Raw genomic sequence first — 288,358 nt, forward strand, 5'->3', positions numbered from 1 at the left:
CCCGGGTACAATTGGATGGTTAGCTGTTGGGGAGACTTGGGGTATCTCCCATCCATGACGTGCATACCATACGCACCATCTGGATCCCCAAGTACATTGTATTGTGCTGAACAAATTGCTTGATTGAAAATCATATATTTCCACATCAAGGACATTTGTGAGAGGAAAGAGCCAACCCAGCTTGCCACCTCATGAACTGCCCAAGTTGGTTGAGTTTGATTTGGTTCAGGGACCTAACCAGTCCATTTCGAAATTCAAAATTTTAACAATTGATCAACGGCTTACCTTAAACTGACTCATTATCACCATCCTCAAAGTGGGTCTCCATCTTCAGGCTCTGTTTGTTATTTACAAGCTGGAGCTGGGCCTCCATCTTCGGGCTTTCTCTGTTATTTACAAACTCGAGCTGAGTCTTCATCCTTGGGCTGTCACTGTTATTTACAAAGCCTTGAATCGATTCAGTCGACACTCGGAGACAGCCCCAACCATTTTCTTCAATGCCATTGTGAGGCTCCGCAACCACTGCAGCACCTTCAGGCATGCCATCAAATGAGCTACAGCTGCTTCGCTGCGAAAGCCTCCCATCTTCTGACAGACCAGGCTTCTGATGCAGCAGTGATGGGCCATTCCGATGGCTATCTAAAGAGCACACCCTGAGTTTAAATAAATTAATTAGAAAATTACACAGAAGCTCTCACTCTCGTAGTTAAAGCAATAGATGAGGAAAACAAATGCAAGGAGAAGCAGAAGTAGAGCTTAAAAACAAGACAGTGGATATCCAACCCTGGCTATCTGTAACAAGAGAGTAATTGATATTTATAAATTGCTGGCCAAGGAGAAAGCTGTACACTATCATTAACAGATATTCATACCCAGATATTGGAAAGTCAGTAAAGCGTTAAATGTTGCTGTAACTAGCAACTTTGTGCCAATAGGTTAGAGCAGAAGTCATGTAAGTTTGAGACCCAGGTTTCCATCCCAGCCTAATTGACAATGATAGAATGGCATGCTAGCTCCATGTGCACCTCCAAACTCGCACTCTTGCTCCAGCTTCCTAGCTACGCATATTTGCTAAAATGCACTTTCCACTTACCTAGGCTTATGACATGCATACAAGCCTCTTAGCCAATAGAATTGATTCTTAAATCTCAAAAAGAAATAATATTCAATCTTACATTCCTACTCTTTAAGTTGAAATCCAGTCATAACCATGCACATCATTAGAAAATCAGTCATAATTTAAATGGGAATGGAATTACATCATCCTGAGTTCATTGGAAAGCAAACTCAATAGGCTTTCAAATGGTACCAATTTCACATTATTCCATATCGTTTGATACCCCAAACATGGGCTGCAAGATAAGTGACACAAATAGTTAAGATTTAATTCTATCTAGATAACTAAGATCTAGGAGAAAGTCTCTCCAAGGGAAATATGTTGAGTTGGGAGTCACTCAGTTGGACTCTTCAAGTGGGCCCACTAATCACAATCACCGTTTACAAGGTCAAAGAAGCGTATCCAATGCAACAAAAATCTAAGCCTCAGGATAGTTCAATCAGGTGCTGTACAAAAATCAACAGTGGAAATTGGTTTGGCCTAGATGCAACCCATATCAAGTTTCCCCACTCCCACACTGAAGCTACTGCCACTCCCTTCATGCTTCGAGCAACTATAGATGTGACCTGAGGTCAATATTGAGAATCCTGCCATCAAAGACCTCATGAAAACACCATAAAACTTTGCGTATTTGGATGGCTATGGTTGCATGCAAATTTGTGGCCAGCTTAGGCACCAGACGCATGGTCAATATGGTGATGATCCACCTAATCATGACAAGCAGAAAATGGGCCCGCTCCATTAGATTGAGCACACCCTCTGGATACCAGAGATATTAGAAACATGGATCAACGCCAAACACCATTGAGCATGAACTAGATCTCACAAGCGGGTTGCTGGGGCCTACTCCAGGTTGCTATGAACAATCAACAACCCCAATCCATTCTAGCATCAAGATCAAATGGACACACACGTAAATGATGCAAACATTCTAATTCCACATGAGGACGCCAAGCTTGGAGTGGTCTTTGTCCAGGTACCTGTTGCATGGTATGACTCTCATCTTAGTTGATATTCTGATCTTAGTTATTATCTGCTTTTGTGAGGGTGTAGAGACAGTAGTTGGATTGAACAAGACATGCATTGCAGTCTATAAGGCTATGCCACACATACAATGGAATCAGCTATAGTTGTTTTGATTTTCTTCAAAAAAGCTTGAGATACCTCAGCCATTTTCTCAGCATGTAGCTGAAGGTGAATGACCTATTCTCATTGACCATCTTGCAGAATCCATTATGCATGGAGCTGACAAATAGCCCCTGCTAACTACTCGGATGTCTTCTTGTTGGAGTTTTCCTGATAGTTGTTTTGATTTTCTTCAAAAAAAGCTTGAGATACCTCAGCCATTTTCTCAGCATGTAGCTGAAGGTGAATGACCTATTCTCATTGACCATCTTGCAGAATCCATTCTGCATGGAGCTGACAAATAGCCCCTGCTAACTACTCGGATCTCTTCTTGTTGAAGGAGTTTTCCCGCTGGCGTGATCTCAACCTGTGAAGCTCAGATATTCAGTGTTGACTTTTAGTTGTACTCATTGATAAAATCTTTTGGTTGCAACCCAAAGTGCCGTTCCCGTGATGGAAAACAGGCTGCATCAGTTGGTAGCATAAAAGTGCAACCAAGGGAAGCCCGAGCAATGAATCAATCAAACAACCATGATCTCAAGATTTGTAAAGCAATCAATAGCTGTTCTTGATTATCACCAAGCAACAAACAATGACTTTTGTCAAAGCTCCATAGAAATCCATCCATAGTTGGCTCTGATACAACATGTAATCAACTTTACCCAATTTCGCAGGATCACTATGCATCTGATTCATGTAGTTTAAGAGGCAAGCACACATACCCAGATCGTTTGGTTGTTGCACAACTGTTGCATGCTCCAAGATCTCTTGATGTGCATGATGGCTCATGCTTGATCTTCTGCACCTTCACACCCGGATTGCAGAAAAAGGATTCCAGTGTTGCGCATGGTTTGGGGACCGAGACACTTGTATATGATAAAAGAAGGGAGAAGTTGAACCCATTGCAGACTCCCTCTTCAAAACGATATCCACACTGATGACAATTCCACTCTTAACTGGGCACCGCCATGCGATAGATAAGGAAGCATTCTCCCATTGCAAACTCCCTCTTTACATCTTGTTGCATGTGATTACGTTATGGTGGGGCCTGCCGGCATGGCCATAATCCCAAGTCTAATGCCCAATATGATCTAATCCAATCCATACCATCAATCTATGGAAGCCAACGCATCGGGAAAACTCTAATATTCTCCCAATTGGGTCAAACAAGTCAAGATTACATTTCGAAAATGATTTAAACTAGGTCATCAAATAATATGAGCAACACATGAGCTTAGGTCTCGTCCATTGAAACCACCAATACAGGTTCATGGCAGTCATCACAACATTTAATCTTGGCAAAGTGGCACCAATCACTATCACAAGAACTAACAATCCCAAGGACAAAGAACTTAAGTACAAAAGTGCAATATGGAAATTGCACGTCAAACGTGATCTATATGTGACAATTCTAAGTGGTCCTACCATCTCTACAAAGACACTTTTTGTCTCAATGAGACCAAAAACTCTGCTCACTCATAAGCCATGTCTTTTAATAGTGCATAGTTTTAACATTTCAAAAAACTATGCATGCAATATTTTGCCCCCAGCTACTCTCATCACTTATGGTAGAGATAAATGAAACTATAGTTAGCAAATTAATGAGCCTCACAAAAACTATGCTGACAACTACTTTGATTCTTATAATAATCTGCATTGATTACTGGTGACTCACATTGTACATACCACAATCAAGTACTACACACATGGTGTGCCGTAAAGGCCGTTACGAGGCTGTAAAGGCCGTTACGTAAAGGTAACGGTGGCAACCGTTACACGTTACAGGGTCGTAACGGTTGTAACAACCGTTATAGTAAAAAATGACCCGTAATTGCCGTTAATGGCACGTTACGTCCCCTATAAAGGCCATAACAACCCCATAATTGTCTGTTATGGGGAATATACAGGTTTTGCATACTTTTTAATCAACATTACGGGGCAAATACTGGTTTTTCAGGATTTTTTTTCCAATAAAAAAAGAGACCGTAACGGCCTTTACGGGGGCCGTAGCAGCCATTACGACCCGTATCGTAAAGGTAACGGTGGTGGTTGTTACGACCACCATTACCGTTACAGAACACCTTGACTACACATGACTGGAATCATCAATGAGAATCAAGCTAAAAACAATTTTAACTGTTAAATAGCAGCCTGTTCCTGGAAATTTATACAAAAAAGAGATCATCTGGAGGAATGAAATACCTAAACCATAACCAACAAGTAAAACTGACACATGTCACCCACAAGTTACCAAACAAATATACCACAAAAAGTAGAGAAAATGAAAATAGAATCCACATACAGGACCGGAGTGCACCTTGATTGTTGGCATTTGGGTGTCTGGAGATAATCAAAGACTGGTACCAAATCTTTTGATCGAGCTTCAATCATGCGAGTTGGAACCCTTTCAATCTCAACCTCCCCACCCAAAACCTCATCACTGTCCATTTTGATGCCATCCATCATCATCACGTGAAAGTATATCTGGCAAGAAAAATACACTATCAAAAAAAAGAGAAAGTCCACCACTGGAAAGCGACTGCAAGCAAATAAAAAATAAAAAAATTCACTTATCGAAACACATCATTTCTGCATTTCATAAGAGTACCTGTGATTTTGCCCACAATGGGACACGAGCTGGATGCATCTGCAATTCAGCCTCGGAGATATACAAGTGATGTTTGTCCTCGGCAATTTGCTTCACATTTCTAACCAAACCATTATCACTAGGATAGACACTAGCCCCCTTTCTTGGCCCTTTTGGAAAAAGTTTACTGTTGTCACCATTCGCATGTTCACCATAAATGTCAACATTGTCTTCTCGTTCTCTTCGATTCTGTCTTTGACAAACATCCCATTTCTGAAGTGCCTCAACAACTAACCTCACATCAGCATCTGGTGCTGATTCGTAATGTGCAACGGTTAGTCCTGAAACATCAGCAATGGAATCCACTCCAGTAGATAGACGCAACACATACTGTATTATACAACCTGAAGGTGAGAACACTAGCAGGTGGTGCTTTGTCCTTGATGAGCTAGTATCTGGATACACACCCTTGCCTTTGCAATTGTGGAAGGCAGAAGCAATAGCCCCAGAAAGGGAACTTACCCTTCCAGTTGCGGCTGCTGCAGCACCGGTTACGGTGCCTCTCCAACCATTATTTCCATTCTTTATTCTGCTTACAACAGATAATGTGACTGGGGGGCCAGATGCACACAGACTCTGTGGATTGGGTTTTGATGAGACCGTGCTAGGTGGCCAACGAACTGCATGCTTAATCGACAAACCCGATTCATTGCTGCCATTTGTCAAACTAAAATCATCTGTCTGAAGATTTATGGCCCCTCCTGATGGTGATATTGCAAACAAATGGCTTGTTCCCCTCGAGGAACTGATCATAATCCATTGGCTGTCATCACTGAAACTGATGTCTTGAATAACCTGATAAATATTATGATAAAATGAAGTGCTTTCTAAGCGCAGCCCAGTTATAGATTAAAGAGAGAGAGAGAGAGAGAGAGAGAGAGAGAGAGAGAGGAAACAAATCAAAAGTATATCTACCGCATTTGTGAAGCCACGTTGCAGCCTGTAAAGATGCACATGAGATCTGGTCGCATCGAATCCTGATGAACTTCCAAGGGGAGAGGGCATAATTCTGAAAACATTAATATTATGACCTTGAACTGAGGCTGTCACCAGTAAGGTCCCACTAGGATTGAAACATAATGCTGAAATAGGGCTTCTGTGAGCCCTAAACTGAGCAACAACTAATTTGCTAACAATATCCCTGATGATGACCTGCAAAAATTAAGAGAATCTTTCAATTGTAACACTTGTAACCAACATACTCTGAAACAACACAATGCAACCAGTTTCTAGCAGGGTAAAAGATAGCAAGCAATGAATAGTAGAAAGCAGGTACTGGATTAGTTTTTTTTTTTCAAAAACAATATCATAATCTTATGTTGAGGGGACTCAAACCCTAATGCTACCTCGAGACCAACAAAAGAGATGTACTTTAAAGGTGGTGAAACCAGTGTATTAAATAGAGCCCGTAGCGTAGCGTTACATAGCATACCCAAATAGCGCAAATCCCATGTAGCGTACGCTACAGGGGTGGTAGCGTGTAGTGTAGGTAGCGTATGCTACATTGCACAGTTTGTTTGTTTGTTTTTTTCTCTTTAGTTTTATGTATGTCAAAAAATGTAAAATTCATATTATAAGAAAATCTTATAATGTAAAATTGAAACCAAATTAGCTTTATTGTTTTTAACTTAAAACAATGGTGATTTCTTTATTAAAACATGTGTCGAACTCGCAACATAAAGATGACTTAAAAACTTAAACTGAAAAGAAAAGAGTTCGAAAGAGGGTTTTCGAAAACCCCTTTCAAACCCTAGCCTCTGACACAACTACTCATTCACTTCTTCAAATCTATCAATCCAAAAGGCCATTGAAGGGAATTTTTTGGCCAATCATTAAAGCCTACAAGATAGTCTATTTGCTGTATTTTGAAGAACATTGGAGCTTAAACAAAGGAGACATCAGATTTCCCACTTTCTGCATCCATATGGCTACGAAGTAGCAAATTTCAGATTTTTGATTGATTAAATCTCTTCTTCAACCTGCAAGAGAAATGTTCTTGCCCCTTGACGAGTTCATTTTCATTTAGAATGAATGTTTATTAGTTATTTTGGGTTTTTTTTTTTTTTTTTTTTCATTTTTTTCTTTTCAAAATGCTGCTTATCATGCAATATTTGTAGGATAATGTTGGTATGCAATTTTTTCATTTTCTTTTCTTTTTTGAGATGGTGGTGGGCATTGTTTTCTATGGTGTCACACACTTGAGGCCCACTGAGGTGTACATATGGGTGGATGTGCATTGTTTTCAATGGTGTGGCCCAAGTGGTTTGCTTAGAAAATTGTTGATGTGATAATTATTTGATTTCATTTATAAATGTGGATTAGCTTTTAATAATTAATAATTAATAACTTGTTTGGACATGCTTATACTTGAAAATTTTTTAGGTCTTTTTATATTTTTTCCTTACTATTTATCATATTTTTTCTATTTAAAGAAAGAAAAAAAAAAAGTATCATATGGCTTATGCTACACACTATAGAGGGCTGAATGCTACGCCACATGCTACCGCTATTTAAAACACTGGGTGAAACCTTACCAACACTCAACAGGTCAGAATAAAGGTGAATTAATTTATGAGCACTGGTAAGGGTATTAATGAGAGCAGTCATGTCTGTGAGATCATGGCTGTTTATCTGGTGGATCTCACCGTGTATATACGGGATCCCAAAATCAGGCTGCTTCAGTCATCAGGTGGACTGCACATATATAGTGGATGTGGACAGTTGCTTGATTCTTCTTAACATTCCATTTCACCCACACTACATGTGGTCCACCATATTACCAGACCGGCTTGCTTCACATATATGGTGGAGCCCACCTGAAATACAGTCCAGATCTCGTACTCACGTGCCATTTGGGCATGTGTGTGGAGAGAAGGATCGATGAGCAACCCTTTGACATGCAGCGAAAGTGACTGATAAGTGCTAGCAGAAAGAAATAAGCATTAAATAAAATAAAATAAAATAAGGGCAAGTAGGATGCATCAGAATATGAATATAGAGTCAGCCTGTTCCACGCACCCACGCATAACAATCAAGACATGATGCTTACCGTTCCAACATTTTCAGCATCAGGCAAGTGTCCATTGCTGGTGCCATTCGTTTTCCCATTAAGATTCCCTGCTCTTACGGAATTATTGCAATCAGGTAGGAGCTCTGAGCAATACCTAGACAACTTCTTATATCCCACATCTCCAAGGGTCACTATACCAGCAGCAATCTGCTTAGTTGATTCTTTTGCATATTGAGCAACCAAGCTCCCATTTGAAGGAGAGGTTGACAAACTTGCATTAGAAGTCAAATGTTGTGGGCTGACACGAGCAGTATTTGAAATCGAAATGGGACTTCCAGTATAAGCCAGCCACCTGGGTCCCACTGCAAGTGGTCCATAGCATACACCTCCAGAACCAGTGCATCCCGAAACTATAGGGTAAGTAAGAATAGTATATTCTCTTTCCAGTGTTGTAGCATTGAAACAATGGATCTGCAATGGTAATCGCTTTAGTCAAGCTGTTACTGCAAGGAATGTCTATAGAAAAATTATTAGACCACTGCGCGTTTCACGGCATTTCCTAAAAAGTGGTGACATCTGGCGTACACATGACATACATGTAAATAAATACAATCATAATTGCAGTCCCTGTCATAGGAGCCTATCCCAAAAATCGCACTTATCAAAATGGAGGGGAATATCAATATGGACCATTTGTGGGCCCTGTTGTGGTTTGAATGCAATGGCCAATATTGGATAGCCAAGGTTGTACAATAAGAGTGACTTTTGGGATATGCACCATTCACAATGCTCTGGATTGCCTTGCATGTATGTCCATGTGTATGCTAGATGAGTCACCACCAGATAAGAAATGTGGACAAAGCACCAAGGTCTAGAGCAAAAACTAAAATTAAACAAAACACAGTACACAGGTATACATACCTGAGCTGCTTGAGAAATAGCCACAACTCGAGGACTGCACCTTACTGAGTAAATGGCTGTTCTGAACTTCAGGACATGCACATACGAATGTGATCTTAAGGAATAAAACCGAACAACAGTGGGCAGGAAATTTCGATTTCCCATCTCATGGACACTGTTAACACTCCCATTACAGGGAGACCCAGGTGCATCTTGAATATCTCCACCACCAGGAGCTCCATCACCAGCCACAACTAGCAGTGGGCGTACATTTGCAAACTCGTCTGCTGATATCTTTGATGTTAATGGATTTGGTTGCACTTGCATAAAAGAAACAGGGCCATCATGTCTGGATACCAGCTCACGCACATCATCAGCCTCCTCGACATCCCAAACTTGGAAGCCAGACCTATAGCCCAGCAAAAGAACTCGCCGAACAATGTCCGCCTCAGTTTCTAACTTGTCAAACCCAGCCCATTGCACCTTTTGCATGCAAATGGAAGGTATTATCAGTAGAAGCACATGTTGGAATTGACAAAATAGTTTGAAGGTACTATCTTAAACAAGGAAGAGTTCTAGATGCAATATGATGGCATCATGGAGAAACATAATACTAAAAGAAGAAGCTAGCAATGTATTAGCTAAATCTATATTAGTAGTTGTCATCGTCATCATTATAGCCTCATCCCAACTTTATAAGATTAACTTTAAAATATCTTGTTTCACCAATCATTCCTATCCACTGTCATCAAAATCCTACAATTTACAATTTGAGTTGAATCTTGAGCAAAACGATTTGAATCCCACCTTGAATCCCTTTTCATATGAATCCTATGATTCTATGATTTACAATTCAAATCCCGATTTATGATTCACATTATACTTGTTCTCTTCTAATTTGAGCTTAGCTTGGCTTTCATTATGTTTTTAAGTTGGTAGGGCTTTAAGAATTGTTTATAAAAGATAAATTATTTTAATTGTTCTTTATAAGAAATTAAATGATATATATTCTCTTTAATGTTAAATCATGGAGCTTTTTTTATGATTTCTTACTTCTTAACTGGTTGAAGCACCAAATTAATGTATGACTTATCTGGAATGTTTTTATGGATGGTAACGATCATATGTTGACTTATATGTATTGTGGAATGATGTTTAGAAATCAAAATATCCTTTTTCGTCGGTCTACAGTATCAATTGCCTCTTTGTCCAACATAATTCTACATTCAATAATGGTAACAAGAACATAAATTATTAAAAGGATCCTTGTATCTTTTTTAAAGGAAATTTCTTTAAAGATAAAAAACTAAAGGAAAGATAAGAATACTTCAACACTATTATGACATGGTATTGCTTGGTGCATATTGATGGCAAACAGATAATTGATGAGTTTTATTTTTTATTTATTTATGTTTTTCATATTTTTTAAAAAATTTTAAAGAAAATTACAAAACATCTTATGATTTACGATACGATTTGCGATTCAATACAATTCAACCCCTATTACGGTTTGAGCAGTGTTTTAAATAGCGGTAGCGTGATGTGTAGCGCTTAACCCTCTATAGCGTGTAGCATAAGCTACACAATACTTCTATTTTTTAATTTAAAAATAAGACAAATATAATAAATAGTGGAAAAAAGGGAATATATATATATATATATATACATATATGCCTAAAAGATGATTCATTGTTATCAATTATAAGCATGTTCAAACAATTTATTAGTTATCATTTATCAAAAGCCAATCCACATATATAAGCCAAATCAAATAATTATCACATCGACAACTTTATAAGAAAACCACTTTTAATTAATAATGCCTAATTGGACCCACAAGTCACAATTATGAAAAGAAATAAAAATTCTATAGGTTAAAAGTATTAAGTGCAATACAAGTGTCACATTCCTCAACATTAGATACAAAGAAAACATGAAAAAAGTAATCAAAAAATAAAATAGTAAAAAAAAAATACATTGTAGCTTACGCTACACGCTACATAGCTGTAGCGTATACTACAGGGGATTTGCGCTATTTAGGACGCTACGTAGCACTACAGCCACGCTACTCTATGTAGCGTACGCTACGAGCGCTATTTGAAACACTGGGTTTGAGACATGATAACGATTTTGACAACATTATTCCTATGGCCCTATACGTAAGCGAACAATGTCCATTCTCACCACCTTGATCCAAGTCTTGTTGGTCATTCTCTCATCCTCTTTCTAGACCCTCCAACTCTAATCAAACTTCCCCTCCTTACAAGGGCTATATCTAGTTCTCATAGCACAAGGCCAAAAAAGTTCAACCGGCTCTAATGGCCTCATTCTTGATTCTATCATTCCTAATCTCTGAATCCATCACAACATGTTCATCTTTGCAATGCTGATCCTTTGCTCATGTTCCCTCCTAATTGTCCAACAGTTTACCCATATAGTATAGCCACTCTAGAAGTTCCATTGGCATTGCAGTCATCACATAGCACTCCAAATGCACACCTCCACGTCGGAAACACCCCTATCTATCCTTTTGCCCAGATAACAAATCGCTTTAAGGAATCACTAGCTATCGATTCTAAAGCTTCGCATTTATAACCATTTCAAGTTGCATTCAAAACAGTCTTGGTTCTACAGATTCTTTTTAACCTCTAGACTCTAGAACCTTCCTTAGAACTTCCATTCTAGCATTTGCCCCCTCCCTAGCATTTAATCTCTGTTCATTAGACCATTACCACTGTGTTTAAACATGCTTTCATGATCATGATCACCATCATTATAGCCTTATCCCAACAATTAGGGGTCCACTTTACAAATCCTATCTCACCGAAAATTCGTATCTAAGGCCCTATCAAGGATAAGTGAAAAAAGCCTGCACATCCCTTTTTTTTAATGGATAACGTCAAAGTTTATCAGAAAAGGAAAAGAGTGTGAAAGAAAGGGGAATAAATCCCGAATATATAGACTACTTCACCGATCCTTTAGCCAAGGTGTCGACAATATCGTTGGCCCCCTACCTAGACTAGTAAATGAAATGTTTCACCTAGCAGATATTTGCTAATATGCAAATACCATCAAGCATTAGTTGCCCAAGTTAGCCACCATCCACAATCAGATATTCCTGGAGAAAGACGACAAAAATATGCATACACCTTATCTCAGGGCAAAGATTCTGCTTCTTCTAATTCATCCACTTGGCCAGGCGGATAACATATCTTTTTTAAATCAGCAATAGAAAATTATTAACAGATAGAAACAACGACACTAAGTATGGAGGCAATGGATAAGTGTCACCAACATGTAAGGACTCATGTGCCACTCCTTTAGCCAAACAATCAACCAATGAGTTGGCTTGGGGTGGAGAAAATCCCCAAGCATCACCAATATCATCAGTAATCAACAACTCCCACTCCAAATAGAAGCATGTTACAAAACTAAGAACCATCAAGATTTAACTTCCAGAGTTTCATAGGTGGGCAATATGACTTCATCTTCACCCTCAGTTTTTCCACTCAAAATTGATAGGCTGCTTCACAGTTTCTCTGAAGTGAATGCTTGAAGAATAAACTCTGGATGAATGTCTCTTGCAATGAGAGCAAATACTCTTCTGACTTTGTTCCTAACCATACAGACACCATCCAAAGTCACCATTAAGGCTGTGCTTAGATGTAGTTGTGGGAAGTGAATTGCAATGCAACAAGCAAATCAATTTAGTGGAAAAAACCAAATTATAAGTCCCTTTATTAGTGTTCAAATGAGAAAGCAGCACTCAAAGGCTCAAACTGCAGTAGCATACCTTCCAAGTCCATCTCATTGGAGCCTAGTCTCTCCACACCGCTCTACTATGCTAATCACTTGGATTCAATTCAACTATGCATCCGCAAACACAGCTTAGATTTTTAAAAGATTCTGATTCTTCATCCCTCAAATTATGTCTAGAGAAACTACACCATACCAACTCATTAAGAACCCCGAATTAGACACTCCTCAAATTACCTGACGAGACACTAGTCCACACCAACTCATTAAGAATCCCAAATTAGACACTCACTCAAATTACATGTAGAGACATTACTCTTCTTCTTTTTTCTTTTCTTTTGTAAAACTACCAGGGATTGAACCCTGGATCACTCACATACACTACACTGTCTCTAGCAGCTCATCTCACAAGCTGGAGACATTACTCAATTGTCACACGAGGAATTCAAAAGCAAGAGTGCCTTTGGATGTGCCAACCAGTTCATTTTTATTACTAAATTCTCTACATCATTTCAAATCATGCGCCGTGAATCAAATTTCTAAACGTTCATTTCAATTGAAAATCAATTGGTTTCTCTCAATTCCAACTTGAAGGCAAAGAAATTGCAATTTGGAGCTCAGACCCTCAATTTGAATGCTAAGGAAATCACAATTTCCTTTTTTCCACTTTATTAGACTCATAAACACAACTCAATTAGAAAGTTCATCCAAAAGCAACCTAAAATTCAAATATTTTCTCTCTAATAACTCTCATCCGCACAGAGAACTAAATTATAAAAAATGATAACAAAATCTGATGTCTAAATCAATTGAAACAAAAACCATAACAAGAAAACCAAGCAATTACCTGATCACGGCTGCCATCTTCCACCCGCTCAGCAATCGAAGAAGCAACCGACACCCCAGCAGACCGCACCGTCGAAGCAACACTCGAGGCCCCGGACGACATGATCCTCAAGTAGCTCGAGAACGCACGCAACGAGCTTGGAAAAAACCCATTACTTCGCCCAGACGACGATGACCTCGGAACACCGCCCTGTGGTTTCTGCCCATCGTTCCTCATCCCCCACCCCAAAAAACCAAGAAAAAAAATATACAGAAAAACCCTCAGAAAATTCACCCAATTCGACTCTAATCATAAGCACAGGCTGTTTCTTTCAAAATCCTTTCTTTAAAGAAACAGCCTCAATCCTTCTTAAACGAAAATCTCCATCTATTTACAAAAAGATAACCCTAGAAATTCAAAAGTAAAACAGAAATCGAGTTTCTGATTTTCTGGAAGAAGTAAGAAATGATATTTTTGCTTCTCAGGGGTAGAATCGGAAGAGTAGGATGTTGAGGGAACTGGAAAACCGGTGACAGAAGAGTCCGAAGGCGGTTTTGGATCGCCGGAAAACCGCTAGATCTGGAAAGCGGCTTTGAGAGAGAAAGAGAGGTAGGAAGATTATTGCTTTGGGTCTGGGATGGGATAATGAAATGATGAGTCTTTGTTTTACGTCTCTCTCTCTCTTTTGTTTTCTTTCTTTTCTCTCTCTTCTTTGAATTTCGTTGTTTTGATTTCTTGGTTTTTTTTTTTGTTTTTTTTTTAAAAAAAAAAAAAATTTAATTTTGATTTTCTTCTTTGAATGAAAGAGCAAACACCTTTTCTTTTTTCTTCCTTTTATTTTCCACACGTCTTCGCTGTTGTCTAGTTGTGATGGACTGGGTCGACTTTTCTTAGTTTACTACCATTTTAAAAAGTTTGTGACTTGGTAATTGTAGTTGGAGGTAGTTTTATGGAAATCTAAACCGTTCATATTTCTTAATTTACAATCGATTGAGACCAAAAATTTTACTCATTTACTTTTGAATTTAGGATCTCATTTTTAGGTTAGATTGTGTTTGAAAGCCTTATATTGGACGGTTACGATTGACTAATTAGCAGAATTTTCTATTATGATTTGGACATATGGGTCCTACAATTTGGATGGTCTGGATTTTCGTACGTATGTGCCACTTGCAAAAAGGATGAGTCACCACCATTTTGAAAGTGTCGGCGAATTAACAACAGAGTCACGTCATGCAGAGATATCGTCAAGCGAATTTCACCGCCGGTAAAAATGGGGAGTTTTGGTTTGGTTGGAGTTACAGAGAGGAAGTTGTTAATACTCTGATCGTAAATGATGTTTGATACACAGGCGCTTGGAAATAATGTACTTTGCGTATACTAACTCAAATAAAACCGACTAAATTGCAGAAAACAATCTTATAATTTATAGAACGCCGAATATATTGTTGAGCAAATCTGACTTCTGATGCGTTGAAATTTGTTTGTTGAAATAAGGGCATTGAACAGCTTTTCATTTTCAACCGTTGAATACATGCCTACCAATCTGATGGTTAGATTATCAAATAATCATAATTATTGTTTTTTGATGCATCTAATGTAGCAACCATAATTCTAAACGGTTTAATTTCAATTATTAGTATTACATGTATGAAATTTCTAAGTAATTTCCAGGTGACGGCTTATCATTCATTACCCTCCGCCAGAGTATCGAATAGTTTCTCTCTGGAATTTGCGCGTGGAAACATTCAGTCAGATATTTGCGAGAATATGCTGATATCACATACTTTTGATTGATCCGTTCCATTCATCAAATGAATCATGTGTTTTCCACGCTTTTGAAATACCCATCATCGTATTTCGTTCAATATTTCAGATGTACTGACATAAATAAGAAATCAATATAAAAAAAATACTAACAGCGAATTTTCAACATAATCCTTTAAGATGAATGAACATTTTTTTTTCAACATAATAGAATGAATAAACTATGTTGAATGGTCCAGATTCATCGTACATGTATATCTTGGGCACATATCCTTGGAATTAATCATTTTAATATTTCCTCGCGCGAATCCAACAGTATTTTATAACCCGGGAGACGAAGCCTTTCTAGGCTGGGAAAGGAATCCGAGGAGGAGACAGATGGTTTAGGTCGAGGAATTACAAATTACAGCGCACTCGGAACGGAAATTGGAAACGGGGACCCGCGCGAGTGTTCATGTGAAGGGCCTTAGCGAACATGTGACATCATCACACGTGTATGAGATATGCTGTCCATTCATTAAGTGAGAAGTAGAGTACATATGACCTAACCCTAGAATCAACCCCGTCTACTTATCCAGTGGGACACAGCTGTACTCTTAATTCAGACCGTTAGTTATTTTCCCAGACAAGTGCAGGTCAACTTATGGGAAGCGGATTGCCTCTTACCTAATCCGTCCGGGCAGAGATATGCGGGGGCTACAGTGATGCAAACGTCTTATCGATGCTGTTTATCCTTAATTACATATCATTATACAATATTAACCCAACAATTAAGGAAAATCAAAGCTTAAGTGAGCCACAAAATGGAGATTGAAGCCCCGCCATTAAAAGTTTCTTGGGAGCTCACAAGTTTCGGATCAAGCTGATATTTATGTTTTCACTTCATCCATGTCTGTACGACTTTGTTAATAGGTTGGATGGTAAACAAACATCATAGTGGCCCTTAGAGAGGTTTCAATGGTGGGTGTTATTATTACCTCTGCTTCCTTTGGTGTGGCCCACTAGAGATCTGAACCTGCTTCATTTTACGGATCATGCACTGAAATGATCTGTTAATAGGTATGGACAGCATGGATAAGACGTTTACGTCAGGGTGGCCCCCACAGAGCTTTACCCAAACGGATTACCGTCCGGGAGAGGTAGGACGCAATCCGCTTCCTATCTTATGAGTCCTTCGTACTCTATTTTTTACACTTTTCAAAGATAACTAATTTGGAAGATACATATGTTATATGAGTAAACTATGTTTAAGATTTTTTAAAATATTTCAAGCACTACCATTGTGAAATTACAATTAACATAAAGTACTACATGTTCTTAAGAGACGAAGCGTGACTGAAAAGGTAACACGGGACGTGGAAGAAAGCATTTAGATAACCAATGCAAGGAATTTTATAAATAGTAAAGGATTTCAATGAAGCCAATCCAATCAAACAAACAAATCAAATATAAATTTCAACTATCTTTTGTGTTCTTTAGTATAATCAATTTTTTATATTCCTTAGTGTAACCAGTCCTTTATAATCCTAAGCATAACTAGTATTTTAATCTTACATTTGAAGTAACGGTAACCTAAGTCTACACTCATATATTGGACGATTCTCTTAGCAATAAAAGCATTTCTTCTTTCGAAAAGTTGCTTTTGCAATTACTCTCTACAATTGATTGTAAGTATTTCATTTTTGTTTGCTTTTGTATTTAAAAGTTCTTTCACATAAAACATAAGGTGTAACCCATTCTCGGAGGACGAATCCTACCCTCCAATTAGGGTTGTACATGAACAGAGCTAGCTCGCTTGACTTGACTCGAAAAAGCTCGATTCGACTCGGTTTGAAGCTGAGTTTGAGTTGAGTCGAGCAATTTTTTGAGCTCAAAAATGAGTTCGAGATAGCCCCAGCTTGACTCGACTCAGATCGACCTTAGCTCGAATCGAACCAATTCAATGACTCGGTTACTTTGATATTGATGTTGCTCACGAAGTGTTTGATGAAATGACTCGACAAAGTGTGGCTAGTGGCAAGAAAGGCATGTATATGAAACAAATATCCTTTTTTTTCTTGATTTTTATATTGCTTAGAAGGTGTTTGATAAAAATTATTGCAACTATTTTACATACAATGAGATTTTGAAGGTGCAGTCCAGGTGTTTGTGAAAATGCTGCACATGCAAACTCAGCTCGATCTTGACTCGAACTGGCCCGCGCTGCTAATTGAACCGAACTGAGCTGGCCAATCAAGCTTGAGGACTGAGCTGAGCCGAGTTCGAGTTGAGGTCAGCTAGTGGCCGGCCGAGTTGAGCTGAGGCCAGCTTAACTCAATTCGACTCGATGTACACCCTTACCTCTAATAATCACCTCATTATTTAAAATATATCTTGCGAGTACTTGAACGAGTGATTGATTTTCTCAAATCTTAGTCATATAGGTTCAATTCCCACGAATCTACCCAGCTTAACATGCGGTGGCAAAGTTATTCGGCTGGAATCGAGCTGCATAGCAGATTCTAACACACAGTAACAAATACCACGTGTGATTGAATTCTACAACCGGGGGACAACAAGGTCAGTTGTCGGGAATTTGGGCCAGAGATTTCATACATTGTTATCCAGCCGATGAATGAACCGAATCTTTCACACGTGTTGCAGATTGATGTGCGTGAGGCGAAGTCACTTCACCATCTCACTCGCAAGAATGCGAATAGGGACGGCTTCGGCTGAACTCTCACATAGGCACACGTGTGGACGGGGGCCGTTTTCAGGATGGCAACAACATCAATATACGCTGAATGTGGACAACTGATCAAATTTCATGTGATTTATTTATTATCATTATTTTGCTGCATGCAAGTGGAGCCCACCAATGAACGGCCCGGATCTAGGCCAAAAAGACCATTTCACGAGTCCGCTTTCAGGATGGCTATGGGCGACCATAGCATTCTCTTGTTTCGCAAGTGTGTGAACTATGGAACATTCATCAGGTGGGTCCCATGAACATCCATGGCTCAAAAAATTTATTGGTATGATCAATTGGGCCACATTTGTTTGAGAAAATGAACGGTTACTAAAAATGTACAATCAAAATCCACCGTGCATTTATATATCTGTGTGTGGGCGTTTGTCTCATCCATGCCATCCATCTAGTTTAAAAGATCATTTTAGGCGATGAGCCCTAAAAAAGGTAGATTGAAGGCTCAATTGGACCACACCACAGAAGTAGTGGGGATTGAAAGGTGGCCGTTGAAAACTTTCTAAGAAAATAGGAATTTTGAATCAAGCTGATATTTATGTTTTCCATAGTGCATGTGACCTTATGAACAGGTTAGATGGCAAATAAACATCACGAAATTTTCAACTGTAGGAATTCAATCCCCATTTTTTCCTGTGGTGCAGTCCACTTGAAATTTCAGTCGACCTGCTTTATGGGCTCATCGCCTAAAATGATCTAATAAAATGGTTGGACGGTGTGGATAAAACATGTACATCAAGGTGATCCCCTAACAAGACCCATGTATACAGCTCAATCAAAACCGTTGAAATTATAAGTGCACTTCTACAGGTGTCATAAACCAAAATCATAATGATAATACAATCCTGACCACATCCAATCACTGGGACCTGACTAGTTGAATTTCAGCTATTTGACCTTTCTTCCTTGTAAACATTTATCTGACAGACCCACCTGGATGACCATGCCCCAAAACTCTCCCAAACTGGAAGATCCTGACCACCAATTTTGATACTTTATCTCGTTGACCGTCTATTTAAATTTGAAAATTTGCAAGGTTAGGATGGTTTTATTCAACAAATTCGGGGTTGGCAATAGACAAACGGTCTAGATCACTGAATTAGGGGCCCCACTAGTTCAAATCTGAATATAAGAATCAAACTCCGCATATTCCTTTTGGAGGATGATATATACCATCTCCTACAGGAGTAAATGCTTCTCACCATTGGTAGTTTTTCAACTGAGCACAGGTGATACCTGACCATTGAATGGTCGAGATTTCACAGGCGGTATGTAGCAGCGTGTGGAACGAGGTTAAAGGAATGGAATATGGACCAATTATCAAGAACATCCAATTTTATTGATGAAACTTTCATATGAAGAATACCATTTTTCTCAACATTAGAAACCGGTAAAATGTTTGATTTTTCTCGAGTCAAGAAAGTATTTCAAATCATAGAAAGACGAAACGCAGGGTGACGTAGAGTAGGTCGTGGACACTTTTTTGGTAAAGATGGACGGGAGAAAGCCCGATTGGAGACAAGTGATCACGACGGTCAGAACCCTATCTCTCTCGCAAACGAATGAGTTATGGTATAATATATGATTTTGAAGTAGGAGAAACTATTTTAGCCAACCAACTAGGTATGCCTGGTTGCCCACACCAGATTTGTGAGATTCCATTAGATTTACAGTCGAAATTTCATTTTATTTTCATTTTTACTATATATATATATAATAAGTTTTAGTTTGATCATAACTTTTGATCCATTGAGTTTTAGGAGTCGTGTCCATCGTGAAAATGGCTAAGAAATATTAGGAGAATATAATGGTTAAGCTAAATTAGACACTATTTTTGGCTGAAAATCAAAAAGTCTAGTAGAAATCATGATGTATATAAGTAGTAAGTTTACCATTTGTTATGGGTAAAAATAGGCTGGTCATAAGTATGAAATTGGTTTACACATCTGTACACGTCATATGGTTGGCTAGTGTCGGTCATGACCAAAGAGCTCCTCAATGATTAGAAAGCGATATTGTTGTATTTTATCGTACGATGCCAAGCTCTGTCATGGCCTCATTTATGCCCAAGCTACTAGTTAGATCCTTTGGAGAAGCCTTCGAAGCACGACCCCATACAGGACTGAGCACGCCCTGCTCAGATACTTGTGAGAGAGCTCCTGTACTGTACGATAAGATGAAGAGGATGGTAATCCCCGATTTCGTTTATGTTCTACTAAGGAATGAAGCTTGGCTTGGTCCTAGTGCTCGGATACAACCTTTATGGGCAAGTCGGTAACCTACTCGAATGTTAAAGGGAGCTCGACCACGGCCCATCAGAGAGTCCAGGTCAGGAAACTCCTCCTCAGGACGGTTGTATAGGTCAGCTAGGATGCTCAAGCTCGGTATCCTACTACGTATTTCTTCTAATTCCGACCAGACTTTATCATCATTGGAGATCTCGCGAAATGGTCAAGAAACATACGCTGAACGCACGCCCATGATTAAGGGGCGTTCCTATCTACATAATCAACTCCGCGAGGCTATAAATAAAACTCATCCAATGGCGAAAGGTACACACAACTCTACGCACTAAAACCCTAATACTCATAAACCTAAATTCTCTGTTTGACTTAGGCATCGGAGGGTCCCATGTCTTAGCCAGGGTATCCATTGTTGTTCTCCTTGTATAGGATCTCCAAGGCGCAGTTAGGATGATCAGATTTTTGCATCAACGGTTTGACGCCGTTTGTGGAAACAACATCAAAACTGCTCTCACCTTACTAGGGTTCTACAATGGTGAAAAGAAGGAAGAAGGCTCTGGCCACCATTGCTGTTACGAATGCCCCAGCTCTACTAGAATCGTCTGTAGAGAAAGGTGGACAATCCTATCAGCCATGAGTTGATTCCGCTCCAGCGGCACCAGCACACAGATCTCAAAACCGGAGAGGTCGGCTCCTCTCTCTGGAAAATTGGGTCGAGACTCTTAACAACAACATGAACCAGCTAATGTGGATCTTAGAGGGATAAAACCCCTGTGAGGCCCGTATCCTAGCCCGTATCGTTCCGTAGGCTTCCGCGGTCCTCCTAGTCGAATTCCGGCTACTTGCGATGAGTAAATAGCAGTTGTGCGCGATCCTGAGCTATATCCTGTATTCTAGAGTCGGCTCGACTCGAAACTTGTACCCTAGCAACCGCGCCGTCTCAGCGGTTCCGATGCCGCGTATTACGCGCCAAGGCGATACCCAAACCAGGAGATGTGGACCCGGGTTTAGTTCGAGGAAAACGCCGCGCATTGTGAATACCGAGGGAATCTCTACAATACATCACATCAATCCATCAATCAATGTCAAGTACTACATCCCATCCTCAAGTACAAGCAACCATTACCCCTCTCTTACACAAGTACCCTAAAGTCAACTCTCCCCATCACCCATCACTTACTCACCCATCCTTCTCTCTCTTTACATCACATCTCTTTCTCATCTCTCTCTCATTCTCCCAAGCAACCATGGGAGGTGGATGTTGAAGTTCTCCATGAGAAAGAGTTAGGTGTGACCCACCTTCGTACCACCCAATCCAACCCTTCAAAATTGATCTCGACCGTTGAATCGCATCCCTTGGAGCTCAGGAGATTAAGGAGGCTAGAAGATTTGCAAACGGCGGGTAATTTTTGTTTGGATTTGATGAATTGAGGGCCATATATGTAGGACCCATCTTGATGTATGCATTGTATAGGGAGGGCCCATAGTGGCGAGGTCCCTCCCCTTCTCACGTCTCTCTCTCTCTCTCTCTTTATTTCCTTTCTTTTATGATATGATGATATGAGTATATGGCCCACCTGATCGACAATCTGGACTGTCCAGATTTTCTAGACGTCTGGTGAATGGGGCCTGCCTTGCTACCCAATTTGGGCCAGCTAGGATGGAGGGAAACAACAAATATCAGCATTTTCGATGGGCCTAATCATGGGGTATATGTTAATCTGGACCATCCAGATCATGTGGACCCACCTTGATCTCCACCGTCAAGTGGAAGGATGGTGGGACCCCCCAAATGTATTGTTTCCTCCAGCCGTCCATCTGTTGGAGCGTGTGAACCCACCTGGGGCCCATAGTGGCTGGAGCACAACACGTAGCAATGTAATTGCTGTAGTTGGTGTCAACAAGTTTGGTGGGACCCACGCCATGATGTATTTGTTCCATCCACACCATCCAGATGATCTCGACGGTGCTGGAGTGTTTGGACGGTGCAGTGGTGCTGCCCTCCGTGATGCATGTGTTTCTTCAACATAGTCCAGCGGCTGTGGGGCCCTGTATTGATGTATGTGCTGATCTACACTGTCCATCCAAAGGGGTCCCACGTGATGTATATGTTTTATATCCAGGCCGCCCATCTAGGGCTGGATGCTAGATCAGATATAATGATAATGTTATATAATACATACACACACACACACATATATATATGTTGTGGGCCCCACGTGGGACCCACCTGCTATGAGCACATTGGCTGGTGTATCTCATCAGCTGGGTCTATGGGCCTCCATCATGAGGTATTGTTATATCCAGACCGTCCATCTATGTGGACCCCATCGATTATGTGTTATATCGGGACTCCACCTTGGTGTGTGCACTGTCCACACGTGGACACATGGGATTCCACCATGATGTATGCGTTTCTCCTAGCCATCCGTCCGTTGTTTTGGATGGTGGGGCCCACCTTATAATATGTTGTACATCTAAGCCATCAGCAACTCGTGCTGCTGTTGACATTAGCAGTTGTGGGCTAACTATGAGGCATGTGTTTCTCCCATTGTTGTGGGACGCACTATGATATATGTGTTTCAACCATGCTGTCCATGGGTCCCACGTGGGGACCACAGTGATGTATTTATTTCATCCACACCGTCCAGACCATCTGGACGGTGCTAGACAATATTTGGACGGTGTTGATGAGCTGGACAGTTTCCAGATGGTGCTAATTTACTCGGACAATGTTTAGGCAGTGCTGATTTACATAGACGATGTTTGGACGGTGTTGATCATCATTAGTGTGTTGTGTGGGACTCACCATTGATGTATTTATTCTATATCCATGCTGTCTATCAGGTGGACCACTGCAGAAGACAGTGGAGATTGAACTCCTACCATTGACACCCTTTTTGGGTTACAGAAGTTTTGGATCTATATGAAATTTGTCTTCCCTCTTAATCCAAGTCTTTGTAACCTTATGACTAGATTGTATGGAGAATATGGTGGGCCCTACCTTGATGTATTTGTGGCCCATCCATGGGGCCCACTCGGATGTATTTGTGGCCCATCGATGCGGCCCACTTGTAGATGGTGCCGTCATTGGTGCGGTCCGTAAATGCGGCCCACGTTGATGTATCTATGACCCATCCATGAGGCCCACCTTGATGTATTTGTGGCCATCCATGAGGCCCACCTTGATGTATTCATGGCCCATCCATGGGGCCCACCCGGATGTATTTGTGGCTTATTGATGTGGCCAACTTGATGTATATGAGGCCCATTGGTGCGGCTCATTGATGTGGCCGACTTGATATATTCGAGGCCCATGAGATGCGGCCCATCGTGATGCGTATTAGGCCCATTAATGCGGCCCACTTGTTGTATTTGAGGTCATGGGTTGAGGCCCAATGTAATGTATATAAGGACCATGAGTGAGGCCCAATGAGACGTATGTAAGGCCTTTGTGTAGGTTGAATGTGATGTATATGAGGCCCATTATGATGTGAGATTCCACCATTATGTATGTAATGATATTTTTGGCGGCCATGTCTTGGAAGCAATGTTGGTTAAATGTCCACATTGATGGGCAATGATGTTTAAATGTTCACATCGTGACCTTCCCTTAGGCCCTTTGTTGGAATAATTCCGATTGTTGAGGTCGATTTCGATTTTCGAGGCCGATTTCGATTGTCGAGGCCGATTTTGATTATCGAGGTTGATTCTGATTATCGAGGCTGATTGTCAAGGTCGATTCCCATTGTCAAAGCCGATTCCAATTGTCGAGGTCAATTTCGATTGTCGAGGCCGATTCCAATTGTCAAGGCTGATTCTGATTGTCGAGGCCAATTCCGATTGTCGAAGCAGATTCCAATTATCAAGGCTGATTTCGATTATCGAGCCCGATTCCGATTATCGAGCCCGATTTCGATTGTCGAGGCTGATTTCGAGGCCGATTCCGATTGTCGAGGCCGATTATCGATGCCGATTATCAATGCCGGTTGTCGATACTGATTATGAGTATAGCATCATGATACATGCCCATACGCATCATCTGCATGTTTGTTATGAGATGTGGTTGACCATTGCATATGTCATTGAGCAGGTTGTTATGTAACTCCCTGATAGGCGGAGATTGTCTCACATGAGCGCATGGTATGCGCAAGATTGATGCATGACTGGATTGTATGACTCATGTATCTTGCATTGTGTGTTGTGATTACTGTACGCCCTAGCGACATCAGGGTTGTAGCCTCCACAGACATATCGTCGATAGCCAGATGGACACTGAAAATATGTTATTAGCATCGGGCTGCCATAAATAGTCCTGGGTGAAAATCTCTTAACCTCCGAGGCCAGGAGATGCCTCAACGTCGAGACCGAGTGGATATATGAGTACCCGAGTGTCGAATACCATTGGGCCACATCTCTCACTGTGTCGTGGTCGGTTGGGAAGGGGTGTGGCCTTACCCGCCCGAGGGTAGGGGCATAACTAGGCTGAGTTTGATCAACTCGTGATTCGGTCCGCTATCGACGTGCCGAGAAGATATTGGTTGACTACTGGCCAAGCTGATAGTGATGTCTCTTCCATTTGCATGGTTGCGCGTCCAGTGGACGGCGATTGCATATAAGTGTACTAGACCCCAGTGATGATTTCAGAGATGTACAGTACTAATTTGTGGAGCAAGAGTTGCATACTCACTCATTCATTCATTCACTATCCACTCGGGCTAGTGGTATGCAACTATTTGTTACGTGTACCTTTGAAATGGTCAGAATTTTGGTTGAGGCACGCAACTAACTTAAGATCAGGAGTTTACCACATTGAGTCTGACTATCCAAATTAGGTATGAGACTGGTTTGGATAGAAGTCCCTTGTGATGGGCCTCATAGCCTGCGATACTGCGTACTATCATCCCGACTTTACACCCCAGCATGGTTATTCCATTCGCATCGCATATTACATTGCATCTACGGTATATGACATTTTGGGTTACTGTGTTTCTGCATTTATATGGTCTATATACGGCTGACGGTATTCGTGAACTCATCAGAATTTTATATTGCATTGCATCCTCGGCATATGATATTTGGCTTTTTATGACTCATCATTTGTATAGCTGATCTGTATTGCGTACTCTAATATTATTTGACTCATGGATTTGTCAGTATTTCCGCTTACTTTGATATCGTATGATTCATGATCTTACCAGTATTTTCGATATTGTATGATTATGACATTGTATTGAATACTTGACACTTACCTTGTGCACACACTTACACCACCCTCTAAGCTTTCTATAAGCTTATGCATGATAGATGCGTGCAGGTGATATTAGGTTGCAGCAGTGTGGAGCTTGGAGCATGTAGTTGACTTCTGGAGCTTTGATTTTAACATATGTATTTCCCTTTCAGCATTGTATTCAAATATTTATATTAGTGGATATGTGATGATGATGTTGCCTTTGTAATTTGGGTAAACTTGTGGTTATGATTATTACGAGTAAATGTGCATTAGAAAATCCTTTTTATAGGATCACAGGATTAGAATCTGGCATATAGACGTTGGGAGCCGAGAATGGGGGTACTACGGAGGCTGTCGACACCGGATTCGGCGATTGAGAATTTTGTGAGTCCAGTTTCCGAGTTTGGGGCATGATAACCCCCCTCCGGGCACAATGCAAAAGTTGGTGCTGCCACCGAGCAATCCTGACCTCCATGCAATCCCCCAATTCAACAAGTGGTTAGACCACACTTAGGACAGCCCAGTCAGATGCCTGCCCGAATCGCAAGGACAATTACTCTCCTCGCTTTCGACTTGCGTCATGCACTAGAGAATCGAAGGCGTGGAAAAACGCCTGAAGCGGTAGGAGAAATGGAGTTCCTTGGGAAGCGAAACTTAACAAGCTACGAGGTCAGATTGGCGATATATGTGAAGTCTATCGCTCACATGTTCTAACCTCTATAGAAGCGATGCTAGAGGAAACCAAACCACCGTTCACCGATGACATCATGCAAATTCAGCTCCCACTCAGGTTCAGGATGCCGCAAATGACTCTCTGCCTCGGGTCTGCTGATCTGGCAGAGCATCTAGAATCCTCCAAAGCGTAGATGGAACTTTATGGTGCCTCAACCTCAGTGATATACAGAGCGTTCTCCTTAACTCTGTCAAGAGCAGCCCGAAAATAGTTTCAGCAATTGAAACCGAAGTCCATCAACTCATTCACATATATCAGCAAAGCCTTCGTTACCAACTTCATCAAGGAAAAAGAAAGGTGAAAACAAGCAACTCACCTCTTTAATATCACTCAAAAGGAGGACGGGTTGTTAAAGGAATACATCAAACGCTTCAACTTAAGAGCGATGCAAGTGGATGGATATTCAGATCAGATCACCCTAGCCGCCATGATGGCCAGCCTAAAGGAAGGGAGATTCAACTTCTCACTCGGTGAGAACCCCCCGATGACAAAGTCAAATGAATCAAACCATTGGAGACCCTACCATGCGGGCCCATTTGCGTCTCTCTCTCTCATGAATTATGAACTGGCGGGTTGGCTAGTTTCTTTTTTTTTTTTTTTTTCAAAATTTTAAATTAAGCATAATAAGACACCTGTTATTGCTAATAATGGAATTTTTAGAAATGTTAAAAGGTAGAAATTTCGAAAAACATGTTGGGCCCACATGTCTTTACACAATCCACACCGTTGATCAAGGTAATTATGATTGTTTGTTGCCAAATCAAGTTTTCCATGTGTAGATAGGTATATCGTATATGTGACCATTGTGGGGTGTGGGCACGTCGTCATCTTTACGAGGACCGAGAGTCCTGCCTACTGGATCACTGGATCAATGTGTGGGGCCCATGGCACGCTGTTGTATGGCTCACAAATGGGCATGATGAAGTTCGATCGTAACTTGTTGTATGGCCCACACATGGGCATGATGACGTTCGTAACTTGTGGCCTAATTAATTTTGGGCCAGTTGAACCATTCCGTTCAGAAATCTGATCTACTGATTTCACTGTGCTCATCTAGGCCTTCAAAGCAAGTGATTGTTCGTGCTGATTGTAGTATGAATCGTGAAGTTATTGGATAAACAAGGTTGATTATTTGGGCAGGCTGTATTTTATGATGCAACGGTCTGATTGGGATCATCTTTGGTCTGTAGGACATGCTTGAAATACTCTTTCAGAGGGTCCGGTTGAATTGGATAGATTCAATCTAAATCTGGCTGGATTGATCATGACTGTCCATGTATCCCCTTTGGACAAATCCAATGTCCCTTATATCAGATGGGGCTGAAAATTGCACCTCGACCAATTGGCATGTTAAGAGATCATCCGTCCGCTTGGATTGACCAAAGGAAGGTTCTTTCATGTGGATTTGATCAAAACCTAGGTGCAACAGGTATCCCAGGGCTGAAATCACAATTCAAAATCTAGGTGCACCTGTCAGAAATGCAACCTCTCCATCAGCTACACCGAATCTCAGATCTGAAATGTTATATATATATATATATATATATATATATATCCAAGTTGGATTTTAGGTTGAGTCGAGTCAAGTTACTGGGTGACTCAAACTCGACTCGGTTTGCGTTCGAATTGGATCAAGTTTACTCGGTTAGGATCGACTCACCCACTCAGTTCGGATCAAATTTGGTCTAAATGAGTTGGATGAGTTGAGTTATCCCATGCCTAGCTCTATATATAGGTGTGACATTTTACATTATCATTGGAGTAAGCCCATTAAAATATTTACTTAAGCAAAAAGTGAGGTAATTTTGAACCTTAATTAGGAGGGCCAAAAATGGAGAAATGCTTTCAATTTTAGCCCATAAAGAGCAAAGCCCACTTTAACCCAAAAATTAGGCTCACAAACCAAGCCCATTACCCCTTTCTCCGTCAGCCCATTTTCTTTGGGGTTTCAAGAAACCATCATGTATCCTTCGTAATCAACAACCATGGAGCACATCAAAGAGGGGCTTCCCCTAGCATGAATGCTGGTTGCAGCTAGGAGCTGTCACTCTTCGACTGCAGCTACGCCCGGAGGCATGGCTGTGTGGGCTTTTGAGAGAGAAGGGAGAGAAAGGGAGACGAGGTAGGAAAAAGGGTAGTAAAGGAGAGAGAAGAAAAAGAAATTTGAGGTGGGCTCAGCTATTATTGTCAAAGGTGCCCATGGATGTTGCTGCTGGCGGGTGGCGAGCATTGCTATCACTGGCGCTGCTGTGGTTGTGGCAGATTGTGTGTGTGTGTGTGTGAGAGAGAGAGAGAGAGAGAGGTGCATGTCAAGAGGGGCTTGCAATGGTCACCTTTATTACTTTTGATAAGGAATTCATGAAGTGTCTTTTTGAAGGGTTCGGATTACGATGGAATTCAAACCTTTAACTGCATGCTGCAAATTATCCTCACATCTCTCATTAAAAAATAAAAAATAAATAAATTTAATTCACACTAAATACACATCGTTAAATACACCCTTAATTAAGATAAGTGTAATAACAACTCACAGAGGGATAAAGCACCAGCGATGACATGACAAGGCATTGACATTGTTAATTTTTTTTTTTTAAAAAAAAATAAAAAATAAAAAATCTTTATCGTTTAACTAGAAATATGGTTCATCTCATAAAATAAAATGTCAAAATATTTTAGCATAGACGAATTCCAACTGGCTGAAATGAAGCTTATGATTATTTAGATATACTAATTATATGGTCGCAGTTTTAAAGATTTAAAAAAACAAATTACCAATCCAAGTTACCCAAGGATAAAAACTAAGAATGAGTAAGGGAGGGGTAGAACCGATGAAGCAGACGAAAATAGCGAGCCATGGGTTCACAGGACCAACCACGGTGTAAACGGCTGTCATCATTGAGACCATCATTGAAAAGAGTCCTGCAGTCATTAAGATGTGAGCCAACATTATGGATTTAACTTTAACGTGGGATCGCGATATCATTCCGAGCAAATAGGAATGAAGGGCACATAAGGAGAAGGCAATTGCAAGGGTATTGAAGATCAAGAAAGCTTTGAAAGCAGGCCGGTTCGCGAGTAGTGCAGTTCCAAGAGCTCTATTGTCATTGCTGTTGCTATTGTTTCCAAGACTTCCATTGTCATTGCTGCCGCTATTGTACCCTCCAGGCATTGTGAAAGTTGCAGCAAAGGTGACCGTTGTGATCAATGTCACCACTAGTATGCATGTATTTAATTGATTTCTGAATTCTTCAACATTAGAGGATGCAATCGTTGTTGGCTTTTGTTTTAAAATGGACAGCAGATGCCACTGTCATCGACAGACGGGGAAATATTAGCAGCGGATCTCCCTGCAACAATGATAACAATATAGCAAGAAGCATGCATGCATACATATGTTATGAGGAATGATCACCTACAACTGATTGCATTTGAGCTAAGGTCACCCCCCAATGTGCTATGGGTCTAGGGCATTCAAGTTGTGCATGAGATTGGTCTAATTAACAGATCTAGGGCATGAATCAAGTTGGTCCAATCATCAAGCTGTTCATACACCTAACTAATTAATTCAAACTGTTTGTAGATTAGATTTAGAGCGTCCATTGTTTGCCGAAGCTCATCTACAATTGGCCAAGGCGGAACTTGCAGAAGAAATTTTTTGGAAGCAAAAATCCAGGAATTCCTGGTTGGAGGAGGGAGATAAAAACACGAAGTTCTTCCATCTTTAGGCTACTGAACGGGTCAGAAGGCTGAGGATTCAGGAGATCCAGACTGGGGATGGTGGGCTCCTGATGGATCAACCAGCTATTCAAAGAGCTGCTGTGATATTTATACAGTCCCTGCTATCCTCTGAGGCTGCGGCTCCTTCCTCAGCTGATTTTCAAGATCTTCTGGATTGTATCCCCCACATTATCACTGAAGCAAACAACATCGGCCTCATGCAGAAGCCATCTCTTGAGGAAGTTATATTGGCTGTCAACAAGCTCCCTAAAGACAGCGCGCCTGGGCCTGACAGCCTATCTGGAGTTTTCTTCTCGGGATGCTGGAACACTATAGGGAAAGATATCCTCGCCACTGTGGAAGCCTTCTTTCAAGGATCCGAGCTTCGTAGGGCCTTTTCTGTCACGCTGATCTGCCTTGTGCCAAAAAAATTGGGAGTCAAATCCTTCTCAGACTACAGGCCGATCAGCCCGTGCAACGTAGTGTACAAGATTTTTGCCACTATTATCTTGGATCGGCTTAGTACTATCCTCCCAAAGGTGATTTCCCTAGAGCAAGGGGCCTTTGTGCGGGGTCGTTCTATTGATGAAAACGTTGCGCTTGCACAAGAGCTTTTCAGAGACGTGGACCGAAAAGTGAGGGGTGGGAACATTGTCCTGAAACTCGATATGGAGAAAGCGTATGACAGGGTGGAATGGAATTTTCTGCGTCAGGTCTTGCTGAAGTTCGGATTTTCTGCTTCTTGGGTCAATTTAGTTCAATCTTGTTGGGAAAACAACTAGTTCTCGGTTCTTGTTAATGGAGTCAGTTACGGTTTCTTCCAATCTTCACGCAGTCTGAGACAAAGAGATCCTCTCTCGCTGAGTCTTTTCATCCTTGCTTCTAAAGTATTAAGTAGAGGACTGTCCAAGCTTAACTTGAGCGGTTTATGCTCCCCTTACAGGGTGAAACAGGGCTGCTTCCCTATTTCCCATTTACTGTATGCGGATGATACAGTTTTATTTTTAAACGGCTCAAAGCGTTCTCTTCTAGCTATTAAGAAATTCCTCTCTGATTACCAATCCTTGTCTGGGCAAAGGATCAACCTTCACAAGAGTTCTTTTTTCTGCTCCTCCAAATTATCTAATGCGAGAATTAGAGGCATTCATCAATCCATTGGCGTCAACAAATCTGCTGGTAATCTAGTCTATCTGGGGGTCCCTATTTTCAAAGGCCGAGCTAAGCGATCGTTCTTCGCCCCTCTCTTGGATAAGATGGCAGCAAATATTCAAGGCTGGTAAGCCGAAATTCTCTCCCAAGCAGGCAAACTCGTGCTGATCTTGTCTGTTCTGAGCAGCATCCTTATTCACTCCTTAGCGATAGTGATTATGCCAAAGAGTATTCTGAAGGATGTGGAGCAGATGTTTGCCAATTTCCTCTGGGGCTAGTGGGATGGCAGGCCGAACCTCCATTGGCGAAAGTGGTCATCCATTGCTAAACCTAAAGCTGAGGGTGGCCTTGGAACCAGACAGCTGAAAGATGTGATGACGGGTCTTCATTTAAAGATGGCTTGGACGATCAAGCAGAAGGATAACGGCAGTTTATGGGGGCAGTTCATTCGATCCAAGTACACGATCTCCTCTCATCCCAGGTCGGGCAGTCAACGAGCGTTGTTGTCTCCAATTTGGAATAGGATGATGGACCTATTCCCAGTCGTTGATAAATTCGCTTTATGGATCCTGGGGCGGGGGTACTGCAACATGTGGAGTGCCAATTGGATTGGGCTGGGCCCGCTTGATTCTCTCCCTTCTCTACACGTCTCTAATTATTTGAGACATATGAAGGTGTCCGACTTCTTAGACGGTGAACGCCGTGACTTGCGCACCGAACCGATACCCAGGTAAGAAGATGCCGATCAGCGTTTATTCCGAAGGAACACCGCGCGTTGCGGATTTCGAGGGAATCTCTACACAATTAGTTCCACTAATTAACCATAAATGCAACCATACCTCAAAGTACCTCACCCATTCCCTCTTTTTCCAAAAGTCCACCATCTTTCCACCTCACCATTCCTCTTTTCTCATTTTCAACCTCAACCATCCCTCTTCTCCACCAATTTCAAACTAAACCATACCTCTCATCTCTCCTTTCTTACAACCACCACTCCACCCATCCCTCCATCCATTATTTCTATCTCTCCCTCTCATTCTCTAGCAAATTTTCCAAATCCCATGAGAAATTTCACTCATCCAACACTCCTCTCTCAACTTCAAGTGTGGCCCACCCTCTCATCTCCAATCTCAACCATTTATCCTTCATCAATCTCCATTAAAAGTGAAGGTAAGGAGCTAAGGAGTCCAAGGGAGCAAGGAGAAGAAAGATAAGGTGGGTGTTTTTCCATTAATTTAAATTTTAAGGCCCACTTGTTGGTGGGACCCATTTGGATGTATGTGATTTAATCAAGAGGGCCCATAGTGGCGGGGTTCCTCTATCTCACCGTGTATCTCTCTCTTTATCTCTCTCATTCTTTCTTTGTAATGGTGTGGATCCCACCGATAGGTTACATCTCCTCCGTCCATCCACATCAGACGGTGTGGCCCACTCTATTATAGGTGATGATCCGCACCCTCTACTGTTGGGATGGGCCCAATGCATCTTTTATATGTGTATATATATATATGTATGATATATTTTATATAATATATGTATATATATGTATATAATATATAATATAATATGTACTTATATATATATACAATATAAGATAAATATTAAATGTATTTGTATATATATATATATATATATATATATATATATATATATATATATATATATATATATATATATATATATATATTGGTGGGCAACATTCACGTGGGACCCACCACATTTTTGTGAAAATATACGGACCGTCCAGCGTCCCTGGACGCAGACGTTGCAACAATGGACTTTATAAAAAAAAAAAAAAGAAAGGGAGTGGTGGGCCACTCATGCAGGCCCCACCTTGATGTATATGTAAGATCCGAGCCGTCCATGTTGTTCCTCGACTCATTTTAGGCGTTGAGCCGAAAAATGAAGTTGATCCCATTTTCTGGCGGGCCGTACCATAGGAAACAGTGTCCCTACCTTTGATTTGCTCCCTGATGCTCCTGTACATCTGAAAAAGGTCAATATTAGACTCTATGGGTTGGTATCAAGCCATAGAGACCAATGGATGGAGTGGATCTTACTAAAGCGGGCCCCACCTAGGAAAAACCGCAACAAAACCCTTTTTTTTCAAAAAAAATAAAGAAGCAGCAGTGCTGCTGCTACTGCTGCCAGCGCTGGCCACCGACGGGCGGACGGGCTGGGGGCTCACGGCCCAGCTGTGGGCCCCATCTTGGTGTGTTTCGACGATCAACACCGTGCGTTTGATGAGTACCCTCAGTCCACGCGTCCACCCGCCACCCCCATGTAAAACGCAGTGGGCCACACCATCCGAAATCATATGAAGACATTCCTAAGCATATAAAAACACTTGGTGGGACCCTCCAAATTTGGATGAATTCAAACTTGGTCTCAACGGCCGATAGGTGGGACTCACGATTGGATGGGCCGGATTGTGAATCACATCTCGGTGGGCCCCAAAACAAAAAAAAAAAAAAATAAAAATAAAAATTTAAAAGCAAAGTATGAAAGCGAACGGGCGGCCACGAGGCCGGGACCCACGGCTCCATCCGTGGGCCCCACCATGATGTATATTTTGTATCCACACCGCCCATTTGGTGGGCCACTATTTGACATGGACCCCCCTCAAAAATCAGGTCAATCCAGCGCTCGGGCGGCCCACATCACAAGAAACAGTGTGAATTGAACTCTACCATTGAAACCCTTTCTGGGTCCACAAAAGTTCAAGCTGAAAATTGTTGTTTCCCCTCCTCCTGGCCCGTGTGACCTTATGAATAAGTTGGATTTCAAATGAACATTTCGTGGGCCTTACCCAAGGTCCAAGTGACCTTATGAATAGGTTGGATTTCAAAAAATATTATGGTGGGCCCTGGCCCATGTGGTGGAGCCATATTGATATATTTCTCTGGCCGTTGGGGAGGCCCACCTTGATATATATATAAGGCCCATGAGGTTAGGCCCATTCGACGTATTGGTGGCCCGATGTCGAGGCCCACTCGATATATATAAGGGCCATGTTACGAAACCCATTGTGACGTATTCAAAGGCTCATGGGTTATGGCCCATTGCAATGTACATAAGGCCCACTAATGCGGCCCACTTGATTTATATAAGGCCCATATGAGATGGCCCATTTGATGTATCTGGAGCACTATGGGTCGAGGCCCAATGAGATGTATATTAGTCCATTGCAATGTGTGATTTCCTATGGTTTGTGTAATGGTGCTTTATGGCGGGCTAAGCCTTGGGAACAATGTTGGTTTGACGTCCACATTGTAAGGACAATGTTGGTTAAATGTCCGCATTGTCATACTCCTTAAGGCCACTGATAGGTTCATATTTATACTGCAGGCCGCCTAGGCCCATTTCTGTGATACGCAGAGCCCATCCCTATATGCATGTTTAGTATAGATCCATGGTTCATGATCATTCGCATCATATGTATGCCTGACATGAGGAGTGACCGATCATAGCATATGCCTTTGGGCAGCTGTTTATGGGCTCCCTGATAGGCGGAGTTGCCCCATATAAGTGCATGGTACATACAGATTGTTGCATGACTGATAATGTGACTCATGCACTTGCATTTGTGTGATTATAGTTACTATATGCCCTAGCGACATCAGGGCCATAGCCTCCACAGACACATCGTGGATGGCGGGATTGAGACCGGAAATATTTGATTCTAGCATACGGGCACCATAGATGTCCCCGGGTGAAAATCCCTAAACCCGATGGTACCAGAGGATGACTCCAATGTCGAGACCGAGTGGATATGTGAGCGCACGAGGGCCGAATACCAGAGGCCGCGTCTCCCACCGTGTCGTGGTCGGTTGGAAAGGAGTGTGGCCTTACTCGCCCGAGGGTAGGGGGCAATACTAGGCCGAGTTTGACCACTCGTGAATGGGTCCGCTATCGACGTCGGATAGGTATTGGCGACTATTGGTCGCGGATAGTGAGGTTTCTTACGCTCATTTGGGATGCGGCTAGGAGAGCGACAGTGCCATTTGGAGTGTATTGAACCCTGATGATTATCCAAAGAACTGTACCGATACATGTTGAGGATTGGCATGCTTGAGTTGCATCTTGCATCGCATGGCCGTGTTATGGCCGATAGCATTCATATCTTGCATCGCATGGCCGTGTTATGGCCGATAGCATTCATATCTTGCACCGCATAGCCTAGGTACGGCTGATTGCATTCATGTGCTCATCATCATGCGCATCACTCTGACCTTACATTTTGAGCACGTTTATATTACGCACACACTTACACCACCCTCTAAGCTTTCCATAAGCTTATGCACGATTGATGCGTGCAGGGAGATCACAGGATGCAGCCATAGTCTCGTTGTAGTTGGAGCGTGCATCTCTTCGAGTTGTTTCTTTTGTTACATTGTATTTTCCTTTTCTTTCGCATTGTTCTTAAAAGTTTTTGATCTTTGTGGTTTTTGTTTTTGTGTTCTTGTGGTTTTTAGTTGTGGATTATGCTTGTGTTATGCTCATTATGAATCAGACTGATGATTTGAAATCCTCCTTGTAGTATCCCAGGATCGGGCAGTTCATTCGATCCAAGTACACGATCTCCTCTCATCCCAGGTCGGGCAGTCAACGAGCGTTGTTGTCTCCAATTTGGAATAGGATGATGGACCTATTCCCAGTCGTTGATAAATTCGCTTTATGGATCCTGGGGCGGGGGTACTGCAACATGTGGAGTGCCAATTGGATTGGGCTGGGCCCGCTTGATTCTCTCCCTTCTCTACACGTCTCTAATTATTTGAGACATATGAAGGTGTCCGACTTCTTAGACGGTGAGGGAATTAGACTAGATGCAGCCGTCTTGCTCCCTATTTGGCTTAAGTCTCACATCATCAGTGGAGGTTTCTGCACCTCGGACGCCGATGATTCTCTCATTTGGCCTCTGGAGCCCTCGGGGCTTTTCTTGGTTAAATCGGCTTGGAATATCTCTCAGTTTCGTGGTCAGGTCCTTCCATGGTCCAACAAGATTTGGAATCCTAAAATCCCCCTCAAAATCTCTGTTTTCCTCTGGCGATTGCTTCACGATGCCCTTCCTGTTGATGTCTTGGTGTAGCAAAAGGGAATCCAACTTGCGTCTGCATGCAGCTGTTGCACCGTTGAATCCACTTTAGGTCCCCAGACTGAATCGCCATCGCATCTTTTCCTCGGAGCTCCCTCGCAGACTCAGTGTGGCAATGGACCGCTGCTTTCCTTGGGATACAACTCTTCAATCATCTCTCCATCACGAATAGGCTTCATTGGTGGTGGTAGAGACCCCTTCCCCCCAGGAGCAGGAATCCGATCATTCGTATGGCCCCGGGTTTCATTTTGTGGGAGATTTGGAAGGCTAGGAATGCTGCCAAATTTGACAATCATTTGTGCTCTACTTTTGCTATTTTCCTGAAGGTTCGGTGGTGGTTGCATACCATTTTCCCCCATCTGGACAATATTTTCCTCCTCCAGCATCTGTCTTCTCCTGCTTCTGCTTCCCATGCTGGCCCCTCCTCCCATCTCCCTGTCTGCCCCCCTCCATTATCAAATGGATCAAGCCTCGAGTTGGTTTCCTCAAGCTGAACGTTGATGGTTCAGCTCCGGCTAATCCTGGCCCTGCGGGTGGTGGTGGGATTGCCAGGATCACCATGGTGACCCTATTTTTGCCTTCACATGCGGATACGGTTCCGCCTCCAACAATACTGCTGAAATGCATGCTGTGCATAATGGCATTAAATTCTGTTTGGCTCTCGGGATCTATAACTTCATCATTGAATCAAATTCTTGTTGGGCAGTGTCCAGCCTAACCAAAGTTTCCTCGCCTTCCTGGAAATGGTCTTATTGGCTGACAAAAATAAGACGTCTCTCCTCTCAGGGGAACTTTTGGATTCTCCACGTTTTTAGGGAAGCTAACAACCTGGCTGATAGTTTGGCTAAGATTGGTAGCTCGGAACAGATTAACTCTTTCTTCCATGGTCTCGCTTGCCTCCCTCGCTTGATCAAGGGTCAGGTTTTATTGGATAAAATAGGTCTTGGTAACATTAGAAAGGGTTCTCACACTTTACATGTATAGCACATGATAGGCAGTTCATCTGCCCAAAATAGGCTTGTATTTTTCCCTCAGTAACGAAATTTTTTATTAAAAAAAAGCTAAAAAATAATAATAAAATAAAATAAAATCGTTGAGTAGGTGTAACAACGACGGTCTCACAGAACATACATATCCAGCTTGCCTGATGAGTGGGTTTGATTATTCATGGTTATGGCACCTTCATTTTGATCATTTGAGAGTTTTGATGGTTTGAAAAGGTTGGCAAGTAGAAAAACAGTGTCAAGGCTAACTCACTTTTGGAAAGCAATACAAAGATAAATTTCTAGTTGGAAAGCTACAAAGATTGTCATCACTTAATCTTGTCTATTTAGATGTGTATGAGATGGGTTACCATTTACATGATAGTAATAAATATTTTGCTGCTTTAATTAATGACTTTAGTAGGAATCAGTCCATTTATTTTCTTAAAGAGAAATCTGAGCTTTAGAGGTTTGATATTTTTAAAGAACTAAATTATTTGTAAAAAAACTAAGTACCTATATATATATTTCAAAGATTATTAGAATTGTTAGAGAATGTGAATACACCTCAAATGCTATGAAATTTTTTCTAAAGAGAATCGAACATCAAACCACCACAAGCTAGACACTTTAATAGAATATGGTCACAAGAAGAAGAAATTGAAGGACTATGGAGATAACAAGAAGCTATTAAAAATAAATGTGTTCCTCATTTACTAGGTAGCATTATATTTACTAATTGCCTAACATCATTCTTTTTTGACAAAAGTTGTAATGAATGTCACTCATACATTTAATATATTACCTACGAAAAATCCTTGATTCTGAGAACCTAAAGAAGCATGAAATTAGATAAAACCAAATATTTCTCATCTCCATGTTTTTAATTCTATTGCTTATGCCTATGTCTTACAAAAATAAGGAAAAGCTAGATGATAAAGAAACTAGATATCTCCACTACGTACTGTAAAATGGCATACTAACTTTATAATCTGATAACAAAAAGGTAATAATCCTTAATAGAAATGTGCTTGGAATGTATATTGATTTTAAAGATGATGTGGTTGGTCAGGGGGAACAACTAGTTCATCCTCTATTTCCATCTGCACGAAATACAACTCCAATGTTGGCATCTTCACCTAGACCACCTCCATCTCTATATTATTTGTCCCATCGATCTTCTACCATTAATTGTAAAAATTCTTGTACTTCTAAATTGCCTAAAAATATGAGTTTTTTTTAGATAGGTCGTGATGATATTTATGATGATGGTGACTTGATTAAAAAAGAATTGCACATTTGTCATAAGACTTGGCCCTCTCAAGTTTGAAGAACTCTATCCTCCAAACCTCCATAGAAATTACAACTTGCATACTTCGATGGATTTCTCTGACATGAAAAGTGTTGTTAAAACAGATATCTTAAATCTGGTCCGAGGTGCTCGACCAGTCGAGGGACTGCCTCGACTAGTCGAAGGTCCCTTCAACTGGTTGAAGCCCTCCTTCGACTAGTGGTGCATGGTTTGTGTACGAACTTCGTAAATTTGAGGTGGTTTCTAGGGAGGTGCGTAAGTGGAGTTTTGCCGTCTATAAATAGGAGTCCCTAGGGATATTCTCAGGTATGCTAAGGCTTTCTAAAGAGATTCCAAGGGTTTCTAAAAGGGTTATAAGGTTTTCAAAGGGTGAGATTCAAGGTTGTTCAAATCGGGTAAGTTCTTTCTCTTTGTAATTTCTATTTTCATAGTGAAGATCTGTCGCTTTGTGCCGTGGTTTTTTCTCGAAGGGGTTTTTCGCGTTAAATCTTTGTGTTCCCTTATATTTGCTTGGCGCCATTGGATTGCTATCCTAGATTCAAATCTGTGTGATTTTGCAGCACAAAGCCCAACAAGTGGTATCAGAGCAATCGTTGGGGTACAGATTTGAATATGAGGGATTAACATCAATGAGAAGCACTAGGTATGATATTGACAAGTACCCATGGAAAAATAACTTTGAGTCATGGAAGATCAAGATGATCAGTTCCTTAATCAAGCAAGGTAAAGATGGTGCTCTTGAGGAGCGAAAATTTACTATGATTGATGATAATTGAAATACTTTTGATAAGAAGTCCTTATCATCGATCCCTTTATATCTCATAGATGAGGTTCTCTAAAATGTCACGAGGGAGAAAACTGCGGCTAAGTTATGGGCAAAGTTAGATGATGTCTATGCGAAAAAATTCTTTGAAAATTGCCTACACTTGAAGCGACAATGGTATAACTTAAAGATGACAGAGGGTGGAGATCTAGATGCTCACATCACCAACTTTAATAAATTGGTTTGCAAATTGCTGGATATGGAGAAAGTGATGAAAGATGAGGAACAAACATGTATGATACTGAATTTTCTTCCGGCATTGTATGAGTTATTCAAGGACACAATGTGTACCACGAATAAAACCCTGAGTATCGACATAGTTATCTCAGCCCTTCAAGGGAAGACCATGAGAAAGCTTAACAGCGACATGGGAACATCTTCTGATGCACTGTTTATGAGGGGCAAAAATTTTGAACAAGGTACAGGATCTTCAAATTCTAGATCCAAATCCAAGGACAAGGGTATAAGATAAGTTAAAGTGCTAGAATCGTGAGATGGAAGGACACATGAAGAAGGATAATACAAATCCTAAATCTAAGAAAGAAGAATCTGAGGCTTCATATAGGGAGGCTAATGCTGCCACGTCAGATGGATCGAGTGGATGTGATGGTGATGTTTTGTCTGTGTCTATGATTAGATAGTCATACGATGATCGTAGAGGCGAGTGGATTCTAGACAGAGGGGCATCCTTTCACATGACTCCTCATCGGAGTTGGTTCGCTAGCTACAAGGAGTGTAATGGTGGATAAGTATTTATGGGCAATGATAATGCCTATAATGTTGTGGCTGTTGGTACGGTGCACATCAAGGTTTTGATGGGGTGGAGCATATCTTGACCGATGTCAGGCACGTTCTTAATTTGAAGAAGAATCTGATTTCTCTTGGTGTACTTGAGGTAATTGACTGCAAGTACACAGGTATTAATGATGATCTTAAGTATCTAAGGGGGCACGGGTAGTCATGAAAGTGCAACGACTCGGTAATCTTTACAGGTTGATTGGGAGCACTTCAACAGGTGGAGCTATGGTGACTATAGCGGATTTCACCTCTGCACGTATATGGCATGCTGGGCATGGCCACATGAGTGGGCATGGCATGAAGGTTGAGACATAAGGATACAGCATGAGGAGCAGCCACCTGTGAGAAGAATCACATAGCATAATTGCAAGATATCGGCGAGGTACACGGACGACTTCAATATCGCATATGCCCTCGCTATAGGTGAGGGGGATCCGTCTACTATTCAGATGGCTCTAAGTGAGCCTAGTGCTGAGAAGTGGAAGGTGATTATGGACAATGTGATGGACTCGTTGTACCAGATCGTCTCATGGGAACTGGTGGAGCTTCCAGTGGGTCGGAAAGCGGTTGGATGCAGGTGGATTTTCAAAAAGATAAAACATGAATACAAAGCGAAGTTGGTAGCGGATGGTTATGTTCAGAGAGAAGGGATCGACTTCTCAGAGATATTCGCGCCAATGGTATAACAGGTGTCTATTAGATCCGTATTGGCACTGGTTGCCTAATGCGATCTTTAGCTGAAAGGATGGATGAGGAGACTGCGCTTCTACATGGGAAATTGGAAGAGAGGTTCTTCATGAACTGGTCAGGGCTAGGATGTTTGGAATCGTTCCCTTCCATCCACATTCCTCAGGTCCATAGATCATTAAAAGTATCGGATTTTATTGGTATAAGTGGTCTGCTGCCGGTCACTCCTATGGCCCTGCCTAACGGTGTCTTGGATCATATTCATCATGGGGGCTTCTGCACCTCCGATTCGGATGATGTCCCGTTTTGGCCGCATGACGCAACAGGGATGTTCATAGTCAAGTCTGCATAGGAAGTTGTCAGGCACCATGGATTGAAGAAAGAATGGGCGAAGAGGGTCTGACACCCTAAAATTCCTCCGAGGGTCTCTATTTTTGTTTGGAAGCTACTTCAGGGGGCTCTTCCTATGGAGGAAAGTATCCAGAAGAAGGGAATTCCTCTTGCTTCGAAGTGTGTCTGCTATGTGGGCGATCTAATTTCTTCCCCCCCTCGGAATCTTTGGCCCACCTTTTTCTTGTAGGTAGATTGGCGTCATCTATCTGGTCGTGGCTAGCGAGATCTTTTGGGATCTCCATTCCCCACCACCTCACCATCTCAGCTCGGCTCCACTAGTGGTGGTTTAGGGCCCTCCTATTCCGGAAAATCCTGATCCATCTTCGCTTAATCCCAGCCATGGCCCTGTGGGAAATTTGAAAAGTAAGGAACAAAGTTCGGTTCGACGACCTTCCCATTTCAGCAGCTCGTGTAAAGGAGAAGATATCTTGGCGGTTGGAATCTCTATTCCCTCAAGCTTCCAATCCCCCCCCCCCCCCCCCAATCCCAGCCGGCACAGGCCTCCTCAGATCCTCTCATTCCTCTTCCCCTCCTTTGGCCGCAGTCGTGGTCAGGTGGCTTCGCCCTCTTGGGGGCTGGTCCAAGCTCAATGTTGACGACTTTGCCTTATCCAATCTAGGGTTAGCGGGCAGTGGGGGCATATGCAGAGACTCCCAAGATAATTTGCATTTTGCCTTTTACCGGGGCTATGGGAATGTAACCAATAACATGGCCGAGATTCTTGCTGTGTATGACGGGCTGAAGCTGTGTATTTCGTTCGGAATTGATAAGGTTATTATCGAGTCTGATTCCAAGTGGGTCATGGAGTGTTTATCTGGCATTTCCAGCATCTCTTGGAAGTGGAATTATTGAGTGGCTAGAATCAGAAGGCTTTGCGGGAGGGGAACTTTCTGCATCTCCCTAATCTAAAGGGAAGCTAATGGGCAAGCAGACAGTCTAACTAAAGAAGGCAGCTTGTCCCAATCTTTTAAGTGTTTTCGAAATGTCTCCCTCCTCCCTTGGCTGATCAAGGGCCATTATCTTTTCTTAACAAAGCAGGCCTTGGCTCCATTAGAAAGGAAAAAAATCCACTTTTATATAGGACACGATAGGTGGGTAGCTGAAGAATGGCTGCTTGCCTGAAATACCTTAGGCTGTAATCTTTTTCCTTATATGGATTGGTAGGCCCCTTGACCCATCTATTAAAAAAAAGGTTCTTCATAAAGCAACCAGAGCGGTTTAAAGTTAAAGGGGCTGAGAAAAAAGTTTGCAGGAGGTCGTTGCACGACCTGTCGCTTAGGCAGTGGTATAAATTTTGATTTCTTCATGGTGAGTCAGGTATTTTATTTTGATGACATGTAGATTACTAATCATGACTTGTTTGAAATCAATGTACTAAAGATTCGGTTAAATGGGACATTCAGGATGAATGATCAGGGAGCTGTAAAAAAGGTTCCCGACATTGATATCCATAGAGACTATAAGAGGAGCTGGCTTTGGTAATCACAGGTAAAATACCTTGAGTAGGTATGTGATGGACCAGGCAAAGTCGGTGAGCATTCCCTACACGGTTCACTTTAAGTTTTCATCAGGACATGTCCCAAAACAGATGAGAAAAAGTAGGATATGTCTCATGGGCCTTATTTGAATGTAGTTAGCAGCGCATGCCATGGTCTATACTAGACTGGTTATTTCACAAGCTATCACTGTTGTGAGCAAATACCCTAGCAAGTAATATTGGATGGCAGTGAGATGGTACAGAGGAATATCTTAACTTTTGAGAAGACAAGCAAATTTGGAAGGGTATGTGGATTCAGATTACGTAGGCAGTGTGGATTCCAAGAAGTCTACTTCAAGATACTTATTTGTACTAGCGGGTAGAGCAATTAGTTGGACGTCGAAGTTTTAGTTCGTGGTGGCTCTTTCCACGACTGAAATAGAATATATGGTAATGATGAAAGCGTTTAAGGAAGGTGTTTGGTTAAGAGACATGATAAATCAGTTGGGACTTCAGCAGGAAGCGGTGCGAGTTAACTGTGATAGCGAGAGCGCTATCAATTTTGCTAAAAATTCTATTTATAACTCACGTACTAAGCACATTGATGTTCGCACCATTTTATCCGATAGGTGCTTGAGGAAGAAGGCGTAACACTGGAGAAGATTCACACCAGCGTGAATCTAGCAAACATGCTTACCAAGGTTGTTCCTACGGAGAAGTTCAAGTTCTGTGCAACTTCTTTGGGCTTGGCGATGACATAAAAGAAGGACGGAGTATGCACGAGAAGCATTGATTGAAGTTATGATATAATGCAGAGATAAGAGAAGAGGTTAAGAAGGTATATGGTTAAAGATTGAAGACATGGTGGAGATTATTATTAAAACAAATATTTTAAATCTGGTCTAAGGTGCTCGACCAATCGAGGAACTACCTCGACTAATTGAAGATTCCTTCGACTGGTTGAAGCTCTCCTTCGACTAGTCGAGGGTTATGCAGACGATGTGCAGTTTGTGCGCAAACTACGTAAATTTGAGGTAATTTTTAGGGAGGTGCGTAAGTGGGGTTTCCCCATCTATAAATAGGAGTCCATAGGGCCATACTTAGGTATGTTAAGGCTTTCTAAAGGGATTCCAAGGATTTCTAAAAGGGTTCTAGGGTTTTTAAAGGGTGTAGCAAGGGTGAGATTCGAGGTTGTTCGAATCGGGTAAGTCTTTTCTTTGTAATTTCTATTTTCATGGTGAAGATATGTCGCTTTGTGCTGTGATTTTTTCCTGAAAGGGCTTTCTACGTTAAATCTTTGTATTCTCTTATGTTTGCTTGGCACCATTGGATTGCTATCCTAGATCCAAATCTGTGTGATTCCGCAGCACAAATCCCAACAAAAAGATGATGACGCACCCACCATAAACATGTTTAATAATCATATGTCTAATTGCCCCAAGATCCAACAACTTATATTCTAGTTGGTTTGGGAAATGGAGTGATATATTCAAGGCCCACTTCTATATAATTGTTACATGGAGAGATCTACAATGGTGATATTGAAATCTTGGTAAGACGAGAGTCAGACCATGCAAAAATTCAAGAAATATTTTTGAGAATCTAATTGATGAGATTACTTTCCCTCTTGATAAAGAAGCCAATAATTCTAGAATAAGCTTTGGCTATAATGATTAGTGCTGAAAAGGCAGTAAAAGAAAAGGAAAGAAGTTAAGTTTAGGACAATTCTCGAGACTTTGATGGGATTATCTAGTATTCCTTATTAGTTAAGTCTATTTCCGTGGGCAATCCATACTAGTGAGATGGAATGCTTTCAAATACTTGTGATAGGTTGGGATAAATGATCTTTAATTTTATGAGACCCACATAAATTGTTAATGTAGCCTATTTGTTGTACACCCCTATAGCGCTGACGGTCTTTCAGTTGATAGGCCCCTCCCCTACATCTTCTTATAATCAATGATTTATAAGTGGTGTGCTCACATCTTTTGGAGAAAAAAAGAATGTAGCCTATTTGTTGTACACCCCTATAGCGCTAACCCACCGCCCCCCCTCTTGATTTACATCTTCTTATAATCAATGATTTATAAGTGGTGTGCTCACATCTTTTGGAGAAAAAAGAATGCTAATGTGATTGTCATTCCCAGTCATAGTGGTGATTAACTTTCTTAATTATGCTGTGGTATACTAAAAACCCTAGCTTTCAAGGGAGGGAGAATAACTTTCCCAGTCTCTGCATGCACACCTCCTGCAAAAGCTAGGGTCTTCAGTTCTCCCTCCCTCGAACTCCGGCCTTCTCCTCCCCGAAGTCAAAATGTTTACATCTAGGCAGAAAATCCAGAAAGAGAAGGATGTTGAACCTACGGAGTTCGAGGAGTCGGTTGCACAGTCATTTTTCGACTTGGAGAACACCAACCAGAAGCTTAAAAGTGACTTGAAGGACCTTTATATAGACTCAGCAGTGCACATGGATGTTTCTGGAAATCAAAGGGCTGTTGTTATCCATATGTTCCTCATAGATTGAGGAAAGCTTATCGAAAAATTCATGTTAGGCTTGTGAGAGAGCTAGAGAAGAAGTTCAGTGGGAAGGATGTGATCCTGATTGCATCCCGAAGCATTATGAGGCCACCAAAGAAAGGTTCTACTGCTGTGCGTCCTCGCAGCCGCACACTCACTGCTGTGCATGAAGCCATGCTAGAGGATGTTGTATATTGGGCTGAAATTGTTGGGAAACGCATTAGATGGATCGAAGATCATCAAGATTTATCTAGAACCGAAGGAGTGGAGCAACACTGAATACAAGCTGGGGACTTTTGCAGGTGTTTACAGGAAGCTTTCGGGGAAGGATGTGGCGTTCGAGTATCCAATCACAGAAGGCAAAAATTGCATTACTATGGACGAATTTGATTCATTCCTCTTCTTTTTCTTCTTCTTCTTTTTAATTATTTTTTCCTTCATTCTCAATTGCCATTTTTGAGTTCTTTGAATTTTGACTCATGGGCCACTATACATGGTCTAAGTCTGGGAAGTTTCGAGGGGTTAGAGATTTAAGCTTTGCAAGTTTTGAGGGCTTTTATTAGGAAGCAAGATATGCGGAGCTTTGGACTTCCCCCTCCTAAAATGATCTAGTGTTGAATTTAATCAGATGTTTTGATAATAATAATAAAAAAAACACTCTGCATGCACATATGTAAGTATGAGAGTGACCAAATACCTGAATTTCATCCTCTTGTCTTAACTCAACAAGGTCTAAAGCAGTGTAACCATCCTTATTTTCCATTTCCAAATCCACCATTTCATGCCTCACTAGGAGTGCAGCCAATTTAATATTGTGGTGTATCACTGCAAGATGGAGAAGTGAATTTCCATATTTTTTATCGGCTTCCTTAATTGCACTATGAAGCTGTGGGGAAGACCTCCATGTCCAAGCAATCGGATCACACCAGCCACTCATGGCAGATATTTGAAAGGCGTTCCTTCCACTCTGATCAAGCTGCTCGATGGCATCCGGAGATTTTTTTACTAGCAATTCAAATGTGTCTGCAGAGCCAAAAGTGGCGGCGATATGAAGAGGCGAGTCTCCGTCATTGTTTAAAACATAGGCTAGTAAAGGTTCGATGTCGAGTAGCTGCCTAGCAATGGACTCATTGTCGTTTTGGCGAGCTGCATGGTGAAGTGCATTTTGACTGTCGTTGTCTGTCATCCTTATCAACACCTTCATTTCTTCCAACTCTGTAGGCATTGCATAAAAAATAATAATAATAATAATAATTAAAAAAAAAATCACTCTGTAGGCATTGCATTTCTTTCAGTTATTTGGTTGATAAAACTGTCTAAGGAAAACACCAAAGCTCACAATTATAGTTGTTATGCAAATGATGCAACTTTCCTATAATTGCTTCCCAATAGGGAACCCTTGTAGTCATAGTTTAGAAACTCAAAAACTCGCCTAGCATCGAAATCCAACCGGGTCGAGTCGATGGGAAGATTGGAGTGGACTCAACTCAATATCTAATAATTAAAATTATAAATAAGATTTTAGTAATAAGTAGTTTGAATAGTATGAGTATAACAATAGGAAAATCTAATCATCAAAGCAGTGTTGACCTATTGGTAGACATATTGTTGGCCTTTTGCTAGCCGTTGTGAGTTAAATCCAACAACAGTGGGTCACACCATAACAAGAAGGAGGTTTGAGAACACCCGCCTTTGAAAATGCATGGAAATCACATATATCAACCTATTCCAAGCCTAGTGGATGTCACAGATACATTATGGTGGACTCCACCGAGCTTCTGCCCATAGAGACTCCTTTTAGGACGCGGATTAGGCCAGTCAGGAGTAAATGATTAGTGAATGAGCGCTGGCAGTGGGGCCCACCACGATGTATGTGTTGCTTATCCAGGCTGTCCATCCATTTTGCCAGCACATTTTAGGGATGGTCTCAAAAATGGGCGGATTCTGGCCATGAACGGGTAGTTCTATGGTGGGCCCACCATGATGTATCTGGTTATCTATGCTGTTTATTCCTTCTCTTGGATCCGTTAAAGGTATGTGCACAAAAATGAGGTAGATCTAACGCTCAAGTGGACCACGCCAAAGATGATTGTTGCATTTAATGCAACCAAGTTTATTATTTGGTGTGGTTCACTTGAGCATTGGATCTCCTCATTGTCTTGCACATGCCTCAAAATGATCTAAGAGAAGAGATGAACAGTGTGGATAAACGGCCTGCCTACAGAACTGCCCGTTCGCGGCTAGAGACCAATGCGCATCTCCAAAAATGAGGCAGATCTAAATCTCAGGTGGACCATAAAGCTGGGATTGAATGTACACCTTTAAAAGCTTCTTATGTTCCACAAAAGTTTTGAATCAAGCTTCTATTTGTATTTTCCCTTTATACAGGTATACATGACATTATCAACAAATTGGATGAATGGCAAATAAATATTAGGGTAGGCCTTAGAAAGTTTTTAATGGTGGGCATTCAATTACCACTGTTTTCCAGTGGTATGGTCCACCTGAGATTTCGATCTGCTTCATTTTTGGAACCATGCTCCACAAGTAGCTGGCAAAATGGATGGAAAATGTCGATATACATCTCATACATTGAGGTGGGCCCGGCAGTTGGAACCTCACCCACCAAACTGTTACCCTCCTTGTAGGCAGAGTTACATGAAATTCAGGGGTAGATGTGGCTTAGGCTCTGAGCATGGCCAGCGACACGGGCCCATTACTTTGCTGTTCCCCGTTGCGGGCACAAGCCCGTATATAGCGGCATTCAGAGGCCCGAGTTGTAGCCGCGAAACTATACAAAGGGCATCTTGGGGCCGATCAGGAAAATCAGCCCAACCCACATATTTACTGGATTCATGGATCTTAACCCGAGCTTGATTCGGCTCTTTATTCGGATACCAAGTGGATTTAACCCATGACCATAGTGTTGAAACTCATAGAGCCTACCACTCAGCCATAAGTAGGGACCTAGTGTGTGGGCCACCTGATTTTTTTGGTTAATCTTAGAGGTGGGCAGGATCCGACTCGAATCGACCAAACTGGTCGGATCGGATCCAACCTGAACTAAAAGCTAGGGTCGGGTCCGATCAAGTAGACCCACTTAGATCCAATGTCAAACTGAGTCAAGTTCGGGTCATGTAGCAACTCGATCCTATTTGATCTAGTCAGATCCGGTCTGATTCGTATGAGAATCAGGTAGTATAAAGTCAGAATTTAGTTAAATTTTTTTTTTTACCTTTACCCTTCTTCTACCCGAACCTTAACTCTACCCGAGCCGGTATCGCCAAATGAACCTTTGTGGCGTGTAACAGCTGCAACCATGCTAGCTTTTTGTTCTGCTGATTGAAGCACGACCAGCAAACGGGGAGCCTGGTTTTGAAGTCCTACCCGGTGTGAGAGGAGAGTTTGGGTTGCTGACTCAGGTTCGGCGGACGACCTGATGTGGTGCGGCACCGCAGCCCGAGCCGACTTCCTCTCCTTCCTTCATTCTCTCTCCTCCTTTCCCTCCATCTTTCTCTCCCGATTTCCCTCTTGTTTCCTTACTAACACCAGAGTCTCCGGCTCGGCTTGATTCAGACCAATCTGAATTGACTGGACAGACTCAACTCGATTTGACTCGGTTTCCCTGACCAAGTCGGACTCAGTTCGGGTCAGGCCAATAAGGAATCTGTTCGGATCGAGTCAGCCCTACTAGACTTGATCCCGAATCGGATCGAGTTCAGGTCTGGTACTTGCAAAAACCGAATCGAGTCAAGTTGGACCTAATCCGGTCCGACTCAACTCGATGCCCGCCTCTAGTTGATCTCTTGATGCAAAATTATAAATGGTCATATATGATACGTCTGAATACCTATTTATAGACGATCATAATTCCTACTAGACTTCATGGTTTTTGGCCAAAAATAATAAGTGTCCAATTTGGTCTAAGGCCACGTTGTTCTCCTAATTTTTTTAAGTCCTTTTCATGATGGGCATGACTCCTAAAACTAAAATAATCAAAAGTTATGATCAAATTAAAACTTATCAAAAATGGACTTTTGACTATTGATTTGATGTAATCTCGCAAATCTGTCGTGGGCAACCTGACATAGTAGGTTGGTTGGCTAAAGTAGCTTCTCCTACCCTAAAATTATATATGATATGTTAAAAAACTTATTCTGATTTGCGAGATACGACTGTTTTAAAGTTCTAACGGTCCTTATCACTTCCATGTTCGATCAGGCCTTCTTTAGTATATCTTGGACAAGAAAGTGTCTGCGACCTGCTGTTCAGGGTCAAATATTGCATATCAGACCCAGTCATTGCCTGGATTTATGAACTTGGTACTGTTTAAATAGCTCATTTTAATCATGTTTGTGTTGCAAGGTGGAATTGCGAGCTGGGACTGGATCGGGATACTAAAAGTATGGATTTAATGCTCTGAAGTCACCAAGGCAAGCGACGGACCCCAGGAGACCAAGATCGACGGAATCACAAGCCAGGGATCCGCGAAAATCGAGAAACTGAAGCTCAAGCGGCTTGAAAGTCAGCCAGAATGCAAGATCACTGGGCTTCCATCATCTGTTTGGCTCAAAACTTTATACATAACTCGAGGACCAAAAACTAACCGTACACGTCAAATTTCAGCCATTGGATCCCTCTGGAAGTGGCCCAACGGACAGATCAGCCCATAAATCAGTGATTTGGGACCCGCCTGGTATCTGGAAATGCTTTAATTTTATTCTCAACGCGTTAAATAAGATGAGGAAGGGAATGGACGGAACGGATTCCACATGTACATCACACTGGACCCTGCATGTACAGCGCGTGTACATAGGGTACACGCACGTGTGCTGCACCAGACGACCGTTGCGGTCAACAGACGGTTGACCCATCTTCTTTCCCCACCAGCGTCCAGCGGACGGACGGAGGTTGGCCATTTTTGTCTAGTGGGCCCCACCCATCATCCCTTTGGAAAATCTAAACCATCCATTGCATTCGGAATAGGAGTTTAACCCACGCCTAGATTTCCTTTTGTCATCATGCAAGTTTCTTCATTTTCCTAGTCGTTAAACACAGGATGGACGGCGGAGCAAAAAGATCGGTGGACCACACCTAATCCAAGCCAAACAAGCCGTTTCCAAACGGTTTTTCGAGGATATTTCAACGGACGGTGTGGATTTTCTTCCTGATATCAATCAGTGCGACACCAGCCATCACAGCGTGACGCGCGTCGGCTCTGTTCCGCAACATAGGTAGCGGTTGATCTCTGTGGGCCACCATCAGGGCCCATCGGGCTAATCAGGACCATCCATCAGAAGCCTACGCTCCATATCATCCTAGCCTAGATGACGAAACTTCAAGAAACAATGAAGATCAGTTTTCGATCGTTCAAATGGAAGACAGACGGTGGAATAAAATAATTCGTGGGCCACCACGAAGTTGATCCAAAATTGATCAGTTCCGACTGATTTTTCGAGGGGAGACCAATGGACGGCATGGATTTCGTTGATAAAACAGATCATGGGCCCATCAGCAGCTCAACGCAAGTTTTGCGCAGACAGCTTCCAAGCAGAACCCGGACGCTGCCGACTCCCGTGGCCCACTGTATGATCTCGATCGTGGCCGAAATAATGATCAGTACCGTCCAAAATGTCCACAGGGAGGCCATAACCCTGTCTAAGGAGTCTGTTTTGAGAGATCTTGACGGCTAGTCGCTCACACTCGGCTCAAACGTAAGTTCTCTTGCGTTATTGCGCGTTCCGGCTACGAAACATGTTGCTGCTTAATGATTTTCGCACATGCACTGTCTCCCAGCCAACCTTCTCATCTATAAAACGGAGAAAGAGTGAGAGAGGAAAGGTATCAAAGTTTGGGACCAGAGGAGATTGAGGGCTTGGACGATTGCAAGGGAAAGAGAGAGAGAGAGAAGATACAGAGTTTGGTTTGTTCTTGAAGGTTTTAATTCTTTTATTTATTTTTGAGAGATCAAGCCCAATCATGTTGGGCTAAACCTCTTAGCTAAACCTCTTAGCTAAGGCTAAGAGGTGAAGCTTGTAACGTGATGGGAGAACTTGTTGCTTGTGCCTTTTGTTTAGACTGAAGGGGTTTTTGATGTAGTTTTATGGGAATATTTTTAGTTTTTAATGGCCTGTTGTGACTGAAATTACAATGGGTTTGCAATGGCTTTGAGTATTTCTTTTTCCTTATTTTGATTATGACGTCAGGAAGCCCTGTTGTTCGCCATTGTCTCCTAGGCATGGTTGGATGTCAGTACCCTTCCTAACCTTCATAGCATGTTGATTGGTTGGTAATTATTTAATTCTGTTGTTTGCTTTGTCTCCTAGGCATGGTATGATGATGGAATCCATTCTAATTCATACACCTTTCATCTCTTGAAAACCAAATCAAGTAAGTTCAGTTAAATGTTCATGATTCTTGATGCAGGCATAAGATCTCCCTGATCTCTACAAGTGGATCCTCTGAATCCCTAGTTTCCTTCCTCTGAATTCCTTAAAGTTTTAGATTAATCTCTCACCATTATTCATCACTTTATTTCGGATTTAGATTTCATCTCATTCTAGTTCTAGTTCTAGTTAGCTTTAGATTACGTACAGGATTCAGTCCCTTGGGATTCGACCTCGGTCTCACCGAGTTTATTACTACATCACAACCCTATACTTGGGGAGTGAACAAGTTTTTGGCGCCATTGCCGGAGACTGACGGTTGCGATTCTCTGAAATTAATTAGGTTTAGAATTAGTTTAACATTAGAATTTGACTAACTTTAGGTTAAAGGTTTTTATTTTATTTTATTTTTAGGAACTAACCAGTTTTCCTGATTTTATAGGATCCTGACATAAGTTTCTAAATTGGTAATTCCTTCCTAATTTCTCTACTTTTTCCACTTTTAAAATTAGGGTTTAAATTTTAGAAATTTTCTAATTCTAGTATTTTCCTATTTGTAGGAAATAGTTTATTTTTAGAAATTTTTCTCTTTTGTTTTTAGAAACTAGGTTAGTTATTTCCCTTTTTAGAAATTAACTTTCTATTTTTATTTTTAGTAACTTTCTAATTTTAACTCTTTTAGAATTTAACTTTGTTTCCTAATTTATTTTTAGAAATTTTCTACTTGTAGAATTTTTGTTTAGAAACTAACTTTCCTATTTTGTAGGCCTTTAAGATAGAAATTTCTAATTCGGTAAGCTCCTTTTCTACTTTCTATTTTTCAGTTCTCTTTTAGTAATTTACTTTCTAGTTTAGGATTTTCCTAATTTATTTTAAAAATTTCCACTTTCTTTTAGGAATTTCTTCTTTTAGAAATGAGTTTACTGCTATCTTTCTTTTAAAGGATTGTTCTTCTCTTTTTAAAATCTAACTTATTTTGTTTTATTTTGCTGGTTTTTAACTTAGGGACTCCAATTTGGTAACTTCTTTCCAAACCTCTCTTTCTTTTTAGATTTTCTTTTCCTTTCTTAGGATTCTGTTTCGAATTTGATTGAGGGCTGCGAGTGTTTCATGCCCAAGTGGGCCCGTGACAACACTCGACATCTCTTGACTGAAGGAGGATTGGTTAAAGGGTTAACTATCCATCGCAGGACTAGACAACACTCGAAATCCCCTGAGTTAATTGAAGTGATGGCTGAAAACCAACCTCTTCTACCCCAACCTAGGGTGGAGGACATTCAGGATGAGAATGAGGTGTATCAAGCACCCCCGCCACGTACTTTACGAGATTATTTACAACCAGCGGGGCTGGGTACGCCCTCATGCATGATTTTTCCTGAAAATACAGGACATATGGACATCAAGCCAGGGGTTATCCAACTCCTTCCTAAGTTCCATGGGCTTGAATCCGAAGAACCATATCTACATTTGAAAGAGTTTGATGAGATCAGAGCCACTTTATATTTTCAAATTTCAAAATGTGTCTGAGGATACAGTCAAGCTGAGACTCTTTCCTTTTTCCTTAAAAGAGAAGGCTAAGACGTGGTTACATTCACTGCGTCCTAGATCCATTGGCACATGGAATGACATGCAGAGGGAATTCATAAAGAAAATTTTCCCACATCATAAAACGATTACCCTCAGAAAAGCAATCATGAACTTCACCCAAAAGGAGGATGAAACATTTTACCAATGTTGGAAAAGGTTCAAGGATTTGGTCAGTTCATGCCCATAACACGGCTTTGAAACGTGGCGCATTACAAATTTTTTCTACGATGGACTGACATCTTCCATGCGCCAAATGGTCGAGACAATGTGTAATGGAGAATTCATTAATAAAAATGTTAACGAGGTATGGGATTATCTCGATAGTCTTGCTGAAAAAACACAATCATGGGACTATTACCCAAAGTCGAACACCACGTCTAGGCCGACTCAATTAAAGGAGAAAGATGGATTGTATCTCTTGAAAGAAGAGGATGATCTCAAGTGTAAAGTGACTACGCTCATAAGAAAAGTTGAGGCCATGGAAAGAAAGAAGGATAAAGTTAATGAAAGTATTTATGGCATTGGATTGTTCATTCAACACTTCTCGAAAGGCGGGTATTGTAGGACAATTTTCACCTGCTCTACATTATTAAGCTGGATATGGAAACTTACGGTGTGGAGACCATAGAGAGGAGAAGTGTGACGTGTAAGCTTGTTTGGCTCTCTTTCTTCTATATACATGTCTTGGTCCCCTCATCCACAAATAAGAGAAAACTCTAATCCATTAAAGGTTATTCTAAAAGTATAAGGTGTGGAATACCAAGATCCATTCTCAACAAAATTGTGACAACGAGAATGTTTTTCCAATCAGGTATGCCTTTAAGATTACAGCATTAAATATTCATTATTGATGCATAAACGATCCATTATTGATGCATAGACCATCCATTAATTCCACAGTATCCAGATTACAACATTGCCATGTGTATATGTGTGCAATTTGGGTGGGCCCGTAGACTGGACTTTCATATTATTTTAAAAAAATCTGAGGATTAGAGAACTAATATTATGGATGATTTGTATTTAAAATAATAATAATAATAACCATTTTTGCACTATATTGATCAAAATTTTAAGATCACCTCATTGATATGTTCATTTCAAGGTGGCCTAGGAAGAGTGAGATGGTTGAAGGGATGGTCTATAATCCACATCATATAAGTGTCCATCATGCTAAAACAAGTAGCCCTTGCGGGCATTTTTCATTAATTCTAATTCTAGTGTGGGGCCTACAATATCAACTTAGAATTGTTCACAAGTTAAATAGAAGTGCCTTTAAAGAAGAATGGGAGAACTTACGAGCAGAGTCATTGATGGAATGGTCTATTTCCAGTAACTTCTTCACAACCTCTTTACGACGGTTCGTTATGGCCTCAATCAGGACAGTGTTTCCCATGTTATTTATTCTCCTTAGGCTGGTACAGTCTACCTGAGCCTCAATCAGAACAGTATTTCCCATGTTATTTATTCTTCTTAGGCTGGTACGGTCCACCTGACCCATCAGAAGGTTGAATATGCCGACCTTACCGGTCCTTGCAGCGCAATGTAGAGGAGTGTCGCCATGGTCATTTGCTTGATCAATGAGGGACGGGCACCGGCACATGGTCTCCCTCACAAAATCAATGTATTTGTCTTCTTCTATCGCAGCACTGGCTGTAATGTGAAGGATATTGTTGCCTTGTGGAGCCATAGACCGAAGAATGTCCAGGTTCCCATTAGCAAGATCAATAAGAGTTCCTGAATCTCCATCCCTTGCTGCGAGGTACAATGTCGCATCCATACTCTCAAAGTACAATCTGGGATGAACGTAATAAGGTTATCGATGTGGTTTTGGGCTTTGGCTAGTTCTGGAAGGAAAGAAGACATGTATAAGGCTGCAGTTAAAATATATATACAGCTGAATGAGCTTTGTTAAGTCCACAAGCGTATACAAAGCATATAATATACAGGTCTCTCGTTTAGGTGAGCTTGTAGAGATTATCCCCGTGTGGGAATTATCACTTGTTCCATATTTCCATATCATTTTAGATTACTGGACAAAAAATAAGGCAGATCAAGGACTCAGACAGACCACACCACAGGAAGCAACGTTGCTTAGTATACCCATTGTAACACCCCGGGTTTTCAGGGGCTGTGCAGGAACTTGGCTCCCAAATTTCTAGGTGCCACGGGTGCCCTAATGGGCTTCAGATTTTAATTACAGTTGGATGATGTCATAAATAATGGAGAGTTTAACAAGGCATGAAGCATAAGTAAGTCATAAAGCAGTATCCAGTGTCACTAAATATAAAAATATACAAACCACAAATCCATAATCATCTAAATAGGGAACCAGTCCCACCTATACATGACCTAAAGTGACTAGAGCACTAGCCCATACCCCGCGGTAGCCCGAACTCAGACTAGAAGGATTCGCCGAAAGTCTGGAAGCAGGAAAGCTCCTCTACCTCATCCATGCTCACCCCGCTCAGCTCGTTGAGCTCCGCCTCACCTACATCTAATGACGTGTCTGGTTGGTGTTTTAAAACACCGTCTTAGACTGTGAGTAAGTAACTAACTCAGTGGGTGCCATTAGCCATAAGTTATATCAAATAACAATTTCATGATGAATTTAATGAAAAATATAAATTTACATATCTCTAACTAATCTTGTTAAATGCGTATGCTTGAATTATGGTATAATGCATGACCTCGCCTACAATACTCTCTCGAGCGACTTCGTCTCACGGTCATGTATGACCAACACTCCCTTATTGTGACTTCAACTGCCGAGTCGCCGAATCCTAGTTAATGCGATGCATGGATAATGTTAGCTTAGTATTTAGTTAATTCTGTTCATCCAACAAGTTGGAAAAACTGGTACACCCCAACGATATCAATGCCCTCATCCATTTGCGAGGCCCGGACTCCTTAACGCGCGAGGCCAGGACCCGCAATCCTTGATCCTAGCGAGGTCCCCACCCCCAATTGCAAGCACGTGGGGAGTGCTGGGAAGCGAGATCGCTCGCGGTCACTACGGGGGGGCTCGTCAGCCTAACGTAGGTCGACAACTCGGACACAGTGTCCCATTCCACCATGCCTAGCTCACGAGACTGTAGATCAGTTTCCAGCTGTTGTCAGTGGGCGTCAGTAAGTGAATGGTGTTGTAGGTTCCAAACAGACGTAAGCAAACATGGTTAACAAGTATAGTTGGTCAGTCAGTGGACTAGACTACCCAAGTTCAGGTGAGCACATAACGCACGAATCGGGTGCAAGGAACCTATGTAGTCCTACTACTGTCGCCCATTCGTGTCCGCCCAAATCAGTCATTCTAGTCACAGGGTGGTCCAACTAACAGAACCACCTTCACAAATCTCAGTTCCCTGACCAACCTAGGAAGTGGGTTGTAGTCAATAACAAGTCTCGCAATTAAGAGATTGTCTTCTAGTACAGGTGGAATAATGCGTACAATACATCGATCATAAAATTTTAAGATATTAAATAAATGAAACTACTCTTAATAGCATAAGTCAAACGTGTGTACGTATGGTGCCGAATTTCCTAAGAGGCAAAGGATAACACATCACTCATAGTACAAAAATCCAACAAGAAATAAGGCAATCATACATGCTACAGAGAAAATCAAGCAGAAATCGGATGTGAAGTGAACATGCAACACTAATTTCATACCCAAACAAATTAAAGACCAATCAAATATCAATTTATCATCACATATGTGTTGGGTAGACCTAGCATGTACGTTCCTAACTAGATTTTCTCTAAATTACTCATGTACATCAATCTAACATCCACAATCATTAAATTTATCGTAAAACTGGTACTTGGCCATCTAGGGATAATGGTCCGCACCTTTAGATCGCCGAGAGCTTGCGGAATCGTCCTACGGATGTTGGACTCGTGGGAGGGTTTGCCGAGGTCCTGAGTCAAATGCACCCGTATGTTAGGATACATGTAAGGGCCTAGCTTACAAAACGTTGTAACGTCTCAGAAAAAATTCGTACAAGGACTCGAGTACCACCTTAGGCAGAACCACCTAAGAATCGCATCCTGGCGGATAATTTAGGTGAAAATTAGCTAAGTACTAAACTAAATAATCAGTAGATTAAGCTCAGGCCGCCATTTTCACAAATGAAAAGGCCTAAAACCATTAATACCACTGACTCAACGTAACTTAAGGACCTAGGAGAAATTCCAAGAGCCTATCGTTCTCAGGAGTACATTGAAACCCCGTATCGGACCTATACTGCATGTCGAGGGTCAGATGACCGCGAAACTATAGGACTATATCCGTCCTACTGGGCTTGACAACCATCATGGGAATCAAGCCCAGATAATGTCCACAAACGTACAACTTGAGCCCTGAGTGAAGTTCGTGAGAAACACAAATACCTTTAGAAAATGAAATGAAATTAAAGTGAATTGGGCCATTTACTCTCACGCGAGATTGATGATTTCGAACAGTCAGTTTTTTACCAAACTTCACCCATGGGAAAAAGAAATTTTCCTGCACATAACCGTATAACAATGGCTCCGATCAAGCAATTACGACCATTGATCTGACGCAGGTCCTCCACGGTCGATCAGCCCATCCGATCACACCGAAATCACGTCCTGGCATAGATCCATTGTCAGGGAACATACCTTATGATGTAGGTGAGTAGTGGGCCTCCTTGTGAGCCTGGTTTATCAAAAACAGCTGCACAAAGGATATAACCTATGTATATAGTGGCCCTGGGGCCATTTGCATCACTTCTGGGCTTATAAATAGCCCTTATTTCACCCCACCTCTCTCATATACGAATTGCTTCAAAACCCTAAGGGAGAGAGAGAGAGAGAGAGAGAGAGAAAAGAAGAGAAAAGAGAAAAGAGAGAAGAGAGATCTTGGGATATCGTTGCAGGAATCCTCTCCCACGACTCCATGCACCGAATCTCCGTCCCCTTACGCTACACAACCAGTTTCAGCTATGATTTTGGGTAAGAAAACCTAACCCTAATGTCGTTGTAGAGATCCAAGTTGATTGTTCGTCAAACTAGCTAACTTATTACGTCATTTAGGTGCCCGACGTTCTATTTTCGGGAACATAGAGTTTGGACCGAGTCCGAATCAAGCATCCCGATGAAAGGTGTGAACTATAAACGCTTAGGTTATAGTTATCAATGCTTTCATTGTCAGCTAATAATTTATGTCTAACTTGATTGTTGCCGTATTGTCGTAGATATGCCGATTTCTGTATGAAATGTACACATGAACTGTGATTAGTAAAAGATGCATTCCATGAGTTTGTTGAAATGTTTGAATGAGCATTTGAATATGATTTGTGCTTGCCATGATTACTGATCTAGGGTTAATCATTGTCATATGCACGTCGATCTCTCCGTATAAGGAATTGCTAAATTATATGTTGTAACTAACCTAGTCTATATATTTGGTGAAGTGTAGTCTAAGTGTTTGTTGAATTGTCTAAATGAGAAATTATTGATGATTTGTACTTATTACGAGTATTAAGATAAGATTCTTTATTGCCTTACACATATGTATTGTAAAACCCGTATCTTAGCCCGTACCGTTCCGTAAGCTTCCACAGTCCTTCCGTTCGAATTTTAGCAACCCGCGACCTGTAACCGGTGATTGCGCGCAATCCTAAGCTGAGTCCTACATATCAGAGTCGACTCGACTCGAAACTTATACCCCTACGACCGCACCGTCGCCGCAGTTCCAACGCCGTGACTCGCGCATCGATCCGATACCTAGGCCAGGAGTTGTGGGCCAGCGTATTTTTCGAAGAAACGCAACGCGTTGCGAATTTTGAGAGAATTTCTACAACCCATCATATCAATCAATCGAGGTACAAGTCAAGTACCTATCCTATCAACACCCATCCCTCTCTTACACAAGCCTTACCTTAAGTCAACTCTCTCTCTCTCTCTCTCTCTCTCTCTCTCTCTCTCTCCACCCATCCCTCTTTCATCCAAAATTTAATCAAGCCCATACCATTCATATCCTTTTCTTACAACACCTATTCCACCCACCCATTTTCATCCCATCTCTCTCTCTCTCTCTCTCTCTCTCTCTCTCTCTCTCTCTCTCTCCATCTCATTCCATCCCAAGCTTCCATGAAAGGAAATCTCTAAGGAGAGAAGAATGCAAGAAAGAGCCCATTTTCCTAACCCCTTATCTCACCATCCAACCCTTCAAAATTCATCTCACTCCCTTAAAGAATGAGCTTAGGAGCCAAGGAGTCCAAGGAGCTAAATAAGGAGGCCAAAGGTGAATGATCCACTGTTGATTTTCTATTAGAAGACCCACTTGGGATGGGACCCATTTTCATGTATATATTGTGATCATGGAGGGCCCATAGTGGCGGGGTCCCTCCATCACCATCCGATCTCTCCTTTTTTTTTTCTATCTTTCTCTCTTTTTTCTTTTTTTGTTGTATGGCAATGATGATGATGAGGTGTGTGGCCCCACCCTGATGTTTACATCCATGCCATCTACCGGTGGACCCCATCCATGTGGGACACACCATGATGTTTATATGTCATCCCAACCGTCCATTTAGGACATGGCCCACCCCACACGTGTGGGTGTGTATTTATCCTAATCCACTCCGTTCATCCATCCAAAACGGTATGGCCCACCATGATTTATGTATTTTATTGACGCCGTTCATCTGTTTTATCCAGGCCATCTAGCGGGCCTGGATGATGAGAGAACACAAATATCAGACTGATCCAAAACAGGTGGGCCACATCCAGGTGGGACCCACCTTGATGAGGGATATATCTACACCGTCCGTTAACAGTGGAGTGGGAACTGACAGTGGGGTGCAGCTGACGGTGAAGTGTGAGCAGACGGTGGGGTGTGGTTAGCTGTGTAGTGTGAACTGACGGTGGAGGGTACATCCACATACCTTTTTGTTTTTTTTTATATAATATAATATAATAAATATATATTATATAATATATTGTATGTATACATCTGAGTGGCCCACGTGTGGATGCATGCAACTATCCAGGCCGTCCAGGGCCTGGACGTTGATACATTATTTTATATTATTTTATACTATATATATGATATATTATATTATAAATATATTCATGATGGTGGGCCCTACGTGGGACCCACCTTTTCCTTTTCAGCAGCAGCTGCAACGTGCAGCAGCCATATGGCTGCTCTATTTATGTCAGCCAGCCAGGGTCTGTGGGACCCATCCTCACCGTCCATCCATTTGGGATGGCCACGCCACGATGCATGTGATTGTATCCACCGTCCTTGGACGGTGGGACCCACCCCTCAGTGTGGGGTTACACCTCAATGTCTGTGTATGTCCAGGCCGTCCAGGGCCTGGACGTTATTTCATATATTAATATAATATTTATATATATAAATATGGTGGTGGGCCTTACGAGGGACCCACCTGTGGCACATGAAGCAGCAGCAGCTGCATCATACGCAGTTGCCTAGATGCTGATCTTACGGCAGCAATTTCTGTGGGTCCCACTTGTTTCATCCGCACCGTCTATCTATGGGACCCATCATGATGCACGTGTTGTATCCATACCGTCCAACCTTTTGTGAGATCATTTCATGGCATGGGAAATGAATGAGTCAGATCTAAAAGTTCTTAAGTGGCCCTTACCATTGAAATAGTGGACAGTGAAATTCACCATTCAAACTTCTAAGGGCTATAGTAGTTTCCAATTAAGCTAATATTTGGTTTTACTTCATTTATCTCTATGTTAACTCATGAATAGGTTGGATCTCAAAAATATATAAGGGTGGGCCCGATTTAATATACATGAGGCTCATCAAGTGTGGCCTAATTGATATACATGAGGCCCATTGGTGCGACTGATATAATGCGGCCCATGCAATGTGGTCCACTTGACATATGAGACCCAGTGATGAGGCCCATTGCGATGTATTTAAGGCCCATGGGTGAGGCCCATTATGTTGTATTCAAGGCCCATGGGCTAGGCCCATTATGATGTATTCGAGGCCCATGGGTGTGGCCCAATGTGATGCATATGTGGCCCATGAGTGAGGCCCATGTGCCAACTATACGTATGGCTCTATATGGACCGCTCCTTAGGAGCGATGTCGGTTAAATGTCCACATTGATGGGCAATGATGGTTGAATGTTCTCATTGTGACCTTTATTTAGGCCTTGTTAGGCCCATTCTCATCATTCTCTTAGACAGATGGCTCCATGCTATCGGATTTGATATAACCACGGACGAGAGCTGATCTTTATATTATGATTGATTGACTGTCTATCTATGGACCCCGCCTTGTTTATATATACTGGTTGTCGGTGCCGATTATCAGTGCTGATCGTCAGTGCCGATTATCGATGTTAATTATCGGTGTTGATTATCGATGCTGAGCATTGGTGCCGATTGTCGAGGCCGAGTTCATTTGTCGAGGCCGATTTCGATTGTCGAGGCCAAGTCAATTGACGAGGCCGATTCCGATTGCCGATTCTAATTATCGATCGATTCTGATTATTATGACCGATTACTGATTCTGATTGTCATGGCCCATTGCCGATTCTGATTATCTATCGATTCCGATTGTCCTGGCTGATTACCGATTAGCAATTGAGGCTGATTATCGTGACCGATTGTCAATTTCGATTGTCATGGCCAATTGCCGATTCCGATTATCGAGGCCGATTATTGATCGATTCCAATTGTTGTGGCCGATTGCCGATTCGGATCATCGAGGTCGATTATTGATCGATTCTGATTGTTGTGACCGATTGTCGATTACAATTATCGAGGCTGATTGTCGCGGCCCAATGTGATGTATATGCGGCCCATATTTGAGGCCCATTGTGATGTGTATTCAATCCGTGTTTGAGGCCCAATGTGATGTATATTAGGCTTATGTGATGAGGCCCATTGTGGTGCATTTGAGGGCCAGGCGATGGAGCCCATTGTGATGTATCTTAGATCCATGTGAGAGGCCCATCGTGATGTGTATTGAGCTCTTGAGTAAGGCCCATGGTGTTGTATATTAGGCCCTTGTGCAAAGCCATAGGTCCACTATATGTTAGGCTCTATGTGGGTCATTCCTTGGGGCAATGTTGGTTAAATGTCCACATTGTCGAGGCCGATTGTTGATGTCGATTATTGATACCGATTATAAGTATGTGACAGCATAGCATCATGATACATGCCCATACGCATCATCTACATGTTTATTATAAGATGTGGTTGACCATTGCATATGTCATTGGGTATGTTGTTATGAGACTCCCTGATAGGCAGAGGTTATCTCACATGAGCGCACGGTATGCGCAGGATTGATGCATGACTAGATTGTATGACATGCATCTTGCATTGTGTTTTGTGATTACTGTACGCCCTAACGACAACAGGGTCGTAATCTCCATAGGCATATCGTGGATGGCCAGATGGGACACTGAAAATTTTTGGTTCGAGCATCGGGCTGCCATAGATGGCCTTGGGTAAAATTTTTTAAACCCTCCTAGTACCAGAAGACGCCCCAACGTGTAGACCGAGTGGATATATATGAGCGCATGAGGGCCATATACCAATAAGCTGTGTTTCTCACTGTGTCGTGGTCGGTTAGGAGGGGGTGTGGCCTTACCCGCCTGAGAAAGTAAGCATTACTAGGCTGAGTTTAACCAGCTCATGAATGGGTTCGCTATCAACGAGCCGGGTTAATATTGGCAAGCAGGTAATGAGGTCTTTTTCACTCGCTAGGCTGCGCTATCGGCAGGGGCGACAAGCTGGTGTAGAGTGTACTAGACCCCAGTGATAATCCTAGAGAGGAACCGTACTGATATGTGGACTTATTGAGCAGGAATTGCATACTTATTCATTTATTCATTCACTATCCACTCAGGCTAGTGGTGCGCAACTATTTGTTACATGTACCTTCGCATGGCCAGGATTTCAATTAGGCGCGCGACTAACCTAAGATCAGGAGTTTACCACATTGAGTCTGACTATCCAAATTTAGGTATGAGACTGGTTTGGATAGAAGTCATTTGTAGTAGACCCCATAGCCTACGATACCACGTATTATCATCCCGACTTCACTCCAGCATGGTCATTTCATTCGCACCTCATATTGCATTACATAATCAGCATTTGATATTTGGCTTACTGTCCCCACATTGCATAACTGATCTACATTGCTTCATCAGTATATGATATTATTTTTTATTATTATATTTTTACATCACATAACTTGGATAAGGCTAATGGTATTTATGGGCCTATCAGCATATTTTGACATTACTTTAATATCGTATGATTTATGATCTTGTCAATATTTCTGATATTGTATGATTTATGGGTTTATTAGTATTTTCACTTACTCTGATTACTCTGATATTGCTTACTTGGCACTTACCTTGTGTACACACTTTCACTACCTACTAAGCTTTCTATAAGCTTATGCATGATAGATGTGTGTAGGTGACGTTAGGTTGTAACAGCGTTGGGCTTGGAGCATGCAGCGGACCTCTGGAACTTTGATTTTTGTCATATGTATGTCTCTTTCAGTATTGTATTCAAAGTTTATATTAGTGGATATGTGATGATGATGTTGCCTTTGTGATTTTGGTAAACTTGTGGTTATACTACTTACGAGATAAATGTACATTGGAAAATCTTCCTTCTAGGATCCCAGGATCGGAATCTGGCATATGGGCGCTGGGAGTTAAGAATGGGGTACTACGGAGGCTGTCGGCATCGGATTCAACGATCGGGATTCCTGTGAGTCCGATCTCCGGGTTTGGGGCGTGACATGTATAGTTTCTTTTTTGTTATCATATTTACCTCTATGCAAATTTATTGATAAAATGCAAGTGTTAGGCAAAATGATCAAAGTGTTTGATAAAATGCTTGAATGAGAAATTTACTTGGATTATTTGATCAAATGCTGAAATGATTATCCTATGTGTTTATTTGCTGCATCTGAATAAGATTGGGGCTACAACGTAGCCCGGGCAATCGGTAACAGTCCCTGTTCGGGTGGCTGAATTAGTCATGCCACATTGGGAAAATTCGACGAATTTGGGTCGCAAGATGATTGTTGATAGTGGTTAGGCCACGAGGTGTGTTTATGCGCTCTATGTCAATTAAGTTAGCGTGTGCCCGTACCAATCGAACTTGCCTAACAAACCGATTAGTTTATTGTGTGTTTACCATGTATGGGCACTACTGCTTGAATATAAAGTACCATTCACCAATGTAAAGGCCCTTTTTAATGATGATACCATGATCCGCTAAGACTCATAAGCCGGGCATGGTGGTATGGGACACCATGTTTGAGCTGTCAGCCTACGCTGTGGTGACGAGCCTCCCCGTAATGACCAGTGAGCAATTAAGACTTGTGAGCCGAGCATAGTGGTATGGGACACCGTGTTCGTGTTGTCGGCCTATCTGAGGTGATGAGCCTCCCGCAGTGACCGCGAGTATAAACTCTTGAATTTGCCTATCGACTGCTTTTCATCAGGAGTGATGCCCTACAACTTGCGTATCGTATGTGCTCAAGTAGGATTGATGACCCTAGATGGGTCATTCGGTTCGGGTCAATGATATAAAGGAAGGTACCCTAGCTTCCCAAACCTACTGTATGAATAAGCTTAACTAAGTACTTGATTAACACGACAATGCATCGCATTGCATTAGTTAGGATGTGCTTTGGCGATGAAGTTGCACTATTTTGAGGGAGTAGTGTCATATGCGAAATAGGTTGTCGGAGTCGCTTGTGAGGGAGCTTTGATGTGAGGGCATATATCATTATTTGCACTCCATTCCTGTATTAACAAGAGTAATTAGGAAGTGATTGTTATGTTGCTTTATCATTACTGCTTGTTTGACTTGATAACATGTTAACTTTTGCCTTATAGTACACTAAGTTGGCCACTTATTCCTACTCTAGGACGATGTTTTAAAACACCAACCAGACTCTAGTTTAGATGTAGGTGCTGATGAAGTCTATGTGACGGAGCAGGACTTTATGGATGAGGAGGAAGAGTTCTCCAACTTACAGCTCTCGGGCGGGTCTATGTAGTCCTCGTACTAATGCGCAGGGACTGCAAGGATATTTGGCTTAGTTGCACACATTTATTTTTCCGCATTTTGATTATTTTAAAATAATACTTGTATATATTCAGCCCGGTTATATACTCATACTCTAGAGATTGTGAAACACTTACATGGTTAAATATATATATGTTTCAGACTTCCGCTTGCTTAGTTTAATTATGTTTGGAGTATGATATGCTATTTTAGCATAATCCCACTCATGTTTAACTCATTAATATAGGCGAAATCTGAACATCATTATCCATATTGCATAAGTGATGTGCTGGATCTCAGGAGTAGAGCCTTGCTCAACCTTCAAAATTCAGGGCGTTACAAACACATATATGGAGAAGAAAGGTGATTACCTAAGAATCTTGCTCTTGTGGTGGTGGATATAAGGTTCCTATGGTTAGGGATTTGGGGAAAATCATAAATTCTCATATAAACACCAAGAACTATATGAGATTCATGTAATCTATTTTAGAAAGAACCTAGGTCAGGTAGTAGGTTAGTTTCTTACCTCCAAATTGCAAATGGGGTGGATTCGGCGGAGAAAAGTGATCGATGCTAGGGCTTTGATTGGAGGAAACCGATGAAGGGAAGCACTAAAGCTTCCCCACCCTACTTTCTCTTCTTCTCTTCTTCTTTCTCTTCCTCTTTCTCTCTTTCTCTCCTTTGAAAATGCAAATTCATATGGGAAGAGGGGGTGCCCAAATGAAGCCCTTATATAGTGCCAGATTTAGTGTAAATGGGCACAATGGTTGGGTTTTTACTATACTACCCCTATGAGAGGGTTTTTCTAACCTTTAGGGCCCATTATGGGGTGTACAAGTCGATATACACCGTACGATAGTTAGCCCTAATGATGATCTGCATATGGATATGATCGGCCTGCTATTTGGATGAGCCAATCAACGGATATGATAAAAAGTCTGTTTAACAGTCACCGATGGTCGATCAGGGCCGCGGCTATAGGGATATGAGAAGGGAAATATCATTAATCAGTACTCCAATTTTGATTGTGGATTGACGATCCGAAAGCCACAACTTCACGAATGAACGGAATGTCTATTTAATTTAAGTTTCAGATTTCAGCGCAGGGGATTCGCACGTTGCAAGCACTTAGCTTTCAGCCCAAGTTGAGCCGTTCTAGACACTACCCAGATCCGACTCCCGCGATGGACGTCGAGCCCAGTAAGACGAGAATTATTTTATAGTTTTGGAACTAGTGACCCACTAACAAGCGGTCTAGAGCTTGTTTGGAAAATCGGGGCATTTCTATAATGAATTAGGTATTGAAATTTCTCGTGGGCAATGATTAGAGTTTGAATTAACGATATTCATAGTATGACCTATTTATAACTAGTGAAAGTGGAGATTTGGTCATGGTTACTCTAAACTGTTGGTTTTAGACTAAAAGAGTAACGGGGTTGATTTGGTCTATTAGTCAAGATCCGGGCTTTATCTGACTCGATTTCGACTAGATCTTTAATTTAGTTATGATTGTCTTAATTAGTTAGCGACAGGTCGGTTAGATTTGAGCCTTATATGAGTAAATCATGAGGCTAAACTTGATGTTCAAGTGATCGGGTGGATTCGTTGGCTTCTTATGGTTGATTAATCGGACTTGTGCGATTCTTTACTGGTACCACCCGTGTATAAACTAATATTGAGTGCTAATAGTCAGTAAGTGATAATATAAGTTAATTACATTAAAAAAATTAAAGGTTTTTTTTTTTTTGGAAATCCAAAACAGTGAAAATCCAGGCCGTTACACCCATAATTTAAAACTTCTTAGGGTCCACCTCGTTTATTTTTCATCCAACCTATTGATATAGTCATATACACTTAGGATATTTGTTATTTTTGGGATCATAATCTAAAATGATATGAAAAAGATGGATGGACGGTGTGGATAAAATTCATAAATCACGGTGGCCCCTTAGTAGTCGTTGTAAGCTCCACGTGTCCAAAGCTCCGAACAGGCGGAGGTAGTACTTAATCCCCAGCCGTTGACAACCTGCTTATTGTAATATAATTGGGACATATCATCACACATCGTATTTAATGCAGCAATGCTAACAACATCATCGATGATGTGGACCAATCACTATGCACAAAGGTAGGATTTCTCTACTTGTGACAAGCATAGTGATGTAGAGTGGGTCGCGGACACTTTCATGTCCAAGATGGATCAGAGAAGGCCCGATCAGAGACATAAGTCATCAAGACCGTCAGAACCTTAAAACAGGCATATTTTGCAAACTGAGATGAGTTACTCGACGTACCATATATGATTTTGGGGTAGGAAGAGCTACTTTAGCCAACCAACCTGGCTATGCAGGGTTACCCATGCCGAATTTGCAAGATTCCATAAGATCGATGGTCAAATTCCATGTTATTTTTGTTTTTATTATAAATAGTAAGTTTTAGTTTGATTATAACTCTTTATCCATTGGGCTGTAGGAGTTGTGTCCAAAATGAAAAGTGCTTAGAATAATTTGGAGAATAACATGATTAAGCCACATAGGAAACTTACTATAAAAAGTAAATTTAAATTTATAGTAAGTTACGAATTTCTAGGAGTTTTAGTAATAGTTTGCTTCTGATTTCTCTCCCATTGCTTAGTATCCCTATTTAAAGGATTGTGAACTCGTTTATTTCAACAATTAATCAATTTCGAATTTTATAGAATTTATTTTCTATTTTACTTGCTTTCTTTCTCGTGAATTCGAGAAGCCTCTGTAAGGAGTCCAGAGAAGTTCCGTGGATTCGGAACAGTTATCCTCTTAAGGGAGACGGTGCTCGACCTCATCACGTTCATCCCTGCGTTGATTGGTATCAAAGCAAGGATACCCCTCGGGCTGGTGGTAAACAACGAATGTATGATCTAAAATCCTGTGGACGGTGATCCATGAATTCGTTATCTTTCAGAAAGAATGAAAGCTTTCCACTGGGAGAGTCAGTTGATCATGCAAGGGCTGCAGGCAACCCTTAACTGTATTGCGGATGCGCTAATTCCACCTTGAGCCCAATGCTATGCTTAATCGCCTGTGGTCATTGTATGAAACAACCCCGATTTTCATAGAGCACCCACCGATAATGGTGAATTGCAGGCCACCATCGTGAACATGAGGAAGTTATTGTACATGCTAAAAGTAGAGATAAATTTACAACAACACAACATCTTTTGAACAAGGTGCACTGCATACCAAAAAGTCTACAATGTGATCATCAATGTCAGGAGAGATGAGAATTTCATGTTGAAAATAATGGTGAAAAAGTTACAACTAAAAACAGAAAGGCACCCATCTCCATATATGATTGGATGGATCAAGGAGGTCAACAAAACAGAGGTAACCGAACGATGTCGTATATCCTTTTCCATTGGTAAATATTATAAGGATGAAGTAATGTGTGACGTGGTCGACATGGAAGCTTGTCACATATTTCTTGGTCGACCCTGACAAAATAATATTGATACTACACATAGGGATCGGGATAACGTATTTGTATTTATTAAAGATGACAAAAAGATTATCTTCGCCCTATGGGAAGGGAGAACTAACCCAAGATTTCTAAAGTGGAGGGACAATTTCTCACAACTGAACAGACTTTTGTTAAACAATATGAGAAAATAGGAGATATATATGCATTAGTTGAAAAGAAAGAATAAACGAAATCTATGAACATCCAAGGGGATTTAAAGTTAGTGTTGAATTCCCTAATAAATTGCCTCCCATACAGGATATATAAAATCATATTGATCCCGTCTCAAGGGCAAGTCTGCCTAATTGCCCACATTATCAAAAAGAATATGAGATCTTGAAGGTAGAAGTGAAGGAACTGATTGATAATAGTCAAGTCAAGGAAAGCATGAGTATATGTATTGTATCAGCTCAAGAGCCTAATGCCAAGAACAAGAAAAAGGCTAATAAACATCGGCGTCAGAAGTTATCTTAGAATCATGAGCCAAGTTCCTTGAGTTACTCGATAATAAGTTTTTTTCAAGTTAAGGGGTTTGATGTAGGATGTGTCACAGATACATTCCTAGCATGGTTGGACCAGAAGAAGGTGAACCGTAAATTGATCATAACTTTTGATCCTGGTATCATTACGGTGCACCAGACCGAGTATTATGAACCGAAGCAGCATGAGAACTTAAGGACGAGTTTTTTTGAAGTGGAGGGGACTGATGTAGAGTGGGTTGTGGACACTTTCATGTCCAAGATGGATCAAAGAAGGCCCGATTAAAGACAGAAGTCATCAAGACCGTCAAAACCTTAAAACAGGCATATCTCATAAACCGAAATGAGTTACTCGATGTACCATATATGATTTTGGGGTATGACGAGCTAATTTAGCCAACCAACCCAATTATGCTAGGTTACCCACATCAAATTTGCGAGATTCCATCAGATCAATGGTCAAATTCTATGTTTATTTCCGTTTTTACTGTAAATAGTAAGTTCTAGTTTGATTGTAACTCTTCATCTGTTGGGCTTTAGGAGTTGTGTCCAACATGAAAAGTGCTTAGAATAATTAGGAGAATAAGGTGGTTAAGCCACATAGAAAACTTAGTATAAAAAGTAAATTTTCTATTTATAGTACTTATTTAAAGGGTTGTGAACTCGTTTATTTCAGCAATTAATCAATTTTGAATTTTATAGATTTATTTTTTATTTTTCTTACTTTCTTTCTTGTGGATTCGAGAAGCCTCTGTGAGGAGTCAAGAGAAGTTTCGTGGATTCTGAACAGTTATCCTCTTGAGGGAGACGGTGCTAGATCTCATCGTGTTCATCCTTGCGTCACATAGGGTCTAGATTCATTAAAAATGGGCCAATTGGTCTAGGCCGTGTTAAATTAGTTCGGGTGAAAATATTCTTTAAATAAATATTGATTAGATTACCAAAGGAACAAGTGTCACGGTTCAAACTCGAAAACCGGACTCACAAAATTTCAGATCGCCGAATCCAGTATCGACAGTCTCCGTAGTACCCCATTCTCAGCTCCTGACACCCATTTACCAGATTCCGATCCTGGGATCATACATGAAGGATTTTCAACATCGGTTTGATTCATAATAAGCATAACCCACATACAACAACCAAAAACTCCATTACATTTTCACTATGATAAAAAACTTATAAGTACAATGCGCATAAAGAGAAATACAATGTTGATGACGAAAGCTCCAAGATGATCTGTTATGCGCTCTTGCCTCAGCGCTGTTACGATCCAATGTCACCTGTGCGTAACGGTCGTGCATAAGCTTACAGAAAGCTTAGAGGGTGGTGAAAGTGCGTGCGCAATGTACTAATATGATTATACAATATCAGAGTAATGTGGAATATGCTAATGAATACATGAATACTATTGGCTGTACCAGGCTATGCGATGCAAGGCATGAATGATGTTAGCTATACCAAGGCCATGCAATGCGAGATGCAACTCAATCATACCAATCCTCATCTGAGTTCACATATCAATACAACTCAACTCTGGAATATTATCCGGGTCTAGTACACTCCAAACCAGATTGCTCCCCATCGCGCACAACAAGGTGATTGGAAGAGACCTCAATATTCGTCTGCCAATATCGAGCTCAGCTCGTCGATAGCGGACCCATTCCTCGAGCTGGTCAAACTCAGCCTAGCTTTGCCCCCTTCTGGTAATCGGCACTCGTCACTCATGCATCCACTCGGTCTAGATGTTGGAGCAACCTCTTGGTACCATAAGGGTTTAGAAAATTTCACCCAAGGACATCTATAACATCCCATGTAGAATAAGATTTCTGGTATCCAATCCTGCCAGCCACAATATGCCTGTAGAGGCTACGACCCTGATGTTGTTAGGGCGTATAGTAGTCATGTCACACAATGCGAGATGTATGAATCATACTATCTAGTCATATAACAATCATGCGCATACCGCGCACTCATGTGGGCGACTCCTCTTATCAGGGAGTCCCATAACAATTTGCCTAATGGTATGTGCTATGATCAATCATTCCTCATATCAAGCATACATATGATGCGTATGGGCATCAATCATGGGGCTATACTCAGCATGTTATGTGATGACGATGTGCCCCCCTCTTATATCAAGGTTGGGCTTAGGTGTCCTACCCAAAGCCTAAGGATCTGGAAAGGGTTCCTTCACCATACTATTGCATGGCCAGCTAGATGCCCTATGGGGCCCAAATGAGTCCTAAATGGACTCCAAAATAAAAGAAGTAATCCTCCTAACAACCAATGGGGGCCCAACATCTTAGGATAGCCCAATGAGAATAGATGGATCATATAAATGGGGCCCAATGACTAAGGTCAACCCACTTAGAGAATGATGAGAATGGGCCTAATAAGGCCTAAGGGAAGGTCATAATGAGGACTTTCAACCTTCATTGTCCATCAATGTAGACCTTTAACCAACATTGCTCCCAAGGAGTGGCTCACACAAGGGATTCATACACAACGTAACGGGCCTCGAATACATCATAATGGGCCTTGAATACATCACAACGGGCCTCGAATACATCACAATGGGCCTTGAATACAGTCCAATGGGCCTCTAATACATTACAATAGGCCTTGCCCATGGGCCTCGAATACATCACAATGGGCCTCGAATACATCACAACGGGCCTCGCCCATGGGCCTTGAATACATTACAATAGGCCTCGAATACATTATAATGGGCTTTACCCATGGGCCTCGAATACATCACAATGAGCCTCGAATACATCACAATGGGCCTCGCTTATGGGCCTCGAATACAGCACAGCGGGCCTCGCCCATGGGCCTGGAATACATTACAATGGGCCAAAAGTACATCATGATGGGCCTCATGGATGGGCTGCACCAATGGGCCTCAAATGGGCTTGGACCACACAAAAAATCATTTCAATAGTTGTAGGTGTAACATGTGTATCACTGTATACTATCATTTCATGGGGCACATGGCCCACTAATGATGATCAACACTGTCCAAATATTGTTTATATAAATCAGCACCATCCAAACATTCCCCATGTAAATTAGCACCATTCAAACATTGTCCAGCATCGTCCAGCACTGTCTGGACAGTGTGGAGGACACAAATACCTCACGTGGATCCTATGGTGGATGGACAGTTTGGACCTAACACATATCACACGTGGGACCTACAGAACTTGCTGACGTCAGTCCAGCAGTGGGTCCCACCATCTGGACGGCTTAGATGTACATATACATCACGTGAGACCCACAGACTTGCTGACGTCCCATATCAGGTGGGTCCCACATGAGGCCCATCAATATAATATAATATATTATATATATTTAAATATACATACACTATTATATATATATATATATATATATATATATATATATATATATATATATATTTCAAAACCAACATCTAATGTCCAGACCTGGACGAACGCTGGATGTACACACTCATCATGGTGGGGTCCACCGTTCTCAAAGGGTTGGATGGTTAGGATATAAGGTGGGCCCCACGCGTATGGAATACATACATCTAAGGTGGGTCCACTCGTGTGGACCCACAAGCTTTGGAGGAAGCTGATGTTTGTGTTTTACCCATCCATGCATCAGGTGGGTCTTATCTAAATGGACGGATGGTGATGGATCCCATCCACACATCATGTGGGTCCTATCCAAATGGATGGACGATGATGGATGATACACCTGTCGAGGTGGGCCATCATTCATAGGGAGAGAGAGAGAGAGAGAGAGAGAGAGAGAGAGAGAGAGAGAGAGAGAGAGAGACCGGCGGTGATGAAGGGGCCCTGCCACTATGGACCCCTCATTGATACAAAGTATACATTAAGGTGGGTCCCACCATATGTGGGCCCTTAAATCACAAAAATAAAAATGAAAATTTAGAGTTAAGATCACCTACCGTCGATCTTCTCTTCCTTCTTCTGCTAACACGATCTAGATTTTCAAGGGGTGGATTTTAACAGTTGATATGAACTTTGGATGGTGGGATTGGGTGGTAGGAAGGTAGGCCACACCAAGCTCTTATGGAGGTTTGAAGAGCTTGGCCGTTGAAATTTTTTTGGGTTACTTAGAAGATGGGTTTGAGAAATGAGAGAGAGTGGGTTGTAAGGAGAGAGAGGGATAGGTGATGGAGTGATGGGTGAAGTGAGTGAAGTGTGTACTTGATAAGGGATGGGTTGTGTAAGGGATTGTTGACTTTTGGGGTTACTTGGGGATGGGGTGTGAGGTGATGTGTACTTGACCATTGATGGGATTAATGGGATGTTCTCTTCGGTTACAAATGTGCAGCGTTTTTCCTCGAACTAAATGCGGGCCCACATCTTCTGACCTGGGTATCAGACCGGCATGCGAGTCATGGCATTAGAACCGTGGCGATGGCGCGGTCGCTAGGGTATAAGTCTTGGGTTGAGTCGACTCAGGTTAACAGGGTACGACTCAAGGTCGCACACAAACGCCGATTACAGATCGCGGGTCCCCTAAATTTGATAGGGAGGATCCCGGGAATCTACGGAATGGTACGAACTATGATACGAGTCTTATAACAAGGCTTCTTAAGTCACATGCATACAATTACGGGTGCCCATTTGCACACCACACATGAGTGGGGGTGTATATGAACCGAGCTAGCTCGGTTAGCTCGCTCGACTCAACTCGAAAAAGCTCGATTCAACTTAGTTCAAAGCTGAGTTCGAGCCGAGTAGAGCTGATTGTTTGAGCTCAAAAATGAGTTCGAGCTGGCCCCAGCTTGACTCGACTCGATCGGATCGAATCCAGCTCGGATCGAACTTGGATCGAACCAGTTCGGTGACTCAGTTACTTTGCCATTGATGTTGCTCACCAACTGTTTGATAAAATGACTTAACGAAATGTGGCTGGTGGCAAGGCAGGTTTGGCCAGTGGCAAGGAAGGTTTAGCAGGTGGCAAGCAAGGTTTGTACATGAAACAAATACCTTGTTTCTCTTTCTTTTTTTCTTTTTCTTTTTTAGATTTTTATGTTACTTAGAAGTGATTGATAAAATACCTGTAAAACCATTGCCTCTATTTGTAAAACAGTGAGATTTTGAAGTTGCAATTCAGGTGTTTGTGGAGATGCCTCAATGGCGAACTCGGCCCGAGCTGGCCCGAGCTGCTAATCGAATCGAGCTGAGCTAGCCAGTCAGGCTCGAGGACTAAGCCGAGCCGAGTTCGAGCTGAGGTCAGCCAGTGTTCGAGCCAAGTTGAGCTGAGGCCAGCTCGACTCGGTTTGACTCAATGTACACCCCTACACATGAGTCAAAGCGCAAAATGTGTGTACATTCTAATCCATTTATTGGGTGGGCTGACCATGTAAATGATCTTATTCGATTGAAAACCTAGATCCAAAGATCCAATGAATACTAGAGGGTACCAAATACGATCGAGTTCAGGTTTCTCAAGAACGAGATATAGGCGTATGGCAAGACCCAAACAAGGCTTGCCTAACACAGATACTATGAGACCCATGACAGCCCTAGGCATGAGGAGGAGAACTTCAGGGCTGAGTTTCTCTTAGATATGCATATATTCCCTATAGTGTGGCCCACCTCTCTGCTTGACCGACTTGACTTTTGGACATCCACATAGTGGTTTCTGACGGAGGGACCGAATCTCTTTTCCATTTGCCGGGCTCCCATGTGTACATAGAGCTGGGCACGAGACAACTCAACTCGGCAAACTTGACTTATCCACCTGACTCGATCTGAACCGAGTGGGTGAGTCGATCCGAACCGAGTTGATTTCATCCAATCCGAACTCAAACCGAGTCAATTTCTAGTCACCTGGTAACTTGACTCGACTAGACCCAAAAATCCAACTCGATACTGACTGGGCTCGATCCGAAACTCGACTCATACATATATATTTTTTAAAAAGAAAACCCTTAGATATGACGTTTCATATATGAGATGCCATGTAGCTGATGTGGAGAGGCTGCAATTCTGCAAGTGCACCTAGGTTTTGAGTTGCAATTTCAGCTTATGGATACCGGCTGCATCCGACCTGACTCAGTGCCGACTTAACCTGATTCGGTACTTGTGACCGGATCAGACTCGGTTCGGATTAGTCCAGGTCAGACCTGGACTTGAATTGGGTTAGGCATGTTAGGAAAACTACTTTTGGATACACCAAAAATAAATAATAAAATAAAATTATCACTAGGCTGAATCATGTATAAAATACGCTGTCCTTAAAGCGCGATTCGCCCCCTTATCAACTGCTGATGGGTTATAGGCGAATTACTTCCAGGATAAGACAAGCTTTATCTGGATCCAGCGTGCAGCAATCACGATAGGTCCACTATGGAACAATTCTAACGCAGTCGATTTATTCTGGCAGACTTAGACTATGGAGATGACAAAGTATTCTAATATGAAGCTATGGACCGTATCTGATTTGATGGGGAGATGGTGTGTTGAGATGATGAAATCGGACTGGAATGGTCCAGTTTATATAGGCCTCAGGTTTAGACCCGTTGCTGTGTGGTATTCAATGGTCCAGAACGTTTGAAAAATATTTCTGGCTGTTGTCCATTAATCTCAGACGTTTCTGGTCATTAGATCTGTAGATCTGACCGTTGGATCATCCTGGCCTGTCTGTTTTCGGACCGTTGTGGCTTTTAAGGTAGCTATCCGTTTAAGAAACGGCTGGACGTTTCGGATTTAAGATCCGACCGTTCTCAGTCACCTATAAAACCCAGGCTCATTTCCAACATTTCAGATCCACACCGCCCTAAGGCTCTGATCAGACCCATCGCACCGAGGTCGCACCGGTTCGCGTAAGGTCACGAGGGAGCGACCACTCTGCGACACGATGCGCACGTGCGAAGTGCGCCATCTAGCGCCACTATAGCCACAGTGCCTCACTGCCCACGCCCTCGCCCTCGCCCGATCCCGATCCCGAGCGCGCGCACGCGTGCGTGCGTGTGTTCCAGTGCGCACGCAACCAGGTTTCATCTCTTCCAAAAAGGCTCCAAGTAAGAATACCCTTCTCAACATCTCATATAAACTATAAAAGTTTTCTCTGTATTTCCGATGTGGGACAAAGCACACACAGCGCACTTTTTGATTTAAAAAATTCAAAAAGGTATTTTGGCGGGAAAATCCTGGAATTTTGAAAATTTGAAATTTCAATTTTTTAATTATTTTTTAAACCACAAAAAAGCAATAAGGCATGCTGGACTCAGTACCGAGTCGGGTTGAGTTCGGGTTAGGCCTATTTCAAAATCAGATCAAGACTGGTCAGCCCTAACTCTATCCGGCTCAACTCGATGCCCAGCTTTATGTGTACATCATCCACATATGCTGCCTTATACACGCCTTTGCAGAGTTCGTGAGTGAATGAAAAAAAAGAACAAAAGAAAAAGAAAAAAAAAAGAAACCTTTAAGGGATCCAGAACTCACTACATCTCCATCATCATGGTGTTGTACTCACTTGGGGGGATCCAGACGGCTTATTTACCAGATCCCATCATGAATGGGCCCTTATCCCTTAAGCCACACTAGCCTGATGTCCTTAACCACAGTTGGAAGAATTTATTTTATGACTAGATAGGGACCATCAGTGATTTAAAAAAAAAAAAAAAAAGGTTATTGCTAGCTAGAACGGTTCAAAAATAGTAAATTTTGGCACAATTTCTCACCATATTGATAGGACCCATAAATATAGAGCCAGACCTGTTACTTGTGGAACATGAATTTCCTACAACACCTTTATGGAGCCGTGTAACAAAATAAAATAAAATAAATAAAAAATAAATAAATAATCCCTGGCCGACTATGTGTGTGTAATATCCACTCTCCATTTGTTCTGTCAGCTGTTATTACGCAGCAAGCCTACAAATCAGGCAGATTCAAAACTCAAGTGGGCCACACTGAAGAAAACAGTGTATTAGGATGCCCACCGTAGAAACTTCTCAAGGCCCACCAAAATTTTAGATCATGATGATATTTGTGTTTTCCCTTTGATCCTGGTTTATGAATAGAAGAAATGGCATATAAACATCATGAAAAGCCTCAGGGATCTGCGGTAGTGCGGCCCAGATGAGTATTGAAACTATATGTCGCATGGATTTGATGATGGACGACTAGCGTTGTGTTCGTGTCCTACTTGAGTGTATAATAATGGCAAAAGGAGGATGAAGATCTTAGATGGGAAGTGAAGCGTACCTGATCTATCAAAAGATCCAACCAATAGCGAAAGATCCAATAGCCATCCATGCATGAGCACCTCCGTTTCCACCACACATTACACACATATATATACGCGTTTGGTGAATAGGAGAAGGCATTATCCATCATTCACCATAAAGAGAAAGGCGTCGGATCGCTTAAGCATAGGGCCCCTTTGAGTGTTATATACATTATTCTTTGCTTGGTCGCTCACTCAACTTCGATAGCTTTTTGCCATTTCAGGAAAGAATGGTGCTGTGTTATCCCACGAGAAAATTCCTACTGTACCACCCATATATGGCCCATGAACCTTTTTTAGCAACTTGCTTTTACCTTCCAAGAATAAGCCCCAGCTGTACGGACAACTTTTCTCAGGTCAATTCCATGCATTTCACGGTTAATTCTCTTTACTGCACGGTCAATTCCGGTGATTCCATTTCACTTCACGGTCAATTCCATGCATTTCACGGTCAATTCCGTTCGCTTCACCGTCAATTCCATGTATTTCACGGTCAATTCCCTTCACTTCACGATCATTTCCATTAATTCCATGGTCAATTCCATGCATTTCATGGTCAATTCCCTTCACTTCACGGTCAATTCCATGCATTTCACGATCAATTGCCTTCACTTCACGGTCAATTCCATTCATTTCACGGTCAATTTGCTTCACTTCATGGTCAATTCCATGCATTTCACACTCAATTCCCTTTACTTCACAGTCATTTTCATTCATTTCATGATTAATTCCCCTTCACTTCACGGTCAATTTCATGCATTTTATGAATACTTGGATTTAACATTTTAAAACAAGATAGTCAAATCTTTCAAGACCTAAATGTCTAGACCCCATATCATAGTTTCTTTAAGTTTTTCAATCTACTGGTGACTGTTGCATTTTCTGTCTTTGTGCATTTAATGCGTCAACCTATGTATCATTGACAAATTTTGCTCTAATGGAATGCTTGAAGTAACCTAAATTTGAATAATGTTTGAAATGTTAATAGTTGTCGTTAGCACTTACATGATATCGCTATCGGAATGCACTGGTGTTTAATGTCATATCCATGGATTTAATGATTCTGAACCTTATAAGAATGCTTTAAGGAAATTAGGCCTCAGGGGAACGGGGTATCTAGAAAACTCTATTCATTGATTTCATCCATCAAATTTAGACCTTGACCAATCAGATTTGACAATCACCTTTCAACTTCTTCTTTTTTTAACTCATGAAAAATATATTCATATGGAAAAGCATACAATGTTCGGGTGGGCATCACAAAAAAGGACAATGACCTCACCTATCATATAGTTTTCTATACTAGACCTATCTATTCGCCCCCAATTTGGATATTTAAAAGCTTGGAGAACTTGATTTGGATATTTGAAAGCTTGGGCAAGCAGCCAAACGACAAAGCAGGAACCTCAATTGCAGAAGCGTTCTCCAGACTGCCCGGTTACCTGAAGCATATATAAGTTCTTGAGTTGGGAGGAGGCCCATTCAAATTTTAGCCGAAGAAATGGACTGTGACGAAATTGCCACAAGACTACAGGGAAACATCCAACTATAGAGCAGCCGACAACCAGACCTCCATCCTCCATGACTACAATGGATTTAGACATCGTATTAAACAGGCAGTGGAAGCCATGATTTGTAAGGAAAGCCTGAGGCTCGCCTCAGGTGACACCGATGCAACCTTAGCAAAGGAGTGAGCCTTGCTTCTTTGACAGAAACAACAGTCGCCACAAGGATCCTTTTAGTAGAACCTCCTGAAGAAGGGGAGCTGAAACTCAGACACCCCAACCTAGTTCCATGGGATGGGCAAAGGGAAACCGAGAACCATAAGCGACCTGATCATTATCCAACCTCACCACGTGCAGGAACCTAATCCTTGCCACTCAAACGCTAACACCCTGGTCTCGACGCCAACAACAACTACCCGATCATCGTCCAAACTCACCTTAGGAAGCAACCATCCACATTCCACCTCCTGAAATGGAGACTCTAATAGTTAGGCCGCACCGACAGTGAGGGGGACGGGTCTAGGGAAGGTCAGCCCACTCCCTTCTTTGTTTTGCTACACCTAATCTGACCTACACCCACTTTGTCCAAAACAATAATGCCTCTAATATAACTGGGGAGATTAACAGTAGTTAGATAGCGCTTGTCAGGGGACCCACTGCTAGCAATTTTGGCCAGGCCGTCTGCCATCGAGTTGCCCTCCTGGAAGGTGTGAGAGAAGCAGAGGTTGAGTGGTTGAATGAGTTGTTGAATGGTTCCTAACTGATACCAGAGATTACAATAGCAGGATTGACTGGAATTGGAGACAACTTCGTAGATAACGTGAGAGTCTATTTCTACAATAATGTTAGATAGCCCCATGTTACTGCAGAGTTTCAGGCCATCCACCATTGTCTGAGCTTCTACGGCTGTATTTGTGACTAGACTGTAGCTATTGTGGAACGCAAAGATCAAGCTGCCCTGGTGGTCTCTGCACCTTTCAACTGTCATGATCATCAAACACTGATTTGCAGACAATGCGTCCACACTGGGGACTACATGCAATTTGGATGGTGGGGATTGGCTTTCACATGTACTTTGGATGAGCTACAACAGTACCCTGGTAGAGGCCCAAATTCGGTCATGCTCGGCTTGAAATCAACTAGCCTAACCCGACATTTTGGTCGTATTGCACTTAGGCTAGAAATTCTTAACCAAAACCACGACCTTGAGTTGGTTTGGGCATGGGTCGAGTCTTTGGGATTTTGGGACAAAGATATGATAGAATATCTCTTAGGGCCTGTTTGGATTGATGTATAATAGTGTATTGTATTGTATCTAAGTACTGTTCATGTATATGTTCGAGAGAAATCATTATACATCCACATCAACAGATGATAAATCAATGTTTGGATCAGAGTGCTTGTTTGGGGTCATATATAAATGTGTCTAGTGATCAATGTTTGGATATGACATATTAGGGTTGTTGGGTGTATATACATATAATATCGATCTCGACTAGAACTGGCTATACCCATCAGGACACGATTTGGCTAATGATGCTGACACCAGCTAGGTGGCTAGTGGTCGGTGCTATGTGGACCCCACCATGATGTATGTGTTTTATCCACGCAGTCCATCCATTTATTAAGATAATTTTAGGGCTTGATCCCAAAAATGAAGTATATCTAAATATCAGGTGGACCACACCAAGGGAAAACAATTGTGACTGAATGTCCACCACTAAAAACATCTTAGGGCCCACTATAATGGTTATTTGACATCTAACCTGTTGATTAGGTCATATAGACTTGGATGAAGGGAAAAAATATATATCAGTTGATCCAAAACTTTATGGCCTAAAAAATTTATTAATTGGGCGTTCAATCAATACTACATGGTCCACTTGAAATATGGATCAACCTCATTTTTTTTTGCTTATACCATATAATGATATATAAGAATGTGTGGAAGGAATGGATGAAACAAACACATCATGGGGCCCACAGAGCATAGACCACTAGCAATTGGCTAGTGGCAGGGGGTTGGTCGATCTGTTTCCTACCCATCATGCTTCTCATGGTTGAATGTCAGTTCTATGTGGGCCCCTCAATGATGTCCCATCCGTGTCGTCCATCTATTTGATTTGTCAGATTGTGTTTGAATTAGGGCCATGTAGCCAATCGATGCCGTTCGAGCAGAGTATTGGGACACATAGGATCCAACATTAGAAACGTTTTCAATTTTAGGAGGTGATCCGATTCCAACCGTGCATCTACTGCTTGTGGGACAAAACAGGATTTGGCCCACCGTTTTGATCCGTACAATCTGTACAAAAACAACATGTAAAATATAGGTTGATAAATCATGAAAAACTAGGGAAAAAAAGATATGTCAAAAATTAAAAGTTGTTAAAACCCTGAACATGTGATCGGATTGTTGATCCAATCTGATACCCACTCGAACGAGTTCAAATGTAAGTTTCAAAAATGCCACTATTCACCACTTAACATTTCTATGCTCAAACAGACCCACACGTCTTCAAAAGAAGATGATTCAATCAAGAATCATAATCTCCCCTTCCTCACATAAATAAGGATAAAATAAACTCTCTAACAACTACATATAAAGTGAATAGACCAAGCAGCAAACCAACAAGGGGACGTTTATAAGTTGTTGGCCTCTTTCACCAGCATCTGCCACTCTTTCCGCTCCGCCATCTTCCGTGCCCATATCACCGAAATTCTGAGAGACGATTCCCTCTGCCGGAGCACTTACACTCCAACCAGTCTCCATCGTCGCCGCACAAGGTGACTCACGAACATTGTCAAGATGAGGTGTCCTCTCCACTGCTCCATTGAAGACCGTAGCCTAAATGATAGAGTAATAAATCATATATTAGATCAAGTTCCAGATGTAGGATGAAATGAAATTATGTAAGTTAATAGTTACAATACCTTATGTTGATTCCACGCATTGATGGCATCTTCGTACGTCCTGAATGACTGGTGTTTGCAGCTACTGAATCGATGAACCTATGCATTGCAATCCTCCCACCTGTCATATATTCCATGAACTCTTCTAACAAACACCACGTAATACTTTCTATTCATTTTCCTGCAATTGTAAACCACTATTTCATACATCCCTGTGATTCAGAGTCACCAGCTGTTAAGGCGTAACGATATCATTGCAAATTATCCAGGACAGAAGTGTATCAGTATAACTGAAATGAAATTTTACACATAAATTGTATCTAAAATTAAGGAAATCGGACTTTAGTAAATATTTATGCTTCGGGGGGTCTGCTTTATAAAACTCCCTGCTGCGATTATAGCAACTATATCCTATCAAGTAAAGATATTTGAAATGCATAATAATTTAAATTGAAATTTTTTTTTTCAAAAAAAGGGGGCTATTCATGTCACTATATCATCAAAATATACATTTGGGTAGCCCCATGACAGAAAAAAACTTAGTTTATGTATTTGGATAACCTGTAAATTAGTTACAGGTAAGATGTTTTATATTCACACCAATCTGAGTTTAGAGTATAGAATTGTTTAAAAATTAAATTGTCATATAGAAAAGTTTGGATAAAAGTATGTAATTTTATTGAGCCCATTTAGATGACTAGTTGGATTGATTCTTAAGCTAAACTAATTATTAGGTGAAAAACATTATTTTTATTATAGAACATAAGTCTGAATAAAAGCTTTCATACACCATACCAATCGAAAAATTGTAAAATTTATTTCAAAAATTGTATGTTCACATGGTATGGCCTACTCGAGCTTTTTATGAGGCTTTATTTTTTATGTATTCTCTTCATCCTAAAGATTTGCACTTGATTAATATGTTTAATGAAAGATGCATACCATGGTGGCCCAAACACACGCCTATGGGTAGTTTCAGTGTTTGGGATCGAGTTCTCGTGGGAGGAAGGCTCGTGTGATGCCATGATAGAGTTTGAAAATATTGACCCACATTTTTCTTATTGCTATCTAGAAGAATATATACAAGTATATAGAATAATTACACGCAGTTGTTCACCCTGAAAATCAGCTTAATCAGATAGCTGTTACACGCAGTTGTTTAGCATAAAAATCAACTTAATCAGGTAGCTGTTACACGCAGCTGTTCAGCCTAAAAATCAGCTAAGAGTGATCTTGTGCTTGATTTGAGGAGACTTCCGTTATAAGGATCACATCCCTACTATTGAATGTAGTTCGGTCCATCTAGATCATAAATTTAATTGATTTTTAGCATTATGACTAATATTAATACACATGATAGAACCAAATAGATAGAGTTAATTTTACATATATAATATGTTGTGTCTTATATACATAGGTATTTTATGTTGTACTTGGAGGATGTGAGTTTCCTCGCATGTGAATGGAGTGCATATTTGAAGCTTAAGTGGACCATACCACAGGAAACAGTGAGAATATTGATTTCCACCATTGAAACATTCCTAGAGCCCACAGTTTTATTTATCACTTAACTTATTAATAAGATCAGGTAGACATGGATGAAGGGAAAACGCAAATATCAGCTTGATCTAAAACTTCTGTTGCTCTTAAGAAATTTTCAATGGTAGGTCAATTCATATTGTCCACTTGAGCTTTGGATGCATTTCATTTTTGTGCTAGATCCCCAAAATTATCTGGTAAAATGAATGGACATAGTGGATAAAATACATAAATCATGGTGGGCTACATAGAGTTTAAAGCATACAGTGCAGATTTCCTAGCTTCCTAGTGGCCCCCACCTAGCTTCCTAATGCAGTAACTTCGAGCGAAAGGCTTTAGATTTATTTGGAGGAAGATCAGATCTATGTCATTTCGACTCCTTCCGGTGAGAAAGATCAGATTCGAAGGAAGTTGGGGAAATGAGTCAGAAATCCCAACTTCTTCTTGCAAGAAACTCTTCTCCTTTTCTTGAAATCGTCAAATTCTCATTTTCCAAATTAACCCATGTACGCCTCTCTCTACAATGTTCATCTGGTGGGACATACCCTCGATCGGTCACAGTTTAAGAGAGCACAAATGTGTGTCTCCCCTCTTCCCTTCTTTTTGGAAAATTAGAATGTTAGCCTATAAGTCACTTAAGTTGCGTTTGGATGCCTGTAAGTTTTTTAAGTTATAAGTAAGTTATAAGTAACCTACTTACAGGTGAAAGAAAGTTACAAATCATTCTATTTGGGTGTAAGCTATAATTTACTTACAGGTAACTTTTTGTATTTGGATAACCTGTAAGTTAGTTACAGTTATGATGTTGTCTATTCATACTAACCTGAGTCTGGAGTATGAAATTGTTTAAAAATCAAATTGACACATAAAAAAGCTTGGATAAAAGTATATAATTTTATTGAACCCATTTAGATGAATAGTTGAACCAATTCCTAAGCTAAACTAATCATTAAGCGGGTCTTAAAAGTAGGTCTGCATATTAAAAAATATGTATAAGTGACTCACTTATATGTAACTTAAAAACTTCTTGAGGGCCACAAGTTTAAAATCAAATTAATATTTATTTTTCCCTTCTTCCAAATCTTTATGAGCTAATCATGAGGTAGGACATCAAATAAACATTATAGTGAGTAGTAGGAGGATTTTAATCATGAACACCTAAGGTTGAGATTTGCCTTTGTTTCCTCATTTTGGGATCAAGCTCTAAAATGATATGGAAAAATTGATGAATAACATGGATAAAACACATGCAACATGGCAGGGCCTATAATGCACCAACTAGTAATGATCTAGCTATTAGCTAACATTGCTAGTCAAAATGGAGTGGATCCATTGAGGCACGTGGGATCCCAAATTTTGAAGCCCATTGTGATGTATTTTTCTCACATTCACATTGTTCATCCACGTTGAAAGCTCGTTTTATGACATCATCCAAAAAGTAAGAAGATCTGAATCTCAAGTAGACCGTAGTATAAGAAATAGTAGTAATTGAACAACGAAAGCTTCTCCCAGCACAAAATTTTTTGGATCAAGGTGATATTTGTTCAGTATTTTTGCCCAAGGCTTTGTTACCTTATCAACGTAACTCTTTAAGACTCACTATGATTTATGTATTGTATTCACTCTGCCCATCCATTTTACCATATAATTTTAAGTCTTGATCCAAAAAATGAAGAATATCAAAAGATCAAATGGACCACACCATAAGCAACAATGTGAATCAAACTTCTACTGTTGAAAAATTCTTGGGGCCACATAGGTTTTGGATCAAGCTTATATATTGATTTTTCCCTTCATCCATGTTTGTATGATCTCATGAACCGGTTGGATGACAAATAAACATCACCGTGGGGCCTAGCAAGGTTTCAACCGTGGAAATCCACCGTTTCCAGTGGTATGACCCACTTGAGCCTTGGATTTGCTTCAATTTTGGTCTCAATAATCCCTTAGATGAGCTGGAAAAACGGATGGATGGCGTGGATAAACCATATACATTCAGGGTGGGCCCAACTGAGTTTACTCAGTACGATATATGAGCGTACGCAATCCGATTTCATTATCAGCAGGTTGGATGGCAAATAAATATTTCAGTGGACCTGTGTTGTTTTTAATGGTAGGAATTTAGTTAAGATTGTTTCCTGTGGTGTGGCTTGCTTGAGATTTTTTATCAGCTTCATTTTTTGGGTTATAACCTAAAATGAGCTTTCAATACGGATGGACGGTGTGGATGTAAGGAAAGTACATCACTGTGGGCCCCGCAGTTAGGGATCCGAAACCGCCACTGGCCAAATAGCGCCCGTTCGCACTAACGCAAAAGGAAAAACAATGAAGGGGAGGCCAAAAAACAAAAAGAAAAAGAAAAAAGAAAAAAGAGAAACAAATAAGGGTCGGGGCTTACCTTGCTACAGCAGAGAGAGGGAAGGAGACGCTGAGAGAGAGAGAGAGAGAGAGAGAGAGAGGGAAGGAGACGCTGAGAGAGGGAGAAGGAGACGCTGAGAGAGAGAGAGGTAAGGAGACGCTGAGAGAGGGAGAAGGAGACGCTGAAAGAGAGAGAGGTAAGGAGACGCTGAGAGAGGGAGAAGGAGACGTTGGGTCAGAGCAGGTAGGTGCACTTTCAATGCAGCTGCGTTTCCACCTCCATCTCCAAAATTCGAAATTTCCTGTAACAAAGTAACCTATGACTTGAAAAACTCTTAATTCCTCTGTTACATTTATTGCAATCTTACCTGATAGAAAGTTACAGGCGGCCGAGACTTTGTTTCCTGTAACATTTCTCCCCCAAACACAAACGGTAAGAAAGTCACCTCTAACTTTCTTACATTTTACAGAAGTTACAGGCATCCAAACGGCCCCTAATATAATTGTGATTCTGAGGAGGTACTGATTATTTCGGTATTTCCATTTTATTGAAATAATATTACAATGCTCTTTAGGTGTTTGTTCCATGCACTAAGAGGAATATGTTCAGTGGGGGGCCGTGGTTCAGTGCTTTGGATGGACCATGGCCCAAAAGTCTTCAATATTCCATATTGGAAGATTGTAGCCACCAGTTTCAGATGGACCTTTTTCAGTTGAATGTGGACCTTTGCAGCATTTTATCTTCTTAATTGACTATTTATTGAAAGTATGGGGTTGTCCTGTCTAGGAGATTTTTTAGGGCTTTGTCCATTAACAATGGTTTCCATAGCTGAACAGACCAATGGTCTGGATCAAGTGTAACATGGGCCCTGCTTGTACAGACTGAAAAACAATTATGATATGCTTATCCACGGTCGAGGATCATATAATTCTGCATGCACTTGTATATGCTGATTTATAGCGTATAGTTTTGCTCCGTAGATGGCGGTGGTTCAATAGATGGTTGTGGATTATCTGTTGCTGATCCTTTTGTTTGTAAAGCTTCGGTGACATTAAGTAACTCCGTATCTATTCAGGTAGTATTTTTTTAGCACATATTGACAGTTCGGATGGGGATGAATTGGGTTCAGATCGTGTTTGGGTCATCCCAAGCATGACCTGTTTACTAAATGGGCCAAGAATTCTGGTCTGAATCCAACCCACAACCCATTACCCTGGGGCCCAAACCTGACCCAAACCATTTAATTGTAATCAGGTCGGGCTCGACTGACCCAGCACGAGAACAGTCAGGTTTAAGGATGGAATATGGGGCTAAAGGTATGCCTAACCCTGCACAAGTAATGGTACATACAAACATGCATTCATAATTTGCTTCAATGTACGTATCTATACTCATCGTCTGTCAATTTGTTTCGGGTTTTGGGCCAGATCCCCCTTTAAGAGGATATATGGGCAGGATGGGTTGGGAAGGGTTCAACTTGGGCCAGACCCATTTACTTAAATGGCCCTGTTTTCTAACCATTGCCTGACCCACTACCCATTAACTCGGCACAAACCCACCTCAAAACTAGGCCGGACAAGTTGACCTGCAGGCTGATGTGACCCATTGCCACCCCTCTCAACAGTACACTGCATAGTGCATCAAGCCAGATCATGAAACCAGGGTCCTAATGGGGAAGGGGATGGGGATGGCCCAAAAATACATTGATCAGATGATCATAACCATTCAAATTTGCCCGTTGGAGACCTTGGATGCTTTCCTCTTTTCAGCTACCATTCCTTGGCCAATGGTCAGATGGTTAAGGTCTATGATACTTGAATACTTCAAAAAACTGGAGTGCCTATATCAGATGTGCACCAATAAGGTCAAGGATAAGGGATCTCCCTCCCTTATGACTTTTAACTCTGGCTCTATTATTGTTTAACTCTAGATGTACTAATTATTTAGAATTCTCCTGAATACCACCGATCGGGACATACCTAAATTACAACATTATTAGGCGAATTTTTTAGGGGCATTATTAGGGAAACTTTTTAACATGATTGTACTTGTGACTTGTAACGAGTACTTCAGCACATGTATCTAAGAATTTTGATTTAGAGGACCCTCTTTACCTGATCCTTACTTGGTACGTGTACCCATAACGGGATTACACAGTATGATCATGGTGTACTTTTTTCTCCTTAATTCATAGTGAGGTCTGATTTGGCTTGACAACTTGACATACTTCTATGCTGAGAGGCCTGTGGATATCTTCGTGAACATATGATCTACCTTACATTGCCAGACTATGGTAGAACTCCTCCTGGTGAAATGTGTTTGTGTTCTCTATTTAAATGATGGTTACCTAGATCGCAGGTCGCCTTGGCACATGGTATGGGAACAGGTATGCAGTGCGCTACCTCCAATACATGGTAAACTAGGGGTAGGATTATGTGCTTCATTTGAATGTGTATGCAGTATAGTTTTATATATGAACTCATATTGCAGTTTATATATGAAATGGTGAATGTTACTATTATAGACCTCACACACTTAGTGTTATATTATAACTAAATAAATAAACGTATATGTCTCTACATTGTAATAGAGATTTGCATTAACTTAATAAATAGTAGGAGTAAAGATCCATAATTTTGGAATTTGCATTAACTTAATAAATAGGAGTAAAGATCCATAATTTTGGATCGCCAGAAATAGCAACCTGGATCGCGAATGGCCCACAATCTGGAATTTTCTATCCGGAAAGGAAAAAGTCGGCGGTTTCATTTTTTAGGTAACATTGATTTAGAGCTCTTCAGCTTACACGCAAACTGAAATACCTTTGGGGTTTTGGTGATGAGCAAATTATATCTAGCTTTTAGGAAGTTCACTTACAATATTTGTATGTTTTCATGCACAAGTCGCATGGTACATATACCTTTGAGTCATGTTGTGTACTTGTACACAAATGCGTGGCTTTGCACATGCTAGTAAAATTTTCACAAAAGAAGCCACTATTTATGCCTACCCCAACTAGTTAAGGCACCCAACTCCACCCTACATAGTACGATTGTCCAAGCTTGTGTTATTGTCCTGCCATGAGCAGAAAAGAAAGGGTGTTTTTACCAATCAGGATGGATACCTTGATATCACGTGCTGTCAAATAAGGTGTTGCTAGTGGTAAGTGTTGGCAAATTTATTGAAACTAAGGATATAATTGCACTAGTAGTTGTCTTCCAGTCATGTGCATTTGGTTTGTTTCTTTATCCAGAGTAGTAGTTTTTTTTTTTTTTTTTGAAAGATAACTTGAATTAAAAGAAAGAGAGAACAGAAAGGAAGGGAGCTGCTGAGGAGGCAGACCCTTAAGACAACAAGAAAGAAAGATCTACATTGGTCCCTTCCCTCAGGGACGCCCATTCGGCAATAAAGCATTTAGCATAGGAAGAAACTAAGTGGGAGGGCTTTGCTTCGTTCTGAAAACATCGTTTCTTTCTTTCAGTCCAAAGAGCCCACCAAACTGCTAAGATTCCAGTCCGCCAGATCCTCGATTTGTGTTTGCCTAATCTAACCCCGTGCCAAGCTTTGAGAGGAGTATCCACATCTTTAGGGAAACACCAACTAATTTTGAAACAAGAGAGAATGGCACACTAGACCGAGTAAGCGAAAGGATAGTGGATCAGCAGATGGCTAACTGATTCTTCAGAGGATAAACAGCATAAACAGATGTTGGGAAGAATCATTCCTTTCTTCTTGAGATTGTCCAGGGTCAGAATTCGGTTGTTCCCAGCCAACCAGCCGAACACCTGAAGCTTTGGAGGAACAACATATTTCCAAATGAAGTGGGGGTGTTGAAAGGGGGCAGATTCATTGCTGGCCGATATAATTTTGAAAAAAGACTGACCGTGAAAACGGACGACTTTTCATGCTTCCAAATGATAGTGTCGTTGCAGTTAATATTCAGGGGCACTTCTTGAATATATTGTAACAGAGCAACAAAATGGTCAACTTCCCAGTCCTCCAGATTCCTCCTACAGGAGATATTCCAAACCACTTTGTCCGCAACAAGGGAGTAGTTATCTGCTATGAAGTTGTTTCTCTTACTCGCCACCTTGAAGATGGAGGGGAATTTGTCCTTCAGAGGGATATCACCTATCCATGTATCTTGCCAAAACTGAATGCAATCTCCCTTGCCCACCTCAAAACTAATCCACCGGGTGACCTCTTCTTTCATCCGACTGATTCATCTCCATATAGCAAAAGTCCTATAAAGGGAGGAATCAATCGTCCACCGGCCTCCAGGCGAACTCCCATATTTTCCTTTGATAATAACATTCCACAAATTGTCCTTTTCATTACCAAGTCTCCAAATCCATTTACCTAACAGGGCCCTGTTCATTAATCTGAGGTCTTTGATACCAGCTAAAGGATTTACATACTTTGTTCCATTTCAACAGGCTGAATTTCTTCCTATCTTCATTGCCGCTCCAGAGAAAATTGCGTTTGAGCCTGTCGATGGAATTAAGAACCGCAATTGGACAACGGAAAAGAGACATAAAGTAGGTGGGAAGGTTAGATAAAGTAGCTTTAATAAGCGTAAGTCTTCCGCCAATTGATAAAAAACGACGTTTCCATCCAGCTAAGTGGTTGTGGAATCTTTGTAAGACTTTGTCCCGCTGCTGCTTTTTGGGTTGCCCGATAGATAAGGGAAGACCCACAAAAGCAGTTGGAAGGGATCCTAAACCGCACCCCATAAGATCAGCTAAAGCCTCACTTTCCTGATCCTCCAGATTAACCCCAAATAATTTGGACTTACATAGATTCACCTTCAGCCCCACAACTGCTTCGAAACATCTGATCACTGTTCGCAAATTGGCAACGGAATCGGAAGTTGCTTCAGAGAAGATTAGAATATCATCCGCGAATTGCACGTGGGAAAGCGGGGCTAGCATACCATTCATTTGAACTCCCCTGAAAATGTTTTCCGATTGAGCTTTCAAGATCATGGTCGAGAAGGCTTCGCCGATGATAAGAAAGAGGAAGGGAGAAAGGGGATCACCTTGTTTGAGACCGCGGGAGCTTTTAAAAAAACCTTTCGGGGAGCCGTTAACAATGACAGAAAAATAGGCTGAACTTAGGCATTCTTTTATCCATTGTCTCTAGCGGTTGCCGAAACTCATCCGTTTCATCAGATAAAGAAGGACTTCCCAATCCACGTGGTCGTACGCCTTCTCCATGTCCAATTTACAGAGAATGAACTTCCCCTTTGATTGATGACTGGAATGAAGGCATTCGTTAGCGATAAGAGCTGTGTCGATGATTTGTCTTCCTGGAATGAACGCACATTGATTTGGGCTTATGATCGAATCCATAACTTTCTTCAATTTGTTAGCAAGCACTTTCGCCATAATTTTATACAAGCTACCAATAAGACTAATCGGTCTATAGTGTTGGAATTCGGAAGCTCCCGGACGTTTTGGAATCAGAGCGATGAACGTGACACCAATGTTTTTTGACAATCTACCTCATTCGAAAAATTCATTGAAAAAGGACAACATATCCTCTTGAAGGAGATCCCAGAAAGTCTGATAAAAGAGAATGGGGAAACCGTTTGGGCCGGGAGACTTGTCGCCACCCAGATCCATAACGGCTTTAAGGACTTCTTCCTTCGAAAAACGAGACTCCAGGTATGCATCATCTTGTACACTAATACGTTTGAACTAAAGATTATCCAAACGAGGTCTGGACCAATTCTCTTTTTGGAGGAGGCATTGAAAGAAAGAAACAGCAGATGTGCTGATCGTATCGCTATCGTCTGTCCAAACACCATCTGAAGAAATGCAGGTGATGCGGTTGACCTGATCTTGGACTGAGGCAATGTTGTGGAAATAGCTCGTGTTCCTATCACCTTCCTTGGTCCATTTCATACGAGCTTTCTGTTTCCAAGAGATTTCCTCCTGATAGATTTTGTCAGAGAGGGCTTGAACTAATTGAATTCTGTTCGCTAGAGTGTGAGAAGACATAGGACTGCTTTCGGCTTGAGTGTCGATCTTCTGAATATCCCTAAGGATCGAATCTAGCTCCTGGATCGAATGGATCTTTTCCTCTTTAGACCACTGCTTGAGTTTGTCTTTTAAAAACTTTAATTTACAACAAAGTCGATGACCCGCATAGCCCTGGAACTGAGCTTCATGCCACCAATCAGCGATCATCGATTTAAAACCTGTCATATGGAGCCAAGCAATATTAAAACGAAACGGCTTCGGACCCCAGTCTACCTCCTCTGTCGATAAGATCAGAGGCCAGTGATCAGAAGTAGTCTTGGGAAGAATTGACTGAGAGGAGGTAGGTACGAGATTCAGCCATTCAGCAGATATAATAAAGCGATCCAATCTACATAAGATAGGGTCTAGTCTCCCGTTAGTCCAGGTGAAACGGGAGCCTAGGAGGGGAAGATCGAACAGGCTGTTACTGTCGATCCAATCTAAGAAAGCGGCCATCTGGGATTTAGAAGAATTCCCCGAAGATTTTTCTGTCAAAAACCTGATAGAGTTGAAATCTCCGGCGAAGCAGATAGGACCATTGAAGCTCTGACAGATAGAGGATAGTTCTTTCCAGAACGCGCTCCTCAGAGAGAAATTGGTGGGCCCATATACCGAACAAATGAGATAATCCTTACTCGAGACGCTATTCCTGAGAGTAGCAGAAATAGAGAAAGATCCCACAGAGCTGTTAAGGAGGGGCCAATGAGAAACTCTCCAGGCTATAAGAATACCACCTAAGCTGCCCGAAGCTTCTTTAATCACCCAACTAGCATCAGAGGCTTTCCATATAGAACTCATGAGCTGAGAATCCATCCCTTTCATCTTGGTTTCCTGGAGGCAAATAATGTGGGGGTTGTTTCTACTGCAGGAAGACTTAATAAGTCTCCTTTTTTGTTTGGACCCCAACCCCGAACGTTCCATGAGATTATCTTCATGGGACAACTTCACTTCCTCGCTTTCTCTTGAGCTCTGAATCATCTGAGATAGCTGGAATGATTTCTGAGCTGATAGAATTGGGCTTCTAAGCTTTTCTTCTTCTACCCCTTGGGGTTCTTTTCTGAGAGGATCGGTTAGGGTCCAACAGACGACCCCTATTCTCCACACACTAAAAAAGAGCAAGGTAATCCTTAAGACAGTTGCCGAAGGAGAGGCCCAGAAATCTGCCGATGTGACCCATAGCATCCCGAATCCACTTCTTAGTGTGAATCTTCTTGCTTAGCTTAGCCCGTTGTTGTTCCTCTAACAAACCGACGTCTGAAAGGGTTGATCTCGTCTGCAGAGGTTTCGTTATAATGATGTCTGCTTGGGAAGGATCCAGAAAGAGAGAAGGAAGGTTGAGGTCGGAGCTGGCGAGAGAGAAACATTCGGATTTAGAGGTGTCGAAGGATGCAGGAGATAATGAGCAAAGGGACGAATCGTCTGCAAGAGACAGATGGTCAGTAGGAGCATCGAACGATATAAGTTGCAAGAGGGTGTTTCTATCTTCCTGTCTGCTGGACCCTGAATCGCTGAGACTATCATCCTCCTCCACCGATGGGGAAGCCGACCCTGAGGGGATGAAGGAAAGGGATGATCGAGGGGTGATAAGCAGGTTCTCCCTAACAGGTGTATGGTTGAGATCAAAGGGAGAAGATCTCTTGACTCCAACTGAAGCTGGGCAGATGGGATCAGAGTGATGGAGGGATGAAGGGTCGGGATGAAAGGTAAAGTTGAGGGATGGGGTCGACATGTGGCGAACGAGAACCGCCTTTTCGGATATGGGATCTCTACGAGCTGGCGAAATTAGACTAGTAGCGTCCGTACGGAGAGAGACACCTCTCTTCGCGCCACGTAGGGACGATGCAGAAAGGCAGGCAGAGGGTGCGGCTCGAGGTGGGGACTCAGAGGAGAATACGCCAGCGAGTCGCAGTCGCCACGTGGAGAAGGATTAGGAAGAGACGCAGGAGAAGAATAAATTGCCTCACCTACCCCTGTGGAAATGTCCGGTACTCCGCGGGTGCACCGAAAACGAAGATCTTCTCCACTTTCTCTGACGAGGGAGGTCTCCGGTGGATGGGAAAGGACCCTGCACCGCTGTAGGTCCCCCCAATGCGGGAGGGGGAGGTGGGTCCTCCTCTATGAACAGGGAGTTCGATGGATCTGTCGTCAGCCAAAATCACGATCGAAGAAGGGACGATCGAAGAGTAGTAGTTTTGTATTGCCCTGGTTAAAGATTGCAGGCAAATGAGTATTCTTTTGTTGTTTCTCAGTTTAAAAGCATCCTTTTTCTTGTTGCAGGGGCTTACATTTTTTCTATTGGTTTTAAGAGATAATAGTGATGGATGCACCAGCTTTAGATATGGATGCTCAGGTGCAGGGGAATGTACTGGAAACCGGAAATGCAGGATCTGGGCGGGCAGAAGACGGGGGTGTGGAAGTGGAAATGATTAGGCACCAGGTTGATGAAGTGACCACTAAGGTTGATGAGGTTAGATTAGAAAGCTCTTATTTCCTGTGACTCCATTGTTGAATTCTCTGTCCTTTTCATATATTGAGTTAGCGAAGTCCTTTGCATTGTAATTTCTCAATCACACAATTTGCTTTTTATGAGGTATTCAATGTTTTTCATTGCATAAATTTGTTTGAGAAACGATTTAGAAAAGAAATTGGTTGCAATAGACTTCCAACGCAATAGAATCTCAGTAAAGGTTCATGGAAATGCTACATCTATGAATATGAGACAACTCAAGGGATATCCATGAATGCTTTAAGCATGACACTTTTATGGCATATATCATAATGGACTTATCTTGGATATTTATCCGCATCACTTTGCTGTTCTCCTCAAAATCTTGGATAGAAAGCATTCTAAAAGGTCCCACAAGTTGCTCTCTTTTCTTACTGATATAGGTATCTGATCAGCTACTTCAATAGTATGAGATAACTGCTGGGACCCCATAAATATAATGAACTTAATAATGGATGAAATGAAACAATAAATCAACATCTTATATATTCATGCATGCTATCCAACTGCTCTCTGATTCCGCTAGCTTGCCTACCACCTTCCAAATTTTGAGTTGATAAACAATGTTGGGCCATGTAGTATCTGTATCAACCCCATTTGTTACTGGTAATTAAGCTTATGCAGATATGCTTAGTCTATGCACATTCGTAAACCTTTTTGTAGGATTTGTCGATTTTCTTATACCTGTAACATTTTTACAGTATTTAGTAACCAAATTAAAATGAAATTCTTATCCACTTGATACAACTAATCAAAGAGAAATTTTCATAAAAGCAATCAAGGAACAGATTCGGATTGTGCGGTCTCTCTCTCTCTATACATAAAATTATATTCAGTAGGTCTCAGAGGCCAATTGTTAGTATTCATCATTGTCGTTGTCGTCTAACCCTTATGCCAATCAATTGGGGCCGGCTACATGAATCTTGTTCAGCCATTCCACTCTATCAAGGGCCAGACCTTCAGTTAGACCATAGGTCATCAAGACTTTTCTTACTACTTCCAACCATGTCCTTTCATGCCTTCCCCTTGCCCTTTTAAAGCTCACTCACTCCTAAATGCCACAATTCTTGATCTCAGTTGCACATGACCAAACCTTCTAAGTCTACTTACCCTACTGGTGCTACTTCTAGGTTCCCCAAATGAATTCATATCTAATTCAATCCTTCCTTGTCTTGCCACTCGTCCATCTCAATATCCTCATTTCAGCTATACTCATCCTGTGAACATGTTGTTTCGTAACTGCCTAACATTCTGTCCCATAAAGCATGGCCGGTCTTATACCTATCCTATAAAATCTCCTTTCAGTTTGTGTGGCACATGATGATCTCATAAAACTCTAAAGGCACATCTAAATTTCTTCCAGCCAGTTTGAATTCTATGGGAAACAACCTTCTCAATCTTTCCACTCCAAGAATTATTGACCCGAGGTAACAAAAATGGTCATTTTGGGAAACTTCTTGGTCAGCAATCTTAAATGTTCATCGTTTTCACTCCTATTGTTTGTAAAGTTGCACTCCATATACTCTGTTGCAGTCTGGCTAATTCTAAATCCTTTAGATTCTAAAGCACCCCTCCATAAATCTAGCTTTGTGTTTACGTACTCCCTCGTCTTGTCAAATAGCCAATTGCTCGAATTATAGTTTTAAATTTATAAGTAGTTCTGTTTTCTTTTTTAGTTTGTCAGTCTCTAATGACTATTCTGCATGTATATACTATTCATAGATGTATGCATTTTACTGCTCTCTGGTAAATGTCTCCATGGATGCCATTTCAGGATCATCTGTGACCATAGTGTGACATTTATAAAAAAATTCTGGTGTCCTTTTAACTTTATCAGGATTTGTGGACAATCAACTTCAACGATGTCTGCCTGGAGAGGATTGAGAATTCTCTTTGCAGCACAAGCATGGAAGATTTCGGACTTTCATCAGGTGGCCCTGCCATGAATATATCTGCCCCGAAATAGACAGGCCTTCTCATTAGATGTGCCACATTTGTTTGCTGACTGTGGACCACTGATCAAGTTATCCCAACTGTTGATTTTTATGTACATAAGTGATTCTCTTAACGAGACTGACTGATCTTTGGCACAGGGCATGGATGCCTAGGACCTACCTAACCTCCTGGATCACAGACTCGTGTGTCCTTCTCGCACATAGAATGCAAAGAGGATTATGAATCCTCTTCATATAACATTCTTAGTAGTTCTCTTTTGGAATATCCAATGAATCGACTATCTCTATTAAATTGTTTAATTACATTTGCAGCTCGAGCAAAGAGTGACTGAGGTTGCTTAGTTTTACTCATCCTCAAGTAAAAAGCAGCTCGGTAGTTTTAAAGGTAGCTCGATTGTGAAAGATCGGGAAAAAGGAGAAGCAGATCACAAGCAGTAAGAAGCATCTTGATCCAACTCGTAGAGATGCTGCCAGTACAAAGAGAATAGAAGAACTCATGCATCAATTTTCCACAATATTGGGCCAGGTAACTTGGAACCTTTTTCCCTGCAAACAATCTTTGTCTAGTTTGACTTCAATATTATAAAGCTTAAAATATATGTCTTTCGTTCTTGCTTGCTTCCTTCTGGGACATTTTTCCTGAGCTAATTTAAATGAAAGAGGAGCTTATCGTGTTGCATATGTGTTGGGGAGTCCCATGATACATGCTGAGACATCTCTAGTAGCACATGGCACTAGTGTTCAGTGATCAGGCCCATTGATTTTGTGGTACACCTTGTGAATGGGTCATATGCTGAAAATCAAGGGGATTGACCATGGTTTCCATCCTGCCTATGCCCAGAACAACGGACAGTTGGCTCAAAAAATCAAAACAGAGCAAGGGTCCACATTTAACAGGCAGAATTTGCAACAAATGTAGAACTCACAACTAATGGTTGATCTGAGTTGTCCAGACATTGCGACTTTTGGCCTATAGCCCATCTACATGCTTCCTGAACTGCATAGAACTTATAGGATGCATGCATCTCAAAAGCATACCTTGTTAGTGAAAACATTGATTAGTTTTTTAACTTCTCCATTTTCGTTTCAGGTTGTGTTCCTATTAAAGATAAATTTGTATTTTAGTGAGGTGTATTGATACAAATCACTAATGCCTAGCAGCACCCCACAGCTAACATTTCCATGTTTCCTTGATAATGCGATACAAGTCAACAAGTTCTTTTGTATTCGTGGATTTTAAGGAATTATTTGTTCACATGTATGAGTCATTTGTCTCTTGTAGGGTCCTACTAGTGGTAGACTGGTGGTTAATTGACACTTCCAAGGTCGTTGTCCAATCTTCCCATTTGTTTCTATTGCAAGATTCAGATTTTGCTGTCTTTTTTTTTTTTTTCCCTCTTCCAGATTGTTGAAGCCTAATTGGTACCTACATAAATCCTTTGGCCTTTTTCTTTCTACTAATGAAACTCAAAGTGGCTTCATAAGATTTTCTACTAAATGAGTATGGAAGGGGGTTTTCATTATAGACTCTTAGGCAGCAGGGTTGACAATGATGCAAATGTGGTAGGAATGCACACATGTGTGTGTCAATCTCCCCCTGGGACTCATTAATGCCATTTTCAATAGAAGTTACTATTTCATGAGATGATTGCTTTCTTTTCATGCCGATTATATAACAACTGTTATCCTCGTGTTGGTTCTTTAATCCCATCTTGTGATAAAGGAGTCTCATTAGATGTCTGCTTTCCCATTTCAAATCTCATTTATCAATAACTAAATCCCTATTGGTAATGGTCAATCTTTGAATACATATGAATATTTGACAAATAGTCTGTCTTTTGAATGCACATGTATATTTTACATGGATGTATATTAAGAATGAAGTACCAAGAAAAGTCAGGTTTTACTTAAGACCTTTTTCTTTTTACTGGGAATTTTCATTACTCAAAAGGTCATGCCATTTCTTGTTGTATGTGCTACACTTTGTTTTTTGCTATGTCAAACTAGAGTCCATTTAAACTGTAACTATTTCCCATGCAACCCTGTCATTTCAATGTATGAAGATCAGGGATTACTTTGATGCTCTCAACTTAAGAGGCTGATTTGTTAATTAACAAAAAGTATTAGAGGTTGATTTCCCTTATGAAGCATGCCCTTTATTTTCCAGATCACACAACACAAGTGGGCTTGGCCCTTCATGCAGCCTGAGATGTTGAGGGCCTTGGTTTACATGACTACTATGAGGTAATGCTTCTTGTTACTTACAGCCTTCTATGCATGCTTCATTTTCTAAGAAATGTTCCTTTACATTCCTAATTGTAACATCCAGGCATGTCGTATGTCACTTTGAACATATGTAACTTGAACATCTACATGAGCGTTAGTTTCAGTCATGGACCTGATGTGTTGGACATGAGAACCCTGGAAAACCCAACATGTGCTGACAAATAGATAATGAGAAATAAAAATGTATGATGATAGAAGTTTTCTTCATACATACTTAACATGTAGAAAACTGTAGCTATATAACTAGAGATACGCTAGGAATTTTGTAGGAGTATACAAGTACTCCTGAAAAATACAAAATGAAAATGTAAATTAGGTTGTTTCCTAATAGAATTGTTTATTTGCGTCAGACAGACACACGTGCGCGTGTGCATGCTTGAGACAGGTATTGAACATGACAACTTTTAAGGAAATTTTATACATTCAAAAACAAAAAAAAAAAAAAAAAAAAAGAAGGAAAAAGAGAAAAAAGAAAAAAGAAAAGAAAGAAATGGGGTGCCTTTATTACATAGTATGATGGTTGATATTAGCCTTGTCACTTAGCCTCTTCCCAAGTTCTTCAACATGTCATTCTGTTTTTCCTTTATTTATTTATTTTTAGAATTTATGCCACATCTGAATTCAGCGGGAAAGTTCACTTTATATTAGCTGGCCTCCGAGCCATTCAAAATTTGAATGTACCCTTATTAGTGTGAGTTTCAACATAAATTCAAAAGCTGTTAAAGCACTCTTTTGACTTTGATAAGGAAGGTCATTTTGTGAAAGTCGAGATTCTACAAAATAAAAGAAAGGATCTATCAAGAATGAGGCTGGTTTTCCTTGGTGTACAATTGATATTTTTGATTTCCCTTCTTGTTAGGGATTTTGTATTCATAAGCAATCCAAAAGCAGAATATGCATGCTGATCATAGACTTTCAGTTCCTGATTAAATTATTTGAGACTCATTACAGCTTTAACATGGCCATGTTTCTAAACAATGTTGTTAGTTTAGTTACCACTAATTATCTTATTAAAATTTCTAGTCTTATGTATTTTGGAATTCACCTACAGCTCAATTATGAAGCAACTTCAATTCAGACATTTTGAAAACACTGTCACTTTGGCTTTTAATGGGAGGAATTTTAGGGTTCTTATTCCTTGGAAATATGAATAATGCTCCAATGCACCAGTTTGTACCCTGTACATGCAGGGCCCATGGTTTGGTGATCCCAACTGTTTATGTCAAGGATCTGGCAGTGGATGGCTTACCTAAAACTCTCCCAGATTCAAGGTATTCAAAATCGGTTACGTAACAGCCGTAACAGCCGTTACGTAACACTAACGGTCATAACCGTTACGCATTATGGAGTCGAAACGGATGTTATAGAAAAACAGGCCGTAATGGATCCGTAACGGCCATGTAACAGTTTTTTCAAAAAATAAAAAACGGCCATAACGGCCATTACGGCCCATATCATAACGGTAACGGTTACCATTTTTGAACACCTTGCCAGATTAGACAATTCCAATCCTTGGATCAGTGGCCCAGAAATAAACAGTCAAGGCAAGACACAGTAAAGAATCCAAAATAACAATCACAGAGCAGATGGATAGAATCATTTAATCTGGAAATGTCATATGTCATTCTCCATCTATGTGGGGGCACATCAAATCAACAGTCTGGATCAAATGGACACATCAGGGCACTTAATTTGCTCTTATGCATAATTATTCAGGGTCTTTTCTTTTCTTCTTCGTCTTCTTCTTGGTTTTTTTTTTTTTTGGAAGGATGACAACTTTATTAAAGTGCCAAAAAATACAGAGAAAAAAGTAACAACTAAAAACAAGCAGACCCAATACAGATATTACAAAGACATCACCCCATCCCACTCAACAACATTAGCAAGCGCTTTGAGGAAAACACCCCTTGCAATGCCACTCAAATTTCAGAAATGCATATTGTTTCTTTCAGCCCACGGAGCCCATAGACCAGCCAAGAGAAATAGTCTCCACCTCCTCCTAGTACCTGCTACCAACCCACCATCATGCCATTGGACAAAAAAGTTGGCAATCGATTCTGCCATCACCCAACTGACTCCAAAGTGACCTAGCACACTGACCCACAACTCCCTTGAAAATTGGCAGTGTATAAATAAGTGATCCACTGATTCTTCATCTCTCCAACATGAGTATTACGCATTCACAATAGTAAAACCCCCTTTCCGCAAATTATTGACAATAGGAATTAGAAGAGCCATCTGCCGCCTGGATTTTCCTCTCCTCCAGGCCATCATCATGCCAGGCCAAGAAGAGCCCTTCAATGGAGCCCAGAATTTTATTTTTCTTTTCATGGATCACATGTGACAATTTTATTATTCTTCACCATTTTCTCTTCATGAATTTTTCTTCAACGTTTTTTCTTCATGAATTTTATTTTTCTTTCCGTGAATTTTTTCTTTTCATGGATGATATGTGACAATTTTATTTTTATTCACCATTTTCTCTTCTTGTAATGTCGCTTCAGTGTGGTCCATTGATTTGTTTGCAGTGGGTATTACCCCAAAGCTGCATTTTCATTGTATGTTCTAAACCGTGATGTGCTTTAGGTTATTCAAAAGCCCATGGATTTTAGTACAATTCGGAACCAGATGGATGCTAAGGATGGGACTGGATATAAGAACGTGCGGGAAATATGTGCTGATGTGAGACTGGTTTTCAAGAATGCGATGACATACAATGACGATAGAAGTGATGTTCATGTAATGGCCAAAACATTGTTGGATAAATTTGAAGAGAAGTGGCTGCAACTGTTGCCTAAAGTTATTGAAGAGGTAAAACTCGTAATCTCATTATCAGTGGTGGGTTCGCTTAAGCTTTATTAGGAATGCTGCTTGCAAGCACCATCAGCCTATGTGGAGGACTAGCAACCTACATATCCCAACATGGATGCACACATGTGCCTGATTCGGGCCTTTCATCGGGAAGTACCCACCGTGAATTTGACATAGCCCAAAAAAGGCCTCCACTCATCGGTTTGAATGTGGATCATGGGTTATCCTCTTTCAGCATGCACTTTTTTGGACAATTGTGGCCCTGCAGAAGAGTGGACTGGCCTGATTTTGGGGTATTAGGACACATTGCCAGTGGGGTCTGCCTAGTGAACAACCTGGATCTTGCACACATGCAATGTTTGTGTGAGTCACTCTTGGCTTCTGCATAGGGCCGACAAAAAATAGTTTCCTCTATTAGGAGATACCTACAGCCAAACGCTTGGAATTAGGTGCAGTACGCGTGCCTAATACTTCAATTTTAATTGTAAATATCTTGCTCGCATGTATACCCATGCCGTTTGTACCTGGGCAAATGTAGGGAGATGAAAATTTTATTTTCCACATGCAAGAAGTTTACTGCACGGTGTTCGTTTCCGTTCTTGCAGGAAACAAGACGAAAAGAAGAGGAAGCCCATGGGAGCATTTTTCATTAATTCTAATTCTAGTGTGGGGCCTACAGTATCAAACTAGTCTTGTTCACAAGTTAAATATATGTACCATTAAAGAAGAATGGGAGAACTTACGAGCAGAGTCATTGATGGAATGGTCCGTTTCCAGCAACTTCATCACAACCTCATTATGACAGTTTGTTATGGCCTCAATCAGAACAGTGTTTCCCATGTTATTTATTCTCCTTAGGCTGGTACGGTCCACCTGACCCATCAGCAGCTTGACTAAGATGACCTGACTGGTCCTTGCAGCGCAATGTAGGGGAGTGTCACCATGGTCATTTGCCTGATCGATGAGGGTCGGGCACCAGCGCATGGTCTCCCTCACAAAATCAATGTGTTTGTGTTCTTCTCTTGCAGCACTGGCAGTAATGTGAAGGATATTGTGCCTTGTGGAACCATAGACCGGAGAATGTCTGGGTTCCCATTAGCAAGATGGATGAGAGTTCCTAAATCTCCATCCCTTGCTGCGAGGTACAATCTCGCATCCATACTCTCGAAGTACAATCTGTGATGGCTAGTTCTGGAAGGAAAGAAGACAGGTATAAGGCTGCAGTTAAAATATACAACTGAATGAGCTTTGTGAAGTCCACAAGCGTATACAAAGCGTACAATCTACAGGTCTCTTGTTTAGGTGAGATTGTAGAGACTAACCCCGTGTGGGAATTATCAGATTTTGGAGACCTACTTTCCTAAAGGTTTATGCTTGCAAGGCTACCAGAGAAGTATACCATCTACATGCATTATGTATGCCAGCATGGTAGATAGGAGCAATATCCAACCCATCCATCAGTGGGTCCACTCGACTGGATGTTCTTGCCCAAAAATTATGAGTTTCTGGATGGGATGAACTGTCGGTGGGTGCTCTAGGTACTCAGGTGGACCTGACCTAATTTTAATGGGATTGGCTCTCTCTCTAGATCTCTTTTGTTGAGAAATCTGGTTGATTTCGGGTTTCACTTTTTTGATTGGACTGAAACTTAGGTATTAATGGGTTCAGCTTTCGGCCCATCCACTCAGACCAATTAAAAATGAATTGGGATTCTTTGCTTGCCACAAGTAGAAAAATTCTACTTGATGCAAGCTAATTGGGCTACGTCATTATACTTTGCATTTAATGCAGCAATGCTGACAGCCTGCTTGTTGCAATTTAATTAGGCTACAGTATCACCCATTGCATTTAATGTAGCAGTTCTGACAACAACTTTGGCAATGATGTGGACCAATCACTATGCAAGAAAATAAGATTTTCTACTTGTGGCAAGCGCAGTGTTGGATTCATTAAAAATGGGCCTAATTGGTCTAAGCCGTGTTTAATTAGTTCTTGTGGAAATATTCTTTAAATAGATATTGATTAGATTACCAAAGAAACAACGCTTATTAAGTTACATGCTTATAACGGCACACCATGCATGTGTCAAAGTGAAACATGTGTGTACAATCTAATTCATCTATTGGGTGGGCTGATCATGTAAATGATCTTATTTGATTGAAAACCTAGATCCAAAGGTTCAATGGATACTAGATATCGGGTACCGAATAAGAGTTCAGGTTTTCAAGAACGAGATCTAGGCGTAGCAAGACCCAAGTTAACCTGGCTTGCCCGACACAGATACTATGGGACCCATGACAGCCCTAGGCATGAGGAGGAAAACTTCAGGGCCGAGTCCCTCAGATATGCATATATTCCGTATACTGTGACCCACCTACCTACTCGACCGACTTGACTTTTGGACCAGGACATCCACATAGTGGTTCTTGATGGATGGACCGAATCTCTTTTCCATTTGCCAGGCTCCCATGTGTACATAGAGCTGGGCATTGGACGATTTGACTCGGCAAACTTGACTTGTCCGCCTAACTCGATTGGAGCTGAGTGGGTGAGTTGATCCAAACCGAGTTGACTTCGTCCAATCCGAACTCAAACTAAGTCGAGTTCTAGTCACCCAGTAACTCGACTTGACTAGACCCAAAATCCAACTCAGTACTGACTCGGCTCGATCTGAAACTTGACTCGTACATATATATTAAAAAAAAAACTTAGATATAATTTCAGATCTGAGATGCAGTGTAGCTGATGGAAAGGCTACAATTCTAGCAAGTGCACATAGGTGTTGAGTTGTGATTTCAGCTCGTGGATACCCACTACACTCGACTTGACTTGGTGCCTACTCAACCCAACTCGGTCCAGATTAGTCCAGGTCAGACCCATACTTGGATCAGGTCAGGAGTGCTGGACTCAGTATTGAGTCGGGTCAAGTTCGGGTCAGGCCTATTTCAAAATCGGATCGAGTGGGTTCAGCCCTAAATCTGTTTGACTAGACTTGATGCCCAGTTCTATGTGTTCATCATCCACAAATGCTGCCTTATACACGCCTTCGTAGAGTTCGTGAGTGAATGAATAACTTGGGAGTTGGAAAAAGTAAAAAAGAATAAAGAAACCTTCAAGGGATCCAGAGGGCTCATTTGTGCTCACTACATCTCCATCATCACGGTGTTGTACTCACTTGGGGGATCCAGACGGCTTATTTGCCGCGTCCCAACATGGATGGGCCCTTATCCCTTATGCCACACTAGCCTGATGTCCTTGACACAGTTGGAAGAATTTATTTTCTGATAATTAGATAGTGGTAGTACTCCATCAGTGATTAACGTTATTGCTAGCTAGAACGGTTCAAAAATAGTAAATTTTGGCACGATTTCTCATCCATGGTAGGACCCATGAATGAGCAGCCCTGATCCCATACATGTGCACAATGTTGTAGTCCATTTCTAAAGTATGATCAAGTAATAAGAAACCTTCAAACACTGAGAAGTAGAAAACACTTTCTTTCGGCAACATATAAAGCATCTAACCCTTAAATAAGGTGGGGTGACCACTCTTACCTAACAAAGATGAATAGACTCAGTAGGTGTGTCAGGCCCATTAAACAATTCAGTATTCCAAAATGAATAATTCCATAAATGGTTAAATCATCATAATCATCTAAGCCTTATTCTAATTAATTGAGGTCCACTACATGAATCTTTTTTCAGGCCATAACTTATGAAAATGATGAAATATCATGAATGAATGTTGTCAGGAATTATTAGTCAGCATATGCAACATGTGAGAGGACATGTTTCCATAATCAAACTGTTTTATGGAAGGAATTCAGAACACCCAAAGACTCTCAGCATTCCAACCAAGTTTTTTTATTTGTGGGCCATCAAATAATCAAAAATATAGAGCCAGATCTGTTACTTGTGGAACATGAATTTCCTACAACACCTTTATAGAGCCATGTAACAGAAGAAATAAGTAAATCCCTAGCCGACTATAATGTCTGTGTAATATCCACTCTATCCATTTGTTCTGTCAGCTGTTATCACGCAGCAAGCCTACAAATCAAGCAGATTCAAAACTCAAGCGGGCCACACTAGAGAAAACAGTGTATTAAGATGCCCACCATAGAAACTTCTCGAGGCCCACCAAAATTTTAGATCATGATGATATTTGTGTTTTCCCTTTGATCCTGGTTTATGAATAGAAGAAATGGCATATATATAAACATCATGAAAAGCCTCAGGGATCTGCTGGCCCAGATGAGTATTGAAACTATATGTCGAATGGATTTGATGATGGGCGACAGCGTGCATGTAAAGGGCGTTGTGTTCGTGTCCTGCTTGAGTGTATAATAATGGCAAAAGGAGGATGAAGATCTTAGATGGGAAGTGAAACGTACTGATCTATCAAAAGATCCAACCAATAGCGAAAGATCCAATAGCCATCCATGCATGCACACCTCCGTTTCCACCACACACACACACACACACACACACACACACATATATATACACGCGTTTGGTGAATAGGAGAAGGCATTATCCATCATTCATCATAAAGAGAAAGGCATCGCAGCGCTTTGTCTTAGGGCCCCTTTGAGTGTTATTTGTATTGTTCTTTGCTGGATAGCTTACTCGACTTCGATAGCTTTTTGCCATTTCAGGAAAGAAATGTGCTGTGTTATCCCACTTTTCCCAAAAAAAAAAAAAAAAAACTCTCATATGTCCCTCTCTAGCACTGCATGGCCTCTCTTACTGTTAGACTCCTTGCGGTTCAGCACTCAACTGTTGTGGCCCACCTGAGTCTTGGAATTGGGTATTTTTGAGCGACGTGGATTGGGTACTACCCCGCCAGGACCTAATGACTGACGGTAGTGTCAGGAGATCTGTGGGGCCCATTGTGATATATTTGTTTTATCCAAGCCGTCCATCTTATATGAAAGATTGAAGGCTTGAGTGGACCACATCACAGGAAGTAGACAATGACCCTTACTGTTAAAATCTTTATAGGGCTCACCGTGATGTTTATTCGACATCCAACCTTTCATCAGGTCACATAGACCAGGATGAAAGGAAACCTTAAATATCATCTTGATCCAAAACTCATGTAGCCATCAAGAGGTTTTTACCAGTAGCTAGCCATTCAATTCTCAGTGTTTACTAGGATGTGGTCCACTCGATCCTTCAACTTGCCTACTTTTCAGGATCATACCTTAATAAAATCTCTAAAAATAGATGCATATATCACTGTGGCCCCATACATTCTCTCACGGGAGCACCAGTCTCTAGCTGGTCCTGGCACCAAGACCTTGCTTGAGATGGACAGTCCTGTCAAGGGCTCTATGGGGCCACCATAATGTATAAGTTTTATCCACGCCATCCTTACATTAATTTTGACATATCATTTAGCACAAGATTTCAAGAAAGAGATAGGAATCAATGGGGATTGAAAGCCCCCATTGAAAATTTCTCCGGGCTACAAAAGTTTTAGATGAAGCTGATTTTTATGTTTTCCCTTCATCTATGTCCATATATCCTTAAAAGTAAGTTGGATAGCAAAAAAATGTCAGAGTGGACCCTACGAAGTTTTCAACCCTAAAAGTTCAATCTCCACTGCTACCATGTGTAGTCCACTTGAGCATTTGACATGTCTATTTTGAGGCTCGTGCCTTAAAATGATTTGTCAAAATAGATGGAAGGTATAAATAAAATAAGTACATCAATGTGGGGCCCACAAAGCCGCTGACAGGACTGTCAGTCGTCTCTCACTATGTAGTGGTGGTTAGAGGGTGGGGTAGTACCCAATCTGCGGACATTCTCTGAGGAATGATTGGACCTCGTTGATACAAGTTAGATGAATGGATTGGGTGAAACATAGGATCCCAGACAAAACTCATCCCCTTCCATCCTAACCGTTTCTTATGGCATCGCCAACTAGAGTTTTACATCGTCAATATTTCCGGGCTCCAAAAGGTTAGAGGACCGGAATCAGAGTACTTGATGAATGGGTTGGATCTCATCAAAGATCCATGTGGCAGTAGTTAGGATCTGGTTTTTGTTCCTAAAACCTTGTAAGAAGGAATCCACAGGTATCCCTGCCTTCTGAGAGAGGACCTGAACCCGTGGTGACAGATTCTTGTCCGTCATTTCTTGACAGGAAATTTCTTGGAGGATTTTTTAATTTTGAAGTTTTTCTCAGGATATTGATGGAAAATCCAGCTAAAAATAGAAGTATTTTAAAATATTCATTTTAACTATATTAATAATCTTAAATTTTAAATATTTTCTTATGTAAAAAATTATTTAAGCTGGTTTCTATTATTTTTCCCTTTGTATCACAATTAATAAAATCACAACATTTAAATGACCATTAATCATTACTGATTATGGATCACCAAGTAATCAATCAGGACATCATAAACTGTGATGTTCAATATTGATAATTAGATCTATAATCAAAATGATTCGATAAGTTGAATAAATGTGTATGTTGACCGAATACTTTGAAGTAGAAAGCAACTCCATCTGGTTTGTAAAGCTTAAGTTATTGATTGATAGTTAAGTAGTCACTTAGTACTCAAATACATGTGAAAATACAATGGTATTTTAGTTGGTTTCATGCCTTTGATTCTTATGATCGCAAATTTTACATTTGTCTCTTTGACCAATTTTTCAAATTCCCTTTGAAATTTTATTTTATTTTTAAAAAAAATTTACACATATATGCACCTGACACACCCCACGCACACCATAGTGGGATTTCACCACCTATGGTCTCAAACCCAAGACCTTGTGTTGAAACTCCTTAAGAGTCACTGATGTAACGACTCAAACCCAATTCCCTTTGAGAATTTGAAGTTGAGTTTTAAATTCAAAGTTAACATTGAAATTCAAATATAATTGGGAAGAGGGAGAGATCATATGAGATGGAATAATCCCAACCTCATCAAAACTCTCCCAATACTTCTTTTAAAAAGGGAAGAAAGCATCCATTTTAAAACAAATTCTATAACTAGAGAATTCAAAAGAGAAAATAGGAAGAGAAATTATAGAATCAAAGAGGTGATAAGATTCTCTTTGTTCTTGTAATGTTTCGGTAGACCTATGGACATTTATCGTCCATCTTCGACTTTGGGGGAAGGTCTCAGATCAAAGCGGTAAAGATTTTAGGCCCCAATGCAATGAGCATCAATCTACACCATTGAGACTCGCCTTCTCATTATTCACGCAAAGCCCAGTGTTCCTGGAAAAGCATGGGAATGCTAGGCACATGCTCCTTCCCTTTCTTATCTTTCTCTTTATCCTTTTCCCTTTAAACTAATTAAAATTCTTTCCACTCTCCTTTACTTTTACGTACAGCACGCAAAATGCAAATGCAATCCCTTGTCTAAGAGGTTTTTGTTCATGTGTTACCATGGCCTACAGGTGTAAGATCAAATCAGTCCATCCAATGGGTCACACCATGTAGCTATGCCTTCCCAAGGAATGTGACCATTCCAATGACTACGTCTGCCATTGTTCGTGAATCAAACTGTCCTAATATATATGGAAAGAAACGTGTATGAATGTATTTTGAAATATATGCATAAACGGTACATCATATGTAGCCAGATGAAGATAAAATCTTTGATTCTGACAATCATTAACTATGCAATTAACCAGCCGAAGTGAATTTGTGATCTATAATTGATTCCATTGGTCTAATCGGATGATTTGGGTGTTATTAATCTCTCTCAATTTTTTCCGATGGGGTTTTAATTTTCATCTTTGGACTTTTTTTAAAAAAATTTTATAACACACGCACACACCACCACACACTCAGGCCCTAGTGGGATTTCACCACCTAGGGGTACTCAAACCCTTGACCTGATGTTGAAACTCCTAATAGTCTACCACTGGAGCAAGAGCAAGGACCCGCTTTTGATTATACTTTAATTTTAATATCATGCTCTAAAATGAGCTTTTAAAAATGGACAGTAACATACATAACGGTGGGCCCCATAGAATCTTTGGACCTTGGTAAAGGCCGGTGAGCGCCTCACTACACAATCCGCATCCGTCTCGGTGTGAACGGAAGAGGATTGCGTGGTGACCAGCACCACCGATGGACCTAAATGTATCCTGACGATTGGATGCTTTATTCCATTCAGTTTTGCAGCTTTACTTTTTGGTTTTTGTTAGCTTCACTTGTTTAAATAAAAAATGGATGTGAAAGGAAAAAGATGACAGTGCATTTTCAACATGATCCGGCAATTGGTTTTCTTCTATGGCGTGTATGCGATGAATACAACATGATGAGGGGTCCGGATTAATCCGACATGAACGTGCTCTTTGAATTAGTCACTTGAATATCTCTTCCCGGGCAAATCCATCTACGAAACAGACATCAAGGTGTGCCCACGGTCATGGCAACACCCACTAACGCGTATCCCGGATAACACCTAATCCACTCAAAGGAATCCGGGGAGAGTCGTGCCAACGGCTCAACTTCGATTACATTTTTTTTTTTTATAAATAAAAGGATGAGCTGGTCAAGCCCGTGAAAGTTCCCATCAAAGTCCGTTCACAGGAAAACTAAAGTAAAATAACCTACATCACATGCAATAATCATTAATCTTATTACATGTACGAAATGCATGTATGCATCATACGCAGGGGATGCATCTACTTGCATGAGTTAAAAATTCCTCGCCAATAGATAAGGCATCTACCATACGCATAGTCATGAGTAAAACCTGCATCCGGAAGCGAAGCTATTAGACTAAACAATTCATCCCAGTGGTCCCCCAAGAACAACTATATATATGTGGCACGCATGATATTTAGGTTCCATTAGTAGATTTCCATCTACAACGGATTTATTAGCATATACATGTATGGCAATCATTTAATAATACCACATGCATTTGTACATGTGACCATTGTTAACCGTAAATAAGTAACTCCAATTTAACATATTTGAAGCAATAATCAAATAGAAAGATTAAACCAAAATAATCATCTAACAAATAAATATAGTCTTGATTCAAATGGGAAAGAAACAAGTTGAGATCCCTCACTTGAGGATTTGGTGAGGTTAATTTTCAGAATAATCAAATTAAAAAGGTTTAGTAATTCCTAAAATACAATATAAAATTATTTATCTTATCAATTTATATTAATACGTATGGTGGTGGCCACCGAGTCCACAATATTAATAAATTAGATACCTTCGGATCCAACCCGTACACAAGTTTGCAATCCTCACAATCTCGTGTAGGACTCACTTGATCAATCAAAGTGATCCCTACTTTACCAATAATATTTAACTAACCCATCAATTAAAATAAACTAGAAATCAACAATTAAATAATCTAATAAGTCAGATTCCAAAAATCATAGTATAAGAAGTTTGTCTTACCTTTTGTTGATCGAACCTACAATCCATTGGTCAGATTGATAGTCTCTTGGGCGAAAAAATTTGCCCTTTTTTCCTTTGTCGATTGGACCGGCGATCCTATGGGTCAAATCAACAGGCTCCATAACTCACTTTGATTTTAAGACCCAAATCAAGCTATATATATATATATATATATATATATATATATATATATATATATATATATATATATATATATATATATATATATATATATATAATTTCAATCTTCCTTGATCTAGATCTAGATCCACTTGAGTTACACATATCAGATCCTAATCCATAAATGGCTCCCGAAGGACAGTTAAAAAAGGGGCCCAAATATAAGTTGGATCTGAACTTTCATGGCCCAAACATCTTATAAATACATGATTTGTTAACAATCACAATCTGATCACTTCAGTCCATCTCATGGTCGAATCAGCCTGATCTTTGAGGTTTTTAGGATATTTCGACCACACTTGATCCATACCTTAAGTGGTAGATTGAGTGAAAGATGCCTTGTTGCAATGCTGAGGTCTTGGTATCGATCCCTAGTGGTGGGGGTGGCTAACAGTGAAGTGTAAACTAAGTGGGGGTGTGCTCCGAGTTGTACGAATGGTTCTCATCTATTTTTAGAGATCATTTTGAAGCATTATCCAAAAAATAAAATAAAAAATTCGTAGGGCCCACCATAACAATTCATAAGGTCACATAGACCTGAATAAAGAGGAAAAACAAATTTCATATTGATCCAAAACTTCCGTGACCCCGAAAAAGGGTTTCAATGGTAGATGGTAGACGTTCAATCCCCCACTGCTTTTTGTAGTGTGGTTCACTTGATAGTCAAATGGTCCCGAGCCTTAACACTATCTTGCAAATGGATGGGTACACCAGCCAATCCGCTTCCACATTTCCCGTACCAAAAGCCAAATTAAAGAGCATTACTTAAATGATTGGGGTTTCATATGTATGGTGCTCCATTGTACACCAAACATATGCACCCTCAATGATACGTACATGCAAGAAATGGATCTATGGCTAATCCAAACCATTCATCATGTGGATCATAATTATAAAAATAGATAACAAAAAAAAAAAAATTTAAGAAAAATAAAGCACCAACTCAGAGAAGGGAAAGTACTTTATCAAGTGAAGGATATCAATTCTTCAACATGCTCTACTACCCCGAGAGTTTTTACCAATTGGTTAGCTTATTGGTTGTCATGTTTTAAAGAAAAAAAAAATTTATATTTTATAAACCAGTTTATTCTTTATGTGTGAAGGGAATATCTGCGCCCTGACATACACATCAGGAAAGTAAAAGATCACCTCTTCTTTCATTCAAGATGAGCAATGAAAGCCATCCAATTCCCGCTGTATTTATATAGAGAATAACTCTTTTGTTTCTGGGTATGATTACATGATACCCAACCTGAGATCTTATACATTGCCCTGGTGGGACGGGGATTGCATACTAATGCTGATGCTACCATAATACATTTTTTTAATTATTATTTCAAGGCATGAGTCTAAAAATAAGATAGATCCAAACCCCACCAAAAAATAGTGGTGATTGAATGCCGAGGATTAAAAACTTCCATCCGACCTGGACCTGGGTAAAGGGAAAACACACATATCAGCATGATCCAGAACTTTTGTTGCCCTAGAGAAGTTTTTAACGGTGATTGTTCAATCACCAGTGTTTTCTGTGGCGTGGTCCACCTGAGATTTGGATCTATCTCACTTTTTGGGCTCATGCCCTAAAATGAGCTAGAAAAATGGATGGATGGTATGGATAAAAACACATGCATACATCATGATGGACCCTACAGAGCACTGTCCAGCAGTGGCGCAACCATCAGTGTCAGTATGCAATCCGCATCCACCCAAAGTTGGCGGACATGATTCAGTTTGGTTTGAATAGAAACTTCTATTCGAATCAATCTAAGACGATCTTTTTCAAACTAATCCGAGCCAAGCTTTCGTGCTGACGTAGTTTGTGTCCAGCACTACTAGCTATGGATGGTCAACGCATAGATTCTGTCATCTCAAAATTTATTCACCAATTAAGAAAAATAAAGAGTACAGCAATGGAGTACATTCAACCACATAAAAGCAGAAAGATCGAAGGATGAGATTTTTGGAACAAAATCGTCCATAGGGCCCATCATATCAGTGGCTTAGATCAATGCACCATGAGTACCACCTGCACAAGCTAAAAAGTAGCACACTCAATGGGGTCTGGGGTGGAGGATCTAGTACATCTTATACAATGTCTTCCTGTTTCTACTTGAAATTTCAATGGCCACATGGAACTGGGGAGATGAATAGAAGACGTTCTAGATCAACTTTTGTCTGATTTTTCTTTGGAAGTTGACATAGACGTGGACGGTCCAATCTGAAAGGAAGAAGGAAGTGCGAAAACTGGCAGTAAAGAGAAAGCGAAGAAAGAAAGAGGAATGTAAAGAAAATGAGAACAATGGTGACCCCGAGCCATGTCCACACCACTGACAATATGGCTGCCAAGAACGCCAAGGTTAATGATCCAAGTGCTATGGCCATTAGTCTTGTAGCCAGTGATACAGTACCAACCAAAAGATCCTGATCGCCAATTCCCGAGAAGATGAGGATGAGTGCAGCAGCGATGGAACTAAGCATCGCAATGGCGTCGGTGACAAGGAAAGCTTCGAAAGCTAATTTTCTTGTTAGTGTTGCCATTCCTTGTCTCGGACCGTCGTTTTCATATCCTCCAGGCATAGTGAAAGCTGCATCAAAGGAGACGGTGGCTATGAGCACTGCCACCACTAAAATGACTATTGCCATAGGCTTGTAAGACTCAATTCTGGGTGTTGCTCCCTGTGCAGAACGTCCCGTATTTTCTTGAATATCCTGTTGATTCCGACCCCACGGTGCGCCTACTTTTCTCAAGGCTGTGCATATTAGGATCTGCATTGTTGTACAAATTAGATGTAACCCTGTCTAATGAAAGACTGTTGGTGATTAATACTCGTAAACATATGTTGAGAGAGAGAGAGAGAGAGAGAGAGAGCCATGTTACCTATTCATCTTTCTTTATTAGGGGTTGTTTGGGAGTGTGAATAAGTAGTAATTAGTGTGTTTGAGAGGAGTGTATTTGGTGTGAAATGGATGTCATGACAAGAAGTCCAAAAGGTGAGCCCCACCTTAATGTTGGAAAATTCCAAAATTCAACTGAATACAATAATCAAGTCACCATTTGAATTTGGAGTTCTTTTTCATTTTTTAATTGCTTTCCATAGCGTGGCCCACTTGATGGTGGTTGGACCGGCATCTGGCCAACATGGTAGGGTGCATCTTTTGGATGGATGTCATACATACACCGTGTGGCTTCCACAACAGTCAGCAACTCAGACAGACTCGTTCTCCTGAGTTGTGACTCAGCTGGTGGAGATGACTCAAATGATTTATCAGTCCATTGCATAATCAGTATATTTTTAAGCTTTAAAAATAAAAAAAAGAGAGTATATTTTAAGCTTAATATTTTTTCTTTTTTAAGATACTGAGTATTATTTAGGCAATACGGGAAAGAGAAACAAAACAAAAGAGAAAACAATTTCAGCGGGAAGCAGTACCTTTCGAAGCTTTGTGCTTAACTCAGTATCTGACTCAGCGACATCAAGAGCTGTTAGACAGTCATTGTTCATGGCCCTAATATCTACTCTTTCATCATTCAAAAGAAGACACATAATCGAAAGATTGCGCTTGATGATGGCCAAATGCAATGGCGTGTTGCCATTGTTTTCTGGCTCGTTTATAAGCTCCTGAAGCTCGAGCGATTTCAGAATATACCTAACAATGTTTGGTTTTTCCCTTTCGATAGCCAGGTGAAGTACATTCCGACCTTTAGCATCAAGAAGCTCGCTAGAATACAGGTGATGAAAAACAAGTTCTTGGATTACACTGGGATGTCCATTACTAGCTGCCATGTGGATCGGCAATCGGCCGTCTTTGTCTACTTTGTAAGCGACGGATGCATCTGATTGCAGCAACTCTCGAACCATCTTCAAATTACCCTGGGACGCCGCATAGTGAAGAGGAGTTGCCTCATATATGTCTGCTTGTTTGATGAGTTGTGGATTCACTTCTATTAACTTCTTCATGATATCTAACATGTTAGTGAAAAAGGAAAAAGAATTAAAACTATAACTAGATTGAAAGAGGCTTTTCCTTTGTATTTGCCACGGTTTGGATTAAAAAATTGTCATTTCAACATCTGCTGCTTTCTAAACATGTGTAAATATCTTGTCAATACAAACTTTTAGCATTCCATGGTTTGCATTTTATGGAAACAGGCTTTAAAGGAATTAAGGCAATTTCAATTTCAAGATTACCAGTTAAGGATTTACTTACAGAAATGCTCCCAAATAACGGATGTGTGCAAAGGTGTTCGATGGATGGGGCCTCCATATAAGCAGTGAAACCTCCATAAACAGATGATCTAGAGGTATGTAGAATTTGATTGACAATATCCTGTGATCCTATTTCAGCAGCTAAATACAGTGGAGAAACGCCTGCTGAGTTTACCTGATGTAGAATCTGTCACAGACACGTTCCTAGCATGGTTGAGCCAAAAGAAGATGAACCGTAAATTGACTATAACTTTTGATCCGGGTATCGTTACGGGGCGCACAACCTATCAATCTTTACTGAAATGGGCCATCCGAGGTGAACCGACCTACAAAGTGGGTCGCATCTGTCTGTTTCGTCAGAAAAGGCGCGCTTTCAGCTCAAAAACGATTTTTTAGGAAAATTTTACTATTTTTAGTCATTCCGATTTTTTAAATATTTTTAGAGTTTTAGATTTCCTTTCCTTTTAGAAATAACTTTTAGTTATACTAGGACTCTTCTAGAGAAAGTTTATTTGCAATTTTTATTTTTAGAAATTAGGCCTTACAAGAGTTTTATTAGAATTAGGATTTTTATTAGAGTTAAAATTTTGCTATTTTTGGTAATTACGAATTTTAGTTTATTTTTTTCTTATATTAATGGTGTAAGGAGACACATTAGGGAATCATCAATTATTCATCAATCAATTTCGAATTTATTAGAATTTATTTCTATTTTCTGCTTTATTTCCTCGTAGATTCGAGAAGTCTCTGTGAGGAGTCCAGAGAAGTTCCGTGGATTCGGAATAGTTATCCTCTTGAGGAAGACGGTGCTCGACCTCACGTCCTCACCTGCGTCAGTTTGGTATCAAAGCGAGGTTTCTCCTCGGATTGATGACTTCTAACGACGGGTCGGGTAACAATCCCATGGGCGGTGTTCCAGGGAATTTACCTTTAACGGCGGTAGCTTTCGAAGCAGCACGGCATGAGAATCGGCAAGCCATGCAAGGGCTGCAGGCTTCCATCGATCGCATGGCGGATCGTTTGGCTGAGGCCCTAGGGCAGCTCCGTGTTCATGGTGGTGATCTACCATCAACAATTGCTAGAATTAGTAATCATATTGATCGTAGGGCGACGCTATCAATGAACCACAAGATCCCTCCTAATAAAGTGGGATCTAGCGACATGATTTTACAGCATCCTAGACGAGCCATTGATCAGATGGATTGGATGGATCAAGAATTCAAGATGAAAGTCGATCTTTCTAGTTTTAATGGTCAACTCTACTTCAAGGACTTCCTTGATTGGTTGCTTAAAGTCGAACGTTTCTTCGACGACATGAACATAATGGAAGAAAAGAAAGTTAAACTCGTGGCCTACAAGTTGACGGGCAGAGCTTCAGATTGGTGGGAACAACTTCAACTCGAGCGAACGAGACGGATGAAGGCGCCAATCCGCATGTGGTCGCGGATGAAGAAGTTATTGTGCATGCGATTCTTCCCTACCAATTACGATCAGGTATTATTCCAACAAAATTAAAATTATTGGCAAGATAACCAATCATTAAAGGGTTATGCAGAGAAATCCTATTATTTGTCGGCAAGAGGTGACCGGGTCAAAACGGAGTTGCAACAAACCACAGGATTCATCAGTGGCAAATATGTGACCCCTATGGAAACAGTGAGCCAACTTAAGACTTCTAAAGTGGAGGGACAATCTCTCATGACTGAACAGACCTTTGTTAAACAATCTGAGGAAACGGGAGACATATGCAGTAGTTGAAGAGAAAAAATATGTGGAGCCTGTGAATATCCTAGAGGATTTGGAACCAGTATCGCAGGAGTTCAAGGGGGTTGTGCTCGATGAACTCCCTAATAAATTACCTCCCATACGAGATATGCAAAATCACGTTGATCTCGTCGCAGGAGCAAGTCCGCCTAATTGCCCACATTATCAGAAAAAATATGAAATGTTGAAGACATATGTGAAGGAATTAATCGATATTAGTCAAGTCAAGGAAAGCATGAGTATATGTATCGTGTCAGCTCAAAAGCTTAATGCCAAGTACAAAAAAAAGTCTAATGAACATCGGCGTCAGAAGTTATCTCAGACTCATGTGCCAAGTCTCTTGCGTAACTCGAGGACGAGTTTTTTTCAAGTGGAGGGGTCTGATGTAGAATCTGTCACAGACACGTTCCTAGCATGGTTGAGCCAAAAGAAGATGAATCGTGAATTGACTATAACTTTTGATCCGGGTATCGTTACGGGGCGCACAACCTATCAATCTTTACTGAAATGGGCCATCCGAGGTGAACCGACCCACAAAGTGGGTCGCATCTGTTCGTTTCGTCAGAAAAGGCGCGCTTTCAGCTCAAAAACGATTTTTTAGGAAAATTTTACTATTTTTAATCATTCCGATTTTTTAAATATTTTTAGAGTTTTAAATTTCCTTTCCTTTTAGAAATAACTTTTAGTTATACTAGGACTCTTCTAGAGAAAGTTTATTTGCAATTTTTATTTTTAGAAATTAGGCCTTAGAAGAGTTTTATTAGAATTAGGATTTTTATTAGAGTTAGAATTTTGCTATTTTAGGTAATTACGAATTTTAGTTTATTTTTTTCTTATATTAATGGGGTAAGGAGACACATTAGGGAATCATCAATTATTCATCAATCAATTTCGAATTTATTAGAATTTATTTCTATTTTCTGCTTTCTTTCCTCGTAGATTCGAGAAGTCTCTGTGAGGAGTCGAGAGAAGTTCCGTGGATTCGGAATAGTTATCCTCTTGTGGAAGACGGTGCTCGACCTCACGTCCTCCCCTGCGTCATTACCAAGCATGCTGATTCCGGGTCGGCTTCCGTCAACAGCTCAACCACCCTAAGGTGACCATGGCGCACTGCCTCGTGCACGGCGGTGTTCTTTTCCTCACCAATTCAATCACTGCTGTCCCTCCATTCCCAATACTTCCAGAAGGTAATGAATTGGTGTTTCTGGCACACCCAATGAGGCAAGTGACTGAAATGATGTGCCCTGCCCTTGCAGCGATATGGAGTGCAGTGTCCCCTCTCGAGTTTTCGGCGGTGAGAAGAGATGGGAATTTCTTGCAAGCTTCTATGATAAAGCAGTAGTGTCCGTGCCTGGCTCCAATATGAACGGCTGTGTTCTTCTGGGGAGTGAGTTGGAGGTGGAGGTTGGGATTTTGGTTTGCAAGTTGGTTGAAGAGAGTAGTGTTGCCTGATCTTGCAGCTCTCATCAGCTGGATAGGGTCCATGGATTGATACTGCATGATGTTGCTTGATCTCAGCCCCCATTTTCTCAAGTCATTATATATTAGGGAGGATACCGGATCCTCTACGATGTTTGTTGAGTAAGCATTACACATCTCTTGAGCCACAATCATGTGAGAAACTACATGGATAGGAAGTTTTGTATTTTATTTATTTATTTATTTATTTCCTGTATGATGTGGTCCGCGGTGCTGTTTTTTATGTGATCCAACCTTCTCCTCCAGTAAACAACAATGATGCGATTTCCAAAAACCAGGCCTATACAATCATCAAGTGGACCATCACAAAAAAGAAGAAGTGGGCCATCCCATAGAAAACAATGGACTACCACCCAAAAACGTCTGAATTCACAATGTGGCCCACATAAAGATTGAATTAGTCTAATTTTTTGGCGTCTTACTGATGTAGAGAGGGTAGTGGACAATTTCATGGCTAAGATGGACTAGAGAAGGCCTGACTGGAGGCGGAAGTGATCCGGATCATCATAACCTTAAAATAGACGTATCTTGTAAACCGGAATGAGTTATTCGATGTACCATATATGATTTTGGGTAGGAGAAGATAGTTTAGCCAACCAACCTACTACACCGGGTTACCCACGCTGAATTTGTGAGATTTCACTAGATCCACAGTCAAAAATCCATTTTACTATTTTAGTAAGTTTTAATTTGATCATAGCTTTTGATCTATTGAGTTTTAGAAGTCCTATCTGACATGAAAAGGGCTTAGAAAAATAAAATTAGGGAACAAGGTGGTTAGGACAAATTGGAAACTTACTAATTTTGGCCTAAAAGCATGAAGTGTAGTAGAAATAATGACCAATAAGTCACAATTTTAGAGAGTTTTGAGTTTGATTATGAAACTTCTTCCTGGGGATTGATATCTTGTTTTTTTTAAGAAAAAAATTCTTTTTCTTTTTCTTTTTATCTTTTTTAGTTTATGCTCACTTATTCTGGGATTGAAATCCTATTTTTATCATCAATTAAGTTATTTTTGATTTTATTAAAATTTATTTCTTCTCTCTCATGTATTCTTGGTGTCTTTGTGAGAAGTCTAGAGAAATTTTGTGAATTAATTCTGAGTACTTATACTTGAGGAAGAGGTTGCTCGACCTCATCAGGTCTAACCCTGCATCACTTACTATCATGGTTGGGCAAGACGTACGGTTGGATGCCATAGACACATTACAAGCCCCCCAACACCTATGACAGCGTTTGAAAAATAAGCATATTTTTTTTATGTTTTTTTTTTAAAAAAAAAAATTTTTTACACGCACACACAGTCCTACACACTCACGCGGTAGTCAGATTTCACCACCTATGGATACTCAAACCATTGACCGGGTGTTTGAAAAACAAGCTCGTTCTAGAGAAATGTACGTGGATATAAACTCTTGTTATCAGCCTCAAACGCGTGCACGAAAGTACGAAGAAGGTATCTATATTAACAAAGACGCGTAGAAGAAAGTACGAGGAAATGAGGAACCTTATAAAATTCTTCGACGCGCAGGAGAAAGTACGTGGAAGAAGATGAGAAGTTAGCCTTCTAACTTCCAAGCCGCGTAGAAGATAGGACTTTTTATAGGATGCGGACACCGTACCATGCACGACTTGGTTCCCATTCTTGGATGGTATGCATGCGTGTTAGAGATCCAGGCCATTCGTAAGGTATTGTACTCGTGATAATGCTGTGGACTCAAAAACTTAATATTGGTCCACTGATTTGGAGGATCAAACTTGTACCTGAAAAACGAACGGTTAGGAAATAAGTTGGACGGTCCAGATTCTACTTACGCGCAAGGTTCACATTTTTTTAAAATAATATTTTTGGGTCAAGTAAGGCTCACTTGATTAGTGTTACTGTTTTAAATATTTTGTACGTGGCATGGCATGTTTGTAGTGCTGTTCTAACTGGCCCAAATCAATATCACATGTGTGCTATCTGACAGTGGGAACCAGATCAATGGTAGTTGTGATGCGGGGCCAGCGCGTTCTATCAAAACCCATAGTTTATGTAAACGGAGAAACCCCTGGTTAAAAATAAAATAAACAATATATAATAATAAAACAAAATAAAAAGAAAGAAATAAAGAAAGATGGAGTGAAAAAGAAGAAGCACAAGGATACACCATAAATATTATTATAGCTTGATCCCTTGACCTCTCTTGTGAGCTAATGGGTACTTACACTTTAATAGAAAAATGGATGACAGTAGGGGCGCCGGTTTTGGCCAGTGATGTAGAGTGGGTCGCGGATAGTTTCATGGACAAGATGGATCAGAAAAGGCCCGATCAATATCAGAAGCGATCTGAACCGTCAAACCTTAAATCAGGCGTATCTCACAATCTGGAATAAGTTATCGGACGCAACCTATATGATTTTGGGGTAGAGCGAGCTACTTTAGCCACCCAACCCTGCTATATCGGATTACGCAAGCCGGATTTGCAAAATATCACCAGATCGACGGTCGTTTACCTATTTTAATTCCATTTTTACTATAAACAGTAAGTTTTAGTTTGATTATAACTCTTCATCCGTTCGGCATTAGGAATTGTGCCCAATGCGAGAAGTGCTTAGAATATTTAGGAGAACAACTTGGTGAAGCCAAATAGGACACTTATTATTTTTGGTCGAAAACCTTGCGCACTAGTAGACATCACGACCGTCTATAAATAGTAAGTTGCAAATTCTAGGAGTTTTAGTTATAGTTTGATTATGATTTCTCTCACATTGCTTAGTATCCATATTTAAAGGGTCGTGAACTCGTTTAATTCATTCATCAATCAATTTTGAATTTTATAGAATTTATTTTCTATTTTCCTTGCTCTTTTTCTCATGGATTCAAGGAGTCTCAGTGAGGAGTGTAAAGAGGTTCCGTGGATTCGGAACAATTATCCCCTTGACGAAAACGGTGCTCAACCTCACGTTCTCCACTACGTCAGCTGGGGACCCTCCGATACTTAAGTCAAGTAGATGAAATCAAAGTAGGTATGGCTAGAGTCAGGATCTTTGTATGTACCTTTCCCCTTAGGCATGGTGATATATTTATAGGTTTCCTAGGCAGCAAGCATATCTGAGTAGATCCACGAGATATGCTGAAGGGGCCTGTATTAGAGTTAGAATCTACTCTTGAGTATGTCTCCGATGATACTTCGATTGACGTGATATTCAACTAGGATCTTGCTGGGCAGTCCTGCTTGTATTCGACACGAGATTCTCTTCGGATATTTCAATCTCGATCTCGAGGTTAGTGTCCGTGGTTAATGTGATCGAGGTCGGCATTCGTGCTCGAGGTCTGTCGATGGACCTTATCTCAAAGCCAGGTTGATTGATTCGGCTCAATCATTGAGTTTCCTTGCTCAGCTCATCTTCCTTGTTAGTAAGTACTTCAGTAGTTCAAGGAGTTTCCTCTGATGATTCTCTGCCACATGTCACATATATCAGGTTAACTCGATTTCCCCCCTAATATGTATAATTCATAAGAGAGGCTATCCTTCGACTGCTGAGCACTCTGCACTCTGCATTCTTCAATTCATCCACTACACATGCATGTATATATATAGAACATGCACATTGATATGGACAAATCAAATGATGGGCCTTATGGTAGATGGAGGATAATCCAGAAGTCAGAGAATATCTAGAAAACTGTATTCAATGATTTCATCCATCGAATTCAGGCCTTGACCAATCAGATTTGACAATCACCTTTCAACTTCTTCTTTTTTTTAACTCTTGAAAAATATATTCATATGGAAAAGCATACAATGTTCGGGTGGGCATCACAAAAAAGGACGATGACCTCACCTATCATATAGTTTTCTATATCAGACCTATCTATTCACCCCCAATTTGGATATTTGAAAGCTTGGGCAAGCACCCAAACGACAAAGCAGGAACCTCAATTGTAGAAGCGTTCTCCAGAATGCCTGGCTACCTGAAGCATATATAAGTTCCTAAGTTGGGAGGAGGCCCGCTCAAATTTCAGCTGAAGAAATGGACTATCACAGAATTGCCACAAGACTGCAGGGAAACATCCAACTACAGAGCAGCCAACATCCAGACCTCCATCCTCTATGACTACAATGGATTCAGACATCATATTAAACAGGCAGTGGAAGCCATGATTTGTAAGGCAAGCCTGCGGCTCGCCTCAGGTGACACTGATGCAACCTTAGCAAAGGAGCAAGCCTTGCTTCTTTGACAAAAACAACAGTTGCCACAAGGATCCTTTCAGCAGAATCTCCTGAAGAAGGAGAGTTGAAACTCAAACACCCCAACCCAGTTCCATCAGATGGGCAAAGGGAAAGCGAGAACCATCAGCGACTCGATCATTATCCAACCTCACCACATGCAGGAACCTAATCCTTGCCACTCAAACGCTAACACCCTAGTCTCGATGCCAACAACAACTACCCGATCATCGTCCAGACTCACCTTAGGAAGCAACCATCCACATGCCATCTCCTGAAATGGAGACTCTGACAGTTAGGCCGCACTGACAGTGAGGGTGACGAGTCTAGGGAAGGTCAACCCACTCCCTTCTTTGTTTTGCTGCACCTAATCTGACCTACGCCCGCTTTGTCTAAGACAATAAAGCCTATGATATAACTGGGGAGATCAACAATAGTTAGATAGCGCTTGTCAGGGGACCCACTGCTAACAATTTTGGCCCGGCTGTCTACCACCGATTTGCCCTCCCGGAAGGTGTGAGAGAAGCGGAAGTTGAGTGGCTAAATTAGTTGTTGAATGGTTCCCAACCGATACCAAAGATTCCAATAGCAGGATTGGCTGGAATTAGAGACAGCTTCATAGATAACGCGAGAGTCTATTTCTACCATAACGTTAGATAGCCCCATGTCACTGCAGAGTTTTAGGCCATTCACTATTGTCTGAGCTTCTAAGGCTGTATTTGTGACTGGACTGTAGCTATTGTGGAACGTAAAGATCAAGTTGCCCTGGTGGTCTCTGCACCTTTCAACTGTCATGATCATCAAACATTGATTTTCAAACAATGCATCCACACTAGAGACTACATGCAATTTGGATGGTGGGGATTGACTTTCACATGCAATTTGGATGAGCTACAACAATACCTTGGTAGAGGCCCAAATTCGGTCATGCTCGGCTTGAAGTCAACTAGCCTAACTCAACATTTTGGTCATATTGCACTTAGGCTAGAAATTCTTAACCAAAACCACGACCCTGAGTTGGTTTGGGCATGGCTCAAGTCTTTGGGATTTTGGGACAAAGATATGATAGAATATCTCTTAGGGCCTGTTTGGATTGATGTATAACAGTGTATTGTATTGTATCCAAGTATTGTTCATGTATATGTTCGAGAGAAATCATTATACATCCACATCAATAGATGATAAATCAATGTTTGGATGAGAGTGCTATCTTAGCCACCATCTGCCGCATATCTTGGTGGCTTTCAGTGTCCTCTCTTGCTCGGGAGCTTCGTTCAAACCCCGACGTTCAGTTTTCGGTAGTGCGGTGGATCCCCCCTCCGACGGGTTGGTACAAGCTGATCACCGATGGGTCAGCGCTGGGTAATCCTGGCCCTTTCGGCGCTGGGGGGATTTGTAGAAATGAAAGCGGGGAGCTGATCTTTGCGTTCTCCAGGGGCTATGGGGTTGGCCCAAACAATGCAGCGGAGTTTAGGGCCGTTTTTGATGGCCTCTCCCTTTGCGCCTCCTCTGGGCTGAAAGCTGTGGAGGTGGAAATGGATTCAAGATTAGTAGTGGATATGATTAATGGGGTTTCCCTCTCATCTTGGAAGTGGAAGCCGTGGTTGAACCGGATTGCTAATTCGAGTCGCTCTTCCTCCCGTGTCTTTAGAGCCATTTTCAGAGAAGGAAATGCATCAGCGGATAGCCTAGCTCGTCTAGGCAGCTCTAGCCAGGTCAACGTTGACTACTCAGCCACCAAAGACCTCCCTCGGGTTACCCGAGGCCTGACCTTCTTGGATAAAGCGGGGCTGGGGTCCCTGAGAGAGTGCAGATAGTTTCTTTTTATGCAGCTTTTTGGTTTTTTGTCCCTGGGCCCCTGCTGGGATTTTTTTTCAGCAGGCTGCCTTGGTGTTGTCCCTTGTTCTTGTTTTTCTATATGAAATGAAAATTCTTTTTTGAAAAAAAAAATGTTTGGATCAGAGTGCTTGTTTGGGGTCGCATACAAATGCATCTAGTGATCAATGGTCGGATACGACGTATTAGGGTTGTTGGGTGTATATACGTATAATATCGATCTCAATTAGAGCTGGCTATACCCATCAGGACACGGTTTGGCTAGTGACACTGACACCAGCCAGGTGGCTAGTGGTCGGTGCTATGTGGACCCCACCATGATGTATGTGTTTTATTCACGCCGTCCATCCATTTATTAAGATAATTTTAGTGCTTGATCCCAAAAATGAAGTATATCTAAATATCAGGTTGACCACACCAAGGGAAAACAGTTGTGATTGAATGTCCACCACTGAAAACATCCTAGGGCCCACTATAATGGTTATTTGACATCTAACATGTTGATTAGGTCATATAGACTTGGATGAAGGGAAATATATATATATCAGTTGATCAAAAACTTTGTGGCCTAAAAAATTTATTAATGGTGGGTGTTCAATCAATACTGCGTGGTCCACTTGAAATATGGATCAACCTCATTTTTTGGCTCATACCATATAATGATCTATAAGAATGTGTGGAAGGAATGGATGAAACAAACACATCATGGTGGGGCCCATAGAGCATAGACCATTAGCAATTGGCTAGTGGCAAGGGGAGTTGCCGATTTGTTTACTACCCATCATGCTTCTCATGGTTGAATGTCAGTGCTATGTGGCCCCTCAATAATGTCTGTGACCCATCCACGTCGTCCATCTATTTGGTTTGTCACAATGTGTTTGAATTAGAGCCATGCAGTCAATCGATGCCGTCTGAGTAGAGTATTGAGACGCATAGGATCCAACATCAGAAACGTTTTCAGTTTTGGGAGGTGATCCGATTCCAACCGTGCATCTACTGCTTGGGGGACAAAACATGATTTGGCCCACTATTTTGATCCGTACAATCTGTACAAAAACAACACGTAGAATATAGGTTGATAAATCATGAAAAAATAGAAAAAAAAGATATGTCAAAAATTAAATGTTGTTAAAACCCTAAACATGTGATCGGATTGTCGATCCAATCTGATAACCACTTGAACGTGTTCAAATGTAAGTTCCAAAAAATGCCACTATTCACCACTCAACATTTCTATGTTCAAACAGACCTACACATCTTCAAAAGAAGATGATTCAATCAAGAATCATAATCTCCCCTTCCTCACATGAACAAGGAAAAGATAAACTCTCTAACATCTGCATATAAAATGAATAGACCAAGCAGTAAACCAACAAGGGGATGATTGATAAGTTGTTGGCCTCTTTCACCAGCATCTACCACTCTTTTAGCTCCGCCATCTTTCATGCCCATATCATAGAAATTCTGAGAGACAGTTCCCTCTGCTTGAGCACTTACACCCCAGGCAGTCTCCATCGTCGCCGCACGAGGTGACTCACGAACACTATCACGATGAGGTGTCCTCTCCACCGCTCCATTGAAGACCGTAGCCTAAATGATAGAGTAATAAATCATGTATTAGATCAAGTTCTAGATGTAGGATGAAATGTAATTATGTAAGTTAATACTTACAATACCTTATGTTGATTCCACGCATTGATGGCATCTTCGTACGTCCTGAAGGATTGGTGTTTACAGCCACTGAATCGATGAACCTGTGCATTGCAATCCTCCCACCTGTCATATATTCCATGGACTCTTCCGATAAACACCACATAATACTTTCTGTTCATTTTCCTGCAATTGGTAAACGACTATTTCATACATCCCTGTGATTCAGAGTCACCAGCTGTTAAGGTGTAACAATATCAGTGCAAATTATCCAGGACAGAAGTGTATTAGTATAACTGAAATGAAAATTTACCCATAAATTATATCTAAAATTAAGGAAATCAGACTTCAGTAAATATTTCTACTTTGGGGGGTCTGCTTTTATAAAACTCCTTACCGCGATTATAGCAACTATATCTTGTCAAGTAAAGATATTTGATATGCATAATAATCCAAATTAAAATTGTTTTTTTTTTCAAAAAAAGGGGGCTATTCATATCACTATATCATCAAAATATACATTCGGGCAGCCCCATGATAGAAAAAAACTGGGGGAGCCCATCATGGCAAAAGACCAAAACTCTGCACAAAAATATAGAACCAAAAAGGGCATGAGATACCATAACCGTGCCCAGCCCACCCTTATTGAGGAAGAAAAGCCCTCTAACCTATTGTGGAAGGTTAGAAAGGCAGTCAAACTAGGAGAAAGATTGAGATGCGCTGCCTAAACGGGCCATAGAATCAGCAGGGAAATTGCCTTCCCTGAAGACATGCACAAAGCTAATCTGTCCTCTGAGCTTCAACCGGTTAATCCTGTTCAACCAGGAGCCTGGCTGAGAGACCCCATTAAGAACATCGACAACCAACCATGAATCAGATTCTACAATGACTTTGAAGAATCCCCATTGTAGATAGTGGGATAGGCCGTCGTGTGTGGCTCGTAACTTGGCGAAGGTGTACGAGCCGACTCCATAAGCTGCAGAAAAAGCAAAAAGAAATTTGTCCTTGTCTCCCCTGCATACACCACTGCCACTAGATCTACTAGGATTCCCTCTGGCAGAACCATCCACATTAATTTTAACCCATGCAGATGAGGACCTCTCCCACTTAACCAGCGAGGCCCAACCATTGAGGCTCCCATTCAAAGACATAGCACTAGTCCCTTAATGAACAGGGCAGCCGGAAGCAGGGGTAAGAGGAATCTAGACAGGAGAATCTAAGTGCAAAATCCACCACCTGACTCTTGAAAAGATAGTCGAGAAGGACACAGGTGTACTCTAAAAAACTACTGCGTTTTGGGGTTTCTAGATTTCCCAAATAATTAGGCATGGAGACAGCATCTGAACTGCGTTTTGGGATTTCCCAAATTGAAATTGTTCAATGGATAGACATCACTGCCACAAATCTATGAGTCGTGAACCAAGCACAAACTCCACAATCAATTTCCTATATGCCCGTTCAACATGTGGGACACTATCCATCAGTTCAAATAACTTGAACCATCGACACTTGCTATAAACCTGCAACATTCTCATAAAAAGCATAATCAATAAAAATAAGTCAAATGCATGAGCCATGAACTAAGCACAAACTCCACAATCAATTTTTTGTATGCCTGTTCAGCCTGTGGGACACTGTCCATCAGTTCAAGTAACTTGAACCACCGACACCTGATATAAACCTACAACATTCTCAAAAATAGCTTAATCAAGATAAACATGTCAAGATTATAAGCTACAATTGCTAATCCAACAACAATTATAGCACCCAGACTATTCAGTTTTAAATCCCCAAACCGAGCCAAAACAGGCTCCCATAAAATAGTATCCACACAAATCCTAGCAAAAAAAAAAAGTTTGTCCAAAAAACTATTGTCAGCATCTATCATAGCTGGCCCACTTTCATTCTGGGCCAGTGCGATCGAGGATAAGTTTCTGTATCCACTCCTTTCTCCCTTCATGTCCCATCTTCATGAAAATCCTGCACTGTAAGCCCCGTATTCTAGCCCGTACCATCCCGTAGGCTTCCGTGGTCCTCCCGGTGGAATTTCGACGACCCGCGATCTTTTATTGGCAGTTGCGCGCGACCCGAGTGGTATCCCGTATTCCAGTGTTAGCTCGACCCGAGACCTATACCCTTGCGACCGCGCAGTCGCTGCGATTCCCACGCCGCGTCTCGCTCGCCGAGGCGATACTCAGGCCAGGAAATGTGGGCCCGCGTTCGGTTCGAGAAAACACTGCGTGTCGTAATTTCCAAGAGAATCTCTACTCTAAATGTCACATCAATCCATTAATCAAGTTTAAGTACACAACCTTACTTAGCCATCCCCTTTTCACCAACAAGGCATGGCACCCATTCTTTTTTTTCACCCAAAAGTCAACATGCACCATCCCTCTCTCCCATCACCCATCTCTTTCTCACTCCTCTCTCTCTCTCATCTCTCTCTCATTCTCCAAACAACCCCAAGAGCTCCAACGTCCATGGCTTCCATGGAGGAGCTTGGTGTGGCCCACTCTCTACCACCCAATCCCACTCTCCAAAATCAATCTCCACCGTTCAAATGCACCATTTGGAGCTCTAGGATGCATTGATGGAAGAAGAGGTCCAAGCAGATCAAATGTGGGTGCCCTTTCTTCCTCCTCCTTTTTTTTTCGTGTGATGTGTGGCCCACTTGGATGGACCCCACCTTGAGGTATGTTTCACCCAAACCGTCCAAATCATGTGGACCCTACCTTATGGTGGTGGAAACACACAAACATCAATTGATTTAAGAACGGTGGGCCACGCTCATGTGGGACCCACCCTGATGACACGTGGGCCACCTATACGTGGGACCCACCATGATGATTGTGTTATATCCATGCTGTCCAGCGTCCAGGGACGCTGGACAGGGAGCGGCCATGGAGTGCGTGTACTGTTACGGTGGTGTAAAAAAAAAAGAAAAAGAAAAAGAAAAAGGAAGAGTGCTTTGGGGTGGGCTGCTCATGCAGACCCCACCTTGATGTATGTATAAAATCCACGCCGTCCATTTGACTTCTCAGCTCATTTTAGGCGTTGAACCCAAAAGATGAGGCTGATCTGACAATCAAGCGGGCCATACCATAGGAAATAATAATGTTTACCGTTAAAATCCGCCTAAATGTTTTTATTCGCCAAAAATATGCTACATATCGGGCTTGTTTGGATGGTCTTGCGGTATGGAAGCCAATGAATGGAGCGGATTTTTCTGATGAGGGCCCCACCTGTGAAAATCCGTAAGAAAACGACATTCAAAAAAAAAAGACAGCGCTGCCACTGTCGGTACGTGCAGGCGCTGCCTGCGGCTGGCGGCGGGCGGTCTGGCAGGGCCGCACGGCCCTAGTTGTGGGCCCCACCGTGATGTGTTTCGACCATTAATACCATGAATTTGATGGGTCCCCACAATCCAGATGTCAATCCCAAAAATCAGCCTTATACGGGACTCAGGCGGGCCACACCATCTAAAATCATGTGAAAACATGCCTAAACATATAAAATCATTTGGTGGGGCCTACCTGAGTTTTGGATGTGATTAAAACTTGGTTTGGACCTCTAATTTTATGGGACACATATAATGGACGGAGTAGATCTGGTTAATGTGGGTCCCACCTAGGATAAAAGAAAATAATAATAATAAATGTACATTGACGTCCAGACTCTCTGGACGTCCAACGTTAAGTAGGGAGGGTCCCATTGGCCCCAATGGTGGACCCTACCATGATGTATGTTCTACATCCATGCCATTCATTTAATAGGTCCCCTTTTTTGATACGTTGGTTCTAAAAATCAGTCATAAAAAGTTCTCGTATGGCCCACACCATCACCTTTCATGCGGTGGTATGTCAAGCCACATGGAATCAACTGCTGGGGTCCACATGCAGCTTGGATCCACCTGAAACTCGGTTTGGACCCTTAAATTGGTGGGACACACACAATGAATGGGTTAGATTTGTGAACTACATCATGGTGGACCCCAGGATCACATAACCGTACCAAAAGTTTGGTGGACAAATAAATATTACAGTGGCTCAGTCCACGTGACCTTATAAAGAGGTTGTATGGCAGGTAAACATTGCAGTGGGCCCCTGGCCCATGTGACTTTATCAACAGATTGGGTGCAAGTAAATGTTGTAGTGGGTCCCATTGTTGTGTGACCGTATCAACAGGTTAAAATAATAATAATAATAATAATAATAATAAATAAATATTGTAATGGGCCCCAGGTCTATATGACCTTATTAACAGGTTGGATGCAAATAAATATTACAGTGGCCCAGGTTGGATGCAAATAAATATTATAGTGGCCCTGGTTGGATGCAAATAAATATTATAGCGGGCCCTAGGCCCATGTGACCCTATCACCAGACTAGTTTGGATGGAAAAATAAACATCATGTTGGCCCCAGTTTGGATGGACAGTATGTTGGGTCCTAGGTTGGGTGGAAAGTAAACATTTTGGTGGGTCTTACTTAAGACCCATTTATGTATGTGTTGTGTCCACAATTGTGGGCCTCCATCACGGAATATGTGACTTATCTATACCTTCCATCCCTATGGGACATGTGTTTCATCCAACCGTCCAACCATTTGTTTGGAAAATGATTTTTAGGTTTGGGATGAAAATAAGACAGATTTATTTATCAAGTAGACCATAGTGCACGGTGAGGATTGAACGGCTATCTTTGAAATCCTTGAGATCTTATGATTAGATTGGATGAGAAATAAATGTTATGGCGGGCCTTGGAAATTTTAGTAGCGGAAATCATTATCACCACTTATATTTGAGTGTGGCTCATTTGATATACACGTGGCCATGTGGTGTGGCCCACTTACCATTGTTAAGGCCCACCTTGTTATATATGAGGTCCCTGTGTTACGGCCCATTAGATGTATTTGGGGCTCATGGGTCGAGACCCAATATGATGTATATAAGGCCCTTTTCAATGTGTGATTCCGCCATGATAAATGTATTGTATATCCGCACCATCTACCCGTCTTGATGGCGCAGGGCCCGCTTGCTGCATGTGCTGGGCCCGCCTACACTGTACAGGCCCACCATGCTTTGTGTACTTCACCCACACCGTCCACTTGTGCGGCCCGCCTAGATGTTCGTATTTTGTATCCACCCCATCCATAATGTTGGGATAGTGCTCGACAATGTTTGGTTGGCGCCGATTTACATGAATTTGTTTGTACCAGTGCTGATCATCATACATGGGCCATGGGTGTAGTAATACACATGTTATACCTACAACTATTGAAATGATTTTTGGTGTGGCCCATATAAAGAGGCCCACATTGATGTATTAGTGCGGCCCATTGCGATGTATTTCTGGCCCGTATGTCGTGGCCTATTGTGATATGTTTCCTACCCATTTATTAAGGCCCGACTTGAATTGCATGAGGCCCATTGGTGCGGCCCAATGATGCGACTCACCGTGATGTGTATATTAGGCCCAATGGTAAGGCCCAATGTATCGACCCACCGTAATGTGTAGGCCCATGTGCTGTATGTGTAAGGCCCACCTGTGATGACTGTTTGAGGCCCACTTGTTGGATATTTGGGCCCACCTTATGTTTGACTCTATGCGGACCACTCGTTGGAACCACATTACTGGGCAGTGATGGTTAGATGTCCACATTGTGACCCTTCCTTAGGCCTTATCAGGCCCATTCTCATCATTCTCTTCGTGGGTTAACCTAAATAAGTGGGTCCCATTTACCATGGACGGATGGCTCCATGTTACCAGATTTGATATAACCACGGCCGAGGGCTGATCTTTATATTATGGTTGATCAGATGTTCATCTATGGACCTAGTTTTGTCTATGTGACCGGTCGTCGGTGTTGATTATCGATGCTGATTGTCGGTGCCAATTATTGATGTAGATTATCGGTGTCAATTTGTCAAGGTCGATTGTATTGGCCGATTCTGAGTATCGAATTCGACTGCCAAGGCCGATTGTCGAGACCTATATAATGTATATGTGACCCGTAGTTGAGGGCCATTGTGATATGTATTAAGCCTATGATGCATGGTCCATTTGATGTATTCAAGACCCATGTGGAGGGCCCACATGTCCTGTATTTGGGGCCCATGGGCAAGGCCCATTGTGATATGTATTAGACCCATGAGCAAGGTCCACCTGTTGTGTATATGTGGCCCTTGAGTAAGACCCATTGTGTTGTATATTAGGCCCTTGTGTGAGGCCGTGGGCCCATTATATGTTTGACTCTATGTAGGCCATTCCTTGGGGGCAATGTTGGTTAAATGTCCACACGGTCGAGGTCGATTATCGATGCTGGTTGTGGATATTGGTTATGAGTATGTGACAGCATAGCATCATGATACATGCCCATACGCATCATCTGCATGTTTGCTATGAGAGGTGGTTGATCATTGCATATGTCATTGAGCATGTTGTTATGAAACTCCCTGATAGGTGGAGGTTATCTCACATGAGCACGCGGTATGTGCAGGACCGATGCATGACTGGATTGTATGACTCATGCATCTCGCATTATGATTACTGTATGCCCTAGCGACATCAGGGCCATAGCCTCCACAGGCATATCGTGGATGGCTAAATAGGACACTGAAAATGTTTGGTTCTAACATACGGGCGCCATAGATGTCCCTGGGTGAAAATCCCTAAACCTCCGTGGCCAGGAGATGCCCCAATGTCGAGACCGAGTGGATACATGAGCGCCCGAGTGTCGAATACCAGGAGGCCGTGTCTCCCACTGTGTCGTGGTCGGTTGGGAGGGGGTGTGGCCTTACTCGCTCGAGGGTAGGGGGCAATATTAGGCTGAGTTTGACTAGCTCGTGAATAGGTCCGCTATCGACGTGCCGGATAGGTATTGGCAAGGCGGATAGTGAGGTTTCTTATGCTCACTTGGACTGTGCGGCTGGGAGAGCGGCAATGCCATTTGGAGTGTACTAAACCCCGGTGATGATCCTAGAGATGAACTGTACTGATATGTGGATTTAGTGAGTAGGAGTTGCATACTCATTCATGCATTCATTCATTCACTATCCACTCGGGTTGGTGGTGCGCAACTATTTGTTACGAGTGCTTTCGCAATGGCCAGGATTTCGGTTGGGGCGCGCGACTAACCTGAGATCAGGAGTTTACCACATTGAGTCTAACTATCCAAATTTAGGTATGGGACTGGTTTGGATAGAAGTCCCTTGTGATGGACCCCATAGCCTGCGATACTACGTACCATCATCCCGACTTCACACTCCAGTATGGTCATTCCATTCGCACCGCATATTGTAAAACATTCATGGCATATGGCATTTTGGGCTATTGAGTCTCTGCATTTATATGGTTTAGGTACGGCTGACGCTATTCATGTTACTTATCAGGAATGTATATTGTATTGTATCCTCTGCATCTGATATTTAGCTATCTATGATTCCTCATTTGCATAGTGGTTCTATATTGCATATTCTGACATTGATTGACTCATGGACTTGTCCGTATTTTCGCTTACTCTGTTATCGTATGATCTTCTCAATATTCCTGCTTACTCTGATAATTCATGATCTTATCAATATATTTCTGCTTATTCCGATATTGTATGATTTATGGATTACCGGTATTTCTGGTCTTATATAATGATGTTATTATATTGAATGCTTGGCACTTACCTTGTACACACTTACACCACCCTCTAAGCTTTCTATAAGCTTATGCACGATAGATGCGTGCAGGTGATGTTAGGTTGTAGCAGTGTTGAGCTTGGAGCGTGCAGGGGTCTTCTGGAGCTTGGTTTATAATTATGTATTTCCTTTTAGCATTGTACCCAAATGATTATATTACTGGATATGTGATGATGATGTTGCCTTTGTGAATTGGGTAATCTTGTGGTTATGCTTATTACGAGTTAAATGTATATACAAAAAAAAACCTCTCCTTGTAGGACCCCAGGATTGGAATCTGGCGTATGGACGCTAGGAGCCGAGAATGGGGTACTACGGAGGCTGTCAGCACCGGATTCGGCAAATCGGGATTCCTGTGAATCCGATTGCTGGATTTGGGGCGTGACATGCACTGACTAAGTCGGTCTGCAAAACTCTTGCAGCCCAGATCTAGTTCTTGTGGCTAAGACCTTTAACCTCCTCGAGAATCCAAAGCAACTGCTGCACACATGTCATAGTCTTGCCCTGCATCATAGTGATTATCAGGGACTTCACATGTTCTGCCATTTCCCTCATCTTGTCACCTATCTGATCGCTCAGCTTACCCTTCCTTTGACGGCTCATCTCACTTGCAGATGAGCGATTGTGTCGGGATCCTGATGTCATATCCATCGGGCTTTTGTTACAACACTTAGCTCAATCTGTAGATCCCTTCCCACAGCGAATGGGAGGAGCAGGCCCATGATCATCCTCATCATCGAATAAGAGACGTACAGTCTCAGAACCGTCATCAGAATTAAGTTCACTATGTCTGTGGCACTTCCCAGAAATGGGGGATGAATAAGCCGTACTTGCAAAGGAACCATGAGCACACTTGTTGTCGAAGATAAATACCAAATCGTCATATATTTTAATATGTTTTCCACGCACTCTTTTAACATAAGGGTGTGACTGTAGACAGGTAGACGATATATTTACCAGAAAATCTTATGAACAAGAAAATAGATACACAAAACTAAGTAACAAATCTTACAAAAACTTACCGCGATATAGCCTTCCCAGACATCGTCAGTAGCTATAACCATCTTCTCGTTTGCATCCCAACCAAAACCAGAGACATTAAGCATGTCCTTGATTGCCCAGTAGAGTGTCTTTAATGTTCGTAAATGATTTGATATATGATGATTTTCCAGCAATATTTCACATTTGTCATGGATTTCCTTGATTGTTGCTTTGTATGCTTTGGGTTTAAATCCGATATCACTATTAAGACCAAGATTTACTTACTCAACTAATTAAGGCATCAACCAAGGAATTATCCATTGTATCAGACCACTGCATCTTAGTATTTTTGTTACTGCCGACTAACCTTCTTTTAGGGTTAGATAGAGTCTTCGGTGGAGGTCCTTTGCACGAGGGCGTTGCATTTTTTTTAGGTGTTGTAAGCAGTTCTGTGGGTGAACTTGGACTCTGGTATGATGAACCACCCCTCTTTGTAGGAGACGATTCCTCATTTTTTTTCTTGAATCCTTCAATGTGCTCCTCAAGAAATTCATATCACCTATGCCACATTAACTGTTAATAGAAATATGACAGTAATTTTTAAATGATGCACCGATTTAATCATTCATAACAACAGTCTACATATATACAATATTAATAATAATAGTCTCCTCAACATAGTTAAAATTTGCTAAAATATTCCTCCTTTAAACTAAGCAGATCAGTACAAAAACCACCAAAACTAAACACGTTGTCTTATGTGTGGAAGACTGTTATTCCACATTCTCTCAGCAATCTCGTTTCTCTTCATTGCCAACTCATCCCTTGCGCAATCCGTCACCCAAGATTATGCATGACCTTCTTCCGCAGTAATGACCTTTATAGGGGATGGTGCAACATCTTTTGTACTGTCTTTACTGTCTTCTACTGCCTCAGTCAGTCCATCTTCACCTTAACATGGATGAAATTATGAATGACATAGAAAGATATAATAATTTTTACTTGAGTTTTAACCTTGAATTGAGGAGGAGTACATAGAATAGGAAAGTAGCCTTTCAAAAGACCAAAAGAACGCTTTATGACATTTCACAATTAGGCGTGGCGATAATTGAAAAGTTATTTTTTATTGGCAGGCTTCCTTCTAGTACGAAACTCATTCAAGTGACATCGTACACCTCGATAGGGTGCCATAAACTCAGGTAAATGTGCATATCTAGCATCAACAACATAATATTTTTCTACACATTGCAAGATATGTTTCAGACATAAATTCCTATAATGTAAATAACCACCCCCTATATATGATTACTATGAGGAAAAAGAAAACAGTCAGGACGACAGGTTAGTGCATTTTGTAAGACACGAGCATCGGATGCGAAGCCATTCCAACCATTAAGCACATATACAAATTTCATATCAAAAGTACATGTAGCAAAAACATTCTGTGATAGAAATCTTTTCCTATTTACAAAAGTTGAGCTTGATTCTTTTGGCAAATAAGCCAGGATATGGGTACCATCTAGGGTCCCAATGCAGTCCTACAAGCAAAAGTGTGACACATGATCAGTTCATTCCTTAACTGTGTAAAATTTTACCAATGACATCCAATATTTCTACAATATTACCTGAAAGTATGGACTCCATAAAAGGTTGTCAGATATTTCTTTTGGTGTGTGTAATCCAAGAAACTTCACATATTCTGATATAGGCCGATTATAACATCGAACACTCTACTGAAGTGTCTGCTTACAGTATCAGCAGGTCGTGTATAAAAATGATCAATCACATGATTACGTACATTGTGTCCGATAGTATGTAGAAACATTACAACCTGCTCTTCCATAATGCACCTCCTAGTGTCGGATAGGAGTTTTTGATCTCTCAATAACGAACATAATTCAAAGAAGTCTCTACCCATTCTCAGCTGCGTAAGATAATCAACATTGACCTTTCTTATTATTCCATTGATAAATCTATCCCTCTGAATGTGACCATCCTTGGGCTTTGCCTTAATATAGTAGCGACGATAATATTCAGCGGCTCCCATTACACATGCAGAAGCTGCAATGGCTGTTAATGCAGCAGCTATTTCATTCTCATTCCATTCACTAGCAGAGGACCTTTTATCGGTATGTTCCTCACTATCGGAAGCCATGAGAATATTGAAGCAGAAAATTATCTGAATGGGAATTACAATTTTAGATAAATTTTATATCTACACAAATAGGAAATGTTACCATAACATTCATTCCAAAAATTGAGTTAATATCAATCATGCCTCTTATAAAGAAGAACACACATCCATCATCATCGAGATATTAAAAGCATGAAACTCTGTTAACAGGTATTTTTTAAACTTGCTAATATACATATGCAGAGAATTTTTTGGTAAATCCTACAAGGGACATCATACACTGCATAATCATGGGAATATCACAATGAAAAGTTTACGCACCTGCTGTCCGAAATGAAGAATGTAGAGAGGTGACTATTTTCCACAGAGTCCACAAAAGGGTCTACTGTCTACATCGGTGCATGAGGAGTGTTGTGGTTAGGAAATGATTCAGTGAATAGAACAGAAGATAAGAGAAGTCGTAATTAAAAATCTGAGCTCTGGTAGTATGTCATCAGTTAAAAATCTACACACAGATGAAAGGTAGAAAACTTATTTTGAAGGGAGGTTCCGCTTAAGAAAGGCTCCACCATTTTGATTTGGACAAAAAGATAGTGTGCCAAATTAAGAAGAACTAAAGAGATGAGTAATACCTCCACCAATGATCAACCCGGATGTAGCACAGCCTTGCGAAAACAGAAAACTTCCCAAAAACAGATGGTTTAGAAGAAGAAATACGAGTGATGGTTTTTTACAAATAGAAGCCTTCTACAAATCAATGTCTATGACCCACACCCTTCACCTACCTTTAAATGGTTGCATGCACCCGTCATATCCAATCTTCCACGCTGACAGAGCGAAGATTGTAAAACCCCATGATACGACGTCCTGAGATTTACCTGAAAATCTCCTCAGACAGTGGTATAACCAGACCTGGAAAGTGAATAGGGATTTCACAAATAGGGGTGTATAGACAAACCATATACACCCCACCAACAAGGGGCTACTTGCACTCAAAGAGTCAGGTGCAACTTCTAACCTGAATCGGCTCATGGGATCAAGGGAGATATGTATCCCAATATAATTGAAAAGGTGGATATCAGTACTTGAATGATCTGCTATTAGGCGTCCGATCTGGTAAATAAAATCTCAATCGCCCCGATCCAACTCTCTGAGAAGAGTATCAACTGTATTATGAAACTCAAACCTTCGGAAGAGAACCGAAGCATCTGAATGGCCACATGCAATAGAAGGGAGATGATCGGGAGCGATGCTGGAGTAGAAATTTTTCGTCGTCCATAGATACAAAAACCTGCAAAAGGAAGAAGCTTTCGCATGCGAATACTAACTCATGAATAGACTACACTGCACGATGTACTGTCGTCTGACATTACATTACTGCCTTTTGAAATTTTTGATTCCGAACGGTATTCGTGTGCATCATACTCCACAGACTTCAACTCCAATTCAAAAATTAAATATTGTATATTTCCACACTTAATACAATACAATTCAATCTGGATCGTCAATCCAAACAGGCCTTAGGATATTAAGAGTGATTTCTCTTTGGGGTTGTTTGGATGCCTGTAATTTTTTTAGTTGTAAACACGGTACACCTGAAAAGAGTTTTAGGCGTAATCAGTTTACATGTTATTCCGTTCGACTTTTAAGTGAAAATTTGTTTATAGGTATACAAATTGTGTGCTTGGCTAGCCTGTAAAGTGTTTATAATGAATAACATAGGTATTTATTTGAGAGAGCTTGGGTAGTGAACCTTCCAAAATCTGCAAATCACATAAGAAAGACTAGATTTTTTCCTTAGGGCCCTAAGAGAGCATTAAAACATGCACACACTAAACGGATTGGGTGTCTTCCACCCATCACAGTGGGCCTCAAATGCAATCTAGAAGTCTAGGGGTGTCCCCATCCTTCCCTCGTGTGGTCCATTTGATAATGGATGAGCTGTTTTTTTGGGGCCATAGGAGAGCATCAATGGAAGTACATGATTGATAGATTAGATGTACCATATACATTATGGTGGGCCCCACATATTATGAGTGTATATTAACCATTGTATTCTAACATATATAATGCATTTTTAGCTATAAAGACTTGTAATATACATGAAACATGATTGTTTACGAAGTTTCAAATTACAACTAAAACTTGTATATATATATGTTTTTTTTTTAATAACCAGAACTATCATATATGAGAAGAAAACTATACAACTAGGTTGCACACATTCGGGAGCCCTTGAAATACAGGGGGACCTATCATCAGCAGGGGCCCAACAAGGCCACCTCTATACAAAAAAGAAAGAAAAACCAACCCAACTTAGGTACCCTTGGGGGCGATCCTAATAGAACCGAGCCCCACTCTATCTAAGAAACATCTACCCCGCACAAGATCAAGGAGGTCCTACACACAGAGGAAGAGGATAGACTCCTGACTCACACTCGCCACACGGGGTAGGCCATCAGCTGGGCCGTTGCCCTCTCTTTTGATGAGCTGAATATCTACCCTCCCTCTACGCATGAGGATGAAAATTCTGAAAAACCAGTAACGCCATTTCCAAGGAAGCGGCGGCTTGGCCAAGATACTATCAACCATATGCTTCACAGGCAAGATGCATCCAAACAGGTCGTGTAATCAGATTACTTGTAATCCTTTTACAACTTAAGGGATTTACAGACATCCAAACGACCCCTTTGATTTCATGCATATCCATATATGTTGGTTTACATTTTCCTGTGTTGAGATAGAATCATAACTGCTAGTTGTAGGAGGCCTAGCTATTCAGGTGGAGATGGTGCTAATATTTCTCTTGAATGATCTCCTCTGTTATTGTCTAGTGATGCTGTATCCGGTAAGTGGTTCTTTTTCTGTGGAAACTTCTGCAGGGGAAGGTGTTGGGGAGTGGTACAATTGTTGGGGCCTCTGTTCCTGTTTCTGTTTCTTTTGTCCTTCTATCTAGATGAAGCACTGGGGTGAATTCAGGGGACTGGTGATTTAGGTTAGATGCTTGTTGGCTGCTTGGCGACAGCTACAGTGGAGGATGCTAATGCTAATCGTCAAGTAGTCAGAAGGTTTTCATGGTGCAAAGTGGGTGGTTTCCTGTCTATGCTCTGTATATTTTTAGGAGCCATGTGCTCATCGCCTGGAGATCCTGGGGGATGATCTCCGCGTTCTCTTTTTTTTTTTCTCTAGGGAGTGGTGATGTGGAGATTTGTATATGCTGTTGGGGTGTATATGGTTGGATACGCATTACAAGAAATATGATAATTGTTAGCGTATCTTTTACCGGTGGCCAACAAAAACTGCCGGTGTAAATTAGAATCACTAACGCTACCTTATGGTAGGAAATGACTGCCGGTAAAAAGTTTTTTTTTTTAAAAAAAAGATTTCATTTCCTTCCTTTCTGAAAAACTAGCCCTAAAAACCCTCCCTTTTATGATTTTCCACTACAAAAATGAGGGTTTCAAATCCCTTTTATTTTCTTTTCCAAACCCTATATAGGGCTTTTGACAATACCTATTTGTAATTGAGAGCCATTGCCTCGAGCATGAACTCCTCACTATCATGAAAGGTGATATTTCTCTCTAGCAAGTGGTTCAGGCTCTCATTGCAATCCACTTTTCACCGATTGGAACTGCAGATTAGCGACATCATTTGGCGAAAGGGGTTTTTTAAAACCCTACATTGGTAGGAAGTGTGGAAGCAGTGTGCACTTGATGGAGCGGCCATAGAAGATGATGGTCGAAGGTTTAGATTGAGGATTTGAGCAAGCCACATCAAAGGATGACGGATTTAATGGCAACTTGAGGCGCAGGGGTCATCAATTTCCGAGGGTTGACATATTTAATGGAGGATCGGAGATGGAAGCCAGCGAAGAAGGACCTGTGATTTCATGATCTACAATGGTGGTGGACTAACGATTAGAGCAAAGGTCTGCTCTTTTTTGTTTTCAAGGCCTAAGAAAGCTTGCCCAGGAACGAGGAAACGACCAAACAGTGGATGGAGTGATCCTTCCACTACCCTGCCTCCCCAGGTGCACATGAGGCTACCTCCCCTACCCGTCCCCAACCCATTCCTCCCTCTCAATCTATCAATCCTCTCCCCCCATCGCCCCATAATCCTTCTACTTAACCCCCTCCCAGTAACCCTACCCCTGGCCCTTTCCCACCCCCTGTCCTCCCACACCTTAACCCCCTACCAAACATGCACTTCTAGGGGGCACAGCGGCAGAGCCCCCCTCCAATCAGTTCCAATTGTGGATCCCAACCCCACCCTTCAGCTCCCTACCATGTCCTCCTCCCAGCTCCACATGGCCTTCCTTTCCCATGCCATCTCATCCCCTCGTCATGCTCTGTCTGAAGGGAACAGCCCCTTGAGGATTGGTGAGAACTTTAAAGAAATTCTAGATGATCCAGAAATTGTAGCTTGGAACGCGGCTCGAGATAGGCACCCACTGTCCCCTGGAGGTTAGTTAGCTATCGACCTCTTACCCTACTTCAACCCAACGCACTCTCCCCATAGCTTATCCCAACCCCCTCCCCCCAGCTCATCGATCACTCGCCCCCGGGACCCTCTAACAAGGATATAAACTCCCACCAAGGATAGTAATTGAGCTGCTCCCAGTCGTGCCACACCCTGTCTCCCAACCTCGCCCGTAGGTTTGAACCTTTCCCCTGAGACAACTAAAGCTCCCATTAGGGGCCTGTGGAGAGGTATTTCCTTATCCCATTCCATTCCCCCACCACCTCCCCCCAAGTCCCCCGACTAAGGTATGGCCAGCCCTGTCACAATGGCTCTTGAGTTGGCTCGATCTAGGATCAGCTGCAGGCCCATGGGGCCAATAAGAAGAGTGCAGAAACAGAAATCTATCAGCAGAAAACTATTTATCGAGATCAACTGGTATGGATGGTTGAGAAAACTGAAGCGATGGATGGGCTACCGATTGGTTTGATCCATGGATATAATCCTCATTTAGAATGCGCGTGGAGTGGGGAACCTACCCACTATCAGGTCCATCAATAGACTCATTTGAGAGTTAAGCCCAGCCATCCTGGTCATCCTGGAGCCGATGCTAAGGGTGGAGAAGCGCATCAAAATTGGCCTGAAATTGGGTTTCCATTCTTCCCTCTCCAACGCTAGCTAGGGAGGGAAGATATGGGTGTTTGCAGATCCCTCCATTGCTCCTCAGCTCATCTCCTCCTTCGACCAAATGATTTCAGTTTCAATTAACCTCAGTAATGATCTGGACAAACTCCTTCTTTCCTTTGTCTACGCCAAATGTTCTAGAATCTTGTGCAGAGCCTTGTGGGACGACCTGAGTGCGCTAAGCACGAATTGTACTTCCCTCTGGGTGGTTGGTGGAGATTTCAATGCAGTGATCTCCCGAGATGATCGTTGAGGGTCTACTTCATTTGACGCTAGAAGCGCAGATGAGATTGTTGCGGCTCTCAACAATGCCGGGCTGGGTGAATGCCCTCTTCTCGGGCAACCGCTTCACTTAGTGAAACAGCCAGGCCCGTCAGTCCCGGAGGTAGGCCCGTTTGGATCGTGTTTGCTGTAATGATCGCTGGTTTCATGCCTTCCCCTCCTTCCAAGTTAAGCATCTTCTAAGGCTCCATTCACACCACGCCCCCCTCCTATTATCTTCCCCCCCTCCCCATTCCCACCAGCCCTAGACTCTTCAAGTTTCAGCGAATGTGGTACAAACACGAGGGGTTCCTTAACCTCATTCGAAAAGTGTGAGAGCTGTTCACCTCTCGGGAAATCACTTGGAGATTTTTATTGCGAAGCTGAAAGCAATCAAAAGCTCCCTAATTAGCTAAAATAAATCAGTGTTCAAGAACATCTTCCATCATATTCAAGTAGCCTCTGAGGACCTCAGGCAGGCAGAAATGGCTACCCAATCCACTTCCAATCCCCTGGCCCACCAAGCCGTCCAAGATGCAAAATCCAAGCTCTATCTTGAGCTATGTGAAGAAATCTTCTAGAAATAGAAGTCAAGATTGCACTAGTTGCAAGAAGAGGATTGGAACACCAAATTCTTCCACAACTCGGTGACAGGTAAAGCTAGAAGAGCCAAGATTCTCCAAATTACTCAGCCAGATGGGACGGTGCTCTACAATCCATCCCAAATCAAACAGGCCACGATGGTTTTCTTTCAGGATTTATCGCATGATGAAGGGACTCCCCAGCCCAACGAATTCTTGAACTATATCCCAAACTTGGTCACGGAAGCAGACAACCTGCTGCTCCAAATGGAGCCGTCTTTGGAGGAACTCCATGCAGCTGTTATGGCCATTCCTCCTGATTGCACGGCAGGCCCAGTGTTTTCAGGGGTGTTTTTCCAAGTGAGCTGGGACATCATCTGCCATGACCTGATGAAAGCGGCCCGTGTCTTCTTCAGCACAGCCAACATCCCTAGGGCCCTGTCTGCTACTCTCATTTACTTAATTTCTAAGATAAGTGCCCCTTTTAAATTCTCAAATTTTAGACCTATTAGCTTATGTAATTGTTTATATAAAATTTTCTCTAAGATCATTGCAGCGAGATTGGGTAAGATCCTTCCCAAGTTTATCTCTAAAAAAAAAGGTCCACTCTGTTGAAAACGCCAAATCCAAATAGTCGTTTGGACTACCCTATCATCTAGACCCTTGAAAGATAATCCCTGAAATCTGGACCGTTTATATGTTTCTAGAAGAATCTTCTAGCCTCCACCGTTTCAAGCTATTGGTATTCCCAAGTTCTGTTACATGCACCTAATCAATGTTAGATGCATCTAGATTGGACATTTTTATAATTTTATAATGACTCCAAATGCTTATAAATTGGCTTCCCTGTATCTGTTTTAAGCAAATGGAAATGAAAAAGCAATTCTAACAACTTCTTTTGAAAAAGAAAAAGAAAACATCCTCTCTCTCTGTGACTAGCTGAAGCCCACAACAAAATAGATCGTCTCCTTCTTGTTGTGCATGGTACAACAGCAGCAATTGAGAAATCCTATTTTCCTGTCTAAGCAAAGCCAATTACAGTGCCAACAAATTGGTATCAAAGCTTTTTTCTTGTGCAAGGAAGAGTGTGGTTCTTTTCTTTTTATGATTTGATGCTTTGGCATAATTAGATCATTCATCTTGATCCATTGGCTTGCTCCAACAATCTGATGCATTTGTTACAATTTCGGTAGTAAATATTTTTTATATTTCCACTTCCTCGTATGGATCGGCCTCTACCATTTCCTCTACCACGGAAATTGGTAAATTTTTATTAATTTTGTGGATTGCTTGGATTATATCTACACCCTCTTCCTCTTGTAGGATTGTTAGTAACACGTCCCCCACGATGTGTATGGCTACCTCTTTGTTCATTTAGAGTTAGCTTAGACTCTAAGGCATATTCAAGCATTGTTTTTACATTCTTTTGCATTCGTTGCTTATGCACTTGCAACGATCACATCTTCTAAACTTCTTCCTTGCGGAACACCACATCTCTACTTACCACCACCTTATTAGTTAATGGGTTGTAGAGCTTGTATACCTTTAACTCTTCGTTGTAGTTAATGAAGATACACTTCTTGCTAAGATCATCAAGTTTTTTTCTTCTTGCTTCTGGAACTTGAGCATAGAAAATACACCCAAAGATTTTAAGGTGCTCCACGCTTGGCTAGTACATGCAACTGCCTCTCCCTAGAAGCTTTTCGGTAGGCCTTTCTCCTTCAACATAGTCATTGTCATGTCGAGGATGGTGCGGTTCTTTCATTTCGTAATTCCATTATGTTGTGGCATGTAAGCTGTTATGATATCTTGGCCATTCGTCTTCCGATCGGCAAGAGAGGGCCCATTTGAAGATGCTTGGAGTAGGCCTCTGCTCTGATTTCTGGTGCTTTGCCGATGGCTGGAGATGGGGTACAAGAGGTTGTGGGTCGCTGATGTGAGTGGAGCAGTGGGTTTGGGGCGGAGGACTGGTGGTGCTCCACCCAATCGGAGGGCCAATTTTAATGGAGGGAGGCTGGATGGGTGGTGGAAATCGACTGCTAGAAAAGAGGATGAGCTCAGAGGATTGGCAATTGAGGCAAAGATGGGTTTCACAAGTTGGTGTCGTCAGGGCTGGTGATTGTGGATATGGCGGTAGCTTCTTGTGGTGGGTTTTTTTTTTTTTTTTGTAGCAACCTGCAATTGCCATTGCTCTCGGTGGATTTGGTGCGAAAATTTCCACCCAATCATTATTACTGTTATTCATTCAATAGATTCCACAATAGATATTGGGTCTACTATCCATACATGGGATGGTTAGAAACAACCGTCAAAACTTCCACACTTTTGTATTGGCAGTGATCTCTAGCTAGTGGCCAAGATCTTTCTTCATGTAGCCCATCCAGGTTGGGGTCTTCGCAATGAACTTGGGGGTGGATCTTTATATGGTGACTGGTGAGGCTTAATGGCAAACAATCTTAGTGAAGTTCATCTCTATATTTGGTAATCATATTTCTTTACTGATTATAATTTTTTGCATTTTTAAGGCACTATTAACATCCTCTATGCAATTCTGACTAATCTAACCCCTGCACCTGTTGCGGAGGCAAATATGCTCTTATGTGTTGTAGTTACTGAGGTGGATACCATTTTTCTGTATCTTTTTTTTTTTTTTTTTTTGGATTTTATTTTTCTGTATCTTATTTAGCCTAAAATCACCTCAATGGACTTCATCTCTGGCTTCCATCTAGAAATTCTGACATAATTGGCACACCTTGATGTAACGAATCCAATCAGTTTTGGTCTGTTTTCATTTGTGACATTCCGAAGGAATTCTATTTTCAAAGTCACAGATTACTATGGACGGTTTTGATTAGGTTAATTAAGGCCCTATATTAGTCTTCTCCCTCTGGTTTGTTTGAAGAATTTATGTTCTACACTGTTTTTGTAATGTCATACTCATAAGAGATCCTTATTATTATACACATCTTGTTAGACCGATTAGCTGAGTATGATTGATTTGTGAAAGATGAATTTAAGTACACATTTCACTGGACTAGTTAAGTGAGATCATTGATTTATGAAAGGTTTCTGATATCTAGAGCCGTGCAAGATCATGGAAAGGTGAATATAAATACTTGCCTTACTAGATTAGTTTGGTGAGAACAATTGGTTTGTGAAAAGTTTCAAATGTCTAGAGCCATGCAAGTTTGAGGAGAACTAATATAGAGCAGGCTGTAGACCTATTCTTAGCACAGATAGACCGAGAAACTCGAATAAAAGTGCACCTTGTTCGTCGGATCCGGGCCTAGTCCTACATAGGGCATGACGTAACTGGGCCTAGGCACATTCGGATTAAAGAAATTCATTTCAAATAGGTGGAAATTGCAATTTGAAGTGTGAATCGCAAACCACGTATAACTTTTTTATCCGGTTGTCATTACGGGACACACGACATAAATAGCATTCAACCGTGCCACCCTCACACTTCAGAAGACCAAGAAAAAACTAGCATGATTATTTTTTACCCTCGGTGAGCATCGATCCTTACCATCTTCATGGCCTTATCCCTGTCATGTGGATTGGATTAATGCTCTTGGTAGCCTCGTAAGCGTGCAACGGACTGGCTATCTCATAATAAAGTTTAGACCATATGCCACTGAAATTTTCTTATTCAAATGGCAAGTGTTAGAGATACCTTGTCAATGTGGGTACAGTTGGAGTGTTGCTTAGATGTGGGTACAATTATATCCCAAACCCTTAGATCCCAACATCAACCAAAGTAAGCAACACCCAATACAATTATATCCCAAACCCTTAGATCCCAACATCAACCAAGTCGGCCTCGCCAAATGCTTGAACCTAGGCTTGTTTCAGGTGGCGGTTGAATCAGACTCAAAGCTGGTGGTGGACTCATTAAACTACTTATCCCAATCGGCTTGGAAGTGGAGGTATTGGTCAGCCTGAATAGAAAGACAGAAGAAAAGGGGTCTGATTCGTTTCTCCACGTCATGAGAGAAGGAAATGCCGAGGTTCAAGGTGACGTCCTCTTCAGACAGGTGTCAGATCTCCCTCTCCACATTAGAGGGCTTTTTTTGTTAGATAGATTGGGGCTGGGATACATTAGAGAATCTCCCAAGGGGGGGTGTGGTTTCTTTTTCCTGTTGGCTTGGCTCTCGTTACCGCGTATAGAGTTCTTAAAAGACAGGCTGCCCCGGGAGTATTTTTCAGTCCAGGGGCAGCCCGAATGTCAATTCTCTTGTATAGTTTCTGCATGAAATGAATTTCTGTGGGCTCTACAGAGTTTTTTCACAAAAATAAAATAAAATAAAAATGTGCGTTATATAGTTGTTCGAGTTACATGTTATATTACTTACTCAAAATTTACCTACTATAAATATCTATTAACATTCCTCATATTTTTAAGGGAATTGGACATGTTTGGATTGGTGGAATCATGTTTTCAACTGTGGCCAAGATCCTCATCGGTGCAGCTATAGGTGATCTATAGGGTTTCTTGGGTGGCACTGTAGTATCGTATTACTTTCCCAAAAAATAATAAGAAGAATAATAATCCTCATTTTCATATTTTTTTGAGAGACAAATCTTGCTTTTTAATCATTGACCTCTTCACATTTTAATGAAAATCATGTGCTAAAATAAACAAGCTTGGTTGGATTCTTTTCCATAGGTTGTTATTTTCACAAATTTCCTTAATGTGAAGTAGTTTTTGTTTCTAAATTTACTTTTCGAATTCTACCCATACAATTAAAAACAACTCTCTACAAGCATCGGTGGTGGGAATGAGGCGAGGAAGGTTTTGGACTGCTATGGAAGGATCTTCTCTATTAACGGGCCTTCCCAATCATCGGTGGTGGGAATGGCCTCCCTATGGTGGCATGATGCCTCCTCCCCCATCCATAGATTTCCCCTCAAGGGTTGATAGTATCATCTTCAACATCAACTATTGAATCGCCCAGATTGCCCCCTCCAAAAGCCTCCGTCCGATCCATCTCTACGTCCTCATCCTGGGTGGACTATGCTCAACATGGATGGCTCGGCCCTACACAACCCAGGCCCATCGGGTGGGGGGGACTAGCCAGGGACAACGCAAGGAAGGTCCTCTTTGCCTTGTCTCACACTTAGGGCCTCGGATCTAACACGCGGTTTGAATTGCGAGCCATTCTCGACGGCCTCATTTTGTGTTCAAGGTTGGGGCTCAACAAAGTGGTGGTTGTCAACGACTCTAAGTGTGTTATTGCTGCCCTGTCAAAAGACACCTCCCTCCCCTAGACAATGTGGTACTGGATAGCGAGGATCAGGGCCATCACTCGACCACTGGATATTCGTTTTCTCCATTGCCTTAGAGAGGCTAATTATCCTGTGGATGAGTTGGCTCGCACGGGTTGTGGGGGCCAATGTTGAAGGTTAAATATTGTATATTAGACCCTAATTATTACTTGATTTTACATACATGATAATGTTTAACGCCCTGCTTTAATCTTATTTTTGGTGCAAGGTATATTTACGAGCCTGGACCGAAAAGGATGTTGAAAGCATGGATTTAACGCTCAGGAATTACCAAGGCAATGGACGAGACTACAGGGGACTGAGATCGACAGATTTACACGCCAGAAATCCGAGAAAATCAGGAAATGAAGCTCAAGTAGCCCAAAATTGGTCCAGAATGCAAGATCATGGGGTTCCCACCATCCGTTCGGCTCAAAACTTCATACATGGCTAAGGGACCACAAATTAACCGTACACGTCAAAATTCAGCCCTTGGATCAGTGTATAAGTGACCCGATGGATAAGATTAGACAATAACCATTAAGAAAGCATCTTGGACATCCTTGGGAGATCAGGACCCAAACTGAACCAATGGAAAGAGCATGAAAAACGGTGGATACCCGTCGAATTTCACTTCTTTTAGATGGTACAGTAAGGAAAAACGAACGATAGACGTTTCTAAAAGGGAGAGTGGCAAATTTGTAAATAACCAAAACTCTATATGCATACAGGTAAGCTACGAGAGGTTTGCTTCAACGTTCAGTATTGACTTATCATAGGTTGATGGTGTGGCCCACCTAAAGTTTGGATCTACTTCATACTTTGACCTATAGGCTTATACTTTATTAAGAAAATGATGAGCAGAGTAGATCTTCGAAAATGCCATCAGAAGTGGGCTGCACCTATTTTTTGCAAATCATCCAAATAGAGTCATGCAAAACGTCCAGTGACGGACGTGCTATCCACTGAGTTTTTACAGTGGGCCCCACCCATCAGTCTGATCACTGATACAGACTGTCCATGTGACTCACGTGGTTCATCTTTCCCAAGCCTAGGTGACGAAATAAGATGCGACAGCGAGGATAAGTTCCTATCTGTCCAAACATAGGACGGATGGCAGAGCAGAAAATGATGTGAGCCACATCGAATCTAATTAAAAACATAGCCATTTCCAATTAGTTTTTCAAGTATAATCCAGTGAACGGAGTGGATTTTTATTCTAGAGCATTGATTATGGGCTTGCCAATCATCACACAAGAAGAGAGTGCGTAAGAAAATTCCTGCGTAAACAGAGTTGCTTATTATGCACTCCACCGACCCAGCCACCGTCCGTGCTGCTATAAAGAGGGAGAGAGAGAGGCACAGTGGAGGATCATCCTGGACGGGGACGGGGACGAGCAGCCCTGGAGGCATCATCAGCACCAAGTAGTGTCTTTTCTTTTTCTGTTTTATTTTTTCTTTCTTTTAAGGGTAGCCTAATTAGGGCTAAAAGGTGAAGCTTGTAGCGTGATGGGAGAACTAGTTGTTTGTGCCTTTTATTTGGATTGAACTGATGTTGATTTTAGCTGAGTATGGGAATGTTTTTAGTTTTTAATGGTCTATTGTGACTAAAATTACAATGGGTCTGCGATAGCTTTGAGCATATTCCTTTCCTTCTATGTTTATGACGTCAGGAAGCTCTATTGTTCACCATCGTCTCCTGGGCATGGTTGGATGACGGTACCCTTTTGATTGGTTGGTAATTAGTTTAATTCTGTTGTTTGCTTTGTCTCCTGAGCATGGTTTGGTGATGGAATCCATTCTATTTCATACGTCTCTCATCTCTTTAAAACTATATCAAAGGAAGTTCAGTTAATTATCAAGGTTACACCCTTCAATTGGATGAAGATGGGACTCTAAGTCCAGTTGAGTTTTTGATGCAGGCATAAGATCTCCCTGATCTCTACAAGTGAATCCTCTGAATCCCTAGTTTCCTACCTCTAAATTCTTTAGATTTTAGATAATTATTTCATCATTATTCCTCAATTTACAGTTAATTTAAACTTCATCTTAATCTAGTTCTACTTCTACTTAGTTTCAGATAACGTACAACCATCAGTCCCTTGGGATTCGACCTCGGTCTTACCGAGTTTATTACTACATCACAACCCTGCACTTGGGGAGTGAACAGCTAATCCGACCGTCTCTTGCAAACGGTAGAATGCTTACCAACCAAGATTAGGGGCCTTCTATTCCTTGATAAAACTAGTTTAGGCAACATTCGAATTGGGTAGCGGACGGCCCAATCCATCCTTTTCTGCTTCATGTATAGCTTATGATAGGCGATCCCTGATTGTGGGCTCGCCCGGATCCCTCGTGTAAATTTTGGAACATGAATATAGCAGATGGACTTAAAAAAAAATTAAAAAAATAAAAATAAATAAATAAAAACCTCTCTACAAGCAAACTTTAGCTAGACTCTTTTCTCATGTAAGACTATTTTACCAAGTCATTGAATTATAGAAGTGCGACCAAACATAATTTAGGAATTTCTTATAAAAGAAACGAAATTCTTTGTGACGTACACATCGAGAAACTGAAAATATCACATTTTCTTTCTTTCAAGATGAACAATGAGGCCTATCCAAATCCAACTATATTTATATTTATACAGAATAATTCTTCGTATTCTAGGCATTATTATATGATACCCAACCTGAGATTTTTTACAGTTTGGTTCGGCTTTTAGTTTTCCTGAGTGAGGGACATGATCTAATTGCTCAAAACCTGGTTTTGATATGGTTCCACATTTGCACTAGCTTTGGATGGTCAACACATCAAAAAACTTCCATATTGTAGATTCTATCATATTCTCAAAATTTATTCACCAAATATAAGTTAAGAAAAATAAAAACTACAGCAATGGCGTACAATATTTAACCACATAAAGATCCAATGGCTTGGATTTTTTGAACAAATTGTCCACAGAGGGGGGGTTTCATATCAGTGGCTTGGATCAATCAACTATGGGCACCACCTGTACAAACTAAAAAATAGCACACTGAACAAGGTTTCAAGTGGAGTATCTAGTACATCTTATACAACGTCAAAGGCCATTTGGAATGGGGGTGATGACTAAAAGACGTTCTAGATCAACACTGGTCTGAATTTTCTTCGGAAATTGGCGTGCTGGACGTCGGTCCAATCTGAAAGGGAGAAGGAAGTGCGAAAATTGATAGTAAAGGGCAAGCAAGGCAAGAAAGAGGAATGCAAAGAAAATGAGAATAATGGTGACGCCGAGCCATTTGCACACCACTGACCATATGCCTGCCAAGAACGCTAGGGTTAAGGATCCAAGTGCTATCGCCATTAGTCTCGTGGCCAATGATACGGAGCCGACCAAGAGATCCTGATCGCCTATACCCGCACAGATGAGGATCAGTGCAGCAGCGATGGAACTAAACATCGCAACAGCGTCGGTGACAAGGAAAGCTGCAAAAGATAATTTTTTCCTTAGTGTTGCCATTCCTGTGCTGGGACCATCATTTTCATATCCCCCAGGCATGGTGAAAGTTGCCCCAAAGGAGACTGTGGCTATGAGCACTGCCAGTACTAAGATGATTTTCGCCATGGCCTTGTAAGACTCGATTCTTGGTGTTGCTCCCTGTACAGCACATCCCGTATTTTCTTGAATTTCCTGTCGATTCCGACCCCGCAGTGCACCCACTTTTCTCAAGGCTGTGCATATTAGGATCTGCATGGTTTTACATATTAGATCTAACCACGTCTAATGAAAGATTGTCACTTATTAGTACTCAAAAACACATGTATAGAGAGAGTAATTAAGAGCCATTTTACCCATTCTTCTTACCTTATTTAGGTCAAAATTCCTCAACATGAGTTGCAAATGACCACCCTAAAATATCAAACTAGATGATTGCATCATAATGTGACTTTAATCATCCAATCATTGTAATTTAGAGACACATACAATCCACTGGTCCTACCCAATGGTAGTTGCTGATCATAGCCAGGTCCACTCAATTTGAATAAGTTGAGAAGAATTCTTCATTTAATGTGGAAATAGTGTTTCAAATATGCTGTTTCTGTGGAGTCGTTGGTAGGATGAGCAGGTGACTTTTGCAATTATTGATGCTTCTGAGGAAGCTAATGGCAGCTGAGTGCATGGTTATTGTTTCTGAAAAAAGAAAAAATTGTGAACCACCTTCCTTCATTCATAATACCAAGTCAGTGGTCTTGGTTTAGCTGTCCAGCTGCATCTTGTGGTCTCGCTGAAATTATTTTAAAGTATGGGGAGTTGAAGGGCTCTATGCAAGCAGTGAGCTGGGCTCATTTGTCGCAGACTGCATGTGGCCATGCTTGATGGAGGATGATTTCCATCTTGTGGATGTCTCAAGTTGTATAGTCTATGGTAGTGGTGGTGCTTCTGTGTTGAGTGCCTTGGGCTGATCAAGTCTTGCATGTTTTGTAGTGAATACCTAGGGCAAGGCAGACATCAAATTGATGGTTTTGAAGGAAGATATGCGAGGCGGGTTGGAAAGGCTCTTCAAAACAAAAGGCAGAAGTAACAAAATCTGTGAAAGCAGGCCTTCAGTTTCCTGTTGGAAGGATTGCAAGGTTCTTGAAGCAAGCGGGTTGGAACTGGCGCTCCTGTCTATTTGGCTGTTCTTCTTGAGTACTTGGCAGCTGAGGTTTTGGAGCTGGCTGGGAATGCTGCTAGAGACAACAAGAAGTCCCGCATCATTCCAAGGCATGTTCTTTTGGCTGTGAGAAATGACGAGGAGCTTGGGAAATTGCTAGCAGGTGTGACAATTTCTAAGTGGTGGTGTTTTGCCAAACATAAACTCTGTTCTCTTGCCTAAGAAGTCTAAGAAAGGGAAGTCTGAGGAAGCTTCGAAATCTCCAAAAAAGGATTGATTGGGTTGGGATGAATGCTTTTTGATGTGTTTTGCTGATGCTGGATACTGTTTTTTGGCTTTGGTGTTGGGATGGTCTTTGCTGCTTTCTTTTCTTTTTAGGTATTTTGTAAATAGAGTAATCTCACTGTTGAGGTTTAGATGTACGTGCTTCAGCAAAAGGATGCAATAGATGTTATCATCATGTCTCCATCAATGCAGTTTCTTTAGGCTTAAAAAAAAAAAAAGAAGAAGATAGTTTTGATGTATGGCATAGGGTTTTGGTGCATGACCTTAGTCTTAGGCAATGTAGGTTGTATGGGAAGCTGGAAGAGTCTTATCTCCACCTCTAGCCATGGCTAGTCAGAACTTGGTTCAGAAGGCTTTAGCTCTTTTTCGTAGTTGAATGGCCATGAAGTTCTCTGGGTGGTCGGCAAGCCCTTTCTTTGTATAGGTGGTGGATTGTGGAGTGATGCCTGCATTGACCTTGTTAGATAGTATGGCTCGATCGTAGAAGCGATGTGTGGCCAAACAATGGTTGGTGTGTTTTCTCAGCTAGTTGGGGGATCAGCACAGGTTGGTTGCGTCATGCGGCTATCATTATTGGGTTGGGTTGTTTGGCTTAGTTTTCTCTTTGTTTGGGTTCATTTGTTTGTTTTCGTGGCTGTCTATGGTTGATTTTGTTGTGGTGTGGTGGACCTTTTTGGTTTCTCCCCCAGGTTTGTATATGGTTTTTCCTACATTAATAACATCACTGACTGCATTTAATGTAGCAATGCTGACAAGGTTAGAAATGGCGTGGGCGAATCACATTGCAACAAGTAGAAAATCCATATGGTAAGCAGAGGATTCGAATTCTTTCTGTTTATATGTATAATTGGGTGTGCTCCATTAGTAGTGGTACCACTATAAGTAGCAGTGATACTGGATTGTAGTGAGATCCAAATGTTTTGCATGACATCTAACCCATCCAAAAGGTGCATCTCACTGTGATATCCACCTATTTTAATAATCAGGCCAATCTAATTGTCAGGTTGACTATAACAATTTCCTATGTATTTTTAAGCAGGAAGAAGCAGTACCTTTCGAAGCTTCGTGCATAACTCGGTATCTGACTCAGCAACATCAAGGGCCGTTAGACTGTCATTGTTCATTGCCCTAACATCTACTCTTTCATCATTCAAGAGAAGATACACAATGGAAAGATTGCGCTTGATGATGGCCAAATGCAATGGTGTGTTGCCGTTGTTATCCGGCTCGTTTATAAGTTCTTCAAGCTCGTCCGATTTCAGAATATGCCTGACAACATTCGGTTTTTCCCTTTCGATGGCAAGATGAAGTGCATTCCTACCGTTAGCATCAAGAAGCTCAGTAGAATCCGGGTGATGAAAGACAAGTTCTTGGATTACACTGTCATGTCCATTACTAGCTGCCATGTGGATTGGCGATCTGCCGTCTTTGTCTACTATGTAAGCAACGGATGCATCTGCTTGTAGAAACTCTCGAACCATATTTAGATTACCTTGGGATGCGGCATAGTGAAGAGGAGTTGCCCCGTATGTGTCTTCTTGTTTGATGAGTTCTGGCTTCACTTCTATTAACTTCTTCACGATATCTAATATGTTAGAGGTAGAAGAAAAAGAATTAAAACTATAATAATTTGATTGTGTTGTTGATGTCTTAAATCGGTAAGCAATAGGGTCTGTCGTGCCATTGATAGACCACTCGAAGCCATTGTGCAGTGTTCAATGCCATCAAAAAATTCTAAAAAATTCATGTTTTAAATCTAGAACATTTTGGTGTTTTACTCGATCCCATTGAATTTATTCGATGTCATTGAAAGATCGTCAACGCCATCGAAAGTGTCATTGAGCGCACACAAAATTACGTAAGTGCAGGATTTGTTTCTTATTCTAATTGTGATACTATGTGATGTTATATATATAGAATGTAATTGATGATTTTAAAAAAATAAATAAATTGTAATTGAGACTTGATAACAAGAGAGGTGTTTTAAGCTTTCTAATTTATTCCCAAGGGTTTTAAAGACATGGCTTGGGCTTGTGGAGTAGATTCGAAGCTTTGTTTTTTTTTAAGTTGATTCGAGGCTTGTTCAAATTGATAATATTTATCTATTATAATTTCTACTTTGATAGTGTATTACTCATCACTTTGTGCTTCTTTTTTCTTTTTTTTCCGAAAGAATTTTTCACATAAAATTCGGATTATTTATATTTGGACTTGGGTGTGTTATTGGTAATGATTTGCTTGATTCATCTTTGTGTGCTTCCATGTTTCCCCGACGGATTGAAAGGAATGCATGGGAAGCAAAAAATCATAACAAAAGTAAAATGTAAACTGACACTAATGCTTGGAAGCATACCCTTTGCATTGTTTATCCTGTCAAGGAAAAGTATAGAAAACGCAATTGCTACTGTTTAGCTTGCAATCGGAAGTAAAAAAAATTTCCCTCCAAAACTAGGGCACGGTTGGTTGGACCCTGACTATGGGCCCACTGTTGAACGTGAATATATCCACGCCAACCATCCATATTGAAAGCTCATTTTTAGGGCATGATTCAAAAAATGAGCAGATCATAGTATATGAAACAGTTGTAATTGCCCATTAAAACCTTTTTATGGGCCAGAAAAGCTATGGATCAAGATGATATTTGTGTAGTCTATTCATCTAGGTCTTTTTGACCTTATCAACAAATTGGATAGCAAATAAACATTCCTGTGGAATCCATAAGGTTTTCAATGGTGGGGATTCAACCACGACTGTTACATATGGTGTGGTCCACCTAAAATTTGGGACAGCTGTATTTTTAGGATCATACTCTAAAATGAGCTGTCAAAATGGTTGGACGGTGTGGATTTAAAGCATATACATCACTGTGAGCACCACAATCAGGGTCCCATCATGAAACACAAATGCTTGTTAATGTGCTCTAAAAGGAAAATAAGGAAGTGATTTCAATTTCATGATTACTGGTTAAGGATTTATTTACCGAAATGCCCCCAGATAACGGATGCATGCAAAGGCGTACGATGTATGGGGCCTCCATAAGCAGTCAAACCTCCATGAACAGATGATTTAGATGTCTGTAAGATTTGCCTGACGATATCTCCTGATCCTGCTTCAGCAGCTAAATAGAGTGGAGAAACTCCCACCGAATTTACCAAACATGCCGATTCTGGGTCGGCTTCCGTCAACAACTCCACCACCTTAAGATGACCATGCCGCACTGCTTCATGCAAGGCAGTATTGCCCCTTCCATTTTGTTTCCTCACCAATTCAATCACTGTTATACCTCTACTTCCGTTGTTTCCAGTCTCCAATGAATCGTAGTTTCTAGCACACCCAATCAGGCAAATGACTGAATCGATGTATCCAGCTCTCGCAGCGATGTGGAGTGCAGTGTCTCCTTTCGAGTTCTCAGCAGTGATGAGAGATGGGCATTTCTGGCAAGCCTCTACGATGAAGCAGTAATGTCCGTGCCTTGCACTGATATGAAGGGCTGTGTTCTTTTGGGGAGTTACTTGGAGGTGAAGGTTGGGATTTTGGGATGCAAGTTGGTTGAAGAGAGTAGTGTTGCCTGATCTTGCAGCTTTCATCAGTACAGGGTCCATGGACGGACACTGAATGGTTTTGCTTGGTCTCAAAGTCCCCATCTCTCTCTAGTTTTTATATATTACCAATCTAAATGTGAGACCAGATCCTCTACAATGCTTGTAGAATAAGCATTCTACAGCAATTGGCTGTGGTCCCCAGGATGAAAATTGTACGCTTCAAAAACATCAGGCTGGAGTTTTTGGGTTTTTTTTATTTTTTTTTTCTCTGTATGATGTGGCCCACCTTATTTTTTTGCAGGTGATCCAACCTTCTCATGATGATGGGATTTTCAAGAAGTTAGGCCTATATAATCATCAAGTGGGCCAAAAACAGCAATGGATTACAACCCAAAAACAGCGAAATTCAAGGGGTGGCCCACATAATGGTTGGATTGATCTGATTTTTGGGACGTCTTACATTCATAGTTGGCGAAAACGTTCGATGTCATACGTGCATTTCGGTGGTCGCGCGAGAAAGTACGAAGAAGGTAAGGTGATTAATATATGATTATTGAGAAAAGACAGAGTAATTTATAGATTTCTAAGCCGGTGGAAGAAGGGACATTTTACGGGATGCGGATCTTTATATGATGAGAAGACCCAGCCCGCGTCACTACTAGGTAAACGGATCGCGTCGTGCCCCGGCCGGCACAGCTTTGGTGGATCCCTTGCCAGCCGGGACCACCATGATGCGTTTTTTTAAAATCGACAACGTCCATCATTTTTGAAAGATAATTTTAGAGGATGATCCAAAAAATAAAGCAGATAAAAATCTCAGGTGGACCACTCCACAGGAGACGGTGGTGGCTGACATTTAAAAGCTTCTTGTGGACCACAAAATTTTTGGATCAAGATGAAATTTGTGTGGTCCCTTCATCCATGTCTTTGTGACCTTATCAACAGTTTGGATGGAAAATAAATATTCAGTGACCCCTGATAAGTTTTTAATAGTGAATATTCAATCACCACAGTTTTCTGTAGTGTGGCCCGCCTGATATTTATATCTGCTTAATTTTTGGGGTCATGCGCCAAAATAATCTTTTAAAACGGATGGACGTCAACGATCTAAATTTCATCCGTCAAGGTGAGCCCCACGGTCAGGAATCCATCCACCTCGATGGACGGGGGATGGACGGACGCCGCGCCGGCCGGTCCATCTGGTGTTCTCTGGGGGCTGATCCAAGGCTCAAGAAAACCACACTGCAGGAAGCAGCGGTCACGATGACGCCCACCGTGAAAACCTTCATAGGCTCTGATGTTTATTTTCGATCATAAGGTTATCATAGATATCAGCTTGATAAAACTTTCTATGGCTCTCAAGAATTTTTTTAAGGGCTTTGATTAAAACTTCTGTGGTGAAGTTTTTAATGGTGCGGATTCAATCTCCACTGCGTGATCCATTTTCGAATCTGCCTCATTTTTAGGCTCATGCCTTCAAATGATCTGGAAAATGGATGGAGAACGCGTATAAAATAAATTACGGGCGGGCAATCGGCTTCCCCTGGGAAGTGACGCAGCTTGGTTATTACCCACACGGCAGTTCAGTTGCTTGAGGGCCACGTACGGTGATGTATGGGTTTTAATTTTTCCACACTGTTCATCTATTTTATAATATATTTCATTTTAGGGTATAACATAAAAAAGCCCATCTATTTTATAATATATATCATTTTAGGGTATAACATAAAAATAGACAGATATAACGCTCAAGTAGACCACACAGTAGGGTTTAAACCTCATTGTTTAAAAATTCTTAGTAGCCATAAAAGTTTTAGATCAACCAAATGCTTTTCCCTTCGTTTATGAACAGGTTGAATGGCCAACCTAATACATGTTCATAACAAGAAAATTATAGTCATGATTGAACACCCACTACATGTTCTTTTAGGTGGACCGGACCATGCAAGAAGAAAATAGTGATGTTTGAACACCGACAGTTAAAAACTTACTAGGGCCCACTGTAATTTTTATTTACCATTCAATTTGTTGATTAGGTCACAGGTCTAGATGATGAAAAAGCACAAATATCATATAAAACTTTTGTTTCAAAACCTTCATGGACATAAAAAGTTGTCAATGGTGGCCACTCAATCACCACGTTTTCTTGTAAGGAGGCCCACATGAGATTTTGACCTACCTCATTTTTTTTGTCTCATGCCTTGAAATAACTTGGAAAAGCATATGGATGGAGTAAGTAAAATTCATACATCATGGTCGGTTAGCACCGCCCAATAGCACTACTGGCTACTGACAACGTTAGTAGGCAATCCGTGTCCATTGGACACGTACCGAAGTGGACCTAACAAAGTTGGGATGTTGCATGCTCTTACCACAACTAGTGCGGAGAATTGGGCTTTGTTCGAATCCAAAACCCCATGCTATATTTGCAGGCAGAAGCCTCGGCGTGTGGCTCGAAGGCGGTTCTCCTTTTGGACCGAAAAACTTGTCAAACTTGGGTGGGTTGATTTCTCGCCCGAGTTCAGGTGAACTGGCCGATTTTGGTCACCAGTCCCGTCCAGGTTTTAAAACATTAGGCAAAATCCTCTCTCTCTCTTTCTCTCTCTGTCTCTCTCTCTCTCTCTCTCAAATCTCTCTCTTTGATTTTTTATTTTTTTTATTTGAGCAGAAATTCTGATTCAAGTTCTCTTGATTTTCTTCTCTTACCCATTTGACCTAATTTAGAATATCTTGGGTTTTAGGGCCTGTTTGGATGCCTGTAACTTTTTTAAGTGGTAAGAAAGTTTGTATGAGCTATTGGTAATCTATTTGGATGTAAGCTATCACTTACTTACATGTAACTTTGTTTTTATATTTGGAAAACCTTTAACCTTGTTACAAGTAATAAGTTGTATATTCGCCATAACTAGATATTGAAATATGAAATCGTTGGAAAATTAGATTAACATATAAAAGAATTTGGTTAAAATTATTACATTTTATTAAGCTCATGTAAATGAATAGTTTGATCGATTTTTAGGCCAAATTAATCAACAGGTGAGCCATAAAAGTGGCCCGTGTTTTCAAAATGATTGTAATGTGGGGAAAAAAACTTCAAGGCAACACATAAATCATGGTATGGCCGACATAGCACCATCATTAATAACCAATTTTAGCTAACTACTATAGTTTGGCTGCTGACATGTTATGTGGGCCCCACTATAATGTATTTGTTTCATCCACACCATCTATTCGTTATTTCAAATCATTTTAAGTCATAAGCCCAAAAATGAGGTACATCCAAATCTCAAGTGGAACACATCACTAAAAACATTGTTGATTGAACGCCCACCATTAAAAACTTCTAGTGGGCCACCAATGTTTTGGATCAAACTAAATTTTGTTCTTTTCTCTTCATCCAAGTCTTTATGACCTAATCAACAGGTTGAATGTCAAATAAACATTACAGTGGGCTATTACCGTTTTCTGTGGTGTGGTACACTGGAGATTTAGATATGCCTCAATTTTGGAATCAAGACCTAAAACAATCCAAAGGAATGGATGAACGACATGGATAAAACAAATACAAGATGGTGGGCCCCATGGACCACTAACCATTACCCACACATCCTAGCCAAATCGCTTATGTATAACCTGATGCAAAAGGAAAGGGGGAAAAGAAGAAGAAGGAAAAGGTTTTCTAACCTTGCTGGAGCTCAACGGGAGAGGGAGAATGAGACTGGGAGAGGGAAAAAGAGACTGAGAGAGGGAAACAAAAACTGATAAAGAGGGAGAAGGAGACTGAGAGAGGGAAACGGAGACTGAGAGAGAGGGAGATGGAGACATTGGAGGGGGATAAAGTGTTTATATATTAAAAAAAAAAGGGCGACCAACCGGCTTCAATACACAGATGCAAATTACAAGCTGCGATTCTTCCCATAAATTTTGTAAGTAGGCCTCTTCAATGTAAGTTGCAATTCTTCACATAATTTTGATTTCAAAAATTTCAACCATTAGGTAACGTATCAAAGATACAGGTAACTTGAAAAATGACTCAAGTACATGTATCATTTTTACCTCTTTCTCCTGTAAGACAGTCACAAGTTGAGAGAAAGTTACCTGTGACTTTCTTCCCCCAAACACCAACTGTAACAATCTCATTCGATTGCAAATCCTTTTTGGCTTCTCATGGCAATGAATCTGGTGTCGTAATTGCAAGGTATTTATTCAATTTCTGTATATTTCTGAAGATAAATGGGTTATTCTGCTTATGTATAGAGTGATTCATAACTTTGGTTGCATTTGGATGCAAGAATTGTATTATACTTGTTAGTTTAATTAGAAGTAGCCCTCAGAATGCAGTTACGTTCATTTCCACTCCCAACTCAAAACTAGGCTGTGTTTGGATGCCTGTAAGTTTTTTAAGTTGTAAGTAAATTATAGGTAACCTACTTACAGGTGAAAGAAAGTTACGGGTAATCCTGTCTGGGTGTAAGCTATAACTTACTTACAGATAACTTAGTTTCTGTGTTTGGATAACCTGTAAGTTAGTTACAGGTAAGATGTTTTATATTCACACCAACCTGAGTTTGGAGATCTAATTGTTCAAAATTCAAATTGTCGCATAGAAAAGTTTGAATAAAAGTGTATAATTTTATCGAGCTCATTTAAATGACTACTTGGATTGGTTCTTAAGTTAAACTAATTATTAGGTGAAAAACATTATTTTTATTATAGAACATAAGTCCGAATAAAAGCTTTTATAAATCATACCAATCAAAAAATTGTAAAATTTATTCCAAAAGTTGTATGTTCATATGGTATGGCCTACTCGAGCTTTTTATGAGGCTTTATTTTTTATGTATTCTCTTCATCCTAAAGATTTGCACTTGATTAATGTGTTTAATGAAAGATGCATACCATGGTGGCCCAAACACACACTTATGGTTAGGATCACATCCTTACTATTGAATGTGGTGTTGTCCATCTAGGTCATAAATTTAATTGATTTTTAGTATTATGACCAATATTAACACGCATGATAGAACCAAATAGATGGAGTTAATTTTTCATATATAACATATTGGGTCTTATATACATAGGTGTTTTGTACTATACCTGGAGGAATATTTGAGTTTCTCCACAAGTAAATGGAGTGCATATTCGAAGCTCAAGTGGACCATACCACAGGAAACAGTGAGAATATTGATTTCCGCCATTGAAACATTCCGAGGCCCCATAGTTTTATTTGTTGCTTAACCTCTTAATAAGATCAGGTAGACATGGATGAAGGTAAAACACAAATATCAGCTTGATCTAAAACTTCTGTTGCTCTTAAGAAACTTTATACGGTAGGTTAATTCATATTTTCCACTTGAGCTTTGAATGCATTTCATTTTTGTGCTAGAGCCCCAAAATTATTTGGTAAAATGAATAGACATGGTGGATAAAATACATAAATCATGGTGGGCTACATAGAGTTTAAAGCATACAGTACAGATTTTCTAGCTTCCTAGTGGCCTCCGCCTAGCTTCCTAATGCAATAACTTCAAGGGAAAGGCTTTAGATTTATTTGGAGGAAGATCAGATTCGAAGGAAGTTGGGGAAATGAGTCAGAAATCTCAACTTATTCTTGTAAGAAACCCTTCTCCTTTTCTTAAAATCGCCAAATTCTCATTTTCCAAATTAACCTATATACGCCTCTTTCGAAAACCAAAAAAAGGGGCAAAGGCTAGGTTTAGGTTATAGGTTTAGGTTTAGGTTAGGGAGTTAAGATTAGGATTAGGTGTAGGTTTAGGTTTAGGGAATTAAGTTTAAGTTATAGGTTTAGGGAAATGTTAGGTTTAGGTTATAGGTTTTGGGATTTGAGAATAGTTTTAGGTTATAAGTATAGGTTTAGGTTAGGTTACAAGTTAAGGTTTAGGGATTTTAGTTTAGATTATAGGATTAGGTTTAGGTTTAGGTTTAGGGATTTGAGTTTAGGTTATATGTTTAGGTTTAGGTTTTAGGTTTAGGTTTGGGTTTTGAGATTTAAGAATGGGTTCGGGTTTAGGTTATAGGTTTTGGTTTTAGTTTAAATTATAGGTTTTGGGATTTGATAATGGGTTCGGGTTTAAGTTATAGGTTTTGGTTTTAGTTTTGGTTATAGGTTTTGATTTAGGTTATAGGTTAACGGTTTAGGTTAAGGTTTAGGTTTAGGTTATAGGTTTTTGGATTTGAGAATGGGTTCGGGTTTAGGTTATAAGTTTTGGTTTTAGTTTAGGTTATAGGTTTTTGGATTTGAGAATGGGTTATGGTTTAGGTTTAGAAAATCGGGTTCAGGTTCAGGATTGGGTTTAAGTTTGGGTTTTCAAGTTTAGGTTTAGGTTTAAGTTAGGGAGTTGAGATTAGGATTAGGTGTAGGTTTAGTTTTAGGGAATTGAGTTTAGGTTATAGGTTTAGGGAAAGGTTAGGTTTAGGTTATAGGTTTTGGGATTTGGGAATAGTTTTAGGTTATAAGTATAGGTTTAGGTTAGGTTATAGGTTAAGGTTTAGGGATTTGAGTTTAGGTTATAGGATTAGGTTTAGGTTTAGGTTTAGGGAGTTGAGTTTAGGTTATTGGTTTAGGTTTAGGTTTTAGGTTTAGGTTTTAGGTTTAGGTTTAGGTTTGATTTAGGTTATAGGTTTTGATTTAGGTTATAGGTTAACGGTTTAAGTTATAGGTTTTTGGATTTGAGAATGGGTTCGGGTTTAGGCTATAGGTTTTGGCTTTGGTTTAGGTTATTGGTTTTGGTTTAGGTTATAGGTTTTAGGTATAGGTTAACGGTTTAGGTTTAGATTATAGGTTATAGGATTTGAGAATGCGTTCGGGTTTAGGATATAGGTTTAAGGAATTGAGAATAGGTTAAGGTTTAGGTTTAGGAAATCGAGTTCGGGTTCGGGATAGGTTTATGTTTGGGTTTTCAAGTTTAGGTATAGGTTTAGGTTAGGCAGTTAAGATTAGGATTAGGTGTAGGTTTAGGTTTAGGGATTTGAGAATACATTTAGGTTCTAGGTTTAGGTTTAGGTTTTAGGTTTTAGGTTAAGGTTATATGTTTAGGTTAAGGTTTAAGTTTAAGTTAAGGTTGAGGTTTAGGTTATAGGTTAAGGTTTTATGTTATAGGTTTTGGTTTAGGTTAAGGTTATAGGTATAGGTTAAGGTTTAGGTTTAGGTTTAGGTTTAGGTTATAAGATATAGGTTTAGGGAATTGAGAATAGGTTAAGGTTTAGGTTTAGGAAATCGGGTTCGGGTTCGAGATTGGGTTTATGTTTGGGTTTTCAAGTTTAGGTATAGGTTTAGGTTAGGGAGTTAAGATTAGGATTAGGTGTAGGTTTAGGTTTAGGGATTTGAGAATACATTTAGGTTCTAGGTTTAGGTTTAGGTTTTAGGTTTTAGGTTAAGGTTATATGTTTAGGTTAAGATTTAGGTTTAAGTTAAGGTTAAGGTTTAGGTTATAGGTTATGGTTTTAAGGTCATAGGTTTTGGTTTAGGTTAAGGTTATAGGTATAGGTTAAGGTTTAGGTTTAGGTTTAGGGAATTGAGAATAGGTTAAGGTTTAGGTTTAGGAAATCGGGTTCGGGTTCGGGATCGGGTTTATGTTTGGGTTTTCAAGTTTAGGTTAATTAGGGAGTTAAGATTAGGATTAGGTGTAGGTTTATGTTTAGGGATTTGAGAATACATTTAGGTTCTAGGTTTAGGTTTAGGTTTTAGGTTTTAGGTTAAGGTTATATGTTTAGGTTAAGGTTTAGGTTTAAGTTAAGGTTAAGGTTTAGGTTATAGGTTAAGGTTTTACGTTATAGGTTTTGGTTTAGGTTGAGGTTATAGGTATAGGTTAAGGTTTAGGTTTAGGTTTAGGTTATAAGATATAGGTTTAGGGAATTGAGAATAGGTTAAGGTTTAGGTTTAAGAAATCGGGTTCGGGTTCGGGATCGGGTTTATGTTTGGGTTTTCAAGTTTAGGTATAAGTTTAGGTTAGGGAGTTAAGATTAGGATTAGGTGTAGGTTTAGGTTTAGGGATTTGAGAATACATTTAGGTTCTAGGTTTAGGTTTAGGTTTTAGGTTTTAAGTTAAGGTTATATGTTTAGGTTAAGGTTTAGGTTTAAGTTAAGGTTGAGGTTTAGGTTATACGTTAAGGTTTTAGGTCATAGGTTTTGGTTTAGGTTAAGGTTATAGGTATAGGTTAAGGTTTAGGTTTAGGTTTAGATTTAGGTTATAAGATATAGGTTTAGGGAATTGAGAATAGGTTAAGGTTTAAGTTTAGGAAATCGGGTTCGGGTTCATGATCGGGTTTATGTTTGGGTTTTCAAGTTTAGGTATAGGTTTAGGTTAGGGAGTTAAGATTAGAATTAGGTGTAGGTTTAGGTTTAGGGATTTGAGAATACATTTAGGTTTTAGGTTTAGGTTTAGGTTTTAGGTTTTAGGTTAAGGTTTAGGTTTAGGTTAAGGTTGAGGTTTAGGTTTTAGGTTAAGGTTTTAGGTCATAGGTTTTGGTTTAGGTTAAGGGTATGGTCCCTGCAAATACAAATATAAACACGGCCATCCGGCACAAATGGCTAGGCCCTTCCAATGCTGTCCATAAAAAATGGACAGCTTCATCATGGTCATAATAGCGGTTTCCTCTTTTCAGGGAACCCCGCTCTTTCGAATAGCTCCGACGCACATCTGGGTCTGCTCCATTAATTTCGATCAAATACATAAACACGGCCTGTCCAAATGGCCAGGCCCCTCCAATGCTATCCATAGGAAATGGACAGCTTCATCATGGTCATAACAGCAGTTCCCACCTTCCAAGGACCCCCGCTCATCCGGATAGCTCCGACGCACATCCGGGTCTGCTCCATTAATTTCGAGCAAATTTAATGGAGCAAATACATAACCACTTGGTCCCAAATACTTACTTTATAAAAGAAAATCTCTCATGTTTTCTCAAATTTTCCATTTTGATCTTTTTTGGCCAAAATCCATGTCAATGCATGAGAATCATGCATAAACATGGATTTTAAGCAAAATACATAAGGGAAATTACAACATAGATATCATGCACACGATATCACATAATGTATTGTTTAATGAACTACACATATGCATTCTTGACAAGAGATGTACCAGATGCTTGAATCTGAAATATGCAGCTCCAACCCTCCCACATGCAACATCCAACTGAAAGAATGCGCATAACCGTCATACTTGAGTAATCAATACAGGAATGTACAAGTACAACCATAAAACCAGAGATACTCACTGCATTTTCAGGATCTCCTCATAGTTGACGATTCATTCTAAAGCCCTTCTCCCTCCTCCTTTACCCGGGCTTGGGACCAGCAATGCAAGGAGTTGCATTGGCGGAGTTAAAAAAGGGCTTAGGCTCCATTTGGTTTTCAAATTTTTTTTTTTTTCATAAATACTAATGTGATGACCAAATGGAGCCTAAGATTATAAATACGTTCAAATATAGAGTACAAAATTCATTCAATATTAAAAAAATAAAAAAACAAGTGCCAAATTAGTTCAAAATTAGTTTAAAATGCACACAACAAGTTCAAAATTTGTTCAAAATGCACACAACACATGTTCAATTATACAATACCAAATTTATTCAAGTTATTGAATTCTCAAAGCCTCTTTCCCCCATTGTACAAATGATCCTGGACTAGCCTCTCCAAGTGTAGATCGAACCCATCTTCTTTCCACAAAGGAGCGTGAGGTTGTATAACCTCAGTCAGGACAACAACAAAAGCTCCATCCTCCAACGGCTCGTAATGGACAGTTGCATTTGGATTAACTTCGTGTACTTCATCACGAGCAACTACACCACGTTTTCCAAAACCAAGCAAGTCGCATCTTTTACCGATATATATAATATTCGGATACATTTACACATAAAATGGCATTGGTATTATTAGCGTTTATAATATAATTGTAAGCTCATTATAGTAAAAAATTTATACTTGCATACCAACGATGCCTGAGTAGATTTAGCGACTGTTGGTGATGAGAGATTTTGAGTATACTGTCTATCTTTTTGCATATCCACCAATGTTTTCTTCATCTCAACTATATCTTGAGTCATACCATCCAATTTTTTCTTCACCTGAGATAACTCTTGAGTTACGCTCTCTTTTTCTTTTGTCACATTCTCTACCTTTGAACGGGCAGGGGCTGACTTCTTCAGTCCTACCTTGCTTATTGAGCAACCTAGACCCCGCATTCGCCCTCTATTATCAGAACCAACCAACTGTAAAACAATGTAAATCAAGTTATTAGGATATTCATAATTACCATAAAACTTAAGTAATTTTTAAATTTTATTAGTGCCTCTATAAGGGCATCATCCATACCGGTCATCCTAGAAGCAGGATTGCTACTATAGAGCTCATCTAGTTTTTCCTGTGAAAAAATACAAATGAATGTAATATAATTCAAAGTTATACATAGGCTTTTCAGTGGTATGAGGGATGCACTTACAGTAAGGTCAGGATATTGGACAACTTTGTCTTTTCTTGTATGGGCTCTTAAGAAGACTTCACATCTACCTATCTCGACATCAGAGGTAAGATTCTTCTCCATCGCCTTTGGCACATTACATATCATTCAAATACACATCATTAATAGATTTAGATGAATGATAATTCAAATTTAAATTCAATTTTAAACTATAATATCTATTTTTAAATACATACCATCTTATGGCGAGTAACAGTCATGTTGTGCCTCCCAAGACATGCAGGTCCTTTTAGCTTGGTCCGATTGACTTTATTCCTTGCACTTACCCTCTTAAATTCCTCGGTGGTACGTTGATCCACGAAGGCCCTCCAATCCTCCATAGGGATACCTGGGGAGGTAGGACATCTCTTACAGCAATAGGATCCTTGTTTGTAATATATTTTGCAGCCAATCTTCTCTTGTAACTCCTCCACGCTTTATTGATGCGTTTTGTAACGTAATCAAGACTTGCAGCCCAACTTTGACCCTCAAACTTATAAAACTGTGACAATCTTTCTGTGACCATATGAATTTGTTCATGAGGCACTTGGCAAAAGTCCAGGTATATGATCGGGATATGAGAACGGGTGAGGACACCGACATGCGATGTAAAGTCTCTGTGATCAGAACAGTCCTCATTCGGTTGCCCGAATTCATTCGTCTTTAGGACTTTTTTCCTATCAGGTGGCACAAGTAAAGAGACCCCCTTAGTAATGCCTCTTTTTTTAGATGAAGAAGAAGCTGACACAATTACATAAAAAGAATAACAGTTATATATACACATCATTGATTACTGCCAATATATAAGGAAAAGGAAATTTACATATATAATTAAGGAGAAGTATCTTATTACCTTTGGTGTTGCTTGAATCTGTACTCCTAAGCACCGGCGCACCCAATACCTCTGGTTGTAAATCCATGTGCCTATTTCTTCCATAATATGAAAATATAAGAAAAAAAAAGCTAATGGTTAAGAAATAATTTAGATCACAGATAAAGTACAAAAAATTCACTATATTATCCAAACCTTGTTTAGATTTCCTCCAATAAATATCATTCTGTTACATGCTTAGAAAATACAAACAATTCGGTAGATTCTCTTCGATCGTTTTCTTTTCTTTGTTTTCTCGACCACAACACTGACATCTTCAGATTCATTGAATATCAACTCATCAACCATTGCTAATGAGGTGAGATCAGGTCCTACATCGGCATTACTTACAGCCTTTAATCGTTCCGATAGAACGCACGTCTCTTCTTCGATAAAAAAAATTTTGGGAACCTCCAAGACCACATGCCAGTCAGGATTTTTTGGATCTCTGGAGTAGAAAACTTACGTGGCATGCTCTGCAAGAATGAAGGGCTCGTCACCGACTTTATCTGAATTGTAAAGACTAGCCAAATTTACTAATCTCAAATTCGCTTCTACATCAAAAGAAACACCATGATGTGTCACTTTCACCCAATCACACTTAAATAAGACGGGCTTGTACCCTGTTTGGTACTCCAATTGGATAATTTTACAAAGGACTCCGTAGTAAGGTTGATTTTCATCCACTGTATTGATATCCTTAGCACTTGATCGAAAGGTTGTCATACCCTCTGTCCTAACCCCAATGTTTTGGTTTGTTTTATGCTCCTTATAGTCCTTAGTGATAAAGATGAAACCATTAATACAATATTTATTGTATTGCATAGAAAAAGCTAGAGGTCCTCTCACAACATCTTTAAATTCATTATTGTCAGATTCAATGAACTCTGGTTGCCTCTTCAACCAAGATATGAATTCGTCCTCGCTAGGCACCCTGTTGATCCTCTTATAGCATCGCTGCAAGAAATCTTTGTGCTTCCTGCGCGATATTCGATAACATTGTTATATTGAAATCGCATAAAGTAAGGAAGATATATATATATATATATATATATATATATATATATATATATATATATATATATATATATATGAGCTTATTATACATACCATTCCCACTCGTCGTAGCTGGGATGACTCTTCAATACCCATCTACGAGCTTGTTCGTATTTGATACCCCTAGGATAATACTTTGACCTGAACCTACTGGACCAACATCGTCATCATTAGGGTCATCATCAACGATATCTTCCAACTTACGTAGTCCTGGAATGACTCTGTTAAACCGTTTTTCCAGCTTTTCCAGTAGGCTTGTTTTCTGTTTTCCTTTATATTGGTTGCAGAATATAACTGTCTCCTCTTGGATGTACTGCTCTGCAATACAACCCTCAGGTCGTGTCTTGTTACGGACATAGGCCTTGAATGTCTTTAGGAACCTGACAAAGTTAATGATACATTATATATACATGCAAGTGTAGATGTTAAGCCGATTTATTCTTATTAAGCTCACAACGTACCTTTTAAATGGATACATCTATCGAGAGTATACAGGACCACATATGCGAGCCTCGTAAGCCAAATGGATCGACAAATGCATCATAATGACAAATATCGATGGCGGGCATATAGTCTCAAGTTGACATAACGTCCTAGCCATGCCCCTCTCGAGAGTGAAGAGTGTTTGAAGGTCTACGGTTGTCGAGCACAAGGTATTAAAGAATGTGTAAAAGCTTGTAATTATAGGACGAATGACCTTTCTATCCCTGAATGCATGCTGGATGAGAACTGGGAGCAGATGTTGCATCAACACATGGTAAAAATGAAACTTCATTCCCTTTTAATCCACGCAATCTTCCTTTACAATGGTCCTCCAATTCGCACTAAAACCAATCGGAACACGCAGCTCATGCAAAGTCTGGATGAAAAGTTTTTTCTCTTCTTTTCTTAGACAGAAAGGACTTTGTTTCTGAATCACCTTGCCATTGTTCTTTTTCAGCCATAGACGCTTCTTAATTCCCAATTGTTTCAGGTCCTTACGTGCATTGGCATCATCCTTGGTTTTGTTAGGCGTGTTCAACATCAAGGCAACAAGGATTTCACATATATTTTTCTCAATATGCATGACATCAAGGTTGTGCGCATGGGAATATCTTTCCAATACTCCAGATCAAATAATATAGACCGTTTGAAGAACCACGGTGATTCAACATCATCCACTAGCTCTTGTCGGCCTCCATCAATACCCCTTATATTACTCTTTCCAGTCTTCCCCCACTGCATATTCAAGTTCGCGGTTTGTCTTTTGACCTCGATCCCATCCAGACGGATCGGTTGACGTCGTATCTCCACCTTCTTGTTGAACGTGCCAGCACTTGTGTCCTTCCTAGCCTGTTCTGACATTGGCAACCATCGTCTGTGGCCCATATAAACATGTTTCTTTCCATATTGGAGTCGCAAAGAATCTGTGTTAGGACCACATACAGGACAACCATACTTACCCTTTGTCCTCCAACCAGAAACGTTACCATATGCTGGAAAGTCATGGATTGTCCAAAGCAGAACGACACGTATGTTGAATTTGTTTTCATGGTATGCATCGAACATCGTGACCCCTTCTCTTCATAACTTCTGCAGTTCATTAATCAATGGCTGTAAATAAACATCAATATCCTTTCCCGGTTGTCGCGGTCCCTCAATGAGCAAAGTCAACATAGTAAACTGAGGTTCCATGCAAAGCTTTGGTGGAAGGTTGTACGTCACACACATAACGGGCCATGAACTATGCGACATACCGAAAGTACCGAATAGGTTAAACCCATCTGTTGCCAAACCTAATTGAACATTGCGAGGCTCAGCTGAAAAATCTGTATACTTGTCATCAAGATTCTTCCATGCAATAGAATCAGCCGGATGCTCCATCTTTTCATGTTGAAATTTCCTGGTTGAGTGCTAAGACATTTCTTTCGCCAACCATGGTACACTGAACATTCTTTGTAGCCTTGGTGTTAATGGAAAATACCTTAACACCTTCGTAGGTATTGTAGATTGTTTTTTCTCAGAATCCATTTCAGTCTTGTACCTAGAAGTTTTACAATTTGGACAAATGGTTTTCATCTCGTTCTCTCTCCAGTATAAGATGCAGTCATTTGGACAAGCATGGATTTTCACATAATCAAGACCCAACTTTGTAATGATCTTTTTCGCTTGGTAGGTATTAGTTGGGGCCTTGTTACCGGAAGGTAATACTTTCTTTAGTAGTTGAAGGAGCTCTGTAAAGCTTTTTTCACTCCATCCATGATTCACCTTTAATTTGAAAAGTTGTACAATGAAAGTCAGCACGGTGAAATCTTGGGCCCCAGGGTATAGCTCAACCATTGCCTCTCGTAGATTTGCTTCAAACTCATTAGTTTCATTTTCTCCAAAGACGTCTTTAACTATAGGGGTCACGTTGGGCTCATCCTGTACAACTTCATCTAGGTTATTACCACCAAGTTCTTAAACGATCGCGTTGTGAACCTCATTTAAGTTCGAGACACTATGGTATTATTGGGAACTTGATTCACGTACAGTACACTTAGGTGATACATGCTCCCCATGCATGTTCCAAACCCTATAGCTTGAGTCGAATCCCTTTTTCATTAGATGTATTTCCATATCATCATAAGAAACCGGAAAATGTGCACATCTGCAAGTGGTGCATGGACAAGGAACGAATTCTCTACCAGGAAGGTTTTTTTGTGCAAACTTTGAAAAACTTCTGATTCCAGAAAGAAAACGTGGGTCTGGGAAACTTAGTGTCATCCACTCCCTATTCATTACAGCCAAATCTCGATTAACCAACGGGTCCATTTTCAACCTGCACCTTACCAAAAATTAAAGTTGGAAATTAACCTAATGCACCATCCTCCTTAAAAGTTGGAAATGAAGGAAGTGCTATTAAATGATTGGACCCATACAGATATTATCTACCAAATACAATGTATTAAGGAGTTTGCAATCATTGTATTTTTACAATAAATTAATAATGTAATTTATAAGTAAAATCTTAAACCACTTGCATAGATGAAAAGTCTCGCATGCAATTCTAATATATCAAGCTAAATGATGGATCGTATCAGTTAAAGACTTCACCACACAAGGGTAATGGAATGCTTACAAAGACCTAGGATGAAGAAACCACACAAATATCAGCTCTATCCAAAATTTCTTCAACCCACATTAAGTTTTAATGGTGAATTACCACTGTTTCTTGTGCATCCAATCCATTCATATAGTATTGGCTCATCATAATGAAAAAAACTACCCAAAAATTGTATTATTCCAAGATTGAAATAGACCATACGATGTATATTTAGAATTTTTAGGTATAATTTTATAAGTGGCCAGACTAGGAGTTGAAACAGCCTGATTTTTTGAATAAAAGCCAAAAATGTTTACCCCTAAGCTTGATTCCTGATGAATGCAATGCAGTGGATTAACATGTTTTATGACACGTGTGGTGGATGAGTCACCAACATTTAAAAAAATGGTGTAAATGCACATGCTAGTCTAGCACTTCAATCATATTTCTCAATATATATATATATATATGAATGCCTGTGCCAGTAATATAAAAGACATTGTAAAAAAAAAAAAACATAGAGATCCCGGGATTGGCCAGCATGCCAAACAGACACGGGATCCTGATATGGGATATAGCAATCCCATGGATCTTAAGACAATCCACTGACATCACCATCATTACCTTTAAATCCCATCCAATCCACCCTAATCCCTTTAAAATTGCTTGGGACGTGTTTGGTTCAAGGGATTAAAAGGGATTGGAAGGTTTAATCCCGGGATTGGCCAGGCGTCCCAAACAAACCAGAAATAACAATCCCGGGATATAGCAATCCCATAGATCTTGCACCAATCCATTGACGCAACTATCATTACCTTGAAATTTGTACAATCTACTATAATACCATCCAAATCCATCCAATCTGCCCGGCCAAACAGGCCCTAATGGTGGGCATTCAATCACCACAGTTTCCTATGGTGTGGTCCACCTGAGATTTGGCCCTAAAATGAAGTTGAAAAAATGAATGGCCTGCATACACATATTATGGTGGAGCCCACAAAGCATTTTTAGGGCCCGTTTGGCTGGGTGGATTGAAAGGGATTGAATGGTATTATGGTGGATGGCCTGGATTTCTAGGTATTGATGGTGTTGTCAGTGGATTGTCTTCAGATACATGGGATTGCTATATCCCTGGATTGATATATCCAGTCTGTTTGGCACACCCGGCCAATACTGGGATTAAACCTTCCCATCCCTTCCAATCCCTCGAGCCAAACACGTCTCAGGGATTGGGATCAGATCACCGACTCTGTTTGGCATGCCCGACCAATCCCAGGATTTAACTTCCAATCCCTTCCAATAACATCCAATCCCTTCCAATCCGACCGGCCAAACGGCCCTTAGATTTCAGAAACAGAGAGAGGGGAATGTGGATTGAAGGATTGAAAGATTTGAGAAAGAGATAAAGAGGGAGAAAGAAAAAAACTAACCGTACGTGCTTCTTCTTCTTCTCCTTCTTGCAGCGAAATGGGTTTTTGAAAACAGAATGGGGAATGCGGCCTTGAGACAGAGAGAGAGGGTGAGAGAGATCGGGAGATCAAGAGAGGGCAAGGGAAAGAGAGAGACTGAGTGCGAGAGAGAGAGAGAGAGAGAGAGAGAGAGATGGAGAGAGAGATGGAGAGATGGGTTCGTCAGTGGGCGGGAGAAAATGGTGGATGGGGGTTTCATTTTTTGAGGGATTTGGGGTTTTGGAGGGGCGCGTGACGGACGGCTCCCTGAGAGGTTTTATGGTTTTAGGACCGTGGGGCCCACTGTGATGTATTTCATATATCCACTCCATCCAATAATTTTAAATTATTATTTTAAGTGCTGATAAAAAAATGAGTTAGATCAAATCTGTAAGGTGACCACACAACATATTAACAGTAAAAATTTAATTTATATTATTTCTTATGGTGTGGTCCACTTAGACATTTAATCTACATAATTTTTGGGCTCATGCACTAAAATTATATATCAGAATTTTTGGACGGCTTAGATCAAACACATATATTCCAATGAACCTCATGGATCCCCCTAAGCAGCATCTATATTTAATATGCTTTAGGTAGAGAGTTACGCTTTAGCTACAGAGCACTTAAGCTATAGCTACGGATTAAATCCGTAGCTATAGCTACGAATTTAATCCGTAGCTAAAAGCTTTCAACCTCCATAGCCATTGCTCGATTTTTTGGTAGTGTTTTGCACCGTCCATCTAGTGGGACGTACCCTCGATAGGTCACAGTTCAAGAGAGCACAAATGTGCATTTCTCCATCTTCCATTCTTTTTGAAAAATTAGAACATTAGCTTATAAGTCACTTAAGTTACGTTTCGATGCATGTAAGTTTTTTAACTTATAAGTAAGTTACAGGTAACCTACTTATAGGTGAAAGAAAGTTACAGATAATTCTATTTAGGTGTAAGCTATAGTTTACTTACAGGTAACTTAATTTCTGTATTTGGATAACCTGTAAGTTATTTACAGTTACGATGTTGTCTATTCACACCAACCTGAGTCTGGAGTATGAAATTATTTAAAAATCAAACTGATACATAAAAAAGCTTGGATAAAAGTATATAATTTTATTGAACCCATTTAGATGAATAGTTGGACCGATTTTTAAGCTAAACTAATCATTAGGTGAGTCTTAAAAGCAGGCCCGTGTATTAAAAAATATGTAAAAGTGGGCTCACTTATATGTAACTTAAAAACTTCTTGGGGGCCACAAGTTTAAAATCAAATTAATAGTTGTTTTTCCCTTCATCCAAGTCTTTATGAGCTAATGAGGTAGGACATCAAATAAACATTATAGTGGATACTATGAAGTTTTTAATCATGAACACCTAAGATTGAGAACTGCCTCTGTTTTCTCGTTTTGGGATCAAGCTCTAAAATGATATGAAAAAAAAATGATAAATAACATGGATAAAACACATGCAATGTGGTAGGGCTTATAATACACCAACTGGTAATATTGATCTAGCTATTAGCTAACGTCGCTAGTCAAACTGAAGTGAATCCATCGAGGCATGTGAGATCCCAAAATTTGAAGCCCATTGTGATGTATTTTTCTCACATCCACATCATTCATCCATGTTGAAAGCTCGTTTTAGGACATCATCCAAAACATAAGAAGATATAAATCTTAAGTAGACCATAGTATAGGAAATGGTAGTAATTGACCATTGAAAACTTCTCCTTTACACAAGAGTTTTTGGATCAAGATGATATTTGTTTGGTATCTTCTCCCAAGGCTTTGTTACATTATCAACGTAACTCTTTAAGGCTCACTATGATTTATGTATTGTATCCTATCTGATCATCGATTTTACCATATAATTTTAAGTCTTGATACTAAAAATGAAGAATATGTAAAGATCAAATGGACCACACCATAGGCAAGAATATGAATCGAACTTCTATCGTTAAAAAATTATTGGGGGCCACGTAAGTTTTGGATCAAGCTTATATTTGATTTTTCCCTTCATCCATGTTTGTATGATCTCATCATCAGGTTGGATAAAAAATAAACATCACTGTGTGGCCTAGCAAGGATTCAACCGTCACTACAAGAAAAGGGGGCATTAGCCTCGATTCAAAACTATGGCTAAAAAGGTTAAAAACTGAGGCTAAAGCCTTTAGCCTCAGCTTTGCCTCAGTTATCCAAACCGAGGTTGAAATCCCCATGGCTAAAGGCTTTAGCCTCAGTTTTAGCAACCGAGGCTAAAATGACTTTTATAGCCTCAATTCTTCAAGTGAAGCTAAAAGAACCTTTTTAGCTTCAGTTTTCTCAAAATGAGGCTAAATCTAAATTTTAGCCTCAGTTGCCTCCAGTTGAAGCTAAATCTATTTTTAACCTCGGTTCTCAACAACCGAGGCTAAAGCCTTTAACCACGGGAGTTGTAGTCTCAGTTTAGGTAATTGAGGCAAAACTGAGACTAAAGATAGATTTAGCCTTTATTGGCATCAAGTGAGGTCAAATTCAATTTTTAACCTTATTTATCAATAATCGAGGCTAAATCTAGTTTCTATCAACAAAAGCTAACAATATTATAATTAACCAATCATTGAACCTGTGCATGTTTCACCCATTTAACATTCATCAAGACAACAATCAGCACAATACCAACAAAACAATTAATGGTCTATTGAAAGTTTTCAAAACAAACAAACTGCCACATAGCCTTCCACATGAACTGTTTCAGTAAGGTCCCCTTCCACGTGACTATTTTCTCTCGGATCGGATCAATCGATGGGTTTGTTACCTGAGCAAACATCTGCTTGAAATACTCAAATGTAAGTTTCTCTCTGTTGGACATCACAGCCAAAGGAGCATCATTTCCCATTGAGCCCAATAGCCTTAGTACCATCTTTTGCCATGGACATCAATAGCATCTCCAGGGCTTCTACAATGTATCTGAATAAGGAAACCCGATGATTTATTTCATTTTTTCAAACATGAGCAAGAAAACAGCACAGAAAATGTCTGAAACTACTTACCCAAAAGGCTTTAATGGAGCCAACAATCCATGAATTCTCATGTTTTCCATGTTATTATCATCATGTCGATATACCTAAAGTATATATAAAAATGGCAGTAATGATCATGCTCAGAACTTCTTAAAATCAGAATACAAATAGAAAAACTACCTGAACAATCAAATCCTTGAGAAGCTTTGACTTATGAGGTTTTCTTGACTAATTGAATGAGAGCAAATCAACTTGTGCCTATAGCATATAGAAAAAATCATCACAATTTCTAAGTTGGCATTATACTATTCCTCTCACTCTCATCATTCCATTTCCACAAGCTTGAAAATACAACCATGACTGTATTTGTATTCCAAGTTTTCTGAATTATGAACCACATCTAGGATGCTTTAATTCAATCAGCTATATGTTGATGATAACACGAAAAACCAAAAAGACCCTGCTCGAGTCTTTTTCTAGTGCAAGAAGAAACTGATTTCAATATCACATGAAGTTTATTGTGCTGCCAAGTTCATAACAGGAAACAATGAATAAAATTTGGCTGCAGCAATCATAACTAATGACAGTTTAGATTCTAATTTTAAAAAGGAATGGATATCCCACCGTAATAGGAGCAACACCATAACACCATTTGTTCACCGGATTTTTCAAGTTGGTTTCAGTTGCCATGCAACCATTCAAACTGGCTGCTACAATGTGATAGCAGATATGTTACAAAATGCTTGCATACAAGATGGTGGGCCCATACGAAAACGATGGATGAAAATAGGCAACACTGCTACACTTCTAAGACACATTCCAAACATCATATTGTTTGAATAGTCCTAACATATGAATTAGTGGGCATCTTTTTTGTTAAAACAGGAACATTGGATTTTTCACTTTTTAACTTTCCAATAAATATCCCATGTTGGAAATGTGGCTACATGGCCATTAAATCAGCCATATGTTGATGATGGTGACGCAATAGCCCAACCCATGACCCAATTCCTGCTTTTAATCATAAGAAAATTCTCTCTAATTAATGAGGAACGATCACATACAAACATTGGATGCTATGCTTACTATGCTACCCTGTTATTAGGACTGCTCATAGTAAGCTATGTACCTGAGCTTCACACGTGGCGGATCCTCTGTTCAGGAAACACATTGCCTAATTTTCAGTCCTGAACTGGAAAATATGTTTGCCATACTCCAGTTGAAGGTTTTGGATCTTCTGACATAGTGGACTATTACTAGCATATGGGTGACACTCCCCTCTGTGCAAACAGCCTAAAAACAGAATATGCATGGAACAAGAATTTCAGTGGAACTGTTTACTACATTGTTCCCTGTGTGAATTGGTGCTTTGGGAACTCCAAACTCAGCAAACAAACAATCAATCAGAGTAAGGATCGAGGATGACAGGTACCTTGAGTTCTGCACTGGTTTTTGCAATATTTTGCCAGAATATCAGAAAAGAATCAGTTTTTAGAAAGTGCAGTTTTCATACCTAATATATCCATAGCTTAAGACCCTTACTGACAAGCCCCATGAATGCATGAGTAGGATTCCTAGCACAACCCTGTTTAGTATAATAGAACAAAACCCATGAAAGGTTGAGTTAAATCAAATTAATTTTAGTTTCTATGATAATGTAGCTAAAGAATTTTCCAATTTGCACTGAAATAATTGACAATACAATACATTGTATCCAACATTACACTCTTAAACAGAGGATTGTTCAAGAAAAGAGAACAATCTTTGTTCTGATAGAATCGATCCACACGGAAATCCTCTTCAATGAGTATCTTCTTGCGTGTAAGTAACAGGCGCCAAGCAAGAAATCCTCTTCAACGAGTTCTTGAGAACCAAATCTCTAAATTTACAATGTGCACATGATTAGTCAAGAAGAAAAAGAAGTGTTGCTAAAGATGTGAAGAAATAGCAACTCAAGAAGGATCTAGAAATTTTGGCAGCAGCAACAGAGATGGTAGCAAAGATTATACTCATCAATCCAGATATATGCATCTAATATTTTCTTAAATTTGGCAAAAATTCTTGATTAATTTAAAAGCCAGTGGACTGCTATGAATTCCACAGTCTTGCAAGACCCAAACATGCACGCATACACATGAAAAAATTGGATCTAATTAATGCAGGATGACATTTCTTTTTGTTTATTTTTTATACCAGACATCATTCTCATCCTGCACAATTTATTTACAAAAGTTAATTATAATAGTTCATGCATAGTGGAAACTCTCCTTAATACCAAACTTCAAAAGCGAAATACCTGAGTGCAACTTGTCTTGAACAAAATTTGAATTGGTTTTTTGTGAATTTTTATAGAAAATGAAATATTATTATTTTTCTATGCTAGCAAATTTATCAAAAATTTCTCATAGTATAGGAAAAGAAAGTGACTTAAAGATGAATTCATCTAAAAGTCACACCTAATTCCTCCACACCCTGGAATTTCAGGCAAAATTGGGCTTCCTAAAATATTCTCGATCGCTTTCAAAGATGAGAAGAAAAAAATTTAGCATCAATTAAAGCATTCACTCCTTTCAACTGTATCCTCACAACTCAATTAAGAGGAAATCAAAAGCTTACCAAAGACATGTATGAGTGCTACTTATTCCTCTGAAACTTAGAAACTGATGGCAAAATCGAGTTTCTTGTGTTTATTTGCCATGATCTGATTCAATATGGGAAAAACCAAAGCAAGTTCAAATTTCTTTTTCAAGGTCATCATCACAATCTCAAATAACAGGAAAATAAAAATAGAGATGACTTCATGCAAAATCACCACCCTAATTCATGTAAAAGATTACTGCAGCTTCCTTGGGAAATCTAGTGTAAACTCAAGCGACTAATCTAATTTCCCTGTGAGCTTTCCAGAATCAGGAAATCTGAGGAAATTAAAGTCACACACACACACATTTCGTTCCTCCAAAAAAAAAGGATTAAAAAATAATTAAAAAAAAAGAGTTTCTTACATAACTTGCAATGATGCCTACATAAAACAAGAAAATGGAACTAAATTATTATTTTTAGCTTATAATCATGAGATTAAAATCGAGTTTCTTGCAGTAATTCACCACAATTTCTTCCAAAAAAGGAAAAACCATAGAAAATTCGATTTTTATTTAATTTTTTTAAATTTCATCATAATGTCATAACCTTGAGGCATTGAACCCACTGTTCAGGATAAAAAATTTACGTAAGGGAACCTAAGTGCCCATCCTTGATGAAAATGTCACATCTTTTCAAGATAAAAATCATGTAAGAGAAGCTAAATGCATTTCCTTGATGCATTTTCGTCACTTTTCAGGCTAAAAATCAATATGCCTGCATGTAAATTTGTATCCTTGTGGCATATTCCCACTTGTCAAGGTAAATAACACCAGATATAAAAATTTCAAAAAGATGTAAGTGCATTACCTGTAATCTGAAATAATATTAACACTGATTTCAAATCCTTGTGATCTAAAACTCCGCAAACTGTCAATACTAATTAAATGGAAGACCTAAAAATGGCACTTCCCTTTTCTCACTAGCTGTGCATTTGATTGCACCTAATCATGAAATTTCATGATATTTGTTCACTCCCCAAGTATAGGGTTGTGATGTAGTAATAAACTCGGTAAGACCGAGGTCGAATCCCAAGGGACTGATACCTATACGTTATCTGAAACTAAGTAGAACTAGAACTAGACTAAGATGTAATCTAAATCAAATAGAATTTAAGGAATAATTGTGGAATAATTATCTAAAACTTTAAACAATTCAGGGAAGGGAAACTAGGGATTCAGATGATCCACTTGTAGAGATCAGGGAGATCTTATGCCTGCATCAAAAATTATGGAAGTTAAGCTGAACTTACTTGATCTAGTTTTCATAAGATGAAAGGTATATGGATTAGAATGGAATCCATCACCAAACCATGCCCAGGAAACAAAGTTAACAACAGAATTAAACTAATCACCAACCAATCAACATGCTATGAAGGTTAGGAAGGGTACCATTATCCTACCATGCCCAGGAGACGATGGTGAACAACAGGGCTTCCTGACGTCATAACATCAAAATGGAAAAAGGAAATATTCAAAGTCATTGCAGACCCATTGTAATTACAGTCACAACAGACCATTAAAGACTAAAAACATTCCTTTCATAATCAACTAAAAACAAATTCAGTTCATGCATTTATATTAAAAGCATAAAATAGAGTCTCCCATCTCGCTACAGGCTTCACCTCTTAGCCCTAGCTAAGAGGTTTAACCACACATGAATGGGTTGAACCTTTAACAAAGAAAATTAAAAAAAAAAAACAAAAGAAATATAAAGGAAAAGAAGAAAACCCACAGCTGCCTCTTTCTCTCTCTCACGTTCCAGCAGCCAAGCCTTTTTCGTCCTTCCAACCAAGCCAAAAAAACTCCCCTTCAATGCTTTCTCCCCTCTCTTTTATAGAAGACCCCCCTGTACAACTCAGTCGAAGTCTACATCCCGCACCAAGAGAGCTTTCGCAATCTGTTTACGCAACTGAGTTCGTATGTGCAACAAAAGCGCAAAACGTCTTGCGTTTGGAGTGTATTTGAGGCGTGATATCGACCTACCTGACAATTCTGAAATCTTGGCTAAGGTATTGGCCTCCCTGTGGACACATTGGACGGTCTGGATCACTCAAAATGTTAACGATCGTGACCCACTACCCCCCACAAATCCCAGACTCGACCGGATGCGGAAACAGGGCCTGCGCACGAGGGGATCGCTGTCGAATTGATGGGGCCCACTTTGATGTTGTTTTTGAGAAATCCATTCCGTCCACCGAGTTTTTCGTGAAAAATCGGTAAATCATAATCGATTTTGGGCCAGGTTCGTGGTGACTAGCGGAAGTTTTCTTAGCGCCGTCCATCCTGCAATGAAACCTTCATGTACATGCATCATCTGAAAAAAATCAGAAAACCGATCAGGGTACGGTCAGTTTGACCTCCTGAATTCAATGAACGGAGCGGATCATCGAACTGAGGAGCGAGTGGGGCCCACATCGATCACCCGTTGAAACACCATCGGACGCTGTTTCCTTTTTAAAAACGGACTTCGGGTCAGCCCGTTGTTTGACCGGACTCTCCATCCGGTGCACTTCTCGTGCACATGTACCCTATGTACATGCAATGTACATATGGGTTCATCGTGATGTTCGAGAGAAATCTGTGCCGTCCATCCACTTTTTCACCTTATTTAAGGCGTTGAGTCCAAAATTGCAGCGTATCCAGAAACTAGGTGGGCCCCAAATTGGAGATTAATGGCCTGATCTGTCCGTTGGCCCATTTCTCGAGATCTCCAATGGTTGAAATTTAATATGTACGGTTAATTTATGGCTCTCAGGCCATGTATGAAGTTTCGAGCCGAACGGATGGTGGGAACCCCATGATCTTGCATTCTGGATGATTTTTGAGCCACTTGAGCTTCAATTTCTCGATTTTCACGGATCCCTGGCGTGTAATTCCATCGATCTTGGTCCCATGGAGTCCGTCCCTTGCCTTGGTGGATTCTGAGCATTAAATCCATGCTTTTAGTACCCTTTTCAGTCCACGCTTATAAATCTACCTTGCAACACAAACACGATTAAAATAGGGCGTTAAACAGTATCATGTTCGTAAATCCAGGTAACAACTGGGTCTGATATGCAATATTTGACCCTCAACACAACCCCCAACCAGCATTTTGCTAGTCCCGAGCAAAGTATGCGAAAAATAAGTTGAGAATTACAGGACAATCTCTATGAACTCAAGTGATTTTTAAAAAGCAATCTAGATTCGAAAATTCTAAGATGTATGAATGTTGGGCATTACTTCCTCCTGGAATCAAGTGCACAATAAATTTCATAATCAACTTTAAAGTATTTATGCATTAATTAGAACAATTCTAAACAATGAGTACCATGAGTGTATAATGAAATCTCGGCTTATCATCATTAAGAAATCCAATAGATAATTTCTATGATAACATTGATAATCAAAACAGTATTTAGGACACTCAAAACCTAAACCAGAATTTGCCTTACAATTCTTCTTTTTTATTCTTCCCACTTTTGATTTTTTCATTGAGGGAGAGGATAATCGAATCCGCACCTATAGGGAGTAAACCTATGGTGAGGATTATTCGCCTAACCTTTTCCAAAGGTATCTCTTTTTTTTTTCAATTGATCATGACGGGCAAATTTTCCAAGCTGGTTCCTTACATGCTTAGTGATTACCAAGTTAACCCTTTAATATCAAACTGAAATCTTAATGTGAAAGCGAGATGTGACATGTGAAATCATAACTCAATCAATGTTTAAAACTTCTAATTATAAATTAACACTTCAAACTTAACTGTGAAATCTAATATAATAGATAACTGAATCTAAGAGTCATAAATTACCAACTTCACTTATCTTGTAATTCTAAATCCAAGATGGTTGTCAAAATCACTTCGAATTCAAAATGTCAGAAAATTTTTAAAATTTTCACAATTTTTGCTCAAGACCAAGAAACTGCTGAATAAGTCACCTAATCTCCCACCCCCAACCTAAAATATACATTGTCCTCAATGTAAATGATATGAGCATGCAATGCACTTGGGACAACGAAAAGTAAATATGAAGTGATGGGAATATAGTACCTGGATGATGAATCGAGAGACACTTTCCAAGAGATCGCAGCATGGGCATCGGTCAGCACGAGAGAGAAGGCAATACAAAAATAACAAAAATAAAATCCTACCTATACCACTTTCGTAGGTGCTCTCGATTGCATTTAGTGTATGCAACAAGCCTTTAAACCCCTAGGTTGCCTCTAGTGGACGAGTTGTAGTCTCGTGAGGGTTTGCAGTAATGTTACCCACAAACATTGAACTAACTAATGATAAAAACGAAATGAAATGAAGAGCTGGGTTGCCTCCCAGGAGCGCTAAGTTTACCGTCTTCAGCCAAACAAATAAAGCAACTACCCTAGTCCTATGAAAGCGATAAACCTACCTATACCTCCATCAGACTAGGAGATCAATCCTGGTAAACAGGAGCAGTCAGGGTCATGGACATGTCCTCTGAATCAAATTTCTCGACAAATGGTTTCAATCGATGTCCATTGACTTTAAACTCCTTGCCATTGTCGGGATCTCTTATCTCAACGGCCCCATGAGGAAAAACAGTAACAACAATGTAAGGGCCGGTCCAACGAGATCGAAGCTTACCCGGAAAGAGATGCAATCGAGAATTGTACAAAAGGACCTTTTAACCAAGCGTGAATGATTTTCGCAAAATGTGTTGGTCATGAAATGCTTTCACTTGTCCTTGTAAATTCTCGAATTATCATACGTATCATTCCGGATTTCCTCAAGTTCATTCAATTGAAGTTTGCATAGCGAGCCAGCGTTGTCCAGATTGAAATTAAGATTTTTGATCACCCAGTATGCTTTATGTTCCAGCTCCACAGGCAAGTGACAAGCTTTCCCATAGACAAGTCTAAAGGGAGACATTCCAATAGGGGTTTTAAAGGCAGTACGGTATGCCCATAAGGCATCGGTCAATCGGATTGACCAATCCTTACGATCAGGGTTAACCGTTTTCTCCAAAATGTGTTTAATTTTCCTATTAGAAATCTCAACTTGCCCACTTGTCTGTGGGTGGTACGGGGTGCTCACCCTATGAGAGATACCGTATTTCTTCATTAAGCTCTCAAATGGTTTATTACAAAAGTGTGAGCCCCCATCACTAATGATGGCTCGAGGCGTTCCGAATCGAGAAAGGATGTTTTCTTTTAGGAATTTAATGACCGTGCGATGGTCATTAGTTCGACACGGAATCGCTTCGACCCATTTAGTGACGCAATCCACGGCGAGCAAAATATACAGATTTCCAAACGATTGGGGGAATGGACCCATGAAATCGATGCCTCAGCAATCAAATGCTTCAATGATAAGGATGAGATTCAAAGGCATCATATTTCGACGGGACAATGCTCCCAATTTCTGACAATGCTCACAAGTTTTACAAAACTCATGAGTGTCTCTAAACATAGTGGGCCAGTAAAAGCCACACTGCAGAATCTTGGCTGTGGTCTTTTTAGCAGAAAAGTGACCACCACAGGCCTGTGAGTGACAGAAGGAGATGACGCTCTGATGCTCATCGTCTGGTACACATCTTCTTAGGATTTGGTTTAGGTGATATTTAAATAAATAAGGATCATCCCAGAAAAAGTTGCGCACCTCGGTGAAGAATTTCTTCTTATCTTGCGTAGTCCACTATGTTGGTATGGCACCTGTAGCAAGATAATTAGCAATATCAGAAAACCAAGGTGAATGGGAGACTCTGAACAGTTGTTCATCAGGGAACATGTCGTTAATATGGGTCGTCTCAGGGGAATCAAAGGTATTAAGGCGAGACAGATGATCGGTCATTACGTTCTCTACTCCCTTTTTATCTTTAATTTTTAAATCAAATTCTTGGAGTAGAAGGATCCATTGTATCAGGCGGGGCTTAGAATCATTCTTAGAAAGAAGATACTTCAATGCCGCATGATTTGTATAAATAATGATCTTGGATCCGATCAGGTAGGACCTAAATTTGTCTAAGGCGAACACTACGGCTAAGAGTTCTTTTTCCGTAGTTGAGAAGTTCACTTGAGCCAGATTTAAAGTCCTACTCGCGTAATGGATGACGTAGGGTCTCTTATCCTTTCTCTGGCCTAGAACCGCTCCAAGAGTATAATCAAAAGCGTCGCACATAAGCTCAAAAGGAAAGCTCCAGTCGGGTGGCTGCATAATAGGTGCAGTGGTTAACGTGCCCTTAAGCTTGGTGAAAGTTTCTTGGCATTGCTCAGTCCACTCGTACGGAGCATCCTTTTGAAGAAGATTACATAAAGGACGAGAGAGGAGACTAAAGTCCTTTATGAATTGCCTGTAAAATCTTGTGTGTCCTAAGAAGGATCGCACGTCTCTGATGTTCTTGGGTGGAGATAGGTTAGAGATAAGATCGATTTTTGCCTTATCTACCTCGATTCCCTTGGACGAGATGATATGCCCAAGGACAATTCCCTTCTGAACCATGAAATGACACTTCTCCCAATTAAGTACCAAGTTCTTTTCTTCACATCTTTTCAGCACACATTTAAAACTTTCCAAGCACTTGCTGAAAGATGGACCGTAAATAGAGAAATCGTCCATGAAGACCTCTAGATATTGCCCCACCATATTAGAAAAGATACTAAGCATACATCGCTGAAAGGTGGCAGGGGCATTACATAGTCCGAATGGCATCCTTCGGTAGGCAAAGGTGCTGTGGGGACATGTAAATGTGGTCTTTTCCTGGTCTTTAGGGGCTATCTCTATCTGGTTGTAGCCCGAATACCCGTCAAGGAAACTGTAATAGGAATGACCAGCTAACCTTTCCAGGATCTGATCAATGAATGGTAAAGGAAAGTGATCTTTCCTCGTGACAGTATTCAACTTCATGTAGTCAATGCACATTCTCCAACCAGTAGTGACTCTAGTTGGCACGAGTTCATTATTAGCATTGGCTACGATGGTGATTCCGGACTTCTTAGGGACCACTTGAGTTGGACTCACCCATTGACTATCAGATATAGGGTATATGATACCCACGTCCAATAGTTTAATAACCTCGGCCTTAACCACTTCCTTCATGTTTGGATTTAGTCTATGTTGTGGTTGCCGAGCGGTTTGTGCATTATCCTCAAAATATATGTGGTGAGTACAAATCGAGGGATCGATTCCCTTGAGGTCCGCTATCATCCATCCCAGGGCTCCTTTATGCTCAATGAGAGTAGATATGAGCATACTCTCCTGTTCTTTCTCCAGGTGGGCAGAGATCACCACCGGGTATGTCTCATCTTGACCTAAATAGGCATATTTCAAATCAGAGGGCAAAGGTTTTAGATCAAGCTTCGGCGGCTTGAGGTTAGACGGTAGAGACATTACATCGGTTTGTGGCAATTCTTCAAATTGTGGCCTCCACCGGTTAACTTCAAGTACCGGTGCAGTATCAAGCAAGGCACACGTCTCCCTAATCATGTCATCATCAAAATCATGGGAGTGGGCCGGACACGTCTCTAGAGAGTTAGAGGATAAAGTTAGAGGTATCGTATCTTCCACTAAAGAGTCAATCATGTTAATGTCGTGGAAATCGTCATCTTCCTCTAAGTTTCTGCCGTTATTGAAAAAGATGTTTGACTCCAAGTCATATTCCCAAAAGACGTAGTCATGACACCATTCCTGCAATTGATAATTGCATTTGAAGTGGCAAGGAATGGGCAGCCAAGAATGACGGGGATCTGAGTGCTTATGTTATTGATGGGTTCGGTGTCCAGGATGATAAAATCTACAGGGTAGTAAAATCTATCAACTTAGACCAACACATCCTCAATTATCCCACTTGGTACACGAATAGAGCGATCAGCAAGTTGTAGTGTGGTTAGGATGGGTTTTAATTCACCCAAACATAACTGTTTGTATACCGCGTAAGGAATCAGATTGACGCTCGCTCCTAAGTCAAGAAGTGCATGATCAATTCGATGGTCCCCGATTACACATGATATGGTTAGGCTACCGGGATCCTTGAATTTCTGTGGCACGTCTTGCTTTAGGATGGCACTCACTTTCTCGGTCAAGAAGATCTTCTTTTGAATACTCTGCCGTCGTTTGGTCATGCATAAGTCTTTCAGGAATGTGGCATATGAAGGTATATGTTTCACGACATCAAGTAGAGGAATGTTGACTTTCACTTGTTTCAACACCTCTAGGATATCCTGAGAGTTAGAGAGCGGTTTTGGTGAAACCAACCGTTGGGGGAACGGAGCAACTGGCTTCTCTAGAAGTTCCGGTTCTAATTTTTGTGCGGCATCACTAGATCCATCATTTTTGTCCTCTTCTGGTTCTTAAGGCTTTTCGGGCCTAACCGGAAGAGTTTTATCAATGATCTTTCCACTCCTAAGAGTGGTGATGGATTTAGCGTGCCCCATCTGATTTGAAGAGTTGGGATCATTAATCTCGTACTACGGTTTAGGATTGGGGAGAGGTTGTGCAGGAAGCATCCCTTTTTCTATAACTGTCATACGAGAATCTATCTCTTGCATAAAATCTGTAATTCCCCGCATTGCCTGAGCCAGCTCTTGTATGGAATTTTGAACCGGTTCCTCTTGAGGTTTCACTTGGTTTGGATTTTGATTGAAGAAACCTTGAGGGGTAGCCGTTTATCCATTCCTCCAACTAAAGTTTGGATGATTTTTCCAACCAGGATTTTACGTATTGGAGTTAGGTCCAGTAAAAGGTCTTTGATAGTTGTTTACGGCATTGGCTTGTTCATTCAACACTCCTCGAAAGGTGGGTATTGTAGGACAATTTTCAGTTGTGTGAATGTTGCAATCACAGATGCCGCAAACAATTTCATTAACCTTATCCTTCTTTCCTTTCATGGCCTCAACTTTCCTTATGAGCGTAGTCACTTTACACTTGAGATCATCCTCTTCTTTCAGGAGATATAATCCACCTTTCTCCTTTACTTGAGTCGGCCTAGACGTGGTGTTCGACTTTGGGTAATAGTCCCATGATTGTGTTTTTTCAGCAAGACTATCGAGGTAATCCCATACCTCGTCAACATCTTTATTAATGAACTCTCCACTACACATTGTCTCGACTATTTGGCGCATGGAAGATGTCAGTCCATCATAGAAAAAATTTGTAATGCACCACGTTTCAAATCCGTATTGTGGGCATGAACTGACCAAATCTTTAAACCTTTCCCAACATTGAAAGAATGTTTCATCTTCCTTTTGGGCAAAGTTCATGATTGCTTTTCTGAGGGTAATCGTTTTATGATGTGGGAAGAATTTTTTTATGAATTCCCTCTGCATGTCGTTCAATGTGCCAATGGATCTAGGACGCAGTGAATGTAACCACGTCTTAGCTTTCTCTTTTAAGGAAAAAGGAAAGAGTTTCAGCTTGATTGTATCCTCAGATACATTAGGAAAACATAATGTAGCTATAATCTCATCGAACTCTTTCAAATGTAAATATGTACTTTCTGATTCAAGTCCATGGAATTTGGGAAGGAGTTGGATAACTCCTGGTTTGATGTCCATTTGTCCTGTGTTTTCAGGGAAATTCATGCATGAGGGCGTACTCACTCCCGCCGGTTGTAGATAATCTCATAAAGTATGAGGCGGGGGTGCCTGATGCACCTCATTCTCATCTTGGGTATCCTCCACCCTGGGTGGAAGTAGAGGAGGTTGGTCTTCAGCCATAACTTCAATTAACTAAGGGGATTTCGAGTGGTGTCTAGTCCTGCGATGGATAATCAACCCCTCAACCAATCCTCCTTCAGTCAAGAGACGTCGAGTGTTGTCACGGGCCCACTTGGGCATGAAACACTCGCAGCCCTCAATCAAATTCGAACGAAAAGAAAATCTAGAAAGAGAGAGAGAGTTTGGAAGGAAATTACCAACTTGAAGTCCCTAAGTTAAAGACCTGCAAAAGAAAACAAACAAGTCAGTTTCTAAAAGAAGAAAAGCCTAAACTAGAAAGTAAATTACTAAAAGAGAACTGAAAAATAGAAAGTAGAGAGAAAGCTTACTGAATTAGAAATTTCTACCTTAAAACCCTACACAATAAGGAAGTTAGTTTCTAAAAAGGAAAGTACCAGAATTAGAGAGTTTCTAAAAATGAAGGAAAGATGAGTTAGTTTCTAAAATTAGAAAGAATCTCTAAAGAGGGAAATAACTAACCTAGTTTCTATAAACAAAAGAGGAAAGTTTCTAAAAATAAACTAGTTCCTAAAAATAGAAAAATACTAGAAAATAGAAAATTTCTAAAATTAAAAGAAAGCTTAGAATAAGAAAATTTCTAAAACTCAAATAATAATTCTAAAAATAGAAAAAGTAGAGGAATTAGAAAGGGATTACCAATTTAGAAGTTATTTCAGGATCCTACAAAACAGGAAAACAGGTTAGTTTCTAAAAATAAAATAAAAACTTTTAACCTAAAGTTAGTAAAATCCTAATCTTAACCTAATTCTAAAACTAATTAATTTCAGAAAAACGTAGCCGTCAATCCCCGGCAACGGCGCCAAAAACTTGTTCACTCCTCAAGTATAGGGTTGTGATGTAGTAATAAACTCGGTAAGACCGAGGTCGAATCCCAAGGGACTGATACCTGTACGTTATCTGAAACTAAGTAGAACTAGAACTAGACTAAGATGTAATCTAAATCAAATAGAATTTAAGGAATAATTGTGGAATAATTATCTAAAATTTTAAACAATTCAGGGAAGGGAAACTAAGGATTCAGATGATCCACTTGTAGAGATCAGGGAGATCTTATGCCTGCATCAAAAATTATGGAAGTTAAGCTGAACTTACTTGATCTAGTTTTCACAAGATGAAAGGTATATGGATTAGAATGGATTCCATCACCAAACCATGCCCAGGAAACAAAGTTAACAACAGAATTAAACTAATCACCAACCAATCAACATGCTATGAAGGTTAGGAAGGGTACCATCATCCTACCATGCCCAGGAGACGATGGTGAACAACAGGGCTTCCTGACGTCATAACATCAAAAGGGAAAAAGGAAATATTCAAAGCCATTGCAGACCCATTGTAATTACAGTCACAACAGACCATTAAAGACTAAAAACATTCCTTTCATAATCAACTAAAAACAAATTCAGTTCATGCATTTACATTAAAAGCATAAAATAGTCTCCCATCTCGCTACAGGCTTCACCTCTTAGCCCTAGCTAAGAGGTTTAACCACACATGAATGGGCTGAACCTTTAACAAAGAAAATAAAAAAAAATAAAAGAAATATAAAGGAAAAGAAGAAAACCCACGGCTGCCTCTTTCTCTCTCTCACGTTCCAGCAGCCAAGCCTTTTTCGTCCTTCCAACCAAGCCAAAAACTCCCCTTCAATGCTTTCTCCCCCCTCTTTTATAAAAGACCCTCCTGTACAACTCAGTCGAAGTCTCCATCCCGCACCAAGAGAGCTTTCGCAATCTGTTTACGCAACTGAGTTCGTATGCGCAGCAAAAGCGCAAAACGTCTTGCGTTTGGAGTGTATTTGCGGCGTGATATCGACCTACCTGATAATTCTAAAATCTTGGCTAGGGTATTGGCCTCCCTGTGGACACATTGGATGGTCTGGATCACTCAAAATGTTAACGATCGTGACCCACTACCCCCCGCAAATCCCGGACTCGACCGGATGCGGAAATAGGGCCTGCGCACGAGGGGATCGCTGTCGAATTGATGGGGCCCACTTTGATGTTGTTTTTGAGAAATCCATTCCGTCCACCGAGTTTTTCGTGAAAAACCGGTAGATCATAATCGGTTTTGGGCCAGGTTCGTGGTGACTCGCGAAAGTTTTCTTAGCGCCGTCCATCCTGCAACGAAACCTTCATGTACATGCATCATCTGAAAAAAAATCAGAAAACCGATCAGGGTACGGTCAGTTTGACCTCCTGAATTCAATGAACGGAGCGGATCATCGAACTGAGGAGCGAGTGAGACCCACATCGATCACCCATCGAAACAGCGTCGGACGCTGTTTCCTTTTTAAAAACGGACTTCAGGTCAGCCCGTTGTTTGACCGGACTCTCCGTCCGGTGCACTTCTCGTGCACATGTACCCTATGTACATGCAATGTACATATGGGTTCATTGTGATGTTTGAGAGAAATCTGTGCCGTCCATCCACTTTTTCGCCTTATTTAAGGCGTTGAGTCCAAAATTGCAGCGTATCCAGAAACTAGGTGGGCCCCAAATTGGAGATTAATGGCCTGATCTGTCCGTTGGCCCATTTCTCGAGATCTCCAATGGTTGAAATTTAATATGTACGGTTAATTTATGGCTCTCAGGCCATGTATGAAGTTTTGAGCCGAACGGATGGTGGGAACCCCATAATCTTGCATTCTGGATGATTTTTGAGCCACTTGAGCTTCAATTTCTCGATTTTCACGGATCCCTGGCGTGTAATTCCATCGATCTTGGTCCCATGGAGTCCGTCCCTTGCCTTGGTGGATTCTGAGCATTAAATCCATGCTTTTAGTACCCTTTTCAGTCCACGCTTATAAATCTACCTTGTAACACAAACATGATTAAAATAGGGCGTCAAACAGTATCATGTTCGTAAATCCAGGTAACAACTGGGTCTGATATGCAATATTTGACCCTCAACAATATTTGATGCAACCAAATGCACTCTAAACCTCAAACTGATAAAAAAGAAATTTCAGATGAAAGAAAATGAAATTTGTGGCCCTCCCCTATAGTACCCCCTTTAAAATAAGAATTCAGAATTACAGACAGAATCATATATAAAAACAGGAAATTCAAAACATAGAACCCATACCATGAAGGACCTGAGCTCATTCTTCATGTCAGCAATGCCATTCAGAATCTCAATCTTTTGGACATGACCAAGTTTGTTGAGAAAATTTAACTCCACTCCTTCCTGTTGCTCCAATTTCTCCTTCCTCTTTTCCTTTGCCACCTTTTCATATTCCTCAATTGAGTCCTCATCAATTAGACAACCTATCAGCACCTGGTTGTCAAGTGGATTTCACTTGAACATCATGGTAGGGCCCACCTGAGGAATGTAAATTATATATTAATTTATTAGATTTATTATTATTATTAATTTATCAGAATTTTATGAGCCCTACCATAACGTATGAGTTATATTCACACTGGTTGTCAGCCGGCTATTCTTAAATCTATAATTGAATGGCCATTTCTCTTGTATGCCCAATATCTTCAGATAGTTTTGGCATAAGTTCAACACCGGCTGCCAACCTAATGCAACCCTCTTTTATCCAGGTTGGGCCCAGCAATGAGAGCACAGGAAGTGGGACAGAATCTGCGTAGAGGAGTTGAGATAAAAAATTTAGCCACATACAAAAAATATAGGACCTAGTAGATACCATAAGCTACAAGGTATCCTCCATTGATAACACGCACGCACGCACGCATACACGCACACACACACACACACCAACCAACTATTAACAACATTTATAAAAAATAAAAGATATCCAACCAACTCTTTATAATAATTTGCAACTTAAATCTAATTGATCAGGACATGGGAAATATTGACACTAAGATTGCATGAAAAGAGGACACATTGGTGGAATCAAGTGTGAGACTTCAAATCTGAATACATCTGATTTAGTGCATGTCAGACAACAAAAATCAAAATACAACTTCTGATATTGGAAGGTTGAATCTATTCAATCTCCTATGGGAGGACAAATTCTCTTGTGACCCAAACATCAATGCCAAAGGACTTTTGGAATTATAATATTGAGAAAGAAAAGGGAGAGACATATATGAACAACAGCAAAAAAAAATTTATGGCCAAGTGGTAAAAAAAATGCAAGCAACTAAATTTTTAATAACAGACCAGTATTACAATATTCCCATGACATGGTGATTGCTAGAAAATCTTTACTTGTCTAATTCAGATGCTTTCTTCATTGCAAGTTAAGCGAGTTTAGGAAATTATATATCTAAGTAAGAGCATAGGCCTTAAGATTGGGCTTCTTTGCTTTTAAGGAGACTTCATGAACTTTTATAAGGCTATAAAGCCATTCTCTCTATGTCATACCAATCAGGCTTTTATCTCTACATCACACCAATCAAGCTTTAAGACCAGGCTTCAGGGTTCTCTCTACATCACATTAATCAGGTGTTAGGCCCAGGCTTCTTTTGCTTTAAGACAATCTGTAAGACCCGTGTCCTAATCCTTACTGTTCCGTTGGCTTCCGCGGTCCTTCCGGTCAAATTCCGTCAACCTTCGTACCATATCCGGTGTTTGCACACGATCCTAGGCCAGGTTCCGCGCACCGACGACGGCTTGATCCGAAAGTTGTATCATAGCGACCGCTCCGTCGCTGCGATTCCAACGCCGCGTCTTGTGCGTGAAACCGACGCTTAGATCATAAGTTGGGGACTATGCATTATAATGACCGTGGACCGCGTATTGCGGGGCCCACCTATTCCATGTGGCACTAATCTCTAGGAAATTATGAGAATGATGACATCACCCTACCCTAGCTATAGTCACCCTACCCTAGCTATAGCCACCCTACCCTAGCTATAGCCACCCTACCTACCCCTATCCCTCTTACAAGCATTTAATGCTAGCCACCCTCTCTTACAACTCATCATTTCCTACCTAAGCTATCTCTCCCTCTCTCTTATCTCTCCCTCTCTCCTTTATTCCTTCATATTTCTTTCAAAAAAAAAAAAAATCCTTACGTATGAGACCCTCTCCCATTTCTCCCAAACTACTTGTGTGGCCCACCATTCCCAACCCCTTAATCTCTCATCTCAACCATCCATTTCTCATCTTCCACCATCAAAGAGGAGCTCAAGGAACCAAGGAAGCCTAGGGAGCAAGAAGATCAAGTGGTGGGTGTCTTAATAGGGTAGATTTTCATTTTTTTAAGATGGACCAAGTGAGGCCAACCGATTAATGGTTTGGATCTCACTTTGGACCCTAAGATGTGGCCGAAGGCCCACTTGGATCATCATGATCATTCCATGATGGGGCCATTCTCCATGGACCCCATCATGATGTTTATTTCCTTCCATGTTTAGGGTCATCTAGACCATTTATTTTAGTGGAGAAGGGATCTCCACCGTTGGATTTCAATTCCATGGACCCACTTGTAATGGGACCCACTTAATGTATGATTTAGTACAAGGGAGGGCCCATAGTGCCGGGGTCCCTCCATCACACGGTCTCACTCTCTATCTCTCTCCCTTTTTATTTTAATTTTATTTCATTTATTTTATTTTGTTGTAAGATGATGAGGTTGTGTGGCCCACTTGAATGGACCCCACCATAGGGTATGTATTCCATCCAAATCACCTACAAGTGGGGCCCACTTTGTGTGTAATATCCACACCATTTTCCATGAGGTGGCCCACCTAAGCAGGGCCCACCCCTAATTTATTTTCAATGGTCCAGCGTCCAGGAACGCTGGACGTTTTGGAAAAAAAAAAAAAACATAAATATTAGCTTGCCAGGGGGTTGTCCCCTCATGTAGGCCCCACCTTGATGTATGTATTAAATCCACACCATCCATTCCCTTCCCAAGCTCTTTTTAGCCGTTGACCTGAAAGATGGGATCAATCAAAATTTCAGGCGGGCCATACCGTAGCAAATGGTGGTTTTAAACATTGAAAACTTCCTTGAGTTGTTGTACATTGAAATATGTCCAATATTGGACTTGTTCTGCTCGTGGTGACCCATGTAACAACCCTTAATGGTGTGTATTCCCTGGATATGGACCCCACCTGCAAAATCTGCAGATTTTCTCAAAATAAAAAAAATAAAAAATGAAAGCAGCTATTGCTGCTGTTGTCAGCGTTGCAGCAGGCACGCCAGCGCACGCCAGCGTCCGGGCGGACGCCGTTCGAGCAGCCACCCACGGCCCTGGCCGTGGGCCCCACCCTAACGTTTATGTGCCATCAAACCCGTTCATCGGGTGGGCCACTATCTGACGTGGGCCCACCCCAAAAATCAACCTGATCCAATACTCAGGTGGCCCACACCGTGTGAAATAGTGGGATTGAACATTTACCTTTGAAACCCTTCCTGGGCCCACAGAAGTTTGGGATCAGGGTGAGAATTGTTCTCACCCTTCAACTGGGCCCATGTGACCTTATCAATGGTTCGGATGGCATCTAAACCTTATGGTGGGCCCCACATGGAGCCCACATTGATGTAAGTGTTTCATTCCCACCGTCCGCCTGGACGGTGGACGTGGAGCCACTGGGATGAGTGCTTGGGCCCACTGTGATGAGTGTGTGGGCCCACTGTGATGTGTGTATATATATATATATTATATACTATACATATATTATATACTATATTTTGTGCATATATTTGTTACCAATATTGAGGCCCGTGATTGAGGCCCACCTCAGTACTTATGGCCCATGGTTGAGGCCCACTTTGATGTATGTGCAAGGCCCAAGGGTCGAGGCCCATTTGATGTATTATGGGCCCAAGGCCCATTTGAGGTATTAAGGGCCCATGGTTTAAGGCCCATTAAGACATGTTGGGGCCTATGGGTTGAGGCCCATTTGATGTGCATTTAGGGCCCATTGGTGTGGCCCATGTGATACACATAAGGCCCATAAGATTAGGCCTATTTGATATGTTCTGAAGCCCCCGGGTTATAGCCCATTGCAATGTACATAAGGCCCATTGGTGTGGCCCCACTTAATGAATATAAGGCCCTTGTGACTTGGCTAATTTGATGTATTTAAGGGCCCAATGGATGTACCTAAGGTCCATTGCAATGTGTAATCCCAAAATAATTTATGTGATGATGTTTACGTCAGGGCTATGCCTTGGGAGCAATGGTGGTTTGATGTCCACATTGCAAGTATAGTGTGGTTAAATGCCGCATTATGACTTTCCCTAGGGCCCATTGTTAGGCTCGTGCATGTTATGTGTAGGCCGTCTAGGCCCACCTTTGTTATGCACGTCATCCACCCCATATAACATATTTAAATTCCATGATTCATGATCATATGCATCATATGTATGCTTGATATGAGAGATGACTGATCATGCATATGTCTTTGGGCGATTGTTGGGACTCCCGTCATAAGGGGTGTTGCCCTACATGAGCGCACGATACGCGCAGATTGCTGCATGACCGGATAGTGTGATTCATGCATTCGCATTGTGTGATATGGTTCGTATGCCCTAGCGACATCGGTAGTAGCCTCCACAGACGTATCGTGGTTGGCGGGATTGGGATACCGAAATCTGTTCTACATGGGGTGCGATAGATATCCTCAGGTGAAAGTCCCTAAACCCTTATGGTACCAGAGGTTGCTCCAACGCCTGCACCGAGTGGATGCATGAGCGCCGAGTGCCGATTACCGGATGGTTGCGCTTTCCACCGTGTCGTGGTCGGTTGGAAGGGGGTGCGGCCTTACCCGCCCGAGAGTAGGGGCAATGCTAGGCTGAGTCTGACCAGCTCGAGGAATGGGTCCGCTATTGACGAGCCGAGCCCGATATTGGCAGGCGGATAGTGAGGTCTTCTCCACTCACCTTATTGCGCGCGATGGGGCGGCAATCTGGCTTGGAGTGTACTAGACCCCGGTGATATTCCCGATTTGAGCCGTATTGACATGTGGACTTAGATGAGGATTTGTATGCTTGACTTGCATTTCGCATTGCATGGCCTTGGTATGGCCGACATCATTCTTTGCACCGCATGGCCTCGTACGGCTAATGGTATTCTTGGCATTCATCGGCATGTTCCGCATTACTCTGATCTGCATAACTGCATTATCACCCTGAGCATAAACTTTCACCACCCTCTAAGCTTTATAAGCTTATGCACGACCGTTGCGTGCGGTGACGTTGGATCGCAGCAGTGCCGAGGCTTGGACGCGTGGCTGATCTTCTTTTGGAGTTTTAGTCTATATTCATTGTATTTCCCTTATGCTCATTGTACCTGTAAAGTTTTGATTATAGTGGAAATGTGATGGAGTTTTTGGTTGTGTTTGTGGGTTATGCCTTTGGTTATGCTTATTACGAATCAAACTGATGTTGAAAATCCTCCTTGTAGCATCCCAGGATCGGAACCTGGCGAATGGGCGCTGTGAGCCGAGAATGGGATTCTACGGAGGCTGTCGTCACATTAATCAGGTGTTAGGCCCAGGCTTCTTTTGCTTTAAGACAGTCTGAAAACTCTACTGTTGAGAGCAGTAACAACAGCCTTGTCTTGTACATCCATTGGTGTCACAACAGTGAAATAGGAAAAGGCACGCACGTTTTATAGATTTTGCATAATAACATCATTGGATGAAATACCATAACTCAAAATAGTGAGTCTACTAAGTCAAATCCTAGTTAGGCTTAAGTCTACTGTTACACATATATTCTAATTGTCTTCAAGCCCCATATGATCTAAGAAACAGTAACAACAAATACACAATCTGGAATCTTGAGCTACTTCAACTGACCACACAATCTGTTTTCTTCTTCTCTATTGTTTCTACAACAGGATTTCCCTCCTCTAATTTCAGTTTGAATCTCTCTCTGTGTGTGTGTGTGTGTGTGTGTGTGTGTGTTATAAACACTCTTAAAACTGAGAAAGAGAAAGAAGAAGAAGCACAAATCTGTTGCCATTCACTCGACCGTTCCATCCAAGCAATAGAAGCTGATGGCAAGAAATCCCTCCCAAAGTCATTCCTTTGCTTGTAAAGAACTGTCATCCCGTCCACTTCAGCAGCATTCCATTCCATAATCCTCTCCATGAAACAAGCCTCAAGGACCGGATCTAACCCTTGCGAAACCCTAATTCTCCCAATCCTCAAAAAATCCATGCAATACTCCCCTAAATCGCCGCCTTCTTCCACATTCCTACCAAACGTGGCCCTGCTCTTCAATCCGTGCCCACGGATCTCTGTTTCCTTCACATCCTCCTCATCATCCGCCTTCCTTGACATGAACCGGATCATCTCATCCCGCTCCTCAGCGTTCTGCCGCAACTTCTCGACATGAACTGGATCATCTCATCCCGCTCCTCAACGTTCTGCCGTAGCTTCTCGACACAGATCCGCAATTCGGCCTCCGATTTCTCCATATCCTCGATTCGGAGCGTTGGATCACCGATTTTAACGATACTTACCTCGATCGAGAGAGATGTTCCGGACGGAAGGTAAAGATATTAGGAAGAGAGACGATTCGGTGGGGATGAATTGAGGTCGAGTGAGAAAAGCTAGCAGAGATGGAGTTTCACAAAGTGAGAGAGAGAGTTGTGGAATTCGATCGAAGCTGAGAAATGAAATTGGGGATTTCAGATATATAGGATGGGGTAGCTGCAGATTAGCTACTAACAGGTCGAGTAGCGACGTCACCAACTTTTGCGGGCCCCACCGTGATGCACGTATTATATCCACACCGTCCATCCATTTGAAGAGATCATTTTAGAGCATGATCCAAAGAATGAGTCAAATCCAAACCTCTAGTGGACCCCACCACAGAAAACAGTTTTCTCAAAAAGGAAAAAAAATCAAGATTCTTAATTTTCTTTTTTAATTCTAAATTTTTTCAAGATTATAAATTTGTTGAAATTTATCAAAAAAATTTAAAATTCTCAGTTTTTTCAAAATTATCAAAAAAAAAAAAAAAATCAATTCTTAATAGTTTTAGAAATTCTTAATTTTTTTCAGAATTTTCAATTATTTGAAATTTCTCAATTTTTTAAAATTTTCCAATTTTTTTCAAGATTCTCAAATTCAAAATTCTTTTTTTTTTCAAAAATTTAAAAAATTTTAAAAATTCTTAATTTTTAAAAAATTCTCAATTTTTTAAAAAAAAATCATACTTTTTCATAATTATCATTTTTTTATTCTTAATTTTTCAAAAAAAAAATTCTTAATTTTTTAAAAGTTCTCAATTTTTTAAAAAATTCTTAGTTCGTAGAAATTTCAAAATTCAAATCTCTTCAAAACTCTCAAATTTTTTTTTTTTTTCAAAATTCTCAAATTTTTCACAATTGTCTCAATTTTTTTTCAAAATTCTCAAATTTTTCATAATTGTCAAAAAATTTAAAATTTATTAATTCTTTCAAGATTCTCAATTTTTTTCAATATTATTAAATGTAGACTTTTAGCCTTAGTTCATATGCAACCGAGGCTAAAAAGTAGACTTTTGGCCTCGGTTCCTAGGCAATTGAGACTAAAAAGTGGACTTTTTACCTCGTTCTTATGCAATTGACGCTAAAAAGTAGACTTTTGGCATGACTCAAATTGAGAAATCCACTGGCTTGGATTTCACGGTCGGTGAGCATTCGTGATTTCATGAAGCTACACGTGAAAAGTGCAAGCCATTTTATAAACATATGAGATCTCTCACACGTATCATGTTAGCATGTGTGGTGCGTTTGTATTCATGGACACTTGATTGTTGAAGTAGGACCATTGGATATTTTTCATTTTAACCATCCAATAAATGTCCACCGATCTAGTCAAATCATCAAATATCACCATACACCAATTAATTCAAATTACAGGCATGCCATTTATACAATTTCTAAGTACCTGCGTATCATCCATCACATTCTGCCAGAGTATCAAAGGTAGACATTTTGCCTCGGTTCCTATGTAACTGAGGCTAAAAGGTAGACTTTTCACCTCGGTTCCTATGCAACTAAGGCTAAAAAATAGACTTTTAGACTTTTTGCCTCGATCCCTATGCAACCGAGGCTAAAAGGTAGATTTTTCACCTCGGTTCCTATGCAACCGAGGCTAAAAAATAGACTTTTTGCCTCGATTCCTATGCAACTGAGGCTACAAGGTAGATTTTTCGCCTCGGTTCCTATGCAACTGAGGCTAAAAGGTAGACTTTTCGCCTCGGTTCCTAAGCAATTGAGGCTAAAAAATATATTTTTTACCTCGGTTCCTATGCAACTGAGGCTAAAAAATAGACTTTTCGCCTCGGTTCCTATGTAACTGAGGCTAAAAGGTAGATTTTTCGCCTCGGCTCCTATACGACTGAGGCTAAAAGGTAGACTTTTCGCCTCGGTTCCTATGCAACTGAGGCTAAAAGGTACACTTTTCGCCTCGGTTCTTATACAACTGAGGCGAAAGATGAACTTTTAGCCTCAATTCCTCAGCAACTGAGGCTAAAAGACACATTTAGCATCCATATTTTCAACTGAGGCTAAAAAATTGTGGCTAAAGGCCTATTTTCTTGTAATACGTGGAAATCCACTGTTTCCTATGGTATGATCCACTTGAGCTTTGGATTTGCTTCAATTTTGGTCTCAGTAATCGATTAAATGAGCTGGAAAAACGGATGGACGGCTTGGAAAAACCGTATACATTCAGGGGGGCCCAAATGAGTTTACTGAGTACGATGCGAGCGCACGCGATCCGATTTCATTATCAATGGCTAATAAATATTTCAGTGGACCCGTGATGTTTTTAATGGTAGGAAATTAGTTAAGATGGTTTCTTGTGGTGTGGCCCACTTAATATTTTTATCAGCTTCATTTTTTGTATCATACCTTAAAATGAGCTTTCAATACGGATGGACGGTGTGGATGTAAGGAAAGTACATCACTGTGGGCCCCGCAGTTAGGGATCCGAAACCGCCCCTGGCTAAATGGCGCCCGTTCCCCACTAAAGCAAAAGGAAAAAAAACGAAGGAGAGGAAAAAAAAAAAGGACAAAAAACAGAAAAGAAAAAAGAAAAACAAAGAAGGGTCAGGGCTTACCTTGCCAGAGCAGAGAGAGGGTAGGAGATTCTGAGAGAGAGAGAGAGAGAGAGAGAGGGGAAAGGAGACGCTGAGAGAGGGGAAAGGAGACGCTGAGAGAGAGGGAAGGAGACGCTGAGAGAGGGAGAAGGAGACGTCGGGTCAGAGCAGGTAGGTGCACTTTCAATGCAGCTGCGTTTCCACCTCCATCTCCAAAATTCGAAATTTCCTGTAACAAAGTAACCTATGACTTGAAAAACTCTTAATTCCTCTGTTACATTTATTGCAATCTTACCTGATAGAAAGTTACAGGTTGAGACTTTGTTACCCGTAACATTTCTCCCCCAAACACAAACTGTAAGAAAGTCACCTGTAACTTTCTTACATTTGGGCCTGTTTGGATGCCTGTAAGTTGGGTAAGTGGGAAGTTACTTACAGGGAAGTCACTTACAGGTGGTGTTTGGGGGAGAAAAATCACCTGTAAGTAACTTACAACCTGTTAGTCACTTACAGGCAAATCTACCAAAAAACTGCAGGGGGATGGGGGTGGGAAGTCACTTCCCTGTAAGTCACTTACAGGCTCAACGGTCAGATTTTTAAAAAGAGGGGAAGAGGGAGAAACGCACCAACCCACCAAATCTCTCTCCGTCTCTGCAATCTCTCGCTGCAGTTACTGCCTTCCGTCTCTTCTCCTCCTAAAACGGTAGGGTTTCATCTACCCTTTTTTTCTCCTTTGAAAACGGGAGTGGTTTGACGTTACTCTATAAGGCACACTGGCATCCAAACAGTCACTTATACGCACCTGCGTATTTTTTCACACGTGTCATGGGCCTCTAATCCGAATGGACCATGTGATGCAGCATCCCATGAAACCGTCAGGGACTGTGGCCTGTGGTTGGTGATCCTGTAGATCGTTTATCTGGTTGGTCTCACTGTGGCCTGTGGTTGGTGATCCTGTGATGTACTCGCAGTGTTGGTGAATCTCTTAGATTGCACAGTTAGAATGCAAGTAATTTAACGATCTACATCAGTGTTTGTGAATCTCTTAGATCCTGAGCATCAAACTCCTCATTAGAGAATGAGAAAAACTTTGATGATAGAGTGGGATTGATGATGCGCTGGCCCTTGGAAATTACATCAGATCGCACAGTTGGAATGCAAGTAATTTAATTACTAGATTTTCTATTAATGTTTTTAAGTTTATTCTCAATGCTTAAATTGAGTTATTACTCCATATTATAGATTTTTTGAATTCGTGGGCCCACTTTTATAGCCCACTTGATGATTGTTTTAGCTTAATAATTATCTCAAATATTCATCTTGATAGGCTTAACAAAATAACATATTTGATCCCATGTTTTTTTATATGATTATAACATTTTAGAACAATTCCCCAATCTAAGATATGCTCGATGTGAATATACAGCTTTCTACCTGTAAGTAACTTACAGGTTATCCAAACAGAAAAAGTAACTTACCTGTAAGTGACTTACAACTTACATCCAAACAGGTTACCTGTAAGTAATTTTCACCTGTAAGTCACTCACAACTTAAAAGAACTTACAGGCATCCAAACAGGCTTACAGAAGTTACAGGCATCCAAACGGCCCCTAATATAATTGTGATTCTGAGGAGGTACTGATAATTTCGGTATTTCCATTTTATCGAAATAATATTACAATGTTCTTTAGGTGTTTGTTCCATGCACTAAGAGGAATATGTTCAGTGGGGGGCCGTGGTTCAGTGCTTTGGATGGACCACGCCCCAAAAGTCTTCCATATTCCATATTGGAAGATTGTAACCACCGGTTTCAGAGGGACCTTTTTCAGTTGAATGTGGACCTTTGCAGCATTTTATCTTCTTAATTGACTATTTTTAGTCTACAAATCGAAAGTATGGTTTTGTCCTGTCTAGGGGATTTTTTGGGGCTTTGTCCATTGTTAGCTGAACAGACCAATGGTCTGGATCAAGTGTAACATGGGCCCTGCTTGTACAGACTGAAAAACAATTATGATATGCTTAACCATGGTCGAGGATCATATAATTCTGCATGCACTTGTATATGCTGATTTATAGCGTATAGTTTTGCTCCGTAGATGGCGGTGGTTCAATAGATGGTTGTGGATTATCTGTTGCTGATCCTTTTGTTTGTAAAACTTCGGTGACATTAAGTGACTCCATATCTATTCAGGTAGTATTTTTTCAGCACATATTGACAGTTAGGATGGGGATGAATTGGGTTCAGATCGTGTTTGGGTCATCCCAAGCATGACCTGTTTACTAAATAGGCCAAGAATTCTGGTCTGAATCCAACCCACAACCCATTACCCTGGGGCCCAACCTGAACCACCTAAAGTTCATTGGGCCCAAACCTGACCCAAACCATTTAATTGTAATCAGGTCGGGCTCGACTGACCCAGCACGAGAACAGTCAGATTTAAGGATGGAATATGGGGCTGAAGGTATGCCTAACCCTGCACAAGTAATGGTACATACAAACATGCATACATATTGCTTCAATGTACGTATCTATACTCATCGTCTGTCAATTTGTTTCGGGTTTTGGGCCAGATCCAACTTTAAGAGGATATATGGGCAGGATGGGTTGGGAAGGGTTCAAGTTGGGCCGGACCCCTATACTTAAATGGCCCTGTTTTCTAACCATTGCCTGACCCACTACCCATTAACTTGGCACAAACCCACCTCAAAACTAGGCCGGACAAGTTGACCTGCAGGCTGATGTGACCCATTGCCACCCCTCTCAACAGTACACTGCATAGTGCATCAAGCCAGATCATGCAAACCAGGGTCCTAATGGGGAAGGGGATGGGGATGGCCCAAAAATACATTGATCAGATGATCATAACCATTCAAATTTGCCTGTTGGAGACCTTAGATGCTTTCCTCTTTTCAGCTACCATTCCTTGGCCAATGGTCGGATGGTTAGGATCTATGATACTTGAATCCTTCAAAAACTGGAGTGCCTGTATCAGATATGCACCAATAAGGTCAAGGATAAGGGATCTCCCTCCCTTATGACTTTTAACTCTGGCTCTCTTATTGTCTAACTCTAGATGTACTATTTATTTAGAATTCTCCTGAATACCACCGATCGGGTAATACCTAGATTACAACATTATTAGGCGAATTTTTTAGGGGCATTATTAGGGAAACTTTTTAACATGATTTTACTTGTGACTTGTAACGAGTACTTCAGCACATGTATCTAAGAATTTTGATTTAGAGGACCCTCTTTACCTGATCCTTACTTGATACGTGTACCCATAACGGGATTACACAGTATGATCATGGTGTACTTTTTTTCTCCTTAATTCATAGTGAGGTCTGATTTGGCTTGACAACTTGACATACTTCTATGCTGAGAGGCCTGTGGATATCTACATGAACATATGATCTACCTTACATTGCCAGACTATGGTAGAACTGCTCCTGGTGAAATGTGTTTGTGTTCTCTATTTAAATGATGGTTACCTAGATCGCAGGTCGCCTTGGCACATGGTATGGGAACAGGTATGCAGTGCACTACCTCCAATACATGGTACGCTAGGGGTAGGATTATGTGCTTCATTCGAATGCATACACTGTGTATGCAGTATAGTTTTATATATGAACTCATATTGCAGTTTATATGTGAAATGGTGAATGTTACTATTATAGACCTCACACACTTAGTGTTATATTATAACTAAATAAATAAATGTATATGTCTCTACATTGTAATAGAGATTTGCATTAACTTAATAAATAGTAGGAGTAAAGATCCATAATTTTGGAATTTGCATTAACTTAATAAATAGGAGTAAAGATCCATAATTTTGGATCGCCAGAAATAGCAACCTGGATCGCAAATGGCCAACAATCTGGAATTTTCTATCCGGAAAGGAAAAAGTGGGTGGTTTCATGTTTAAGGTAACATTGATTTAGAGCTCTTCAGCTTACACATGCAAACTGAATACCTTTGGGGTTTTGGTGATGAGCAAATTATATCTAGCTTTTAGGAAGTTCACTTACAATCTTTGTATGTTTTCATGCACAAGTTGCATGGTACATATACCTTTGAGTCATGTTGTGTACTTGTACACAAATGCGTGGCTTTGCACATGCTAGTAAATTTTTCACAAAAGAAGCCACTATTTATGCCTACCCCAACTAATTAAGGCACCCAATTCCACCCTACATAATACGATTGTCCAAGCCTGTGTTATTGTCCTGCCATGAGCAGAAAAGAAAGGGTGTTTTTACCAATCAGGATGGATACCTTGATATCAATTGCTGTCAAATAAGGTGTTGCTAGTGGGAAGTGTTGGCAAATTTATTGAAAATAAGGATGTAATTGCACTTGTAGTTGTCTTCCAGTCATGTGCATTTGGTTTGTTTCTTTATCCAGAGTAGTAGTTTTGTATTGCCCTGGTTAAAGATTGTAGGCAAATGAGTATTCTTTTGTTGTTTCTCAATTTAAAAGCATCCTTTTTCTTGTTGCAGGGGCTTACATTTTATCTATTGGTTGTAAGAGATAATAGTGATGGATGCACCAGCTTTAGATATGGATGCTCAGGTGCAGGGGAATGTACTGGAAACTGGAAATGCAGGATCTGTGAGGGCAGAAGACGGGGGTGTGGAAGTGGGAATGATTAGGCACCAGGTTGATGAAGTGACCACTAAGGTTGACGAGGTTAGATTAGAAAGCTCTTATTTCCTGTGACTCCATTGTTGAATTCTCTGTCCTTTTCATATATTGAGTTAGCGAAGTCCTTTGCATTGTAATTTCTCATTCACACAATTTGCTTTTTATGAGGTATTCAATGTTGTTCATTGCATATATTTGTTTGAGAAACGATTTAGAAAAGAAATCGGTTGCAATAGACTTCCAACGCAATAGAATTTCAGTAAAGGTTCATGGAAATGCTACATCTATGATTATGAGACAACTCAAGGGATATCCATGAATGCTTTAAGCATGACACTTTTATAGCATATATCATAAGGGACTTAGCAGTTCATTCTTCCTCATGTTAAACCTTCAACTCATCAGTTTTTCATAGTCTCACATGATAAAGATATTTATCTGCATCACTTTGCTGTTCTCCTCAAAATCTTGGATAGAAAGCATTCTAAAAGATCTCACAAGTTGCTCTCTTTTCTTACTGATATAGGTATCTGATCAGCTACTTCAATAGTATGAGATAACTGCTGGGACCCCCTAAATATAATGAACTCAATAATGGATGAAATGAAACAATAAATCAACATCTTATATGTTCATGCATGCTATCCAACTGCTCTCTGATTCCGCTAGCTTGCCTACCACCTTCCAAATTTTGAGTTGACAAACAATGTTGGGCCATCTAGTATCTGTATCAACCCCATTTGTTACTGGTAATTAAGCTTATGCAGATATGCTTAGTCTATTCACATTCGTAAACCTTTTTGTAGGATTTGTTGATTTTCTTATACCTGGAACATTTTTACTGTATTTAGTAACCAAATTAAAATGAAATTCTTATCCACTTGATACAACTAATCAAAGAGAAATTTTGATAAAAGCAATCAAGGAAATGATTCGGATTGTGCAGTCCCTCTCTCTCTATGCATAAAATTTTATTCAGTAGGTCTCAGAGGCCAATTGTTAGGATTCATCATCATCGTCATCGTCATCGTCCAACCCTTATGCCAATCAATTGGGGCCGGCTACATGAATCTTGTTCAGCCATTCCACTCTATCAAGGGCCAGACCTTCAGTTAGACCATAGGTCATCAAGACTTTTCTTACTACTTCCAACCATGTCCTTTCATGCCTTCCCATTGCCCTTTTAAAGCTCACTCACTCCTAAACGCCACGATTCTTGATCTCAGTTGCACATGACCAAACCTTCTAAGTCTACGTACCCAACTGGTGCTACTTCTAGGTTCCCCAAATGCATTCATATCGAATTCAATCCTTCCTTGTCTTGCCACTCGTCCATCTCAATATCCTCATTTCAGCTATACTCATCCTATGAACATGTTGTTCTATAACTACCTAACATTTTGTCCCATAAAGCATGGCCGGTCTTATACCTATCCTATAAAATTTCCTTTCAGTTTGAGCGGCACATGATGATCTCATAAAACTCTAAAGGCACATCTAAATTTCTTCCAGCCAGTTTGAATTCTATGGGAAACAACCTTCTCAATCTTTCCACTCTCAAGAATTATTGACCTGAGGTAGCAAAAGTGGTCATTTTGGGAAACTTCTTGGTCAGCAATCTTAACTGTTCCTTGTTTTCACTCCTATTGTTTGTTAAATTGCACTCCATATACTCTGTTGCAGTCTGGCTAATTCTAAATCCTTTAGATTCTAAAGCACCCCTCCATAAATCTAGCTTTGTGTTTACGTACTCCCTTGTCTTGTCAAACGGCCAATTGCTAGAATTATAGTTTTAAAATTTATAAGTAGTTCTGTTTTCGTTTTTAGTTTGTCAGTGTCTAATTACTATTCTGCATGTATATACCATTCATAGATGTATGCATTTTACTGCTCTCTGGTAAATGTCTTCATGGATGCCATTTCAGGATCATCTGTGACCATAGTGTGACATTTATTAAAAATTCTGGTGTCCTTTTAACTTTATTAGGATTTGTGGACAGTCAACTTCAACGATGACTGCCTGGAGAGGATTGAGAATTCTCTTTGCAGCACAAGCATGGAAGATTTGGGACTTTCATCAGGTGGCCCTGCCATGAATATATCTGCCCCAAAATAGAAAGGTCTTCTCATCAGATGTGCCACAATTGTTTGCTGACTGTGGACCACTGATCAAGTTATCCCAACTGTTGATTTTTATGTACATAAGTGATTCTCTTAACGAGACTGACTGATCTTTGGCCCAGGGCATACATGCCTAGGACCTACCTAACCTCCTGGATCAGACTCATGTGTCCTTCTCGCACATAGAACGCAAAGAGGATTATGAATCCTCTTCATATAACATTCTTAGTAGTTCTCTTTTGGAATATCCAATGAATCAACTATCTCTATTAAATTGTTTAATTACATTTGCAGCTCGAGCAAAGAGTGACTGAGGTTGCTCAGTTTTACTCATCCTCAAGTAAAAAGCAGCTCGGTAGTTTTAAAGGTAGCTTGATTGTGAAAGATCGGGAAAAGGAGAAGCAGATCACAAGCAGTAAGAAGCATCTTGATCCAACTCGTAGAGAAGCTGCCAGTACAAAGAGAATGCAAGAGCTCATGCGTCAATTTTCCACAATATTGCGCCAGGTAACTTGGAACTTTTTTCCCTGCCAACAATCTTTGTCTAGTTTGACTTCAATATTATAAAGCTTAAAATATATGTCTTTCGTTCTTGCTTGCTTCCTTCTAGGACATTTTTCCTGAGCTAATTTAAATGAAAGAGGAGCTTATCGTGTTGCATATGTGTTGGGGAGTCCCATGATACATGCCGAGACATCTTTAGTAGCACATGGCACTAGTGTTCAGTGATCAAGCCCATTGATTTTGTGGTACACCTTGTGAATGGGCCATATGCTGAAAATCAAGGGGATTGACCATGGTTTCCATCCAGCCTATGCCCAGAACAACAGACAGTTGGCTCAAAAAATCAAAACAGAGCAAGGGTCCACATTTAACAGGCAGAATTTGCAACAAATGTAGAACCCACAACTAATGGTTGATCTGAGTTGTCTAGACATTGCGACTTTTGGCCTATAGCCCATCTACATGCTTCCTGAACTGCATAGAACTTATAGGATGCATGCATCTCAAAAGCATACCTTGCAAGTGAAAACATTGATTAGTTTTTTAACTTCTCCATTTTTGTTTCAGGCTGTGTTCCTATTAAAGATAAATTTGTATTTCAGTGAGGTGTATTGATACAAATCACTAATGCCTAGCAACACCCCACGGCTAACATTTCCACGTTTCCTTGATAATGCGATACAAGTCAACAAGTTCTTTTGTATTCGTGGATTTTAAGGAATTATTTGTTCACATGTACAAGTCATTTGTCTCTTGTAGGGTCCTACTAGTGGTAGACTGGTAGTTAATTGACACTTCCAAGGTGGTTTTCCAATCTTCCAATTTGTTTCTATTGCAAGATTTAGATTTTGCTGTCTCCTTTTTTTTTTTTTTTTGGCTCTTCCAGATTGTTGAAGCCTAATTGGTACCTACATAAATCCTTTGGCCTTTTTCTTTCTACTAATGTAACTCAAAGTGGCTTCGTAAGATTTTCTACTAAATGAGTATGGAAGGGGGTTTCCATTATGGACTCTTAGGCAGCAGGGTTGACAATGATGCAAATGTGGTAGGAATGCACACACATGTGTGTCAATCCCCCCCTGAGACTCATTAATGCCATTTTCGATAGAAGGTAATATTTCATGAGATGATTGCTTTCTTTTCATGCCGATTATATAACGACTGTTATCCTCGTGTTGGTTCTTTAATCCCATCTTGTGATAAAGGAGTCTCATTAGATGTCTGCTTTCCCATTTCAAATCCCATTTATCAATAACTAAATCCCTATTGGTAATAGTCAATCTTTGAATACATATGAATATTTGACAAATAGTCTGTCTTTTGAATGCATATGTATATTTTACATGGATGTATATTAAGAATGAAGTGCCAAGAAAAGTTAGGTTTTACTTGGACCTTTTTCTTTTTACTGGGAATTTTCATTACTCAAAAGGTCATGCCATTTCTTGTTGTATGTGCTACACTTTGTTTTTTGCTATGTCAAACTACAGTCCATTTAAACTGTAACTATTTCCCATGCAACCCTGTCATTTCAATGTATGAAGGTCAGGGATTACTTTGATGCTCCCAACTTAAGAGGCTGATTTGTTAATTAACAAAAAGTATTAGAGGTTGATTTCCCTTATGAAGCATGCCCTTTATTTTCCAGATCACACAACACAAGTGGGCTGGGCCCTTCATGCAGCCTGTAGATGTTGAGGGCCTTGGTTTACATGACTACTACAAGGTAATGCTTCTTGTTACTTACAGCCTTCTATGCATGCTTCATTTTCTAAGAAATGTTCCTTTACATTCCTAATTGTAACATCCAGGCATGTCGTATGTCACTTTGAACATGCTATGGTGCCTATGTAACTTGAACATCTACATGAGTGTTAGTTTCAGTCATGGACCTGATGTGTTGGACATGAGGACCCTGGAAAACCCAACATGTGCTGACAAATAGATAATGAGAAATAAAAATGTATGATGATAGAAGTTTTCTTCATACATACTTAACATATAGAAAACTGTAGCTATATAACTAGAGATACGCTAGGAATTTTGTAGGAGTATACAAGTACTCCTGAAAAATACAAAATGAAAATGTAAATTAGGTTGTTTCCTAATAGAATTGTTTATTTGCGTCAGACACAAACACACGTGCGCGTGTGCATGCTTGAGACAGGTATTGAACATGACAACTTTTAAGGAAATTTTATACATTCAAAAACAAAAAGGCAAAAAAAAAGGAAAAAAAAGAAAAGAAAAAAGAAAAGAAAGAAATGGGGTGCCTTTATTACATAGTATGATGGTTGATATTAGCCTTGTCGCTTAGCCTCTTCCCAAGTTCTTCAACATGTCATTCTGTTTTTCCTTTATTTATTTATTTTTAGAATTTATGCCACTTCTGAATTCAGCGGGAAAGTTCACTTTATATTAGCTGGCCTCCAAGCCATTCAAAATTTGAATGTACCCTTATTAGTGTGAATTTCAACATAAATTCAAAAGCCGTTAAAGCACTCTTTTGACTTTGATAAGGAAGGTCATTTTGTGAAAGCCGAGATTCTACAAAATAAAAGAAAGGATCTATCAAGAATGAGGCTGGTTTTCCTTGGTGTACAATTGATATTTTTGATTTCCCTTCTTGTTAGGGATTTTGTATTCATAAGCAATCCAAAAGCAGAATATGCATGCTGATCATAGACTTTCAGTTCCTGATTAAATTATTTGAGACTCATTACAGCTTTAACATGGCCATGTTTCTAAACCATGTTTTTAGTTTAGTTACCACTAATTATCTTAATAAAATTTCTATTGTCTTATGTATTTTGGAGTTCACCTACAGCTCAATTATGAAGCAACTTCAATTCAGACATTTTGAAAAAACTGTCACTTTGGCTTTTAATGGGAGGAATTTTAGGGTTTTATTCCTTGGAAATATGAATAATGCTCCAATGCACCAGTTTGTACCCTGTACATGCAGGGCCCATGGTTTGGTGATCCCAACTGTTTATGTCAAGGAACTGGCAGTGGATGGCTTACCTAAAACTCTCCCAGATTCAAGGTATTCAAAATCGGTTACGTAACAGCCGTAATGACTAACGGTCATAACCGTTACGCATTACGTAGTCGAAACGGCCGTTATAGAAAAACAGGCCATCCGTAACGGCCATGTAACAGTTTTTTCAAAAAATAAAAAACAGCCGTAACGGCCATCACAGCCCATATCATAACGGTAACGGTGGTGGCCGTTACGGCCACCGTTACCATTTTTGAACACCCTGCCAGATTAGACAATTCCAACCCTTGGATCAGTGGCCCAGAAATAAACAGTCAAGGCAAGACACAGTAGAGAATCCAAAAGAACAATCACAGAGCAGATGGATAGAATCATTTAATCTGGAAGTCTCATATGTCATTCTCCATCTATGTGGGGGCACATCAAATCAACAGTCTGGATCAAATGGACACATCAGGGCACTTAATTTGCCCTTATGCATAATTATTCAGGGTCTTTTCTTTTCTTATTCGTCTTCTTCTTGGTTTTTTTTTTTTTTTTGGAAGGATGACAACTTTATTAAAAGTGCCAAAAAATACAGAGAAAAAAGTAACAACTAAAAGCAAGCAGATTCAATACAGATATTACAAAGACATCACCCCATCCCACTCAACAACATTAGCAAGCGCTTTGAGGAAAACACCCCTTGCAATGCCACTCAAATTTCAGAAATGCATATTGTTTCTTTCAGCCCACGGAGCCCATAGACCAACCAAGAGAAATAGTCTCCACCTCCTAGTACCTGCTACCAAACCACCATCATGCCATTGGACAAAAAAGTTGGCAATTGATTCTGCCATTGCCCAACTGACTCCAAAGTGACCTAGCACACTGATCCACAACTCCCTTGAAAATTGGCAGTGTATAAATAAGTGATCCACTGATTCTTCATCTCTCCAACATAAGTATCAAGCATTCACAATAATAAAACCCCTTTTCCGCAAATTATTGACAATAGGAATTAGAAGAGCCATCTGCCGCCTGGATTTTCCTCTCCTCCAGGCCATCATCATGCCAGGCCAAGAAGAGCCCTTCAATGGAGCCCAGAATTTTATTTTTCTTTTCATGGATCATATGTGACATTTTTTTTTTTCTTCACTATTTTCTCTTCATGAATTTTTCTTCACCGTCTTCTCTTCATGAATTTTATTTTTCTTTCCATGAATTTTTCCTTTTCATGGAAGATATGTGACAATTTTATTTTTATTCACCATTTTCTCTTCTTGTAATGTCGCTTCAGAGTGGTCCATTGATTTGTTTGCAGTGGGTATTACCCCAAAGCTGCATTTTCATTGTATGTTCTAAACCGTGATGTGCTTTAGGTTATTCAAAAGCCCATGGATTTTAGTACAATTCGGAACCAGATGGAAGCTAAGGATGGGACTGGATATAAGAATGTGCGGGAAATATGTGCTGATGTGAGACTGGTTTTTAAGAATGCGATGACATACAATGACGACGGAAGTGATGTTCATGTAATGGCCAACACATTGTTGGATAAATTCAAAGAGAAGTGGCTGCGACTGTTGCCTAAAGTTATTGAAGAGGTAAAACTCGTAATCTCATTATCAGTGGTGGGTTCGCTTAAGCTTTATTAGGAATGCTGCTTGCAAGCACTATCAGCCTATGTGGAGGACTAGCAACCTACATATCCCAACATGGATGCACACATGTGCTTGATTCGGGCCTTTCATCGGGAAGTACCCACCGTGAATTTGACATAGCCCAAAAAAGGCCTCCACTCATCAGTTTGAATGTGGATCATGGGTTATCCTCTTTCAGCATGCACTTTTTTGGACAATTTTGGCCCTGCAGAAGAGTTGACTGGCCTGATTTTGGGGTATTAGGACACATTGCCAGTGGGGTCTACCTAGTGAACAACCTGGATCTTGCACACATGCATTGTTTGTGTGGTTCACTCTTGGCATCTGCATAGGGGCGACAAAAAATATTTTCCTCTATTAGGAGATACCTACAGTCAAACGCTTGGAATTAGGTGCAGTACTCGTGCCTAATACTTCAATTTTAATTGTAAATATCTTGCTCGCATGTATACCCATGCCGTCTGTACCTGGGCAAATGTAGGGAGATGAAAACTTTATTTTCCACATGCAAGAAGTTTACTGTGCGGTGTTCATTTCCGTTCTTGCAGGAAACAAGGCGAAAAGAAGAGGAAGCGGAGGCAAATTTTGATATGCAGATTGCTCAAGAGGCTGCTAATGCAAAAATGGCAAGGGATATCAGCAATGAGGTACACTTCTTTTTTTTTTTTCCAAAGCTGCGTACCAATCAAAGGGTACAAGAACTCGGACAAGGCATTGGTGTGCATTGTCCATGCCATTTTAAGTGGTGATGATGTGTCCATATGCATAGCATGCATGCACGTCAATCCAGGAAGTCGAAATTTTGGTGGGTTGTGGCTTGTGGGTGAAGCATTGCCTGAAAATCACAATGGCTGTACAATCTTGATTGTCCAATTGCGGCCAGCAAATGAATGGTCAACAACAAGGCCAAATGCAACAGACCTGACTATGATTGCCCAATCAGTTTGATTTTCAGGATACGCTTTACTCACAGGACCACCTGTGATTTGAATGGGTTTTGGTCAGAGGACATGCATGCCGCGTATGTAGTGGATGAATTACCTCCATTTAACTTGGTTTGGTAAATGCACACTTCTCCAAAATGGGGATATAAGATCAGCTTGGAAGATGATTCTAGAAAGTTTCCTACAAGTTGTAGTTTATATACACCCTTGAATACGTTTCAACATGAAATGAAGTATATCTTCGTTTTTAATAACTTTGCATATCCTCGAGTATAATAAATTTGTTCTTACCATTGTCACATTCTGTAGTAACAAAAGAAATTAACCATGATTGTGGAAATATGAAGTGGATATGCCTTCACAAACTTATTATGGTCTCTTTTCAGCTTTATGAGCTTGATTTGCATTTGGAGGAACTCAGAGAAATGGTGGTCCAGAAGTGCAGGTTTGTTCTATATACACGTACTAGTACGGAATGTTGATGAACGATGCCGTCTTCCACCTGCTGATAACACAATGTGCTCAAGTTTTCAGTTTGTACCAGTTAGGCCTATTATTCAGTGGCCCAGATCATTGGCCTGATGTGGCCCACCATGGATGTACCTTGTCCCACAGTTCTCCTAGAATGTAGTTCTCCTAGAATGAAAGATCTTAGCCACCAATCATGGACCTTTTGTTTAGTTGAATGACTGTTGCTTTATTTTTCTTCTTAGCCCTCTATTTACAGGAGAGGAACTGGATGGTTAGGATTATCCTATTGAGGATAGTTTTGGGGAAGCTCCATCCACATTGAGGCCCTATGATCCCATGGCCTAGATCACTGTAACATGGGCCCCCACATGTGTGCAATTGAAACCTGAAGATACTGCACGTGCTTTTTTATCTTTTTTCTTTTTATTTGAACAATTATAAAAGTTATTGAAAAGAAGCTGAAGCCTAAAGAATTACACAAAAAAGCAAAAAAGAAAGAAAGGATACTGCACTTGTTTAACTAAAGGATTATATAATCCTCTGGGATGCGTAGATATTTCCTGATTTTGCCCTGCTTCTTCTGCTTTGTTTTTCCTTTTTGATATTATCAAGCGTGCTAGGAATGGTCACTACTATGATTCTGTTGATAGTTTTGGGTAGAAACCTCACCATTTGTAATTATGAGCATTAACTGTTGGAAGATTTTTCTAGGAAAATGACTAGAGAAGAGAAGAGAAAGCTTGGATCAGGCCTCAGCCGATTATCTCCTGAAGATCTCAACAAAGCACTGGAAATCATTGCTCAAAAGAATCCAAGTTTCCAGGCTACAGCAGAAGAGGTGGACATCGACATGGATGCTCAGGTCATCACTCTGTCATGTGTACATTGTCAAACTCTTTCTTCAGAAAGTCCGAATGAACTCAGATGTCTTCTTGATTTCTGAGTTCGGGTCACCTGTCAAGCATCCGGACTCGAGACTCGGTATTAAAGCACCTTTGGAATCATGGGTGGATGGAAAGTTTATTGGCAGATTGATGTCTCACTGAAACGAACAGAATGGTTGTTACCAGGTGGAAAGCTAATAAGCCTTCCAGTTGGGTTTTGCTTCCTTGCCATCCCAAATGCTCATTAGTTAAAATGAAGTTGCTCCATCAGTATATATTATTCAATAAATAAATAAAAGTGGCCGTACTCCAACAACATATATAACCAAATATCGATCTGGGGATCCTTCCAAACACGCCCCAAAAACCTCACCCCCAAAGCTATTTTTAAAGGAAGCGGGTGGCCTTTGTCTTCAAATTGGGAATTGCCATAACAATTTGATGCGCCTGCCATTAACTCTCAAGTGTTGCAAAAACTCAGGTCACATGTTTTTTCTCATGATGCAGAGTGAATCAACATTGTGGAGGCTCAAGTTCTTTGTGAAGGGTGCATTGGAAGCAAAGAGTTCTGCAAGCAAGAACCAAGACAACAAGCGCAAGAGGGAAATATGTGATGCGATTGCCAAGAGTGCAAAGAAACGGAGTAAAAAGCTCTCGACTTGATATATTCACCTGCATGTCAACCTGTTTGTTTTCTTTCTTTTTCTTTTTCTTTTTTCTTCTTTTAAAAATAAAAATAAATTGTGTATATGATTCTAGTCGTCCGTAGTGGAAAGCAGGAAAAAAAAAAAAAGGTTTCAAATTTGTCCTTTTTGACCATGGGTTGTGTTTGGATGTTTAATTGGTAGCTGCTACTCTCAAAGAATAGAAAATCAAATCCAAGAGGATGCCAATATCCTCTGTTTCCGTCCCTACAGATGAACATGGCACAATCAGATAAAGCGAAACGGATTGCGTACTGAGTTGCTAGTAGGCTCTTATTGTACTGAGTAAACTCAGTTGGGCCCACCTTGAATGTATGTGATCTATCCACACCGGCCATTAGTTTTTCCATCTAATTTAAGGGGTTGAGCCCAAAATTGAAGCATATCGAAAGATCAAGTGGACTGTACCACAGGAAACAGCGGAGATAATTATTTCCACCGTTGAAACCTTTCTAGGCCCCACAGTGATGTTTATTTGTCTTCTAACCTGTTCATAAAATCATACAAACATGGATGAAGGGAAAACACAAATATAAGCTTGATCCAAAACTTCTATGGCCCCTAAGAAATTTTCGACGGTAGACGTTCAATTCAATTGTTTCCTGTGGCATGGTCCATTTGAACGTTATATATGTTTCATTTTTGGGCTCAAGCCCTAAAATTATCTAGTAAAATGGATGGACGGAGCGGATAAAATACATAAATCATGGTGGACCACACGGTTTACTCATTATTACCCATGGCAGGGATTGTCCCCTGTTGCCATGGGATAAGACTAATGCCATGCTTTGTTGATAATATGGTGGTACATTAAATGGATATACTCACCATCATTTAAAATTACCGGGAATAACATACATGTGTTATATCTAAATTGTTCATTTGTTTTGTAACCTCATTTTATGACATGGGCTTAAAAATGAGGTAGATCCGAAACTTATGTGGCGAAACTTATGTGGCCCCAAAGAAGTTTTCAACGGTAAGTATTCAATCCCCATTGCTTTCTATGGTGGGGTCCACTTGAACTTTAGATTTACTTGATTTTTTGGCCCATGCTCTAAAATAATCTCGATAAATGGACGGATGGTGTGGATATAGCCCACACATCATGGTGGAACCTACACAACTTGCAGTACATTGAGTGAAATTGGCACGGACCAATGCAATTCCATTTAATGTAATTCCACGCTTTATCATTCTTCCTAGACATGGAGTGGAATTGGCACGGGACCAGATGAATCCCATCCCACCTACTTCCTTCAAATCCCACCGCCCTAAAGTCACTACGAAATCAGCTTCCACAGAAAACTACCTTTTGCCCCTTTGCTTGAATAACTGCATTTTCCAAGAAATATGTGGACCACCATGTCCTTGATTTCGTTATCACATGTCATTCTCGTCTGCACCCCCCTATCGATTTCATTATCCTTCCAAAAAAAAAACTACTGATTTAGCTGTCCCACCTTTTTTTTGTTTTTTCGTTAGCCTGTTAGTACACCCACTTCACTGTTAGCCACCCCCACTAGGGAACCATACCAAGATCTCCTTGTTGAAACGAGCTATCTTTCACTCTTCGTTGTCCCACCTAATTCTACTATAGTTTGGTGACCACGCCGCCCTCTGCTTTCCTTGGCAGTTGATAGGTAGAGTTTCCTGTAACAGGGAGTTCTTGTAACCTTAAGGTGGTTTGTTTGGATGCCTGTAAAATCTTAAGTTGTAAATGGATTATAGGTAATCAGATTGCAAGGGCTATTTAGATACCTACATTTGCCTATAAAGGTTTTATAGACTGTAAACATATTATAACTTTTAGCTGCAATATGAAACCTGATAAAAAAGCTATGTTTCAGATGGTAGGTAAAGTCTTTGTAGCTAAAAAAGATAAAAACATATTAGAACACAATGGTTGATACACACGGTATGTTGTGGTGTGGTGGACCTGTTTGATTTCTTCCAGAGGTTTGTATGTGGTTTTTCCTACATTAATAAAATTACAAGTGGTGTGGTGTGCTCCTACCTTTTAAAAGGAGGGGAAAAAAAATTCCAAATGTCCATTTTGCCTGTCATTTACAATCGTAGGGGATGTTGGGAAATAAGCATTTTCTGTGTGTATATATACAATTGGGTCATCAGTATTGGTACCACTATAAATAGCAGTGATACTGGATTGTAGTGAGATCCAAATGGTGTGCATGACATCTAACCTGTCCAAAAGGTGCATCTGTTGTCCACCTATTTTAATAATCAGGCCAATCTAATTGCCAGGTTGACTATAACAATTTCCTATGTATTTTTAAGCAGGAAGAAGCAGTACCCTTCAAAGCTTCGTGCATAACTCAGTACCTGACTCAGCAACATCAAGGGCCGTTAGACTGTCATTGTTCATTGCCCTAACATCTACTCTTTCATCATTTAAGAGAAGATACACAATCGAAAGATTGCGCTTGATGATGGCCAAATGCAATGGTGTGTTGCCGTTGTTATCTGGCTTGTTTATAAGTTCTTCAAGCTCGTCCGATTTCAGAATGTACCTGACAATATTTGGTTTTTCCCTTTCGATGGCAAGATGAAGTGCATTCCTACCGTTAGCATCAAGAATCTCACTAGAATCCGGGTGATGAAAGACAAGTTCTTGGATTACACTGTCATGTCCATTACTAGCTGCCATGTGGATTGGCGATCTGCCGCCTTTGTCTACTATGTAAGCAACGGATGCATCTGCTTGTAGAAACCCTCGAACCATCTTTAGATTACCTTGGGATGCGGCATAGTGAAGAGCAGTTGCCCTGTATATGTCTTCTTGTTTGATGAGTTCTGGCTTCACTTCTATTTACTTCTTCATGATATCTAACATGCTAGAGGTAGAAGAAAAAGAATTAAAATTATAATAATTGGATTGTGTTGTTAATGTCTTAGATCTGTAAGCAATAGGGTCTGTCATGCCATTGATAGACCACTCAGATGCCATTGAGCAGTGGTCAATGCCATTGAAAAATTCTGAAAAAATCATGTTTTGTATTCGGAACGTTTTGGTGTTTTACTCGATGCCATTAAATTTATTTGATGCCATTGAAAGATCGTCGATGCCATTGAAGGTGCCATTGAGCGCGCACATAATCACATAAGTGTGGGATTTGTTTCTTATTCCAATTGTGATACTAATTTATTTTATTTTATTTTTTGAAACATGAATTGTGATACTATGTGATGTTATATATATAAGATGTAATTGGGACTTGGATAATAAGAGAGGTGTTTTAAGCTTTCTAATTTATTCCTAAGGGTTTCAAAGGCATAGCTTGGGCTTGCGGAGTATATTCGAGGCTTGTTTGAATCGGTAATCTTTATCTATTGTAATTTATGCTTTCGAGTACATTACTTATCACTTTGTGCCATTATTTTAATTTTTTTTTTTCAGAAGTGTTTTTCATGTAAAATTCGGATTATTTTGCTTGATTCATCTCTGTGTGCTTCCACATTACCCTAACGGATGGAAGGGAATGCAAGGGAAGCAAAACCATAACACAAGTAAAATGGAAGCTGACATTAGTGCTTGGAGGCATACCCTTTGCACTTGTGTATTTTGTCAAAGGAAAAGTATAGAAAACGCTTTTTGCAATTACAACTGTTTAGCTTGCAATCGGAAGTGAAAAAGTTTTCCATCCAAAACTAGGGCATGGTGGGTGGGACGCTGACTATGGGGCCCACTGTTGAACGTGACTACATCCACACCATCCATCCATATTGAAAGCTCATTTTTAGGGCATGATTCAAAAAATGACCAGATCATAGTACATGAAACAGTTGTAATTGACCATTAAAACCTTTTTATGAGCCATAAAAGCTACGGATCAAGATGATATTTGTGTAGTCTATTCATCTAGGTCTTTTTGACCTTATCAACAGGTTGGATAGCAAATAAACATTCCGATGGAATCCATGAGCATTTCAACGGTGGAGATTCAATTGCGACTATTACATGTAGTGTGATCCACCTAAAATTTGGGACAACTTCATTTTTTTAGGATCATGCCCTAAAAAAGAGCTGTCAAAATGGTTGGACGGTGTGGATTTAAGGCACATACATCACTGTGAGCACCCACAAATCAGGGTCCCATTAAACACAAATGTCTTGTTAGTGTACTCTAAAGGAAAGTAAGGAATTTGATTTCAATTTCATGATTACGGGTTAAGGGATTTATTTACCGAAATGTCCCCAGATAACGGATGCATGCAAAGGTTTGGGATGCAAGTTGGTTGAAGGGAGTGGTGTTGCCTGATCTTGCAGCTCTCAGTACAGGGTCCATGGACAATGGTTTTGCTTGATCTCAAAGTCCCCATCTCTCTCTAGTTTTTATATATTACAATCTAAATGTGAGACCACGTCCTCTACAATGCTTGGAGAATAAGCATTCTACAGCAATTGGCTGTGTGGTCCCCAAGATGAAAATTGTACGCTTCAAACATCAGGCCCATCCAATACGTGGACTGGAGTTTTTGGATTTTTTTAATTTTTTAATTTTTTTCTCTCTCTCTGTATGGTGTGGCCCACCTTGTTATTTTGTAGGTGATCCAACCTTCTCATGATGATGGGATTTTCAAAAAATTAGGCCTATATAATCATCAAGTGGGCCAAAAACAGCAATGGATTACAACCCAAAAACAGTGAAATTCAAGGGGTGGTCCACATAATGGTTGGATTGATCTGATTATTGGGACGTCTTAGATTCATGGTTGCGCGTTCTAACGTTCGATGTCATACGTACATTTTGGTGGACCACCGAGAAAGTACGAAGAAGGTAAGGTGATTAATATATGATTATTGACAAAGGACAGAGTAATTTATAGATTTCTAAGCCGGTGGAAGAAGTGACATTTTACGGGATGCGGATATATGATGCAGATCCAGCCCGCGTCACTGCTAGGTAAACGGATCGCATCATGCCCCGGCCAGCACAGTTTCGGTGGATCCCTTGCCTGTGGGGATCACCATGATGCATTTGTTTTAAATCGACAACGTCCATCATTTTTTAAAGATAATTTTAGAAAATGATCCAAAAAATGAAGAAGATCTAAATCTCAAGTGGACCACTCCACAGGAGACGGTGGTGGTTGACATTTAAAAACTTCTTGTGGACCACAAAATTTTTGGATCAAGATGAAATTTGTGTGGTCCCTTCATCCATGTCTTTGTGACCTTATCAACAGGTTGGATGGGAAATAAATATTCCAATGACCCCGACAACTTTTTAATAGTGAATATTCAATCACCACAGTTTTTTGTGGTGTGGCCCACCTGATATTTATATCCGCTTCATTTATGGTATCATGCCTTAAATGATCTTTCAAAACGGATGGACGTCAACGATCTAAATTTCATACGTCAAGGTAAGCCCCCACCGTCAGGAATCCATCCACCTCGATGGACGGGGGATGGACGGACGCCGCGCCGGCCAGGCCAGCTGGGGTTCTTTGGGGGCACTGTGGGTTTTAACCACGCCAAAAATGAGGCTGATCCAAGGCTCAAGAAAACCACACCGCAGGAAGCAGTGGTCACGATGACGCCCACCGTTAAAACCTTCGTAGGCTCTGATGTTTATTTTCGATCATAAGGTTATCATAGATATCAGCTTGATAAAACTTTCCATGGCTCTCAAGAATTTTTTTTAAAGGGCTTTGATTAAAACTTCCGTGGTGAAGTTTTTAATGGTGCGGATTCAATCTCCACTGTGTGATCCATTTAGAATTTGAATCTGCCTCGTTTTTAGGCTCATGCCTTAAAATGATCTGGAAAATGGATGGACAATGCGTATCAAATAAATTAGGTGCGGGCAATCGGCTTCCCATGGGAAGTGACGCAGCTTGGTTATTACCCACACGGCAGTTCCTTGAGGGGCCACGGTGATGTATGGGTTTTACACTGTTCATCTATTGTATAATATATATCATTTTAGAGTATAACATAAAAAGTCCATCTATTTTATAATATATATCATTTTAGGGTATAACATAAAAATAGACAGATATAAGGCTCAAGTGGACCACACGGTAGGGATTAAACCTAGAGGTGGGCATCGAGCGGAGTCGAGTCGTGGTGGGCCAAGCTCGGCTCGGCTTGTCCATGCTGTACTCGAGTTCGACCTCTAGCTTGAGCTCGGCCTCAAGCTCAACATTGAAGCTTGACTTGTTTACCAAAGCTATCGAGTCGAGCTCGAGCTTGTTGGGTGAGAGAGTAATGGATTCTATTTTTGATCATCCTCCATTGATGAAAAATTCAAAAATCTTAAGAGAATAAAAGCAAAAACCAATAAAAAAACCAAACAAAGCTTCGAACCAGATGAGGAAACTTGTAAGAACCGATCTGTTCCTGATCTTCTTCCACCAGTAGAAATTGAAGTACTAAAAAAGAAACAAAACAGAAGAACCTATCTTGGATTTATTGGATTTCTCGCCCAAGAAGTAGATCTCAAGAGATTGAAATCATACTATTATGGAGCTGAAATGAAAACTGGTGCCTAGTGGTAGTGGTCCGAGCGGGCGTGCGGCTGGCAGCAGGTAGAGAAAGAGAAGAAAGGGAAAGGGGGTGCGTACGGTCGGGTAGAGACTCTAGGGTTTGTTTTTTTTTTAAAAAAAAAAAAGTTAAAACTTAAAATTTATAGTAATATAATATTTAATATATTTATTAATCAAGCTGAGTCAAGCTCGAGTTTAGGCTTCGAGTCGAGTCGAGTTCGAGTCGAGTCGAGTTAAAATGCCCCGTGGTCAAACTCGACTTGAACTCAACTCGAGCTTCAAATAATTAGCTTGACTCGGCCTGAATCAGCCATTCAAGCCGAGTCAATCTGAGCTAACTCGAGCCGAGTCGAGCGAGCTTTTCGAGCTAGCGCAACTCATGAACAACCCTAATTAAACCTTATTGTTTAAAAGTTCTTAGTGGCCATAAAAGTTTTAGATCAACCAAATGCCCGTGTTTTCCCTTTGTTCAGGTGCATGTGACCTTATGAATAGGTTGAATGGCCAACCTAATACATGTTCATAACAAGAAAATAGTCATGATTGAACACCCACCACATGTTCTTTTAGGTGGACCAGACCACGCAAGAAGAAAATAGTGATGTTTGAACACCCACAGTTAAAAACTTACTAGGGCCCACTGTAATTTTTATTTACTATTCAATTTGTTGATTAGGTCACAGGTCTAGATGATGAAAAAGCACAAATATCATATAAAACTTTTGTTTCAAAACCTTTGTGGACCTAAATAGTTGTCAATGGTGGCCACTCAATCACCACTTTTTCTTGTAAGGAGGCCCACATGAGATTTTGACCTACCTCATTTTTTTTGTCTCATGCCTTGAAATAACTTGGAAAAGCAGATAGATAAAGTAAAATTCATACATCATGGTCGGTTAGCACCGTCCAATAGCTACTGGCTACTGACAACGTTAGTAGGCAATCCGTGTCCATTGGACATGTACCGAAGTGGACCCAATAGAGCTGGGATGTTGCACGCTCTTACCGCAACTAGTGCGGAGAATTGGGCTTTGTTCGAATCCAAAACCTCAGGCTATATTTTCAGGCAGAAGCCTCGGTGTGTAGCTCAAAGGCGACTCTCCTTTTGGACCGAAAAACTTGTCAAACTTGGGTGGGTTGATTTCCCGCCCAAGTTCAGGTGAACTAGCCGGTTTTGGTTACTAGTCCCGTCCAGGTTTTAAAACATTGGGCAAAATTCTCTCTCTCTCTCTCTCTCTCTCTCTCTCTCTCTCTCAAATCTGCCTCTCTTTGATTTTATTTATTTTTTATTTGGGCAGAAATTCTGATTCGAGTTCTCTTGATTTTCTTCTCTTACACATTTGACCTAATTTAGAATATCTTGGGTTTTAGGGCCTGTTTGGATGCCTGTAACTTTTTTAAGTGGTAAGAAAGTTTACATAAGCTATTGGTAATCTGTTTGGATGTAAGTTATAACTTACACATGTAATTTTGTTTTTATATTTGGATAACCTATAACCTTATTATAAGTAATAAGTTGTATATTCACCATAACTCGATATTGAAATATAAAATCGTTGAAAAATCAGATTGACATATAAAAAATTTTGGTTAAAATTATTACATTTTATTAAGCCCATATAAATGAATAGTTTGATTGATTTTTAGGCTAAATTAATCAACAGGTGAGCCATAAAAGTGGGCCTGTGTTTTCAAAATGATTGTAATGTAGGGAAAAAAAACTTCAAGGTAACACATAAATCATGGTATGGCCCACATAGCACCATCATTAGTAACCAATTTTAGCAAACTACTATGGTTTGGCTGCTGACATGTTATGTGGGCCCCACTATAATGTATTTGTTTCATCCACACCATCTATTCGTTATTTCAAATCATTTTAAGTCATAAGCCCAAAAATGAGGTACATCCAAATCTCAAGTGGAACACTTCACAAAAAACATTGTTGATTGAACGCCCGCCATTAAAAACTTCTGGTGGGCCACCAATGTTTTGGATCAAACTGAATTTTGTTTTTTTCTCTTCATCTAGGTCTTTATGACCTAATCAACAGGTTGAATGTCAAATAAACATTACAGTGGGCCCTGAGAGTTTTTTAATGGTGGACTTTCAATTATTACCGTTTTCTGTGGTGTGGTCCACTGGAAATTTAGATATGCCTCAATTTTGGAATCAAGACCTAAAACGATCTAAAAGAATGAATGAATGACATGGATAAAACAAATACAAGATGGTGGGCCCCACGGACCACCAACCATTACCCACACATCCTAGCCAAACTGCCTCTGTACAACCTGATGCAAAAGGAAAGGGGAAAAAGAAGAAGAAGGAGAGGGTTTTCTAACCTTGCTGGAGCTCAACGGGAGAGGGAGAATGAGACTGGGAGAGGGAGAAGGAGATTGAAAGAGGGAAACAGAAACTGATAGAGAGGGAGAAAGAGACTGAGAGAGGGAAACGGAGACTGAGAGAGAGGGAAATAGAACTTTGGAGGGGGATAAAGTGTTTATATAGAAAAAGAGCGACCAACCGACTTTAATACACATATACAAGTTACAAGCTGCGATTCTTCCCATAAATTTTGTAAGTAGGCCTCTTCAATATAAGTTGCGATTCTTCACATCACATGATTTTGATTTCAAAAATTCCAACCGTTAGGTAACGTATCAAAGATACAGGTAACTTGAAAAACAACTCAAGTGCATGTATCATTTTTACCTCTTTCTCCTGTAAGACAGTCACAAGTTGAGAGAAAGTTACCTGTGACTTTCCTCTCCCAAACACCAACTGTAACAATCTTTAAATATTTAATTTAGTTTTTTTTATAATGTACCAAAATTTAGGGTTGTTACAGTAATTGCATGGTATTTATTCAATTTCTGTATATTTCTGGAGATAAATGGATTATTCTGCTTATGTATAGAGTGATTCATAACTTTGGTTGCATTTGGATGTAAGAATTGTATTATACCTGTTAGTTTAATCAAAAGTAGCCCTCAGAATGTAGTGACGTTCATTTTCACTCCCAACTCAAAATTAGGCTGTGTTTGGATGCTTGTAAGTTTTTTGTAAGTAAATTATAGGTAACCTACTTACATGTGAAAGAAAGTTACGGGTAATCCCGTATGGGTGTAAGCTATAACTTATTTATAGATAACTTCATTTCTGTGTTTGGATAACCTGTAAGTTAGTTACAGGTAAGATGTTTTATATTCACACCAACCTAAGTTTGGAGTATTTAAATGTTCAAAAATCAAATTGTTGTATAGAAAAGTCTGAATAAAAGTACGTAATTTTATTGAGCCAATTTAAATGACTAGTTGGATTGATTCTTAAGCTAAACTAATTATTAGGTGAAAAATATTATTTTTATTATAGAACATAAGTCCGAATAAAAGCTTTCATACGTCATACCAATCGAAAAATTGTAAAATTTATTCCAAAAGTTGTATGTTCACATGGTACGGCCTACCCGAGCTTTTTATGAGGCTTTATTTTTTATGTATTTTCTTCGTTCTAAAGATTTGCACTTGATTAATGTGTTTAATGAAAGACGCATATCATGGTAGCCCAAACACATGCCTATGGTTAGGATCACATCCCTACTATTGAATGTGGCACAGTCCATCTAGGTCGTAAATTTAATTGATTTTTAGCATTATGACTAATATTAACATGCATCATAGAACCAAATAGATGAAATTAATTTTACACTTATAACATATTGTGTCTTATATACATATGTGTTTTATGCTATACCAGAGGAATATTTGAGTTTCCCCACAAGTGAGTGGAGTGCATATTCGAAGCTCAAGTGGACCATACCATAGGAAACGGTGAGAATATTGATTTTCGCCATTGAAACATTCCTAGGGCCACAGTTTTATTTGTCGCTTAACCTATTCATAAGATCAGGTAGACATGGATGAATGGAAAACACAAATATCAACTTGATCTAAAACTTTTGTTGCTCTTAAGAAATTTTCTACGGTAGGTTAATTCATATTGTCCACTTGAGCTTTGAATGCATTTCATTTTTGTGCTAGAGCCCCAAAATTATCTGGTAAAATGAATGGACTTGGTAGATAAATTACATAAATCATGGTGGGCTACATAGAATTTAAAGCATACAGTATAGATTTCCTAGCTTCCTAGTGGCCCCCATCTAGCTTTCTAATGCGAGCGAAAGGCTTTAGATTTATTTGGAAGAAGATCAGATCCTTGTCATTTCGACTCATTCTGGTGAGGAATATCAGATTCGAAGGAAGTTGGGGAAATGAGTCAGAAATCTCAACTTCTTCTTGTAAGAAACCCTTCTCCTTTTCTTGAAATCGCCAAATTTTCATTTTCCAAATTAACCTATGTACACCTCTTTTTGATCTGGTAGGACGTACCCTCGATCGGTCAAAGTTCAACAGAGCACAAATGTGTGTTTCTCCCTCTTCCATTCTTTTTGAAAAATTAGAACGTTAACCTATGAGTCACTTAAGTTACGTTTGGGTGCCTGTAAGTTTTTTAAGTTATATGTAAGTTACAGGTAACCTACTTATAGATGAAAGAAAGTTACAGATAATTCTATTTAGGTGTAAGCTATAATTTAATTACAGGTAACTTAATTTATATATTTAGATAACCTGTAAGTTATTTACAGTTACAATGTTGTCTCTTCACACCAACTTGAGTCTGGAGTATGGAATTGTTTAAAAATCAAATTGACAAATAAAAAAGCTTGAATAAAAGTACATAATTTTATTGAACCCATTTAGATGAATAGTTGGACCGATTTTTAAGCTAAAATAATTATTAGGTGGGTTTTAAAAGCAGGCCCGCATATTAAAAAATATGTAAAAGTGGGCTCACTTATATGTAACTTAAACACTTCTTGGGAGCCACAAGTTTAAAATCAAATTAATATTTATTTGTCCCTTCATCCAAGTCTTTATGAGCTAATGAGGTAGGACATCAAATAAACATTATAGTGGGTACTATGAAGTTTTTAATCATGAACACTTAAGATTGAGATCATTTTGGGATCAAGCTTTAAAATGATATGAAAAAAATTGATGAATAACATAGATAAAACACATGCAACATGGTAAGGCATATAATGCACCAACTAGTAATGATCTAGCTATTAGCTAACGTCGCTGGTCAAACTGAAGTGGATCCATCTAAGGCATGTGGGATCCCAAAACTTGAAGCCCATTGTGATGTATTTTTCTCACATCCACATCGTTCATCCGTGTTGAAAGCTCATTTTAGGACATCATCCAAAAAATAAGATAATATAAATCTAAAGTGAACCATAGTATATGAAATAGTAGTAATTGACCATTGAAAACTTTTCCTGACGAAAGTTTTTGGATCAAGATGATATTCGTTTGGTATCTTCTCCCAAGGCTTTGTTACCTTATCAACATAATTCTTTAAGGCTCACTATGATTTATGTATTGTATCCTCTCTGTTCATCCATTTTATCATATAATTCTAAGTCTTGATCCTCAAAATGAAGAATATGCAAAGATCAAATGGACCACACCATAGGCAACAATATGAATCGAACTTCTACGGTTAAAAAATTATTGCGGGCGCGACGTAAGTTTTGGATCAAGCTTATATTTGAATTTTCCCTTCATCCATGTTTGTATGATCTCATGATCAGGTTGGATGACAAATAAACATCACTGTGGGGCCTAACAAGGATTCAACCGTGGAAATCCACTGTTTCCTGTGGTATGATCCACTTGAGCTTTGGATTTGCTTCAATTTTGGTCTCAGTAATCGCTTAAATGAGCTGGAAAAACGGATGGACGGCTTGGATAAACCATATACATTCAGGGTGGGCCCAAATGAGTTTACTCAGTACGATGCGAGCGTACGCAATCCGATTTCATTATCAATGGCAAATAAATATTTCAGTAAACCCGTGATGTTTTTAATGGTAGGAAATTAGTTAAGATGGTTTCTTGTGGTGTGGTCCACTTATGAATTTTAACAGCTTCATTTTTTGCATTAAACTTTAAAATGAGCTTTCAATACGGATGGACGGTGTGGATGTAAGGAAAGTACATCATTGTGGGCCCCGCAGTTAGGGATCCGAAACCGCCCCTGGCTAAGTACCGCCCGTTCCCCACTTACGCAGAAGGAAAAAAAACGGAGGGGAAAAAAAGAGGAAAAAACAGAAAAGAAAAAAGAAAAACAAAGAAGGGTCAGGGCTTACCTTGCTAGAGCAGAGAGAGGGTAGGAGACAGAGAGAGAGAGAGAGAGGGAAGGAGACGGTGAGAGAGGGAGAAGGAGACGCTGAGAGAGAAGGAAGGAGACGCTGAGAGAGAGAGAGAGAGGGAAGGAGACGCTGAGAGAGGGAGAAGGAGACGTCGGGTCAGAGCAGGTAGGTGCACTTTCAATGCAGCTGCGTTTCCACCTCCATCTCCAAAATTCGAAATTTCCTGTAACAAAGTAACCTATGACTTGAAAAACTCCTAATTCCTCTGTTACATTTATTGCAATCTTACCTGATAGAAAGTTACAGGTTGAGACTTTGTCACCTGTAACATTTCTCCCCCAAACACAAACTGTAAGAAAGTCACCTGTAACTTTCTTACATTTTACAGAAGTTACAGGCATCCAAACGGCCCCTAATATAATTGTGATTCTGAGGAGGTACTGATAATTTCGGTATTTCCATTTTATCGAAATAATATTCCAATGCTCTTTAGGTGTTTGTTCCATGCACTAAGAGGAATATGTTCAGTGGGGGGCCGTGGTTCAGTGCTTTGGATGGACCACGCCCCAAAAGTCTTCCATATTCCATATTGGAAGATTGTAGCCACCGGTTTCAGAGGGACCTTTTTCAGTTGAATGTGGACCTTTGCAGCATTTTATCTTCTTAATTGACTATTTTTAGTCTACAAATCGAAAGTATGGGGTTGTCCTGTCTAGGGGATTTTTTGGGGCTTTGTCCATTGTTAGCTGAACAGACCAATGGTCTGCATCAAGTGTAACATGGGCCCTGCTTGTACAGACTGAAAAACAATTATGATATGCTTATCCATCGTCGAGGTTCATATAATTCTGCATGTACTTGTATATGCTGATTTATAGCGTATAGTTTTGCTCCGTAGATGGCGGTGGTTCAATAGATGGTTGTGGATTATCTGTTGCTGATCCTTTTGTTTGTAAAACTTTGGTGACATTAAGTAACTCCATATCTATTCAGGTAGTATTTTTTCAGCACATATTGACAGTTAGGATGGGGATGAATTGGGTTCAGATCGTGTTTGGGTCATCCGAAGCATGACCTGTTTACTAAATGGGCCAAGAATTCGGGTCTGAATCCAACCCACAACCCATTACCCTGGGGCCCAACCTGAACCACCTAAAGTTCATTGGGCCCAAACCTGACCCAAACCATTTAATTGTAATCAGGTCGGGCTCGACTGACCCAGCACGAGAACAGTCAGGTTTAAGGATGGAATATGGGGCAAAAGGTATGCCTAACCCTGCACAAGTAATGGTACATACAAACATGCATGCATATTGCTTCAATGTACGTATCTATACTCATCGTCTGTCAATTTGTTTCGGGTTTTGGGCCAGATCCCCCTTTAAGAGGATATATGGGCAGGATGGGTTGGGAAGGGTTCAAGTTGGGCCGGACCCATTTACTTAAATGGCCCTGTTTTCTAACCATTGCCTGACCCACTACCCATTAACTTGGCACAAACCCACCTCAAAACTAGGCTGGACAAGTTGACCTGCAGGCTGATGTGACCCATTGCCAACCCTCTCAACAGTACACTGCATAGTGCATCAAGCCAGATCATGCAAACCAGGGTCCTAATGGGGAAGGGGATGGGGATGGCCCAAAAATACATTGATCAGATGATCATAACCATTCAAATTTGCCTGTTGGAGACCTTAGATGCTTTCCTCTTTTCAGCTACCATTCCTTGGCCAATGGTCGGATGGTTAGGATCTATGATACTTGAATCCTTCAAAAACTGGAGTGCCTGTATCAGATATGCACCAATAAGGTCAAGGATAAGGGATCTCCCTCCCTTATGACTTTTAACTCTGGCTCTATTATTGTTTAACTCTATATGTACTAATTATTTAGAATTCTCCTGAATACCACCAATCGGGACATACCTAAATTACAACATTATTAGGCGAATTTTTTAGGGGCATTATTAGGGAAACTTTTTAACATGATTGTACTTGTGACTTGTAATGAGTACTTCAGCACTTGTATCTAAAAATTTTGATTTAGAGGACCCTCTTTACCTGATCCTTACTTGATGCGTGTACCCATAACGGGATTACACAGTATGATCATGGTGTACTTTTTTCTCCTTAATTCATAGTGAGGTCTGATTTGGCTTGACAACTTGACATACTTCTATGCTGAGAGGCCTGTGGATATCTACGTGAACATATGATCTACCTTACATTGCCAGACTATGGTAGAACTCCTCCTGGTGAAATGTGTTTCTGTTCTCTATTTAAATGATGGTTACCTAGATCGCAGGTTGCCTTGGCACATGGTATGGGAACAGTTATGCATTGCACTACCTCCAATACATGGTACGCTAGGGGTAGGATTATGTGCTTCATTCGAATGCATACACTGTATGCAGTATAGTTTTATATATGAACTCATATTGCAGTTTATATATGAAATGGTGAATGTTACTATTATAGACCTCACACACTTAGTGTCATATTATAACTAAATAAATAAACGTATATGTCTCTACATTGTAATAGAGATTTGCATTAACTTAATAAATAGTAGGAGTAAAGATCCATAATTTTGGAATTTGCATTAACTTAATAAATAGGAGTAAAGATCCATAATTTTGGATTGCTAGAAATAGCAACCTGGATCGCAAATGGCCCACAATCTGGAATTTTCTATCTGGAAAGGAAAAAGTGGGCGGTTTCATGTTTTAGGTAACATTGATTTAGAGCTCTTCAGCTTACACATGCAAACTGAAATACCTTTGGGGTTTTGGTGATGAGCAAATTATATCTAGCTTTTAGGAAGTTCACTTACAATCTTTGTATGTTTTCATGCACAAGTTGCATGGTACGTATACCTTTGACTCATGTTGTGTACTTGTACACAAATGCGTGGCTTTGCACATGCTAGTAAATTTTTCACAAAAGAAGCCACTATTTATGCCTACCCCAACTAATTAAGGCACCCAACTCCACCCTACATAATATGATTGTCCAAGCTTGTGTTATTGTCCTGCCATGAGCAGAAAAGAAAGGGTGTTTTTACCAATCAGGATGGATACCTTGATATCAAGTGCTGTCAAATAAGGTGTTGCTAGTGGGAAGTGTTGGCAAATTTATTGAAAATAAGGATGTAATTGCACTTGTAGTTGTCTTCCAGTCATGTGCATTTGGTTTGTTTCTTTATCCAGAGTAGTAGTTTTGTATTGCCCTGGTTAAAGATTGCAGGCAAATGAGTATTCTTTTGTTGTTTTGCAGTTTAAAAGCATCCTTTTTCTTGTTGCAGGGGCTTACATTTTTTCTATTGGTTGTAAGAGATAGTAGTGATGGATGCACCAGCTTTAGATATGGATGCTCAGGTGCAGGGGAATGTACTGGAAACTGGAAATGCAGGATCTGGGCGGGCAGAAGACGGGGGTGTGGAAGTGGGAATGATTAGGCACCAGGTTGATGAAGTGACCACTAAGGTTGACGAGGTTAGATTAGAAAGCTCTTATTTCCTGTGACTCCATTGTTGAATTCTCTGTCCTTTTCATATATTGAGTTAGCGAAGTCCTTTGCATTGTAATTTCTCAATCACACAATTTGCTTTTTATGAGGTATTCAATGTTGTTCATTGCATAAATTTGTTTGAGAAACGATTTAGAAAAGAAATCGGTTGCAATAGACTTCCAACGCAATAGAATATCAGTAAAGGTTCATGGTGAATACGAGACAACTCAAGGGATATCCATGAATGCTTTAGGCATGACACTTTTATGGCATATATCATAAGGGACTTAGCAGTTCATTCTTCCTCCATGTTAAACCTTCAACTCATCAGTTTTTCATAGTCTCGCATGATAAAGATATTTATCTGCATCACTTTGCTGTTCTCCTCAAAATCTTGGATAGAAAGCATTCTAAAAGGTCCCACAAGTTGCTCTCTTTTCTTACTGATATAGGTATCCGATCAGCTACTTCAATAGTATGAGATAACTGCTGGGACCCCATAAATATAATGAACTCAATAATGGATGAAATGAAACAATAAATCAACATCTTATATGTTCAAGCATGCTATCCAATTGCTCTCTGATTCTGCTAGGTCGCCTACCACCTTCCAAATTTTGAGTTGATAAACAATGTTGGGCCATGTAGTATCTGTATCAACCCCATTTGTTACTGGTAATTAAGCTTATGCAGATATGCTTAGTCTATTCACATTTGTAAACCTTTTTGTAGGATTTGTCGATTTTCTTATGCCTGGAACATTTTTACAGTGTTTAGTAACCAAATTAAAATGAAATTCTTATCCACTTGATACAACTAATCAAAGAGAAATTTTGATAAAAGCAATCAAGGAACAGATTCCGATTGTGCGGTCTCTCTCTCTCTATACATAAAATTTTATTCAGTAGGTCTCAGAGGCCAATTGTTAGGATTCATCATCATCGTCGTCGTCTAACCCTTATGCCAATCAATTGGGGCCGGCTACATGAATCTTGTTCAGCCATTCCCCTCTACCAAGGGCCAGACCTTCAGTTAGACCATAGGTCATCAAGACTTTTCTTACCACTTCCAACCATGTCCTTTCATGCCTTCCCCTTGCCCTTTTAAAGCTCACTCACTCCTAAACGCCACGATTCTTGATCTCAGTTGCACATGACCAAACCTTCTAAGTCTACTTACCCTACTGGTGCTACTTCTAGGTTCCCTGAATGCATTCATATCTAATTCAATCCTTCCTTGTCTTGCCACTCGTCCATCTCAATATCCTCATTTCAGCTATACTCATCCTATGAACATGTTGTTCCGTAACTACCTAACATTCTGTCCCATAAAGCATGGCCGGTCTTATACCTATCCTATAAAATTTCCTTTCAGTTTGAGTGGCACATGACGATCTCATAAAACTCTAAAGGCACATCTAAATTTCTTCCAGCCAGTTTGAATTCTATGGGAAACAACCTTCTCAATCTTTCCACTCTCAAGAATTATTGACCTGAGGTGACAAAAGTGGTCATTTTGGGAAACTTCTTGGTCAGCAATCTTAACTGTTCCTCGTTTTCACTCCTATTGTTTTTAAAATTGCACTCCATATACTCTGTTGCAGTCTCGCTAATTCTAAATCCTTTAGATTCTAAAGCACCCCTCCATAAATCTAGCTTTGTGTTTACGTACTCCCTCGTCTTGTCAAACGGCCAATTGCTAGAATTATAGTTTTAAATTTATAAGTAGTTCTGTTTTCTTTTTCCGTTTGTCAGTGTCTAATGACTATTCTGCATGTATATACTATTCATAGATGTATGCATTTTACTGCTCTCTGGTAAATGTCTCCATGGATGCCATTTCAGGATCATCTGTGACCATAGTGTGACATTTATAAAAAAATTCTGGTGTCCTTTTAACTTTATCAGGATTTGTTGACAATCAACTTCAACGATGTCTGCCTGGAGAGGATTGAGAATTCTCTTTGCAGCACAAGCATGGAAGATTTGGGACTTTCATCAGGTGGCCCTGCCATGAATATATCTGCCCCAAAATAGACAGGTCTTTTCATCAGATGTGCCACATTTGTTTGCTGACTGTGGACCACTGATCAAGTTATCCCAACTGTTGATTTTTATGTACATAAGTGATTCTCTTAACGAGACTGACTGATCTTTGGCCCAGGGCATGCATGCCTAGGACCTACCTAACCTCCTGGATCACAGACTCGTGTGTCCTTCTCGCACATAGAACGCAAAGAGGATTATGAATCCTCTTCATATAACATTCTTAGTAGTTCTGTTTTGGAATATCCAATGAATCAACTATCTCTATTAAATTGTTTAATTACATTTGCAGCTCGAGCAAAGAGTGACTGAGGTTGCTCAGTTTTACTCATCCTCAAGTAAAAAGCAGCTCGGTAGTTTTAAAGGTAGCTCGATTGTGAAAGATCGGGAAAAGGAGAAGCAGATCACAAGCAGTAAGAAGCATCTTGATCCAACTCGTAGAGAAGCTGCCAGTACAAAGAGAATGCAAGAGCTCATGCGTCAATTTTCCACAATATTGCGCCAGGTAACTTGGAACCTTTTTCCCTGCAAACAATCTTTGACTAGTTTGACTTCAATATTATAAAGCTTAAAATATGTCTTTCGCTCTTGCTTGCTTCCTTCTAGGACATTTTTCCTGTGCTAATCTAAATGAAAGAGGAGCTTATCGTGTTGCATATGTGTTGAGGAGTCCCATGATACATTCCGAGACATCTCTAGTAGCACATGGCACTAGTGTTCAGTGATCAGGCCCATTGACTTTGTGGTACACCTTGTGAATGGGCCATGTGCTGAAAATGAAGGGGATTGACCATGGTTTCCATCCAGCCTATGCCCAGAACAACGGACAGTTGGCTCAAAAAATCAAAACAGAGCAAGGGTCCACATTTAACAGGCAGAATTTGCAACAAATGTAGAACTCACAACTAATGGTTGATCTGAGTTGTCCAGACATTGCGACTTTTGGCCTATAGCCCATCTACATGCTTCCTTTACTGCATAGAACTTATAGGATGCATGCATCTCAAAAGCATACCTTGCAAGTGAAAACATTGATTAATTTTTTAACTTCTCCATTTTCGTTTCAGGCTGTGTTCCTATTAAAGATAAATTTGTATTTTAGTGAGGTGTATTGATTCAAATTGCTAATGCCTAGCAACACCCCACAGCTAACATTTCCACGTTTCCTCGATAATGCAATACAAGTCAACAAGTTCTTTTGTATTCGTGGATTTTAAGGAATTATTTGTTCACATGTACAAGTCATTTGTCTCTTGTAGGGTCCTACTAGTGGTAGACTGGTAGTTAATTGACACTTCCAAGGTGGTTTTCCAATCTTCCAATTTGTTTCTATTGCAAGATTTAGATTTTGCTGTCTTTTTTTCTTTTCTTTTTTTTGCTCTTCCAGATTGTTGAAGCCTAATTGGTACCTACATAAATCCTTTGGCCTTTTTCTTTCTACTAATGAAACTCAAAGTGGCTTAATAAGATTTTCTACTAAATGAGTATGGAAGGGGGTTTCCATTATGGACTCTTAGGCAGCAGGGTTGACAATGATGCAAATGTGGTAGGAATGCACACATGTGTGTGTCAATCTCCCCCTGAGACTCATTAATGCCATTTTCGATAGAAGGTAATATTTCATGAGATGATTGCTTTCTTTTCATGCCGATTATATAACAACTGTTATCCTCGTGTTGGTTCTTTAATCCCATCTTGTGATAAAGGAGTCTCATTAGATGTCTGCTTTCCCATTTCAAATCCCATTTATCAATAACTAAATCCCTATTGGTAATAGTCAATTTTTGAATACATATGAATATTTGACAAATAGTCTGTCTTTTGAATGCATATGTATATTTTACATGGATGTATATTAAGAATGAAGTACCAAGAAAAGTCAGGTTTTACTTGGACCTTTTTCTTTTTACTGGGAATTTTCATTACTCAAAAGGTCATGCCATTTCTTGTTGTATGTGCTACACTTTGTTTTTTGCTATGTCAGACTACAGTCCATTTAAACTGTAACTATTTCCCATGCAACCCTGTCATTTCAATGTATGAAGGTCAGGGATTACTTTGATGCTCCCAACTTAAGAGGCTGATTTGTTAATTAACAAAAAGTATTAGAGGTTGATTTCCCTTATGAAGCATGCCCTTTATTTTCCAGATCACACAACACAAGTGGGCTTGGCCCTTCATGCAGCCTGTAGATGTTGAGGGCCTTGGTTTACATGACTACTATGAGGTAATGCTTCTTGTTACTTACAGCCTTCCATGCGTGCTTCATTTTCTAAGAAATGTTCCTTTACATTCCTAATTGTAACATCCAGGCATGTCGTATGTCACTTTGAACATGCTATGGTGCCTATGTAACTTGAACATCTACATGAGTGTTAGTTTCAGTCATGGACCTGATGTGTTGGACATGAGGACCCTGGAAAACCCAACATGTGCTGACAAATAGATAATGAGAAATAAAAATGTATGATGATAGAAGTTTTCTTCATACATACTTAACATATAGAAAACTGTAGCTATATAACTAGAGATACGCTAGGAATTTTGTAGGAGTATACAAGTACTCCTGAAAAATACAAAATGAAAATGTAAATTAGGTTGTTTCCTAATAGAATTGTTTATTTGCGTTAGACACAGACACACGTGCGCGTGTGCTTACTTGACACAGGTATTGAACATGACAAATTTTAAGGAAATTTTATACATTCAAAAACAAAAAGGAAAAAAAAGGAAAAAAAGAAAAAAGAAAAGAAAAAAAGAAAAGAAAGAAATGGGGTGCCTTTATTACATAGTATGATGGTTGATATGTGCCTTGTCGCTTAGCCTCTTCCCAAGTTCTTCAACATGTCATTCTGTTTTTCCTTTATTTATTTATTTATAGAATTTATGCCACTTCTGAATTCAGCGGGAAAGTTCACTTTATATTAGCTGGCCTCCAAGCCATTCAAAATTTGAATGTACCCTTATTAGTGTGAATTTCAACATAAATTCAAAAGCCGTTAAAGCACTCTTTTGACTTTGATAAGGAAGGTCATTTTGTGAAAGTCGAGATTCTACAAAATAAAAGAAAGGATCTATCAAGAATGAGGCTGGTTTTCCTTGGTGTACAACTGATATTTTTGATTTCCCTTCTTGTTAGGGATTTTGTATTCATAAGCAATCCAAAAGCAGATTATGCATGCTGATCATAGACTTTCAGTTCCTGATTAAATTACTTGAGACTCATTACAGCTTTAACATGGCCATGTTTCTAAACCATGTTGTGAGTTTAGTTACCACTAATTATCTTAGTAAAATTTCTATTGTCTTATGTATTTTGGAGTTCACCTACAGCTCAATTATGAAGCAACTTCAATTCAGACATTTTGAAAAAACTGTCACTTTGGCTTTTAATGGGAGGAATTTTAGGGTTCTTATTCCTTGGAAATATGAATAATGCTCCAATGCACCAGTTTGTACCCTGTACATGCAGGGCCCATGGTTTGGTGATCCCAACTGTTTATGTCAAGGAACTGGCAGTGGATGGCTTACCTAAAACTCTCCCAGATTCAAGGTATTCAAAATCGGTTACGTAACAGCCGTACCAGCCGTTATGTAACACTAACGGTCATAACCGTTACGCATTACGGAGTCGAAATGGCCGTTATAGAAAAACAGGCCGTAATGAATCCGTAACGGCCATGTAACAGTTTTTTCAAAAAATAAAAAAACGGCCGTAACAGCCATTACGGTCCATATCATAACGGTAACGGTGGTGGCCGTTACGGCCACCGTTACCATTTTTGAACACCTTGCCAGACTAGACAATTCCATCGCTTGGATCAGTGGCCCAGAAATAAACAGTCAAGGCAAGACAGTAAAGAATCCAAAATAACAATCACAGAGCAGATGGATAGAATCATTTAATCTGGAAGTCTCATATGGCATTCTCCATCTATGCGGGGGCACATCAAATCAACACTCTGGATCAAATGGACACATCAGGGCACTTAATTTGCTCTTATGCATAATTATTTGGGGTCTTTTCTTTTCTTCTTCGTCTTCTTCTTGGTTTTTTTTCTTTTTGGAAGGATGACAACTTTATTAAAAGTGCCAAAAAATACAGAGAAAAAAGTAACAACTAAAAACAAGCAGATACAATACAGATATTACGAAGACATCACCCCATCCCACTCAACAACATTAGCAAGCGCTTTGAGGAAAACACCCCTTGCAATGCCACTCAAATTTCAGAAATGCATATTGTTTCTTTCAGCCCACGGAGCCCATAGACCAGCCAAGAGAAATAGTCTCCACCTCCTCCTAGTACCTGCTACCAACCCCCACCATCATGCCATTGGACAAAAAAGTTGGCAATCAATTCTGCCATCACCCAACTGACTCCAAAGTGACCTAGCACACTGATCCACAACTCCCTTGAAAATTGGCTGTGTATAAATAAGTGATCCACTGATTCTTCATCTCTCCAACATAAGTATCAAGCATTCACAATAGGAAAACCACTTTTCCGCAAATTATTGACAATAGGAATTAGAAGAGCCATCTGCCGCCTGGATTTTCCTCTCCTCCAGGCCATCATCATGCCAGGCCAAGAAGAGCCCTTCAATGGAGCCCAGAATTTTATTTTTCTTTTCATGGATCATATGTGACAATTTTAATTTTCTTCACCATTTTCTCTTCATGAATTTTTCTTCGCCGTTTTCTCTTCGTGAATTTTAATTTTCTTTCCATGAATCTTTTCTTTTCATGGATGATATGTGAGAATTTTATTTTTATTCACCATTTTCTCTTCTTGTAATGTCGCTTCAGAGTGGTCCATTGATTTGTTTGCAGTGGGTATTACCCCAAAGCTGCATTTTCATTGTATGTTCTAAACCGTGATGTGCTTTAGGTTATTCAAAAGCCCATGGATTTTAGTACAATTCGGAACCAGATGGAAGCTAAGGATGGGACTGGATATAAGAACGTGCGGGAAATATGTGCTGATGTGAGACTGGTTTTCAAGAATGCGATGACATACAATGACGATAGAAGTGATGTTCATGTAATGGCCAAAACATTGTTGGATAAATTCGAAGAGAAGTGGCTGCAACTGTTGCCTAAAGTTATTGAAGAGGTAAAACTCGTAATCTCATTATCAGTGGTGGGTTCGCTTAAGCTTTATTAGGAATGCTGCTTGCAAGCACCATCAGCCTATGTGGAGGACTAGCAACCTACATATCCCAACATGGATGCACACATGTGCCTGATTCGGGCCTTTCATCGGGAAGTACCCACCGTGAATTTGACATAGCCCAAAAAAGGCCTCCACTCATCAGTTTGAATGTGGATCATGGGTTATCCTCTTTCAGCATGCACTTTTTTGGACAATTGTGGCCCTGCAGAAGAGTGGACTGGCCTGATTTTGGGGTATTAGGACACATTGCCAGTGGGGTCTACCTAGTGAACAACCTGGATCTTGCACACATGCAATGTTTGTGTGGGTCACTCTTGGCTTCTGCATAGGGGTGACAAAAAATAGTTTCCTCTATTAGGAGATACCTACAGCCAAACGCTTGGAATTAGGTGCAGTACTCGTGCCTAATACTTCAATTTTAATTGTAAAATCTTACTCGCATGTATACCCATGCTGTCTGTACCTGGGCAAATGTAGGGAGATAAAATTTTTATTTTCCACATGCAAGAAGTTTACTGTGCGGTGTTCATTTCCATTCTTGCAGGAAACAAGACGAAAAGAAGAGGAAGCGGAGGCAAATTTTGATATGCAGATTGCTCAAGAGGCTGCTAATGCAAAAATGGCAAGGGATATCAGCAATGAGGTACACTTTTTTTTTTTTCCAAAGCTGTGTACCGATCAAAGGGTACAAGAACTCGGACAAGGCATTGGTGTGCATTGTCCATGCCATTTTAAATGGTGATGATGTGTCCACCATATGCATAGCATGCATGCACGTCAATCCAGGATGTCAAAATTTTGGTGGGTTGTGGCTTGTGGGTGAAGCATTGCCTGAAAATCACAATGGCTGTACAATCTTGATTGTCCAATTGCGGCCAGCTAATGAATGGTCAACAACAAGGCCAATTGCAACAGACCTGACTATGGTTGCCCAATGAGTTTGATTTTCAGGATACGCTTTACTCACAGGATCACCTGTGATTTGAATGGGTTTTGGTCAGAGGACATGTATGCCGCGTTTGTAGTGGATGAATTACGTCCATTTAACATGGTTTGGTAAATGCACACGAGAGTTTCTCCAAAATGGGGATATAAGATCAGCTTGGAAGATGATTCTAGAAAGTTTCCTGCAAGCTGTAGTTTATATACACCCTTGAATACGTTCCAACATGAAGTGAAGTATATCTTCCTTTTTAATAACTTTGCATATCCTCAAGTATGGTAAATTTGTTCTTACCATTGTCACATTCTGTATTAACAAAAGAAATTAACCATGATTGTGGAAATATGAAGTGGATATGCCTTCACAAACTTATTATGGTCTCTTTTCAGCTTTATGAGCTCGATTTGCATTTGGAGGAACTTAGAGAAATGGTGGTCCAGAAGTGCAGGTTTGTTCTATATACATGTACTAGTACAGAATGTTGATGAACGATGCCATCCTCCACCTGCTGATAACACAATGTGCTCAAGTTTTCAGTTTGTACAAGTTAGGCCTATTATTCAGTGGCCCAGATCATTGGCCTGATGTGGCCCACCAATGATGTACCTTGACCCAAAGTTCTCCTAGAATGAAAGATCTTAGCCACCAATCATGGACCTTTTGTTCAGTTGAATGACTGTTGCTTTATTTTTCTTCTTAGCCATCTATTTGCAGGAGAGGAACTGGAAGGTTAGGATTCCTAGTGAGGATAGTTTTGGGGAAGCTCCATCCACATTGAGGCCCAATGATCCCATGGCCTAGATCACTGTAACATGGGCCCCCACATGTGTGCAATTGAAACCTGAAGATACTGCATCTGCTTTTTTTTGTTTTTTATTTTTTCTTTTTATTTGAACAATTATAAAATTATTGATAAGAAGCCGAAGCCTAAAGAATTACACAAAAAAGCAAAAAAGAAAGAAAGGATACTGCACTTGTTTAACTAAAGGATTATATAATCCTCTGGAATGCGTGGATATTTCCTGATTTTGCCCTGCTACTTCTGCTTTGTTTTTCCTTTTTGTTATTATCAAGCATGCTGGGAATGGTCACTATACTATGATTCTGTTGATAGTTTTGGGTAGAAACATCACCATTTGTAATTATGAGCACTAACTGTTGGAAGATTTTTCTAGGAAAATGACTACAGAAGAGAAGAGAAAGCTTGGATCAGGCCTGAGCCGATTATCTCCTGAAGATCTCAACAAAGCACTGGAAATCATTGCTCAAAAGAATCCAAGTTTCCAGGCTACAGCAGAAGAGGTGGACATCGACATGGATGCTCAGGTCATCACTCCGTCATGTGAACATTGTCAAACTCTTTCTTCAAAAAGTCCGAATGAACTCAGATATATGTCTTCTTGATTTCTGAGTTCGGATCACCTGTCAAGCATCCGGACTCTAGACTCGGAATTAAAGCACCTTTGGAATCACGGGTGGATGGAAAGTTTATTGGCAGATTGATGTTTCACTGAAATGAACGGAATAGTTGTTACCGGGTGGAAAGCTACTAAGCCTTCCAGTTGGGTTTTGCTTCCTTGCCATCCCAAATCCTCATTAGTTAAAATGAAGTTGCTCCATCAGTATATATTGTTCAATAAATAAAAAAGTCACCGTGCTCCAACAACATATATAACCAAATATCGATTTGGGGATCCTTCCAAACACGCCCCAAAAACCCCACCCCAAAGCTATTTTTAAAGGAAGCGGGTGGCCTTTGTCTTCAAATTGGGAATTGCCATAACAATTTGATGCCTGCCATTAACTCTCCAGTGTTACAAAACTCGGGTCACATGTTTTTTCTCATGATGCAGAGTGAATCAACATTGTGGAGGCTCAAGTTCTTTGTGAAGGGTGCATTGGAAGCAAAGAGTTCTGCAAGCAAGAACCAGGACAACAAGCGCAAGCGGGAAATATGTGATGCCATTGCCAAGAATGCAAAGAAACGGAGTAAAAAGCTCTCGACTTGATATATTCACTTGCATGTCAACCTGTTTTTTTTTTAAAAAAATTGTGTATATGATTCTAGTCGTCTGTAGTCGAAAGCAGGGAAAACAAAGGTTTCAAATTTGTCCCTCTTGACTATGGGTTGTGTTTGGATGTTTAATTGGAAGCTGCTACTCTCAAAGTACAGAAAATCAAATCCAAGAGTATGCCAATATCCTCTGTTTCCCTCCCTAGAGATGAACATGGCAGGATCAGATAAAGCGAAATCGGATTGCGTAATGAGTTACTAGTAGGCTCTTATTGTACTGAGTAAACTCAGTTGGGCCCACCTTGAATGTATGTGATCTATCCACACTGTCCATTAGTTTTTCCATCTAATTTAAAGGGTTGAGCCCAAAATTGAAGCGTATCCAAAGATCAAGTGGACTATACCACAGGAAACAGCAGAGATAATTACTTCCACCGTTGAAACCTTCTAGGCCCCACAGTGATGTTTATTTGTCATCTAACCCGTTCATAAAATCATACAGACATGGATGAAGAGAAAACACAAATATAAGCTTGATCCAAAACTTCTATGGCCCCTAAGAAATTTTCAACAGTAGACGTTCAATTCAACTGTTTCCTGTGGTGTGGTCCATTTGAACATTGTATGTGTTTAATTTTTGGCGTCAAGCCCTAAAATTATCTGGTAAAATGGGTGGACGGAGCGGATAAAATACATAAATCATGGTGGACCACACGGTTTACTCAGTACGCTAAGGGTAGTGACTAAAGGCACCACGCTATCCACTTCCACAGAAAACAACCTTTTGCCCCTTTGCTTGAATAACTGCATTTTCCAAGAAATATGTGGACCACCATGTCCTTGATTTCATTATCACTTGTCATTCTCCTCTGCAACCCCCTATTGATTTCATTATCCTACCCAAAAAAAAAAAAAAAAAACTATTGATTTAGTTGTCCCACCTTTTTTTTTTGTTAGCTTGTTAGTACACCCCGCGCTGTCTGTTCACACTTCACTGTTAGCCACCCCCACTATGGATCGATACCAAGACCTTATTGTTGAAACGAGCTATCTTTCAGTCTTCGTTGTCCCACCTAAATCTACTAATAGTTTGGTGACCATGCACCATGCCGCCCTCTGCTCTCCTTGGCAGTTGATAGGAAGAGTTTCCTGTAACAGGGAGTTCTTGTAACCTTATGGTTTGTTTGGATGCTTGTAAAATCTTAAGTTGTAAATGGATTATAGGTAATCAGATTGCAAGGGCTATTTAGATACCTACATTTGCCTATAAAGGCTTTATAGGCTGTTAACATATTATAGCTTTTAGCTGCAATATGAAACCTGATAAAATGCCGTGTTTCAGATGGTAGGTAAAGTCTTTGTAGCTGAAAAAGATATTAACATATTGGAACACAATGGTTGATACACATGATATGTGTGGGCCCACTATAATATATATGGTACACTCAATCTGTCCATCATGTGCTTCCCTTTATCATTTCCCATGGCCTCAAAAAAAAATGACTTGATTGATTATCAAATGGATCACACGAGAGGGATGAATGGGACATCCTACGTTAAAAACTTTCAAATTGCATTTGGGGCCACTGTGATGGGTGGGGGACATCCAATCCATCCAATGCGGACATTTAATGATTCTCTCCCAAGGCCCCTAAAAAAATAGTAGTAATAAAGTCATTTTTATGTGATTTGTTGATTTTGGTGGGATTTACCATCCTAATCTCTATGTGGTGTGAGTAGTTTATACATCATTGTAAACACTTTACAAGTTAGCAAAACACATAATGTATTTACATATGATTAGATTACTGCTTAAAAGCCAAATAACATAGCAAGTAAATAATTTACATCTGAAACTGACTGGGCAACACCGCAAGAAACATGGGTTATTTAATGCCCATCATTGAAACTTTCTTGGGCCTGGGAAGTTTTGAATCGATGTTTGTGTTTTCCATCATATCCCAGTGCGAATCAACTTCTGAACGGGTTGGATAGCATATAAACATCGTGGTGAGCCCCAGGAAGGTTTCAATGGTGAGTGTTTCCATACCGACTGTTTCCTGTGGTGTGGCCTACTTGAGACTTAGATTTGCCTCATTTTAGAGTTTTCTCTGAACATGAGCTGGTGAAACTGATGGACGGAGTGGATTTTACAAGGACATTGCAGTGGTACCCAAAACAGAGCTTTGGGCAGGTGTTACAGGAAACTCACGTGCCAGTTGACAAAACCCGGGAATTCTTCTTAATACTAGAAAGGCTAGATTTCTCTGCATATCCAGTGTTGCAGCACACATGCAGGAGACTTAGGGCCACTTATTGGGCAGGGTTTGACACAATAGGGCCTCTAGAAATGTGTCCCACTCATCATGTAGGCCAGACGTTGATCTAATTAATGGCTAAGAAAATGGATGGTCCATATTGATTATACTAGTTGGCCCACAAATGGCTGTAGATGATCAGTTCATGGTTGGCTGACTTCACACGTCGACTTGGGACTTGCCTGAGTTGACTTGGTTTAAAAGGCCTACCGAGTTGAAAGGGGTGTCAACTCAGGCGTAGATCTTTAGCACTATGAGTTTCTCATGAACACCTCGTGTGTCTTAATATATTTTGATATTACTTTTGAACTTATAAATATGGGTTAGTTGGAGTGTGTCTTCCTGTTGTCTTAAAAAACTTCAGATTGAACACAATGGATAATTAGCCAATGAGAGTTATATATATATATATATGGAAATGGTACTATAAGATCGACCTCATGGGAACTTCCCATGAGGTCGAGCTGTGTGGGCCCCACCATGATGTATGTCAAATATCAACACCGTGCATTTGATGGTCCCCTTTAGTTTATGAGATATCCTAAAAGTCAGCAGTATATGAAATTCAGGTGGGCCATATCATCTAAAACCATGTGAAGACATGCCTAAAACATATAAAAGTACTTGGTGGGGTCCACATGAGTTTTGGATGCAGCTAAAACTTGGTTTGATCCCTCATCCAAGTCGGGCACACACAATGGATGGGCTGGATTTGTGAACCACTTCTTAGTGGGCCCAATAAGTGATTGGGCATGTTTTAATGGGAGGGCAACCCATCTCAATTTTTGTCCCCCCAAGTCATGGATTAACTTGATTTTTAAGCCCATGGCCCACTGGAATGGTGCATCTGGGGTTGATTGGGTAGATGTTCAACACACATCATGGTAGGGCCCACATGATTCGACCTAATGGGAAGTTCCCATGAGGTCGACCTACCATTTCCCACACACACACACACACACACACACACATATATATTAAAGATCCTGTCCCATTGAAAACCCTCTAAAATACTTAACTCTTATAATAGGTTAAAAAGTTATGCAAAAGTTGTGGAATACATGTTAAGATTCTCCTAAAATCTTTTCCAAAGATTTTATATGATACTTAGGCTCATTTGATGCTTGTTGTAGAGACACTCAGAAATTGCACGCATGGCATACATTAACAAAAACTAAACCAACTAAATATCATGGAATCCGTTCATATATGAGTCAATCTCTACTTCTAATTCATGGACACTTGTTTCTTGAATTAAGATCCTTAGTTGTTATTATTTTTGGTTGTCCAATAAATGGTTAAATGATCAAATGAGTATCATATTTGGTTCATAAATTGGGAACCATAATTATGACAATTTAATTTGACTTAATTGCATATGCAGTTTCTAAGTTGATTGTAGGTACCTATGTATCATCCATTTTAGTCTACCAGAGTATCAAAGTTTTTCTCTCTATATGGCACTATTATCTTTTTTTTTTTTTTTTAACACACACTTACACCACACACCTACAATACATGGGCACTCGATCCCATGATCCCAATGTTGAAACAAAGTCTGTCTACCACTTAGCCATGGAGGACCCAAGCCACATTTTGTTCACTTGAGAGTGTACTAGCCAAAACTTTTCAAAATTCACGGTCACAGTAAGCTTACATGATGAACAATCCCAATCTCATCAATCTATGCCATGCTAGAACTGGCATCACCAAATAAGAGAAATGTGGAATTGATTGGTTGAAGAGAGACTGAAAAGTGGATTCACTGATTGTAGCATATCTTGGCCATTCATTAAGCAAGGCTCCCCGACAATATTATGTCCCAAAAAAATAGAATGGCCATCCATCTTGTGGGTGACACAGAGCTGGACACTCATTGAACCGAGTCAAACTTGGCACAACGGTCAACCAACCTCAGCTTGAACTTGCCTCAGCTTAGTCCTCGAGCCCGACTGGCTAGCTCAGCTCAGTTTGGTTATCATCTTAGATCAGCTCGAGCCAAATTCAAGTTCAAGTTTTCGAGTGAAAGGCGCGTGAGTGTGTTATCGGGGTAGATAAAGATGCAGACGATTGGGAAAGTCGGACAGGTGTACAGGGTAGCGACTTGCTCGGATGGAGGCAACGATGGGTGGGGTCAGGGCTCAGAAAGAGAGAGAATAGAAAGGGAAAATTGGGAAAGGGAGCTAGGGCTCGGAGCCGAGGTGCTAGGGCAAAGAGAGAGAGAGAGAGAGAGAGAGAGAGAGAGAGAGAGGAAAATGATTAGGGTTTAGGGTGGGAGCGGTCGGGCTCGGGCATTCAAATGGAAAAAAAAAAAAAGATTAGAGTTTGAATTTTCAATTTAGGACGGAGGTTCTCGGACTCAAGCGTTCGAATGAGAAACATGAATTAGGGTTTTTGAATTGAGTAGAGCGAGGTAACCAAGCTAACTTGGTTCGTGTCCTACTCTAGCCTGACACACATGGGGTGTGTTGATGTAGAAATTTGGTTAACCTTCACTGAACCTCCGAGCACCTGAACACGAGGAAAACAGAGGAGACCCTGGCTATAGTAGGGGGACCCTCCAATGCCTAAGTCAGAATCTAGCAAATAGGGTCTAGTAAAGTTGAGGGTTCACTGGTGTATACCTTTCTCTATAGATGGGAGCCTCTATTTATAGGCCATGATTTGATTACGTGGATGAAAACACTTCCTTAATCACAAGCGCGCATTTAACAGACGTTTCTCAACCGTTTTGCGAGATCCTTAACAATGAAAAGTGTTGAGTGGTCAGGGTCGGGAAGACACATGTAACAGGAGACCGAGGTCAACCCTCTGAGCCGAACTTCACAATCGTGCTGAGGAAGAGTTATTTAAAATGGGCTCTCCTGTAGACCATGGTCAGGCTTCTCCCCAGTACTTGGAGTCCACATTATAAGGTTAAGTCTTCGGCACTGGATCCTTACATTTTGACCAAATTGTCAACCTGCCCATAAAGATTATTTCTGAGCACTAAAGCCGAGCTCTCCTTTAGTGGAGTATAGGTGACATCGAAAATGACCATCTTCTTCATCTTATTATACAATGTAGGGACATCATTGTAAATTCCAAGCTGCCCAACCCTGCGTATAAGACCATATCCTAGATGACCGGTTTGGACGACCCTCAGTAGATTATAGACAAACCTCCTTACATGAGCTCGAAAATGGATGCAATCGTGAAAGGGCTCGGAGCTCGTCCCCTTTCACGAGAAGCAAAAATACTTTATCTTCTAGCGAGCGAGACTATTGGGCGGACGGATCTCCTAGTGTTCAATCAAAGCTACTCTAGCAATTGAGGAGCTCCTTGGTTATGGTTGGCACCTGCAAACCACGTACCGCATGACCATGCGACACGAGCCGACCTCACTTTTCTTATGTTCATTTTTTCTTCATTGGGTAATTTTTTACTATAGACACGATTGACCATTCACCCTTTTTTACTCGACCGAACAAAACCTACTTACCATTTTAAACTTATACCTGTATTGACGAACACATAAAGAAAAAAATATCCTATTTTTTCTAGCTGCTTTACTTTAAAATCTAGCTAAACTTTTGTCCAAAACCCTATTTCTGTATCCTAAAAAATTACTTTGCTGACATAAGGTTCCTACGTCTTTTTGTTTTTTTGTTTTTTTTTTTAAGGGCATGAAAGGTAAGCATCAACGGTGCTATTTTTTTCCAACATGTTTTTTCCCTAACAGGGAGAAATGACCGGCCATTTTTTTTCCCATGCACGTGAGGTACAGTGTAATTACCTCTTGTTGAAACTTGTGAGTCTACCATTGGGCCATAGGTTGGCAGCCTCTTGAATTATTGCATCTCTGACTTAAAAAAAGCGAGGATAGATTGAAGAGGTGAATTGAGGCACACTCGTGAACATAGTACACGTGTGAGAGATCTGGTCCGTGTACGATGTGGGTATCCATGCGAACATACTCCTGCCCCGAAATCTAGTTTCTGCGTCCATCTAGCTGACTGTACATGTATGTTGACTATGAACCCCTAGGTAAGTTCCTTCCTGACCGCTCATTTCCATCATTAAAATGCGACCAGCATTATGATTCAATCATTATGATTTTTGGAACGAGATATAATGACAGTTGGGCTCAGATAATTATTGGCCATGATCTCCTACACGTACTTCAGATTGGCATGTTTCATGCAATCCATCTTTGCAATCTCTCCGGCTTTGCATTTTTCTACCGCTTGATTTGTTTTTTCTCTCTCTCCATTGGTCAAACTCGGGAAGCGGATTGCGTGTGTGCAACGCACCACCGAACTCGGTGGTGTGTTTACGTGGCCAAGTTCCGTGGGCCCACCATGATATATATGTCATATCCACACCGTCCATACATTTTTCAATATCATTCTATGGCATCAATCCAAAAATGAGGCAGATCGAAACCTCAACTAGACTACACTACAGAAAGCAGAAAGGATTTAACGCCTACCATTGAAAACTTCTCGGGGCACAGAAGTTTTTGATCATGATATTTGTTTTTTTTTTTTTTTTTTCTTTTTCTTTTCATCCAGGTCTTCTTCTTGATCTTATGAACAGTTTGGATGGAAAACAAACATCTTCGTGGGCCCTAATAAGGTTTCAAAGGTGGGCGTCAATGTCCCACTGCTTTCTGTAGTGTGCTCCACTTAAGGTTTTAAATCTAAATCAGTTTCAGGTTTATGTCCTAAAATGAAACCTTAAAATGTATGGACGGTGTGGATATGACAAATACATAATTTGGGGGCCTACAGAACTTTGCCACGTCAACGCCCCACCGAGGACGGCAACCATTTATTTAATACTCTGGCGGAGGATGAAGATTTATACTCATGTACTCAGAAATGTGCACTTGGCATACATTAACTTAAATTAAACCGTGTAAATTATGGAATCATATCTCGATAAGTCATAGTCAGAAAATAAAATTGGTTCAATAACCATAACCTCTGATTCGTGGACAATTGTTTATTGAAATAGAACCATTGGATGTTATCCATTTTCAACCACTGTCCACAAATCCGATGGTCAGAAATTCATATATGCATGATTTTTTATACATGCTGCTTCAACACTGGGACCCATATGTTGGAAGTTTGAATTACTCTTATGCCACGTTCGCAATTTATAAGTAATTTCTGAGTGACTGCGTATCGTACATCACACTCTGCCAGAGTACAAAAAGTTCTGCTGGTAAATAAAACATCATAACTACTAACTAGCCTGCCTTATAAAAACTTCTGCTGGTAAATAAAACATCATAACTAGCCTGCCTTTTAAACCGGTCAACATCGCTCAAAACTTTCTGAGGTAAGACTTCTCACTCAGCCAATTCCCATTCGATTATCATAGCTTTTTTGTTCTTCTTCTCCTTGCATGGAAATTCCAAACAGTGTTGGATTTTCTCATTTATATTGTTTGTGTATGATTTCAGTCTTCAATTTTGAATTTTGTTTACTTGGGTGTATTGGTTTTTTGTCTAATTTTGATGTTAAAGTGGAAATTCTTTATGGATTTCCATTGGAATTTAGCTTTTCTTGGTGTTGATATTTATTTATTTTTAATTTGCTACAGATGGTTATCTTCTATATCTTGAGGATTTTCATATGTTTTTTTTTTTTTTGGACATATAGTTGGGTTTTTGCCATTTTTTTTAACAAGTTCAAACACTGTGTGTGTATTGGGTTTATGCATGAATCTGATTATATAAATTCCTAATGCAAAATGATAGGGCCTGTTTGGGTGACAACTAAAAAATGAGGTTTTCTCATTTTAGTTGGCAGTAGTTATTATTAAAGATTTTGGTAAGAATTAATAATAATAATTTTGATAACCATTATTTGTATAAACTATGATCTCTAATGCTTAATCACTACTACCTAAAATGTAATGAAATCATTTTTAAGTGGCAACCAAACAGGGCCATAGGCTTTGATATTATTGAGCTTTGTATGATATTGAATTCCAATTAAAATCATTTTTGGGAGAAATGTAGTGACAGAAATTCTGAAGTAAGCTATATGCTACTCATCATACTCGCCACTGTGATGAAAAAAAATTGATGTTCTTTGTCTTTTTTTTTTTTTTTTTTTCTTTTTTTTTTGTGCAGAAAATTAAGCAAATGATATTACTTTGTTAATACTGTAAGATTTTCATAATCTCAGTAAAGTTTATTTATTCGCTGTTTTATTAAAAAAAGAAAAGAAATTATCATAATTTTTCGAAGTGATTTTTTTTTTTTTCATTTCATTACATACATGTATTAAAATTTTAATATTATGTATTAAATTATATTAAGATTTAAATTTATTTATTTATTTATTTTTTAACCTTCAGCAGGACTCCTGATAATATCTTGAGAAAACCCTCAAAATCTAATAATCCTCTGAAAGATTCCCAGACTGAGAAATTGACGAGAACGAGATTTGTCATTTTCATTTTCAAGAGCTATATCACCATTGATGTTTGAAATAAAAATTCTAATGACTGCTTAGCAAATGTTTTCACAAGTGGCTGCCCACGTGACATCAATCCCTTCTTCCTTGCTTGGCCTTGGGATTAGATGGAAGGTTGCCTCCAAACATGGTTTTAAGAAATTGAAATGCATTATTAAATGATAAAAGATTATATTTAATTGAATAATGCAATTATACAAGGCTATGTTCGGTGTTTGGTACCTAATCTATACATGTGGGGCTCATGGTTGGTTTATACAAGCCGTTGATCTGATATCCCCCTTCATTGTAGAACCATGCCCAAAAATCTCTGAACACCCAAATTGCAAAGGGAATGGTACCAACATAAGAAAACATGCATTGCTATTTCAGGCTCCTCCACCTCGAGGACATGGATTTCCTGTTTTATCTCAACATGCTTTGAGGCTCAGGCACCCTGTTGGCCCTGGGTATTACAGATGCCCAAACACAATCATTGGGCCTGTTTCAACTGTACACCATTATTTGTGTTTGTGATAACTGCAACTGCTCATTTTATCTCACAATCTAAGGCATTGTACGCTTACCTCAGTGCCTATCTGAAGATAGTTTTAAAATGCGTCCCCAGGTAGGACTTAGGAGGTTCCAAGAGCTGATATGCATACATCGAATGATAGTCTACACACCCAATGATCCCTTCTTTCAACTGCAATGTCTTTCTGTTTCTTGTCAATCAAGTTCTTTTTTTTTTTTTTTTTGTCAAGTTCTTATCTTGCTGTCTCATTCTCCGGATTTTATTCGAACATGTAGTAAATCTTGCCCCTCCAGTATTACACCGCTAGATGGGGCCTACATATAGCAATAGTACAATACTCAAAACCATTCATTGGATGGAAACAACCAGGGTTACACCATGGTTCAAAAATCACAATGAATAAACATTCCTTGACAAGGATTTTTTGCTTTCATTTCAATGAGTTCTGTTTTCAATTGTCCATTCAAATGTTTTCAATTTATTAAAACAAAGAAATGACAATACATCATGGGCCTAGAAAAAACATAAAGAAGTGACCATACTGACAAAAAAAAATGCCACTGGTTGATGACTTTCAGCCATCAATGTGATTTTTTGTTCATGGTCCATCACTGTATCACTTAGACAATGGACAGATCTGTTTATCTGGAAATTGCTGCATTTTGGCCCCATCTAGAAAATCATGTTGATGGGGGCATCAGTCTCTTGTATCTATCATCTTATTCCCTTGTCTTCACCAATGTTCAGGTGCTAATGCTAGAACAAGTATATGTCCCACAAGGATAAAGGCCCTCTGGTAATTATTAGAGATGTGAGAGCATTAATCCTAGCCTTTGCATCAAAAGCATGGACCCCCAATTGCATGAGGCAGCAAGACGAGGGAGCGTCCCTCTCTTGAAAGCCATCAAAGATGAGGACCAACAAATCCTCCACTCTACAGCTCCGCAAATGAACAATGCCCTACACATTGCAGCGAGATTAGGACATGCAGAATTCACCAAAGAGATCTTGGGCCGATGTGGGGCTCATCTCATGCAAGTGAATTCCGCAGGTGACACTCCTCTACACTGTGCTGCAAGGACTGGACGGCTCAATGTAGTTGAAATCCTATTGAATTGGATTGAGACAGAAGATAGAAGTCTGGGGCTACTTAGGATAACAAACAAGGAAAAGAACACAGCGTTACACGAAGCATTGAGGAATCGGCATGGGCGTGTGGCCATGAAGTTATTAGAATCAGATTGGAAATTGGCATGTTTGGTTAATGAAGCTGGTGAATCGCCATTGCATATAGCTGCCAGAGAGGAGTTGCTGCAAGTTGTTCAGATGATTTTGGACACTACACCATCAGCAGATGAGCTTATGCCTTTGCAAGAAGTTGTAAACAGGATTCATGCTGGTAAGTTTACTCCTAAGCTCCCGCCACCTCATGCCCTGCCACATGGTAATCCAGAATGTTCAACTGAGAAGAGATCCTCACCATCCACATAGAATTGAACCAGCACTCTGATTGCTGAGATTTTTGCCATGGCGAACTCGGGGCAAGATGGGTGAGCCCCGAGTTCGCCATTTTTGTGCATTCTTTTCATAACAGTCCATTTGCTGACCACCAATTAGTGGAGATGTTCTGCCACCTTATTGAACCTAGCCCACTATAGAATGGTCAGGAATCCATGTTCAGCCATCAAAATCAGATGGTTAAATTCGTTTGATCAGTTGTTCCATCCACATATATGCAGCATGTACGGTGGATGGGTCATCAACATTTTGAAAATAACAGTGAATTATCCCCATCTCTAGCAGCAGAGTATTCTTTCAATTTACACACCAATGTGATGTTTAGGATTATTTTTTGCTTGATGTCCCACCAGTGGGCCCCACAATTTTTTATGGTTCTTATTGCCACAGATTTGCAGCAGGGAATGAGCTGCCAACATTTCAAAAAAATTCTGCCAATCTTTCATTCTGCAGTATCATTTCTCTAATGAATTCCATGCAAACACAGACCTATGGGAGCAAAAGAGAGACATAGTCAGAATCCAAGACAACCATGGCCGAACTGCCCTTCACTATGCAGCATGCCAAGACAAACCTACCATAGTTTCAGTGTTATTGAGATCTGACCATTCCCTCGCTTACATCTTAGACAACAATGGCTGCTCACCTCTTCACATTGCTGCTGCTTCTGGTTCCCCATTGGTGATCGCTGAGCTACTTAAACACTGCCCGGACGTTAGCGAGCAACTCGATCCAAGTGGGAAGAATGTATTTCACATTGCTATTATATACCGCAAGTATTCCACCGTTCGCCGCTTATTGCGTATGCCAGAGCTTGAGGGGATGATAAACGAGCCTGATGCAGATGGAAACACTCTTCTTCATCTTGCTGCGAAGTACCGTAGTGATGCACTGTTGATGTTGTTGTCAAGGGACAGAAGGATGGACATGACGATCATGAATAAGGATGGTCAGACCGCCCTTGACCTTATAGAAATGGACCCGGAGAATCACGAAATTCAGGTATTGCCTCATGCATCATGGACATTTGGGCTCACATGAGATCTCAGAATGTGGCCATAGGAGGGCTAAACTAGAAAGACTCATTTGAGTTGGTTATGACTCGGCCGAGTCAACTTGGACTCAGTCCAGTCCAATCCAGTTCAGTACCAGTGTGTCTGGATTGAGAAATAGAGGGTGACTCAACCCAGATTGTGCAAGTCTCAACTCGACTCAGGACCAGATGAGTTGGTCTGAGTCGCGAGTCAAAAAACCATTTTATTAATCATCCCACATTGATGAGATCCGAGTTTTGCTCAATGGTTCTAACCATGGATGGATGAGCCTTGGACCAGAAATCATGCTGATGGGATGATCCTAGCTGTCTGATTGGTGGCATGCAATCAAAGACACTGAAACACAGTTCAGACTGTCATACATGGATTTCCACACCCATGGACATGCAAATACTCGATAAATTAACTGAGCTCAACCATCCACTTGGTCTTGCCCACTCCTCATTGACCACCTTGTAAATATCATACTGTTCGCAAAAATCCTTCAGACATTGGTCTTTCTGTTACAATTTTCAACCATCCATTTCTAAAACTGTGTGAGTCGGGCTAATCGAATGGATGGTTAGTATTGATGATGGAGCCTTGCTGTCGTAAACAGTCAAGGACATCCATTTTTTGAGGCATGGATGTCATGGGTCGGATTCTTCGAAGTTAGTTGATCACCTCAGTTTCCAGTGGTGAAAATGATGGGACCATCCTTGTGTGGCTTGGCTCTCCAAACAAAAATAAGTGGGCCCCATCATTTCCACTAATTGGGGTCTTTAAGGCATTTTAAGCTGCTGCAATTAAAAGGTCTCTCCAAGGCAGGTTCCAAGAGAAGGTTGATGTCTGGTGGGCGGATTTGATGTTCCACTGAGTTGAGTTGACTCAAAGATTCGATGGAGTCTTGATTCGACTCAACCCCATACTCAACAATTTAAATTAGATATATTTATAAGGGATGCTCCAGTGCTCTTAGAACACCGTAAGTTATACTGCTCTTAGAGCATTATAAGTTATAGTGCTTCTAGTTGCATCCAATGAATTGGACAGTCCAATTGATTGATCTGAACTGTCTCTTAAATTCACTCCAGAACACATTTTGTGGATTACCATGCAAAAATCACGCTAATCAGATGATCCAATATTCCATACTTGATTTGGCCTTATTTTCTCTAGCCATCCATTTTCCAAGCCATGGATGGGATGGTTATGATTGCCTATGATTCTTTAAAATCATATGTAATCCATGATGGCCCCCCAACAAATAAATGGTTTAAATTGTTGATTTGACCTATTTTTGTGTAAACAATCTGTACAGTATTAAAGCCCATTGATCAAATGGTTAGTATGTGTTATATTGATGCGATTTTTGCATGTGAGTATTAGAGCATTTCTCTTTGTAGAATTAAATATCGAAAACTTTATATATTTAAGTAATATAATGAGGCCAAGTCAAGGATGGATTGGATCATTCAGTCAGTGTGTTTTTCGCATGGCAGTCCATCATGTTCTGGACTAGGCAGTTCAGATTGATGGATTGAACTATTCAAATGGATAGATGAGACTAGGAGAACTGTAACTTATAATGCTCTGAGAGCACTGGAGAATTTCCCTAATATAAAATATCTAAAATAGATAGCTGAAGTGCTATTGTCCACTGGTTGAGATCCTTGCTATCCAAGTGAACACCCAAGTCGAGTACAGTCCAGTTAAAAGTACAAATTTACAGGACAACTCAAACTAGAATGCAGCTGAGTCGAGTTCACTGGGTCAGATGCCTAGTCAAGTCATCAAGTTTTGGAACTATGTCTGAGAGGAGCTAAGATGATGATGGTGGGTCTATCAAACCAACTAATAAATTAGGTCTGGGCAGATTACCAGCCTTCTAATCCTATAGATTGGGATACCAACTGACACTTCCTCTCACAACAGCTGCTCATCTTGAAATACTTGAGATATCATGGCGCGATCCGTGGACGACGGCAGCAAATGCCGAGTGGAATCCATGAAACAAGGCCACAAAACATCGACATGGCTGACTGGAACGAGCGCTACAAAGCCAGGGTCAGCACATACACATTAGTGGCTGCACTCATCGCCACCGTCACCTTCGCTGCCGCTTTCACAATGCCGGGTGGGTACAGGAATGACGACCCAAACCAAGGGGCTGCAGTGCTTGTGAAGCGCTGGTCGTTCAAAGCTTTCTTGTTCTCAAATACAATTGCATTATGTTGCTCACTTATGGTCGTTGTCTGCTTCATCTGGGCATGGGGTCATCACATGAGTTTCTTACGTGATATGCTTATGTGGGGCCATCGGCTTACTATCATTGCATGCCTGGCACTGATGGTTTCATTCATGGCAGCTGTATATGCAGTGGTTGCACCAGAGTGCTTGTGGCTAGCTATTTTGATCTTGGCTATGGGTTGCAGTGGGCCATTCCTTGTCTACTGTTTGATTGGTCATACAATCTGGTACATTCCTTTCTAAGGTGTTTCGTGGGCTGGAAAGAACAGTGGTCCAATATGAGAAGCCAGTTTGATGCATGTGACTGCATGGATGTTTTAATCCCACCATTTGGTAAGTAAACCATCCTAAAGGTAACCATAATTGCGAGTTGCCCAATATTGAGTACTTCTGCTTATAAAAATGTATATCGTCACCAGCCATTCATGTACAACGTTTATAGAATAAGCTTATTTTGTAACATTTTTGTATGGGCACTGCTGTGATGTGTGCATGACATTCACCCCTATCTATCATACACCCCCTCTTATATTTGTTAATAGTATTTAAAAATAATAATCTAAATATATTTGTTACTTGAAACTTCTTAATATAAACTACTCGAGGTTTTTTTTTGTTTTTTTGTTTTTTTTTTTTAAGTGTAAAAGCTTGTCTCACAGCGGATGAAAAGAATGAGTGATGAATGATTATAAAACATCAATCTCTCGAATAATTGTGAAAATGCTCACATTATGTTTTTTTGTTCTAGCTCGTATTCATGTAGAAAGCCGGCTTGAGAGGTAAATTGGCAAGAAAATTAGTTAGTGCACGATAGGCTTGAGTGAGTTCTTTTCTTTGAGTTTATAATCATTCTTTCTTTTATTTATTTATTTATTTTTGTTGTTGTTGTTTTTGTCAAAACCGTTGGATGTTGCTTATTATTTAACGTCGTTTCTATGCTTAGAGTTTTTACATTTTTTTTTGTAAAAAAAAAAAAAGAAAAAAAAGAAGAAGGAATTTTCCTCTAGTTTTCTTTTTTACTTCTTGCACAATTAAACATTCTCGTTCTCAAAATGATCTCTCTACATTTGAGCCAACGCAGGAAGGTGATTTTTCAGTGATTTTTTTATTGGGTTTCCAGTCCGTGTCTGCTGTGAAACTCTGCACTCTGAGCAATTGTATCCTAAGAATAGTTACTGGTCGATCTCATCAAACGCCGCAAACTATTTCAAAGAGAGCAACCTAGTCTCACCTCGATTCAACAAGAAATCTAAACCGTCACCATTGGTATTAGTTTTTATCAATCTTCTAATCAAATATGGCATCTATAAGATCGTTGATTTATTTATTAATGCTTTTCCCATAACATTAGTCTTAACAATGACCATGTTTTCCTTGGAACTCAAAATAAAGCTGGTCCAAAACTCAGAAAGCCGCCACACCATGTAAAAACATGCGTAGAAAGTATAAAATCATATAGCATTAGCCCTTATCAATTTTAGAATGGCCTAACTTTTTAGGGCACCTGGGATGGGTGTGTCTTATGAAAGGATTGAATGACATATAGAAAATATGTGGGCTCTATGCAAAGTATTAATTGTGGGCTTACCTATCCCAATTGTTCCTTGTGGTTTGGCCCACCTCTTTTTTGGATCACCCGTTTTTGGTAAACGATGTGAAATTATAGGGACAAACCTTATTGACGGAATGGATCTGGGCCTTACATTAGGGTGGGTCCCACACACAATTCTACAGAATATGGATTATTTATACTTCATTAATTAATATGCTCTGATCTGGGCCTTCCTTTTTTTTTTTTGGTTAAAAAACCAACTGCAGTAAGTTCGGACAGCTAATCGTAACCATCTATTTGATGAACTCCGGAGAGATAGATAGGATATCTCAATCACCATGATCTTCTGAATATGCCCCATTGGTAATATGCCCTAGAATTTGTTGTGGTTGGCCTCATATGTATGTGTCACATGTAAGGGGCTGATTTTAGAGCGTGAGACCAAAAATAAGGTAGATCTAAAGTTTAAGTAGCCCATAACACAGGAAACAGTGGCCTTCAATGTCCTCCGTTAAAAGTTGTTTTGTCCATCGCCCCACATTGATGTTTATTTTTCATATAACTTATTCATTAAAATCACATAGATATTGACTAAGGGAATCACAAATATAAGCTTCATCCAACTTCTAGGGCCATAACAAGTTTTTTAACCTTAAGCGTTAAATTAGCAGATTTTGGGATCATGCCCTAAAATCAGCTAGCATAATGGATGGAAGACATGGATAAACTACATACATCATGGTGGGCCCCAAATTTATTTTGCACCCTTCTTTGGTGTTAGCATGCAAAAAGTTAGCGGTCAATGTATGTATTGGAATTGTTGTGGTAATTGCAGGTCAATGTATGTATTGGAATTGCTGTGGTAATTGCACGTATGGGTAATTATTATCTATATACAAAAGAAATAAAAATTCAAACAGTATCTTAGTATCAATTGGTTATACGTGCCATTCAGGTGACTTTTTCGCTATAAGTGATTTTGCAGTTGAATGTGTTTTAGTCATACGCTATTACCTACATTTCATGAGTAGTTTACATGATTCGCTTAAATTCTCATATGAAGTGGCCCCACCCTCATACTCATATATATGAATTCCATCAAGTGCACACAATAATTAAATACACCACCAATATATGGATATATATGGGTTCATTAAGAGTTCAAAAACTCATCATTAGTCATTGTTGCTTGCAGTGCTGTACCATAGAAGGCACTCACTTATTGCAGTGTTAAACATCCCTAGGATCTTGTTGTTTATCCATTAAATCCATCTCATGGGATCTCTACTTGTATAGGTTTGGTTGCTAATACTGATATCTCATATTTTAGGCTCAGTCCCATTTCCTTTAATGTATAAATGATTAACATTTAAATAGTCCTTTCGTCATAGGTGTTTGCTAATCAATTAAACACAAGGCCACACGTGTTAACGAACAACTTGTATTCGATCAAATGTGTGTGCGATTAGGATAGCGCGGGCATGCCATAGTTGTACTTGACTCAAGATGATTGAACACTTGTGACCCCATGCACCAATTAATTCGTATGATCAAACTTGGTGAAGGTTGACCTGACTTTCCATCCACCAATGTTGTAGTGATCAAGCAATTTAGAAGGGGAGGGTTAGTCCTTCTGAATGGAAACTTTTTGCCTTGAGCTAAGGAATTTTCTTTCAATAGTGATCACGAGCCTTAGGTTTCTCAATAATATAGTAATTGATGGAAAGAAATAAAAACTAAAGGCTGAAACTACCAATTTTATTGATTTATAGTTGAAGCTTAGTACGATCGGCAAGAAAATAGAATAAGCAAAGAAATAAATAAAAAATAAATACATGTGATCATTTATGTGGAGAAATAAACAAGGCGAATGGTTAGCAGGATGTGACCGGAGTGTGATCTTCCAAGTAAGGACTCGGTCGATCAAGAATCCAATGATAGTAGGTCATGGATAGCTCCTAAGCATACTGTGGTGATAGCGTTGGACACTAGCAATCTAAGCTACTCTAAACTCCGAACGTTCTGTAACGAGGTTGGACATAAGTGGGGGAACTACAACTAAAACTAGGATAAGCGGCGTTGCGTTGTATAGAGAGATTGTATTTTGGCATGGGCCTGGATTTCTTTATTGCCTGCTCCTTATAGAGCTTGAGAGCTAACGACCCTTGTTGGGTTTCCTGTGGTCAAAGATCCTTGAAGGTTATGGGATGAAACCATTTTTAGAACTCCTTGCCATCTTGTCTATAGATATCCTTGAAGGTTATAAGATCAGACCATATTCTAGTTGAACTTGTATTCATCATCGCAGCCTTTGATTTTCTTCCATTTTGGGAGGAATCGGCTTCTCAAACCTCTATAGTTTTCATGAAAGCACCGATCGTCTTTGGAGAGGTTTCCCATTTTTGTAGGATTGTATGAGACGGCCTTGTCGAGTGTATCTGGATCGCAATAGACTTCATATCTCAATAAGCCTTTATAAACTTGTTCAACACTCTGCTTCGACCATATGTACCACCAATGTGAGAGTCACGTATCCTTCATCACAATGTCTCATCGGCAAGCGTGCGTACGACTTTAAGCCATGTGTATTTGGATTGCGATAAACTTCATATCTCAACATGTCTTTATAAACTTGTTGAGCACACTGGTTCGACCATATGTGCCACCAATGTGAGAGTCGCGTGTCTTTCGTCATAGTGTCTCATCGAAAAATGTGTGTACAACTTTGAACCGTTATGCTTTTGGAAAGGTAATATGTCACTAATGAATATGGGTTGAAAATATATCATCGATGCATGAGAATGAATTTTTTCCGTCATTTGTCCATGATGCTGACATGCGGTGGCGTCTCATTGGTCTATGTGGACGTGTTAGGACAAGTGTAAATAATGCATCCCATGTCACTTTATATCCAAAGGATGTGAATGGATATTTGATGTTTCAGATTGGGTGGTTGCTTCCACGTGCAACACATGGTGACACGGGTTCAAGCTCGACCATCGTGCACAATAATGCCACTTTGGAAATCTCCTATCTTAAATATTAGGGCGAGAGCTTTGATAGTGATGATTGTCTATAAATAAAGTTTGTTATCAAGCTACCTCACCACCCAATCTTTTGCCTGCTCCCAGTCTATCCGCCATGACGCTCCTTGCCCCTTTTTCGACTCAAGTGGTGGTCTTTTGGATAAACAACGTTCTCTATGTGTGGTGGCCAAAGTTTAGAGACTTAGCCCCTATTTGTAAAAAAGTAAAGGACCTAGCTTCTTGAAGGACAATAAGCCAAATACTATTTTATTATGTTTTCTCTTCTTTCTTTACATATACATATCTTTGTATGGGAAAACATTTTATCACTAGTCTCTATAATAGTCAATTAAGGAAAATTAATGAAAACCTTTTAGCACAGTGCTGGTCCTTATTCTTTCTCCTTTCTTTTATTCTCCGTCATCATCGGCTTTCTTGGTGGCTAACTCATCTTCTCTCTACATGGACTTTTACAGAGTGGGGTAGTACTTCTTCAAATAATGACTATTTATATGATTTTTGTTTGGTTGTTCACGTCTTACAATAAGTATGCTCTTTCATTCAACACTCGTTTGACCACCAATGGTCGACCACTTACTATACTTTCGATCCTTAGCACGAATATAAAGTACAATCCTCCACACTATCTCCTTCACTAAAAGTTTTTTCTTTTACCTTCTTATTGCATGCTTTGATGACCTTGGCCCTATGCACTTTTAACGTATTAAGAGCCTACAACTTAACATTATCGAGCTCTAATAGTATTTCTTTGGTAAATTCTTGAGGAGTTAACTGGTTTTGATAAGCGACCCTGAGTGAGGTGATATTCACTTCCATGTGAAGCACAACGTTATGCCCATAAGTTAGGGCGAACAGAGTAATTTCGATGCCGATCCTTTGAGAAGTCCAATAGGGCTACAACACTTTTAATAATGTAGAATGCTACGACTGAGGATGATCATCTACTATCAGTTTAATGATGTTCTTTAAGATTTTATTAGTCGACTTGGCATGTCTGTTGGCCTGAACGTAATACGGCGTGGAGTAGATGAACTTAAATTTATAGGCATTTGTGAAGCATGAATCTAGGCTTCTGAGAATGTAGCTCCTCTATTCACTATAATAGTCTTAGGGATGCGAAACCAATATATAATGTATTCCTTAATGAAATTCATGACTTCCACCTGACCGACTCCTTGTAGTGATCGTGCTTTCACCCACTTGGTAAAATAGTCGGTCACAGCAATGATAAAACTGTGTTACTTTAAAGATGGTATGTAGATTTGGTCGATGATATCTATGGCCCATCTTCAAAATGGTCACATTTTCATGATAGGGTCTAATTTTGTTACATGTACGTGTTGTAACATGTTGTAATAGCCCATGCTTCTGGAAAACTTGACACCCTTTCGCATATTTCATAAAGTCTTTCCAAACGATTAGCCAATAATAGCCATGCCTTCATATCAACCACCTCATCTCCTGACTTACTTAATTAGTGGGTGCCACAGATGCCTTCATGCACTTCTGCTTTGATCGTTTATGCACTTCTGCTATGATCATTTATGCACTTCTCCCATAATGATCATGGCCTCATCTTTTCCTAAACATTTGAGTAATAGGCCATCGAATCCATTCCTATATAGATCTTCATCTATGATCAAATAATGCAACTCGATCCTTAAAATGATTCGGTTTGTCTTGGTGGTCGGCTTCATTAAGTATAGGATAATCGAATTTCTCCAATCACTATCCGATGTTTCTAGCAAAGCTATCTTGATTGTCATGACTCTTTATTGCACAACAGATCATGAGTGTTTCTAGACAGTGACGAGTCTTATAGATAATTCCTTTGACAGTCTAAGGCATGCTACAATATGTGCCATCTCATTGGCATCATCATTAAACTCTCACGAGATGTACTTGAGCATGATGTCATCAAAATCGGCCATCAACTGGACGACCATCCTATAATATGACATCAATGCCCAATTGAGCATTTATATAATCTGGCCAATTAATCGATTACCAACTATGAATCACTGATCATCTTCATATTCCTATCTCTTAGTTCCATCAATATTTCTAGCTTGATAATCAACGCTTGATACTTAGCTTGGTTATTCATGTACTCAAACTTAAGCAGGAAGGCATAATCTTCTATTTTCTCATTCGGGGAGATGATGATGATCCCAACTCAAGATGACCGCTCTATCCTTGATCCATTGAATATAAGCCATCAGGGGGTAAGATGGATGGTATATCTCCTTAGGATGTCTGTCAGGATCTTATCACTGATCTTCATAGGGTGATTGGCTAGAAAATTAGCCAAGGTTTACCCTTTTATTGCCTTCTGTGATACATACTTGAAAGTAAATTCTAATAAGACTAGAATCGACTAACTAATTCTTCCATGCAAGATCCGGCGGTTGAGCATGTACTTGATCAAGTTGGTCGTCGAGATAACATGGACCGTTCCTATTAAAAAATAATGGTGAAGTTTTGTGGCAGCGAAAAACAACAATATGCACAACTTCTCAATGGTCTTACTCAACCTTGCACAACATCTGGAAAAGATAATATATCACCTACTCCTTTCGGTCACCATTCTCTCATGTTAGTAGTGCTTCGACTAACTCATTTGTCACTGCAATGTAAAGTCAAAACAATTGATCCTTTTTGGAGGAATGAACATTAGTGGCTTCATTAGATATTCTTTTATTTGATAAAAAAAAATAGCTTGATGCTCTTGTTGCCAAACGAACTCCTGAATGACCTTCAGTTTTATCAGCGACAAGAATGCGTTAGTTTTTCTGGTTAAGTTTAAGATAAATCAGCACATGAAGTTTATTTGGTCGATGAACCTTTGTAACTTCTTGTTCTTAAGCGATTCAACTTTCAAGATTGGTCGTATTCTATTTTGGTCAACTTAATGCCTCGTTGATGACCTTAAACCCTATGAAGTTACTAGTTGAGACATTGAAGGCATACTTTAGGGGATTCATCTTAAACTATGCTTTCTCATGCACTCAAATGACCGTCTTAGGTCTGCAAAATGATCATCAGGTTGACCAACTTTACCAAACAACATCACAACCCATCAATAAGTTCCAATTACTTCTAGAAACTGGAATGTGTTTTTAGGCACATTTTCTTTGGCGATGTATATTTGGTTATACCCTGAGTAACCATCCATAAACGACATTATTTTGTGTCGAAGATTGAAGTCTCAAAGATCATAAGCGTTCAAAGCATTGAAAAAACGAGAAAACGATAAAGTGCCTTGACCTCTTCAAAACCTATGCTCGTGTAAGTCCCAAAATCATGCCTTTCTTGTTAGCCCAGACTCAATAGGAATAGCTATTCCATTGTTAGCTAAATAGATGGTCTTGGGAAGAAATCAGATCGAATCAAAATCTTCAAATTATATTTTGATTTGATCCCATCGAGCGATCCTCGAGGGGGCTTCGATGGCATCGAAGACCACTCGATGACATTAAGTAGTTGTATTAAATATATCCAATGAGTTTTGACAATTAATTTTTTCAGATTTTCTTGATGAGATTGAGAGATTTTCGATGACATTGATGAGTCACCTCGATAGCATTGAAGATCACCCAATGACATCGAGTAGAGAAGTGTAAATTGTCCAACAACTTCTCATCTGGAATTTGAAAATTTTTTTTTTATGCCATCGAACTAAGAGGTTTCTGTCCAATTTTTTTTTTTTTTTTTTTTTTTACCATTGCAAGCTCCTTTATTTAACCCAAAGATGACTTTTCTTGCAAAGTGGTGAGAAATACATAGAACCTTGAGAGAGTGTTATTCCATTGCTAAAATCCCTCATCCCAAGCTCTTTCTTCATGGAGTTCATTATTCAATCCTTGTAATTTATAAGCATATTTATTGAGCATTCAAAGCTTGAATTGAAACATGAGCTCCAACATTCATTGATGCCCTAACTCTAATTGTTAATGGAAAATCTTTGGCGTTTAAGGGCATTGAATGCTAGTACTTAAGCATCCTAACTTGTACCCTAAAGATCCCTCACTTTTAAGTTATTATCTATTACCCTTCTCTCTCACCTTGGCACTACAAAGGCACATCTATTTTAAGGTTGTTGTTCAAGGGAGCTGAAGAAGAAGCTTTCGTGATAGATTAAGCTCTTCAACAAGGTGCGTTCATGGGGCCTCATCTACTTTGAGTAAGAAAGTTATTTATGAGTCCATTTTGTTTGGAAACTGATTCTTGTGTAGAGTTGAGTTTCAGAGTTTAATAAACCAAACTCGTCAAGTCCTTGTATAAGCCTCCAATGAGAGCATATGCATGTTGTCTTTGTGTAGGAAATTTTGAGCTTGAGATAGAAAATTTTGTTGAGTTTGATATCCAAACTTACTAAGACCTTATGTAGGCCATCGACGGATGCAAAATATGTAGACCTTGTGTAGGTTGTAAAGGTTTATGGTAAACCTAATTTAAAATAATTGTGATAGTGAAATCCAATATACTTTAGGAGAGAGTGAGTTAGCTGAAAGTGGAGTAGGCACATAGCCGATCCGCTATACATAGTGTGCAATGGGTTGAATGAATCTTATCTATTGTTTATTTCATTTTTGCTAAATGTTCATGAACACATATCCTTAGTGTAGCCGACATGCATGTTTGATAATTTGTACACACGATGATTCAATATACTCATGTTTTAGAGTTGAGCTAAATTGGTATATTTATATCTTTTGTAATTAATTAAGGGATTGAAGGTGGACCTTAGCAATTTATTTATCTATTTAAAGATCCTATTCACCCTCCTATAGGACTTAGTATTACTTTCTAGATCCTATTGTAGTGGCTATTAAACTTAGACCGTAATTTCACAAACATCTCTAATTGTCGTACTCATAGGCTACAAACAAAGTGAAAGGTGTTTGTCAATTGGCTCCATACAGCCAAGGTAATGGCCATCAAAGAGGGTAAGCTAGGTAGTCGATGAGAGAAAATCTAATACATTCATCAATATCAATCGATTTTCATGTATCGCCCTGTTGTCTTGATACACGGTTGTATCATTCTTCCCATCCATTTATAGGTTTCGGCCAGGCCCTTAGGGATTTAAGAGAAGTAAAAGGATCCAAAAAAGTTGGTTAAAGGAGAATGGTTTCATCTGAATGTTTCGGGAAGAATTGACTTAATGATTCGAGTTGGGAGCAAGTGGTTTCATGATCGAAGGCTGGCCTAAGTATGCGAAAAGTCATATTATTAGAAATATAAGCTTCAAACAATATTTCGTCCATAATATAAAGTGCAAGTTTTTCTAATTCCTAAATAATCTCTTCTTGAGATATAATCGCAAGAACAAAAGACGTGAAGGTAGCCATGAGGTACTCGAAAGGTTTTAAGAAGAGAAATAAACAATACGAGCAAGGAGGGATGAAGAAGAGGGAAATATTTGAAATGACATATATATCGCCCGAAGTTGTATGCATTAATGAGGAGGTAATCATGACCCCTCGAGCAATGTGACCAAGAACAACGTGTTGCAAGGGTAGCGAAGAACAAACCACCATTTGGTTGTTATCTTAATTACATTTGTTCAACAGGGAGCCGAAACATGGAAAAAGACCAATTACATTAATTACATTGAGTAACGAAGCAACGTCACCTTCACCTTTTTTTCAAAAGCGAAGCGGCGTGAGAGGCAATGTTATATCCTATTTTTGATCGATCAAAATAGAGCCAATATACAAAGGATATGAGATGTATGAAAATATTTTTTTTTAAAGATATACTACGATTTTTACGGAATCATAGCTGGCACTGATTTGGCACTACATGTCATCTAAGAATGAGGCCTAATCAACAAGGTATTTCGGTCAAGATGAAATTTTTTGAAGCGCGATCGAGATACAAAATGTGACGAAGAATAAGGAATGGAGTTTGATCGAGAGAAGAGGAATAATCGACAGAGAAACACATTACTTCAATTTATCCTCAGAGTAGCAATAATCTAGTAACATTAATTCTTAACTATAACTTTTAGTTGTAATATAAATCTACGTCCATATGCTGAATTTGTTTCTTATCCAATATCAAGCAGTTCTTTTAAGACATGCAGTCACTCTTTATGACCGATTGTGAGTTTTCCTTTTGTTTGATTACACTAATATATTGAAAAGTCATTCCTTGTGAAAGGGAAAATACAACCCATCTTTGAAAGAAGAACCTTATCCTCCTATTATCACTTAATTATTATAAATATTCTGCAAGCGATAAAATAGGTAGCTGATATCCTCAAATTCTAGTTATATATGTTCTCATTGGACATATATGCTTACTTTGACCCTTAGGGCCAAAGTTAATCAGTTTGAATCGAGCCACTATATCAATTCCGGTCTGCTCGTACACATTTTACGTAATAGAAAGCAAACCGAGTGCCAACCGCTACTATTTTGTTGTTTTAAGTTGATCCCAATTACATACTTAATGAACACTTTGGATGGCACGTTAACATTATGGTATATCCCCGGAAGGCATGCAATCCTCTCCCCGCTTTTTTGTATCCACTCAGTTGTGGGCTATGTACTATGATTAGGTTGCAAAACGGATGGAAGAAGGAAATTTCTCACAAACCACGAGATGGGCCGCACCTAGCTTCCCAAGATCCAGGCAATCCGCGTCTATTTGCAGCTACTTGACGCGGACAGGTCCACTTACTCTCCGCGTATTGCGTACTGTCCCCGTCCGAACCCTTCTGAAACGGATGACAAATAAGCATTACGCATTTTCTTCCGGCGGGCTTGGGAAATTTTTAATGGTGACCATTCAATCATCACTATTTTTTATGGCGTGGTCCACCTGAGACTTGGATGTGTTTAATATTTGGGACAGGGTCCTAAAATGAGCTGAAAAAACGTATGAAAGGAACGGATATACAACATAAAGTCCCACGGTAAGGGTAATACCCAGAAGCTGTTACCAGCTAACACTTAATCCGCTCCCTACCTTGACCGTCTGGACTGGCCTACTCGACGCGTATTGCGGGAGCGGAGCAGGTGAGACCCCGAACCCACCCAAGACCGTGCGGCCCTTACCGTGGTGCCTATCTTGACTTTTATATATATATATATATTCTGTATCCTCTCCATGCATCCGTTTTTCCGTGTCATTCTAGATCATTTTCCTAAAAATGAAGCAGATCGAATTATCAGATGGACAGTAGTGATTGACCATCAATGAGCCGTAAAAGTTTTGGATCAAGCTGATATTTTTTTTCCCCTGGATGCAGACCAATCATATGAAGCTCAAGCTGACACTTATCACCAGATTGGATGGTAAATAAACACTACAGAAATATTAAGTTACATCTTAGGAAGTATTTAATGGTTGGGCGTTCAGTCACCACTGTTTCCTAGAGAATGGTCCACCTTAGATTTGGATATTTCGTTTTTGGTATCGTGAACTAGAATGATCTGGAAAAACGGATGGACGGCGTAGATATAGAATAAATACATCAAGGTGGGGCCCAATTTAAGGGCAGCACCTTCTTGGGTCGGTCCGGGGTCTCACCTAAACCGCTCAGGTGTATTGCGCACCGTGTCATCTCGACAAAGGACGCGGATTGAATACTGTTGCTGCCAGTAGCGAGGTAGCTACTGGATGGTGCTCTGTGGGCCGCCACACTATGATGTATGTGTTTTATCCACGCCGTTTATCTATTTTTCCACATTATTTTAGAGTATAATCTCACAAATAAGGCAGATAAAAGTCCCAAGTGGACAACACTACATTAAAATAATGGTGATTGAATGTCTACCATTAAAAACTTCCTTGGGCCCATCGTATTATTTATTTATCATCAAATCTGTTGATTAGGTCATATAGACCTGGATGGAGAGGAAAAAAAATATCCATTTCATCCAAAACTTGGGTGGTTTCAAGAAGTTTTTAATGATGGGTTGTGGTCCAAATTACATTTGGATCTGCCTCAACTTTTTTATCCCATGACCTAAAATGATCTGAAAAACTGGATAGATGGCGTGGATAATATATATACATTGCAGTGGGGTCCACAGAGCACCGTACATTATCTACTAGATACCGGCAGCGTCGGAAAGCAATCCACATGCCTCGACAAAGCTCCTTGACTTGACGCAGGCACGCGGATCGACCACCAAAGTCTTCCTGGAAACTTCCGACAAAGCTGCGACTCTGGTGTTTGGAAATTCACTCTATCCATTTAAAATTTCAAATTATATTAGAATATGTGAAATAGATCAAAAAACATAATTACCTGTCGCCATGGGATAAGAATAATTTCATACTTTGTTGGTAATCCGGTGGTACATTGAATGGATATACCAACCATCATTCGAAGTTATTGAGAATAACATACATGTGTTATATCTAGACCGTTCATTTGTTTTGTAACCTTATTTTATGGCATGGGCCTAAAAATGAGGTAGATCCAAAACTTATGTAGCCCCATTGAAGTTTTCAACGGTAAGTATTCAATCCCTGTTGCTTTCTATGGTGGGGTCCACTTGAGCTTTAGATTAACCTGATTTTTTGGCCCATGCTCTAAAATAATCTCAAAAAATGGGTGGACGGTGTGGATCTAACCTACACATCATAGTGGGACCTACCCAACTTGCCAACATGGAGTGAAATTAGCACAGGACCCAATGCAATTCCATCGACAGCTTTTCCATCCTCCCCAAACATGGAGTGGAATTGGCACGGGACCAGATGCAATTCCATCCCACCTAATCCCTTCTAATTCCTCCCTAAGGGCGTGTTTGGGCACTGGGATTAGAAGGGATTAGGTGGGATGGAATTGCATCTGGTCCCGTGCCAATTCCACTCCATGTTTGGGGAGGATGGAAAAGCTGTCGATGGAATTACATTGAATGAATATACTCACCATCATTTGAAATTATTGAGAATAACACGTGTTATATCTAAACCGTTCATTTGTTTTGTAACCTCATTTTATGGCATGGGCCTAAAAATGAGGTAGATCTAAAACTTATGTGGCCCCAAAGAAGTTTTCAACGGTAAGTATTCAATCCCTGTTGCTTTCTATGGTGGGGTCCACTTGAGCTTTAGATTTACCCGATTTTTTGGCCCATGCTTTAAAATAACCTCGATAAATGGGTGGACGGTGTGGATATAGCTCACACATCATGGTGGGACCTACACAATTTGTTAAACATTGAGTGAAATTGGCACGGGACCCAATGCAATTCCATTTAATGTAATTCCAAGCTTTCCCATTCTTACCAAACATGGAGTGGAATTGGCACAGGATCAGATGGATCGACCACCAAAGTCTTCCTGGAAACTTCCGACAAAGCTGCGACTCTGGTGTTTGGAAATTCACTCTATCCATTTAAAATTTCAAATTATATTAGAATATGTGAAATAGATCAAAACTTAAGTTGGCCACATAATAGAAAAAATAAATATTTACCATTCAAATATTAGTAAGCCACAAAATTACGATGTTTTAAGGGCGTGTTTGATTTTTCAAAGTGTACGTAAATACCTTTGAAATGGGTAATTATTACCATTTCACGTTGGAAAATTCACGGGACTTTCTACCTTGGAAATCAGTTCAAAAAGCTAGTTTAAATTTGCGGACCCAAAGATGTATTTGATATATTTATTCTGTCCATCTGTTTTACACCAGTATTTTTAAGCATGAGCCAAAAAATGAGATATATCCACCAGTCAAATGGTCCACACCGAAAGAAACAATGGCCCTAAAAGGTTTTTAATAGTTAGTGTTTGATTCCTTTTTTCCCGTGGCATGGTCCACTTGAGCTTTGGATATGCATCATTTTCTGGCTCATGCTGTATAAATTCATTAGGCATAATAGATGAATAGTGTGGATAAGTGATATGCATCACGGTGGGATTCACAAATATGTTGTGGCGTTATCGATATTTGTATAAAAAAACAAGCCGTAAATCAAACATTGAAAAGATTGAGATAAATAGAAAATACTCATTACATATTTACACGGTATTTACCGGTGAATTGAAAAATCAAACAAGCCCTAAGTTCATCCCAGTATGTGTGACATTATGAAGAGTATGAATAGAATATAAACATAAGTGTTGACCCTATGGAGGTTTCAACTGTAGTCATTTTCCTACACACTGGGTGTCAATGGGCAGGGCTTGGGCCTCCCAAAATCAGATTTTGAATAGGCCCATCTGACGGTCTGGCTGAAATAGTTTAGAATTCAGGCAAGATCAACCCCAGGCCTGCTGGCACGTTGACAGCCTTACCTAACCCCATTTTTCTTATCATGTGACTCACTTGAGTTTTGGATTTACTTTATTTTTAGGCCCATGTCTTAAGATAATCTGGTAAAATAAATGGGCGGAGTGAATTTCTCACAAACATCACAGTGGAGTACCCCACTTAAAGGCTGTGGAAGTTCCTATTGTGGGAAGCCACGTGGGGTCCTCCCCACTGTTTGTGAGAAATCCACCCCATCCATCCATTTTCTAGCTCATTTTAAGACAGGAGACAAATTAAACTGAGACAGATCCAAGATTCAAATGGGCCACAGAAAGGAAACAATGGAGATTGAATAACCATTATTGAAACAGTTGTATGGCCGTAGAAGTTTTCTATCAGGCTAAGTTTTTTATCTTTTTAGTTCATCCCAGTGGAAATGTCCTCACAAACAGTTTGGATGTCATATAAACATCAATGTGGAACCCAAGATTTTGGATCCACCTCAATTTTAATCTTGTATTTTGAAATGAGCTGCAAATTGATGGACGGTGTGGATTTAGGCAAACATCATTGTGGGCCTTACATAACTTCCCAGCACAGAAACTCTTTGTGAAAGCCTTTTACAGACAATCAACATGCTCTCCACCGTTGGTGGGATTTGATCGCATAGAGATCACCACAGGGGGGGATTTGGTTAGTGCAAGTGCTCCTGTTAGAGATGGGGCTAATGCTTTCCCTAGTCATTTCTTGCGGGTTTTATTTTGACAACCGTCTGCAATCCAATCAAATTTTACTATATTAAGAGCGGCAGCACCTCGGAGGGGTGAGGGCAACACCCAAAAGGCATCCAAATGATGAGGCCTTATTTCAAACTCCTATAGAGGATGATACTTTGTACTCATGCACTCATGAATGTCAGCTTGGCATACATGAACTTAAATGAAACTACAGAAATAGTGGATTAATCAGATGTTTCTAAGCCAAAATAAGATTGTTTGAACGACTCCGACCTCTTATTCAGGGATAATTGTTTGTTGAAATAGGATCATTTTATACTTTTCATTTTCGACTATCTAATAAATGTCCACTAATTTGATAGTCAGATGTGTTTATGTAAAATTCATACCCACCATTAGGTGAGTCACCTCATGCTAGGCCAAGGACCCAAACATCAATCCCATTCATGATTTAGGTGGACCACATGATTGAAAACAATGTACGGAGCAACAATCATCCTCCAAATTGTTTCCCTTGGTATGGCTCACGGAAACCACCAATGGGCCTGATTTTTAAACCCTAGGACTAAAGTTTGGCATGGCATTTAATTGTTGAGGTGGATTTTGTATAATCATTATGGTGGGCCTTGTAAAAATCAAGGGCACGTTCCTCTCCATCCTGTTTTCTTTGAGGTGGCTTACCGAAATAACTACTCATGAGCCTAATTTTGCTCAGGCCTAAACTAGGATTATGATTTTAATGGTGGAGGGGCCTTATAAAAAAATGAAGTTCCCAGGTTCTTATCCAACTGTGCAGAAAGATCAATTTCGGAAAAAAAAAAAAAAAAAAACATGTATGGGACACAGCTTTTACTTTCTATGAGGTCCACTATGATGTTTAAGTAAGTTCAAAAGGAAGCATTTGGGAGAGAGACGTCCACTCATGGTGATAGTTATATGAAATTCAATTCAACCATTGGATTCCATGCATAAATTTAGGCTTTGACCCAAAAATCATATTTATCGATGATTCATGTGGGGCACACTAATTGAAACAGTTTGTAGGGTGAGAGCAACCCTGTACATTGTTGCCGATAAGATTATTTTGGCTCTTGACCTAACATGCATGGGGTGACACACCTGGTGGTAGTCATGATGAATTTTACATAAACATCTTGATGGTCCACCCGAGCCACCGGCGCATTTGCCAGTGTAATGATATATATATATATATATATATATATATATATATGGGTTTCCATTGGATTTTAGTGTTTTTTGTGTTGATATTTATTTTATCTTTTTATCTTGCTAGAAATGGTATCTTCTATACTTGAGGATTTTCATGTGTTTTTCTTTTGGACATGCAGTTAGTTTTGTTTGTTTAATTTCCTAGTTCAAAAGAAAAGGAAAAAAGAATGAAGAAGGTTTAACATGGTTTATGTTTGTTAGGTTTATACATGAATCCATCAATGAGATGGTCAATTCCACGTTGTTTACTTTTTTTTTTTTTGCAAAATTTCCTTTCCTAATCATGTTGAATCAAAACCGGGACCCATATGTTGGAGGTTTGAATTGTTCTTATGCCACGTTGTCAATTTCTAAGTAATTTCTGAGTGACTTCGTGGAAACTATCACACTATTCCAGAGTACAATGGTTCTTCTTATAAATAAAACACTATCCCGGATTCCCAACATATTGCATTCATTGAATCTGCAGACATTGGTCAGAATTTCTAAGGTAAGATCTTTCACTCAGCCAATTCTCATTCGATCATCGTAGCCTTTTTGCTCCTCCTCCTTGAATGGAAATTCTCAGCAGTGTGGGATTTTCTAATTTATGTGATTTTTGTATCATTTCAGCCTATAGCATTTTACTCGGGTGTATTGGCTTTATGTTTAATTTTGATGTTAGAATTGGGAAATTCTTTATGGGTTTCCATTGGATTTTAGTAGTGTATTGGTTTTTGTTTAATTTTGATGTTAGAAATGGGAAATTCTTTATGGGTTTCCATTGGATTTTAGTGTTTTTTATGTTGATATTTATTTTATCTTTTTATCTTGCTAGAAATGGTATCATCTATATTTTGAGGATTTTCATGTGTTTTTCTTTTGGACATGTAGTTGGTTTTGTTTTTTTAATTAGTTCAAAAGAAAAGGAAAAAGAAAGAAGAAGGCTCAACATGGTTTATGTTTATTAGGTTTATACATGAATCTATTGGTATAAATTCCTAATACAAAATGATAAGGCCTTTTGGATGAAACTTTTTTTTTTTACACACACCCACACACACACACCACCACGCACACACCGTACGTAGTCAGATTTCATCACCTATAGGAACTTGAACCCCAGACCTCCTGTTGAAAATCTAGGCCATTTGGATGAAACTTAAAAAAGAAGTTTTCTCATTTTAGTTAGAAGTAGTTATTATTAAATATTTTGGTAAGAATTAATAATAATCTTGATAACCAGTATTTGTATAAACTCTAATCTCTAATGCTTAATCACTATTTCCTAAATTGTGACGAAATCACTTTTAGGTGGCAACCAAATAGGGCCATAGATTTTGATGTCATTGAGCTTTGTATGATATTGAATTCCAATTAAAACACATTTTTGGGAGGAATGTAGTGGCAGTGAATTCTAATGTAAAAGTATATGCTACTCATCATCATCATCACCTTGTAGTGTCGATTGTGAGAAATATAGCGAAGATTTTGAAAATCTTGTGATATATTTGTAAAAAATTAAGCAAATGATATTATTGTATTAATACTGTTAAGATTTTCATAAGCTTAGCAAAGTTTAGTTATTCACAATTTTCTCACAAAATATTAAAAAATTATCATAATTTTTAAGCTAATTTTTTTCATTTCATTATATACATTTATTTAAAATTTTAATGTCTTAATTTATACTACTATTAAAAAAAATTACCTTCAAAGAGAGACTCCCAATTATATTAGGAGAAAACCCTCAAAAACTAAGAATCCACCAAAAGATTCATGCCTTGAGAAATTGATAAGAATGAGATTTGTCACTTTTGTCAATATGAGTTAGGTTTTAAAGACTTATTTTATTATTAATGTTTAAAATAAGAATTTTTATGATAACTTAGCAAATGTTTTTTCAACTAGCTGCCATCCTGACATCAATCCCTTATCTATATTATTCTTGGGATTAGCTGGAAGGTTGCATGCAAGCAAGGTTTTAAGATATTGACATGTATTATTACACGAAAAAAAATATCATATTTGTTGGTTATAAAATACATGGAAGTAACAGAAAATTCAAAATAATAAATCAGAAATAATAACATAAGAATTTAGAGAGCCGAGGCACATTACTGTTGTAGTTTTAAAGATAAATTCGCTTTCATAAGAAGGCGATTCTTGATGTACTTGCATATAACAGCTCTCCTCTAAGAAGTAGTCTTAAATTTACATATGGAAATATATTTTCAAAGAATTCAACATTTAAGGATTCAATAATGGAATTAACATTAATATAATTATGAGACTTTAAAACTAAGAATTTATTAGTCTTGTTAATTTGCACATAGCCTATGAATGTACAATTAATAATTTTATTCCCTAATTTTATTTTCTTAGGTAAAGGTAGCCTTACCTTAGCTAGGCACCTCGATACTTTAAGATATTTTAGGTTTGGAGGTTTGTTCTGTCATAATTTATAAGGGGTTTTATCAGAATACTTATGATGTACATGATTTAGAATATGACATGCAGTAAGGAGAGCTTCTCCTCATAAATTAAATGGTAAATAATAACTTTAAAGCATAACATTTATCATGTTCATCAGAGTTCTATTTTTCCTTTTAGTTATTTCATTTTGTTGATGTGAATATGGTTCAGTTACCTTATGCATAATCCATTTTGATTTACAGTAAGATGTGAAGTCGTGAAAAATGTATTTTCCACCTTGAACAGATTTAAGAACATTTGCATTTCTTTTTAATTAATTTTTCACCCTATTCACAAAAGCTATGAATTTATCTTTTGCTCCATCTTTACTCCTGATCATATATATCTTTGAATATCTGGAGTATCATCTATGAAGGTTATAGAGTATTTATTTTCTCCATGAGTCATAATATTTTTAAAGTCACATATGTCATCGTGAATCAAATTTAAGACTTAGTTATTTCTTTCAAGTTTTTTGAATATTTTTCTGAAATGCTTAAATTGTACACATATTTTACATTTATTTAATTCTCTTTCTACTTAAGGAATAAGCCACATATTAATTATGTTTTTAAGAGAATGATAATTTATATGACCTAGACTAGCATGCCACATATCAAGAAATTTAATCAAGTAAGCGGAAAAACTAGCACCATTATCATTCATAACATTTAGTTTGAACAATCCATCAATTACATAACCTTTCCCAACAAAAGTATCATTATTAAAGATAAGACATTTTCTAGATTGAAAAACTAACTTAAACTCATTATTGTCAAAAGTAGAGTTAGAGATAAGATTCTTCTACAGTTGCAGTACATGCAACATGTTAAGAAGAGACAACATGTTTCCAAAAGTAAGCTTCAAGCTCACATTCCCTTGGCCAATGACTATTGACTTGTACGAATTTTTCATGAAAACGTTCCTAACATCCTCTACCTTCTCGTATGAAGAAAAGGCACAACAGTCCTAACAAAGATGCTTGGTGGCACTTGAATTAATCCATCACTCATTTGAGCCAAACAATGAATGCTTTAGTGATGACTCCCACAAACTCATTGACAATATTACATGATCCTTTTCTTTTTTATTGCCTTTGAAGAATCTGCATACTTATTAAAGTATCCATTTTTCCCACACATATAGCATCTTTCATTTTTCTTATTTGTTCTTGTCTATTTGTTCTTGTTTCTTTGACTATATGGATGTCTTTTCTCTTGAGGTCTAAACCTTTGTTTATTCTCAACAAGGTAGACCTTGGTTACATATTCTAAATTCAGAGAATGTTTATTACGTTTTCTAACTTCCTCTTTTATATGTGAATGATGAAGTCATCCAAACTTATGTCCTTTTTCTTATCCTTAAGAGTGTTTTTATGATGATAGAAGTTATTTGATTACTATAATAGCTTGAAAAGCCTCATCAATTACCATACCTTTAAATGAGATTTTATGAGCTATATCTTATGTAAATTATGTACTTGATCTACTATATACTTATCATCAGAAAGCTCAAAATAAAGCTGGTCCAAAACTCAGAAAGCTGCCACACCATGTAAAAACATGCGTAGAACATATAAAATCATATAGCATTAGCCCTTATAAATTTTGGAATGGCCTAACTTTTTAGGGCACCTGGGATGAGAATATGATTCCAGCATAGGTAATCATCATTCTTTTATTTTGATAGTTCAAAAGATGCCTCCGTTTTATTCGCCTCAAGTGATGGGGCAAAATATTTGATAATGTAAATCAACTTAAAGGTAGTCAGATAAAACTCAATTTTCTACTATTATCTCTTGAAGTTCTTCTTATAAAATATCTCGATTAAAGGAAATTAAGAAATGGTTGCCATAGTTTCAAGATTTTTGGCAGAGAAATCTGTCTTTAAATTGTTAGTTCTAAAATACAGAGATATAACAGAAAATTCTTTATAATAAATCAGAAATAATAATAAAAGAATCTGGAGAGCTGATGCACATTACAATCGCTGTCTTAAAGACATATTTGCCCCTACAAGAAAATGATCATTGATACACTGGGTCCCAACAAATTTGCCACCAGGATACAACAATTCTCTTCCAAAATGAACGGCTTAGATCTGGTGCACTCTTGATCATAGCCACATTACTCAAAAATATTTAAATTAATTTGCCTAAAAAGAAGACAAAAGGAAAAAACTAGAGAAGAGAGAAATTTTCGGAGTGATTTGCAATAGAGAGGAGATGTCCTTATAAAAGAAAAATAGGTAGTCGTTGGGGCTCAAGGTGCATGCAAGTGGCGTAATAAATGCATGTCGGTGCATGTACACAACATATGCTGAAAAACTAAAAGTGTGCGGTAAAAGACACACCGCACTACGCCATATTCCCGGCCATAGTGCACACATGCATACGAGGTTGCTTCCATGGTATACTCTTGTTGTTCCAATAAAAAATTATTAGTGATGGGTTTTAATATAAAGGTTTAGATTTCTTAACAATTTTCCAATGTGTGACAAAACTAAACCCAGTTAAGACAAGTTGATTAACAAAGTCAAAATTAATTTTTCTAAAATTTTCAAATCTTATTTTTAAATTCTTTTATTCTAATAATAATTAATAGTATATCGCAATTATACATGGCCATGTTCCCAGTTTAGTACCTAATCTGTACACATGGGGCCATGGTTGGTTTATTTGATCTGTTGATCTGATGTCCTCCATCATTGAGGAACCCTGCCCAAAAATCTCTGAAGCTTGTGTAGTACCCAAATTCCAAGGGGAATGCTACCAACATGAGAAAAAATGCATTCCTATTTAGGCCTTTTCTGCCCCAAGAAGGACATGGATTTCCTGTTTCTCTCTCAACGTGCTTTGAGGCTCAGGCACCCTATTTGCCTGCTTCAACTATACACCATTATTTGTATGTGTGATAACTGCAACTGTTCATTTTATATAAGGTGTTGTACTGTTATATCATGGCATCTATCTGAAGATAGTTTTACAATGTATCCATGGGTAAGGCTTATGAAGTGCCAAGAGTTGTGATATACAATACATCGAATGATAGTATATGGCCTACACACCCAATGATCCCTTCTTTCAACTTTCATATCTTTCTGTTTTTTGTCAATCAAGTTCTTATCCTGCTGTTTCATTCTCCAAACTTAATCGAGCATGTAGTGAGTTGTGCCCTTCCGGGATTTCTCCGCTAGATGGGCCACGTGTAACAATATTAGGATGATTAAAACCATTCATTGGATTCTCACAACCAGGCTATGCCAAGGTCCAAAAATCACAATGAATAAACATCCAATAAGTTCTGTTTTATTTTCCGTTCAAATGCTTCCAATTTTTAAAAACAAAGAAACACAAATACGTCAGCGGCTGAGGAAAACATAAAGAAGTGACCCCATTGAAAAAAAGAAATATATATATATATATAGGCTCCATCTAGAAAATCATGTTGATGGGGCATCAGTCTCTTGTGTCTATCATTTTATTCCCTTGTTTTTACCAATGTTCAGGTGCTAATGCTAGAGCAATTTTGTGTCCCACAAGGATATAGGCCCTCTGGTGATTATTAGAGATTTGAGAGCATTAATCCTAACCATTGCATCTAAAGCATGGACCCCCATTTGCACAAAGCCGCAAGACTGGGAAGTGTCCCACTCCTAAATGCCATCACCACCGATTCAGACCAACAAATACTCTACTCTTCAACTCCCGAAATATTGAACAATGCCCTACACATAGCAGCGAGATTGGGACACGCAGTGTTCACCAAAGAGATCTTGGGCCGATGTGGAGCCCGTCTTATGCAAGCTAACTCCACAGGTGACACTCCTCTACACTGTGCCACAAGGACCGGACGGCTTAATGTAGTTGAAATCCTATTGAATTGGATTGTGATGGAAGAAAGAAATATGGAGCTACTTCGCATGACAAACAAAGAAAAGAACACAGCATTACATGAAGCGCTGAGGAATCGAAACGGGAATGTGGCTGTGAAGTTATTAGAATCGGATTTGAAATTGGCTTATTTGGTTAACGAAGCAGGTGAATCACCGTTGCATATGGCTGCCAGAGAGGAGTTGCTACAAGTTGTTGAAAAGATTTTGGACTTTGAGCCATCAGGTAATCGTGTGAGAGCGGACGAGTTTATGTGCTTGCTGTAGTTTACTCCAAAGCGGCCACCACCTTATGCCCTCCTACGTGGTGATCCAGAATGTTCAACTGAGAAAGATCTCACCATTCACAAGGAATTGGACCGGCACTCTAATTGCTGAGATTTTCGCACTGCGGTCCATCTACATTTGATCGTTTTAGATGAAGAGAGAGGACGGATCCAATTCGATGAATGGTCTCATCATCACGTAGCCGGGCATGATGGGTGAGCTTTGAGTGCATTTGCATTTGCCTATTCTTTTCATAGAAGTCCATTTTCAGACCACCACTTTTGTGGAGGTGTTCTGCCACCTTATGCCACTAGCCCACTAGAGAATGGTCAGGGATCCAAATTCAACAGTCAAAATCAGACGGTGAAATCCGTTTGATCAGTTGTTCCATCCACCATGTGGTCCATGATTGGGAAGTTGCAAAATGACATATTACATCCCCATCTCTAGCAGCAGAACATTCTTTCAATTGACACACCAATTAGACAGGATCAACTCATCAGTGTGATTTTTTGCTTGATGTCCCTATAGTCGGACCTACAATTTTTATTTTTTTTAATGGTTCCAACTGCCACACGTTTGCACCAGCGGATGATCGATTTCCAACATTTCATAATTGTTCCTCCATTTCTTTCATTCTACATTATCATTTCTCTAACAAATTCCATGCCAACACAGATGAAAAGACAAACATGGTACGAATACGAGACGCCCATGGCCGAACTGCCCTGCACTATGCAGCATGCCAAGACAATTCCACCATAGTTGCAAAGCTGTTGAGCTTCGACCGTTCCCTCGCTTACATCTTAGACAACATTGGCTACTCATCTCTTCATGTCGCAGCTGCTTCTGGCTCCCCATTGGCGATCGCTGAGCTTCTTAAACACTGCCCGGATGCCAGCGAGCAACTTGATCCAAGTGGGAAGAATGTGTTTCACATTGCTATTATGCACAACCAGAATTCCACTGCTCGCCGTTTATTGTGTATGGCGGTGCTTGAGGGGATGATAAATGAGCCTGATACAGATGGAAATACCCTTCTTCATTTTGCTTTCAAGTACCATAATGATCAGACGTTTTTGTTGTTGTCAAAGGAAAAAAGAGTAGACCCAACGATCGTTAACAAGGATGGTCAAACCGCCCTCGATCTTATAGAATTGGACACCGAGTATGAAGAATTTCAGGTATTGCCTCATGCATCACGTACATTTGGTCCACACCGTATCTCACTACCTTTTTCAAAAAGCTACCTAACTAATGGATGCAATTATCATCCCACTACCTTCACCCTACAAGCAAATGGGTTGCTGGATTGCGTGGGCCCTGCCATCATGAAGTTTATGTAAAATCTATCCCGACCACCTGATGCATCACCCTATGTTAAGCTAACGGCTGATGATCAGTACCATTCGTGATTAAGGTGGATCACATGATTAGAAATAGTATAAAATTAACGGTACATGTCCCTCTCTCAACTGTTTTCTTTTATGTGCCCCACCTGAATCACAAGTCACCCTGGTTTTTTTTTTACTTCTTGATTTGGGCTTGAAAATGTATTAGGGATCTAATAGTAGGAGTGTATTTCGCATACAATTCTTAATAAGACCTACCAAAAATCCAGTCCTGCTTCCCTCTTGAACTTTAAGAGAGATTATTTAGAAAAGCCACTCTTTGGGTCCACCATGATGTTTATATATATTACAATTTGGACCATTAGATATTTAATCCCATACTAAACCTAAATACCAAAAAAAAAAAAAAAAAAAGTTGACTTATCAATTAATAAAGTAACATTTTGAAAACTTTTTGGAAAAAAGTACCATAATGTAAATTCTATATTAATTAGCTGGCTTTTTGTAAAATTTCCAATTAAATTGTATTTATAAAATAGATATGCTCTGGTGCGCTCAGAGCAATAAAAGTTATAGTGCTCCTTGTTGCATCCATTGAAATGGACAATCTAATTAATCGGAACTATCTATTCACTCTATAACACATTTTGTGGATTACCATGAAAAAGTCATGGTAATAAGATGATCTGATCCTTTCTTGATTTGGCCTTAATTTTATTTTAGCCATCCATTTTTACAAGCCATGGCCTAAGAAAAGTGTTTCTTTAAAATCTTATGCAATCCATGATGAGCCCTAACAAATAAATAGATCAAATTGTTGATTTGACCTATTTTTGTGTAAACAATTTTGGCTATCTATATTAAATCACATCAATCAAATGGTTATTATTTGTTAATTGGTGTGATATTCTTAAGGTAGCCCATGAAATGTACATTGAATGTAAGTGATATGGAAAGCTTTATGTAAGCAATATAATAGGGCCAAGTCAAGAATGGATTAGATCAATTGATCAGTAGCGTGATGTTTGCATGGTAGTTCATGCAATGTGTTCTGGATTTAATAGGCAGTTTGGATCTACCATGTGTTTTGATTTAATTGACAGTTCAGATTGATCAGTTTAACTGTCCAAATGAACATATGCAACTAGGAGCCCTATAACTTATAGTGCCCCAAGAGCACTGGAGCATTTCTTAATGGCTGAGAGCCTTGCTCTCTAAGTGAACACTTTGTCTAGTCCAAAGTACAAATCAAATTTACAAGACGACTCAACCTAACTAGCATGTAGTTAAGTCAAGTTCACCGGGTCAAATACTAACTTATTGAGTTTTAGATCCATGGCTAAGGGCCGGTTTGTTTTGCCAATTATCTGTAATGTAAAGGAAATGTTTCATCAATTACGATCATGGTTCAATCAAACAACAAAACTAATAGTCAAATGTAAAAGTACTTAGGAGACAGATAAAGTAACTTATAATCATTGATCATATCTAAATATTATTATCAATTTATTTTAATGATAATTTGACTTTAAAATAATATAGAAATACAATCATTATGATTTCTCCATCGATAAGCAAAACAATTACCAATTACCGTCGATACCGAATAACACTTCCTCTCACAACAGAGGCTCAGTCGTAGATGCTCAAGATATAAAGGCACAATTCGTGGACAGCGGCGGAAAATGCCTAGCGAACTCGAAACAAGACCGCAATCCATGGCTGCCTGGGATGACCGCCACAAATCCATGGTCCAAACGTACACATTGGTGGCTGCGCTCATCGCCACCGTCACCTTCTCTGCCAGTTTCACAATGCCAGGTGGGTACAACAACGATGGCCCCAATCAAGGCTCTGCATTGCTCGTGAAGCATGCCGTATTCAAAGCTTTCTTGCTCTCCAATACAGTTGCATTATGTTGCTCAATACAGTCGTGGTGGGCTTCATCTGGGAATGGTCCCAGCACAAGAGGTTCTTACCTAATGTACTTGTATGGGGCCATAATCTCACGGTCTACGCATCCCTGGCGATGATTGTTTCGTTCGTGTCAGCTGTGTATGCAGTGGTTGCACCAGAATGTATGTGGCTAGCCGATCTTAGTCATTGGTGTTGGTACGCCACTCTATCTCCACAGCTCCTTTTTTCAGTTATACAATATCTTTTACAGGGCGTTTATTCGGTATAAAAGATCAGTGGCCCCCAACAAGAAGCCAGTTTGATGCATGTGATTGCATCGATGATGTAATCCCACTATTTGGTAACCAAACTGTCCTAAAAAGTAACTATAATTTTGAGTTGCCCCAAAATTGTTTACTTTTGCTTATAAACACGTTGCGGTCCGTTGTTGGTTCTTGTACAACGTTTATAGAATAAGTACTTTAATCTCTAGCATTTTTGTGTGGCCCTATTATGACGTGTGCATAACATTCACTCGGATCTACCACGTGCACTCTCTTATAGTTGTTGAGAGTATTAAAAAGCAGTAGTTAAGAGTATTAAAAAGAAATACAATCTTTAGTATAGTTATTATTAGAAACCTTTGACTAAAAACTACCTTTTGCTTTTTTCTGTTTTTTTTTTTTTTTTTTTCAAGTGTAAAAGCTCGTCTTAAATGGAATAAGGAAAATGAGTGCAGACTGCATCTCAATTTTTAATAATTATGAAAATGCATATATAAATGGACACTTGCAGGGATTTCTCTCTTCAAATATATAATTATTTTATTACTTATCGTCATAATTATTAATGTGGCTTATTATTTAAGGTCGTTTTTATCATGCAAGATATGCATTTATATTCCGGCACATCTCAATAAATGTGACCATTTAGTAGCAGACATGTTCATTAGAGTCTTTATTTTAAAAAATAATTTTTTCCTTTTAAGTTCTCTGCCAATCAAACAATATTCTTCTTCTCAAAATCATCTTATCTCTTTGCATTCAAGCATATCTAAAAAATGTGTTTCTAATTTTAGTGACTTTTGTATCAGGTTTTTTGTAATTTGTGCATAATGTGAAAATTCGTACACTAAACAATTGTATCCTAAGATAGTGCGCTAATAAACTATGGCACTGGTCGATAAAGGTACAAACTATTTGAAAGAGAAAAATGTATTTTATGCCTAAATCCGATAAGAAATCTGAATCATCATCATAAGTGTTATTGTTTTTGCCGATCTTGAAAGTAGATATGGCATTTGATATTCACTAGTTTGTTTTATTTGTGTTTTTTCTCTAACATTAGTTTTAACAATAACAATGTTCTTCATGGAGTTGAAAGAGAATGCTGATCCTAAACTCAAACAAGCCATACTACAAAGAAAAGAAAAGAAAAAAAAAATAACATATGAAAAGCTCTAAAATCACTTTGTGTTAGCCACCTCAATTTTGGATGGCCTAACTTTCCGGGGTATCCACCCATCCCGATCGGTGCCTCTTATGAATGAATTGAGTGGCATATGCAAAGTGGGCTCATGCACAAACTGAAAAGAATTAATTATGGGCTAACCCATCCCAATTGTACCTTGTGGTTTGGCCCCACCTATTTTTTTGATCGCCTGATTTTTAGTACACAATATGAACTTAAATGGGACACACCTTATTAACAGAGTGGATGTGGGCCTTACATTACAGTGGGCCCCACACACAATACTATAGAATATGGTGATTATTTAAATTGCATTCACAGATATGTTTTTAGCTTTTGCCTTAATTCTTCCTATGTCCTCCGAGTACACTCTCGTCTGAGGTGGCTCATGAGTTGTGGCTCACAATGTGTAAGATCCCATCCACATATCCGATGGCACGCACTTTGAGGATTGCATGAACAAAAGAGACGAAGAGATCTACCTGAAATGGATGCTGGAATGTGGTTGGTCTCATCCATCCGTTGGATCATAAATTATGGAAAATCTTATGAGTGGGCATGCGTTATTTCTGGACGCGGATTGTGTCCTACCCCCACACGGTCAGCACATACACATTAGTGGCTGCACTCATCGCCACCGTCACCTTCGCTGCCGCTTTCACAATGCCGGGTGGGTACAGGAATGACGACCCAAACCAAGGGGCTGCAGTGCTTGTGAAGCGCTGGTCGTTCAAAGCTTTCTTGTTCTCAAATACAATTGCGTTATGTTGCTCACTTATTGTCGTTGTCTGCTTCATCTGGGCATGGGGTCATCACATGAGTTTCTTACGTGATATGCTTATGTGGGGCCATCGGCTTACGATCATTGCATGCCTGGCGCTGATGGTTTCATTCATGGCAGCTGTGTATGCAGTGGTTGCACCAGAGTGCTTGTGGCTAGCTATTTTGATCTTGGCTATTGGTTGTAGTGGGCCATTCCTTGTCTACTATTTACTATTTGCACACAATCTGCTACATTCCTTTCTAAGGTGTTTCGTGGGCTGGAAAGATCAGTGGTCCAATATGAGAAGCCAGTTTGATGCATGTGACTGCATGGATGTTGTAATCCCACCATTTGGTAAGTAAACCATCTAAAGGTAACCATAATTGCAAGTTGCCCCAAAATTGAGTACTTCTGCTTATAAAAATGTATATCGTCACCGGCCATTTATGTACAACGTTTATAGAATAAGCTTATTTTGTAACATTTTTGTATGGGCACTACTGTGATGTGTGCATGACATTCACTCCAATATATCATACACCCTCTCTTATATTTGTTAATAGTATTTAAAAATAATAATCTAAATATACTTGTTACTTGATACTTCTTAATATAAACTACTTACGTTTGTTTGTTTGTTTTTTTTTTTTTTAAGTGTAAAAGCTTGTCTTACGGTGGATGAAAAGAATGAGTGAAGAATGATTATAAAGCATCAATCTCTTGAATCACTCCAATATATCATACACCCTCTCTTATATTTGTTAATAGTATTTAAAAATAATAATCTAAATATACTTGTTACTTGAAACTTCTTAATATAAACTACTTAATGTTTATTTTTTTTATTTTTATTTTATTTTTTTAAGCGTAAAAGCTTATTTTGTAACATTTTTGTATGGGCACTACTGTGATGTGTGCATGACATTCACTCCAATATATCATACACCCTCTCTTATATTTGTTAATAGTATTTAAAAATAATAATCTAAATATACTTGTTACTTGAAACTTCTTAATATAAACTACTTAATGTTTATTTTTTTTATTTTTATTTTATTTTTTTAAGCGTAAAAGCTTATCTTACGGTGGATGAAAAGAATGGGTGAAGAATGATTATAAAGCATCAATCTCTTGGATAATTGTGAAAATGCTCACATTATGTTCTAGCTTGTATTCATGTAGAAAGTTGGCTTGTGAGGTAAATTGGCAAGAAAATTAGTTAGTGCATGATTAATAATCTAAATATATTTGTTACTTGAAACTTCTTAATATAAACTACTCGAGGTTTTTTTTTGTTTTTTTGTTTTTTTTTTTTTTTTTTAAAATTTTAAATTTAAATTTTAAGTGTAAAAGCTTGTCTCACAGCGGATGAAAAGAATGAGTGATGAATGATTATAAAACATCAATCTCTCGAATAATTGTGAAAATGCTCACATTATGTTTTTTTGTTCTAGCTCGTATTCATGTAGAAAGCCGGCTTGAGAGGTAAATTGGCAAGAAAATTAGTTAGTGCATGATAGGCTTGAGTGAGTTCTTTTCTTTGAGTTTATAATCATTCTTTTTTTTTTTTTTCCTCTTTTTGTTGTCAAAACCGTTGGATGTTGCTTATTATTTAAGGTCATTTCTATGCTTAGAGTTTTTACATAAAAAAAAAAGGAATTTTCCTCTAGTTATCTTTTTTTCTTTTTGCACAATTAAACATTTTCGTTCTCAAAATGATCTCTCTACATTTGAGCGAACGCAGGAAGGTGATTTTTCAATCAATGATTTTTATTTTCCATGTCTGCTGTGAAACTCAGCACTCTGAACAATTGTATCCTAAGAATCACTGGTCGATCTCATCAAAAGCCACAAACTATTTCAAAGAGAGCAACCTAGTCTCACCTCGATTCAACAAGAAATCTAAACCGTCATCATTGGTATTAGTTTTTATCAATCTTCTAATCAAATATGGCATTTAATAAGATCGTCGATTTATCTTATGTAAATTATGTACTTGATCTACTATATTCTTATCATCAGAAAGCTCAAAATAAAGCTGGTCCAAAACTCAGAAAGCTGCCACACCATGTAAAAACATGCGTAGAACATATAAAATCATATAGCATTAGCCCTTATAAATTTTGGAATGGCCTAACTTTTTAGGGCACCTGGGATGGTTGCCTTATGAATGGATTGAATGACATATAGGGAATATATGGGTTCAATGCAGAGTATTAATTGTGGGCTTACCCATCCAAATTGTTCCTTGTGGTTTGGCCCACCTCTTTTTTGGATCACCTGTTTTTGGTAAACGATGTGAAATTAAAAGGGACATACCTTATTGAATGGATCTGGGCCTTACATTAGGGTGGGCCCCACACACAATTCTACAGAATATGGATTATTTATACTGCAGTAATAAATATGGTTTGATCTAGGCCTTTTTAAAAAAAAAAGTTAAAAAACCAGCTGCATTAAGTTTGGACCGCTAATCTTAACCATCTATTTGATGAACTCCGGAAAGATAGTTAGGATCTCTCGATCACCATGATCTTCTGAATATGCCCCATTGGTAATATGCCCTAGAATTTGTAAGTCATGGTTGGCCTCATATGTCTGTCACGTGTAAGGAGCTGATTTTAGGGCGTGAGGCAAAAAATAAGGTAGATCTAAAGTTCAAGTGGCCCATAACACAGGAAACAGTGGCCTTCGACGTCCTCCCTTAAAAGTTGTTTTGTCCATTGGCCCACATCGATGTTTATTTGTCATCTAACTTATTCATAAAAATCACATAGATATCTACGAACGGAAATCACATATATAAGCTTCATCCAAAACTTTTAGGGCCCTGACAAGTTTCTTTAACCTTAAGCATTAAATTTCCACTATTTCTTGTAGGGAAGCGGATTGCGTACTAAGTAGCTCAGTACCATTAGCGTACTGAATAAACTCTGTGGGGTCATTATTTTATCCACTCCGTTCATCCATATTAACAGATAATTTTCGGACTTGAGCCCAAAACGAGAGCATATACAAAACTTAAGTGGACCACACCACAGGAAACAGTGTAATTGAACCTTTATCATTGAAAAATTCTTGGAGACCACAGAAGTTTTGGATCAAACTGATGTTTGTGGTTTCTCTTCATCCATGTCTTTTGTGATCTTGTGAACAGGTTGGATGACAAATAAACATTACCGTGGGCCCTAGGAAGGTTTCAACGGTGGGCATCATTATTCCACCCTATGGAATGGTCCACTTGAGATTTGTATTTACTTCAATTTTGAGATCAACCCTTAAAATTAGCAGGAAAAATGGATGGACAGCGTGGATAAACCACATACATTCACAGTGGGGCCAACTGAGTTTACTCAGTACGA

General features: G+C 39.9%; 9 protein-coding genes, 1 long non-coding RNA gene, 2 other non-coding genes and 3 pseudogenes across 21 annotated transcripts in view; 9 read left to right on the top strand and 6 right to left on the bottom strand.

The window, feature by feature from the left end:
• The window catches only part of LOC131238669 (autophagy-related protein 18f-like), a 15,222-nt gene extending 1,098 nt beyond the window's left edge, over nt 1-14,124 (bottom strand). Inside the window, exons 1-7 of one of the 2 annotated variants that reach the window (XM_058236293.1) lie at nt 13,403-14,124; nt 8,821-9,282; nt 7,939-8,370; nt 5,805-6,041; nt 4,851-5,684; nt 4,545-4,726; nt 286-653 (exon numbers count right to left, since the gene is read on the bottom strand). In XM_058236293.1, coding sequence (XP_058092276.1) covers nt 287-653; nt 4,545-4,726; nt 4,851-5,684; nt 5,805-6,041; nt 7,939-8,370; nt 8,821-9,282; nt 13,403-13,618 — 2,730 coding nt within the window. In that variant the 5' untranslated portion in view covers nt 13,619-14,124 and the 3' untranslated portion in view covers nt 286. The remainder of the gene's footprint in view (nt 1-285; nt 654-4,544; nt 4,727-4,850; nt 5,685-5,804; nt 6,042-7,938; nt 8,371-8,820; nt 9,283-13,402) is intronic. The other variant, XM_058236300.1, reaches the window with a different exon arrangement.
• Nucleotides 14,125-29,888: 15,764 nt separating this feature from the next.
• LOC131226864 (uncharacterized) lies at nt 29,889-36,055 on the top strand. The gene is made up of 4 exons (XM_058222599.1): nt 29,889-30,582; nt 30,814-31,093; nt 31,256-31,447; nt 35,515-36,055. Exons 1-4 carry the CDS (start codon nt 29,889-29,891, stop codon nt 36,053-36,055), a joined length of 1,707 nt encoding a protein of 568 aa, XP_058078582.1.
• Nucleotides 36,056-44,847: 8,792 nt separating this feature from the next.
• Nucleotides 44,848-45,454, top strand: LOC131226945 (small ribosomal subunit protein eS7-like; annotated as a pseudogene).
• Nucleotides 45,455-45,581: 127 nt separating this feature from the next.
• Nucleotides 45,582-77,325, bottom strand: LOC131227017 (uncharacterized). The gene is made up of 5 exons (XM_058222741.1): nt 77,281-77,325; nt 54,517-54,898; nt 54,324-54,453; nt 45,742-46,266; nt 45,582-45,649 (listed from the first exon to the last, which is right to left on the bottom strand). The coding sequence occupies exons 2-5, from the start codon at nt 54,802-54,804 to the stop codon at nt 45,582-45,584; spliced, it is 1,011 nt and encodes a 336-aa protein (XP_058078724.1). The 5' UTR covers nt 54,805-54,898; nt 77,281-77,325.
• Nucleotides 53,113-53,219, bottom strand: LOC131222834 (small nucleolar RNA R71). Its single transcript, XR_009160199.1, has one exon. It is a non-coding gene; the product is annotated as a small nucleolar RNA R71 (small nucleolar RNA).
• An 8,287-nt stretch (nt 77,326-85,612) lies between the features above and the next one.
• LOC131238705 (transcription factor GTE6-like) lies at nt 85,613-101,867 on the top strand (annotated as a pseudogene).
• On the bottom strand, nt 91,318-92,823 carry LOC131227097 (uncharacterized). Its single transcript, XM_058222841.1, has one exon. The coding sequence runs from the start codon at nt 92,821-92,823 to the stop codon at nt 91,318-91,320; it is 1,506 nt and encodes a 501-aa protein (XP_058078824.1).
• Nucleotides 101,868-112,613: 10,746 nt separating the features above from the next.
• On the bottom strand, nt 112,614-156,563 carry LOC131238687 (ankyrin repeat-containing protein At5g02620-like). 2 transcript variants are annotated; one of them, XM_058236314.1, is made up of 3 exons: nt 155,882-156,563; nt 114,204-114,736; nt 112,614-113,538 (listed from the first exon to the last, which is right to left on the bottom strand). In XM_058236314.1, exons 1-3 carry the CDS (start codon nt 156,543-156,545, stop codon nt 112,891-112,893), a joined length of 1,845 nt encoding a protein of 614 aa, XP_058092297.1. In that variant the 5' UTR covers nt 156,546-156,563; the 3' UTR covers nt 112,614-112,890. The 2 variants fall into 2 exon arrangements, with proteins under 2 accessions (XP_058092297.1, XP_058092289.1); XM_058236306.1 differs by lacking the exons at nt 112,614-113,538; nt 114,204-114,736 and adding exons at nt 150,648-151,709; nt 153,954-154,486.
• Nucleotides 152,126-153,125, top strand: LOC131221649 (histone H2A-III-like; annotated as a pseudogene).
• Nucleotides 156,564-160,578: 4,015 nt separating the features above from the next.
• Nucleotides 160,579-215,592, top strand: LOC131238747 (transcription factor GTE6-like). Of its 4 annotated transcripts, none has more exons than XM_058236364.1 (9): nt 160,579-160,641; nt 205,169-205,358; nt 207,729-207,941; nt 209,587-209,664; nt 212,301-212,525; nt 213,131-213,229; nt 213,913-213,971; nt 214,709-214,859; nt 215,389-215,592. In XM_058236364.1, exons 2-9 carry the CDS (start codon nt 205,209-205,211, stop codon nt 215,542-215,544), a joined length of 1,131 nt encoding a protein of 376 aa, XP_058092347.1. In that variant the 5' UTR covers nt 160,579-160,641; nt 205,169-205,208; the 3' UTR covers nt 215,545-215,592. The 4 variants fall into 4 exon arrangements, with proteins under 4 accessions (XP_058092347.1, XP_058092341.1, XP_058092357.1 ...); XM_058236358.1 differs by lacking the exon at nt 160,579-160,641 and adding an exon at nt 200,717-200,836; XM_058236374.1 differs by lacking the exons at nt 160,579-160,641; nt 212,301-212,525 and adding an exon at nt 200,717-200,836.
• On the top strand, nt 160,618-242,207 carry LOC131238716 (transcription factor GTE1-like). 4 transcript variants are annotated; one of them, XM_058236336.1, is made up of 9 exons: nt 160,618-160,641; nt 231,622-231,811; nt 234,165-234,377; nt 236,022-236,099; nt 238,764-238,988; nt 239,593-239,691; nt 240,381-240,439; nt 241,167-241,317; nt 241,845-242,207. In XM_058236336.1, the coding sequence occupies exons 2-9, from the start codon at nt 231,662-231,664 to the stop codon at nt 241,998-242,000; spliced, it is 1,131 nt and encodes a 376-aa protein (XP_058092319.1). In that variant the 5' UTR covers nt 160,618-160,641; nt 231,622-231,661; the 3' UTR covers nt 242,001-242,207. The 4 variants fall into 4 exon arrangements, with proteins under 4 accessions (XP_058092319.1, XP_058092325.1, XP_058092313.1 ...); XM_058236330.1 differs by lacking the exon at nt 160,618-160,641 and adding an exon at nt 228,390-228,483; XM_058236342.1 differs by lacking the exons at nt 160,618-160,641; nt 238,764-238,988 and adding an exon at nt 228,389-228,483.
• LOC131238775 (uncharacterized) lies at nt 175,963-177,748 on the bottom strand. Its single transcript, XR_009168047.1, has 3 exons — nt 177,496-177,748; nt 176,397-176,624; nt 175,963-176,313 (listed from the first exon to the last, which is right to left on the bottom strand). It is a non-coding gene; the product is annotated as an uncharacterized LOC131238775 (long non-coding RNA).
• LOC131222079 (small nucleolar RNA R71) lies at nt 188,130-188,236 on the top strand. The gene has a single exon (XR_009159791.1). It is a non-coding gene; the product is annotated as a small nucleolar RNA R71 (small nucleolar RNA).
• Nucleotides 242,208-249,558: 7,351 nt separating the features above from the next.
• LOC131238783 (protein ACCELERATED CELL DEATH 6-like) lies at nt 249,559-256,574 on the top strand. 2 transcript variants are annotated; one of them, XM_058236387.1, is made up of 4 exons: nt 249,559-249,651; nt 252,058-252,709; nt 253,316-253,830; nt 255,798-256,574. In XM_058236387.1, the coding sequence occupies exons 2-4, from the start codon at nt 252,157-252,159 to the stop codon at nt 256,353-256,355; spliced, it is 1,626 nt and encodes a 541-aa protein (XP_058092370.1). In that variant the 5' UTR covers nt 249,559-249,651; nt 252,058-252,156; the 3' UTR covers nt 256,356-256,574. The 2 variants fall into 2 exon arrangements, with proteins under 2 accessions (XP_058092370.1, XP_058092375.1); XM_058236392.1 differs by lacking the exon at nt 249,559-249,651 and adding an exon at nt 249,661-249,763.
• Nucleotides 256,575-277,258: 20,684 nt separating this feature from the next.
• On the top strand, nt 277,259-285,556 carry LOC131227171 (protein ACCELERATED CELL DEATH 6-like). Its single transcript, XM_058222951.1, has 4 exons — nt 277,259-279,474; nt 280,194-280,699; nt 282,496-282,838; nt 284,787-285,556. Exons 1-4 carry the CDS (start codon nt 278,964-278,966, stop codon nt 285,356-285,358), a joined length of 1,932 nt encoding a protein of 643 aa, XP_058078934.1. The 5' UTR covers nt 277,259-278,963; the 3' UTR covers nt 285,359-285,556.
• The last annotated feature ends 2,802 nt before the right edge of the window (nt 285,557-288,358 follow it).

This window comes from Magnolia sinica, chromosome 1 (assembly GCF_029962835.1).
Source record: "Magnolia sinica isolate HGM2019 chromosome 1, MsV1, whole genome shotgun sequence".
Taxonomy (NCBI): Eukaryota; Viridiplantae; Streptophyta; class Magnoliopsida; order Magnoliales; family Magnoliaceae; genus Magnolia; species Magnolia sinica.

Coding starts and splice junctions, on each gene's coding strand:
- LOC131226864 (XM_058222599.1), top strand. CDS start 29,889: ATGGATCAACCAGCTATTCAAAGAGCTGCTGTGATATTTATACAGTCC. Junction 30,583..30,813: donor GGTCAATTTAGTTCAATCTT/GTTGGGAAAACA, acceptor CGGATGATACAG/TTTTATTTTTAAACGGCTCA. Junction 31,094..31,255: donor GCAGCAAATATTCAAGGCTG/GTAAGCCGAAAT, acceptor GTGGGATGGCAG/GCCGAACCTCCATTGGCGAA.
- LOC131238716 (XM_058236336.1), top strand. CDS start 231,662: ATGGATGCACCAGCTTTAGATATGGATGCTCAGGTGCAGGGGAATGTA. Junction 236,100..238,763: donor GTTTACATGACTACTATGAG/GTAATGCTTCTT, acceptor GATGTGCTTTAG/GTTATTCAAAAGCCCATGGA. Junction 238,989..239,592: donor TGCCTAAAGTTATTGAAGAG/GTAAAACTCGTA, acceptor CCATTCTTGCAG/GAAACAAGACGAAAAGAAGA.
- LOC131238687 (XM_058236314.1), bottom strand. CDS start 156,545: ATGGGGACTTTGAGACCAAGCAAAACCATTCAGTGTCCGTCCATGGAC. Junction 114,737..155,881: donor CGTTATCTGGGGGCATTTCG/GTAAATAAATCC, acceptor CTAACATGTTAG/ATATCATGAAGAAGTTAATA. Junction 113,539..114,203: donor TAAGCACAAAGCTTCGAAAG/GTACTGCTTCCC, acceptor ACAACAATGCAG/ATCCTAATATGCACAGCCTT.
- LOC131227097 (XM_058222841.1), bottom strand. CDS start 92,823: ATGCTATGGGTCACATCGGCAGATTTCTGGGCCTCTCCTTCGGCAACT.
- LOC131238747 (XM_058236364.1), top strand. CDS start 205,209: ATGGATGCACCAGCTTTAGATATGGATGCTCAGGTGCAGGGGAATGTA. Junction 209,665..212,300: donor GTTTACATGACTACTACAAG/GTAATGCTTCTT, acceptor GATGTGCTTTAG/GTTATTCAAAAGCCCATGGA. Junction 214,860..215,388: donor ACATCGACATGGATGCTCAG/GTCATCACTCTG, acceptor CTCATGATGCAG/AGTGAATCAACATTGTGGAG.
- LOC131227171 (XM_058222951.1), top strand. CDS start 278,964: ATGGACCCCCATTTGCACAAAGCCGCAAGACTGGGAAGTGTCCCACTC. Junction 280,700..282,495: donor CCGAGTATGAAGAATTTCAG/GTATTGCCTCAT, acceptor CTCTCACAACAG/AGGCTCAGTCGTAGATGCTC. Junction 282,839..284,786: donor GAATGGTCCCAGCACAAGAG/GTTCTTACCTAA, acceptor AAATCTTATGAG/TGGGCATGCGTTATTTCTGG.
- LOC131227017 (XM_058222741.1), bottom strand. CDS start 54,804: ATGGATGCGACATTGTACCTCGCAGCAAGGGATGGAGATTCAGGAACT. Junction 54,454..54,516: donor TCAACCTTCTGATGGGTCAG/GTGGACCGTACC, acceptor ATTGAGGCTCAG/GTAGACTGTACCAGCCTAAG. Junction 46,267..54,323: donor TTCCATCAATGACTCTGCTC/GTAAGTTCTCCC, acceptor CAATGCCTACAG/AGTTGGAAGAAATGAAGGTG.
- LOC131238783 (XM_058236387.1), top strand. CDS start 252,157: ATGGACCCCCAATTGCATGAGGCAGCAAGACGAGGGAGCGTCCCTCTC. Junction 252,710..253,315: donor TGTAAACAGGATTCATGCTG/GTAAGTTTACTC, acceptor ATGCAAACACAG/ACCTATGGGAGCAAAAGAGA. Junction 253,831..255,797: donor CGGAGAATCACGAAATTCAG/GTATTGCCTCAT, acceptor CTCTCACAACAG/CTGCTCATCTTGAAATACTT.